Below are 276765 nucleotides of genomic sequence, written 5' to 3'. Positions count from 1 at the left end.
TATGTTCTACATGCACACCTTTACAAATTGTGTGTCTTTAATGTAAAAGCTGGAGATCACCAATTTGGATAAGCTATGGCTTTTTTTTTTTTTCTTTTTTTTTTTTGAGGTAGGGTCTCACTCTAGCTCAGACTGACTTGGAATTCACCGTGTAGTCTCAGGGTGGCCTCGAACTCATGGTGATCCTCCTACCTCTGCCTCCCAAGTGCTGGAATTAAAGGCATGCGCCACCACGCCCATCTAAACTACGGCTTTTATGACAGCCTATTTTACAGCGTGCACAAGTTTGTAGTAATCCTAGCATCATTTTGAGCTCTGTTCAGTCCTGTATTTGTGCCTGCATCTCGGAAGTGAGGCTGGCAAAGCTCTTCAACACAGAATACTTTTATGGCCCTCCCAATTTGCCATGGTTTACACAACACAGAACCCAATCCATCAGCATTTCAGTCAGTAAGCATTTTTGTTTCCAATATTACAAATTCCAACAAAATTACAATATTCCAACAATATTACAAAAAGCCCTTAAGTAAGGTTATTTTTAAAAAATTACTCTATTGACTATGACAGAATTTACCCCTTTCAAATGTAGAAAATGGCTCTTGGCTTCCTCTCACAACAGGACATGGTTTTATGAATTCAGAATAGAGAAGAGGGAACCCAAGCCAGCCGCCAGACCTAAGACAGAAACAATCCAGATAGAGCCAGTCTTGGTTGGTGCACATGTTTAATTCCAGCCCTCGGAAGGCAGAGGTAAGAGGATCGCTGTGAGTTCCAGGCCACCCGAGACATAGTGAATTCCAGGTCAGCCTGGGCTAGAGTGAGACCCTGCCTAGAAAAAACAAACAAACAAACAAACAAACAAAAAAAGACAAAAACAAGATAGAATACATCCACACATCCCCAAATACATTCCACACAGTTCCACCAGGAGACAGCTGCTCCGCTCCACATACTTTTCTCTGTCCTTGGAAGTGAGTTTTTCAATTAGTTCTTATAGTGGCACCAGTTCTCATCTGTCAATAAGGTTGAACTCCTAGACAAAATAAATAAATAAATAAATAAATAAAGTATGTGAAAGATGTATAAAGATGTGCTTCCTCTTGAAGTTGGATCACAGGGCTGAAGGGCTGGTGGTAAATGTGAGTGTAAACCCTGAAGTGTCCTTTGAGAATCATTTTTGCCACTGACATGAAATTCTTTGGAAATGGAACACTTTTTTTTTTTTGGTTTTTCGAGGTAGGGTCTCACTCTGGTCTAGACTGACTGGAACACCAATATTTTTGTTGTTGTTGTTGTTTGTTTGTTTTTTTAGGTAGGGTCTCACACTAGCTCAGGCTGACCTGGAATTCTGAAATTCACCATGTAGTCACAGGCTGGCCTCAAATTCATGGCGACCTCTGCCTCCTGCATGCTGGTATTAAAGGCGTGCACCACCACACCTGGCTTGGAATACGAGTTTTTAATGGAAGTAATGTTTCATTGTCTCCTGGTCTTGAACCCATGTCATCAGGTAATCAGTATATTTCGGTGCAGAGCACTTGATGCGGTTCTTAGTGTTTGTTCCATCTGCCCAGTGATACTCATGTTTTAGTTTAGCTGATGTCATGGGACAGCTCTCCTCTGTGCAGGAGCCCATGATGGTACCGACAGCATTTTGATCTGATTGAAGAAGTCCACCATGTTAACTGCCACTCATTCGCTTCTGTCTTCCCCCTCAGGAAGCATGACAGCCATGCGGAGGTTGCCACTTCCAAGTGTGGCTTCTGCTTGTTTTAGGAGCTCACACTGGTGAGACCCCCGTGGGGATGTGCTTCCTAGGTTTAAACATTTTAGAAGAGTGACTGTCACTGCAAACCGAGGCAGCCATCAATGTCCCTCATCCTCCCCAACCAGAGCATCTGCCAGCTCTGCAGGCCAAGGAAAAGCCATTTATTTCTTTTTTGAGATAGGTTCTCGCTTTAGCCCAGGCTGACCTGGAATTCACTCTGTAGTACTGGGTAGTCTCAGGCTGGCCTCGAGCTCACAAAGCTACCTCTGCCTCCTGAGTGCTGGGACTAAAGGTGTGTGTCACCATGCCTGTCTCTAAGAGATTTAGAACAGGACCTACGACGTCCTTCATCCTTCATGACTTAAGAATTTTATTTTTTCTGAATTTCAATGGATTCTTGTTTCCCCACTAATATCACTGAAGCAGGCATGAAAACATTTTATATATAGAAAGAGAGGGAGAACAAATGTATAAATGTAAATAAATGTAAGATATGTAAATATATATTCCACACTATCTGGCAGTATCACTCTCTATTGAAAATTAGTGGTGCCCCAATGAAGAGCCCAATTATGCCATTGAAACAGGTAGGCACAAGCTAAGAAACTGGGACCAACTGCTACATTAGATCTGATATGTCAAACTCAGAAGGGAAATGTGGATTGGAAACTTTCATTGTGAGGCAAAGAATGGGAGATGATTCATTTATTCTGTGATTTAATTTGGAAAGTGGAAATATTGGAATGGAAACAGTTTTTATTTCTGGGAAATGAAACAGAAAGAGATCAGTAACAGCATCCATGAGAACACCCAGCCTGTTACCCACAAAAGCAAAGGTCTTCTTTTATTTGGATTTGAATCATTACTCCCCCAGGGGAAAAAAAAAGTTTCTAATTAAGTTTGCAGTTCCCTTAGAATTGCATGTTACTTAACACTATTACATTAACTTTAATATTTACTTATTTTAATGTATGTTAGCTAACTGTACCACATGTGTGTTATATTCAGTGTGTATATATATGTATGCATGTATATATCTATCGATGATTTTTTAAAAACATCTATTTATTTGGGAGAGAGTGATAGTGGAGAGTACAGGCATGCTAAGGCCGCCTGCTGCTGCAAACTCCAGACACACGTGCCACTTTTTCTGTCTGGCTTTAAGTGGGAACTAGGAAATTGAACCCCAGGCCATTATGCTATTCAAGCCAGTGCCTTTAACCACTGAGTCATCTCTCCAGCCTCTATGTATGCATTTAATGTTTATGTTTAGGGTTTTTACTTGTGAAAGAAGATAATTTCGAGTTCAAAACTGAGTTTCACAGGACAGGTTGGTAAGGCGAGTATCTACCTTCTTGGGCCTGGCTTTCTCTCAGCCTGTTTAGAAACACAGGTCAGATGCTTGGGTTTTGTTGTCACCATGCCTTTCTTGGAACCTTGGATTTCTCTCTATTGCCATGACCTAAATTTTTCCCTTTCCTGTTGAGTATGGCAGTAAGTATGTATCACACATGCCTGTCTCTTGCCTAGACCAGGTTCTATGCAGGAAAAGATGTCTCATTTAGCTCAGTACCCTGTGTGCTTGGCACATGGCAAATACTTAACACATTTTTTTGAAGAATGTATAGATTCTTTGCACTTGCAAGACCTTTGCAGTATCCTGAATGATTTTAGAAGATGGTAGATTAAGGGAATTTGGAGTCACTACAGGTTTTCTGTTTTCCATAGCCATGTGTATCATGTCTCACTTTGTGCCTCACCTCTTTTGTTGAAGGCAAACACAAATCTACTTTCCTTTCTTTCTCTCTTTATTTCCTTCCTTCCTTCCTTCCTTCCTTCCTTCCTTCCTTCCTTCCTTCCTTCCTTCCTTCCTTCCTTCCTTCCTTCCTTCCTTCCTTCCTTCCTTCCTTCTTTTCTTTTCTTTTCTTTTCCCTCTCTCTCTCTCTCTCTCTTTCTTTCTTCTTGTTTTAGAGAGATAGAGAGGGAGAATTGATGTACCAGGGCCTCATCCACTGAAATTGAACTCCAGATGCTTGGGCCACCTAGTGGGCATGGGTGACATTGCACTTGCCTCACCTTTGTGCGTCTGGCTTACTGGGATCCAGAGAGTCAAACATGGGTCTGTAGGCTTCTCAGGCAAGTGCCTTAGCTGTGAAGCCATTTCTCCAGCCCTTTCTTTTTAAAAATTATTTTATTATTAATTAATTTGTTTGTTTGTTTATTTATCTATTTGAGAGTGAGAGGAAGACAGAGACAGAGATAGTATGAGTATAGGCATGCCAGGGCCTCCTGCCACTGCAAACGAACTCTAGACACATGCATCACCTTGTGTGTATAGCTTTATGTGGGTACTGGGAATTGAACCCAGACAGTCAGGCTTTGGAGGCAAGTACCCGTAGCCTCTGAGCCATTTCTCCAGCCCCACAAATTTTTCTTAATATATATATCTGTAAAGGAGATCACACTGAGCTTTATGAAAATTTAAGCCTTATTGTAACCATGGACTTTAGTTAACAATTCATGTCTGCCCTTCTCTTCTGAGAGGCAGTTTGTGACAAGAGAGGAAAGAGTGAGAATGAAGATGCTAGTGGCCTGAAGCAGAGGCAGAAAAGGGACAGCTGGGGACACAGGCCTGGCCTTGTTTACATTTTTGTGTCACCCCCATCCCATTAGACTGCTCTTTAATTCTTTTCAAAGGGTTCTTTAGGCAACGAGAGCCCAAAGCCATCTTCCTTTCCAGATTTGGGCTTTGTAAAGATAATATCTAAGTAATCAATGTGTAATTCTGATAATGAACATAGAAATGATCCCTGAGAGTCTAGTTTTTGAGGTGTAATTCTAGATAAGGATGGACTTTAATGGTGGAAATGACAGATAGGCAAAAAAGACGGTACTGTCAGCATCTGTGGATAATTTGAGGGACCTCAGGGCCTTTTGGTAGACTTTAAATCACCCAAAGCCTGTCATCATAGAAGGTCAGTCCCATATGATGTTGTGTCACTAGAAAGTAAGTAGCGTGAAAAATTAATGAAAGGAAAAAATCAATAAAGAAGAGAACAACAGGGGGCTGGAGATATAGGTCAGTAGATAAGGCGCTTGCCTGCAAAGCCTAATGATCCAGGTTCAATTCCCTAGTACTGTCATGAAGTCAGATACACGAAGTGGTAATGCATCTGGAGTTTGTTTGTAGCAACTTGAGGCCCTGGTGCACACATTCTCTCTCTCTCTCTCTCTCTCTTGCTTTTTCTCTCTGCCTGCAAATAAATAAGTTAAAAAATTTTAACTAGTTTTCAGGGCTGGAGAGATGGCTTAGCAGTTAAGCACTTGCCTGTGAAGCCTAAGGACCCCGGTTCGAGGCTCGGTTCCCCAAGTCCCATGTTAGCCAGATGCACAAGGGGGTGCATGTGTCTGGAGTTCATTTGCAGTAGCTGGAAGCCCTGGAGCGCCCATTCTCTCTCTCTCCCTCTATCTGTCTTTCTCTCTGTGTCTGTCGCTCTCAAATAAATAAATAAAAAATGAACAAATTTTTTTTTTTAAAAAAAAATTTTAACTAGTTTTCAAAAGAAGAGAACAAGCCAGGCTTTGGTGGTGCACACCTTTAATTCCAGCACTCGGGAGGCAGAGGTAGGAGGATTGCTGTGAGTTCAAGGCCACCCCGACACTACGTAGTGAATTCCAGGTCAGCAGGTCAGCCTGAGCTAGAGTCAGACCCTACCTTGAAAAAGGAAAAAGAAGAAGAAGAAGAAGGAGGAGGAGAAGAAGAGAGCAGCAGGTTGCTGGTGGTGCACACCCACAGCCTTACCACTTGAGAGGCTGAGGCAGGAGAGCTGATAGAAGTTCATAATCATCCTGGGTGATATAGTGAGTTCAGTCATGGGCTACTTAATAAGAAACCCTCTAAAAAAGATATTAAAATAAATGAAAAAATAATGAAATAAAGAGGTGCTTTATTAAGAAATAGATTCAAAATCAGAAATGAAAAAGAAATGGTAATTTATACAACAAAATTAAAAAGGAATACTAGAGACCATTTTAAGCAAAAATATGCAAACAAAAATTTCTATCCATGATAAATGGACACTGAGCACATACACCTTACTAAAATGCATGAAGAAATAGAAAATCTTACAAGTAATGAGATGGAATCAGTAATAAAAAAGTGTCTTGTTAAAAAATATAGAGGGCTGCAAATATTGCTTAGTGGTTAAGGTGCTTGCCTGTGAAGCATAAGGACCTATGTTCAATCTCTCTCCAGATCCCATGCAAGCCAGATGCACAGAGGTGATGTGCACACAAGGTCCCATATGTGTAGTAGGTTGTGCAAGTGTCTGGGGTTTGATTGCACTGGCTGAGGTCCTGGTATGCCAATTTTCTCTCTCTAAAGATTAGAAAAAATTTAAAAAGTACAGGGATGGAGAGAATGCTCAATGGTTAAGATGCTTGCCTGCAAAGCATAAAGACCAGGGTTTGACTCCCCAGTAACCACATAAATCCAGGTGCACAAAGGGTCAGATGTGTCTGGAGTTCGTTTGTAGTGGCTAGTGAGCCTGGAGTACCCATTCTCTGCCTCTCTACCTTTCTCTCTCTCTCTTTTTTTAAAAACATAGTTTTTGGGTTTTAAAAAAATTTTATTTTTATTTATTTATTTGAGAGCGACAGAGAGGAAAAGGCAGCGTGCGAGAGAGAGACAGAGACAGAGAGAGAGAGAAAGAGAGAGAGAGAGAGAGAGAAAATGGGCATGCCAAGGCCTCTAGCCACTGCAAACGAACTCCAAACACGTGTGTCCCCTTATGCATCTGACTAATGTGGGTCCTGGGGAATCAAGCCTCAAACTGTGGTCCTTAGGCTTCACAGGCAAGTGCTTAACCACTAAGCCATCTCTCCAGCCCTACCTTTCTCTCCAAATAAATCAATAAATAAAATATCGTTCTAAAAAAGTACAGGAAGAGATAGCCTTATTGCTGAATTCCATCAAGCATTTAAAGAATGAATACCAGTTTTTCTCAAATTACTTCAAAAATTTGAAGAAGGAATTCTGAAAGGTTAATATTGCCCTAGTAACAAATCAGACATAGGTGCAACAACAACAACAAAAATCTCTAAGCCATTATCTGTGATGTACATGAACAAAAATTCATCAACAAAAATCAGCAAACTGAATCCAGCAGTACATTCATTATGATCCAGTGAGATGCTTCTTAGGGATGCAAAGATGGCTCAACATACCCAAATCAACAGACAGGATACACCTGGTCATCAGAATGAAGGGCAATCATCATCACATCATGTCAGTAGGTACAGAAAAGTCCATGATAAACACTGTGGTCAAATTAGGTAGAGAAGGATTGTGCTTCAACCTAATAAAAGGCACACACAACAAGCCCACCTCTAATGTAATGCTTGATGGGGAAAACTGAATAGCTTCTAAGATATGGAATAAGATAAGGGTGCCCAAGTTCATCACTGTATGGTACCAGAATTCCTAATCAGACAAGAAAAAGAAATAGAATGCATTTGTTTTTGGTAAGAGGAAGTCAAACTGTCACTGTTTGCAATCAGCTCAATTCTATCCAAAATGTTGTAGAATTAATGAGTGAAATCAACAAGTTGCTGGGTATAAAATCAATGTACAAAATTATGTAGTCTTTCTATACACAAATAGTATTTCTAATTGATTCTTAGTCTTTTAGTTAAGATCAAGTTCTTATTTTAAATTGACACATCAAAATTATCCACCTTTATTTGGTATCATGTTACATTTCAATACATTGCATAATGCTCAACTTGGGATAGCATCTCCTCAAATGTTCATAATTTATTTTTGGTGAAAATATCCAATCTCTTATAAAACATGCAGCATATTAAAATAAGTATAAAAATAAGTAGTATAAAATAAGTAATATTTCTATATACTAATAGTGAATTATTTGAATAAGAGATCTTATTTGCAATAGCTACCCCCAAATTAATAAAATGTCTAAAAATAAATTTAACCAAAGAGGTAAAAAAAAAAAAGTTACAATGAAAACTAAGATACTTGTAGAAAAAAATTGAAAAAATTGAAGAGAATACTCAAAAAAAAGATGTTCATATGTTGGAAATGATGCCGTTAAAATGTTTATTCTATTCAAATGAAGCAACAGATTCAATGCAAACCATATCAAAATACAAATGGCATTCTTCACAGAATTAGAAAAAAGTCTAAAATGACTATGGAACTACATGAAAGTCCCTGAATAGTCAATGCCATTGTGATAGCTAAGATGTTGTCAACTTGATCTGTTTAGTAATCCACAGGTTGCTTCTAGGAAGGCTCAATTAAAGGAAGAAGTCTTTCCCCCAGGGTGAGCCCTTCCCCCAGAGTGGGCTGCCGGGCTCAGAGGGGGACTTGATATAAGGAAGCTCTGGGTAAAAAGAGTTCCTTCCTTCCTCCCTTCCACTTGGCTGCCTGAGCTGCTCGCTACCTTCCAGTGTGGATTGAAGACCAATGCAGACTGAAGACCAGCATCAACTGAAGACCCGCGTGGATCGAAACCCAGCAGCTCCTCAGGAAGCTGCCAGGCTTCCCCACACCATGTGCAGTGCTAAGTTGCGATTGCTGAGGCTTCTGGACACGAGGACTGAGCAGCTACCAGGTTCAGTGATTCTTGGGCCTGCAAATGCTATTGGACTACTGTAAGCTTATCCAATAAATCCCCTTTTCAAATAATTCATTCTAGCAGTTCTGTTCCTCTAGAGAACCCTGACTAATACAGCCATCTTAAGTAAAACGATCAATGCAAGAGGCATTATAATGCTTGACTTCATATACAAGTGTGCTAATCCTGATAGTGATATAAAAGCAGGTGCCTAGACCAATGGGATAGGTTGCCTTCTGACCTTTATGTGCGCACCATGACATATGCATGTCCTCCCTCACACATGAGCACATGCCTACATACGCATCATATACACACACCATGAGAAACACCAAACCATGCTGGGACACAGGCCTGGAATCCTAGCACTTGGGACATGGAAGTAGAAGGAACAGCAGTTCAAAGTCAGCCTCAGATACATAGTGAGTTCAAGACCAGCTTGGGTGGCATCAAACCTTGTCTCCCAAAAAACTTATTGAAAAGATTAGTGGACAGAAGAATATCTTTACAAAATCGTGGGTTGTAATCAACATGGTACTCAGAAGGAATCCTGTAGCCTTTAATATATACATTAGAAAATAAGACACATTACAAATAAGTTAACCAAAGTTTTCCAACGTGTAACCTCAATCCAACTATCAATCAAATGAAAATTAAGTGAGCACAAAGACAAGAAAAAAGTGCAAAAAAAAGGGGGGGGAAGGGGGGAATTAATGGGCTATACCCCTCCTGCACGTGTACCTTAAGGACTCCACACTCTACTATAAAGATACTTGTAGTCGACGTTTACTACAGCTCTGTTTACAATAGCTAAGAACTGGGAATCAGCCCAGATGCCCACTGGCAGTTGAACGGATAATTAACATGTAGTACATATACAGATTCAGCAGGGTGGAAAATGTTAATAAAAATTTAAAAATTAAAAATGAAATTATGGAAGTTGCAATAAAATGGATGGACCTGGAAAGAATCACATTAAACGAAGTGTCTCCAAAGATTAAAACTGCATGTTTCCTCTGACATGTAGTCTCTGTAAGTATGTATTTACGGGCAGCAAATGTAGATAAAACCTATAAAGGCAGAACTGTAACCTAAGTGAATATGAAGGACAAAGGGGGACTGGAGGGATTGCTCAGCAGTTAGAGGCACTTGCCTGCAAAGCTTGATGACCTGGGTTGGATTCCCCAGTGCCCACATAAAATCAGATGCACATGCATCTGGGGTTATTGTGCAGTGGCCATATTTATTCTCTGTCTGTCTGTCTCTCTCTCCCTCAAATAAATAAAAATAAAAAAATAAATAAAAATTTTAAAAAGAACAAGATGCTGTGAGGGGATGGAACTGGGAAGGGGTGAGGGGATCGAAGGGGGGATGAAAATCAACAAATGCAAATTGTATTTGAAAATGCTGGAATGAATGATCCTAAATCTATGTATTCCTACTTCTACTACTACTACTACTACTGCTACTAACAATAACTGCAGAAAATAATGTAATAGAAAAGGAGAGACAGCATCAGAGCTGAGTCTGAAGTGCTCCTTTTACTTGAGGGTTTCGGCCTCCCAGGTCTTACTCAGACATTCCCCTCCCAGTCTAAAGAATATGGGTTCTGGGATGGAGAGATGGCTTGGTGATTAAGGCACTTGCCTGCAAAGCCAACGGACCTTGGTTCAATTCCCCAGGACCCACGTAAGCCAAATGCATAAGGTGACACATGTATCTGGAGTTCACTTGCAGTGGCTGGAAGCCCTGGCTCACCCATTCTCCCTCTCTCTGTTTCTCAATCTCTCTCTCAAATAAATAAATAAAAATAAAAAAGAATATGGGTTCTGGTGAATAAAGATAGAGAAGACAGCTAGGAATCTATGGTTATGCTTCTGCCTGGGGGCGGGGTGGTAGACAGAAGAACCCAAACCAACATTTACTAATATCTGTGTGTCAAGTATTTAGCTAGGCAAGTTATTTAAATTCTTTGGTTTCATTATACAACTTCCTCATTCACAGATGAGAATTGCGAAACACAGTGGTTTAGTAATTTCCTCAAGAACACCAGACAGTCATTTCAGAGCTCAGACTTGAACTATCTATAAAGTCTATAAATTAGAGTTGAGTTTGCCACATGCTGTTAAAGATTCTGTGGTCTTCACAACACCATATCTTTAAAATATGCATCTGTGCTAAGTGTATGTGACTGCCAGCCATTAAATTTTAGAAAGAAATGTCTTGAGCACATTGTTCTCCTCTTGATACCCAGCTAAGGTTGGTGGTATTTGAAAAGTGGGAGCTTTGAAGTAGTTTCCAAGGCCAGAATGGTACAGTGCATGTTTGGAGACTGAGGCCCCCTCACCACTCTGGGCCTGGCTGCTGGGCAGCTGAGATCTGGAGGAGATAGTGAGCAAAAATGCAGAAAGAGAAGTGGGAAAATGCCAAGGAGAAACTATTTCAAAATTCTGACGACAGTCAGCCCCTCCCAAGAAGCGACAGCTGGCTTCTTCCTCTTTCCTTTCTCCCATACAAGGCAGTTTTTCTTTCCAGATCACAAATTTGGTGTCCAAGGGCTGGCTGCTCGCAGGAAACTAGGGTAGTGTTTAGAGAGCATTTATCCTCTGTACGGCACCATCTCCCCCCCACCCCATCCGTTGCTCTCCCAAACTACAGACTACACCAGGACAGCATGGTGCATCTGGAACTCAGCCCATTGGAAGTTCTTCCTACCCTTTGCAAAATGTATGTCTCCCTCCTTCTCCCCGTCTTGGGCCTATTTCTGTTCTTGAATTACCTATACTGTGTGGATTTGTTCAAATGGAGTTGGATCTGTCACGGGATGTTTGTGGTGGATTTGCTAAATTGATTACTGTTTGTTTGGTTTTTTGTTTGTTTGTTTGTTTTTTGGTTTTTCGAGGTAGGGTCTCACTCTAGCTCAGGCTGACCTGGGTTTCACTTCACTCTGTAGTCCCAGGGTGGCCTTGAACTCATGGTGATCCTCCTACCTCTGCCTCCCAAATGCTGGGAATAAAGGCGTGAGCCACCATGCCCGGTTTGATTACAGTTTTTTTTTTTAACTCAGTGTTTTTTGGTTCAAGGTAAATAAATAAATGCAAGTAAAATGCTCTGGAAATTATTTTAAAGAAATACTTTACCTTTATTCTGACGTTGATTTTGTAGAAAAATGTTCCCAAGTAGTAGACTTAGCTTTTGGGAATAGACTTATATAAAAATTCATAGGCAAAGGGGAAAGTGTTCGGGGGGGCGGGGGGAGGGAATTACCATGGGATATTTTTTTATAATCATGGAAAATGTTAATAAAAATTTAAAAATTAAAAAAAATCATAGGTTAATACACATAAAATATGCATCATAGATATCCCCGGAGGTCACTCTCCCAGGAGTTCTGTCCAGGTGAGGCGGGGCCGCGTAGGGCTCTGCTCCATGGTGTACAGTCCCTTTCTACAGGACTGGGGATGACTCTGTGCCTTGAGTCTGCACCTGCATCTTTCTATAGCTTCTCACAGCCTGTGGACAATGCTGACGAGACCAATTATGCAAGAAACAATATAAAAAAAAAATCCACGTGAAAATCAATGAGTATGTGTTCTAATCAATCCATGCTTCTTGAAAACTTCCTGGTATAATAAAGTACATAGATCTTGAGAAAAGAATATCTACTTAACTAATATGGGACAATGTTCCATCTTACTTTTACCTTAAAAATACAAATTAAAAATGATAATAAGATTTTTTTTCATTCATTTAGCTACAAAACAACAACAACCAAAATATTTATGGGGCTGGGGAGATGCTCAGTGGACAAGGTACTTGCCACACAAGTGTTAGGATGAGTTCAGATTTTCAGCATCCATGTAAATTCAGAGTAGGTGTGATATCCTGCCTGTAATCTCAGTGAAAACAGGGAACCCACAGGGCAAGCTAGCTAGCTAAACTAGCCAAATTGATGAGCTCTGGGTTCAAGTGAGAGATTCTGCCTCAGTAAACAAGGTGGACAGTGATTAAAGAAGACACCCAATACCAACAGCTGGCCTCCATGCGTGCACCCACACACATGTCAACATGAATCACTCCATACACACATGCATGCCCAAAGAAACAATTACAATTATATTCCATGTTTTCAGCACTTTCCATACATTACCAATGGAATTTAAAAAAATTCTTTTAGCACAATCAACATAGCAATATAAATCAAGATATTTAAAAATGTTCATATCATCTGGTCCAATAGAATCTTCTGGGAAATTATAGTAAGGAAATAATCTAGAGAGTAAAAACTACATGACTAAACTTTGTACGTCATTACAGGAAAGTAATTTGTAATACTGAAAAATTAGTCACACCTTAAAATTCAACAACAGGAAATGTTAATTAGATTATTGCTCATCTACTCAGTGGGGACTATTCAGTCATTGCAAATAATGGTTATGAAAAAGCCACAACTATCTAGATGGCCTTAATGGAAATACTTAGGCAAATCAGTAGTATAGAAGCAAAATAAATAAGTAAAAAAATAAAAGAGACTCATTAGCTTGTAGCCACATGGCAAAATCTTATAGCATCTAGAACATGTATTCAAAGAAATGTAATAGAATTATTCTCATGAAGAGAAATATTTATAATTAATAGATACTAATCTGCTACCTTGTTTTTAACCTAAAAGTGCTATGCAAATTAATTTTTCCCTGAACTATTGCCCAAACTCCAAAAACAAACCTTGACTAGCAGACATACAAAACAATTCCTGTAATCTCATTGGGGGACTTAACAAAATGTAAATGTAAAACCCCCTTTACAAAAATAAACAGCTCTGGGATTTAACAAAATTCTTATTTCTTCTTCTTGTACTGTTCTTAAAAAATCAGAAAAAGACCTCAGAGAAGACAAAGAACCTTCCAGAGGTGGATTTTAGACTCTGCAATATGTTAACAGGAAACTGCTGTCACTCCTCTAGGATCCCCCTTCACCCTACTCAAATGTGGGATAGGGAAAAAGCACTGATGTCACTAGCTCAGATGGAATGGAGAAGAGGACAGGAGGTCATTACAGAGGGAAGCCCTCCAGGCTCTGACGCCGGAGGAGAATCAGAGCAGAACCCTGCCGCTGAGAACTATTCCATTGAGGTGGGCCCAATCCTTCTTGTTGGGCTCCTACAACTTTACGGTCTTCTTATGTCTTGGTTGATTCCTTTCGTCCATTTCCCCCTGGACTTTATTGTGGAATATGGTCCAATCTGATTTTTGTCTGGGGTCCTATTGATATTAGCAAGAAATACTGGTTATTTAATGTATTTGGGCATATTGTGGATATTGCATTCATCTTCTGTGCATATTGTGTCCTATAAGGACACAATTGTGCTCACCAGTTTTTACACTTACATGTGTCAGTGAACAAAAGGGGAATATATGATACAATAGTCAGTTGTTATTACCCTAATGCTGAGCAACTAGCAACTCCAAAATGTAGTGGCTTATAAAAACTAAGCAGTGGGCTAGAGAGATGGATTAGCAGTTAAGGCGCTTGCCTGCAAAGCCTAAGGACCCAGGTTCAAATCCCTCAGAACTCATATAAGCCAAACGCACAAGGTGACACATGCTCACAAGGTCACACATAATAAACCATGATAATTTCCTCCCTTCCCATACTTCACAACTCTACTCTCCATCATGTCCCCATCCCCTCTCACATAGTCTCTCTTTTATTTTGATGTCATGTTCTTTTCCTCCTCTTATGATGGTCTTGTGTAGGTAGTGTCAGGCACTGTGAGGTCATGGATATCCAGGCCATTTTGTGTCTGGTGGAGCACATTGTAAGGAGTCCTACCCTTCCTTTGGCTTTTACATTCTTTCCGTCACCTCTTCCTCAATGAACCCTGAACCTTGGAGGGTGTAATAGAGATGTTTCAGTACTGAACACTCCTCCATCACTTCTTCTCATCACGATGATGACTTTTGGGTCATCCCAGTGGTCACTGCCATCTAAAAAGAGAAACTTCTCTAACCAAAAGTGAGAGTAGCATTAATATATGGATATGAATATTAAGTGAAGGGCTTACAGGGCAGTTTGTTAAGCATAATATATGCATTTAGCCAGACAAAAGCAGGTTTCATACCTCTCAGGCTCATGACCAACCCCACCATAGGCTTTTGATTAGGTTTTCAGTCCCCAGGCATGTAATCCCTTCCATAGAGTGGACCTCTAGTCTAATTAGAGAGCACTTGTTTACCCCTAGAACAAACATGCCACTATTGCACCTGTTTGGTCATTGAGCCTGGCTGGACAAACTTGAGGTTCCCAGTGTCCATTGTTTCCACCTCTGATGACTTCTGTCTCCCATAGGGCTGTATGCAGTGCAGCTTTCCTCCAGCTTGCAGTTGACTGGTCTACAGGGAGAAGGTTTTCAGGTCATTCCCAGCTTTATTTCTCAGCAATCTTGCATCACAGGCATGTGGAGTCTTCAGCAATGGGGGCTTATCATCTGTTTCTGATGAGAAACCAAGAGCCTTAGCAATGGTCTGTAATGTTTTAGGGGCAACAGGGACCTCCCTGGCCCAGGAGGTATCCCATCCCTGGCACTGAAAATATTCTAGTAACAATCTATAGCTGCTGGATGTGCCATTATCAAAAAGAACTAAGCTTTCATATGTCTTATTCACAATATCTTGAATTTTTATTGACTCTTCCCCATGCTTCTTTTACTCAATCTCTTTCTCTGGCCTTATTCAGGCCATTCCATTCCCTGTAATCTGTTGTTTTACTTAGATATATACCATACCATCCCCTTAAATCCTCCCCTCGCCTCCCTCCCTTATAGCCTTTGATTAAGTCTTTTTTAATATTAGTTTTAAAATAATACTTTATTGTTAGGACTTTCAAAAACACTGAAAACTTGAAATATGTTCATAGAGAATTACCACTTAGATTCTACAAATAGCATGAATCCAGTTCATTGCATGCCTCTCTGCCTAGCTGAACTCCCAATCCATCTGCCAACACATCTTGTTTTCTAAGGCATTTCAAGGGAAGTTGTAGACATCAATATACTTCACCCAATAATTCAGCATGCTTATCATTAATTAGAATTTAAAGTTTGATTATGGGTTTTGGGGCAGATGCACAATTCAAGGTTGGTCATTTAATGAATTTTAAAATAAATTTTATTTTTATATTTACTTATTTGTTTATTTATTAGACAAAGAGAGGGAGAGAGAGAGAATGGGTGCACCAGGGTCTCTAGCCACTGCAAATAAACTCCAGACACATGTGCCACCTTGTGCATCTGGCTTACGTGGGTAGTGGGGAATCAAATCTGTGTCCTTAGGCTTTGCCTAAGCACCTTAACTGCTAAGCCATCTCTCCAGCACCATTTAATGATTTTTAAATATACATACGTAAGTGACCCAAAATCCTATGTAGAGTATTCCCGTCTTTCCAGAGTCCAGACATCCTTCTTTCTCCACCAGATAATCAATCCTACATATCCATTCCTCAAAAGGAAGCCATTACTCTGATGTTTAAAACAGCTTAGCTTAGTACAATTTGTGAATTTCCACATCCTCACTGACATTTGATATGGCCAGTATTTTTGTTCAGACCATTATGATATGTTTATAGCAATGTCTCTTTGACTAATGATTTTGAGAATTTATTCTTAGTGTTTATGTCATTCCTATATTTTTTCTTTGTGAAACCTTGGCTTAAATTTCATTTGTTTATTTTGCGATGAATCCTTTCAATACATTGCCTAGGCTGGCCTCTTAACTCCTGGCTCAGGCAATCCTTCTGTTTCAGTCTCTCAGGTAGCCAAGACTAGAGGCACACATCACCTTGTCAAGTTGCTCTCTGGTCTCATAGTTCTAATTGTTAATTTTTTTGTCTTTTTTTATGTGTATGCATGTTTGCTATGTGCACACATGTGTATACATGTTCATAGGTGTGTGGTGCACATATGTGTGCACATGGAGGCCACAAGTTGAATGTTTTTGTCAATTCCTCTGCACCTTATTGAGACTGAGCCTATAGCAAACCCATTGGCACGCTAACTAACTGGCGAGCCCCAGGGACCCTTGGTTCTGCCTCCCTAGTGCTGGGAGTATAGACCACCATGATTTGTTCTTACATGGCTACTGGAGATCTGAACTTGGGTCCTCATGCTTGCACAGCAAGTGCTTTACCCACTGGGCCATCTCCCTAGTCCCTCAGGTCACTTTTGAGTGCATAGCTGCTCCTGGGTATGCCTCTGGCCTTCTAATTCCCCTAAGTTCATGGGAGCTATTCCTTATCCTCTCACTTGTCTTCTTCCCATATCTCCTTCATTCTAGGTTTCTCTGTCTTTTGGTGGTCACTGAGGACTGAACACAGAGCTTTGTGTGCATGCCCAGCAAGTGCTCTGCCATTCAGTTATATCCTCAGCCCTCCACCTGCCTATTTTTGTCCATGATATTATTCTTTGCCCCAGGCTTCTTTGGCCAATATGTGTTCCTTTAACTGCTTTCAACAAAAGCCACTTGGGAGGTAGCCCCAGCACTGAGGTCAGGAGACCAAGGGACTCCTTTGTGCGGGTCTTGGAGGAAGCTGTCAGAGAGGTTAGAGTGCATAACCACAGTGTTTTCAGTATAAAGTTTGTCATGTTGCCTCTGGCACTTGCAACCTGCTCTGGCCACTGCTGCTCTGAGATGGTACTGCAGTGTACTCCTGGCCACTGTGTGCTTCTGGCCTCTGTGTGCTCCTGGCTGTGGTGTGGTCTGGCTGCTGCTGCTCTGGGGTGCTTCTGCTGCATTCCCTTGGACACTGCTGCTCTGGGAGTAGGGATGAAAGTGGACAGTTAACCAATACAGCACAAAGCTGCAGCATCTATCTTTACCAAATCACCAGCTGACTACTAGGAGTGTTTGACTGGCTTATTGCATTCTGCAATAGTTGATTCTGAATGTTTAGGCTACTTTATGAAATGCTTTTGGGCAGGGATGAAACCCTGGAGTTCTCTCTTGCATTCTCAATGCACTTTATGTGCTAGTGAAAATAATTTTGGTTGTTGGTTAACATTCTATCCACTGATGTGTTATAATTTATTTATCATTACCCCCATGTGGACAATAAATACATTTCAAGTTTATTTATTTATTAGACAAAGAGAGGGAGAGAGAGAGAGAGAGAGAGAGAGGGAGAGAGAGAGAGAGAGAGAGAATGGGTGCACCAGGGTCTCTAGCCACTGCAAATAAACTCTGAGAAGAAGACAAGTGAGAGGATAAGGAATAGCTCCCATGAACTTAGGGGAATTAGAAGGCCAGAGTATTTAGATACATTTATAATGAGCAACATTCTACATAAAACTTTTTTGCCATTTATTTCAATTCTTTCTTTAGGATACACTCTCAGAAATAATTATTAGGTCTGACCATTTTTTTTAAATTTTTTTTTGTTTATTTTTATTTATTTATCTGACAGTGACAGAGAAAGAGGCAGAGGGGGGTGGGGAGAGTGGGCACGCCAGGGCTTCTAGCCACTGCAAACGAACTCCAGACATGTGGGCCCCCTTGTGCATCTGGATAACGTGGGTCCTGGAGAATCAAGCCTCAAACCGGGGTCCTTAGGCTTCACAGGCAAGCACTTAACCGCTAAGCCATCTCTCCAGCCCAGGTCTGACCATTTTAAGATACTTAACACCAAATTGTCAAAAGGGTTGTATCAATTTGTACTCCAATTTGATAACTAATCTTAAACTTTGAATTTTTCTGAAATGGTTCTGTCATTGACAAACATTTATGAGAAGTGATATGTTTGTGTGTGTGTGTTGTATGTGTGTGTATACTTTTTTTTTTTTTTTGGTAGGATCTCACTCTAGCCCAGGTTGACCTGGAATTCACTATGTAGTCTCAGAGTGGCCTCGAATTCACAGTGATCTTCCTACCTCTGTCTCCTGAGTGCCGGACTTTTTTATGTTTTAAAGAAGCATTTTGCAACCTACAATATGTATAAAAATTCCTCCCTAGATCTTGTTAGAATGAAGAACCCAACTTAATATACATGAGGAAGAGGCCAAGACACTGTTTTCCTACCAAGCCTACAAGCCATTTAGATGCTGCTGGTCTGGACACCACACAGAGAATGGCAAAGATGGAGGGTTAAACTGTGGCAGAGCATTCTTGAGTTTTCAAAAACAACCCACTTTGGAAAAAAAAAATTCTACTTCAAAAAGCCTTACAGGGCTGGACAGATGGCTTAGTGGCTAAGGCGCTTGTCTAAGAATTCCAAGGACCCAGATTCAATTCCCCAGGACCCATGTAAGCCAGATGCACAAGGTATAGTATGTATCTGGAGTTTGCAGTGGCTAGAGGCCCTGGCATGCCCATTCTCTCCCTTTCTCTCTCTCTCTTTCTCTCTAATAAATCAATAGAATTTTTTTAAATGTTACAAAGAAAGCAGCCTCCTAAAGTTATTTAAATTAGGTCAAAGATCAGGAAAAGAATTCAAATTTGCTATTGGTATTATTGAAGCTTTGCCAAAAGGAAGTAAAAATAGAGATGGCTGCCTGAGGTTTTATCTTAAAAAAAAAAACAAAAACAAAAACGGTTTCAAGGATCTTTCTCTCTTTTTAACTTTTTATTGACAACCTCTGTACATTAGACAATATAACATGATCATAGTCCCCTCCCACCACCCTCTTTTCACTAAGTCTCCTTTCCACTGAATCCCTTCCTTCCAACTAGTCTCTCTTCTATTTTGATGTCATCATTTTCCCCCTATTATGCAGGTCTTATGTGGGTAGTGTCAGCCACTGTGAGGGCATGAATACCACTGCCACTTTGTGTCGGGAAGGCAATGTTGCAAGGCACTCCTCCCTTTCTTTTGGCTCTTACATTCTTTCCACCACCTCTTCTGCAGTGGTCTCTGAGCCTTAAAAGGTGTCATAGCGATGTCTCAGTGCTGAGCACACCATTGCCACTCCTCAGCACTTTGGTGAGTTTTAAGTCTCTCCAGTGTCACCTCCATGTCAAAAGAGAAGCTTTTCTAATAAAAAGTGACAGTAGCAATAACCATAAGAATTTAAAGAGCACTTTGGTAGAATAATATCTCCATTTAGCCAGATAACAGTAATAGTTTTCCCATAGAGCTTATGACCTCCCCAACCACAGGCTTTTGATTAGGTTTTCAGTACCAGGCAGGAATGCTCTCCTGTGGGGCAGGCCTCAAATCCAATCAAAGAATAGTTGGTTCTCCTCATAACAGACAGGCCACCATTGTCCCAGTTAGCATATTTGGCCTGGCTGGTCAGGCATTACACTTGTAGGGTCCACTGCTGGTTAAAAATCTTGACGATTTCAAGCCCTTCTCTTGAAGGGATATATTCAGGCTTAAAATCCAATATTAAAATTATTGCTAAAGGGCTGGAGAGATTCCTCAGTGGTTAAAGGTGCTTGCTTACAAAGCCTGATAGCTGGGATTCGATTCCCTAGTACCCACATAAAGCCAGATGCACAAAGCAGCGCATGTACCTGGAGTTGGTTTGCGGTGGCAAGAAGCCCTCGTATTCCCATATTCGCCCAGTCTGCTTCTTTGTCTCTCTCTCAAAAAAACAAATAAAATATTAAAAAAAAATTTTCTAAAGATAATCTTTCATTTAGGTAAGCAATGTTTTCAAGTTTGTCATTCAAATACCTAGGTCTCTTTGATACCATGGATTTCTCTCTAGAAACACCTCATACTATTCAAGTAGTCTAATAAAACCTGTGCTACATGGGAGTTCGTCAATGCTTATTCTTCATTAGTTCATCATTGTTATTCTGAGCAAATTCAAATGTCTTCACTGGATAATTCAATCATGTTTGCTGTCTTAAAACTAAAGAATGAGGGGGGCTAGAAGATGGCTTAGTGGTTAAGGTGCTTGCCTGTGAAGCCTAAGGCCCTGGGTTCGATTTCCCAGGACCCACATAAGCCAGATGCACAAGGGAGCACATGCATCTGGAGTTCATTTGCAGTGGCTGGAGGCCCTGGCATGCCCATTCTTCCCCCCCTTTCTGTCTCTCAAATAAATAAATAAATAAAATATTAAAAGAAACTAAAGCATGAAATACTGTGAAAAATTACATTTACATGATTGAATATGGTAATTTGTACATTATCATTATTAATATGACAGAGAAAATTCATATTTTTTGTCCTCCATGACTAGAAGAGAGGAATAAGATCTGGACCTACCATGTAAGCTTGCTCCATCACAATTCAGCCCAATAAGCATTCACTGAGGGAACATATACTATTCTAGGCATTATGAAAACTACAAAAATATAAGTCAGGGTCCTTACCATTCAGTGATCTCCAAATTATTTTGACCAACAACATAATCTTTTCCAAATGTATCACACTGAAACATGTTTCATATTGTAACTTACATGAAGCATTACAGATTTTTAAAAAGTCACTATTTTCCTTTTTTTAAAAAAAATTGATATATTTATTTTAAAGAGAGAGGAAGAGGCAGATAGAGAATGGGTACATCAAGGCCTCCAGCCTCTACAAATGAATTCTAGACACATGCACCACCTTGTGCATCTGCTCATGTGGGTACTGGGGAATTGAACTGGGGTCCTTAGACTTCACAGGCAAGTGCCCTAACCACTGATCAAGCTCTCCAGCTGACAAAGTTACTATTTTCTAGCTAAATTTATTGACTATACAAATGTCAATTTTTTTGTTGTTGTTCAGGAAATAGTTGACTTTCCAGTATGTTGAGGACAAATTCCCTAGTAATGCTTCTCAGCCTGTGTAACATATGTCACTTTTCAAAAACATAAAGCACATACACACAAATGTGCATACACACACACACACAAATACACCCGAGCTTTAAAGAGTACCCCTAATTCTCCCCATTGATAATTGTTACTATAAAAAGTGTTGGGCTAAGCACATATGGCGGTGTCATTTCTCCAGTAGTCACTTGGCCTCTTTCCCTAAAGGTGAAGAATTAGGATAGAGTACCTCAAAAAGTGATTACATCTAGGTTCAATTTCAAAAGCCACATGAATATTAAGAAAGTAGTATTGCTGTGTATGGCAGCACATTCCTTTAATTTCAGTCATTGGGAGGCAGAAGTAGGAGGATTGCTGTGAGATTGAGGCTGGCCTGGTATTACAGAGTGAATTCCAGGTCAGCCTGGGCTAGAGTGAGACCCTACCTTGAAAAAAACAACAAATAAAAAACAAAAACAGGAAAGTGCTATTAATGCTGTTATTAATGTTTTAGAGGACTTTTTTCTTTGTAAAAACCACTAATCATACTTGAAAGATAATTAAGGCCAATAATATTTTTTTCTCTATCTTTTTATTTTTTTTTTAAAAAAAACCAAACTTTATTGACAGCCTCCACACATATACACAATGCATTCTGATCCTAATCCCCTCCCACCACCCTCCTTTGTCTCTGCTCTCAAATCCCTTCTCCACCTTGTGTTGGCAGAGTCAGCTATTGTGAGGTCATGACTGCAATGACCACTTTGTCTGGGACACAGCATTCCAAAGCACGCCTCCCCATCCTTCTGTGGTGGTTTGAATAGAATAGATCGCCCCCAATACACTCAGTTGCTTGTTTGTAGTTTGCATCTGCTGGCTACCTGGCTGGAGGCAATGTCACTGGGTGGATCTTAAATTGTGGTGGTGGGTTTCAGATTTCAATCTAAAGATATGCAAAGTGTGCCTAGCTGGAGTTCCTGAAGTGTGCTGTGGCTTTTGACCTGTAGGCTGGTACTTCTTTCTCTCCGATTGGACCTGTGAAGGCAGGCCAGCTTCTTCTGCCATTATGGAACTTCCCCTGGATCTGTAAGCTTCAATAAATGTCCCTTCTTCCATAACTGTGCCTGGTCTGGAAGTTCATCTCAGTGAACCTGAGGCTGTCTGCTACACCTTCATTCCCTCACCTTTTCCACAATGGTACCTGAACCTTGGAGGGAGGGATAGAGACATCTCTCAGTGCAGAACACTCCACTGTCCCTTCTTCTCAGCACTGTTGTTGAGTTTTGATTCTGCCTTATGGTGGCCACCATCTGAATAGAAAGGCTACTTGCCTAGCCTGGTGGCACACGCCTTTAATCCCAGCACTCAGGAGGCAGAGGTAGGAGGATCACTATGAGTTCTAAGCCTCCCTGAGACTACATAGTGAATTCCAGGTCAGCCTGAGCTAGAGTGAGACCCTACCTTGACCGCTCCACCCCCATTAAAAAAGCAAGGCTTCTTTAACCAAAAGTGAGGGTAGTATTAATATATGGGCATAAGCACAAATATTTAGAGGGTACTTTGGTGGGCATCGTATATCCAGTTTTCTCTATCTTTTTAAATTCAGTCTGATCTTGAAGAAGTTGCCATTTGTTTTCTTTCTGCCCTTATTTTTTGGCTCCTCTTCCAAGATCTAGTTTAGCCTTGGAGACCTGGACCTACACAGGGGACTTCGGGGGACTCATGCTGAGGCAGTTAAAGGATAAGGATTAGAAGAGGGAAGAGGTTTGTTACAGTGGGTTCTGGGGAAGAATTTCCTGAGCTTTGAGGCTATCTTTAGATAAACTGTGACCTCTGTCAGAGCCCTCACATTTTCCAAGGTGTGCTAAATGAACCAGGTTCTATGCTAGCCCTATGCCACAGCTATAGAGCTCCCTCACAACAGACAGATGTACAGACATTGCTGTCTAGGCAAGGCCTCAGAGATTAGATATATTTGTATGTTTTTATGCTTGCTGGACTGTTAGAACTTACAGGGAAATGTTTGATAAGGTATTGATCAATTCTAGTCCAATAATATGAATTTTACCTTATTGATAATGAGTTTGTCACTATCATACAGAATTGTATATTTCAACTCCAGCTACTTATTGGATTCAATAGGGGAAACACCAGTGCTCAGGCTCCTTCCCAGACCAAATGAGTCAGAGTCCCTGTTGTTGGAACTGCATACTGGTATTTTTGTAGAAGGTCCCCAGGTGATCTCATAAGCTCCCACACAGTATGAATCTTTAGTGTAGAAAAATGGTTCTCAAACTCAATTGTGTATTTGAATCATCCAGGGTACTTAAAAATATCCTAATACCAAGGCTTTGTCTCAGACCAATTAACAATTAGAATTTATGGGCCTGAGGTTCATGTATCAGTAGTTCTTTTCCAATACATTCTAGACTATTGAAAAGGTGAGAACTACTGACACTAATGCACACCTAATACAAATATTTGTCATCATGAGTCATATTACTACCTTTCAAACACAAGTAGGTAGAACTACCTTGGGCTTTTGTTAAAATACACCTTTGGGGCCAGAGAGATGGCCCAGTGGTTAAGGTACTTGCCTGACTCAGGTTTGATTCTCCAGGTCCCACGTAAGCCAGATGCACAAGGTGGTGCATGTGTCTGAAGTTTGCTTGCAGTGGCTAGAAGCCCTGGTGCACCTATTCTCTGTCTGTCTGTCTGTCTGTCTGTCTCACATTTAAAAAAAATAATAAAATGCACCTTTGGATTCAGCAGGGATGTGACTGAGATTCTGCATTTTTCTTTTGACTTAATACAATTTACTTTTTCAAAAGCACAGTTGGTTGAACCTGTTTATGCATTTTTGCCAGCAATGGGGACATCTCCACCCTAGTATTTCTGTTGTAAATCCTCTGAGCTCTGTGCTTTGAAACCAACTTGATACATCCTTCACTAAGGGGCTCCTGAAGGGCTGCCCTGGCTGAGGAACTGTGACTCTTCAGTCTCTCCGAAGCCACAGCTGGGGTAATAAGCTTGTAGTTGGGAACTTCCTTACCATTTGTCATCAGCTGCTTTGTCAAAAACAGGATAGGTTGTTGTTCTGAGCTGCCTGCCCTGAACTTTGCTTTTGGACCACTTCTTCTTTTTGGCCTTGCCCCCAGAACTTTTAACTGGGTCTTTGTTTTAGCCGACTTTGGGGTGTTTTTTGTTCTTTTTGTCCTTGGTCTGCATGGTGAAGCTCAGGGAGCCTCAGCAACCACTATGGCTTTGCTAGGAAGTCAGATGAAGAAAAAGAAGATCCTGCCTTTTTAATTCCTCCCAGTTAATGGCGACACTACTCCTTAGTGGACTGCATGTTGAGCACCATCAAGGTTTTCCACTATAAACAGCCTGAACCCTACTCACATATTTTCTCTTTTCCTTGCTCATCCAGTATGTATCTCATGACTGATTATTATATACATTGAGTTATGTTAATTTGAAAGTCCTCAAACCCCAAATGCTCCAAAATCTAAAACTTTACTTACATGATGCCACAGGTGGAAAATTCCATGCTTGACTGGATGTGATGGATTGTAGTCAGAATAATCACACTCAAAACAGTCCCTAAAATTACACTCAGGTTATTTGTATAAGGTAAAACATAGACAAATTCTGTATTTAGACTTGTATGTCATCAAGATACCTCAGTACGTACATAGAAGTAGCATAAAATTCATGAAACTCCAAGATACAAAACTTCTGGTCCCAAACATTTTGGATAATGGGTATTTAATGTGTATTAGTTATTTACAAGTATTTTCAACTTTTGTCCTTTTTCACTTCCTCTTATATATCTGGGAAGAGTCGGTCCTGCTTTAGTTGAACTCTTTCCCTATTCTGAACTTTGCTGTGTGCAGCTGAGCGTGGGTGGAGAAAACCCCACAACCATGTTGCTGCTGAGTCTCATGCCTGGTAACCAAGCTACATGTCCATTATCCTTTCAGCCTCCTACTCTTCTGATAACTGCTTCATGCCTCTGGTTTTATCTGCAAACCCTGACCTTTCTTCATCTCATCCACCCCTATTCTCTGACAATTGATGACTTTGCTTTCTATGAATGGGGAAAAAAAAGTTCAACTGGCAAGTAAAAATATCATCTGTCAGTTTTGTACCCCTATAATATATCTTTTCTTACTCTGTGTCAGCCAGCATTGCTCAGCTCAAAAGAACCAGTTGTGAGATTCACAGCTGGTGGCCTGCCTTCACTTAGCCATATTGGTTTGGCTGCAGAATTTACAAGGAAAGCCTTTTCTTCTGCCCCCCCCCCACTCCCCATTAGATTCCTCAAAGCCAATGACACAGCCACTTGGGTTTTTGTTTTATAAGTACATATTGTACTCTGATATTATTTATTAATATTATCAGGGGTTAGAATAACATAATAAGTATCTTACCTAATAACAATCTTTGCTGCTTGTGTTTTGCCAGCATTTTCCCAGGGGAATCATTTTCTTCTATAAGAAAATGGTATGAGAAAGTCCTGTATAAAAATATCTAAATATACATATTAAAAATATATTTTATATGCTGAGGAGATGGCTCAGCAGTTAAAGATGGCTCGGCTTACTTGCAAAGTCTGCTGACCCATATGTGGTTCTCCAGCACCCATGTAAAGCCGGGCTCAGAGTGGCACATGCATCTGGTATTTGTTTTCAGTAGCAGGTGACCCTAATGTGCCATACACATGTAGAAAAAAAATAAAAATTTAAAAATACTGCTAAAAATGCCTATTTGAATGTGATTGAACAATTACTTGCTTATCAATATGGTTGGTAAATTAAATAATATATCATTTTAAAGAAACCTTTTATATTTGTAGTGATTATGAGAGAAAGAGAGTGTGTATGGGCACAACAGGGCCTCTTGTCAATGTAAAGAAACCCCAGACTCATGCTTTACATGGATATTGAGAAACTGAACCCAGGCCAGCAGGCTTTGCAAGCAAGCACCTTTAACTGCTGAGCCATCTCCCCAGTCCAATAATCTAATATTATCATGTCTACTTGAATTTACATGAAACAGGGGCTGGAGAGATGGCTCAGCCTAAGGACCTCAGTTCTGTCGGGAGCCATAGAGCAAAAGCCTCTCCATTTTGTCTGGGCCTGCTCATAAACTGACTCATTACTCAGAAAGCTGGTCCACCCAGCTTTCTGTTAGGTACTTCTGGAACGTCGGTCAGCAGACTGCTTACAGAATCTTATCTTTTGCAAAAGGCCAGTTTATGGTCAGGATGTGAAGCCTGGTACAGTCAGGATGTTAAGCCATTGAGGCAAGATTAGATGAACACCTAATTACATCGCCTCTAGGTTTCCTGACAATTCCAAAGCCCTAAATCACATCAGCCAACTTATTCCCCCACTTTTCTTCCCCTATATAACTACTGTGTAAAAAATAAAGACTCTGAGGCCTTGACAAACACTAGCAGGGTCTCCTTCTTGTGTCTGTTTGCCTTTTTTCACCCAGGTTAGCTTCTCTTCGAGTCTTTGTTCAACTCCCCACTGGCTGGGGCACAGTTCAATTCCCCAATACCCATGTAAAGCCAGATGCACAAGATGGCAAATGCGTCTGAGTTATTTGCATTTGCTAGAGGCCCTGGTGTGTCCATTCTCTCTCTCTCTCTTTGTCTCGGTCTCTCATAAAATAAATAAATAAGGTCTGGAGAGATGGCCCAGGCATTTGTCTGCCTAGTCTAAGGACCCAGGTTCAAATCCCCAGTATCCACATAAGCCAGATGCCCAAAATGGTGCATGCATCTGGAGTTCGTTGGCAGTGGCTAGAGGCCCTGGCATGCCCATTCTATGTGCCTCTCTCTCTCTCTCTCTCTCTCTCTCTCTTCAATAAATAAATAAATAAGATACACTAAGCAGAAACAGTGGAAGTGAGGACAGGTAGAATTATGCCCACACAACACATTCATGAACATGTGACATTTACAGAATAGCTGTTGCAGAACAGATGTTTAATGCATACATATTGAGCTACTAAAGTGTGATTTGGGATTAAAATTATCTAAAATTAAATACTCATAATATCTAGACTTAGTGAAATTGCAGAGAAATGGGTACTGATACACCACTATGGGATTTTTGTAAGTTAATCTTGCAATAGTTAATAACTTTTTAAATGTATATATCTTTTGATCCAGAGAATCTATTTCTCTCCCTCTCTCTCTCTCTCTTGTCTCTCATCTCTCTCTCTCTCTCTCTCTCTTTCTCTGTGTGTGTGTGTGTGTGTGTGTGTGTGTGTGTGTGTGTATCCATGTCCACATATGTGTGTGTTCCTATGTGTGTGAACAGGTACATGTGCAGGTGTGTGTGCATATTTATGGAGGCCAGAGGACTGACTACCTTGGTGTCATGTTATTCCTCAGGTGTCATCCACCTTTCCTGATACAGGATATTCATGGCCTTAAACTAGACAAATAGGCTAGTCTGGCTGGCCAGTGATCCATCTCCAAGGATCTACCTGTCTTTGCTTCCTAGTGCTGGGATTATAGGAGTGCCCCACACATCTCGATATTTTATATGAGTTTTGGGGATCAAAGTCAGGTCCTCATGGTTTTATGATAAGCATTTCACCAACTTTTCTACCTCTGCAGGCCCAGAGATTTTATTTCTCAGAGTAAAATTGGGGAAATACTTTTGTGGTCATAGAATTTGTATACTAAATCTATAACCATCATTTTGAAAACTTTGAGACCTAAATATTCCTAAACAGAATTACCCAATAAATTAGGAGTCACATTTTTGGCACACTGAGTTCAGAATGATGAAAAGTTACACATACTGAAATGAAAGCTTTACAACACGTGCTAAGTGAAAAACTGGTAACAGAAAGAAATATGTAGAATTATCACTTTTGTTTACAAAATTTAAAACTACATCTATGAGAAATATGTATGAAGAGGTGTTGGAAAAAGTTTGAAAGGCTGTGCCTCAGACAGTTATCAAAGTTTGATTCTGAGGTTGGGCGTGATGGTGCACGCCTTTAATCCCAGCACTTCGGAGGCAGAGGTATGAGAATTGCTATGAGTTCGAGGCTACCCTGAGACTACATAGTAGGTTAGCCTGAGCTAGAGTGAGACCCTACCTCAAAAAACCAAAAAAAAAAAAAAAAAAAGAGTTTGGTTCCGGCAAGTGAAGAGAAATTTATATCATGCAGATTTCATCTTCCAAATGGTTCGGATTTCCCATAATTAGTTTGTTTACTTGCAAAAGTTAAAAGGGGAAGGGCAGCAGGGTAGCTTTCTCAACAAATACACTTTAAAACCCTTAAATGTGGAGAATAGATGCTAAAATGTAAAACAGGAAGCTTTCACAAGGTTTAAAACATGCCTACTCCAGTAATTGTGTTTTTAAGTTTTTCCAAAGTTATCATTCTTAAGAAAAAGAATGTGTTGATTCCGAACATACTTCCCTTGAGTCGTGAAGGAGCTGACTTGGCATCTGAGTAGCACACATGTGATACTAACATTCTTGTAGCACTGGAGTACTCAGCCAAAGTTTGCCTTGGGACTATTACATCATTTATGCTTGCCCTGTAACAAGTGAAGACGATCGTACACAAACAAGCCATTAAACAGAAGCACCATTGCCCCCAAAGAGGAAGCGAAGAAACAGCTCCCGCCACACATACCTCAAAGAGCTCAGGCATATGGATGTTCCCTGGGAGGCAGTATTCCATGTGGTCCACAGAAGAGTAAGATATTCTCAAGACTAGTCAGAGAAAAAAGAATTGGTGTAATGTAAGACATCCTAAAGTGGGTATTCCATCAACACCAGAGATTTCTTCTACAAGGACAATGCCTGCCTTCTTTTTGACTAACTCTCCACACCTAGAGATTAAAAAGTTACAGTTTCAAACTTTGGGAAGAGGGATGGAGAGATGGTTCAGTGGTTGAAGGCGCTTGCAAAGCCTGCCCGCCTGTGTTCAGTTCCTCAGTACCCATGTAAAGCCAGACGTGCAAAGTGGGGGATGTATCTAGAATTCTTCTGTAGCAGTAAGAGGCCCTGGTTCACCTATTCTCTCTCTCTTCAAAAATAAATAAATAAAACTTAAAAAAAAAAACAAAACTTTGGAGGCCTGGAGGCATGGCTTAGTGGTTAAGGCACTTGCCTACAAAGCCTAAGGACCCATGTTTGACTCTCCAGATCCCACATAAGCCAAACACGCAAGGTGACACAAGTGTGCAAGGTTGCACATGTGCACAAGATGGCGCATGGGTATGGAATTTGACAGCAGTGGCTGGAGCCCCTAGTATACAAATTCTCTCTCTCTCTCATTAAGAAATTATAATAAAATAAAATACAAAAAAAAAGTTTGGAAAGAGAAAACATGGAAGAAAATGATAAAGAAGAAGAAATAAGCCTAGAAAAAAAAATCACACATTATGCACATTTGGGATCATGAGACCAGGTAGGCATAAAAGTTAAAATTGATGACTGTTTCATGAAGCATTTCCTAGTCCAATTATCTATTTTGTGGTGACATTGAAATATATTGTGTTTTAATACACCAGTAGAAATTTAATATCAAGTCAGTGCTACCTTTGGCCAGTAGTGTAGACAGGGGGAAGCGAACACAGCAATTACTGTAGTCACAGTCCAGGAAATAAGTGCAACAAATGAGAAAAACCACCCCTCCATTTCTCTCTCAGTCCTGCCTCCCAAAACAAGATAGAACAGTGGTGAGGGGTGTGATGGTGTGGGAGAGGAAAATTTCCCAGTAAGCAGTATCTACTACTCTCAAAGATAGCTTATCTTCTGAACCTAAGAGTGTCATGCGATATCTCAGATTATGATCTGTACATACTTCTGCTTGGTTTTATGATTAAAATACAGACTTTTACATGCATTATATATATTTAAATTAAATTTATTTATTTGAGAGATAGAGAATGGATGCACCAGGGCTTCCAACCATTGCAAATAAACTCCAGATGCACACACCACCTTGTGCATCTGGCTTATGTGGGTACTGGGGAATTGAACCTGAGTCCTTAGGCTTAGGCTTTACAGGCAAGTGCTTTAACCACTAAGCCATCTCTCCAGCCCTAAATTATATATTTTAAAAGTTTACATTTTCTCTGTTGTAATTCAAAGAGTATTTTTTTATAATATCTGTTCAACTCCAGGTGTCTTCAATTATAAGTATTTTGACATCACTATATTCATCTTAAGTGTTGTGGTGGCTTGAATATAAAATGTCCCCTTTAGCCTCATGTGTTTGTGATTGGGCTTCATACTCAGTACTCAGCTGGTAGAGCCTTTGGGAGGTGAGCAAGGGCCAGCTTCCAGGTGTTCTAGCTCGGCCCTGCTTGCTGCACATGGCTCACTGCCTCTACTTCCTCCTGATGATGAAGAGATGTTGACATGTGGCTCTCTGCTCCTGCCGTACTTTCCCCTCCATGATGAAACTACCTCTCAAACCTCTAAGCCAGAAATAAACACTTTCCTTCCATTAGCTACATTCAGGCAGGTGTTTTGTCCCAGAAACCATAAGGTAGCTGCTATAAGTGTAAAACAGAAATTTGTTGTGAGGAAAAATTTTTTCAAGATGTCAAAATAGTATTTTGTTGGGTTTCTGGGGAAAACTGAAAAGCTCTGGAAACCTAAAGTGCTCTTTTGTGCTGTTGTTCTCTCTCACTCCCTTCTTACCTTTCTTCCTCCCTTTTTCCTCTTCCTTTCCTGCTTCTCTTCTTCTACAGCAAATCAACTTCCTGTGCACAAGAATGAATATGGTACTCTTACAGTGGTAGCCTTAACTTCAAAGTATAGCTCAGTGCTTTTCAAGTGAACAGAAAACTCTGATCAACCACTTGTGAATTCGTCCAATCAACTGTAGGTAATAGCTTCTCTGGGTGGAGAGGATAGATTCCCGTGAAAGAGTATAGAATTCTTAATCTAAAGTAAGTCTCAGAAATTAGTGTTCTTTCAAGTAACAATTATGCTGCCAGAATTTCTGTTATTAAGAATTAATCTTGCTATGACTCCTTTTACAGGGAATTTTTTTCTTTTATACCCATGTGCCTCCAATTTTTTCTTTATGCTATACATGAAGTGTATTTTGACCTTATCAAATTTTTTAATAAAACACCTAACACTTAGGGTTTTTTTTTTCTCCCTTTCTGTTTTTATTTTTTTATTTTTATTTTTTGGTTTTTCGAGGTAGGGTCTCACTCTGGTCCAGGCTGACCTGGAATTAACTCTGTAGTCTCAGGGTGGTCTTGAACTCATGGCGATCCTCCTACCTCTGCCTCCCGAGTGCTGGGATTAAAGGCGTGCGCCACCACACCCGGCTTTTCTCCCTTTCTTATTTCTATCACATTTTATTGCTGAACTTTCTCATTACTGGAGTCTTTGTTACTTTACTCGCTGATGTGACTAAATAAGTGACAGCAAGCAGCTTAAGGAAGAAAAAGGCTTCTTCTGACTTATAGTTTATTTATTTTTATGCTTTTAAAGTGTCATTTATTTATTTGAGAGAGGGGGAAAGAGGGAGAGAAAGAGAGAGAGCAGCTGTGCCAGGGCCTCTAGCCACTGAACTCCAGACACATACACCACCACCTTGTATATCTGGCTTACGTGGGTACTGGGGAATCAAACCTGGGTCCTTAGGCTTTTTAGGCAAAGTCCTTAACCACTAAGCCATCTCTCAGCTTCCCAGTTTGTTTGTTTCTTATTTATTCCTGTCTGTGTATGTGTGGGTGTGTACGTGCGCATGTACATGCCACAGTACACAGGTGGAGGTCAGAGGATAACCTTAATATGTCAGTCTCTCCTTTCCACTCATTCTCTTCTGAGTCATGGTCTCCATTTTTGTTGTTATTTTGCTGCTTGGTTGGTGCACAAGCTTTGGATTCTCCTGGCTGTGCCTCTCATTGCCTGAGGTGCATTGGGATTACAGACTTAAAAGCTACTTTATGTCCAGCTCTACGTGGGTGCTCAGAAATTGAATTTAGGTTGGCAAGCTCTTAACACCTTTAACTGGTGAACACCTCCCCAGTCTCCTAACTTAGAGTTTTGAGGGGATACTTCACATCATGGTTGCAAAGGCATGATGGCAGGAGTGGGAAGTTGGTCACATTGCATCCACTCAGGAAGCAGAGGGAGGTCAGGAAGTGGCGCCAAACTATAAAACCTCAAGGCCCAACCCCTGTAATCCACTTCCTCTAGCTAGGCCACACCTCATAAAAGTTCCACACCCATTAGCCCTGCCCCGAGGACCAAGTTTTCAAACACATGGGTCTATTCAAATCACAACATTCTCCCCTTGACACCAATTGACTCTGGCCATCTCATGATGCAAAATGCATCCTGTCCCATTTAAGTAGTGTCTGTAGTCTTTAATAATCCCCATGCTGTTCCAAACTCCAAAATTTCTTCTGAGACTCAAGGCAATCTCTTAACTGGAAACCCCTGTAAAATCACTTCCAACATGTAATGGCACAGAGTACATATTCTCATTTCATCAGGGATAGGAGATAGACAGGAAAAAATGGGCCAAAACCCAGCAGGAAAAATACCAAATCTTATGCCTCCAGGTATCTGGTGGAATCCTAGGCTCCAAAGGGCTTGGTTAGCTCTACTCCTCTAGCTTCGCTGCCTGTAGCATCCATAGCCTCTCTCTTGGGATAACTCCACTCTGAGCCAGAAGCTTTCCTTGGTAGACAGCCAATGGTCCTGGCAACTACGCCTTCTTGGGGTCTCAATTGCAACTTTGTCTTCATTTTCATCACTTCATGAACAGTCTCTCAGGGGCTCCTTACAGGGGATTCAACCCTGGTTCATAGTGTCCAGCTTTAGTGGCTCTCTGAAGATGGAGAGAATACCATGACACCCTGAGTCTTGCATTTTTCATGCCTGTAAAACGAGTGCAATGTGGATGACCCTGTCAAGTTCTCCTGCCAGTTCTGGATGGAGCCTGACACCTTTGGACCACAGTTGTAGCCTCTGTGTGCTGACCCTTGGGAATTGATAATTCTCCCTTTAGCATCTTTTGCTTTCAAAATAATTTTCATCCTTACAAGTTAGACCCTTCTATAGGTGGGATCTTGCCCTAAAGGTACCTTTTCTATTGTCCCAGTGAAGAGATGGAGATTCTAATTTCATCATGTGCTTGGATATCTGTTTTTATTTTTTTTCCTCTAATTTGAGGGCCTTTCTGCTATAACTTCACTTTCACAGAATAGATTTTCTAGTAGTCTCTTAAAAATCTTTTTTTTTTTTTTTTCAAGGCAGGGTTTTGCTCTAGCCCAGGTTGACCTGGAATTCACTGTGTAGTCTCAGGGTGGCCTTGAACTCATGGTGATCCTCCTACCTCTGCCTCCCAAGTGCTGGGATTAAAGGTGTGCGCCACCACACCTGGCTTTGTTTCTTTTTTTTTTTAATCCCATGGATTCTTAGGCTTAGTTCCCTGATCTAATCCCATAGTCCTTGCATGTTGTGGTCATACTCAAATTTTTCTTCATTGATGTTTGAATGAATTGTTTCTTCAGTCTTGTCCTTCACTCCTGATATTTTTTCTTTTGCTTTGTTAAATCTGTTTTTGATATTTTCCACCGTGGTCTTTAAATAGTTTTATTTATTTGTGAGGAGAAAGAGAATGGACATTCCAGGGTCTCTTTCTTGCCTTTGGAAATGAATTCTAGGCACATGAGCCACTTTCTAAATCTTGGTTTATGTGTATACTGGGGAATTGAATCTAGTCCAGTAGTCTTTGCAAGCAAGTGTTTTTGGATTTTTTTTTTTTTTTTTTTTTTTTTTTTTGGTTTTTTGAGGTAGGGTTTCACTCTAGTCTACGCTTACCTGGCATTCACTATGTAGTCTCAGGGTGGCCTTGAACTCACAATGATCTTCCTACTTCTGCCTCCTGAGTGCTGGGATTAAAGTGCTTTTAATAACCACTTATAAATCTTCCCATGACTACAGTGGTTTTAAATTTGTTTTCTTGAGTTTTTTATTTCCAACATTTCTATCTGTTTTTTTTTTTTCCCAAACTCTCAATTTCCTTACTGAATATATTCATCTTCTATGTTGCTCACTATTTCATCCACGTGGCTCATTGTTCTCATCTATTTTGCTGACTGTTTCTTCAATTTTGTGAGCTTTTCTCTCCAGACCCTGAGGTGAATTCATCTGTTTGCTTGTATCTTATTTTTTTTATGTCACTGACCATTTTTCTGGCATAAAATGCACTATAAAGTTTAAAATTATTGAGACTGGTGCTATGCTTATGTCTTTAATCCTAGCACTTGGAGAACTGAGGTAGGAAGATTGCTGGGAGCTTGAAGCCAGAGTGGACTACAGAATCAATTCTGGGTCAGGTTGAGCTATAATGAGACCCTCAAATTCCCTTCCCCTCAAAAAGTTATTAAAGGTAAATAGATCTGACATAGTAAATGAATGAGATAATAGAATCAGGAAGGTAAGGATGAAGAAGGATGATACAAGGTTAAATAAATGAAGAGGAAAAGAGGAAGATGGCTGCAGGAGAATGTTGTGAATGAAAAGAGATAAGAAAAAAATAAAATGACAACAAAAAAATGTATGAGTTATAGTTTGAATATAAAATGTCCTCCATGGGGTCATGTTTTTTAAAATTTGTTATAGCTTGGAGTGATGTTTGAGAAGGTTGTGGAATCTTTAGTAGGTAAAGCCTTATTGAAGGAAATGCATCACTGGGGATGGACTTTAAGGTTTTATAGCCTTGCCCCACTTCCTCTTTGTCTTCTTTTCCTGACTGTAGATGCAATACGAACAGCTGGCTCCTGCTCCCACACCTTCCCTGCCATGATGAAATGTATCCCCTCAAAACTTTTAGCCAGAATAAACCCATTTCTTCCATTTCTTCCTTAAGATGCTTCTTGTTGAGTATTGGTCATAGCAATGTGTGACTAATGCAGAAAGTGAGAAGCAGAGTGCTGTTGTGATAAACTTAACCATGTGGTTCATAGGCCTGTGTAACTGGACTGTGGGAGGTTTGTGAAACAGTCTGAAACTTTGGGATAGAGAAGCCATACAATACTGTAAGAAAAGCTTAGGGTAGGAGTTTGGAAAAGCAGAATGCTGAGTGAAATAAGGAGAGTAGAGTCCTGGCTCATGAGATTTTAAGAGGGAGCAAGGACTCTACTAGGAACTGAGATACAGGCAGTTTGTCTTATATTCTGACAAAGAATCAGGTTGTATTCTCCTGTGTTCTGAGAACTTGAGTGAGATTGAATTTGAAAGTAATGGACTAATTCATTTTGTGGAGGAAATTTCAAAACAGCACAACATTCAAGCTGTGGCATTGTTAGTACTCACTCAGTATTATTATACAGCTTTATAGTAAAAGAGGGCAAAAAGATGCCATTTGGTGAAGAAAGAAGCAAGTTAAAAAAATTCTCACAATGTGCATGCAAACAAAGCATCAGTAATTGCTATCTTCGCAGCTTTATGCCATGGCTTCACAGGGCCTCCATCAGGGGATTTCAACTCTGCCTCATATTGCCAACATCAGATCTATGGGCATTTCATGATTGTATTTCCTGTATTTCCCCTGCTTCATCACAAGTGCTAGGTGGACTTCACCATCAAATTTATAAATCTTGGAGTGGGTGAAGTTTGACCTTGAGTAGGAGCAGAAACTCCTTTAGTGTTCTTCCTTTAAGCCCCCTTCTTTCAAAATAATTTGCCTTCTTACTAGCTTGAGAATTCACTGGTCAGGTTTCTCCCTTGGGGTTCATTCTCATTCTCCTAATGCAGAACAGTTGACGGGCCCATCTTTAATGGTGATTTTCTCTTTAACAATTGCAGATTAAGAAGCCTAAAACTGGTCTCTTGTGCCTGGGTGTTCAAACTTGCTTAAATTTCTTCCTGTGTCAAACTTTACATCTTTCATATCCTTCTGCTCTATGATTTTCTTCCACCAAACACACCAGTCTATTACCTTTAAATTAAACTCTTCTCAGGATATAGGCAGAATGTAGCTAGTCTTTGTGCCAGGAGCATAGTTCTGACAAAGTCCTTTCTTTCTCCTCTGAGACCTCATAAGCCAAGCCTTCATAGTCCATACTTCTCTCTGCATTTAGGTCTTTCAAACTCACCGAAATGGTCCATCAAGCTCTGCTTATAGCACTAAAAGGCTTCTCTAGTATAAAGTTCCAAATCCTTCCATATTCTCCCATAAATTAGTTCCAAAAAACCAAAAATCACATGGTCAGGTTCTTTGCTACAATGACGCCACTTCTTGTTATCAACGTTCTGTAGCAGTTACCTTCTCATGACTGAGAAAAAAACATGCAATCAAAAGCAGCTTATGGGAGCAAAAGGATTTATATATCATGTTTATAGTTTTGAGGGAAGGTTTCATCATGGTGTAAAAAGCATGGCAACTGGTTCACATCTTCATATATCAACAGCAGTGTGGAAGCAGCAAGAATGAGCTGGCTCGTGGATGGATAAATCAACCCCAAGTTCTGTTCCCGGCAGCACTCCTCTTCCAACAAAGCTTCTGCTCCCAAAGGCTCCACCAGCTGGCGACTAAGCAGGGGGCTTAATCACAATGAAGGCCATTTCACAGTCAAACCAACATGACCTCCCCTTTTCTCTCTCACCCATAAAATACTTAAATTTAAACTCAAAAAAAAAAATCAGATTTTAAATGAATATTCAAATGATACATGTCAAAGTCTTAGGAAAAAAAAAAAAGAAGGGGCTGGAGAGATGGCTTAGTGGTTAACAGCTTGCTTGTGAAGTCTAAGGATCAAGGCTTGGTTCCCCAGGACCCATGTTAGCCAGATGCACAAGGGGACGCACACATCTGGAGTTTGTTTGCAGTGGTTGGAAGACCCAGCACGCCCATTCTCTCTATATATCTGTCTCTTTCTCTGTCTGTCACTCTCAAATAAATAAATAAAAATGTACAAAAAAATTAAGAAAAAAAAAAGAAGCCAAACTCAAAAGCAGTAGATCATAAATAACAAAGATCAGGGCAGAAATTAATGACATGCAGACTTAAAGAACAGTAAATCAAGGAGTTGAATTTTTAAAAAAATAAACAAGATTGCCAAATTCCTTGCCTTGCCAAACTAACCAAAAGAAACAAAAACTTTGTTAACCAATTAAAAAGTATAATTAAGAAATAAAAGCATACTCTAGTTTGGGCAGAAATTTCCTATGGGTGTGAGTTATGCTGCACTCAGAAGCAATAGTTTCTTTTACACAGGATCCTTAAATAAAAGGAAAAGATGATGATATCAAAATAAGAGAGACACTAATTGAGAGGGGGAGGGGATATGATGGAGAGTAGATTTGTGAAGGGGAGAGTTGAGGAGGGGAGGGAGTTATGGTTTCTTGTCTATAATTATGGAAGTTGTCAATTAAAAAAAAAAGCTTAAAAAAAAAGAAGCAATAGGTTTTTACAGGAAAACACCCATGTCAGAGTGGAATCCCTCCCACTGAGTTGTTGGGCATCGAAGCCCTTGAGACCCCCCCAAAACCATAGAAGTTATTTCCAAAGACCTTGGATGCCCACCTTTTGCTGAAGACACTACACCAGCACTCAGGATACTGAGGTAGGAGTATCACCATGAATTCAAAGCCAGCCTGGTCTATGGAGTAAGTTCCAGGCCACCCTGGGTTTCAGGTGGACCCTGCCTCCAAAACAGTAAAGAAATGATGTGAAGACACCACATGCATCAGTCATAGTGAAGGAGGAAAAGAGAAAAGCTAGCTTTTTAAGGCAGTCTCAGTTAAAGATTGAGGCTCAAGGAGAACTAGGAGATGATATGTTACTTGCCCTGGCACCAGAAACTCTTGGCAAAAATGCCTTATTAAGAATGATCCACAGTGCTCCCTGCTTCTCACAGTCTACTATGCTACCTATGTGGGCTGACCCAAATAGGCTGAATCTCAGGTTCAGCCTCCAAATATATTAGCCAATCAGGTCTTCCCCTTACATACCTGAATCTGATGCTATAAAGGCCATCCAGCCCCTTCCTCAGTGTGTGTGTTTGGTTCTCTCTTTTACTCTGTGAAGCCCAAGCACATGTGAGCCTGGCCTCCACCCCCACCCAGCAGAACGTTGCATTGTTTCTTGACCCAAGATTTATAGTCTGAGGTAGCTTCTCACTTTAATTACATATATGATCTTTCTCTGATCTCCAAATTTACCATGTGGGTGCTCTTAACTCTAAACTTGCTACCTGTGTACTTACTCTAAACCCAGGGTAGCCATGAGTGTAACCCTCTCATTTCTCCTCTGAACCTCTTAGTCTCTTCTTTGATATCTGTCCTCTCCTTTTTTTTTCTCTTCCATTTAGCCTCACTGTTTGTCCTTTTAACTCTTCTAAAATCACATGGAAGTTGCCATGTGGGTTCCTCCCAGATCTCCCTACTCAAGCTCCCAGATTCTGCTTTTCCCATCCTTGCAGCTTTACCTAATTTCTCTCTAAAAGCCTCAGTTTCTTTCAAGTCCACATGCTTGCAGCTCTTCATATCCAGGTTTTCTTTCCCAAAGACCCCCAATTTCTCTCCTGCTCTGATGTTTTCCCCCTTCATTAAAGCACATGGTGTATCCCATGTGTGTGTTTTCTGAGTCTCCTACCTATACATCTAAATCCTATTTTCCATGTGCTTATTACTCTGTTCCAGTCCTTTTCTAAAGATCTTAATTTCTCTTAAATAAATCTTATAAACGATACAGTGTTTCAACAAGAGAGTGTGCTTCTTAAACTCCTCAATTTCTGATTTCCCTCTTAAAAAACTTAATAATTTGGGGCTAGAGAGGTGACTTAGCAGTTAAGGCACTTGCCTGCAAAGCCAAAGGACCTATGTAAGCCAGATGCACAAGGTGGTGCATGCGTCTAGAATTTGTTTGCAGTGGCTGGATGCCCTGGCATGACCATTCTCTCTCTCTCTCTCTTTCTCTCTCTCCTCTCCTTGCCTCTTTCTCTCTCTCAAATAAATAAAAATAAAATAATAATTTATCCTTGAGCCCATCTTTATTAATTTTTTACTAAATGTAGGACAGTACCTAAAACTTGGGATTCATGAAGTCTGGAGGACCCCTGTGGAACCCCAAATACTGCATCAATAGGAAACTGAAAAATCACACTAAAATTGAGCCGGAAGCCTTCTCCTTCCTTGCTAGCTGTCATAGTGCTGGGAAGTACTATGCAAGCTGTTGGGGAGAAAAATAATCAACAGTTCTTATCCAAATGTGTATCCATTCTTCATGTTACATAATTGATTAGCCAGGCAAGAAGTGCCCATTGGTGCAATAGTGGCATGACTGCTATGGGGGTAAGCAACTCTTCTTTGGGTGGGTATTAGATCTGAAATCTGTGCTTATACTGAACACCTACTGAAAAGCTTATGGGATTGGAAGATCATAGACATGAAGAATGAAGCCACTAATGTTGTTTGACTAAATCAGTATGTTGTGCTCATCAAATCACCCTCTAAGTATTTGTATTATTTATGCCCATAGTTTGGTGCTGATCTCACTTTTTTTTTTTCAGATGTCAGTGACTACTGGGGAGACAAAACTAGTCAAAGTGCTGAGAAAAAATGATGGTTGAGGGCCCAATGCTAAATGAAGTCTTTTTATCATGCCCTTCAAGACTCAGGGGACATTTCAGAAAAGGGAGAAATACAAGAGTCAGAATATGGGGACACAAAGTGCCATTACTTCATGGTCTCACAACAACTGTTCTTACCTCCACAAGACCTGCAAAATACTGAAATCATCAATATTTTAACATTGATAACGTTGATAGTGATGAGGAGGGCAAAAAAGTAATCAAAATAGAAGAAGATAAGTTGAAAAGGAGAAAGTTCAGTGGAAAGGGAAGGGGTGGCAAACATAGGTATTCAGAGGGAATTATGACCAAATTACATTATGTTCATGCATGAAAATTGTCAATAAAAAGTTTTTAAAAGTATACTAAAATAAGTTATGACAATTTATGTCTTTCTGTAGCCATTGAAATGAGCATTGTGGGGGCAAACTATATTAAAAAATTGACATAATTAAAATGTGAGTCAAATTTTAAAAGATACCATAATTAGAGATGCAAAGTGGGATATTACAACAGATTCCAGTGAAATCCAGAGGATTGTTGGGGAATGCTTTGAAAACTTAAAAAAACTAAAAAAAACTGGAAAAGCTAGAAGAAATGAGTACATTCTTGGGCTTACCAAAATTAAACCAAGGGAATGTAAATAGCTTAAACAGATCTATAATAAGCAATGAGATTGAAGCAGTAACAAAAAGTGTCCTTACAAAGACACTTTAAAAAAATCATTTATTTAATTATTTGAGAGTGACAGAGAGAGAAAGAGGCAGAGAGAGAGAGAGAGAGGGAGAAAGAGAGAGAGAAAGAGAGCATGCCAGCTCCTCCGGCCACTGCAAATGAACTCCAGATGCGTGTGCCCCCGTGTGCATCTGGCTTACATAGGTCCTGGGGAATCGAGCCTCAAACTGGGGTCCTTAGGCTTCACAGGCAAGTGCTTAACTGCTAAGCCATCTCTCCAGCCCATAAAGACACTTTTTAAGGACAGGTCTGGATGGATTTCCAGCCAAATTACATTACACCTTTAGAGAAGAGCAAATAACAAATCTATTCATGCTATTTAATGAGTTAGAGAGGGGAGCACTATCAGATTCATTCTCTGAAGCAGGCATTATCCTGGTGCCTAAATCAGAGAGGATGTAGACTACTACAGATCAATTTCCTTGAAGAACATAGGTGGGAATTCCCAGCAAAAGTTTTACAAACCAATTTTACAAACTTATTAAGATCATATACCATGACTAAGTTTGTTTCAGTCTAGGAATGGCAAGCATGGTTCAACATATTGCAAACCAGTAAATGTAATACAGCAAGCAAACAGGCTTAATGACAAACACATATGATCATCTCATTAGATGCCTCAAAGTACTTTGGCAATGTTCAACATCATTTCATGAGAAAATCCCTGAGGAAATTAGGAATAGAAGGATTATCCCTTAAACATATAAAGGTTATATATGATAAATCCATAGCCAACATTATACAAAGTGGGAAAAAAATTGAAATACTTTCCTCTAAAATCAGGAACTTGACTACTCATTATAGTGCTTAAAGACTTATAGCAATATGACAAGAGAAAGAAATAAAGGGATATAGATAGGAAAAAGAGTAGTCAACTTATCCCTATCTACAGAAATCATGAACCTGTAAGAGCCCCAACAACTCCCACAAAAAACTCTTGAACCTGATAAACACTTTAAGCAAAGTCTCTGAATACAAAGTTAAAATAAATAATGAATAGCATTTCTGTATGCCAATAAACAAAGTTGTCAGGATTAAATTGGGGGAAAATACCATTCAAAATAGGTTTAAAAAAATCTAGGGCAGGGGCTGGAGAGATTTCTCAGTGGTTAAGGTGCTTGCCTGCAAAGTCTAATGGCGGGGATAAATTCCCCAGTACCCACGAAAAGCCAGATGCGCAAAGTGAACTGAAGTCTGTTTGCAGTGGCTGAAGGGCCTGGCACCATCACCATTCTCTCTCTCTCTCTCCCTCCTCCTTGAAAATAAATAAATAAATAAATATTTTTTAAGTCTAAGACTAAACCAACCAAAGGAGGTAAAAGTCTTCTAGTATGAAAAGTTAAAGACTGAAGAAAGAAGCTGAGGAAGATACCAGAAGGTGGAAATACTTCCCATACTCATAGATTGGCGGAATGAAGATGGTGACAATGGCTTATTACCTAAAGTGCACTTCAGGTTCAATGCAATCCAAGGACCTTCTTCACCAAACTAGACAATATCCTAAAATTTGTATGGAAGCAGAGACTTCGAATAGCCATAATACTAAGCTACAAGAGCAATGCCGGCGGTATCACAATACCTGATCTCAGTAGAGCCACAGTAACAAAAGTTATATAGTACTTGTATAAGTTCAGAAGTGTAGGCCAGTGGAATAGAATGGATAAATCAGAAAAAACCCAATACAATAACAGCCCAGTTTTTGACAAAAACATACATATGTGTTAAAAACACACACTGGAAAAAAAAAACCCACCTTCTTCAAAAAATGGTTTTTTGAAAAGAGGATCTCAACAGGTAGAAGAATAAAATTAGGTAATATCTGTAAGTTTTCCATACAAATTCAATTGAAAATGTATCAAAGACCTTAATGTAAAGCCCCAAACTTTGAAATTGCTTGAGGAAAACATAGTAAAATGCTTTAAGATATGTATAAGCACAGGCAAAGGCTAAATGTAAAGGACCCCAATAGCACAGGATATTGCCCCAATAATTGACAAATAGGATTACATGACATAAAAGAGCTTCTGTACAGTAAAAGAAACAATCACTAATGAAGAGGGAACTTCTAGAATGTGAATACATCTTTGCCAATTTGCATATTAGATAGGGGATTAGTATCTAGAACACACAAAGAACTGAAAAATTAACCACCAAAAGAAACAAATCTTCAGGCTAGAAAGATGGCTTAGTGGTTAAGCACTTTCCTGTGAAGTCTAAGGACCTTAGTTTGGGGCTCAATTCCCCAGGACCCACGTAAGCCAGATGCACAAGGTGGCACACGTGTCTGGAGTTCCTTTGCAGTGGCTGGAGGCCCTGGTGCACCCATTCTCTCTTTCTATCTGCCTCTTTCTCTCTGTGTCTGTTGCTCTCAAATAAATAAATAAAAATTAAAACAGAAACAAATCTTCTAATCAACAAGTTAAGTTAGCTAATGAGCTTAAAAGAAGAAATAGATTTGGGCAACAAGTATTTGAAAAAATATGGCTTGGAGATGGCTCAGTGGCTAAAGGCACTGACATGCTTGGAAAAATGCTCAATGCATTTAGCCATCAGGGAAATGCAAATTGAAACTTTTGAGATTCCATCTAGGTTCAGTCAGAATGACTAGCATTAAGAAAACAAATAAGAATAAGTTCTGGTAAGGATGTGGGAGAAAGGAACTCTCATACACTGATAGAGTGTAGGAGCTGGACAGATGGCTTAGCGGTTAAGGCACTTGCCTATGAAGCCTAAGGCCCCAGGTTCAATTCTCTAGTACCCAAGTCATCCATATGTACAAGGTGGCGCATGTGACTGGAGTTCATTTGTAGTGGCTATAGGCCCTGGCACACTCATTCTCTCTCTCTGCCTCTTTCTCTCTCTCTCTAGTAAATAAATTAAATGAAATAAATAATTACATAAAGAAACAAAACAAAATAGTGTAATCTGGTGCACTATGTAAGTCAGCATAGAGGACCTTCAAAAGACCAAAAATAGAACTATAGTGTGGTACAGCTTCACTATACTGAGGTATATACTGCAGAGATATTTGCATATCTGTTTATTACAGCACTAGTCACAGTAGCTAGGAAAAGAACCACCAACAGAGTGGATGAAAATGTGGTATATATACACATAAAGAAAAATGAAACCATGACTTATTCATCAAAGTGGATTGAATGGAAAACATTATGTTGAGAAAAGTAAAGCAGACTCAGAAGTAAAATACAGCATGTATCCTCTCATATGAGGAACTTAAATGTTAAAAATATTTTTTATTTACTTGTAAGGAGGGAGAGGAGAGAGATGGGGAATGAATATGAATGAGAGGAAATGGGTGCACCAGGGCTTCTTGCCACTGTAAATGAACTCTAGATGCATGAGCCACTTTGTGTATCTGGCTTTATGTGGGTACTGGGGAATTGAACCAGAGCTTTCAGGCTTTGTTAGCAAGAGACTTTACCTGCTCAGTCACCTCCTCAGCCCTTAACTTTATTTTTTATATGTGTATTTGTATGTGCATGGGAAGGGGATCATGAGAGTACAAAGAAAGAAATGAGATGGGAGAAAAAAATCTTTTTATTTATTTTTAAGCAGCAAGAGAGGGGGGTGGAGATAGAGAGAATGGGCAGGGCAGGGCCTCCAGCTGCATGTTCCAGATGTGTGTGCCACTTTGTGCATCTGGCTTTACATGGATATTAAGGAATTGAACTCAGGTCATTAACCTTTGTAGGCAAGCACCTTAACAACTGAACCATCTCTCCAGCCCAGGAAAAAAAGAAATCTTAAGTGAGGAGGGGAAAGAGATTGTAATGGAATACATATAACATAAAAGAAGATGAGCGTATTTTTTAGGGGAAGACAATGGGAAACGGGGATTAGTTAGAACAAAGTAAACTCTCACACACTCACACACACACACACGAAAATGTCAAAATGAAGCCCATTATTTTGTATACTAACTTAAAAAATTAATTAAAAAATTCAGATCCTTGCATTTGTTTAACAACTCAGCTCTTGTATTGCATCCTACACAGCTCTATATAGTGCAATAAATGGTAATAAATGCTTCAATCTTACCAATATAATGTAGCATATTTCTTACATTTCTCAACTTGGTGATACCCTCCTACTTCAAAAAACCAAACAATAATAAAAAGGATTGGTTTTATCCTGGCCATCATAGCTATTTAACTGTATTTAAAGGCTTTAATGTAACTTTAAATCTAATCTTCAAAGTAGCTTTTTAAGTTTTGTGAGTTTTTTAAATTTTTTTTTTAAATTTTTGGGAGAGAGAAAGGGAAAAAGAGGAAGAGAAAGAGAGAGAATTGGCACGTCAGAGGCCAGAGCCTTTTAGCCAATGTGAACAAACTCTAGATGCGTGTGCCCACTTGTGTGCATGTGCAACATTGTACACACTTGCATTACTTTTGTGTCTGGCTATACGTGGGACCTGGAGATTTGAACACATATTCTTAGGCCTCACAGGCAAGCGCCTTAACTGCTAAGCCATCTCTCCAGCCCAAGTATTGAGGGTCTTAAAAGTGAGGGAGCCCTTTCTTGGCTCTGACTTGGTGAGTTCAGTTGAGCCTGGGTGTTAAGAGTGCCAGACATTCAACTGTTTCTAAAACTTTCCAACGTCGGTGGTTCTTGAGTGCTGTTGTCTCCCAGTTGCATAAAAGGGTGAGTGAAGACAGAAGGGGGCCATGCAAAGAGGGGTTAGAAGCACGATTTATTGAACGGAGATGGAACAAACTTCCCCATCCACAGTGCTGTCAGCACTTGAGTCTGCAGCAGCTTGTATAGGTTTGGAATGAGCCCTGGGTAACGTCATAATATGGAAATTAGGCATTGGACAGGTAGAGATCAGTAGACTTCCATAAACACAGCTGGAGGTGTCTAATTAGTGAAGAGGTAAGTTGTGATTGCATAGTTCAGAGGATCTGGTCTAAATTCCAAGGAAGTCTGGAATTGGGCAAAGTCTAAGGAAGTAATGGGTGCAGGATATGGGGAGAATAATGGGCAAAGGTGGGTGGTCAGTGTTGAAACATCCAGGTGAATGGAAGGCCTGTGACCCTGACTAAACTGCCCACAACACAAGCTACCTGGCTCCTGATCTCTATCAACATGATATTATAGTCATTCCTCATATTCTGATGAGCAAAGATATATTCCTTATTGTACTGATAAGCAAAAGGAAGCTTGAAAAATTTAAATGACTATCCTGGTGAAATCTGTGATTGAAATTTGGGTCATATGGGCTTTTGAAGCCTAACTTCTCAAACCTTTGGCCATGGATTTTCAACCTCGGATTGCTTTGAGAAAATAGTCTTTTTATGTAGTCCAAACTGGCCTTGAACTCAAGATCTTTTTGCCTCAGCATCCCAAGTTTGACACTGTGTCAACTGTGGCTTTATAACAGAACTAACCAGGTATTTAACAAGATATAGGAGTTAAAGCTGTTCTCATACTTAAGTGATTCTAAGCCTTGTTACTGGTGTGGATTGAGGTATGGAGTCCAGAACTTCTGGTATGATGTCCTAATATAGTAAAAGGGCAGAATCTTGCAATGTGACTCTACACACTGCATCACAGCTGTCAGATGTTAATTTTTACCTTTGAATCTAGCCAAATAATTCTGAATCCAAATGTTGCCCACTAGCTAACATGTGTTTCTCCCAGTTTGTTTGTGTATGTCATGAAAGAGGTGGTTGAAATTCCTTGGAATTCTTCCTTATCATTAGTAAAGAATAGGGAGAAATTTCTGAAATGTTTGTCCCCTGGAGCAAATTTGTAACTAAGCCATTCCCAGGAATCACATAAAGAGCTAGAAAGTTTTCCAACACAGAGAGTAAAAACAGCTCAACGTTCCGTTCCATGGTAGCATTGGTTTAAAACCCTTATCTTAGCGAGGAGACAGATTTCCATTCTAGATCTTATCATTACTCCACATTTCTGTGTGGGTAATAGAGGACTTAACAATCCTATATGCCTTATTGATAATCTGTTTTCCGTGTCCATCTTATCTTATTGCTTCCCTGACGTTTATTTAAAGAAATTATTAGGCACAAGGTAGAACTGAATGACAGCATCACTTGTGTAATGGGAAAACGAGCTGTAAACGCAAAACTTTATTCAGTTTTCCCAACCTGGGGCCTTTGATAATTAAAAATGGCTCTGTAAGACAGGATCCCCGCTACTTCTTTGGCTTCACCTCTTAACCACTCACTGAATCCCCCCCCCCTTGTTATTGTCCTCCAGCCACAGTGACTTCTTTCCTAGTCCTTGAGGTTGTCAAACACATTCCATTCTCAGAATCCTTGTCTTTGCTAGTCAGACACTCTTCCCAGATAGTTCCAGGACTGGCTCATTCACATTTCCGCTCAAACGTCACTTACTCTACGAGGTCTTGTCTGGCCCACCTAAAGTAACACCCCCACTCGCCTCTTTTATTTTGTATTCTTTCTCGCTTGGCAATTCTACACCCGTCACGTTGTGGATTTAAAGGGTATGTTGTTGGCTGTCCGAGAAGACAAGCGGGATAAGGAGGATGAGGATTGCAGCCTTCGCCTCACATCCTGGGGAGCCTACAGCCTGGCACCTAGTAAGCGATCAGCTCCTAGCTGAACGACTGAGTGAGTGAACGAATGAATGAGAGAGACTTATTGGGGACCATGGCGGTTGTTTCTCCTCACTCCACCGTCTCCAGAAGCGGCTGACTGCAGCCAGGCGCTGGGCTCGCACGGCCCGGTGTACTGTGCCGCGCCACCTCCCTGCAGCCCGAGCGCCCAGGAGCGGGAACGGCGTCGGCGCGGGGACAGCCGGCCTCCTCCGGTGCCAGCCCCAGCGCTCCGGGGCCTTCCCCGGCCGGGCTGACTCACTCCCCGCCGCCTCCAGCGCCGCAGCTCGGCGGGGGCGGCGCGCGCGCGTCCTCCAGGGGAGCGCCGGGCCCCGGGTGAGGGCCCCTCCGCTCTCTCCGCGCGCGCACGCCCAGGGGGGCTGCCCCGGGAATCTCCGCGCGCACCGCCCGCTCCCGGAGAGCCCGCGCTCCAACGCGGCCTAGCCCTTCCTTCCCTCGCCGACCCTCCCCGCCGCGCCCCGCCAGCGCCGGCCCCGCCGCCGGCCGCGCACGCGCAGTGGGCCCGCGCCGGCTCTCGCCCCGCCCCGCCCCGCCCCGCCCCCGCCGTGCGCCGAGGCCGCTTCAGTCCACGGCCCCGAGCCGCCGGCCGGTGGGAGGCGGACGTCCCGGCCGAGTGCGGACGCGCCTGGGACATCCGAGCCAGCGGCGCCGAGGAGGACCCGTGTGTCGTCGCCGGGGAGGGTGGAGACGGCGGCGGTGACGGGTTTCCCGGCCGCGCGGAGTGGGAGTGGCGAGGGCGCCGCCGCAGGAAGGAGGAGAGCCGAAGCGGGCAGCGGCGGCCGCCGACGGCCTCCCGCGGCGCTGACAGGCTGGGCGCGCGCCCCGCGCTCCGGAGACTTCGGCGGCGGCCCCCAGGGCTCGGAGCTCGGACGGCCGGTGTCCGCGGGGAGAGGACACCTCCGCGGTCGGCCAGGCGCCCGACGGGGCGACGGGCTGTGCAGGGCGGCGCCGGCACGGACAGGCCCGAGCCCGCCGCCGAGGGATGTGAGTGGCAGCCGAGCCCGCGCCGGAGGGCTCCCGAGGGCCCAGCCTGGCGCACGCTCGCCACGAACCGGCGCTCGACGCGCGGGAGCGGGCGGCTCCGTAGAGCTCCGCGCGTCCGCCCGACGCCGCCCCGGGCCGCCGGTGGGTGTCGTCGCTCGCTCGCCGGGCTTCTGATGGGTGCGGGGAGGGGGTGTCACCGGGTCGCCCTCCAGCCCCCTTCCCACCTGCCGCGCCCCTGCCAGCGGCCGGCGGGCGGTGAAACTTCTCAGCCAGAAAAACCTTCCCGCTGAACACTACCTACACAGCCCAGTGTCTGGCTGTGGGTAATCTGCATCCACCGGCTCCTGAGAATCCCCTCTCCCCCGACCGATCCTTGGTAATTTTGCAGACAGACTAGAAAGAGCATCTGTCTGTCCTGATCCCTGCAGGAGTAACCGCTGATTCTGTGTTTAGGTTTCTGGAGCAAGCACCTGGAGCAAGATGTGAACTGTTCCTCTTCTGCAGGGGGAAAAAAAAAAAACAAAACAGAGGCCCTTCCTTCCCCTCCGGACGGTGGGTATACCATCCAGCCGCCGTCGCCTTGTTGCCGCAGTCGGGGCGAGGGTGTCACGATCGAGTGCTTGCGAAGGGAGGCTGGATGCTGGGGTACGCAGGCAGGGCACACTCTGAAGGTGCAGTGTGAACTTTTACTGTCGGTGTGGGCCAGTAATTTGGGGGTGTTTTATTATTGCTCCTGGATCCTTAAGAAGCGTTCCTTGTGGGTTTTACAAGCAATGTGGCCTTGGAGAGATAAAGTAAAACGTTGTCCCTTTTTCTCTTCAAGCAGTCAGAGGTTCTTAATCTTTCAGAGAAGGGTACTTTTCAAATCAATAAAGAATGCCTATCCGGAGAACGTGTTACTTGTTTTTGCTGATGTTTCTGCTGCCACATCGAATGCTTCCTGGATGGTTTTATCTGTCTCAACTTGCTATGTCAGTTGAATTTACCCAGTTTCCTTTCCGGTGGTTATTAATCTGTCAGGGGAAACTCCTTTTCTCTGAATGAAAGGATAGGAGCAGTGGAGTGTGTCATCAAGGGGAGGAGAAATATGAACAAGGAAAAGCGACTGGCAATAGGAGGGATGATGATTGCTTTTGGTTTCATAACAGGTTTGTACAAGTAAGAAGTTGGGCGGCTGCAGATGCTCTGAAACAACACCCAGCAGATTTGAAAACGAATAAGCAATGTTTAACCCTTCCCCTATGCCATCATCTTCACCTTCTTACCACTTCAAGTGTGAGAGTAACTAGCTTGTGAACTTGTCTGAGTGTAATATGTCTGCAAGTTGGATGTGTCCAGCGTTTATCAGGATTGTACTTAGTACTATTACAAGTAATGGTGTTTACCTGTACAAGAAAGTTGTAGTACTTTCTGGCCTGATCAGCATGTAATGCTTACTGTTGGTGTAACTGAATGACCTGCGTTTGGAGTTGATAGCATGGTTTAGGGACTGTTTGTTTGTTTCTTTGTTTTTCTTTAGTTCACAGGTGTCTTGAGTATGGCAAGCAAACATGGTAGTTTTATTCTTCATCTGTTGATTTAAAAAATTTTTTGAAGCAAGCTCAACAGACTAACCTCTTTTTTAATGTGAGAGAGCGAAAGAGACAAAGTGAGAACGAGAGAGAGAGAGAATTGGTGCACCAAGCCTCCAGATACTGCACTCGAACTCCAGACACGTGTGCCCTCTTGTGCGCATGTACGACCTTGCACGCTTGCACTGCTTTGTGCATCTGGCTTATTGGCTTACATGGGACCTGGAGAGTCAAACATGAGTCCTCGGGCTTCCCAGGCAACCACCTTAACTGCTAAGCCACTTCTTCAGCCCTCATCTGCTTATTTTTAAAATACAGAATTCTTTTCAGGCAAAATAGGAAAGAACATTGACTGGATTTAGACCTGGGTTTGAATAGTGGCCTTTCTACTTAACAGTTATATTGCTTATAATTTATTTTCTTATAAGATTGAATAAGATGTATGCAAAATAGTGAAATATTTGGCTACTTATTGAAGCCTTGGTTACTTTTATAGCTGGGCAGTCAGAAGAGATTGAAAGAAAGATACAATGACTGTACATAAAGTGACCTGCCAGTGATACTTCCTTTTTAGTGTAATGAGGAAGGGGATTTGTACATCTTGACCTGGCTGCGGGATCTTGCATGGGAAGGTTATAGACACCTTACATCTTTGAGCCCCTTTGAACTGCCCTACCAACTGTTGTGCTGCCCTCTTGTGGTTAACTGTGCAGAGACTTTTCTTTTGCTCCTCCTCCATTAACACTGTTTTTCCTTTTTAGGCTTCTTCCTTTAGTTCAGTTTCCCAAACTGTGCCAAGGTGCCTAGGAGGATTGAGCTGTTAGCTACCTGAAGTAGTTCAGTTTCAAATTTGGATATCTGCATCTCTTTTTATAATGTTATGTCTTTGTCAAGCTGTATTTTCAAAGGTTGTTCTGCTAAAAAGTAGTTCCATACTGTGAAAATTGGTATGGAACAGGAAATGACAGAGCTTTTAGTGGCCAGTTTGAGGAGTTGTGTAGTACCCAAGAGACAATGAAACTGGATATATAAAAGAATATTAGTACTTGCTAAATTGTTTGAACCCACTTGAGTATTTCCTTTGGCTTAGCCTGACCTGACTAGCTAGTACTAGCTTTAAGTACTAGCTTTAAGGACTCCCTATATGAAAATAATTTGGGAACATCTGAATTAGGTTGCAGTTGGGTTTTCTGACAAAAATTAATGATATAAAGTTAGTACCAGTTGATAATGGCTTAAAGTAGACCTTTGTCTAATAATGTCTTTATGAATGCTACTTAGTTCTTTTACTTTAAAATTAATCCTATTCTGTACTTGTCATCCCAGTTACTTCCTAGTTTTTTTTTTTTTTCCAGTGCTGGGCTCCTACCACTATTTCTGATTATCTTAAGTTCAACATGTCTCAAATAAAAATTATCACATTGTATGCCTGCCATAATTTAGATCTTGATGTCCATCAAAGACTCATGTTAAAGACTCGGTTATGAGCTCTGATACTATGTGTGGGGGTTATGAAGCCTAGTAAGAGGTAGTTAGGTCACTGAGAATAGCTGTGAGGAGATGTTGAGGTGCCAGATCTTCTCCTTTGCTTTCTGCTGCCACAGTGCAGACATTTGCTCTTGCCATGATGCACTGTTCGACCGTAGGCCCAAAACAGCAGGGGCAAGCAACCTTGAACTTAAATCTCTGACACCATCAACAAAATAAACCTTTTTTCCTTTTAGTTTGACTAAGTATGGTATTTTGTCATAACAACTGAAACAACAGAAGCCCTTAATTTCCTTTTCTTCTGATCATGTAGGCTTTACATCAGGCATCTTTAAACTCCCTGTCATTTACCTTTTTTTTTTTAAAAAAACTTTTGACTGACAGCTTCTGTAAGCATAGACAATAAACCATGATAATTCCCTTCCTCTATTCCCATTATCCCCTCTCAAATCTACCCTCCATCAAATTCTCTCCCTTCTAGTCTCTGCTTTAATTTTGATATAATCTTTTATGTTAACCCATTCAGCATGAGGATACCTGACTTAAAGCCTATGTAATCAGAAGATAAGCAAATTGTGGGCTTGGATTGTGGACTGTCTCCAGAAAAGCAGAAGAAAATTGCTTACAGTTTTCCCATGTAGAAATAGCCACTACTAGTATTTTGTTCTCTTTGGTTTAACAAAAGATTGTTGAATTTGATACGAGAATGACTAGTGGAAACTTCTACACAAAGTCTTCCACCACAAAGACTAATGGTGAGAATTTAGATAATATGAGGATGTGGGTTTTTTTTTTTAGTAGCATATCTGTCATTCATCTGTGTCCTCTCATAATCATGCTTTGTGGGTATCGTGTTCCTAGTAGCTCAGAATACAGTATTTCATCATCTAAATTGGGTCTAGGAACCAAAGAAATTTCTTGGCTATGATTCCTCTTGAATTGAAGACCTGTGTAGAGACAGTATATATATTTAACACACAAGATTGAAAGGGTCTAGATTAAGTGCACTAGACAATCCTGTTTAAAAAGAGAGATGGGGTATGTGAAATAGTCCATAGCAGTTCTGAACATCTGGACACATGTTGCCAGTTCCTTGGGCAGCGCTCAGTCCTGCTTCCACGGAATTGTTCTCATTGGGTCGTGGCTCCTTCCTTTGGTCTTTGCTTTTACCTTCTAAAGCATTCTTTTTTTTCCCCTCCTAAAACATGTTTTCCATTTGTAACAGTGGCTTTTCTTGGCTTGCTTCTTGCCTATAGTAGCTCAGGATCTGAAGGCCTCCTTTTATTTTGTATGTTTTAGTCCCTTCTTATCTGTAGGGAATACATTCCAAGATTCCCAGTGGCTGCTAAAACCACAGACAGTATTAAAACTTTACTGTGTTTTATCCTAGACATACATATATAATACAAAGTTTTATTTATAAATTAGGTATAGTAAAAGGCTAGCAAAAACAGCTAATAATATGGTAAAATAATTACATCATTGTAGTTTGATAAAAGTGATATGAATGTGTCCATTGTACATCTGGAATTACTAGTAAATGTTTTTGGGACCCTGGTTGATGGTGGATAACTATAATCACAGACTGAGAAACCAAGGATTGGGAGATTTAACTGTGCCTTTCATCTCAAGCTAATATACCTTCTTCAAAAACTGTGTAGACTTTCCATGTAATAGTCTATAATCTACAACATCAGGCAGAACTATACTCACACATCTCTTGTGAGGAGCTCTTTCCTTGTGAGGCTGCCTGTGAAGCTGATGGAAGCTTTTTAAGATCCTTAGAGCTTTTTGTCTGAAAGAATCTAAGATACTGATTTAGGTCTTACCACAAAATCTGGCAGTCATCCCACTCTAGGTTTGATCTTTGCCTGAAGGTTCTTTCTTACTTTGAGAACATTTTGTTGGACAAAAAGATGGCACTGAGCCCTCTGTGTTTCTTTGAAATTCCTTGTAAAAAGGGCTAGTTCATTTTGTAGTTTATCTCAATTATAAAGATAGCTAGTAGAAGTCATAAGAGGCTTCAGTGCTCTGCCTTGAATTGCCTTACTTTAAAAAAATTATTTATTTGCATGGAGGGTGAAGAGAGGGCCTCTTGACATTGTATACCAACTCCAGACACATGTGCCACTTTGTGCATCTGACTTTATGTGGGTACTAGGGAATTGAACCCAGGCTGGTAGGCTTGCAAGCAAGCGCTTTAACCATTGAGCCACCTCCCCAGCTCCCAAATCACTTTACTTTTGTATTCCATGGTCCATGTTACAATATGTGTCAGTTTTTTTTAAATATATATATATTTTAATTTTTTAATCTATTTATTTGAGAGCGACAGACACAGAGAGAAAGACAGATAGAGGGAGAGAGAGAGAATGGGCGCGCCAGGGCTTCCAGCCTCTGCAAACGAACTCCAGATGCGTGCGCCCCCTTGTGCATCTGGCTAACGTGGGACCTGGGAAACTGAGCCTCGAACCGGGGTCCTTAGGCTTCACAGGCAAGCGCTTAACCGCTAAGCCATCTCTCCAGCCCATGTGTCAGTTTTGACAAACTTTCCTATACCATGTAAAAGGGTCTCTTTTTTTTTCCATACAAAATATATTCTTTTTAAAAAATTTTTATTAGCATTTTCCATGATTATAAAAAATCCTGTATTAATTCCCTCCCCCCCACACACTTTCTCCTTTGAAATTCCATTCTCCATCATATTACCTCCCCATCCCAATCATTGTACTTACATATATACAATATCAACCAATTAGGTACCCTCCTCCCTTCCTTTCTCTTCCCTTTATGTCTCCTTTTTAACTTACTGGTGGGTCTCTTTTTATACAATTTTCCTTGGTATTTTTTCCTCACTATACGTTAAGTCCTCACTAGTAGTCAACCTGAGGCGTTGTTAGATAGGCTTCTACTAGATTTCCTCAAGACCCCTTAGGACAGACCTCAGATGGGTCTTTATTTGTATCTGGCTATTCTGGACCAATTCCTTAACCCAGTTTTATTTGTTTTGTTTTGTTTTTTGACGTAGGGTCTCTAGCTTAGGCTGACCTGGAATTCACTATGGAGTCTCAGGGTGGCCTTAAACTCATGGCTATCCTATCTCTGCATCCTGAGCGCTAGGATTAAAAACATGCACCACCATGCCCAGCTTAACCCAGTTCTTATCAGACTTCTCTCCACAGAGATTGTTACAACATAAATTGTTGTCTGCCACACATTGTTGGGAAGAAATAAACATGGAGTGTGCATATTTGAGGATTAATGCAAGGTGAGGAATGGTAAAATGTGCCTGCAAAACAAATAGTCAACAGAATTAACAATTGCAACAGGAATTCAGTTCATATATATTTTTTTGAGACAGTCTTAACTCTAGCTCAGGCTGGCGCAGCACTCATTGTAGCCCAGACTGACCCCAAACTCTATATATAAACATCCCTGCCTCAGCCTCCCGTGTACTGTGATTACACCTGGTATTACAACTGGGTTTAAATTTTTAAAAAGTAAAGTTTACTTGAAGAGCCTGAGAGGCTCCTGAGGTTAGCAAGAGAAATTAGAGGGAATGACAAAAGGAGACTTTTGAGTAGTGTAGAAAGAACTGCCTGGAGTAGAAAACAGAAAGACAAAAATCCTCAGTTTAAAAGCATGTAGGAAATTTTGGTCATGGTAAATAAATTAATACCAACACCACTTCAAAGAAATTGTAAAACATTGCAGCTAAAACAATAAAAATCCCTCAAGCTACTAGATGTCAAAACATGATACCTAGGATGGCAGCTGACCTTATATTTGTATCAGTAAATTCCAGAACGCAGGACAGTGATACCTTTAATGCACTGGAGGAAAACAACTATAGATAAAATTTTGAGAGTGAGGTCAAAATATTTTTTTACAGCTGGATGTGGTAGCACATACCTTTAATCCCAGCATTTAGGAGGCTAAGGTAGGATTGTTGTGAGTTTGAAACCAGCCTGGGACTACAGACTGAGTTCCAGGTTAGTCTGTGCTAGAGTGAGATCCTACCTTGGAAAAAAATGCATACACACACACACACACACGTTTAAATATTATCCTTAATACCTGTGGAGGCTACTAAAATATATATTTTAGCAGAAAGAAATTAGTCCAGAAGGAAGGCATAGGATCCCCAAACAATGCTGAATTCAACATAATGATGGGTTAGCAAAATTGTTCTTTAATATCTAAGAATTCTCTTTAGTTGACTTTTTGTCTTTTCAACATCTGACTCAGCTTTATTGTCTTTTCCACCATTTTCCTAGTAAATTTCAATGGTTTTGTCTAGTCGTCTTTTGCTAATTTGGGGCATGGTTTGTCCCTCCCCGAATTCCTTAAGGTGTAATGTTAGGTTGTTTGAGATTTTTCTGTTTTTTGATGTATTAGCTGCTATAAACTTTCCTCATAGAATTGCTTTTGCTGTGTTTAGTTTATCTTAATTATTTTTAATTTGTGAACAGAGAGAGTTCACACATGGATATGTGTGCACACCAGGGCCTCTTGCCACTGCAAACATACTCCAGATGTGTGCATCACTTTGTGCATCTAGCCTTACATGGGTGCTAGAGAATTGAACCTGGGAAAAACCCAGGCTGGCAACATGCAAACAACTTTTAACTGTTAAGCCATCTCCCTAGGCCCTAATCATCATCATCATCATCTTCTTCTCCCCCTCCCCCTCCTTCTCCCCCTCCTTCTCCCCCCTCCTTCTCCCCCTCCCCCTCTTTCTCCCCCTCCCCCTCCCCTCCCCCTCCTTTTCCCCCCTCCCCCTCCCCCTCCTTCTTCCCCTCCCCCTCCTTCTTCCCCTCCCCCTCCTCCCCCTCTTCCCCCTCCTCCTCCCCCTTCTCCTCCCCCTTCTTCTCCTCCTCCTCTTTTTAAAAAATTGACCTTCTAAAGTTAACAAAGACAGTATTACAGGTTACAAGCAATATTTTACATAATGTATTTTTGACCACATTCAACTTCTTTAAAGTGTTGCAAATTTATTTACAGAAGATTTTTTAGAAAATTTGCAGCTTTTTTTTCTGTTTCAACAATTGTCAGTTGGCATTTTATCTTCTACACAGAAAGTTTCATGAGGTATTTTTACATGACTAAGGAATCTAATATTGTTTTCTAATAAGTTCCATGTAGTTGCATCTAGATGACTATGTTTCAAGTTATAATTCTCCTGGTAGCTATTTTTCTTCTCATATCTGTAGTGTTCAGAGCAGTGCTTAGCACATAGCAAGTGTTTTAGGGGATTTTTTTGCTATTTACTTATTTAGGTTGGTCCAAGACTTATTTAGGTTGGGTCTCCCTGTCTGCCTCTCTGCACCACCACACTTGGCTTCTTGTTTACTCTTACTACCATCCTTTTCCTTCTGCGTATGATTGCATCTGTGGCAGGAAGGGTTGTCAAATTTTCAGCTCTTGTCAGGAACTCTTCCAGATATCAATCTCATATTTTTGGCCGCCAGCTAGATTCTGGCATAATTGCTCAATTTCTATATGTAAGACAATAGTCCTTATTCTTTTCACCTTCTAATGCCAAGGGGTAATGTTCTCCTCACTTATTTGTTAGTGTTCCACAGATTTTCTAATTTTGAACTCTGGACACTGTCTTTCACTCCTTTGTGTTCCTCCATATTGAGTTAATCACCAGGTAGCCTCAAATCTTTTTCTTATATTACCTCTTAATCTAGCTGTATCAGTTCATGATCTTGCTGTTGCCTTTGTGCCACAGTACTTTTTAACTGCTCACTCTTTTACCTTTCTAATTCACTGTCTAGTATAAAGTTTAGGTTTGACATTTAAACCTTTCTTTTCCTTAACTTTTTGTCAGCTAGGACTGCATTCATTTTCAAGTAACAAGCTTTCTCCTGACATTTATTCAGCTGCTTAAGCATGCCATGTGTGTTATCTTTTGGCCTTTCTTTTATGATTGTCTCATGGTTTCCAGGTGACTACTGTGACCTAAGTTCTTGCTTTCTTAACAGAAAGAAGGTGAGAAGAAAAGTTAGAAGTTCCTACTGGCTAAGTCAGCTACTTTGTTTTAAAAAAATGTTTTGTTCATTTTTATTTATTTATTTGAGAGTGACAGACAAAGAGAGAAAGAGGGAGGGAGGGAGGGAGGGAGAGAGAGAGAGAGAGAGAGAGAGGGAGGGAGAGGGAGGGAGAATGGGAGCACCAGGGCCTCCAGCCACTGCAAACAAACTCCAGACTCATGCACCCCTTTGTGCATCTGGCTAACGTGGGTCCTGGGGAATCAAGCCTCGAACTTGGGTCCTTAGGCTTCTCAGGCAAGCACTGAACCACTAAGTCTTCTCTCCAGTCCAAGTCAGCTACTTTTAAGGATGGGCATAAATGAGTCACCCAATGACTTCCCCTTGAATCACATTTGCTAAGATGGTTATGTATCTATCTATCTATAGGAAAGTATAGTATTTTGTTGGGCACTTAGCTGTCCCCTACAAAACTGGGCTTCTCTCTCTCTCTCTCTCTTTTTGTTTTTTTGAGGTAGGGTCTCACTCTAGCTCAGGCTGACCTGGAATTCATTATGTAGTCTCAGGGTAGCCTCAAACTCATGGCAGTACTCCTACCTGTGCCTCCCAAATGCTGGGGTTAAAGGCGTGTGCCACCATCTCCAGCCTGTGCTTCTCTTTTAAAGAAGAACAGGGAATTGCATATTGGGTAGGTAGTTAGCTATCTTGCCACAAATCCTCAATGGTATAACTATATATATACTTTATTTCAGCCTAACAAGTAACTGAGAATATACTGTATACTGTCCTTTTCTGCTCTTCAGTATAGTTCACTTTCCTAGAATATCCTTTATCTTCCATTCATCTTAATCCATTGTCTTTCAAAATCAGTTTATTTTTAGTTTTATTTACTTATTTGAGAGGGAGAGAGGCAGGAAGAAAGAACGGGAGCTCTAGGGCCTCCATCTGCTGCAAATGAACTCTAGATGCATGGACCACCTTGTGCATCTGGCTTTATATGGGTCCCAGGGAACCAAACCTGAGTTCTTTGGCTTTGTAGGCAAGTTCCTTAACTACTAAGCCATCTCTCCAGTCCCCAAAATCAGTTTTAAATCTAACTTTCCTTAATAAAAGTTCATGGGGGCTGGAGAGATGGCTTAGCGGTTAAGCGCTTGCCTGTGAAGCCTAAGGACCCCGGTTCGAGGCTCGGTTCCCCAGGTCCCACGTTAGCCAGATACACAAGGGGGCGCACGCATCTGGAGTTCGTTTGCAGAGGCTGGAAGCCCTGGCGCGCCCATTCTCTCTCTCTCCCTCTATCTGTCTTTCTCTCTGTGTCTGTCTCTCTCAAATAAATAAATAAATAAATATTAAAAAAAAATAAAAGTTCATGGGATCATTCCAGTTTGAAATTTTAATGTTTACCCTCCAGATACCATTAAAGCAATTGCCAGAGTTATTCATTTGGTAAATAATCTATTTCCTAATGAGACATTTTTCTTCTATAACTAATTTTAATTGTTAGTGCTACATGTTTACATTTCCATGTGAAGTTTTTTGGGTATACGCACAGTATGTGGTATGTGTGAAGAGTGGTATCTGCATACTTGTGCAGATAGGTGCTCCCCATGAGTGTGCATGTGGAAGGCATTTTCTTTCTTCTTTTTCTTTTCTTTTTTTTCTCAAGGTAGGGTTTCATTCTAGTCTAGGCTGACCTGGAATTTACTCTGTATTCTCAGGGTGCTGGGATTAAAGGCATGCGCCACCACACCTGGCACATCAGGTATTTTCTTGTCACTCCTTGCCGTATTTCCTTGAGACAAAGTCTGTCCCTCAACCCAGACCTCTGTCTGTTGGCAGGTTACAGACATGCATGGCTATGCCCAGCTTTTTATGTGGCTTCTGGGCAAACTTACGTTGGAACTTGGTGGTCTCCAGACCGAGAGGTACTTAAAGCATTCTTAACCACTGAGCGATCTCCTCAGCTCCTCCCAGGTTCTTCACTGGAGTTCTGTGATTATGCACTGAAAGTCTTTGCCCTTGATCTCTTACACTGTGCTTTGTGTGTAGTTGTGCACAACATTTATTCAGTAACTCTCTGTCAGCCAGTGCCCCCAGGAAGACTTCTTTGTATATGAGGGTATCTTACCAATAACATTCTTTTTTGCATCTTTATTGTTTCCTCTAATAGGTCAATGTTATGAAAAAGACTGCGGATGGGAATGGCATGTCTTACAGTGACGGAAATGGAAGCAACTTCCACATCTTCTATACATCAGAATGGCGATATTCCTGGAAATGATAATTCTGTGAAGCAAGCAGACCCTGTTCTTGAGGTGCATCTGTACCATTCCCTTGGGAAAACAGAAGGAGATTATCTGAAGTTTCCAGCTGGAGAGTATGTTGCAGAAGAAATTTGTATTGCTGCTTCTAAAGCTTGCGGTAAGTTTTAAAAGTCAGCATTTTCCTCCTATTAGCAGATTATTGGTTTAATTATGCTGCTCTAATACAGTGTATATGTATAATATGGCTAGCACCTGTGTTTTCACATGCATGAAAATGAGTAAAGTACTAGAGTTGAATTGTAAATGATTCTGCCATAGACCAGATAGCAAAACAAATTGAAGCCTGTAAATGTTGCTGAGTACTTTTATATTATATTTCCACATGGGATATCTCATGCCAGTCTTTTTTTTTTTTTTTTTTTTGAGACAAAGTTTTCTATATAGCCCAAATTGGCCTGGAACTCACTGTGTAGAACAGGTTGTACTCAAACTCTCTTACATCCTCCTGCCTCAGCCTCTTAAGTTCTAGGATTATAGGTATGAGACATCATACTCCCAGCTTTATAAGTAAATCTTTTAATTATTTTTCTTATTTATTTGTGTGTGTGTGTGTGTGTGTGTGTGTGTATACTTGTGTGCCACATTGTGAGTGGAGGTCAGAGGACAACTTTTGGGTTGATCCTAGCCTTCCACTTTGTTTTGAGGCAAACACTTCTTCACCACTTGGTTTGTGAGTTTCTGACTCTGCCTCCTTTCTCTCTATATGTGTATTAGGATTACAGAAGCTTTTCACAGCTTCTCCTTTTACATGGGGTCTGAACTCAAGTACTTTATCCACTGAGCCATCTCCTCAGTTCCTATAAATAAATACTAAAACTACACCGAGTATAGTATGAAAATAAGATAGCACTGTAGCAGATACCTACTTGTTGCTGGGATAAACCTGACCAGAAGCATCTGATGGGAGGAAAAGTTTTATTTCAGGCTAACAGTTTTGAAGGGAAGTTTCATAATAGCAGGGAAAGTATGGTAGAGTACATGCTGGGCTTCACCTCTTGTCATTATCACCTGGAAGGCAGCAGCGAGAATGAGCTAGCCAGAGAACAGCCAGTACTAATGAACCTCAAGGTCCACCCTCAGTGACATACCTCTTCTAGCAAGGTTCCCTTTTCCAAAGGTTCCACCAGCTGGGTGTCCAGTGTGAGGCTTCAACACAAACACACTAGGCTGTGGTGTACATTTCATTCAATCACCACAGTCAGTTTGTATATGGTGGAGTATGTATTTGCTTGAAATCCTTGATTAAATATTCTACAGTTACAGTTTGAAAATCAGTTTTTTACTTTTGAAGGTGTCTGTCAATGTCATGTATACTTTTTTCCTTTGGTGTGTGTTTTTTATTAGCCAATGTTCATTTAATTTATTTAATCAACCCTTATGTAAACTTTGGTATGTCTTGAAATAATTTTTATCTTAAAACTTTGTTTTATTTTTTTATGGCCTGTCCAAAACTATGGACCATTGAACTAACTCCTTTCCTTTCCCTTTCTCTTTCCTTTTCTTGTCCCTTCCAAGTTTTTGAACATTTTCTTTAGAGTTGTCATATTTCAGAGGACTGAGGTTACTAGCAACCTATTATACTATCTACTTTAAAAATTATCTTTTAATAAAGAAGATGAGTTGACATTTTTCTTTTGTTATGAGTACTAGTATTACTTTAATTCTAGAGGTAAGTTAAATGTCTAATATAACAATCATAAGAAAGTGCTATAACATTAACTTATCCTGTCTTATTTAAGATAAGATTAGCTAATTGGTATAGGTCAAGAGTAAATGATTTTCATATATCCAGTTTCAAGATAGTATATGAAATTGTAGTAAAGGTCATTAATACCAACTGGAAGAACAGTTTAAATTTGTTAACAGTATGCATTCTTTGAAATTAGCATATTTTTGAAATCTTAGGTATTATTCTTAAAGCAGATGGTTCCAAATAGGGACTTGGGTAAATTGAAGTGACTCACAGATAGCAGTAGCTGTCTGTCTCCAATTTACAGTATCTAGTGGTTATTTTCTTGTCTATTGTGTGGCTAGTCTTTAAATTTTATAGTAACCATTTCCTTAAGCTTAGTTGATAAATTTAGATTAGTTTCTTATGAAATCTATTTACCACTAGTTTGTTTTTGTTGAGTTTATATTTATATCTTATAATCTCCATGACTGAGTCCTTCAGATACTTAAAAATATAAGTTGAGTTCTTTTGTGTCACTTTCCTGCCCGTTATTGAGAATGGTGTATTGAATTCTTCAGCTAGAGCCCCAGTGATGCAGTCAGTTAGCACATAGTACCTACACGAATTCTTCAAGTACTGTTGTTGAATTGTGTGTTTCTTTCTTTGGTTGTAAGTTTTTGGTTCATGGATTTTGGGTTTAATTTGTTAGGCACATACATATTTATTATATCTTCTTGATATAGCTTCAACTGACAATAATAGTCTTTATTTTTTACTTAAAATCTATTTTTCTAATGCTAGCATAATTACGTTAGCTTTCTTTTGTTTATCATTTGCATAGGTTTTTTTTTCATCATTTCTTGCATCTTATTCATACCTTTACATTCAGAATGAGTCTCTTATGGACACCACATAGTTGAGACATATATTTTATCTATTCTAGCAATATTTGCCTTTAGTTGGGTAATGTTGTTACTTTATATTTGAAGTAGTAATAAGGAGTACTAATTTCTCCTATCTTGTTTTCTACATATCTTTTATCACTTTCATTCCTATATTTCTCTATTATTGCCTCTTGTTGTGTTTAAATTTTTGTTAATACATCATTTTTTAGTTTTTTCTGTATATTTTTAGTTGATTTTCTTAGGATTTACACTAAGAATTAAAGTTAATCTTTTAAATTTATAGCAGTCTATTTTGAAATAATACTATATATACAGCTCTATCCCTCCACTTTTGTGTTCTTGCTTTACTTACTGTATCTTTACATATTGTGTATCATTAACATATATTTATAATTAATGGTTTGTTCATTTGTATTTTAAGTCAGATAGGGTGAAAATAGGAGTCAAAATAAAAATACAGTATTATGGCTTTCTATTTACATAGTTATCCTATCAGATTTCTGTTTCTTAATATGATTTCTGAATTGCGCTTTGTTATTTCCATCTGAGTGATGCCCTCTAGCACTTTTACAAACACCAGGCTCGTTTAGCTTTTGTTTATCCATTAATATCTGCCTATCTTCTTCACTTTTGAGCAATCATTTTTCCAGATACAACAAAATTTTTTAGTTTTTATTCTTGAAGCACTTTAACAGTCATTATTTATTTATTTATTTGAGAGAGAAAGAGGCAGAGAGAGAGAGAGAGAGAAAAGAATATGAGAATTAATGGGTGCACTAGAGCTCCTAGCCATTGCAAATAAACTCCAGACGTATGTGCCACCTTGTGCATTTGGCTTTACATGGATACTGGTGAATCAAACTGAAGTCCTTAGGCTTTGCAGGCAAGCATCTTAATTGCTGAGACATCTTTCCAGCCTTTCTTGGAGCACTTTAAGTAAGTCATCACAGTGGTCTTATGATCTTATGATTTTTGATAAGGAATTAACTTTTAGATTTAAACAAGATTCCTGTAATAATGAGTCATATTTCCCCCTTAATGCTTTCAAGATTATTTCTTTATTTGTCACTAACAGTTTCAATTTTTTTTAAACAGGTTCTGACATATAGCTCAGGCTGGCCTCAAGCTCATGGTAGCACAAACTATCTTCAAACTCTTGGCCCTTGATGTAGTAACTTTCTTGTTGCTGGGACAAAGCATTAGACCAAAAGCTGCTGAGGGAGAAAAGTTTTTATTTTTGCTTATAGTCTTAAGGGAAAGATTCATGATGGTGGGGAAAACCGTGACATGAGCAGAGGCAGGACATCAGTTTTGCCACAGCAAGTAGAAAACAGCAGCAAGAGAGTGAGCTCAGTTTCAGGAAAGGGAAGCTATCAATAACACCCCTAAGCTGGAACACACCTCCTCTCTAACAAGGCTCCACCTCCCAAATTGCCACTAGCTTGTGCCCAGGCATTCAGAACACATGAATTTATGGAGTCATCTGATCAAACCATCACAGTCCTCTTGCCTGAGCCTCCCTAGTGGTGCATGTACTACCATAACTGGCTTTAATAGTGGGATTTTCAGTAGGTCTTACTGTGCAGTACTCTGCATTTACTTGTCTTCCTACAGCTTTTTTCTTTTTCTCCTTGATTTGTAAGTTCAAGCTTCTTATTAAATTTTGGGAGTTGTGGCTCTTATTCTTTACATATTCTTTTCTCTACTTTCTTTCCCCTACATTTGTAGGTATATTTGGTGTGCTGGAATGGTGCCTCGAAGGTCTGCTAGGCTTTGCTAATGTTTTTTATTCCTTAGACCCTGTATTTTAATTAACTGGTCCTGAAGTTGGCAGCTCTTTGCTAATAGATTTTGAAATCTTCTGGTGGCTTTTAGGTTCAGTTATTGTATATCTATGCTGTGTTTTTGTTTGTATGGTCACTGTCTCTAACCATGCTTTGTGTTTGTGATACAGCCCTCAACTGTCTTCCATTAGCACTTAAGCAATGGATTCCTAGTTTCAGTATATTTAAAGCAGTTGATTTTAAAATTTTAAATCTAGTACTCTGTGTTCCTTAGAGATAGTGTCCTGTGAATGGCATTGTGTGAATGGGCATATATTCTTATCTACTTGCATATCTGTATATACATATTTGTTTTTGTTGAACATTGAAATGTTGGGTGTTTTAAATGTGAACTATAAATTCTATTCTCTTTCCTCCTGTTTTCCTTGCTTGCTTTGGCTGGTTTTAATTAGTGACTTTATTTACATAATCTGTCGTATCTTTTGTTGTGTGTAATTTCTGATATTCTTTGTCTCATAGACATTTTTTTTTCCCCCACAGAGATTTCTTTGAATTCCAAGGGCTAAAAGGAAAGAACAGAAGACATTCGTTAGTGTTTGCAGACTATCTCTGTGTTGGGCATTCCATCAGTGCTTAGCTTATCCAGTTATAACTCAACTTTGCCTCCCTTCTTGCTTGTGCTAAGCTAATGATCAGTGTGAGGGAAAAGGTTAGAGTTTTCTTGAAGCTCCCATCCAATACATTGCTGGTTTGCCTGGCAGTGTTTTCAAGGATTGACTTATTTTATCTGCATTCTGTTCTGAGAAAGTTCTGAGTCAAGTGGCACATGATTGAGCTGTACATCAATTCTTTAGTCAGCCTTTTGTCAGATTAAAAGAGTTTGCTGAGGCCAAGGTTGTCTTTGGCCATTCCATTGTCAGGGAGCATTTTTTCCAGACCTTACTGAGCTGAAACTGACTGGGACAAGGGAAACGCCAAGTACCACAAACTGTCCTTCCATCTTGAAATTGTTGTTCTCTTGATTTAGCATTTATTTCGTTGTTGCTTATCTTTGTCTTCCAGAATTCTCATGACAGGTTTTATTCAGGTTTTCTGTATTGCTCTGGAAGAAAAAGCCCTTAGAGCTGTCTGTGCAACCATGTAGACTGATGTCACTCTTCACTTTACTTGTGTGATCATAATTTCCTTTCCTTTTTTGAGCATATTTATAATGATTACTTTGAAGGTGGCTAGATCTGACTTCAATTCCTCTCACAGAGGTGTGTGTTATTTCCTTTTTTCCGGTGCATTACATTGTTTTCTTTACTGTCTTGTAGTCTTTCTGTTAAAAACTATGTACTTTAGATAATATCTTATAGAAAACTGGGATATTAATTCCTTTTGGTATTTGCTGATTATCCTGTAACTGATTTTAATTTTTTCTGTAGTTATATACTGAATAATTTCAGTTCTTTGCAATTCACTGAAATTTTGTGAGTTGACTAATCAACTGTTTTGTTAAATGCTTCATACGCATTTAAAAGTGTAGAATTGTGTGCTCACCAAGTGTTTTAGTTTGAAGTATGAACTAAAGTTAATGATTGAAAATTTTTATCCTTTTAGGGTTTTTTTTTTTTTTGCCAGTCTCTGAGGATTTTGAATCTTGTTGATTTTTTTCTTTGATTTTATGCATTTTTGTTGCTGCTGCTGCTGCTGCTTCTTCCTTCTCCTTCTTCCTTCCTCCTCCTCCTTCTTCTTCTTTCTTTCTTTGCCTTTCTTTTTCTTTCTTCTCTCTTCTTCTTCTCTTTTCCCAAAGGTAAGGTCTCACTCTAGCCCAGGCTGATCTGGAACTCACTCTGTAGTCGCAGGCTGGCCTTGAATTCACAGTAATCCTCCTACATCTGCATCCGAGTGCTGGGATTCAAGGTGTAGCCACCACACTCAACTTGCTTCATGTATTTTGAAGCCATGTTATTTGTTGCTCTATTTTTGTGTGTGTGTGTTGTGTAGGTGTGTGTATTCAGATATAACTGTAAGTGTGCAAAAGTCAGAAAAAAGACATTGAATGACCCTATTGCGTTTCTTGCTTCCCTGAGACAGAAGCACTCAATGAACAGGAGTTCCCCATTTTTCAGTTAGACTGGTTGACCAAGGCTTCCCAACAACCTTCCTGTCACTGCCCCCCTCAGCACTGGGGTCATAGGCTTGTGTGACCTTGCCTAGCTTTTTAATTAGGTGTTTGGGATCAATCTCGGGTTCTTAGGCTTGCATAGAAAGCATTCTTACTCATTGAACCATCTTCTCAGCCCCTGCATATAAATTTAAATTCATATTTTTCAAGCTTCTTGCTGCCTTGAACCTGCTTGTGAAGTGTTCCTTTTCATCTCAATGAATACTTTTCCTAAAAGTTAAATTTTTCTCACCAGTTTTCTTTTCATTTCTATTTCTATAGTGTATAATATTTCTCTTGTATATACTTTTGTTTCATTCTGAGACATTAGGCATAGCTCAGACTGTCACGATTCAGCTGGGTTATATGTCCATGGTATTTGCAACTACTATATTATATAACACCTTTCTTTTTTGAGTATATCTTAGCTCCTGAAGCATTTATAGGCTACGTACATACCTACCTCCGTGCTTATGCACATTTAATGACTTCTTCCTGTAGTTGTATAGAATAGCTACATTCCAAGTTGCTTTCAGCTTATGTACTGTTTTTCAGAACTCTCTTGGTGATTTGACTCTATTTATCCCTCTTGATAATGTTATTTTTATCTTTCCCCTACATTCTCCTTTTCTGTAACATTTATTATTGTCATTGTACTTCTTGGATTATAAATTTCCAATGTTGTCTTTATTTTATTGTGAGATTCTTAAAGCTGTTCATTCCCTTTTGTTTTTGTACTTATGTTCTGTGGTTTTCTTGATAGGATCTCATTAAGTTGCCCAGGATAATGAACTTAGATAGGCCTTGCACTTGTAATCGTTCTCCCCTGGCTCTGCTGTAGCTGGGATTATAGGCATGTAGCACTATACCTGGCTCATTTTGGTATTTTCAGTACCTGCCTTGTATTTGTTACAAAATAAGGACTCTGGCCAGGTGTGGTGGCACATACCTTTAATCCTAGCACTTGGGAGGTATAGGAGGAGCTCTGAGTGTTCAAGGCCACCCTGCGACTGCATAGTGAATTCCAGGTCAGCCTGGGCTACAGTACGACCCTACCTGAAAACCCAAAAAATAAAAATAAATCAAATAAGTACTTTGATAACATTAGTGGATTGGTGACCAGTCTTGCTGTAAAATATGGAGCCTAAGCACAATACTGGCAACATCTTAGGAAAGAGAAACACATTGAAGGAATCTTAATAGGACTAAAAAGAATTTGGGCTTGGCATGTAGGGAAACAAAGGGAGTTTATGTTGCTGAGATTTCTTTGAAGTCCCATCTTTTTATTATAAGTGTATCTGAAGTGCAGTTTTTATTACTTGCTAGATAACTATTAACAAACTATTAAAAAATGTATTAAGGGGCTGGAGAGATGGCTTAGCGGTTAAGCGCTTGCCTGTGAAGCCTAAGGACCCCGGTTCGAGGCTCGGTTCCCCAGGTCCCACGTTAGCCAGATGCACAAGGGGGTGCACGCGTCTGGAGTTTGTGTGCAGAGGCTGGAAGCCCTGGCACACCCATTCTCTCTCTCCCTCTATCTGTCTTTCTCTCTGTGTCTGTTGCTCTCAAATAAATTAAAAAAAAATTTAAAAAAATGGATTAAGTATAAAACATAATTTTAATTTTGGAATCAGTGACCAAGTATAGTTTATAAGTAATGTTTCTTATTATTAGTTTAGAAGTTTAACCCATTTTTTGTTTTTGGTTTTTTGAGGTAGGGTCTTGCTGTAGCCCAGGCTGACCTGGAATTCACTATATGAATTCTCAGGGTGGCCTTGAACTCACAGTGATCCTCCTACCTCTGCCTCCCGAGTACTGGGACTAAAGGCATGTGCCACCATACCTGATCTAATCCATTTTTTTGGTGTGGCATATATTCCCCTTTTCTGATTTCTTTGTCTGAATATATATGTACAAACATTCATTTTATTATTTTAATGTTTATAACTAACATATTTTTACATACAGTAAGAAACCATTATTCATCATTTAAAAAGCTCTAGTCCAGCTTAGTGATACATACCTGCAGTCTCAGTATTCAAGACATGGAGAAAAGAGTATCACAAGTTCAGGGCCAGCCTGGGGTACAGCAAGACCCTGCTTCAAAAAAAAAAAATCTTGATGCTTGATGAATGTGAATTCATTTTTCATGTATTATGTTAGTGTTGTATTGTTTCAAAAATCATGCTATTGTCTTATTCTTAAAAACACATCCTGTAGTAATAGTAACTAAAATATTTTAATTACTAGTAGTTTTGAAGTTAAATTCTCTTTCCAGAGTTTTTCTGATTAATTTCCTGTATGTGTTTTATGGCCTCTTCTTGGACAGTTTTATCTCCAGTTGGCATTACCTGTCTAAAACAGGAGATACACAGAAATGTGAGTAGAGGAGAGGGAGCACTTTCTGGTGTGAGAGACATGAATTCAGAGGCATGAATTATGTTATGTACCCGGTTGATTAGAGGATGATAGTCTAATTTCCAAATTTAAAGTATTTTCTCAGTATAGAAATAGCCTAATGAAAATATTATTCAGATAACGTAATTTTGTCAAATCATTAAAATGGCATTATTTCCTATCTGTTTGTGGCCTTTTAAAATTTATAATAGCTCACTCACTATAGTTTGAAGATAATTTACAGGGTGAGCCCTTTCCTTTGTCCAATACTGGTTTTCTTTTTTTCTTAGTACCTTTTTTTTTATTAATTTAAAATAATTCTTCCTTTTAAAAAATGATTTCTCTTTCCTGTACGCCTAATTTTTCCCCTTAGTGAATATAGTCATCATCCCTTGTGAATGTCTGCTGTTTTTCAGAAGTTGTGTTCTAATCACATATTCTGCCTCCTTGCCCCTGCTCAGTTTAAGATTTTGAAGTCATTATTCTATAAAATGAAATCATTCTGATTTGCATCTTGCTTTTCTCAAGAAAAAAACCTTGTAAAAAATTTATGTAAACCAATTACTTTTCCTCTCATTGTTTTGTTAAATTTCATAATAGTCCATAGCGTGGATCATACTGTGACAAGTGTTTATTGTCTTCTGTTGATTGTTTGTATTTATTTACCATTGTGCTGCCCTTTTAGGAGTAATAGAAGAAATTGCTGGATTGAAGGATTATTTAAAACCTTTTTATTGATAGCCTTCATAAATTTTTATACAAATTGATTTCTTAATATTATATAGGTATTGCTTTTTTGGAAGCTGTACTAGTTAATAATTCTAGCAAAATTGTAACACTACAGTTTACAGTGTTACAGTTCACTACTGTTATCTTATTATTTTTGCTAGATGACTTGGTATAAAATGTCATATAGTTTCAATTACATTTACTTTAATATCAGGTGGTATCATCTTTTTGAATATTTATTAATTGTGGGAATTGTTTTACTATGAATAATGCTTCTATTTTGTACCACTATTAATTTTTTTTGGCTTTTTGAGGTAGGGTCTCACTCTAGCTCAGGCTGACCTGGAATTCACTGTGTAGCCTCAGGGTGGCCTCGAACTTGTGATCCTCCTACCTCTGCCTACAAGTGCTGGGATTAAAGGCGTGTACCACCATACCCGGCCCACTATTAATTTTTAATCTTAATTATAAAATCATTTAGTTAATATTCTACATATAAATTAAATACCCAAGTGTATTCTCTACTCAAATTTTCTTTTTTATATTAAATCGTTTTGTATTCAATAAATACAGTCAGTTTGGTACCATTATTAGGTTCATCCATGACCTACCCCTTCCCCTTGGCCCCTCCTTGTTGAGGTATATGGGTCATGCATTGTGGAGTTAGCCCACAGTTATGGGTAAGATAAATGTCTCTGCATATCATGACCCAATATGTGGCTCTGACATTCTTTCCACCTCCTCTTCCGCAAAATATCCCTGAGCCATGTTGGGTTCATTTTTGGTCTGCATCAGTGATGAGGTGTTGGGGGCCTCTGGGGCTCTCTGATTTGGTAGGAGTTGATTTTTCTCTGTGTTGATCTCCTTCCCCCTTGTGTTGGTATCTGGTTCATCAGGAAAACATCACCCTTGCTTGTTTCGCCAATTTTTTTTAGTTTCAGCCGGGGTCCTTTTGTGGTATGATGGGGTGGCTCTCTCCTTAGGATCTACATCTGTCTGAAAAAGAGAAGCAGATTCTCCAGTGGAGAGTAGGTTAGCACCAGGACAAGATAACCCTTACTTTTTTTTTTTTTATAGAGAATTTAATAGGTGTAGACCTTCTTGTAGCCTCTGATTGATGGTAGCTTGATACTAGAGAGTGGGCTTATGTTTGTTTGGATATGGTTCTGACTTGTTTCCCAGCTCCAGTTATGGGTCCTATACCACTGAGGGGATCAGTTAGCCAAATCAAGAACAGTTGGTTCCCCACCATGGCTGTGTGCCACTATTACACTTGTGTGGGCCTCACACCAGGTTATTTGCTGCTAAGTAGGTTAGACCATGAGTTGTTTGGACAGATATTGGTTATTTCCCCCCAGTTGCCCATGTAGCACCTTCTGGCACTAGACACGCTGTCTGTCTGGGGACTGATTCTCTTCCAACGTCCAGCCATGCTGTTCCGTTTTACATGTCAACCACACAAGGTGTCTTCAGCAGTAGGGTCTTACCACTAATCTTTGGTGAGTCATCAAGTTCTCTGACAGAAATCTGCCTGTCTTTTAGGAAACCTTGTAGGTCTCTCTGATCAAAAGCTCATTGTGGATGATAGCCACATGCTTGGTACTGGGAGTTACAGGTCAGTGTCCACTAAGAGAAGGAGGAAAAAGATAACTAATCTACAAGAGTTAGAGAGAAGAGAGAGAGGGAGAGGGAGGGAGGGAAGATGTAGAAGATTAAGGTTAGTCTTCATCATACCCTCTCCGGTGTCTTGTGGTTCAGGTGTTCCCTGTAAGGGCCTGGTGAAGGTTCAGCCATTTGGTCTGCCTTTTAGGAAGTAGAATTTTATCGTACCATTGCCATTTGGGTCTAGATTTGTGTTTCCCACCCCTTCGATGCCCTTCCCTCCCTCCCCATCCATCCTAGTGTCTAGTCCCTGAGATGCTTGCTGGGTATGTAAGGTATCTTGGGTAGATTCAGGTTAAGTGCTGTAGATGAGTGAGACTATGTGGCGATTTTTTTTTTTTTTTTTTTGTGATTGGGTAAGTTCACTGAGAATGATCTGTTCCAGGTTCAACCATTTTTCCTCAAATTTCATTGTGTCATTTTTTAAATCACTACTGTATAGAATTTCATTGTGTAGATATACCACATCTTAGTTATCCATTCTTCAAAGTTACCATTCTGCCATTTACTTCAGATTTCCAAAACATATTATTGTTATAAATTACATCTGCATATTTTTTTTCCAACTTAGCTGTCTTTATAACCTCAGGATAAAGAAGTATACTTTGTTGTAATTTCTTGTAAAGGAATAATTATGGAATGTGTTTGTTAGTACTCATTCTAGAATTTTTTTTGTTTGTGTGTATATGTGGATGCAGTGTGGTGGTTTGATGTGTGTGGTGTATACACGTGTATGCGCCCTTGCAGTGCCTCATGCCCCATGTGCTCACTTGTGGCTGAGGATGGGGACAGGCATTTTGAGCCAGAGTCCCTTACTGATTGTAGAGCTTACTGTGTTTTGCAAGCCTGAATAAAATCCCTGTTCTCTGCTCCCCTTTGTGGGACTGAGGTTACAGTCACTCATGGTTATGACCAGCTAATGTGGGATCTGGAGATTTGAACTTGGGCAGTTTCAAGCCCCTCTGGCCCTTATGCTTGTGCAGGAAGCACGCTTAACTGCCTACCCATCTTTATTTATTTATTTATTTTGGTTTTTCTAGGTAGGGTCTTACTATGGCCCAGACTGACCTGGGATTCACTATGTAGTCTCAGGATGGCCTCGTACTCATAGTGACCCTCCTACCTCTGTCTCCTGAGTGCTGGCATTAAAGACATGCACCACCATGCCCAGCTCTGCCCATCTATTTTTAAAATCTGTTTTAATAAGCAAAATTACCTTCTTAAGGTCTATCTGGTTTGCTATTACAGTCAAACTAAATATGTGTCAATTTCTTTGTGATAGTAGAATTTATTTTTTTTTCTTTTTTAAAAAAAATTTTATTAGCATTTTCCATGATTATAAAAAAAAATCCCATGCTAATTCCCTCCCTTCCCCCCCCCACTTTCCCCTTTGAAATTCTCCATCATATTACCTCCCCATCAAAATCATTGTACTTACATATATACAATATCAACCTATTAAGTACCCTCCTCCCTTCCTTTCTCTTCCCTTTATGTCTCCTTTTTAACTTACTGGCCTCTGCTACTAAGTATTTTCATTCTCATGCAGAAGATAGTAGAATTTATAATTTATAATTTCATGCTTGGTTGAGCTCATATGTAATTCCCATCTGAGCTTGATGAGTTTTCCTTCTTTTTTGTTCTTCTTTCTTTTCCCTTCTCCTTCCTTCTCCATTGAAAAATTGGCAGATTCTAAATCTTTAATTTATAGTTCCATTTTTAATTCTTTTAAAACTCATTTATATATTTTGAGAGAAAGAAAGAGAAAGAGGCAGATAGAGAGACAGTGAGAATGGGCACTCCAGGGCCTCCAACCACTGCAAATGAACTCCAAATGCATATGCCACCTTGTGCATCTGGCTTACATGGGTCCTGGGGAATTGAACTTGGGTCTTTTGGCTTGGCAGGCAAGTGCCTTAACTGCTAAGCCATCTCTCCAGACTTAAAATTTTTTTTCCACTTTTAATTCTTGAAACTTTTTTTTTTTTGACTGGGTTGATTAGCAATTTTCTAGTCTTCACTCCCCTGAGCACTGAGGTTACAGTGTGTGGCCATGCCCAGATTATTACATGGATACTGGGGGTTGAAATTTAGGTCCTAATGCTTGCATAGCAAGTGCTTTTACCCACTGAGTCATTTCTTTAGCCCTTGAATCTTTTTTCAAATATATGTTTTGTTTTTCTAAAAACTGTTCATTTGTCTTTTCAAATTCATTGGCATGATGTTCAAGCATTAAAATATCTAATGGCTTCTGAATATTTTCATGATTTAGTACTATCAATTAAAATGAACAGATACATATGCATACTCACATAATACACTTCTCTCTAGGATTTAAGAGGGACTTGGAAATGTGAATCAAACTTTCTGCATGAGCAGGGATAAGTGGCATATGTTTTAATCCCAGAATTTGGGAAGTAGAGGTGGGAGAATTGCCATAAGTTTGAGGACAGCCTGAGACTATAGAGTGAGTTCCAGGTCAGCCTGGGCTACAGTGAGACCCTACTCTGAGAAAATAATCAAACAAAACTCTGCATACTTATAGCAGTCACATTTTAAAAAAATAATTGTTAAAAATATATTTGATTAAAAATTAAATTTTAAGATGTTATTCCAAAAGATTTAAATTGCTACTGCATTTTATGCTGATTTTGTGTTTTACTGAAGCCCCATTACAAATTATATTATGTAAAATACTATCTGTAATCATTTCCTTTTCTGCTTCTTTTTTAGGCATCACACCTGTGTATCATAATATGTTTGCTTTAATGAGTGAAACAGAAAGAATTTGGTATCCTCCCAACCATGTCTTCCATGTAGATGAGTCAACTAGGCACAGTGTACTCTACAGAATAAGGTACTTTCTCATTTCTCTTTGTGAGTTGGTAAAAGGCAAAGTGGAAGAAATTGTCAGTTGTATACTTTGATTTTTATAATTATTTTTGTTCTGTTGGGATACCATTTTGTGACTTTTGACTATAATTAATATATTTGATAAATAAAGAATGAAAGAGGGGCCTGAAGAAATGGCTTAGTGGCTAAGGCGCTTGCTTGCAAAGCCTAAGGGCCCAGATTTGATTCTCCAGGTCCTAGGTAAGCCAGATGCACATGGTGGCACGTATGTCTGGATTTTGTTTGCAGTGGTTAGAGGACCTGGCATGCCCATTCTCACTCTCCTCTCTCCCTCCCACCCCTCACTCTATCCTAAATAAATAAATAAAAATAAATCTTAAAAAAAAGAATGAAAGAGGACTTTATTAGTAAATTCCTGAATGTTTAGAATATGCTGATTACCAAGGAAAGTAGATGCTTTGTGCAATAAAATGCAGTCTTCCAGATCTTTATAAATGCTTTTAATGTTTAAATGAATGATATATATTTTTTTCTCAGGGTTTGCTTGTAGCCTTAAATTGTAAGTTCTGTTAGTAACTGTATTAGGAACAGACTTGTAAAATTAAGAATTTTACAAAGGGTTTATTAGATTGGCTTACACAGTGGTAGTTCAACAATGGCTGTCTCCACTCAAGCAGCTGAGAACCCAGTAGCTGCTTGTTCATAAGGTTAGATGTCTCAGAAGCCCCTGGCTAAAGGGCTAGATAATTCTTTTTTTTTAAAATTTTATTTATTTATTTATTTATTTGAGAGCAACAGACACAGAGAGAAAGACAGATAGAGGGAGAGAGAGAGAATGGCGCGCCAGGGCTTCCAGCCTCTGCAAACGAACTCCAGACACATGCGCCCCCTTGTGCATCTGGCTAACGTGGGACCTGGGGAACCGAGCCTTGAACCGGGGTCCTTAGGCTTCACAGGCAAGCGCTTAACCGCTAAGCCATCTCTCCAGCCCTAGATAATTCTTAAGAGAGCTGCTGCTCTGATGTCTGCAAAGGATGACAGCAACAGAGTAGATAGACTTACAACAAGAAGCACAGATGTGGTGGTTTGATTCAGGAGTCCCCCATAAACTTAGCTGTTCTGAATGCTGGATTCCCAGCTGATGGAGATTTGGGAATTAATGCCTCCTGGAAGCAGTGCATTGTGGGGGCGGGCATATGGGTGTTATAACCAGTTTCCCCATGCTAGTGTTTGGCACACTCTCCTGTTGTTACTGTCTACCTTATGTTGGCCAGGGGGTGATGCCCACCCTCCATCATTTTCCCCTGCCATTGTTGAGCTTCTCTCTGAGCCTGTAAACCAAAATAAAGCTCTTTTTCCCAGACGCTGCTCTTAGTTGGGTGATTTCTACCAGCAATTCGAACCTGACTGCAACAGTACCGAGGACTGGGGTTGCTGCTAAACACCTGACTGTGTGGCTTTGCCTTTTGGAGCTGATTTTCAAGAGGAATGTGGAAGGATTTGAAACCTTGGCCTAACAGATGCTTTGCAGTGCTCTAAGTACAGCCTGATAGAATATTCTGGTCAGAGTTTAAAGACCTGAATGCAGTAACAACTATGAACTGTGAGGTTTGGCTTATGAGGGTGAGAAAGAGCTTTGCTTGGATTAAGCTAGCAGTTTGTGTGAAAAGCTTGCTGTTATGCCCATGTCCTGAGAAGTTGTACAGGGTTGCTTTGCGTAGAAATGGACTGGTGTGAGTAGAGAGCGATGGCACAGAGAAAAAAATCTTTGGGTTCTAAGCTGCTTCCCTTTCACCTACAAATTGTTTGAGAGATTACAACCATTGAGATTGTCAGCTGACCTGCACTGGGGCAACAGAAAGAATGTAGACTCTTTTGAAGGGGCCTGAGTGCTCAAGGGGTATCCTGTTCAAAGTCTGCTTTATTCCCCCCGGATTAACAAATTCGTACCCTACCTGGTATTGTGGAGTATAAGAAATGCAGGAAAGAGAGGGTCATTGAGTTTGCAACAAGGTCTTGTGTTTTGGAAATGGCCATGGGCAGTGTGAAGCAAGTTTTCTGGATGCCTGCATGGGGACCCCATGGAGCCATGAAGAGGAACTGTGGATTGCAGTGGAGACCCAATGGAGATGCCAGGACCATGAGATGGCTGCCAAGGAGAGCTGCCTGCCCCAGATCAAGTTTTCCAGGACTTTGAGTAGCCTAGCTGGACGGGCAGAATTGGAATTCCAGAGACTTGTTGCTGGTTAGAATTAGTGGCCTTGGAGATTTGTCACTGGCTACAGTTGTTGGACTTGGAGCTACAGAGTTTGGTGTTTGCCCTGTTTTAAGTCATGTATTGCTTGAATATTTCCTTGCTATGGCCAATGCCATATTTTGCAGTGTGAGTGCTTATTCTGTGCCATTTTGGGTTTTTTGAGGTTATTTTTTGGTATTATAGCTCAGTTAAAAGATCTTGGACTGTGGGGTTGTATGAACATCATTGAAATTGATAGAAACTATGGGGTCTTTTAAAGTTGGATGAATGCACAGTATTTTACATCATGGATGGTTATCAGTTTATGTGGCCCAAGGGTGGAATGTGGAGGTTTGATTCAGGTGTCCCTCATAAACTTAGGTGTTCTGAATGCTAGGTTGCCAGCTGATGGAGATTTGGAAGTTAACGCCTCCTGGAGGGAGTGTATTATTGGGGTGAAATCTCATAGTTTTCATTTGCATTTTCCTGATAGTTAGAGATATTGAACATTTTCTTGAGTGTGTGTTAGCCCTTTGTATTTATTCCTCTGAGAACTCCCTATTCAGTTCTCTACCCCATTTTTTGATTAGGGTGTTTGATTTTTTTATTGTCTAGTTGTTTGAGTTCTTTGTAGATTCAAGATATTAGGCCTCTGTCAGTGGTATAGCTGGTGATTACCCATTCTGTGGGTAATCTGTTGGCTCTGTTTATGATATATTTGTCTGTGCAATAGCTTTTTAGCATCATGAGATTCCCATTTCCTAGGATACTGAGGTATTGTTCAGGAAGTCCTTCCCCTCACTTATATACAGTGGAGAGTTCCTCCTATTTTTTCCTCCAGTAGTTGAAGAATTTCAAGTGTTATATTGAAATCTTTAATCCATTTGAAGTTGATTTTTTTATTTTTAAACTTTATTGACAACTTCTATAATTATAGAAAATAAACCATGATAATTTCCTCCTCTCCCCCACTTCCTCTTCACAAATCACTCTCCATCATATCTCCTCCATCATGTCCCTTCAATTAGTCTCTCTTATTTTGAAGCCGTCATATTTTCTTCTAAATATGAGGGTCTTGTATTAGGTAGTAACAGGCACTGTGGGGTCATGGATATCGAGACAAAATTGTGTATGAAAGATTGCATTGTAAGCAGTCCTACCCTTCCTTTGGCTCTTACATTCTTTCTGCCACCTCTTCTGCAGTGGTTGCTGAGCCTTGTAAGGTATGCTAGAGATGTTTCAGTGCTGAGTACTCCTCTGTCACTTATTCTTAGCACTATGGTGCCTTTTGAGTCATCCTAGAAGTCATTGTAATCTCAGTCCGTTCTCTGTTGCACTGTGGACTCGGTTAGGCTGCTTGGGTCACAGGATATGTTGTTCTGATTGTCTGTGATGGATGCTGTGTGGCAGAAGGTTGTATGAGTTCTCCAGTGGTTCTCTGCCTTGGCAGTTGGGGGAGGTCAGGTTATGCAGAATGACTGGAGTTGTTAACTGAACTGCTCAGGGGTCCTGTCTGTGTTCTCCTTCAACAGCTGCTCAGTTGGTTCCTTCTATCTTCACCTTCAGGTTTCTTGTTTTTGCAAGGAAGCTGGTATGTGTGGAAAATCCCTTTACCTGGCTTCTGCTTTTGTGGCTCTGTTCCTGGCCAGGTGGGCACGTTGACCAGAGCCACTGGCACTGGGCAGGATTTTGGCTGGTTTCCTTCTTGCTAGAAGCTCTACATCTCTCCTGCTTACCTATTATGGTTGATAATTACTTATACACCTTCACTTTTTGGTAGAAGAGTATATTTTGCTATTTTTTACACCCCGCCCTGGCTGCTTTGGCGTGGCTACTATGCCACCATCTTACCCGAAAGTCTGGAGTTGATTTTTGTGTATGGTGAGTTGAGTGGATCTAGTTTACCTTTTCTACATGTGGTTATCCAATTTGTCCAACACCATTTGTTGAAGATGCTTTCTCTTTTCTCCAGTCTGCGTTATTGGCATCTTTGTCCAAGATCATGTAGTTGTAATTACTTGACCTAAGGGCTGTGTCTTCACTTTTGTTCCATTGGTCTATATGTCTGTTTTTGTGCCAGTAACATGCTATTTTTGTTACTATGAAGCTTTAGTATAGCATTAGATCAGGTATGATTATATCTCCAGAGGTGTTTCTTTTGCTGGGGATCTGTTTGGATATCCGAGGTCTGCTGCCATCCTGTATGAATTTGAGATAATTTATTTTTTTACCTCTGTGAAGAATGATGCTGTATCTTTTAAGGTATTGCATTAATCTCTTTCTTTCTTTTTGTATAATTGACATTTTCACAATATAAATTCTACCTATCCAGGAGCATGGGAGGTCTTTCCAACTTCTCAAGTCCTCCTCAGTTTCTTTCTTGAGTGTTTTTATGTTTTCATTGTGTAGGTGTTTCACGTTCTTGGTTAGTGTTATCCCAAGGTATTTGACTTTTTGGTGTGGCTATTGAAAATGGTATAGCCTTGCTATTACTTTCTCTGTGTATTTGTCTTTTGCATATAGAAAAGATACTGATTTGGGGTGTTGATTTTGTATCCTGCCATTTTGCTGAAGGAAATAATCACCTTTGGAGTTTTGAGATGGAGACTTTTGGATCATTTGTATATAGGATCATATCATCTGCAAATAGGGTTTATTTGATTTCTTCCTTTCCAATTTGTATCCCTTTTATTTCTTTCTCCTGTCTTATTGCTTAGGCTAGTACCTCTAGTACTATGTTGAAGAGCATTGTTGAGAGTAGGCACCCCTGTCTTGTTCTTGATCTCAATGGGAAATTCTTGAGCCTTTCCCTATTAAATGTTATTTGGGCTTTAGGTGCTTTATATGTAGCCTTTATTGTGTTGCGATATAACCTTCCATGGCTATTTTTCCAGTGTTTTGATCATGAACTGGTGGTGTATTTTGTCAAAGACCTTCTTTTCATCAACTGAGATGATGATGTGTTTCTATTTTTTTGTTTTATTTTTATTTATGTATTTGAGAGAGCCACAGACAGAGAGAGAAAGAGGCAGAGAGAGAGAAAGAGAGGGAGAGGGAGAGAATGGGTGTGCCAGGGCCTCTAGCCACTGCAAACGTCTGGCTAACGTAGGTCCTGGGGAATTGAGCCTGGAACCAGGGTCCTTAGGCTTCACAGGCAAGCGCTTAACCACTAAGCCATCTCTCCAGCCCTAAAGATTTTTTTATATCTTATTTTTATTTATATTTGAGAAAGAGAAAGAGATGGGTGGGGAGAGAAAGAGGCAGATAGAGAGAAAATGGGTTCACTAGGGCCTTTAGCTGCTGCAAGTAAACTCCAGAATCATGTGCCACCTTGGGCCTCTGACTTACATGGGTCCTGGGAAATCAAACCCAGCTGGGTCCTTTAACATTGCAGGCAAGCACCTTAATCACTAAGCCATCCCTCCAGCCCAATCATGTGGTTCTTATGATTAAGTTTATTTATGTGGTGTATTACGTTGACTGATTTCTGTATGTTTAACCATCCCTGCATCCCTGGGATGAATCCTGCTTGATAGAGGTGGATAATGCTTTTGATGTGTTGAATTTGGTTTGCAAGGATTTTGTTCAGTATCTTTGCATCTAAATTCATCAGGTACATAGGCCTATAGTTTTCTTGTTGCATCTCTGGTTTTGGTATTAGGGTGATGCTAGCTTCATAAAAGGAGTTGGGGGGCCGAAGGGGTGGCTTAGCAGTTAAGGCATTTGCCTACAAAGCCAAAGGACCCAGGTTTGTGTCCCCAGGATGCACATAAACCAGATACACAATGGGGCGTACATATTTGGAGTTCATCTGCAGTGGTTGGAGGCCCTGGTACACCCATTTTTTCTCTCTCTCTCTCTCTCTCTCTCTCTCTCTCTCTCTCTCTCTCTCTTCCTCTTTCTCTGTCAAATAAATAAATAAATAAAAATTAAAATTAAAAAAAGGAGTCAGGAGGATTCCCTGGCCTCCAATTTTTGCAACACAGCTTGAGAAAAATTGGTTTCAGTTTTTCAATGAAGGTTTTATAGAACTTGTCTGAGAAGTCATCTGATCCTGGACTTTTCTTGTGGGGGAGGTTGTTGATTACCTTTTCAATCTCCGTGGATGTGATAGGTTTGTTTAGGATATTAATCTGCTATGAGTTTCATTTTGGTATGAGTATGTGGCTAGGAATTCATCCATTTCTTCCCAATTATCTACTTTTGTGGAATAGAGGTTTTTGAAGTATGTCCTGATGATTCTTCTAATTTCACTACTGTCCCTTGTGATCTTTCCTTTTTCATTTCTGATTTTGTTAATTTGAGACTTCTCTCTGTCTCTCTCTCTCTCTCTTTTGCTTTATCACATTGTCCAGGGTTTATCATTGTTGCCTATTTTTTATTTTCTTTGGTTTTTCAAGGTAGGGTCTTGCTCTAGCCCAGGCTGTCCTGGATAGAATTCACTGTGTATTCTCAGGGTGGCCTCGAACTCATGGTTATCCTCCTATCTCTGCCTCCCAAGTGCTGGGATTTTTTGTTTAGTTTTTCAAGAACCAGTTCTTAATTTCAGTGGTTTAAAAAAAATTTTTTTGTTCACTTTTATTTATTTATTTGAGAATGACAGAGAGAGAGAGAGAGAGAGAGAGAGAGAGAGAGAGAGAGAGAGAGGGAGAATGGGTGCAACAGGGCTTCCAGCCACTGCAAATTAACTTCAGAGGTGTGCGCCTCTTTGTGCATCTGGCGAATGTGGGTCCTGGGGAATTCAGCCTCAAACCAGGGTCCTTAGGCTTCACAGGCAAGCGCTTAACCACTAAGCCATCTCTCTAGCCCATTTTTACTGATTTTAAAAATTGTTTTCTTAGTTTTCAGTTCATTTATTTCTGCTCTGATCTTGATTATTTCTTTCTGTCTCCAGCTCTTATGGTTCTGTTCTTTTTGTTTTTCCAATGTCTTTTGGGTAGATAGTTAGGTTATTAATTTGGGATCATTCTGTCTTTGTTATGAAGGCATTTAGTGCTATGAATTTTCCCCTTAGGATTGCCTTCATTTTGTCCCATAAGTTTGGGTAGGTTGTTGTTTCATTGTCATTAAATTCTGGGAATTTTAAAATGTCTTTTTTGATTTCTTCCACAACCCATTCGTTGTTTAAAAGTGTTTTGTTCCATCTCCAGAAGTTGGTGGAGTTCTTGATGTGTCTCTTGTTAATTTCTAGCTTTAAAGCATTGTGGTGTGATATGATGCAGGAAGTTACTTAAGTTTTCCTGACTTTATGGAGGCATGCTTTATGGCCTAATATATGGACTGCTGAGAAGAATGTGTATTCTGTAGATTTGGGTGGGAAGTTCTGTAGATGTCTATTAGGTCTAGTTGGTCTATGGAGTTGTTGAGGTCTATTATTTCCCTGTTGATTTTTTATTTGGATCATTTGCCTATTGATATTAGTGGAGTATTGAAGTCTCTGACTATGATGGTGTTGGAGTTTATTTCTATTTTGTTGTCAAGTAGGTTTTCTTTTATACACTGTGGTGCATTTGTGTTTGGTGTATACAGATTTATGATTGTGATGTTCTCATGATGGATCATTCCCTTGATGAGTAAGAAGTGGCCTTGTTTGTCCTTTTTGATTACTTTTGGTTTGAAGTCTTATTTTATCAGATATTAACATAGCAACACCTGCTTCTTATTTCCATTTGCTTGGTATATAATTTTCCATCCTTTCATCCTGAAGAGGTGTCTATCTTTAGTGCCAAGGTGGGTTTCTTGAAGACAGCAGAGAGAAGGGTCCAGTTTTTTGATCCACCCTGGTAACCTGTGTCTTTTGATGGGTGAGTTAAGACCATTTATATTTAAGGTTTCATTTAATCCCTGCCATGATGAGATGTTTTATGGGGTTTGGTGCTTTCTTGTGTTTTGCACTTTTTGAGCCTGGTCTAGTTTTGTTTATTGTGTTCTTTTTCTTGGCTGTTAATATTGGTTGACTCTTCTATGTGGAGTATTCCATCAAGTATTCTCTGTAGGTTTGGCTTTGTGTTTATATAATCATTTAGTTGACTTTTTTATGAAAAGTTTTTCTTTCACCATCTATTATGAGGGACACTTTTGCTGGGTAGAGTAGCTTGGGTTGGAAGCCATAGATTTTTAGACTTTGAAGTGTTCCATTCCAGGCCCTTCTGGCTTTCAGGGTTTCCACTGAGAAATCTGAAGTAATTCTGATGAGATTGCCTTTGTATGTTGTGAGTTGTTTCTCCTGCTGCTTTTAGCATTCTCTGTTTTCATTGTGAAGAGTTTTAATGATGTTGTGTCTTGGAGAGTTTCTTCTTTGGTTCTGTCTGTTTGGTGTTCTGTGGGCTTTTTGTATCTGGATGGGCTTCTCTTTTGAGAGATTGGGAAATTTTTCTTCAGTAGTTTTGTTGAATATGTTCTCTATGCCTCTGGCTTGGATTTCCTCTTCTAGTATGCCTATGACCCAGTCCTTCATCATTTTAGGGTGCTCCACAATTCTCTCATATTCTGTTTACTTAATTTTTTTTGAACTTAGCAAAGTTTTCAGCCTCCCAATCAATTTCTTTTGTTTTGTCTTCCAGGCCGGAGGTTCTGTTTTCCAAATGAGTAACTCTGTTAGGGGTTCTAAAGATGATTTTATTAGCTCTATTTGATTTTTGGTTTTGTTTTCTGTTGTGGGGTTTGTTTTTTGTTTTTTTTTTTGCATTTTTTGCAACTCTTTTTTTGAGGTACAAATTCAGTTTGAGTTCTGATTTTCTCGATGCTTCCTGGAATTTATTCTTGCATTTTATGAAGTTGTCATTAAGCTTAATCCATTGTTTATTGAGATCTTCCATTTGTTGACTCACTTTCAATTGATTTATGTGTCTTTTGAGGGTTCTAACATTTTCTTCAATCAAGTTAAGCCTACTGTAAAAAGCTGAACGCTCCAAGAGACAATTCTGCTTGATTTCATTGACATGATTATTGGTCTTTTTGATGGTTTGATTCCAGTTCAGCAATTTTTTTGATCAGGGTCTCATTGGTTGTTGTGTTTATATTTTGAGGTTGGATTTCTGTTTATTTCTCTGTGATTTTATCAAAGGCTTCCATTGTGAGACTAGGCATTCTTGCTTGAGATATCTCAGTTTTCTGACTTTTGTTGGCTTTTTTCGCATGTGGTCTACCCATCTTGGGGAAATGGCTTATTCTGTTGTGGAAGAAGCAAGTACTTGTCCTTGTGGGATCTTCAGAGGGTGTTCTTTTTTAAATGTGAACCAGCCTGGTATTCTGGCATACAATGGGGTTATAACCACAGATGTGTGGACTGTGGAGATTGTAGGTACATCAGAGGTACCTGGGGGAACTGGAAGCTCTGGCCTACTCACGTACTTTTCAGCACATGGGGATCATGTGTTGGGGAACCAGGAGCCATTAATTTGGAGAGCCAGTGTTAAGAGGCTCCTACAGTGGCCTTTGCACTCTCTGACTCAGGGAAATAGGGATTTGGTATCCAGGGCTGAATCAGGATACGAAAGAAAAAGGCCTGCTTCCACAGACCACACATAGGGTCCTGGCCTCTCAAGGCAGCAGCAGGGGTACCTGGATGGGGAACTGGGAGGTACCATGAACCAACCAGGAGCTCTGGCCTACTCACTCCTGTGCACACCCTTTAGAGTAGAGAATTCAGGAATTGGGGAGCAGGGCCTCAATAGCTCTATTTGATTTTTGTTTTCTGTTGTATGTGTTTTTTTTTTCTTTTTACATCATTTCCATCTCTTTTTTTAATTTTTTATTTATTTGAGAGTGACAGACAGAGAGAGAAAGAGGCAGATAGAGAGAAAGAGAGAGAGAATGGGTGTGCCAGGGCCTCCAGGCACTGCAAACGAACTCCAGATGTGTGTGCCCCCTTGTGCATCTGGCTAACGTGGGTCCTGGGGAATCGAGCCTCAAACCGGGGTCCTTAGGCTTCACAGGCAAGTGCTTAACCGCTAAGCCATCTCTCCAGCCCCCATCTCTTTTTTGAGGTATGATTTTAGGTTGAAATCTGATTTTCTTGATGCTTTCTAGAATTCATTCTTACATTTGATCATGTCTTTATTAAGCTTAATAAGATGGTTAATTGAGATCCTCTATTTGTTGACTGAACTTCAATTCAGTTATTTCTCTATGAGGCCTCTCTGGTTTTCTTCAATTAAGTTTAGCCTAGTGAAAAAGGTGTGTGCTCTAAGAGATGACTCTGCTCAATTTTTTTTTTTTTTATGTGATTGTTGGTTTTTTTGATGATTTGCTTCCAGTTCAGAAATTCTCTTGATTAGAGTCACATATCTTGTTGTTTTTTCATTTTGGGATTCAATTTCTGTTGTTTTCAATGGAGGCTTCTATTGTTGGACTAGGCATCCTTGGTGAAAATCTCAGTTTTCTGATTTTTTCTTTTTTTTCTTTTCTTTTTTTTTTGCATTGTGTTCTAATCATCTTGAAACAAAATCTGTTTTGTTTTGTTTTGTTTTTTGATGGGGAAGCAAGTATTTGTTGTAGGATTTTAAGTGAGTGTCATCTTTTACATGTGAACCAGATTGGAGTAGGATGGGGTTATAAATGCAGATGTGCAGATTGTGGAGGTTGCAAGTTCATCAAGGGTACCTCTGAAATTGGGAGGTGGGGAATTGGGAGCTCAGGCCTCTTCACTCCACTTGCATGTGCTCTTCAGCACAGGGGAATTGGGGGTTGGGTAGCCAAGAGCCAGGAAGCTGGGGAGCCAGGAACAAAAGACTAGCTCCCACAATAGCCCATGTACCCTTCATCTTGGGGAATTCCACAGTGGCCTGTGCATCCTCTGGCTCAAGGGAACCTTGAGTTGGGGCTGGTCAACCAGAAAGGTAGAGTAAAAGACCCTGCTTCTGCAGCATGCATTTGGGGTCCAGGGCACCCTAAGCCAGCAGCAGGTGCTGGGATCAGGGATATGGGAGGTGGGGAATGAACCAGGAGCTCTGACCTTCTCACTCTTTGCATGTACTCTCCTGGTCAGGGGATCTGGAGTTGGATACTCAGGGCTCTGTGTGTTCTTTATTAATGAGAAGATTTTTGTGTAGTACTTAATGTTGAGCCTATCATTTTATAGGCTTTAACAGGTTTTTCTTGAGATATGATCTCATGTTTCCCAGGCTGTATAACCACTCTCTATTTAGCCAACGATTGCTTTAAATGCTCCTCATTTCATCTCTTGAGAGTTCTGGGATTATAGGAATGCACCACTATATTAGGTTTATATAGTATGTAGGAGGTTGAACTGAGGGCTTTGTGCATGCTAGGCCCTATACCAACTGAGCTACATCCCTATCACTTGACAGAGTCTTAATAAATTTTAGTATTTAAATTTCTTTTTCTTTCCCCCAGCTTGTCTAGAAATATGCAGTTGGATATGTTTGAATTTTCCGATTTCTAATGTGTGATTTTCATTGATTACAAGAAGATCAATTTTTTGTGTAAAAACATTGAAAAGACAAAATTAGTGAGTATCCAGTGACTAATAAGCATACAAATCAGTGGCAATATAATATAGTAAAGAAGTTTCCATTCAAAGCAGCTACAAACCTTAATGATTCAGGATAATTTTAATAAGAAAAATGAGACAGTATGAGTAAACTGGAAACACTTGAACAATATGAAGGATGAAAACATAGTATAGCTGTCCCTCTGTATCTATGGGGCATTTGGCCCCTTGAATATCAGAATCCACCTACTCTCAAGGCAAAAGACTTAAATAAAATTTCTTCAAAGATGACATACAAATATTAATAGGAATTTGAGAAGATGCCTAACATCCTTAGTCTTTAAAAATGTAAATCAAACTCCATGAAGATGTAAAAAATAAAAACAAGAGACAATATCAAATATTGGAGATGATTTGTATTAATGGTAACATACATTATGATTGAGAATGTGAAATGGTATAGTCACTTGAAAAAAGTAGTTTGGCCATTTCTCAAAAAGATAAATACGGGATGGGGAGATGGTTCAATGGTTAAGGTGATTACCTGCAACACCTAAGGACCTGGGTTCAATTCCCCAGTATACAAGTGAAGCCAGATACACAAGGTTGCACATGTTTCTGGAGTTTGCAGTGGCTAGAGACCCTGGTATGCCCATTCTCTCTTTCTATCTGCCTCTTTCTTTCTCTTATTCATAAATAAGTAAATAAATAAAATATTTAAAGACAAGATAGTTACCTAAGTGTATATGTTGAGAAAAAGTAAAAATATGCAGCCATAAAAATTGTATATGACTTCATACCAAATTAGCAAAAAAAGGGAAACAGCTCAAATATCTTTCATGTGTTGAGTAAATAAATAAAATATAGCATATTAATACAATAGGTTATTAACTCAGTAGGGAAAAGGACTAAATTATTTATGCATATTATAATGTGAATGTGGGCTGGAGAGATGGCCTAGTGGTTAAGGCACTTGCCTGCAAAGCCAAAGAACCTAGGTTCAATTCCCCAGGACCCATGTAAGCCAGATGCACATAGTGGCATATGTGTCTCAAGTTCATTTATAGCAGCTGGAGCCCCTGATGTGCCCATTCTCGATCTGCCTCTCTCTCCCTCAAATGAATAAATAAAAATAAAATATTAAAAAATAAATAATGTAGATGAAATTTGAATACATTATACTAAGTGAATGAAACTAGACAAAAGGGTCACATGGCATATGATTTTATATCCATTATTCTGAATATAAAATAAGTATAATAGATGAATATTTTAGTGGTACTTGTAACTAATGGCTAAAAAGGGTGCCTTGGGAATAATTGATAGTGGGTAATAGAGTTAAAATGTTAAATTAGATTGTGGTGATTGTACAGCACAGACTTTACTACAAAACATTGAATTAAGCACTATAAATGGTGGTTTTTATGGTAAGTATCTCCAAACTTTTACTAAAAACTGAATGTACTTATTTTTTATTTTTTTATTTTTCCTATTTTCTATACTTCTATGCTTCCTATGATTTCTTCTACCTTATATTTTGTATTGCCCCCAAGTAGCTCACAGGTTAATTTTACACTTAATTGTGTTCATTTGTTGCTGTTGTTAATTGATAACTTACTTTTGTATTTTAAGACAACATTTTACTATGTAGTCTAGATTGGCCTCAAACACATGATCCTCCTGCCTTAACTTCCTGTGTGATGGGATTATAGATATACCCACTATGCCCTGCTGTCTCTTTTGTGTTTTCTACTTACATTACTTTTAAAAAAATTTTTTGAGGCAAACCCAACTAACCAATCTTTTTTTTTTTTTTTTATGTGAGAAGCAAGAGAGGGAATGAATTGCCATGCCAGGACCTCCAGCTACTATAATCGAACTTCAGGCACATGCTCCATCTTATGCGCATGTACAACCTTGTGCATCTTGTGTCACCTTGTGCATCTGATTAACGGGGATCTGGAGAGTCAAATATAGGTCCTTTGGCTTCACAGGCAAGCGCCTTAACTGCTAAGCCATCTCTCCAGCCCCATTATCTTTTTTTTAATTTATTTGAGAGAAAGAATGAGAATATGGGCATGTCAGGGCCTCCAGCCACTGCAGATGAACTCCAGATGCATGTACTACCTTGCGCTTCTGGCTTATGTTGGTACTAGGGAATAGAATCTGGGTCCTCAGACTTTGCAGGCAAGTGCCTTAATTGCTAAGCCATCTTTCCACCCTACTTCCATTATTTTTCTAGTCTCTTACAGATACCTCTTTGTCCTCACCTGACATTTAACACTGTTAGCTGTGCTTTGTGATATAATAATACTTTTCACTGTGCTGGGTCTAGTTAAATATACTTATGAACTGTGGGGACTAACAGAATGGTTCATTTGTCTTCCAGATTTTACTTTCCTCACTGGTATTGCAGTGGCAGCAACAGAACTTATCGATATGGAATATCTCGTGGGTCTGAAACTCCACTTCTGGATGACTCTGTCATGTCTTACCTTTTTGCTCAGGTATAGTTACATTAATCATAGTCATAAGTGCATTAAATTGTAAATATCTTCATGTGTATCATATTTCTTAACCAGAATAAACTTTATGTGGGAAAATTCTAACTTGCCCAGAAAAAATATAGCACAAGATAAATGGGATAACCATTATAATTTTAGAGAGAACTTAATAGGTATAGGCCCTCTTATAGCCCACAATTGGTGGGAGCTTGTAATGGTGAGTGGGCTCATGTTTGGATATGGTTTTGACTTGTTTCCCAGCTCCAGCTTTGGGATCCATTCCACTGAGCAGATCAGTTAGCCAAATCAAGAGCAGTTGGTTTCCCACCATGGCTGTGCACCACTATTGCACTTGGGGGAGAGCATCATGTCAGCTTGTTTGCTGCTGAGTCGCTTAGACCATGAGTTGCTTAGACAGATGTTGGTCATTTTCCCCTAGTTGCTCATGTAGCACCTTCTGGCACTAGACAAGCTAAACTGTCTGGGGACTGACTCTTTAGCCAGGTCACTCCATGTTCCATACCAACAGCATATGGTGACTTCAGCAGTACAGTCTTACCACTAATCTTTGGTGGGTCATCAAGTACTCTGACAGAAATCTATCATTTTTTGGGAAACCTTGTAGGTCTCTCTGATCAACAGCTCACTGTAGATGTTAGCCACATGCTGGTACTGGGAGTTACAGGTCAGTGCCAAAGAAAAGAAGGAAAAAAAAATAGATAATATGAAAGAGAGAGAAGAGGGAGAGCAAGAGAGACAGAGCGTGAGAGCGAGCGTAAGAAATAGGGGAAGATTAAGGTCAGTCTCCATCTTCATCTTCCCAGGGCCTTGTGATTCAGGTTTCCCTCTAAGGACCTGATGGAGGTTTGACCATTTAGTTTGTCTTTTAGGATATAGAATTTTATGGTACCATTGCCATTTGGGTCCAGTTTTATTTCCCCCACCCTTACCAACCCCTCCTACTCCACCCACCCTACTGTTCGGTCCTCAGGATGCTTATTAGGTATGTCAGCATCTCGGGCAGATTCAGGTTAGGAGCGGAAGATGACTATGTGATGATTATCTTTCTGTGATTGGGTGAGTTCATTGAGAATGATCTGTTCCAGGTTCAACCATTTTTCTTCAAATTTCATTGTGTCATTTTTCCTTACTGCTGTGTAGAATTCCATCATGTAGATATACCACATCTTGGTTATCCATTTGTTTAATGATGGATATCTGGGTTGATTCTAGCTCTTAGCTATTATGAATTGATCAGCTAAATAATAATAATAATAATAATAATAATAATAATTATTATTATTATTATTATTTTGGTTTTTTGAGGTAGGGTCTCACTCTAGCCCCGGCTGACCTGGAATTCACTATGGAGTCTCAGGGTGGCCTTGAACTCACAGCAGTCCTCCTACCTCTGCCTCCCGAGTGCTGGGATTAAAGGCATGCGCCACCACGCCCAGCTCAAATTATTATTATTATTATTTTTTCTCAGTTTTTATTAACATTTTCCATGATTATAAAAAATATCCCATGGTAATACCCTCCCTCCCCCCCACTTTCATAATCAAATTATTATTTTTAAAATATCCTGTAAAACTTAAACCAGGTGGTGTACACTGATAATTTCACTGCTTTCAAGGTGGAGGAAGGATCAGAAGCCAGCCTGACCTACATGAGACCTTATCTCACAAAAACAAACAAAAAGTTTCTATAAAACTTTTATTTCATAAGATAAAGTATCACATCAAAAGAAGACAGATACATACATAAAATTTACCTAGTTTGAAACCTTGGTTAAACTTTGGTTTTGGGGTAACATGACTCTTGTCTTTTCTTTCAGGTAAATTGGTGTTACTTACTGTATTTATATTATTGGCCTTCTTTTCTGTTTCCTATTGTGTGTTCTATCTGATTTTATCCATATTCTTAAAACAATCAGGTCAAAATCTTTGAACTTCTGCCTTTTAATTTCTATAATTTTAATAACAGACTTAATCAAGTTACATTTTTTAGATTTAGTGTCTAATGTTTCCTGTATTAGATCCTTATTGTCATATATCTGAGCTACATAGCAGCCTTAAAGAGTTTATTTTCTTCCTGTACATCTACTATTGTTGTGCTGGTGGAAAAGACGTAGTGAGACAGATACTTTAGGAAACAGTTGCCATTGCTTCTAGAATCAAGTCTTTCAACAGTACCTGCAGCCTGACTAGCCAAACTATTTTATATCTCTGGGCATGCCCTTTTTTAAAAAAAAAATTTTATTTCTTCCATATCCTTGCTATGTTTTGTGTTGACCAAAAAGGTCTTCATTTGTAAAAACTACAGAAGTTTTAAATCTTTCATTAAACCTCCCTTAATTATCCCAATTGGGTACAATTTTAATTGTCTCTAAGTTTCTAAAGTAGCACTTTCTATGAATATCTAGTATTATAATTATTTGTTTTTATGTTTAGATTCCAAGGTACATTTTAGTCCTTTTTATGGCCGAGATCCCATCTTATGTTTCTTCTGTATCCAAGACAAACTCAATGTAATGCCTTTATCATAAATCAAACTCAGTACACATTTAATTAAAATCTATTTTAAATTAGGGATTTTCATGTTCTGAAGATAAAACTGGAAAATATATACAATGAAATAGGCACAGAAGAAATTGATTTATGCCTTTAAGTATACAAGTTTTAGAAATCTTATTATAGGCTAAAGCACAATCATAAATTAAATATGCTGCTGAAACACAAGATGAAATATTTTCTTCTGAATTTTTATTTCCTTCAGTGGCGGCATGATTTTGTGCATGGATGGATAAAAGTACCTGTGACTCATGAAACACAGGAGGAATGTCTTGGGATGGCAGTATTAGATATGATGAGAATAGCCAAAGAAAAGGATCAAACACCACTGGCTATCTATAACTCTATCAGGTAACTTTTTCTGTATGTCCATACAATAAGATCAAATAATTAAGAGTTTAATTCTGTATGCAAAACTATATTCACATTAAATGTTATAATACTAAATCAATTTTATAAAAGAACATTTAGCTTAATGATTCTTTTTCACACACAAATTAAATATTCTTATGTTTGCATTTAAAATTGACATTGCATAATATAGAAGTAAAATTCACAATAGTGAAATAAAATTTAGTTTCTTATTTCTACTATATCGAATGGCAAATTTAAGATTAATACCTCAAGTAGAAAGAAAAACTGCAGAAGAAAAGGAAGCATTTGGACTGGGGATATGGCTTAGTGATTAAAGCTAGTTTGTAAGTCCTGCTAACCCTGAGTTTGATTCCCCAGCACCCATGTAAAGGCAGACACACAATTGGGCACATGCCTCTGAAGTTGATTTTCCTTGGCAAGAGGCCCTGGGATACCAGTACACTCTGTCTTTCTCAAATAAAAAAAAATTTTTTTAAGGAGAAACATTTTGTATTTTAAAGTTTTTACATAATTTACTTACACTTCTGTTTGCCCTCACATTAGATTTTATAATAAAAATTGTAGGAGTAAACTCTTTTCTTGCAAATAAACATAATCAGCGTGGAGAAATTAGTGAAAGAGTTATAACACTGCAGAAAATAATAGCTATCTAGTATCTGGTATTTCATTCACTTATTCCAACAAGGATAGTTAAGTTCAGAAGAATGAAAAGAATTCCTGAAGGGACAATTTTTTAGAGTAGATTCTCAAATTGTGTAATTAATCTTGGTTAATATTTTTCTAATTATATTCATATTTCACTTGCATTATAATCTCCTGAAGTGCATGTTAAATTTGATAATTCCTAGGCTATAACCCAAGAGATCTAGATTCAATAAATCTAAGGGGAAGCCACTACTATGGAATTTTGTACATGCTTCAGAGAGTTTTTATACAAGTGATCCAAACTTACCATTCTCCCATATCATCTGCATATTGGGTTTTGGTAATCTGACAAATAAAATTTTTTTAAAAATATACTCTTACATACTAACTTTATCAGCTATGAAATTCAGCTAGCAAACATACACATAGCTAGATCAGAATGTTTTTATTTTCTTAGTTCAGAGGTTTAATATTATATATTTCACACATTGTATACTTACTAAATGAAAAGGTTAAGAATATGAATTTGCCAGGCATGGTGGCACACGCCTTTAATCCCAGAACTCAGGAGGCAGAAGTAGTAGGATTGCCATGCGTTTGAGGCCACCTGAGACTCCATAGTGAATTCCAGGTCAGCCTGGGCTAGAGTGAGACCTTACCTCGAAAAACCAAAAAAAAAAAAAAAAAAAAAAAAAGAATATGAATGTGATTGCTCTCTCCCCTTTTATTTTGAAATTGACCTCCCAAAAGTGACTTCAGTCACTCTTTTGCTGAGTACCTTCAAAACAGTTATATACCCCATGTGTAGAAGATCAGATCCTTGGTTCTGTTGTAGTCAGCTTCTCATTGCTGAGTTGAACATCAAACCAGACTCAGTTTATGGGGGGAAAGGATTAACTTCACGCTTACAGATCCAGGGAAAGTTTTATCAATGGCAGAATAAGTTGGCTCCCTTTCACAGATACAAGCAGAGAGAAGTCACCAACAGCTAGCACCACCAGCAAGCCACAAGCATGAACCAGACTTCAAATTGCTGTCTACATCCTTGGGCTGGAATTCAGATCCACCCTCCCTCAAACCCCTCCCCCCCAGTAGGGATCTGCCTGCTAGGGGCTCAAGTAGGAAGTCTAATCAATAATTTCTGAGTCTGTGGGCCCATACAAGTTGTCACATTAAAACTGCTGCATTCTGCCTCTGGTCCTCACAGACCCATGACCATATCACACTGCAAATTATATTCAGTCCAAATTTAAAAGTCCTATAAGTTTTACCAATTTTAAGACTGTTCCAAAGTCCCAAGTCTCATGTGAGATTCAAGACTGTCTCTGAACTTTAACTCTTGTAAATTCAAAACAAGCTATATACTTCCAACACATAATGGCACAGAGTAAACATTTCCATTGAAATAACACATAACAAGGAGAGACTGGACACATGCAGCATCAGTAACCATCAGGTAAACATTAACATATACAGTTCCAGTATGACATTCTTAACCAGTGACTGACAGTCTCTGGGATTTCTGTTTCTGCCCTGCCAGGTGGGCTGAGTAGCCAGGGGAAATTTTTCATCCTGAGCCAACAGCGCTCCATAGTAGCCTTTGCACAGTCCTGCTTAATCCAAAACAATTTTGGGTCTCCACTGCAAACCACGGTCTATCTTTCAATGGCCTGTTTAGTCTTCAGTATGGGGACTTTTCCCTATTTCACAATGCCACATCTCAGCAGTGGCTTCTGGAACCTTGTGTACTTCATGGTCCATTTCCATACATTTTTCATGCTTCCAAAATTTCATGCAGCTAATTTGTTAACCCAAGGAGAAAAGAATCATCAACTTGCAGAGTAGGTTTCTTCCATTCAAGTCATCTCCTTTTAAAATAGTTTGCATTCCTATTCATTCAACCTTTCCTGAGTGGACTTCACTCTCAGATATCTTTGCTATTATTTTATGTAAAGCAGTTGGCCCACCCTTAATTGGGGTAATCTGTTTAACAATAACAGCTTTAGCAACCTAAAATCAGTCTCTCTGTTAGTAACTTTAAACTTGTTTGAATTTTTCATACTTTAAATTATATACCATTCAGTTCTATACCTTCTGCCACATATAATAGTCCATTACTTTTAAATTTAACCTTGATCAAACTCTCTGGGCATGGACAGCAGAGGACAGCCAACCTTTATGCCAGTATCCCAATTCCAACCATGTTCTCTCCTGTCTTCACCTTTGAAAGTTCATAAGCCAACATAATTCTCTCTTTGTTTAGCATTTTCAAACTGTCTCCAGAATAGTCTGTTAGGTTTGTCTTACTGCTCTCTAAGGCTCTTGCAGTTCCAAGTTGTATTTCTCCAGTACACTAGTTCCAAAAGACCAAAACCCACATTATCAGATTCATCATAGCAACATCCTACCCTTCTGGTACCAAATTCTGTTGTAATCAGCTCCTCGTTGATGAGATGAATATCCAACTAGGCATAGTTTATGAGAGGAAAGGATTTATTTCAAGCTTTCAGATCCAGAGGAAGTTCCATTAATGGCAGAAGAAGCTGGCTTCCTTTCATAGATGCAAGTGGAGGGAAATCACCCATGAGTCAGCACCACCAGCAAGCAGCAAGCACGAACCACCAGATCTCAAACGGCTCTTTCCACACCTTTGGTCTAGAATTCAGATTGGCCCCCAAACACATCTTAGGACTGGATAACAAGATCTGCACAGTGATACTCCCCCACCACCTGTAGCAGGGATCTTCCTGCTAGGGTCTCAAGTGGGAAGTTTAATCAAAAACACCTGAGTCTACGGAGGCCATAGAAAATATTCTCAAACTACTACAGTTTTTAAGCATTTGTGGCTTTATTTCCAGATACCTTGTTAGGCTGTAACACTGGGGAGTAGGCTATAAAGTCTGATTTCAGAAACTTACTTGGGAATCTTTATGTTTAAGTCCAAAGAAAAACCAAAATATTTCTGTTTTCCACAAAAGACTTGAGCTTTATTAACATACAGGCAAATACTCCTTAAATATTACTTTATTTATTCATTTGTTCATTTACTCAACAACCATATATTGCGTATTTGCTGTATGCCAGGTCATAGAAGAACACAGTTGAAGAAAGAGTATTTTAGTTGTTGGTAGAAACCTAAATAATTGAAGGGAACACAGTTAAACAGAAACTTGGAACCATTGAAGGTGAACATGTTAAGTATAAATCCTGCTTTTGAGAGTATGATTTTTTTTTAAATTAAAAAAATATTTACTTGAGAGAGAGAGAGAGAGAGAGAGAGAGGCAGAGGCAGATAGAAAATAGGAGTGCCAAGGCCTCTAGCCACTACAAACAAACTCTGGACATATGTGCCACCTTGTGCATCTGCCTTTACAGGGTACTGGGGAATCAAACCTGGGTCCTCTGGCTTTGTAGGAAAGTGCTTTAACCACTAAGCCATCTCTCTAGCAATATGATCTTTTTAAGAAAAATATTCATTTATTTGAGAGAGAGAGAGATAAACATTGAGAGAATGGGTTTACCAGGGCCTCTTGCTACTATAAATGAACTCCACATGCTTGCACCATTTTATGCTTCTGGCTTTATTGGGGAATCAAAGTCAGGTCATCAGGCTTTGTATGCAAACACCTTTAACCACTGAGCCATCTCCCTGGGCTGAAAATATGATCTTACCAAAATCTTGACACAGTATCCCTGTGTACAGTGTTTTCTCTCTTTCACTTTCTCTCTCTCTGTGGTGAATGCATGTGTGTGTACATGTGGACACATGTGTTTGTAGTTGTACATGCATGTGTATGTCTGTGTGTGTGCGCGCACACATGTGGACGTGGAGGTCAGAAGTTATCAACAATTGTCTTCCTTATTTGCTTTTATTTAATTTCTTAAATATTTTTGTTTATTTATTTATTTGAAAGAGAGAGGGGGGGAATGTACATCTGGCTTATGTGGGTCCTGGGGAATTAAGCCTTGAGCTAGGGGCCTGAAGCTTCACAGGCAAGCACTTAACCACTAAGCCATCTCTCCAGCCCCTCATTTGCTTTTTATTTACTGAGAAAGGACTTCTCACTTAAGCCCAGAACTTGTCACTGATTCAGCTAATCTAGCTAGCCAGCTTGTCCTAGGGATCCTCTACTTCTGCCTCCTGAGCAATGGGATTACAGAGAGCTACAATGCTCACCTAGTATTTATGAGAGGGCTAAGATAAACTCTGGCAAGTGCTTTATGAACTGAGTCTTCTCTTTGTCCCTGATTGTGGTTTATATGAGGTTAGAAATCATTTTTTCCCTACATTGTTTAATGTCATAAACCCAATGAAAATTTATTTTTATTATTATTTGGCTTTGTGCGACAAGGTTTCATGTAGCCCAGGCTGGCATCAAAACTCATTATGTAGACATGAATGAACTCCTGGTCCTTCTGAATACCTCCTGAGTGCTAGAATTTCTGGCACATACTAGCATACCTACCCAATGAATACTTTCTAATTTCATGTCTCTTAATTCTCTCAACCCATATACTAAACCAGAATATAAGCATGTCTACAAAATTTTGCATCCCTTTTTTCAGTTTTACTAATATATTGGAAGAAATAGATCTCCTGATGGTCTTTTCATACCATATGTGTGTGTGTATTTTGATCATATTAATAAATGAATAATAAAAAATAAGCAAGTTAGTAAAAAATATAAAAGAGACTTGCACAGAAAATTTGTATGGGCTATCAAAATGAATAATACATATATGCAAAAAGTTTAATATCTTTACTTCTCAGGGTATTGAAATAAAATCCAGTAAGCTATCAATAGACAATCAACAGAATCAACAAACCTTTTTAGAATAACAAAATTAAGGCATGGTGGATATATTGGACAGCTTGAATTTTCATAAATTATTGAACAAAGGGGAAATTGTTAGTATACTAAAACTGTCACTAGGCATAAATAACTCCATTCCTAAAACAATCCAAATTTCTACCAATAAAATGAATTTAAAATTTGAGATAAATCACACAATGCAATACTACCTAACAAAAAAGAATGAATGTATATATGTATAAGTGGATGTTCAGTTATCAAGCTAAGTATAATAATATAGATGTAAAAAATGTACACTATTCATTATATGAAGCTCATGAACAGATAATTAAATGACAGAGAAATCAGAATGGTGGGTAAAATCAAGGGATATGGTGATAATTTAGTAGTGGAGTTGAGGGAGGAGTTGACGCAGAAGTATAGGGGCTACAGTATCCTTCACCTCTTCTCACTTGGGGAGTGCTGAAAGAGGGTCTTTGTGGGGAGGGTGTTAGGGAACTCATGATTGTAGTTGGATGTATAATTGGTGGTGTATGTGTGGTTGTGGGGTGTTTGTATGTGGCATACATACATGTTGCAATGTTGTATCCCGTGAATGTGCAGGGACCAGAGGAGAACATCAGGTATCTTTATCCATCACTTACCTTCATGTTTCCTTGAAAAAGAGTTGCCAGTAGTTCCAAATCTTAAGATTTTTTTTTTTTTTCACAAGCTCCAATGATTCTGCAGTTTCTGCTCCCCGTAGAACTGGGGTTAGAGGCATGCACATCCATATGCAGTTGTTTAAATGGCTGCTGGAAAGTTGAACTCAGTCTCAGGGCCCCCTCAGGCCCTCATGCTTAGCTCTTAATCACTGAGCCATCTCTTCAGCCCCTTGAAGAACTTGTGAGACATCAACATTAAATGTAACTCATTGACTTAACTTATATAGATGGGCCTGGAGCTTAGCAATGTGGGTGAGAGATAGAAATAAGGGAGTAGAGTATCCAAAAAGAAGATTATGAATAAGCAGAGAGATTATGGTTAAATCTTGAAGAATTACAACATTTAATCATAGGATATAAAGGACAATAAACCCAAAAAGGAGGATTGGGAAGTACTAACCAGAAATGTGAATAAAATCTAAGAAGAGAGTTGTAAGGAAAAAATGGTCAGCCATGTTGAGTGCTGCTGAGAAGTTGCAGGTCGAGGGTACAAGAAGATGTGGTGTTAGCAGCATGGGCTCTAGTAAAAGACTTTTCTTTTGCAATGATTAAATAAAAAACACTTAGGACTGAGTTGAATAAATAATGAAAAGTAAGAAAATGGAAATTACTGCATAAACTCTCACAAAAGGCCAAATTATGCTTTATCTGGAGGGAGATGTAGAATCAAGAGATTTTTGTGTTTTAGATGGGACAGTTGTTAGTTTTTTTTTTTTTTAATGTGTGGGTAGAAGAGAAATAAATACAGAGTGAGACTAAGTGAGTTTGTATTAGAGGAATGGAGAGAGTTTGGATAAATACATGTTAAAGGAACAGCTTTAGGTGGTAGCTATATACCTCTTCATTACATTAGTAGAAAGGAGAAGAAAATTAGCACAGATGTGTGTAGATTTAGTAGCAGACATATTAAAAGATTCCTATGTAGAAAGTATTTTCTTCCACCTAATGAGGGGGTTAAGACATTTGTTGAGAAAAATGTGAGGAATAATGTTGCTGAGGTTTGAGATGGAAGAAAGGCTTGTCACTTTGAGGAAATTGAAGGCTTGAAATAGCTATGGAGTTTGGGAATATCATTTAAACAGAGATACCATAAAAGTGATTGCATGCGGTTGTGGTGGTGCACGCCTTTGATCCCAGCACTCAGGAGGCAGAGGTAGGAAGATCACCATGAGTTCAAGGTTACTCTGATATGACAGTGAATTCCAGATCAGCCTGGGCCTAGAGTGAGACCCTACCTCGGGGGAAAAAAAAAAAAAGTGCTGGCCATGGTCCAGCATTCAGGAGGCAGAAGTAGGAGGATTGCTGTGAATTCCAGGCCACCCTGAGACTACATAATGAATTCCAGGCCAGCTTGAGCTAGAGTGAGACCCTACCTGGAACCCCCCTAGCCCCCCCAAAAAATGATTGCAGTGATGAGCCTACTAGAAACCACAACCCAGTTGCCCTGTAAACTGCTTCCTCTAGAAGCTTTGGTTATTTGATTTTAAAACTCAAAGTTCCTCCAGGAGCTTTATATATAGAGAAGGGTATATTCAGTGATAATGCTGCTAACAACCAGATCCGTAAAAAACTAAATAAAACATTCTGATTTCTTTAAATTCGTTTATAACTTTGCTGATATCCAAGTATAAATACTCAATGTACTCAGACTATGCTGGCTCTTAATTCAGAATTAGGATCAATGGTAACTCTTCACTATTCACATGTAAGTCAGTATCTTCAAAGACATAGGTGTAGAAAAATGGAAAACAAAATTTAAAAACATTAAAAAGGTATGATTTGAGTGTTTACTAGCTATAACATAAAATTTAATTATAAAATTATGTACTTTGGATTGACTGCTTAGCAATCAGCTAAAACTTTCTTAAATAAGAGGTACCTAGTGAAAGCCATCTCTAGAATACCACTGGTGGTAAACAGGCCCAGAATGGTAACAATAAGTGATAACCTGGAGCAGTGCTCACATACTGTGAGAGCGAAGGCATGGGCTCCTAACTAAGTTGTGAGACAAGGACCAGATAAGTTTCCTTGATTTGATGATATTTAAGAGGAAAACTGTAGTGAGAGCTAACTTTTTAGGGGATTGGATAATATGAGACAGATTAGCATATAGAAAGGCATGGGATTTTTATATAGTTGCACTAAATTAATAAAACTTTGTAAGAAGGAGAGAAATGAATTATCTTCATTCTTGAGGCTTTTTCACTTAAAAATGGAAGTATAGCTGGGTGTGGTGGTGCACACCTTTAATCCCAGCACTTGGGAGGCAGAGGTAAGAAGATCGCTATGAGTTCAAGGCCACCCTGAGACTACATAGTGAATTCCAAGTCACCTCTGAGCTAGAGCAAGATCCTACCTTGGAAAACCATTAAAAAAAAAAAAAAAAAGGAAGTATAGAATTATCAGAACATTTCCAAAAGGAATTGTTTTGACCAAAATGGAGTTATTAGGAGTTGGTGATGCTAGCTTAACTGAACAATGTAGATTAAAGTATGATCTAGAGAGATGGCTTAGTGGTTAAGGTATTTGTCAACAAAGCCAAAGGACCCAGGTTTGATTCCCCAGTAACCCACATAAAGCTAGATGCACAAGGTGGCACATGCATCTGGAATATGTTTGCAATGGTTGGAGGTCCTGGGATGCCCATTTTCTCTATCTACCACCTCCCATCAAATACATCAATAATTTTTTATTTATTTGATAGAGAGTGAGAGAGGGAAAGAGGCAGACAGAGAAAGAGAGAGAGAGAGAGAGAGAGAGAGAGAGGCACACTAGGGCCTCCAGCCACTTCAAACAAACTCCAGATGCATGTGCCACCTTGTGCTTCTGGCTTATGTGTGTCCTGGGGAATCTAACCAAGGTCCTTTGGTTTACCAGGCAAATGCCTTAACTGCTAAACCATCTCTCTAGGCCTTAATATTTTTTTGAAAAAAATAAAAAGGTATGCTTACAATATAAACCATAATTCAACCAAATACAGCAATTTCTGGAATTAAGAGGAATTTTGGAGCATTGAATTATTAAAAATAATTGTATCACAGCCATAAATGACAAAAATATCAATCATCTTGGAGATTTTAGGTAATTATGAGATTTAGTGTTCATTATTTTATAGACAGAACATTTCACTAGGGGAAGAAAACTAACAAGTGCTATTCTAAACTATATGTAAATTAAAAGAATTGACATATATATATATTCAATGAAAATTTAAGGTTCTCCTCTGTGGATGGTAGTTATGACAGATTTCTTAACTGTCTTGTAGACCATAACCTGTTGTGAAAAAGGATACAAATCTTTCAATTTGTTTGAGCTTTATCTCCATCTTTTGTTTTGTTTTTCCATGTGTGCTCATCTCTAGCTACAAGACATTCTTACCAAAATGTGTCCGAGCAAAGATCCAAGACTATCATATTTTGACAAGAAAGCGAATAAGGTACAGATTTCGCAGATTTATTCAGCAGTTCAGTCAATGTAAAGCCACTGCCAGAAACTTGAAACTTAAGTATCTTATAAATCTGGAAACTCTTCAGTCTGCCTTCTACACAGAGCAATTTGAAGTAAAAGAATCTGGAAGAGCTCCTTCAGGTGAGGAGATTTTTGCAACCATTATAATAACTGGAAACGGTGGAATTCAGTGGTCAAGAGGGAAACATAAAGAAAGTGAGACACTGACAGCACAGGTAATCCTCAATGATATATTCTTGTTCTTTGTTAAGTAAAATGGTGATAGAAATATTCATATATGAAAACTGTCAATAAAAAGTTTAAAAAGTAAAAAATGTGGAAATATGATTTTGTACTTCTCCCACTGATACAAGTGGAAGTTTTAACCATGTGACATCATTAAGGTTATATATATAGGTCTTATCTCACTGTCCTTAGTTGTTTTCAGTTTATTTAATTTTATGCCCAAACAATACTTTCTCATTGTTTCAGAAAAAGGTTGAATTTTATGTGACTTTTAAGTTATTTGACTTCCTTTTTTATTTCACTATTATTCATATTAAGGCATGATAATAAAACTAATTAAATGGAAAAGTTTAATTTTAATTGATTTTATGATGTATAACTAATTTAGCTTTTAAGATTTGTATTGCAAGCTTTAAATTTGTTCATATCTATTATATATTGGTTCAGAAATTTAGTAGTATAATTTTTATTACTATCTTTGGTAGTTCTAATTTTCTGCAATCATTCTTTTTAATGTTAGTTAGGTTGAAGAGTTGTATAACATACTGTAGGTTCTGGCATCTTTTAATGCTCTATTTCAAAGTCAAAGTGAGATATGTATGTATAGTCTTAGCGTTTGAAGGAATTACACTTAATGCTTAATTGTTATCAACATCTTTTTAAAAAAAATGCTTATTCATTTATTTGAGAGAGAGAGAAAGAGAGAGATGATAGAGAGAAAATGAGCACACTGTGCCTCTAGCCACTGCAGATGAGCTCCAGACACATGCACCACCTTGTGCATCTGGCTTATGTGGGTACTGGGGTTTTAAAACTGGGTCCTTAGGTTTTGTAGGCAAGCACGTTAACTGTTACGCCATCTCTCTGGCCCCCACCTTTTTAAAAATTTTATTTATTTAAGAGAGAGGAAGATAGGCAGAATGTCATTATCTTTTTGTTTTAAGAAATCTTAAAGGACCATTCTCACCTTTGTAACTCTTAATTTAAAATGGTATCATAACTTTTTAACTTTAGATGCTCTTAATTGCAGGATTTGCAGTTATATTGTGATTTTCCTGATATTATTGATGTCAGTATTAAGCAAGCAAACCAGGAATGCTCAAATGAAAGTAGAATTGTAACTATCCATAAACAAGATGGTAAAGTTTTGGTAAGTTTGTATTTATTATGACTAAGTAGTAGTTTTATTTTATAGTTGTAAGAAGTAAGGATTTCAGCCATAATACCAAACATACTTAGAAATTTTTGTTGTAATTATTAATGTAGCTCAAAAAATAAACACTCATAAGTAAACTTTTAAAATTGCATATAGTCTTTTGTATTAGTACCAACAGTATCTTCCCACAGCATTTTAATACTACTATGTATCTTCACTCATTTTTACAATAACAAAGCATAATTACTGCTGCCTTCTTTCACCAGTACTTGATTTGTGTTAACTACCTGTTGTAATGTTCATTCTTGACTAAAATATTTTTAATTAATAGGGATGTGCATAGTGTAAATCAAGCCCAATTAACAGGAAAAAATTAAAACAGCATTATATGGGATTTGTATAACACGTATGCCAGTTCAGCTTTACTTAAACTATGAGTCATAATTGATTCTCATAAAAATTTTATAGTAATATTTTAAGCTAGAATACAGATTAATGGGTTTTATTATGGCATTTCATATATGTATGTCATTATATTTTGTTCTAATTAATTCTCCCACTGCATTCTCTCAAAGCCCCTGCACCTCTCTGGCTGATTCCCTTTCTTTTCCAGATACTTTCCCCTTCTTTTTTCATATCATGTCTATTGTAGTACCCTTTCATTTACCCACTACCCTAAAATTCCTTTCTTGCCTCTATGATTCTCTTTTCAGCTGCATGATATGTGCATAAACACACACACTCTGATTTTAAATCTATGTGACTTCCACTTATGAGAGAAAATATTTCTGAGTCTTGCCGTATTTTGCTTCTTATAGTAATCTTGTTTTCCCTACCACATTTTATGAAGATGCTGTCTTTTTCCAAAGTATGTTTTTGACATCTTTGACAAAAAATAAATTATGTAGTTGTATGGGTGTATTTGTGGGTTCTGTACATTGGTATGCATACCTGTTTTTTGTGTGTGTCTTCGTTGCTGTGACTCTAAAATATAATTTGATCAGTGTTGCAATACTCTTTTTCCCAAGTATTTTTTTTTGGCTATTTGGAATCCTTTGTGATTCCATTTGGATTTTATGATTTTTTGTTCTATTCTGTGAACAATGCCATAGGAATTTTGATAGGGATGGCATTGAATTTGTGGATCACTTTTGGTAATATAACCCTGTCCATAATGTTAATTCTGTCAGTCCATATGCATAGAAGGTCTTTCCATCTTCAAGTGTTGTCTTAAGTTTCTTCAGTGTCTTAAAGTTTTCATCATAGAAGTCAGCTCATTTCTTAGGCTTATTGCTAGGTTTTGTTTTCTTTTGTTTTGTTTTTTGAGGTAGGGTTTTACTAGCCCAGACTGATCTGGAATTCACTATGTAGTCTTAGTCTGGCTTGTAACTCATACCTTGTCCTCCTGAGTGCTGGGATTAAAGGCATGTGTCACCATGCCCCAGGGAGAGAGGGAGAGGGGAGAGAGAGAATGGCATGCCTGGGCCTCCAGTTGCTGCATAGGAACTCCAGTTGCATGTGCCACTTTGTACATCTGGGTAATCTGGGGTATTGAGTTTCAGTCAGTAGACTTTGCAGACAAGTGCTTTAGCCACTGAGAAATCTGTGTAACCCTTGCTAGATATTTTTGATACTGTATCATGAATGGGATTTTCCCCTGGTTTCTTTCTTAACAAGCTCATTATCAGAATATAGAAAAGCTACTGATTTTTATATGTTGACTTTATATCTTGTCACGTTGCTGAAAGCATTGTCATTTCTAAGCATTTTCCAATAGAATTGTTAAGATCATGTCATTTTCCCTTAGGGATTCCTTCCTTTCCTGTTTAAATCCCTTTTATTCCTAACCATTGTCTTACTGCTGTGGCTAAGACATTGAGCACTCTATTAAATTAAGTGAGCACCCTTGTTTCATTTCATTTCTTACAGGAAATGCTCTCAGCTTTTCCCTATGGAATATAATGTTGATTATAGGTTTTGTATATATAGCCTTCTTTATGTTGAAATTTGTTCCTTTTATTCCTAGCTTCTTCGGGGACTTTATCTTGAAAGATTTGCACTTTACCAAAGTCCTTCTTCACTATGTTGAGTGATTATGTCTATTTTTGTGATTAGATTATTACACTTACTGATTTGTATTAAAGCAACCTTGCATCCCTACAATGAAAGCAACTTGATTGTGAAGTATGATATCCTTAATGTGGTTTTGAATTTAGTTTGCACATATTTTACTGAGAACTTTTTGTCTGTGTTCACCAGAGAAGTTGGGTTATTGTTTTTCTTTCTGTCTTTTTTGTATCTAGACCCAGTTTTGATAATGATGGCTTCATAAAATGAGTACTGGTAGTGTTCCTACCTTTGTATTTATAAAATAGTTTGAGGAGTGTTGATATTAGCTCTTCTTTGAAGGGTTGATAGTCTTGGGCTTTTCTTTGTTGGAAGGCTTATTTTTGGTATGTCAATATTGTAGGTTATTATGGATCTGTTTAAGAGGTTGGGCTTGTCTTGATAAAATTTTTGTAGATTGCATTAGTTAGCTCTTTGTTGTTGTGTCAGAATACCTAATAGAAGAAACTTGAGGGAGGGTTTATTTCCATTTAACATCTATCATGGCACAGAAGGGATGATGGCAAATGTCTGGTCACATTGTAGCCACAGTTAGGAAGCAGAAAACAATGAATGCTAGTGCTCAGCTTGCTCTTCTGGGACCTCGGCCCATGGAATGCTGCAAGCCCACAGTTAAGGTGATTCTTCCCAACTCAGTTAACCTAATCTAGGAACTTCCTTACAAATGCGCACAGAGATTCATTTCCTAGGTGGTTCTAGAACTTGATACATTGAAAAAATAAAGATTAACCATCACATGTGGCACATTTGTTTAAACATGTGTCTTTTTCTTCTTGATTTTCCAGTTTTTTGGAGTATAATTTCTGAAAATGTTCCCTAATAATTCTCTGGATTTCATTGGAATTTGTCGCAACAGTTCCTTTTCACCTCTAATTCTATTAATTTGTATTCTTCTTTCTTCCCTTCCTTTCTCCCTTCCTCCCTGCCTCCCTCTCTTCCTTGGTTAGTTTGACTAGGAGTTAATCAATTTCGTTAATTTTTTTTTTTAAACCAACACTTTGATTGCTTGTTACTGCTTTTTAGTCCCCTAAGGGACTAAATCCCTAAGGAAAAATGACATGATCTTAACAATTCTATTGGAAAATGCTTAGAAATGACAATGCTTTGATTTTATTATTTCTTATCACCAACTACTTTTGGGTTTGAATTATTTTCACTTTTCTTAGATCTTGAGCTATATCAGGCTATTTATTTGAGATCTTTCTGATTTTTTAAAACTTTTTCAAGGTAGGGTCTCACTCTAGCCCAGGCTGACCTGGAATTCACTATGTAGTCTCAGGGTGGCCTTGAACTCATAGCAATCCTCCTACCTCTGCTTCTGGAGTGCTGGGATTAAATTAGGCGTGTGCCACCATGCCCGGCTTGAGATCTTTCTGATTTTTAATGTATGTTCATAGCTATAAACTTTCCTCTTAGAACTGCCTGAGCTATATCCCAGAAGTTATGCTATATTTTCATTTCATTCTAGGATTAAAAAATTATTTCTAATTTCTTTAATGATCCACTGTTGATTCAAGACTATATTATTCAGTCTCCATATACTTATGTAATTTTTTTATAGTTTCTTGCTATTGATTTCTACCTTTATTGTACTATGAGCTGTTAAAATACAAGAAATTATTTTCATTCTTTTGTACTTGTTAAGATGTGATTTGTGGTTTAGAATGTGCTCTGTTTTAGAAAAGATTCATGGACTTCTGAGAAGACTGTATTCTGCATCTGTTGGATGGAATAGATCTATGATGTATTTTAATTGAGATTTTTTTGTTTTGGTTTGGGGACTTAACCTAAATATGAGAGTAGTGTACTAAAATCATTATATCAGGAAAAAGTCTATCCTTTTGTGAATATTAGTGTTAGTTTTAAGAAATTAGGAACCCCAGCATAGTCTTTTTTATCTTTCCTAATTTTGTCTAGAATCTACTCTATCTGATCTTCAAATAATTACTAGCTTCTTTCTTATTAATTTAGGTGCTTTTTAACCTCCTGGCTAAATATTATATTCATCTTATTTATTAATTTATCTTAAATATATATAGCTTTTATGTCTACCCTTTTCAGAATTACCAAATTATTACTGATTTTTAACTTGTTTTTCTGCCTACTGTAATATTCTTAGATTAAAATGTGTTTACTGTGAGTTTCTTGACAGTGTGAATGGTATTTTCATGGATGCTTTTACCTTGTGTACTTTGCATAGTGCTCCAGGGCCTAGCTTAGGAAGGACTTGATAAGTATTTCATGGATGGATGAAAGAATAGTTAATTGTTATCAAACATGTAAATCTATAATAAGCATCTCTGGGAAAGTTTAATAATACTATTGTGTACACCTTATGATAGCTGAAGAACTTCACTATGAGATAGTGTTTGAATTTAATTTGAAACTTGCAATAAGGAGAAGTTACATAACCTTCTGAGGTCATAGTATTGGTTAACTGATAAGGCATTTTATTTTATTATCATTATTATTATTATTATTTTGAGGTAAGGTTTCACTCTAGCTTAAGTTGACCTGGAATTTACTCTGTAGTCTCAGGGTGGCCTCGAACTCATGGCAATCCTCCTACCTTTGCCTCCTGAGTGCTGGGATTAAAGGCGTGCATCACCACACCGGATCATTGATCATTTTTAAAACTATGCTTTTGAATTTTTTGCTCAATACCTCAAATTTCTCAGTATCTTTGTGTTCAGTTTTTAAGGGTACTTTTGGAGGCCTTGGTTTTTCACATTGTTTGTATTTTTACTTGGTGATGGAATAAGTATCTCTTTTAGTCTAATTTGGGGGTCTTCTTAGCAAATACCCTTTTCTAGAAGGCTTAGGTCTCTAGCACTGCTCATGCAACAGCACTCTTTAGGCTTGTGCTATATGCTGGCTTAGGGCCTGGCCACTTAAGACTCAATTTTCAGTTTTAGAGCTTCATTCACTTTACAAGCTTCATTTCTTTGTATATCAGGACCCATGCTGACCACCTGAGTTTTGCAGCCTGCCATCCAGTCATATTTCCAGTTGCTCTAAAGCACATTTCCCTTCCCCTCATTTTGTGCACCCAGCAGAGTCAATTGTCCAGGCTAACTGGTGTCTTGCAAGTGCATCTGAGAGTAGGGTAACAATCAGTTTTGAGATCTATCTGTACTATGGTGAAAACCCAAGGAATTTTCATACTCTTGGCTACCATTTGTTTTGTGTGTTTGTTTTGTTTTGTTTCTCTACTAGTTATAGTGCTTTCAGATAACTGTGCAGTAGTAAGCGTCCCTGTTAGAGCAGGAAAGCTGCAAATTTTTTTTTTAAAAACTACCTTTATTTTTTATTTCTTTTTCAGTTACATACTTTTAAACAGGGACATGTTTCAGTATTCAGACATTCAGGCAATGTTGAATTCATTAGTGTTGACAAAAAAGAAGCATAAAAATGCAAAACATTGTTGGCTTAACCTGAACATACCTGCATCGCCTATTACTGACCAGTTTGTGTTACCAAAGACTTACTCTCTGGCATTAAAATGGAGTACTTAAAAATATTGCTAAAAAGCAAAGGTCCTACACACTGGTCTTTGCAGCAAATAAGGGTATTTGTATTTTTAAAATATTTAAGTCCATAATTGGATTAATATACACACCTTCTTATGTATAAGGAGTTCAGATCATATAAACACTGTACAGTCCAAAATGTCCTACTGAGAATAAAACTAAACAGGCTTATGATAAGAAATACAGATATCACATGTATGTACAAATGTCACAGACACATAAATTTGGTCAAATACTGTAAAGAAAGAAGTGGTTTCACATTATAATGGCCAAAACATCCATCTATCTTGCTCAAAGCATACAAAACTAAAAACTCAGTATTTAACTCTGTAGTTTAGACATCATGACAGTATTCAAACAGATAGAATGGAAACTGTTGACCAAATTATACAGCAAATGTTTTGCAGGCTGAGTGTAGGTCTTTAAAATCAGGAAAAGATAGTGCCTACAGTTCAGAGCAAAAATGATAACGATGTCCTGATCTGTGATACTCTTGTGGGTGCCTAATTCATTAAAGGAAAACAAAAACAAGGCATTGAACTTTTGGCTAATAAGAAAAATAAATTACAAAGTACAATTAAATACCTGTAAATTCAATAATGAAGTAAAAATATGTGGATTCACTTACTTTAATATATATTTTAAATGTTACTTTGAGACAAGAAAAATAAATAAGCATACCTGGAGATACACACGTAGACAGAGAGCTGGCATGAAGAAGTGACGAGTCATGAACGACAATGAGAACGAGGCCTGATCCTCTAAGTGTCTAGCCAAACCTTTTGACTCTTATTGAAAATGCTGGATAGCCGACTACGACAAAAGCTTATCTGTGTTTTCATGGCTTACCACAGAGCATAAATGAAAAGCGGAATGGACTTCCTTTTCAAACAACTGTCACTTTGTTCATATGCAGGCACTTCAACGACTATGGAGGCAAAGCACCTGACCATCGTCAACAAAACATTTTCCAATGATCACAGTTACCCTAAGGAGTAGGAAAATTCCAGAGAACCTGCAAGGTTGAACACAAGATGTATACAGGGCAACAGAGCAGCCCAGGTTTTATTGCTGGGAGCCTTTTCTTTTTTTAATCACAGACCAACACACTAAACAGACACCATTTCATTGCACACTGGAAGGTTTCTGCTTAGGGAAGAATGTGGCCATTCAGCAGTAGGCTACAGTTGGACTTTCTTAGGGTTCAACCTTACACACTGCAACAAGGTTCACATTTATTTCCTTTTCTTAGTGTAGTTCTTTAAACTCCAACGTACATTAGTTTCCAAGTATTCAATTATTGCTCTCTAACATACATTATTATCTGGAAGCATAAGGTTACATTATACCAATATCTGCATTGTTTAAAAAAACACGCTTTTCCCACTGCTGAGCACATGCTGCACACGGTGGTGCAGCAGCAGCCGAGCTCGTGTTTCCTGGACATCCCATCGCTCCGCTGGCCAGCTGCTGCCAAACCCACATGGCCCTTTCCTCAGTGCTGCTAGGCAGTGGCAGAAAGCTGCAAATTTTGAGGAGTCCCTCAGACCTGTGCTCAGAGCTTTCAGTCCTGCCTCACAACAAACAACATATGCCATGTTCGGTTCATTTTTGGTCTGCTTCAGTGCTGAGGTGTTGGGGGCCTCTGAGGCTCTGGCTCTCTGATTTGGTAGGAGTTGATTTTTCTCTGCACTGGTCTCCTTCCCCTTTGTGCTGGTATCCGGTTCACAGGAAAACATCACCCTTGCTTGTTTCGCCAATTGTCCTTAGTTTCAGTTGGGCCCAACATGGCTCAGGGAAATTTTGCAGAAGAGCGGGCGGAAAGAATGTCAGAGTCACATGTTGGGTCATGATTTGCAGAGACATTTATCATACCAATAACTGGGGGCTAACTCCACAATGCACGACCCATATACCTCAAGAAGGAGGGGCCAAGGGAGGGGGTAGATCACAGATGAGCCTAAACAGTGGTACCAAACTGCCTGTATTTACTGAAAAGAAAACTAATAAATTAAATTAAAAAAAAAAACATATGCCAGGGGACCAAACAATCCACTGGGCCTAGGTCTCTGTAGTAATCCTCTGCTGATGAGACTTGCACTTTGCCCCAGAGGAAAAGGCCACTGACCATCACACCTTTACCAGCCAGAACTTTCTGCTGCTTAAATTTTCAGTGGCCCTGTCAAGCCCTGCTCTCTCCACAACTACCTTTCAAGGCCATCTCCCATCCATACATGGGGGTGGAGTGTCCTTGGGCTCTTGGGTTACAGTTCTCTGCTCTTAGCTCCCTGGAGTTGCTCAATCTCAAACAATAGGCTGTCTTTTAAGATAGTGTTGGCTATATAGCTGTCTGAGATAGTGAGAAAACAGATTTCACTGTCACTTCCAATCCTCTACCAGGTTTAAGGTGAGTTTGCCCTTTACCCAGTTCTGCCTGTCTGGTCAAATCAGACATACTACCTTTGTTTTATTTTTCCTTTCCAACCCGGGGGGTCCTGGTAGAGGTATGGCATTTTCCCACCTTTCTCTGGGGAGCCTTTCTGCGTTGCTTCTCTGTGTTGTTCACTGTGCTGTCATCTTCCATGATACTCAGTGTTCTTTCTCTCTTCAGAATCAAGCCTGTTCTTTGCTACCATGACTTTTCTCATATAAAAAGTCACATGGAGGAAGCTTCTGAGCTGCCTGGAAGTCCAGACAAATGTATCATTTGTAGTTTAAGCACATCACACATTTTTCTCCTTAGTGTACATTCTTTTTATATGAATATTCATTGCAGAGCCAAGAAATGTGCTGTGATCAAATTTCTATTTTTTTATATAGTCTTTTGTTTTAACAGGAGTGAATAATTGCTTTTATTTCTGGGTTAGGGTCTTGCTGTAGCCCACGCTGACCTGGGATTCACTATGTTGTTTCAGGCTAGTGATCCTCCTACCTCTACCTGTCGAGTGCTGGGATTAAAGGCATGTGCCACCATGCCTGGCTGCTTTTTTTTTCTCTCTCTCTCTCTTTCCCTATGTCAATATATGTCTCTATTCCCTATAAGAACTCTGTAAAATAACTTCTTAGTACTATATTTCATGTAGTAAAATCTATCAAATGTTATGTCATCTCTTTTAAATTCTAGAGAAGACCCTCCTTGGTCCCTGGGTTTTACTGGGTAATCTTGACTGTAAACTCTGTGGGTACATAATGATTATACACATTTATAATCCTTGAGGATCCTTTTTTATCATTCTGGTAATTATCCTTTCTCTTACAATGAATCTCTTGATATTCTGAATCTATATCTGCCTTGTTTTTCTGGGTATATCCTTCAGTGTCTATTTTCATGGGGATGTGGTACATTAGAACACTAATTTAAGGGAGATTTTTACATCTTTATGATTTTACATTATTCTATCAAAAATAGTTAATTTTCTATATTTTAAAATATTTTTCTATATATGTTTCTATATACTTAGTTTCTTTTTTATTTTTGTTTATTTGAGAGAGAGAGAATGGGCATGCCAGGGCCTCCAGCCACTGCAAACGAACTCCAGATGCATGTGCCACCCTGTGCATCTGTCTTTTGAGGGTCCTGGGGAATCAAACCGAGATCCTTTGGCTTTGCAGGCAAGCGCCTTAACTGCTAGGCCATCTCTCCAGCCTTGTATACTAAATTTCTATATATATTCTATATTCTTTGTATATATTAATATCATAAACTGTATTATACATGAGTGTTTTGAAGTTTTTCTAATTTTATAGATCCTTTAGTTAAGTTTATTTCTATATACTACATCTTTTTGCTGCTGGGAATTTATTTTTAAATTATATAATCAAGTTGATTATTTTTATATATGAAAAGTAATTACTTTTACAATATTGGTGATGCTTTTCTATTAGGTAAAATATTACATTTTAGGTTGATCACAGTAAAAATTTAAAATACCACACTGTTGTATATCCATTGTTCTCTATAAATTTTCTTACTTAAATTACTTAAATTGAACTGAGTTACTTATAGTGTCCATATATGTATTTGTGAAAATTGTAGTTTTATGTTTTAACCATATATATATATAGTCTTATTACATATATGTATATATAATTTTTATATTTAAGTTATAATACAGAGATTATTACCTATATTTTAGTGTAGATATTCTAGTTTAGGGCATATCTGAAAAAAATAAGTTACAATAGTTTGATATCCTAATGTTTACCACATATATGTATATTTTGATGAGTAGTGTATAATTGGTATATAAAAATAAATGCTTATGATTTATAATTAATCCCAAATATAATAATAGATTAGATTCCTAGTTGAGGTACTTACATGTTAGTCTAATAGAGGTATGAGAATACAGTATAAGTATTAATGTACAATGAACTGAGATGGCTTGGTAGGCTCATATTTGAGAGAATTTTAAATATAAGACATGAGAATTTATTAATTTAGATTGGGTAGTTGTGAGTTATAAAAGAAATTTGAACAACATAGAAGAAAATTAACCCAATATAGTAGAGTATAAATACTGGAATTTAAAATTTATATGGTCTCATTTTTTTTCTGCTTAGGAAATTGAACTTAGTTCATTAAGAGAAGCTTTGTCGTTCGTATCATTGATTGATGGATATTATAGACTAACTGCAGATGCACACCATTACCTCTGTAAAGAAGTTGCACCTCCAGCAGTGCTTGAAAATATACAGAGCAATTGTCATGGCCCAATTTCGTGAGTCATTTAAAATTTAAAAGGCATAAACATTTAGAGGCTTTATCTGCAAGTTTCATATTCATGAACCAGTGGTAGAGCACTTGCCTAGTATGTATGCAACCTTGGGTTCAATCCTTGTACTACAAAATAAATAAATAAAATTTTAAAAGTAAAAACAAATGAGTAAAATAAAAACTTGTGTCTCTAATGAATGTGTATTGATTTTTTTCTTATTTCCTAAATAATGTTTTATGTATCATTTGCATTAAAGGATGTAGTAATTTTACTCTAGAGGTTATTTAATCAATATGGAATATGTGCTTACTTTATATGCAAACTATGCTATTTAATGTAAGGAATTTGTGCATTCTCAAATTTGTGCTTGATGCCAAACCCCTGTACATGTCATGGGGCAGTTATACTTGCAAAGATTTTGTACGATAGATACAGGGTTAGGAGTTTTAGAAAAAATATTAAAATATTACTGAACTCTATTTACATTAATCAGGTTAGAAAATGATTAGAATTATTTAGGACATAGGTTGCCATCTGTGTCCCAAACTATCATGACTATAAATTATACATATTAAGCACTTAGTTGCTAACACATACTGAATTAACTCTTAAGGGTTACTTAACAAAGAGACTTTGAGCTGGGAAGAGCTCAGTGGATAAAGTACTTGCCTTACAAGTATGAGTTCCCAATGCCCATTTAAAGTGCAGAATGTGGTGGTGCCCAGTTGTAATCCCAACCCTGGAGAGCAGAGACTAGAGGATCCTGGGGCTTTCTGGCTAGTTAGTCTAGCCTAATTGGTAAGCTTCAGGCCAATGGGAAACTCCATTACAAAGGAGGTGAATGGGTATCCTGTGGTTTCCACGTACATGCTCAGACATATATGCACATACGTACACACATGCACTCATACCTCACATGGTGCATGTACACACACACACACACGCGCGCGCGCGCACACACACACACACACACACACACACACACACACACACGCACCCCTACCTACCTACCTCTATGGCCTAGAATGTCACCCCGTGATTCAGTTATTGCCCAGCACTGAAAAACAAACAAACAAAAACCTTTCCTTAAATTTGAAATACTATGAAGAAGCCACAGTAATGCAAAATTTGAAATTTGGCATTATCTTTGAGTAGTCCAACTTTTACTGAAGCTTAAAACATGAGATGTTTATGACATCAACTAGTACTGTGCAGCAGAACTGTTCATAAATGCTCAGTATCTGGGTTTTCTAAATGAAATATAGATAGAATTTTATATTTAAACCTATTTTAATTTCTTTACATTTAAATACCTACACATGGCTAAGAACAACCATACTGACCCACATAGTTATAGACTTTGTTTAAAAAATTTGCTTCAGTGTAAACATAATTGTATGGAATTGTAAGTATGGTTGTGATGAAAAACTGCACTACTTGGGTATTATTATATCTATAATTTACATGTTTTGTACTTTAAACTCCATGCTTTCATTTATTTACTTTTACTCATTCAAGCAGTCTTTATAGGATATTGACTTGAGTACCTCCTAAATGCAGGCATTGTTTTAACTATGAGAAATATGAGTGAAACAAAAATGTTTTCTAGCTTCATCTCTATTAAGTCTTGCTTTTCTTCAAGTGGTGCAGCTTCAAAACTATAGACCAAGTAGTCGTCTTTTTCATTCACCCTGGGTCTTTTGGACTTTGGTACTAAACTAAATACAAAAATAATGCACATCATTTAATTGATAGTGCTGTGATAGAGAAGAGACATGAAAAATGTTTTATGACATGTTGTATGTATAGTTAAATGAAGGGTTTTTTTTTGTTTGTTTGTTTTTTTGTTTTTTGTTTTTTTTTTTTTTTTTTTGGTTTTCTGAGATAGGGTCTTACTCTGGCCCAGGCTGACCTGGAATTAACTATGTATTCTCAGGGTGGCCTCAAACTCACAGTGATCCACCTACCTGTGCCTCCTGGGTGCTCGGATTAAAGGTGTATGCCACCATGCCTGGCTTAAATTAAGTTTTTAACTTCATTCAGAATATGGTTTTACTACATATGTAATTAGAGTATATAAAAATCAAAATAATTTTATTTTTGGTTGTATTATGTCTTGTATGTGTCTTAAAGGCAGTATAATTGTCCTTTGAACTTCTTACAAAATAACTTGATACATTATTTTTTCTTTGAAAAATTATTGATAGCATATAAAGTGGGGAATTCTAAAAATTCCAAGTTTTAGATTTGATTGTTAATTGTTTGCATCTCATTTTGTCATGTCAGAGTGCTAGTTGTCATTCAAATTCTTTCTTTTTAACTCTTAGAATGGATTTTGCCATTAGTAAACTGAAGAAAGCAGGTAATCAGACTGGATTGTATGTACTTCGGTGCAGTCCTAAGGACTTTAATAAGTATTTTCTGACTTTTGCTATTGAGGTTAGTATGTCACATTGATTCATAGTAACGTGTTGTATAGTATATACTTGTCTATCATGCGGTATTTCCTTTTTAATATTCAGAATTAAAGCTCTGCATATGGTAACTGCCATGATAATGCTTAGTTTACCTCAGGGATTCTGCACAAACAAACATAATTCTTATGGTTTATGTAAAAGTATAAAGTGACATGTAACTTATTTTTATCTTACTAGCATTTATTTTTCTTGATGTTTTGATATTACCAGTGTATTGACATTCCATCAAGTGTGTCAGAGTCTCTCTTGTTCACAGAAATTGAGTATCAAATCATGTAGAATGAAATAAATGAGAACCAATTTTTCTTTTTTTTTTTTTTTTTCTGGTTTTTTTTTTTTTTTTTAATTTAATTTATTAGTTTTCTTTTCAGTAAATACAGGCAGTTTGGTACCATTATTTAGGCTCATCTGTGATCTACCCCCTCCCATTAGACCCTCCTTATTATTGAAAATGGGTCGTGCATTGTGGAGTTAGCCCCCAGTTATTAGTATGATAAATGTCTCTGAAAATCATGACCCAACATGTAACTCTGACATTCCTTCCGCCCCCTCTTCCGCAAGATTTCCCTGAGCCATGTTGGGTTCATTTTTGGTCTGCTTCAGTGCTGAGGTGTTGGGGGCCTCTGAGGCTCTGGCTCTCTGATTTGGTAGGAGTTGATTTTTCTCTGCATTGATCTCCTTCCCCTTTGTGCTGGTATCCAGTTCACAGGAAAACATCACCCTTGCTTATTTCGCCAGTTGTCCTTAGTTTCAGTTGGGCCCCTTCTGAGGTATGTTGGGGCAGCTCTCTTCTTAGGATCTGCATCTATCTGGAAAAGAGAAGCAGATTCTCCAACGGAGAGTAAGTTAGCACCCAGAAAATTGAGATAACACTTACTTTTTTGATAGACAGTTTGATAGGTGTAGGCCCTCTTATACCCCGTGATTGATGGTAGCTTGATATTGTAGAGTGGGCTTGTGTTTGGGTATGGTTCTGACTTGTTTCCCAGCTCCAGCTAAGGGTCTAGTACCACTGAGTGGATCAGTTAGCCAAATCAAGAGCAATTGATTCCTCACCATGGCTGTGTACCACTATTGCACTTGTGTGGGTATCACATCCAGTTAATTGTTGCTACTTAGGTTAAACAATGTGTTGCTTGGACAGATCTTGGTCACTTCCCCCAGTCGCCTATGTAGCGCCTTCTGGCACTAGACACGCTGACTGTCTGGGGACTGACTCTCTCCTGGCTTCCAGCCATGTCATTCCATTTTACGCGTCAGCTGCGTATGGAGTCTTCAGCAATAGGGTCTTACCACTGGCCTTTGGTGGGTCATCAATTACTCTGACAGAAGTCTGTCATTGTTTTGGGAAACCTTGTAGGTTTCTCTGATCAAAAGCTCATTGTGGATTGTAGGCCCAAGCTGGAAGTGGGGGTTACAGGTCAGTGTCCACTAAGAAGTTGAGGAAAAAGATAACTAATATACCAGAGTTAGAGAGGAGAGAGATAGAGGAGAGAGGGGGAGAGGGAGGGAAGGAAGATGTAGGAGACTTAGGTCAGTCTTGATCCTACCCTCTCCAGTGTCTTGTGGTTATGGCCAGTAATAGTTACTGGTTGGAACAAATAGAGCAATAGGGCAATAGGGCAGGGTGTGGTGGCACAGGACTTTAATCCCAGCACTTGGGACGCCAAAATAGGAGAATCACCATGTGTTCGAAGCTACCCTGAGAGTACAGAATGAATTCTAGGTCAGCCTGGGCTAGAGTGAGACCCTGCCTCAAAAAACCAAAATTAAAATAGGGTAATAGAAACATAAATCATAATACTTTTAACTAGTAATTTTTCAGTATTAGTAATAATAATTTATAATGTATGTTTAAAATGTAAAACAGCAGTGAAAGCTTACTTAGCTAAATGCAGATAGATCATCTTGGATCTCATATAAGATTATTCACTATCCAAAATTATCTTTAGAAATTAAGTTATCCATAAGACTGTTTCATGATCTAAATGTAGAAATATCCAAATCTATTTTACTTTTCCAAAATAAAAATTTTAGTTTAGTTATTTTTATAAAAGTGATTTTCTTGTGTGTAGTACATGTAGCTGATAGATTAATTGTCCGTAAATAGAAAGTTAAGTCAATCTATCACTGTACCATTGCATAAAACTGACTAGTTTCAGAGAATCTTCTTACTATAACATTTAACTGCTATACTAAATTATTAATTTGAAGTGTATATATTTTTATTATTATTTATATATACCTCCCCTGAAATGAGTGATAGTGAATTGGAGAATATAGGATATAAATCTGTGTTGCAGACTTTGGGGAAAAAATTAAAATTATACTGAAAATACTAAATTGAGCATTGTAATTGATATAGACAAAAATAGAAAAAGATTACAATTGAGAAAGTTCTTTAAGAGTAGGAAAGACATGAGATTGGCCTTGAAGGATTAGTGAATGTTTATCAATGACTTGCTGGGATGAATATGCTTATAAGAAGTAAGTAAAAAAATGTTTAGATGGGTGAAGGATTTCATGCTTCAGTACTTAAAAATGTTTATTAAGGTTTGCAGAGTCTGCCCTGAGTTTAGTTCCTTAGCACCTACTACTTATAGCAGTATGCACCCATAACAATGGAAATCAAAGCTATGCTCATGGGCCATAGTCTGATGCTCTATTCACAGCAACAGGAGACTCCATCTCAGTGAAGGTGGAAGAATAGCACAGAACCTTGAGGGTGTGCTCTGACCTCCACACATGTGCTCCATGCATGCGTGGATGTGTATGTACATACAAATAATTTTTAGATGTTATAATTATGCAAATAGAATAATGTATGCATATTCACCATTGCTTATGAAATGGAGGGTCCTATTAGAGAGGACCTCACCAAAAAAAATAGTACTTGAACTGAGTTAAGGAATGAATAAAATAAAAATAGATTGGGTGTTGGGAGGGGCAGGCACTGAAGTTCAAGATGGAGAAATGAACTCATAGAGGACTAATATGCTATACTGGCTTTAGAATTTATGTTAGAAATAATGGAATCTGTTAAGGATGACATTATTAACTGTTCTTTTGTATTTTCAATTAAACCAGTCACTGAGCCACTTCTGTAGGCTATGCAATTGTAATTAGATACCTTTTTGTTGTACTGGTACTATATTAAGATTTACAGTTCAAGTATAAATGTTCTGTTGGCTGTTTTGTGATATTCCTTTTGGCAAAATAATCAGTATAAATACAATTGTGATTCCCTCCTCTCTTTATAATTAAATTTACACAGCGAGAAAATGTCATTGAATATAAACACTGTCTGATCACAAAAAATGAGAATAGAGAATACAACCTCAGTGGGACTAAGAAGAACTTCAGTAACCTGAAAGATCTTTTGAATTGCTACCAGATGGAAACTGTTCGCTCAGACAGCATAATTTTCCAGTTTACTAAATGCTGTCCCCCAAAGCCTAAAGGTAAAATCATTCTTTAGTTACTTTAGAAGTATTGATCATGGACCATGTGTGTGGTGGTATATCATAAATATATTAATTTCAAAGCAGTTGCAAATGAATATTGTCTCATTCTCTTATACAGTTATTATCAAGTAGAATTATATATACTTTGGCTTGAGTTGTCTACAAGTCACTTGAGGCTCATTTTTTTTTTTTCAAAAATGGCATTTAAAGATAATGGGACAATCCTAGTGCCAAATTCTTGTGTTTTAAGTAAACATTTTTAGGATTTTAATTTCTTTTTAAAATAAATATCATAAGATTGGAACTTTCTTAAAATATCATTTTAAAGTTCCCAGAAAATTATATTAGTTAAGGAAATGGTTATAATTATGAATGTATGACATACTGGTAAGAGTATATCAAAGTTCAAAATAAACCCCAAAAGTAATTTTCCCTAAAAATGATGTACAATAAGCAGCTACCAATAATTTCCTACATATGAAACATTCATTTTACTCATCTTTGGAGCAATTTATATTTTCAGTCTGTTTGATATGTATAATCGCACATACATATTTTTTTTTCTTTCAGATAAATCAAACCTTTTGGTCTTTAGAACAAATGGTGTTTCTGATGTTCCAACCTCACCAACATTACATAGGCATAATAATATTAACCAAATGGTTTTTCACAAAATCAGAAATGAAGACTTGGTATTTGTAAGTCCAAACATGAGATTTTCTTTTTTCTTTCTTTCTTTCTTTTTTTTTTTTTTTTGGTTTTTCAAGGTAGGGTCTCACTCTAACCCAGGCTGACCTGGAATTCACTCAGGAGTCTCAGGGTGGCCTCGAACTCCTACCTCTGCCTCCCAAGTGCTGGGATTAAAGGCGTGCGCCACCACGCTCAGCTCAAACATGAGTTTTTAATTAAAATTTAGAAACATATAGGGAGTTAATCCAGTAATCAGCAAACCAAACAAACATAAAATTATAACTTCATATAATTTTCAAGTAAAATATAGAGTTACCTTTAAAAACACATTATTTAAAAATATTAAAAATTTTAGGGAAAAAGACATAGAAATGAAAAATTCATTGATTGTATTGACAATTTAAATGAAATGGGCAGATTTAAAAGCAGATTATTTCCTGCTGAATTGAAAGATGGCCTTAAGAAGCTGGTGATGTAGCTCAGAGGTAGATTCTTGTTTTGCATGCACAAGGCCCTGAATTCAACTCCCAGCACTGCAAACTTAACAATGACAACAAATCTCAGGTTTAATTTTAGCAAATGACTCACATGTTATTCCAGCACTTAAGAGACTGAGGTAGGATGATCTGAAGTTTGAGGCCAGCATAGGGTGCAATAGGGAGTTTTGGCCAGCCTCAGAAACATAGTGACAGACACTGTTTTAAGACAGGATAGGTAGGTAAGGAAGGTATGGAGACAGAGAGACAGACAGACACAGTAACAGAGAGCAAAAAAAAAAAAAAAAAAAAAAAAAAAGGCATGGATTTTCATGTAATAGGAAGCAAAGAAATGCTAGGGAACCCTCACAGTTACAAAAGTAGTAAGTTGTAGAGCTTATATTTTAAACAGGTAATTCTTCAGCATGCCGGCTTGCAGCATTTATTCTGTAAGAATTGCTAGTTTTGGTACTAGTGGTATTAGTTTTTGCTTTACATACATTTACTATGTTTCATATTTCAGTGCTTTCATGTATATATTGGTTTATGCTTCATACATATTCATATACTTTTCATATATATATATATATATATATATATGTATATATATTTTTTTTTTCAAAGCAACTCTGGTAAAATTTGTTGTTGTCATTATTTCTTATATAAAGAGACCAAATCATGCTGTGAGTTCAAGGCTGGGCTGAGATACATAGTGAGACTCTTATCTCCAAAAGAAAGGCAAAGAAAGAAGGAAATATAGAGAAAGACCAAGGCATCTGTAGCACAGAGACAGTAAATAGCTTGTACAAGGTCAAACAATAATCAATAAGGAAAAGGCATTCTACCACTATTATACCTCACAGTTCTGCCTTTATATTAAAATTGTAGGAAAAGCAAAAAGAAAGGGATCCTTTCTAAACAGACTTAGATAAGTTGGAGTCGAAAGACACTACCTTTATTTTCTGCTTTTTGTTGCTATTCAAATAAGAATAAAGAATTTGGAACTTCAAATTTAGATTTAGTTTGGAAGAGAAATATTTGCTTATTTAAGTTTTTGTCTTTGAATGTATTTTCAAAATACTACATTTTCTCTCACCTATTTTTCCTTTTAAAGAATGAAAGCCTTGGCCAAGGTACTTTTACAAAAATTTTTAAAGGTATAAGAAGAGAAGTGGGAGACTATGGTCAACTACATGAAACTGAAGTTCTTTTAAAAGTTCTGGATAAAGCACATAGAAACTATTCAGAGGTGGGTATGATCATGTGGTTTGCACTATAAGAAAAGATATTCAAATATAAGTGCTTAATGTTTCATATATACAACTTTTCAAAATTACTAATTCATTAAAAAAATTACTATTTGTGTGTAGGGAGAGGGCCATGCCATAATCTCCTGCCACTGCAAATGAATGCTAGACAGTAATACCACTTTTGTATCTGGATAACATGGGTGGAAATTGAACCTGGGCCAGCAGGCTTTGAAAACAAGTACCTTCAGTCACTGAGCCATCTTCTCAGCTCTGTAAAAATTGTCATTCTTTTTTCAGTTATCATTCTTAAGAATATACTTATACTTTTCAAAGGATGCATGGTAATGGGACTATTGAACATTATGGGATTTTTAAAACAATAGATTATTAGAACAAATTACTAGTAGAATTATACTATAGGTCTGATTAAATATTTGCATGTGCTGAGGCAGCAAGCTACTCAGAGCTTTATGGTTCTGTATAAGTTCCTCCACGATTTCTTCTCCTGAAGAAAAGGTTTGGAAGGAGCACTGAGGGCAACATGGATGCTTCTGGGAATCATGTAGAAGCTGCTAGCAGACTCCCAGTAGCAGCGTCCAGAGCCCGGAGCATAACAGAATGTCACCAAACATGGCAGAGTACACTTTTATAATCTTTAAAATGCTTGAAGGATGTCACTGGAAGATGTTATGAAACAATCAGGCCAAAGATTTCTAATCCAGAATACCATGGTGTTGATATGATCCTCTGGACAATCGTAACCTAAGTTTTAGTCAAGGATTAGCAGAATTAGAGTGATGTTAATACCATGCTAGTAGCCTGATAAAGGTGTTGCAGCTTATCTGTACAGAGGCTATTCTTAGCTGCTTAGCAACCATTATTTAAACTTACATCATTTTATCTCAGTTCCGTATCAGTACATCTGTTCTCTATTCTGAGTGTTATAGGTCTAAACCTGTTGGAGTTGCGTTATTTATGCAATCTACCACGTCATTCTACCATAATTACTTTCTCTGATTCTTTTCTCAATATCCCAGACTTAGGGGTTTCCACAAAATGAATCCTGACATAAGATTGATGGCATTTGTGAGTCCATATACAGGGAACAATGTACAATGTTACTGTATCATAAGGCAGAGAGTATCTTTCAGAACTGTTCATACTTATGAATCTCAGTGAAGAATAATTCTTTACAGTTTCTTGTTTTTTCTTTCCCTTAGTCTTTCTTTGAAGCAGCAAGCATGATGAGTCAGCTTTCACACAAGCATTTGGTTTTAAATTATGGAGTATGTGTCTGTGGAGAGGAGAGTAAGTAAAGCCACTGGGTTTCTTATATTAATGTCATGACTCAGAAAATATTTGTTATTTAGATAGAAAATCTAATGTCAGGATCACAGTTAAGTATCAGTATGAAACACAGAATTAAATATTATTGAACTTGAAAGCATTGTAGAAATGTTATATCTTGTGAAAAAGGAAACCAATGTTTAAAGTTAAAATTAAGACAGTTAATATCTAAGTAATATCTAAGTAATGGAGTATTATAGTAAACAAATGCAACCTTTTATGCTACCATATAAATATAGATTATACATGGTTCACATAGCATTGAAACACTAAGCCCTGACACTACAAACTTACTTGGATTTATGAAACAAAACGTAACAATGACAGTCTGGATTATTAGTGAAAATGACTGAAGTGATTGAATATCAATGCTAGATATAGTTTTCAGTGTTGGGTAATTGTATATATTACATTATATTATATTATCATTATATATAATTCTATGTTATATGTAAATTGTTTAGATTTCTCCCACCTCTTGATATTGTGAATAAACTAAACACTAAAAATACAATGTTGTATATCTATTAAGTTTTCTTTAAACTAGTGAATTTTGCTTTCTTTAATTTCTTTACCTATAATATCTACAAATAACATATTTATGAAAGTTTGAATTATGTATTTTTAATTGCACACATACTCAAAATTTATTATTTTTATTATTACCTATATTTTAATGCAGATATTCTGGTTCAGGAGTTTGTAAAATTTGGATCACTAGATACATATCTGAAAAAAAACAGAAATTCTATAAATATATTATGGAAACTTGGAGTGGCTAAACAGTTAGCATGGGCCATGCATTTTCTAGTAAGTAATTATATTTTAACCAAATTTTATTGTTTTAGCCTATGAAGGAATGTAATTATTTTGACTTTCCAATAAGAAATAAATTTTGGGGGTGGATACTGAGCCATTCTATAATTTTTGTTAGGTGATATGTATATATGTATGTATATATATATATACACACATACATACATACATATACAAATACATATAATGTGTGTGTGTAAAAATAACTTTTGGGAAAAACAAATTTGACATTCTATTAATCTCTTAGAAATACTGCTAGATAATCTATAGTTGATATTACTTAGGTTTAGAAAATTTAACAAAAATTTGTAAAAATGTGTTTGCTGCTGTTGATGGGCAGAAAGATCTTTGTGCTATTTATAGATAGTTGGCTACTGTGTTCATTGAGAAAGCAGTATTGGCAGAGGTACAGATTATCAGAATACCCCCCAGTTATCAGATGTCTCACAAGGTACCAGTATTGAACTGATAGCAGCGTTTCTTTCTTTTCTTTTCTTTCTTTCTTTTTTGTTTTTTGTTGTTGTTGTTTTTTCGAGGTAGGATCTCACTTTGGCTCAGGCTGACCTGGAATTCACTATGTAGTCTCAGGGTGGCCTCAAACTCACAGTGATCCTTCTACCTGTGCCTCCTGAGTGCTAGGATTTAAAGGTGTGCACCAACATGCCTGGCTTAATGTTTCTTAATGTAATCCACAATCTAGAAGTATATATCATTAGAAACATCTCCTTTAGAAGGTGAAGTAGTAATTAATTTACTTCATTATGGGTATTGTTTATTGTGTCAACTGAAGTGGAGAATAATGGACTGGGGAGAGAGCTTAGTCAGCAAAGTGCTTGCTTTGCAGCATTAGGATCTGAGTTTGTACCTCCAGCTCCCTCTTAGAAACTGGGTGTGGTGTTGTGTACCTGTAACTCTGGCACTGGAGAGGTGAAGAATTCAGGATCCTTGCGATTGCTGGCTAGTTAATATAGCCAAATTTGTGAGCCCTGGGTTTCATGAGAGACCCTGTCCCAGAAAATAAGGTGGAGTACCATTGAATAAGACATCTGGCATCAACCTTTGGCCTACACACACACACACACACACACACACACACACATATAAACACACATGCATGCATACCATATACATGCAGTCTTGAGCGTATTAAATGCTCATGTATTTGTGGAATGATGTAAATGTATGTGCATTTAATTTTAATAGGAAGAAAAAGCCCTGATTCATGGAAATGTATGTGCTAAAAATGTTCTGCTTATCAGAGAGGAAGACAGGAAGACAAGAAATCCTCCTTTCATCAAACTTAGTGATCCTGGCATTAGCATTACAGTTTTGCCAAAGGACAGTAAGTTCTACAGAAACTGCATTTAATGTTGTTTTATTGGAGAGGTGGCATAAAAGTCATGTTGTTACTATTCCTTTAATTCTTTTTATTTGTTCTTGATTATTAGTAACATTTAGTTAATATAGCAGTTTAAATTATGTTATAGCTAAATCCTGTTCTCTAGCGATTTCTTTTTTTTTTTTTCTTCTATAAGCATGCCATCATGGGCCGTGAGATTCTTCTTAAAAGCATTTTTAATCTCTAAATTACATAAGATAAGGTTTGATTTTTATTGTGAAGCTTTATAATCTTTGAGTCATAGTGAATTTTTAATTCTTTTCCTTTAGTTACTAATTTTTTTAAAAAAAAAAAGTATCCTGTATGTCAAGATCTTACTTATCCAGCTAAATTTGATTCTTGAAACCTTATTAAAAATTATGTGTCAGTCTTAATACAATAAGCTAAATTTTAGGCAAGATTGGGCACATTCAGGGTGATAAGGCTGTTGACAATAAGCTAATATTCAGACAAGATTGGGCATATTCAGTGTGGTAGGACTGTAGACAATAAGCTAAATTTCAGACCAATAGGTTTTTCTTTTTTTTTGTCCAAATTATATTACAGTTGTTTCATTATCTTAGCTAATTGTTGATATTTTATTAATTTATTTATTTGAGAGAGGTAGAAAGAGGCAGATCGAGAGAATAGGCATGCTAGGGCCTCTAGCCACTGCAAATGAACTCCAGATGCATATGCCACCATGTGCATCTATCTTCTGGCTTACGTGGATACTGAGGAATTACTTTGGCTTTACAGGCAAGTGCCTTAACCACAAAATCATCTCCCCAACCTTAGCTAACTTTTTTTTTAGGCAAGCCCAAGAAACTGGCCTTTTTTTTTTTTTTTTTAAATAATGAGAGAGAGGGAAAGAGACATGAAGGGAGATGGAGAGAGAATTGGCACACCAGGGCTTTCAGCCACTGTAAATGAACTCCAGACATGTGCACCACCTGTGCATCTGGCTTACGTGGGTTCTGGGGAATCAAGTCAAACTTGGGTCCTTATGTTTCACAGGTAAATGCCTGAAGTGCTAAGCCATTTTTCCATCCCCTTAGCTATTTTTTTTAACTGAGCATATTAAATTGAAAATCTAAATGATCAATTCTGTACAGTATCCTTTATGAGTCAATGGCACTTAAATTTGATGGTTTACCCCATAGTATATATAGCAATAATAATAGGGCAGTAGCATAGCAAAATCTTACAGTCTTAGATCAGAGATAAGTTTAAGACCTTAGATCTTAGATTAGAGAAAATTTTACCCTTGTGAATGAGAAGGAAAAGGTGTGTGGTAAAGGCAAGAGGAACCAATGGTCTTCTTAATCTATGATTATAGAACAATATTTGTATTGCTCTACCAGAACATACCAAGAGATGAGGCACAGTATCCCTCATTTTCTTATCTATTTAGCTATCTGTGTCAGAATCCCACAAGGCAGAGTTACGTTGCTGCTTCTTCCTTGAATCCCATGTTTATGGTGGTGTTGTGGACTACAGAAACTTTATTTGGAAGTCCAGTGTTTTGATTCCATACCTAGAATTTCTTGGTGTTTTATCATTTGTGTGATATAATGATAATGCCTTTGGGGTTTCATTATCTGCATGTTATTGTGGCCACTACTTCTAAATCATTAAAGCATCTATTATGTTGTAACATTAATTAGTTCTTACCTATACATTGTAAATGTTTTTAATATTGAGGGGCAATTTTAAGTCAAATTTATAACTTCTTTTTGTGGGGAAATACAGAACAAATGAAAAGAGGTAATGAATGTGCTATGCCAGCCAAGACACTATAGCTTAATAGAAAGAAATTTAACTATACAGATACTAATTCTGACCATATGGTTAACAAATTGTGTTGCTTTGGCAAATTACTCAGTCTTTATAGATCTTAATGTAGTTGTTTTAAAGGCTGTTACTGAATTACATGATTTGGAAGACCCCTTCTAGCTCTTACGCACATACCAATATGAGCAAGACCAGTCCTTCTACAATAAAAAAGACTTGATTATTCAAATGAGTTTCAAAACTGTTTGCATGTAAAATAAAATTTTATGGAGAGTAACTGTAATTTATTTCTATTGTTTAAAAGTTCTTCAGGAGAGAATACCATGGGTCCCACCAGAATGCATTGAAAATCCTAAAAATTTAAATCTAGCAACAGACAAATGGAGTTTTGGTACCACTCTGTGGGAGATCTGCAGTGGAGGAGATAAGCCTCTGAGTGCTCTAGATTCTCAAAGAGTAAGTTAATACAAACTATGAAGTTAGGAGTACTCTGTTTGTGAGCCTTCACACTTCTTTCACACGATTCAATGTTTCGTAGCCCATCAAATTATAAAAATTGATACATCATCACAGAATTTATTCATAGCATTTGGTTTTTTAATTACAGAAGCTACAGTTTTATGAAGATAAACATCAGCTTCCTGCACCAAAGTGGACAGAATTGGCAAACCTTATAAATAATTGCATGGATTATGAACCAGACTTCAGGCCTTCTTTCAGGGCCGTCATCCGAGATCTTAACAGTTTATTTACTCCAGGTATGTATTGACAGAGTCATCTTACTGATCACTGACTTTCTGCTTTTGTTGTTTTAAAAGACTATATATTAATTTCATAATTTCTCCTAAGCAGTTCTTTGATGTCTTAATTTCTTAGATTCACATGACACCTTGTATTTTGTACATATTATGATGTTCTTGATTGTGCAGTCTTTATTTCCTTGAAAGGGCTTTTCTCCTTCTAAAACCCTAATTTTACTTATTTACTAGTTTGAATGGGAAAAAGAACTCACAAAATTTGTTGCATGTCAATGGCATGGGTGTATTACACTTCAGTCGAATTTTAGCTTATCATTTAATAAGACACATGTTTATTTGGCTATACTGACTTTTTAATAGCAACCCCTTTTGATTTTTCACTAGTGATTTTCTAAATATGAGGTAGATTCATTTTTTTTTATTCTTGCCTCTTTAAAATATTAAACCAAGGCTGTAGAGATGCCTTAGTGGTTAAGGCACTTGCCTGCAAAGCCAAAGGACTAGGTTTGATTCCCTACATAAGCCAGATGCATAAGGTGGTGCGTGCATCTGGAGTTCATTTGCAGCAGCTATAGGCCCTGGCATGCCCATTCTCTCTCTATCTGCCTCTCTCTCTGTCTCTGCTTCTTTCTTTATCTCGCAAATAAATAAAAATAAAATATTAAAAGCCAGGCATGGTGATGCATGCCTTTAATCTCAGAACGTGGGAGGCAGAGGTAGGAGGATCACCGAGAGTTCAAGGCTACCCTGAGACTACTTAGTGAATTCCAGGTCAGCCTGGACAAGAATGAGACCCTACCTCGAAAAACCAAAATAAATAAATAGTAAAATAAAATATTTAAAAAATGCATATTGGACTAAATATATGTATGTCCTGAGATACTTCAGTTCTACTCACCATTTCATCACAAAAGTCCTAATAAAACTATGAACATTAAACCTACCTATTTTAAAATTTTTTTATTTTTTAATTTTTATTTATTTATTTATTTGATGGAGAAAGAGAGAATGGGCGCACCAGGGCTTCTAGCCGCTGCAAACGAACACCCGATGCGTGCGCCCCCTTGTGCATCTGGCTAACATGGGTCCTGAGGAATCAAACCCAGGTCCTTTGGCTTTACAGGCAAATGCCTTAACTGCTAAGCCATCTCTCCAGCCCAAAGCTACCTGTTTTATAAATTCTTTCTTGAAAGCCTGTCAGATTATGGATAATGACTGAAGACTCTTATCTTAGTTTCCCTGGATTATTTAGTATTACTAACTCCAGCTTTATTTTTATAGCTTGAATACATATCAGTTTTATTCACAGAGTATATTTGCCAACTTAAGATAGTACTGTTCTTTATTTGTATAGATTATGAACTATTAACAGAAAATGACATGCTACCTAACATGAGGATAGGTGCCCTTGGCTTTTCTGGTGCTTTTGAAGACAGAGATCCTACACAGTTTGAAGAGAGACACTTGAAGTTTCTACAGCAACTTGGCAAGGTATATTGTCATAAGTTTTTCAAAAGAGTATAATCATGCAACATTGTATTTGCAAACAAAAAGGCTTTTGACTCATCTCTAAAGTCTATTTTCTGCAAAAATAGTAAGGGATACTTGTATGAAATAGGCTTAACTGTCAGTTATTAGAGAAATGTTATATTTAATTAAACAACTTTCTTTACTGAAGAAAACCTTAGATCCTTTAACATGTCGTGTCATGCAGTATCTTCCAAGAGGGATGATAAGTTAGGCAATACATCACAAATGGATATGACTGTTGGACTCTTGCTTGGCTATAGGAGTTTGTAGTTCACAAGTGAGTCAGTAAAGAAGGGAAGTGGACACTTAAATGTTCTGTCTGTCTCTCTGCCTTTAGTTGTCTCAGGGAAATAATATGACTGCTTAGGGCCTAGAACATTGAATGGACTATGTTCAGTAGCAGAATCTCCATTAAAAGGTCACACACACATGCATAGCCAATGAGAAAAGGCTCTGTTCACATCAGGCCCAATCATAGTGGCTAGCTATCTCTTCCTCTAAGTTCGCTCATGCAGGGTTTTGTACCATATGTCACTATTAACTGGATTTTGGCATAAACACAATATAAAGACCTCATTTAGTTCTAGAAACTAAATTAAATGTTACAGTGGAGCTTTCCTAAAGCTAACATTGGGTTATAATAGAGAATTAGTCATCTATATTAATACCTTGTTGTCCTTTCTAATATTCAGAATATTTGAAGAGATATAGCAATGGTGAAAAGTTCAGGTATTGGGGTATTAGTTATCTAGTGCGTTGGAGCAAGTTACCCTAAAACCTAACAACAGCCCCAAACAGCAAACATTTACTAACTGCAGTTTCTATGAGTTGGGAGTCTTGGAATAATTTAGCTTGGTTGCTTTGGATGAAGGTGTTAGCTGGGCTTCCCAGTTCCATCTGAAGGCTTGACTAAGGGAAGATCTACTTTGAGACTCATGCTCATGGCTAACAGGCCTGCATCCAAAGTAACATACATGGGCTTTTGTACACAGCTGCCTTACTACATAACAGCTGTAGTTGTTTTTGTTTTGATTTTTCAAGGTAGTGTCTAACTCCAGCCCGGGCTGACCTGGAACTCACTATGCAGTCTCAGGGTGGCCTTGAACTAACAGCGATCCACCTACCTCTGCCTCCTGAGTGCTGGGATGAAAGGCATGTGCCTCCACACCCAGCTCAACAGCTGTAGTTTTTATAATGTAATGCCATATGGTAGCTCATCATTCCATTTGATCACTTCTTACTAATATACAGTATGTTAAAAATTCATTAGTTCATAGAAGACTTTTCACTTCCTCCTTTAAAAATAAAAGGGTCATCTCATTGGAAGTATTCTCTGGATCAGTTTGGGAAAATATGCTGTAGTTGTCTAAGTAATTTATTCATTTTACAAAAGTTGAGGTATAGAGAGATCTTAAATACCTTGACTGTAGTTACACAGCGAGATAGAAGCAGATGTGAGATGAGTTTTGTTTCCCTACTCATATTTCCATGCTATTTCCATTTTCTCTTGCTGTGTGTGAGTGTGTAATTGTGTGTGTGTATGATGTATGCACATGTGTACCCCATGTAGAACATCAGATGGCCTGCTCCATTGTTCTTCCACCTATTCTTGTTTGAGCCAGTCTTACTGATACCAGGATGTTGCTGCTTTTTGGAGCCTAGGAAATTGGTCTTTGCTTTCTTTTGTGGGGCTGGGGTTACAGGTGTGCATAGACATAACCAGCTGTTGATGAGTGTTCTGGAGATTCTGATTCGAATGATTTCAGGCCTTCATATTTGTGCAGGAGGCATACTTTACTGCTGAGCCTTCTCTGTAGCCCTTATGTGTTATTTCTGTGTATACTTGAGTTTGTTTGTGCACATATGCTTCAGTTACATCATTGTTATCATCTTCTTTTGGAAAATCATAAATTCTGCCATTAAGTTGCAAAGAAAATATCTTTGTATCCTCAAAGTTTTTATTTTAGTCACATAGAAAAGACTAAACTATGGCAAAAGGAGAAGTTGATGTAATACAGTTTATTCATAGACTTAATATAGTAGTTACCTTCTCATTGCTGGGATAAAGCACCTAACCAGAAGCAGATGGGAGAAAGGGGTTTATTTTACATTAGTATTTCCAGGGGAAGTTTCTTTATAGCAGGGAAACATAGCAGAGACAGCAGGGGCATCACATATTGTCATATATAAGCAGGAAGGAAGTAGTCTGAGTAAGGTAGTTATATACACTCAATAGGGCTGAATTAATAAACCTTAGGGTCGAACTCCATGACACATGCTCCACAGCAAGGCTTTACCTCCAAACTGCCTGCCACCAGCTGGGGGCCAGCTATTCAAAACTCATGAACATATGGTGTGCATTTCAATCAAACTACCACACTTCCTGTTGAACCCCTCTAAATTTGTTGTTAGTTGTATATAAATATTTTCAAACCATAAGCATTAGCCATTAAGATTACTGTTTATAATCACTGGTGACAAAACAATGAAAGCCTTAAAAATGATTTTACTTGTGATTCTGAACAAATCACTTAATTGCATGTTAGATCCACTCTTTGTACTATTACCTCTCTTAGGAAGTCTTAGCAAGTTTTCATGGTAGTTTGTAAGGTTTTAGAGAAGTATATCCAGTTTATTTGCAGGAAAAGAAAGTAAGTCTAGTGAAATTTTATCATCTCTAGTTGATAATATGTTCAACTAGGATTATCTTCCTCTATTACTCCTATGGGGTTGTGGTTTATGCATTGTAGGAGCAGCAGTTTGTTATTTTTAGGGGAAGGGAATGTTCTCATTCTGAATATGTACCCTAAAATCTCATTATTTGGGCATCACTAGTGAAATACTTAAAATAACTCAAAATCAGATGGACTTAAGTATACTTCTGGATCATATTTTACATGTGTATGATGTGGTGCCCCATATGATCACCTGCGGCTGGGCCCTCACCTACAGTCAACAAAACATAGGGTGTCGCCCTCCACTGCTCTTCAGCCTAAATTTTGTTTTGAGCCAAGGTCTCTACTGATTCCACAGCTTGAAAGGCTCCTGGGCTCCAACAGGTCTCTGCTTCCTTGTGGGACAGAGGTTACAGGTGTGTGTGGCCATGCCCAGTGTTTAAATAGGATCTGGAAATTTGAACTCTAAAGGTTTCAGGCCCTCATACTGGCACAGGAAGCACACTTAATTTCTGAGTTATCTCTCTAGCTCTGGATCACATTTTTAAAATTGGTTTTTATAAAAGATTGTTTAGGCACGTAGGACATCTTTGGAGATGTGATGTATATTTCTTCATATTAATAGGTGGTATTTGTTTAGGAAAGAATTAACAAAGTATCTTTTAGTAGGTCAGTAACTGCCTTATAATTTACTGCTCACCTATCCAAATACTCTTCTTATCTAGATTAAAATCTGATGATTTAGCTGGACATGGTGGCATATACCTGTAATCTTAGCATTTGGGAGGCAGAGACTCCCAAATCAAGAATTCAAGGGTATCCTCAGCAGCATAGCAAGTTCCAGGGCAGTTCTCCTTCCCCCTTAAGAAAAAATCCGGTCTGATGATTTTCATTATTTTCTAAATATAATGAATATTTTAACTCTTTAAAACATAATTTTTCCCATTCTCATTTGCCTGGTTAGAGAGGTAGTGGAAATTGCATATTTTTGTTACCGAGGCATGTCTTTGTCAAATACTTATGTTTTCCCGCTAATAACTGTAATTAATTAAGGAACAGAAATGAATTAGAATAAATTTAAAGAGAGTAGTCCCAATAGCCATACCTTAAGCTTTCAATCATTCTTGAAAATAAATGTTATGCTCCTTTAAAACCAAAAAGACTTTTTCCTTTACAACAGTTAAATGGAGCTTTATTACAGTCCACCTGTCAATACAATAAACAATACATGGTTGAAAAATATCAAAATTAGATAACATTTATGTAAATACGTGTGGGGGGGGGCAAATCTTTCTCTTTTCTGTTTGTTTGTTTTGTTTTTTGGAGGTAGGATCTCACTCTAGCTCAGGCTGACCTGGAATTAACTGTGTAGTCTCAGGATGGCCTTGAACTCATGGTGGTCGATCCTCCTTACGTTTGCCTCTGAGTGCTGGGATTAAAGGCATGCGTACTACACCCAGCTGTGTATGGAAATCTTATCTCTTCATTTAGTACTTTAGAAAATGCTGGGCATCAATAATAAATACATCCCTTACTTTCTCAGACACTTCATCTCCTCCTTTTCCAATATATACCACAGATGTGAAATGCTTTTTAGATTAAAACCTCCTCTTAACATTATAGTTTTATATTATTTTTATTAACCTACTGATGTGTGTATGTACAGGTTTCAAAATGGAAAAAAAATAGATTCCCTGGATTGATATGACCCCATTATTCCATATCTATTGTTACTTGTTCTGCCAGAATCCCCCTTATTGACCAAGCCATTTTCTCTGATGACTCCTGGTGTGGAGATCTATCTGATTTCTGCAGCAGTAGAAATGATAAACTGAAGTTCCAGAACATCAGAGGCTAAGGTAGGAGGATAGCTGACAGTGTAAGACAAACCTGGACATACTGAGTTACAGGCCATCCTGGGCTACTGAGTGAGACCTTATCTCAAAATAAGTAAACAAAGAAAAACATACTCAAAAAGTTGGGGTCTTGCATGTATATAGAATTCATATTTGCGATGTTTCCCAGTAAAGAAATCTACTATGACAATCAATATGTTTTGGGTGTATACCAAGAATTCATGTCCTGAAATTTCATCCTTACTGTGAGGTATTAAGTGAATGGCAACTTCACCTGACATTTACCAGTCATGACCTCCAAATGTTCAGTGGAATCCCTGAGCCCAGGAGCTCAGTGTTAAAGACAAAGAGATTTTAATCTTAAGTTAGGACAGAACATTTAGTGATTATTTATAGTTTTTTTCTAATGATAAAGCAATTATATTAAAGAACCAAAACTTTGTAAAATTATTGAAAGAAACTCAAGAAATTTTTATGAGTGTTAAAATAGTATTCAATTTTGGTCTTTAAATTGCCAGGCAAATTTGTAGTACCATTCCCACACAACTAGCTTTATCTTCTTCACACAATTAAAAGGTTGGAGTGGTTTTCTTCAAATATCTTTATATGATATCCAAAATTTGTATTTTGTTTGTTCCTAGGAAATTGAAATGTGCTAATACAGCCATATCAATATCATAAATATTTCCCTGTGTGTCTCTAGCTGTCATTGATTTTATTCTTTACTTGGAGCCTATAGCATGTCTTCTCTTTTCCACCCATGTAGTTAATTAGTCACATAGTCTTTTTGTTGTTTATTAGATCTTGGGTTTTGTTTGCTTATTTTTAAAAATATTTTTATTTAATTATTTATGAGCAGAGAGAAAGAGTGTGTATGAGTGTGCTATGGCCTTCTGCTTTATGTGGATGGCTGGGGAATCAAATACAGACTGGCAGTGCTTTTATTTTTTAAGAAAAAAAAAGTTAAAATAATTCCTTTAGCCTCTGACACCAAATTACACATTATTCATAGCTTGAAGTAAAGCATTGGGTCTGGTCATAATTTAGTAACATATATTATTACTTCAGAAATAGTGATTTGCCAGGTGTAGTAGTGCACACCTTTAATCCCAGCACTTGGAAGACAGAGGTAGGAGCATTGCTGTGAGTTTGAGGCTACCCTGAGACTACATAGTGAATTCTAGGTCAACCTGGGCTACAGAGTAAGACCATACCTCAAAAAAGAAAAAGAGATAGTCATTAAAAAGAATATATCAAGGGGCTGGAGAGAGAGCTTAACGGCTAAGGTGCTTGCCTGCAAAGCCAAAGGGCCTTGGTTTGATTCCTCAGGACCCACAGATGTCAGATCCACAAAGTGGCACATTCATCTGGAGTTCATTTGCAGTGGCTGCAGGCCCTGGCACACCCATTCTCTCCCCCCCCACCACCATCTCTCTCTCACTCTGTGTGTGTGTGTTTGTGTATGCACCTTTCTCTCTCTCAAATAAATAAATAAATAAATAAAATAATATTTAAAAATATATATCAAAATATTGTGGGGGTTAGGGAGATGATCAGTGGTTAAAGGAGCTTTTTAACAAAGCCTGTCAGCCTGGGTTCAATTCCCCAGCCACCACATAAGGCCAGATACACAAAGTAGCACATTTATCTGGAGTTTGTTTGCAGTGGCAAGAGGTCCTGGCTTGGCCATCCCCTCATATTCTCTCTCTCTCTCTCTCTCTCTCATAATATTTTTTTTAATTACAGGTTTAGTTATGAAAGAGGAATGATCATCAGTCTAAAGTACAAATTATCTTTCCTTTATAAAGTATTTTTTCTAGTTACGAGAGTAGTATACATTTATTATAGAAAAATAAAAAATGCAGTGATTTCCCCTTTATTCCTCTCTGCCTAACTTAACACTTTTTTTCAAGTAAAATCATTATATATAGACTTTGCTATTTTTCATTTATTAAGATGTACTAATTTTACGAATTACTAACTAAATTTACTAATATTATTTTGAATTATATTTTTAAAGTGAATGTCTCATAATTTACTTATTTCTCATTGTGATTTTGAGTCATTTCCTAGTATAGGAACAATTAGTTTTGTTTTTTTTTTTTCTCTTTATGCTTCCATCTCAAAAATGCTGTAAGAAAAAATTAGAAATGTTTATAATAATCATCATTGCAAACTGACTTCTAATGCTGGCTAGGTAATTAGGACATTTTTGTATGGTAATTCTCTCCTGGTCTTCTTTTCTTGTTCTCAGCATTTGCCTTCACATTCTTTAAAAAAAAAATATGTATATATATATATATATATATATGTGTGTGTGTGTGTGTGTGTGTGTGTGTGTGTGTGTGTGTGTGTGTTTGAGAGATAGAGACAGAAAGAAGCAGACACAAAAAGTGAGTGAATGAGTGTGGGTTCACCTCCTGCTGCTGCTAACTCTAGATGCATGTGCCACTTTGTACATCTGGAGACTCAAACTCAGGCCATCAGGCTTTGCAGGCAAATGCCTTTAACCACTGAGCCATCTGTCCAGCCCCCAAACCACATTATTAGCAAATATATAGTGGCAGTGAAAAGTAAGCCTTACTGACACATTGTTAAATGGAGGGAAAGGATATAAAACATATACTTACCACCTTTTTTTCCAAAGTTAGGTTTTAGAATAATTTTTGACAATAGTAATATAAGATATTTTATTATCCTCCATTTTAAGGTGCAAAAAACTGATGTTCACAGAGGGAATTGAATTGGCCAAAGTCACAGTGTAAGTAGTAATAGACCAAGATTCTGGCTCTGCTATGTCTTACATGGTCTCAGGTTTTATCTACCTTGCTTGCCTTTCCAGACTATGTAATTAGAAATTTCACTTTGAGCCTACATATGGTCTTAAATGTTTTTGTGTTTTTTTTTTTTTTTTTTTTTTTTTTTTTTTTTGTTGTTTGTTTGTTTTTTGAGGCAAACCCAACAGACTGGCTTTTTTTTTCAAATATATGAGAGAGAATTTGTATACTAGGGTCTCCAGCCACTGTAATCAAACTTCATATTGTATGTGCCACCTTGTGCACATGTATGACCTTGTGCCTGCATCACCTTGTGTATCTGGCTTATGAGAGATCTAAGAAATCAAACATGGGTCCTCAGGCTTTGAAGGCAAGTACCTTAACCACTAATCCATCTCTTCAGCCCAGTCTTAAGTTTTTTAAAGACTTCAAAGATATAACTGAAAATATAGTCACTTAGAATCATGTAGGCCAAGAGCTACATTCTTTACACGTGCAGCAATATAAAAATTACACCAATTTGCTTAATACCAAAAGCTTATAATTACATGGCATATGTCAAGTTATCAATTCCATGTAGATAATTTAAGTAAACAGAGGAAAAGGATTTCTTTAAAAACTGATCTTTTTAAAAATTGTAGAAACATCCCAGTAGGTTAAGAACTCTTACTTTCTTAAATAAAGCAGACATTTATTAATCTGTTTAATAGACTGTCAGACTTAAACAACAAACATTTACTGTTCACAGTCTGGATTATGGATAGTGTAGATCAGAGATATTGCTTTGTTTTGTTCCAAGTGAAGGCTCTTTGCCTGGATGCTGTAGCCACCTTCTGGGAAAAGAAAGTTCTGGTGTCTATTCCTGTTCTTTTCTATTCTTTTTTTAAAATTTATTTTTATTTATTTATTTATTAGACATAGAGAGAGGGGCGGAAGGAGGGGGGGGAAGAGAGTAAGAATGAGGGCACCAGGGCCTCTAGCCACTGCAAATGAGCTCCAGATGCATGTGCCACCATGTGCATCTGGCTTATGTAGGACTTTCAGAATCGAACCTGGGTCCTTAGGCTTCGCAGGCAAGTGCCTTAACCACAATGCTATTTCTCCAGCCCTATTCCTATTCTTGTAAGAGCATCATCAGTAGTGCATGAGAGTTTTATTCCTATGACTACATTTAATCTTTATCACCTCTGTGTGAGACACTATCTCTAAATAGAGTCACATTTGAGATTAGGGCGTCATTGTATAAATTTAAGGGAGGCAAAGATAGTAACAAATCCATATTCACTTTCAGAGGGGTTATTTTGAAGGAAAGTTCTTCTTAGAACTTAGCAATAGAAATTTAGAAATACTCTATCATGTTTACTGGGTTGGCTTATATTCATAATTAATATTCATCATTTGTTTAAATACCTTTTAAAGTATTTTATTTCTGTGAGTTTATTGAAGACTTTATAGATGTGCTATCTAATCACTGAGATACTTCATTTTCTTGCCCATGAAGTTGCCTAACCTAAACTTACAATATTGTCTACTAATTCCAGATGTGGGCACTTCTTGTATAATTAGAATTTATTAGTTATTTGTCTTGAAAACATGAGACTTCCATCCTAATGTAGCATGTTGTTTAGGGTAATTTCGGGAGTGTGGAGATGTGCCGCTATGATCCTCTACAGGACAACACGGGGGAGGTGGTGGCTGTTAAAAAGCTCCAGCATAGTACTGAAGAACATCTCAGAGACTTTGAAAGGGAAATTGAAATTCTGAAATCCCTGCAGCATGACAACATTGTAAAGTACAAGGGAGTGTGCTACAGTGCTGGTATGTTGCCCATTAAAACCTACCTTAAAGTCAAGGATATTTTTGACATCTTTGATAGTGGAAGCATACGTTGTCTCGAGATATGGGCTTATTATATGTCAGTGCCCAGAGAGAGATGAATTCTGTATGACTGGAGATTATGTGAGGTAGCCATGGGGCATAATGACAGGAAGTTTTTGGCTGGTTTGGTTAATCATTCCCCTCATCACTTCTTAAGTTTATCAAAAAAGTATTATTTTTGAAATAGGAATTATTTTCCTTATATTCCTATAAGAAATCTCTTTATATTAGATATTTTTAATATAAAAAGTATTAGGGGTTTATTTGGGTTTACACAAACAACTAAAGAATACTAAAGCATAAAGTATTTTTAAAACTTTTGGAATGAAAAGCATTATAAATTACTTTTAACTTGTAATCAGCTTTTATCATTTTAGGTCAAGATTTGACATGTATTTAAATAATTTACAAATAGTTTTTCCTATTTACTCATCAGCACAATAATAGCAAAGTAAACATTATGCTTTTTGTATATTTAAAGGTCGGCGTAATTTAAGATTAATTATGGAATATTTGCCTTATGGAAGTTTACGAGACTATCTCCAAAAACATAAAGAACGGATAGATCACAAAAAACTTCTGCAGTACACATCTCAGATATGCAAGGTACCTACTGTCCTGATTACTTGTTGTAGGTGAAGTAAGTGTATTGAAGTAATTTAAAAAACATATAAATATTCTTTCACTAATAAAGGGAGTTTATAGGAATGCAGCCTTTAAATAATGTTTATACAGCTAGCTGAAAAAATGCTATTTTATTCATAGGGTATGGAGTATCTTGGTACAAAAAGGTATATCCACAGAGATCTGGCAACAAGAAATATATTGGTGGAGAATGAGAACAGAGTTAAAATTGGAGATTTTGGATTAACCAAAGTCTTACCCCAAGACAAAGAATATTACAAAGTAAAAGAACCTGGTGAAAGTCCCATATTCTGGTAAGTACAGTACTTTTTAGTATAATAGAAATTTTAGAGAACAAATTTAAAACCTCATATTTACTATTACTGTTTCATATATAACATTTAATAATGTTTAAAGTAATAGCAGTTATCATATGTTTTATATTAGTTTAAATACATTTTGTGGATTATCTCATGTAATCTTCATAATGGCCCATGGAGAATGTATACTTAATTATTATGATTATTATAGGTCAAGCAATCCTAATCTGACAGCCCATAATTCAGAATGCAATGAAATGAAACAGTTTTAGTACTGACATGGCATTCAACCTTAATTTACATAAACTAATCAGTTAAGCATCCCAGCTCTGAAAATGTAAAATCTGAAATATTTTAGAATCTGTCTGTACACTGGTATTTGATAAACCCAAATGTATGTTTACACTACCTAGGATGTCAACAACAGCCCTAAATTTAAGAGGTGGACAACATGTAAGCACTGTGCTCTATATTGATCTCCACTTTACCATGAAGAAACTGAAGTATAGATAACTTGAATTGCTTGCCCAAGGTTACATAACTAATGGTAGAACTTGGATTCATATTCAGGCTGATCCCAGTGTTTTTGTTTTTAAGCTTTTCAAATAATGATAATGTTGAATGCTGGGTTGTAGCAATTTGAAGTTATGTGTTATTTTTATATATTTTTAATTATAATTGGATATTAACTTTCAGGAGTATCCCAGCTCTTGTTTTTTTTGTCCAGGCTGACCTGGAATTCACTATGTAGTTCAGGGTGGCCTCGAACTCATGGCAATCCTCCTACCTCTGCCTCCCGAGTTCTGGGATTAAAGGCATGCGCCACCACGCCAAGCTCCCATCTCATTTTTACGAGATATACAGTGCTGTTTCTGTTGAACTATGCTTGATGAAAACTTTTCTGTTTAATGCCTTTGTTCATTCATGATATCTTTTGTCTTCTAAGGATGGCTTAGTGGAATTATATTGAATTGCTTTGGTTTTATATAGATTTCCATTAGACTTTCTGGTTTACTTGTGGAAATACTACTACTAAGGCAGCATTATTTGAATAAGATATTAGTGTTAAAGGAGAATTTTAAAAAAATTTAAATTATATTTTATTTTGATATCTGACTTGAGTGAAACTTAGAAGTAGCAATTCAAGCAATATAACTGTCCATAAAAAATTCTAAGATTCATCAGTTAATTAAAAATATATGTCAGTTTTCTTCTTCTGAGTTCATGGATTATATATATCTTCTAGTTATGTTTACTTAGTATCTGTAAATTTTACAACTAATTGTAGCTAATGTGAATTGTTAGTCCAGAAAGAAATTGAGTTAAAAAACACTAATGATTTAGTATAATTTATTTCTGCATAAGAATAAGTTATAATGGTGTCATGAATGTGTCTTAAGGAAGGATTTTTTTTCTATCTTTTAGCGATATGGAGATGTATTTAAACAATTATGCTTGAAATAATGATCATTCCAGGAATTCACTGCATATGAATCTGTCAGGGCAGGGGGTCAAGAATAATATACGTGGGTGAGGAAATGGCTTAGTGGTTAAGGCGTTTGCCTGTGAAGCCTAAGGACCCTGGTTTGATTTCCCAGTACCCACATAAGCCAGATGCACAAGGGGCCGCATGTGTCGAGTTCATTTGCAGTGGCTAGAAGCCATGGAGTGCCCATTCTCTATTTTTCTCCATCTGCCTCTTCCGCACTCTCTCTCTCTGAAATGAATAAATGAAATAAATATTTAAAAACGAATAATATATGTAAAGACAGGCAGTAAATTTTACTGAGTGACAAGTATATGATTGTTCTCTAATTTGTATAGATTTTCATAATATTAACTTTTAAGAAATTTCCTCATAGTAATTAATATTACCTTCACTTAATTATTTTAATATGTAAGTGAAAATAAAACTCATCTGCATATAACTTTCTTTTAGTCATGTCTCAGATGATAGATGAATTGCATTTTTTCCTAGGGTGAGAAATGACAGAAGTTGAATGGAATTAATTAACAACCAGTAAATATTAGTTAGGTGAAGACTAAGTGAGTTGGCAGACTTAGTGTATACAAATTTAATAAACATTTATTAAACATTCCCTATGCTCCAAGCTCTATACAAGGAACTCGCAATGACAGGATCAGCTTCAGCAAAAGGGAACTGTCCGTTAGCAGGAAAGCTGAGGTAAAAAGGAAAACCTTGGTGCGGCAGGGGCATTCACCTGACAACCCTACCATCTATAATCCCCTCCCTTTTAATGAAATCACTGCCATGTACTGTGGAAATGCTAGATATGAAATGAAGATAATGGGAAAACAATTCTTCTGAAGCTTTAACTCAGGAAAAGAAAACCTAAGACAGTACATTTTGAAGATTTATTAGAAGTTGACCAGAGGGAAGAGATAAAGGGCATTTTGGGAAGAGTCTGACAAGAATAAAGGCTCAGAGGCTAGCAAGTAAAGGGCATAGTCATAGAGCAGATGAAGTAAGTGGGCTAGAAGGAGATTGAAACCTTCCCTGATTTTGTGAATATGATTTTCAAAGTTCAGCTGTTGCTAATGTGATAGTATTAGGGGATAGGGATATGCTTTAAGAGACTGTTGGACCCTCAGAAATGGGATTAAGGCCCTTATAGAAGAGGGACATCAAATTTCCGTAGTTGGTTATTCTAACAGAGCAGTAAACATGGGCTAAGAGGAGCCCTGCACACCCTGTTAGTAAGTTTAGATATTATTCTGTAGATACTGTGTAAGGTGGTATAGTAGAGGATTTGGAGCTGGAGGAAGGACTCAGTAAGTAAAGCACTTGCCACACAAAACATAAGTAACTGAATTTAGATACCACGAAGACACAAAAGCTGGAAATGGTTGCTCCAGTGCAGAGAAGGTGGAGACAGAATTCTTGGGGATTGTTGACTAGCTCGGCAAGCTGAATTGGTGAGCTCTTGAGTTCAGTGTGCCACAGTGCCTCAAAAATAAGGACTGTAGAAAATGAGGAAGACACCCATTGTCAACCTTTAGCCTACACATGCACATGCTCATGAGAGTCTACATATGTATGTGTAACCATAACATGAACACACTCCAATAAGTTAAGTGATAGGTGTTATCCAGGTGAATAACTGGTGAGGTTCTTATTTTAACCAGTAGTTCTACTTTCAATAAAGTGGAGCAGTTCTCAAAAGTGAGGGGGCCCCTAACATCCTGTTGTTGTCAAAATATTTTATCAGAGGGTGAAGTAAAATGTCAGTTGGTAAAGTGCTCTTGCCTTGCTATGGTGAGGATAGATGAACACAGGAAGATGTAAATTTGGTCCTTAGAACTCATGCAAATTGCTGGGCATGGAAGCATGTGTTTATAATCCCAGTGCTCTAGAGATGTAGACAGGCAGATCCCTGGCACTGGTGACCAACCATTCTGGTGTAATTGGTGAGTTCCAGAGCAATGAGAAACTCTGTCTCACAAAAGGTACACAACATTTCTAAGGAATGACACCAGAGTTGTCCCTCTGGCCTCTACATGTGCACATGCGCACACACGCGCGCACACATACACACAAATATTTTGAGGTTGAAATAGTTCATATGACATTAAGATTTTATTTGCCTTTTTTCACTCTCATTTTTCTTAAGTATATAGTGCAATTTTCCAGAGGTTATATGACTTTTTTTGTTCAGCCAGTTATTAAAGAGACTTCAAAAGTGTAAAAACAACCCTTTTTCTAAGGAAATCATTTCTCTTCCATTTTTGTGTATATGTATGTGCATGTGTACATGTATGTAGGCCAGAGGCAACATTGGGTGTCTTCCTCAATTTCTGTCCACCTTACTTTTTTTTGGTGTGTGTTTTGTACTTGTGTGTGTGTGTGTGTGTGTGTGTGTGTTCTGCTCATGTGTGAGTGTGCATTTGTGCCACAGTGTACCCATGAGAAGACAACTTTTCAGGTGTCTGTCTTCCCATTCCTGAGGCAGGGTCTCTCATTCACTTTTGTGTGTTTGCCATTCTATCTGGACCATGAGTTTCCACTGCCTCCCATCTCACCACATGTGCACTGGGATTGCAGATGCTAATTCTCCTGCATCCATCTGGCTTTATGAGTACTCATCCTTATGCTGCCAGTGTTTTAGCCACTGAGCCATTTCATCAGTCATTCACCTATTTTTGATACACTGTCTTTGAACCTGGCAGGTTGAACAGCTAGCAAGCCCCAGTGATCTCCTGTCTCCATATCTCCAGTGTTGGGATTACAGTCACCACTATCCCACCCAGCTTTTACAAAGCTGCTAGGGATCTAACTCAGGTCTTTACACATAGCAAGCACTTTGCTAAATGAACCATCTCCCCAGAGCCTCACCAAATGTTATTTAAATTAAAATGTAATGAGTTTATTTTAAATGAATCAAAAGATTTTTATAATTTCTGTTTATTTGAATATCTAAAATGACATGTCATTAGATACAATGCACATAAGCAAAATTTGGGGAGAGGGGGCTTCAGTGATTTTTTTTTTGCAATTTAACTTTTAAATTATTCTTTTGGAATCATTTCAGAAAGGAACGGGTTGGAAATACCTTTAATTCATCTAAAACTATACAATATTGTCCTCATTATCTCATTGGATAGTTTGAGCAATGAATTCATATTAAAATTGATTTTATTTTTGACAATTTGATACATGTATAGAGTATATTTTATCATATTCATTTAATCCCCTTCCTGTTTTCATGTCTTCTTTCTTTTTCACTTTTTATGCCCACTGAGCTAAATTATGGTTGCTTACATGAATATGGCTAGTAGTAGTTTAATAGATTCTGGGCAGTTGACCAGTAGCTATACCACTGAAGAACATGACTCCACCCCTCTCCCAATAGCAACCATTAACTTCTAGTAGTAGTTGAGAGGAGTCTCACAAACCCTTTCCCAATCCATAGTGGGATGTTGATGGGGCTCAATCTTGTGCAGGAAACCACAGCTACTGTTAGCTCCTGACTGTAGTGGTCATATTGTGTCCAGAAAAGAGCATTCCCCAGCATTCTTCCCTATCTTCCTGCTCTTAATGTTTTTTAACCCCATCTTCTGCCACATTCCCTAGCCTTGGAGGGGGAAATATAGATGTCCCATTTAGGACTGAACACACAGTAGTCATTATTCTCAGCACTTTTTTTTTTGCTTGTGTGTATATGTGTATGTGTAGTGTGGTGTGTGTGTGTGTGTGATATATGTACCCTTGCAGCACTTCTTTTGCCTTAGGTGAGGGCACAGCAGAACATGAGTGTCCTGCTACATCACTCCTCCACCTATTCTTATTTTGAACCAGAGTCTCTTACTAATACTGGAGCTTGCTGTTTTTTAAGAGCCCAGGTGATTCCCTGGCCTCTCCTTCCCTTGGAGGGTCTAGGGTTACAGTTGCATATAGCCATGCCCTGTTGTGTATATAGGTTCAGGAGACTCAAACTCCAGAGCCTCAGGCCCTCTCATGCAATACCAGCAAAATTTCCATCAGGGGGCAAGGTTAGGGTTAAAAAGTGCTAAACAGGGCTGGAGAGAAGCCTAAGGACCCATGTTTGAGTCTCCAGATCCCACATAAGCCAGATGCCCAAGATGACATAAGTGTGCAAAGTCATACATGTACACAAGATGGCACACACATCTGGAGTTTAATTGTAGTGGTTGAAGGCCCTGGTGTGCCAATTCTTTGTTTCTTGCTCTTGCTCAATCTCTCTCTCATAAAAAGATACAAAAAAAAACCCTGTCTTTCAAGGAAGCTTGTTTGAGCTTCAGGATCCAATATTTTTGTTGTGACTAATCACTCAGATACTGTCTGTCTGACACATACCAAAATTCCAGATTCCCAGAAGGAAATCATATATAAGTATATACCACATTATTTATATAAACAGGCACAGTGAGCCACTCTTTTTATTTAGGGATTTTAGAGACTCCTGAATTTAAGTTCCCAGTGCTGGCCAAGAGTTAATATTGTAAGGAAGCTCTCCTAAGTACAGTAGCTTCAGAAACACTGATTTTTTTTTCTGTCTACTTTGGGGATTTTCTCAATATAGTGGGTTGGCAGGCACATCAAGGGTTATTTAAATGCTTTCCATGTATTCCAGGTATGCTCCAGAGTCACTGACAGAAAGCAAGTTTTCTGTGGCCTCAGATGTTTGGAGCTTTGGAGTGGTTCTGTATGAACTTTTCACATATATCGAGAAGAGTAAAAGTCCACCAGTGGTCAGTATATGTTATTTACTTTCAGATGCTTTGTTATTTTTATCACTAGAAAGGCATCTATCCAAGGAAGAAAAATATGTCTAGGGCTTCTTAGAGCCTCTTACTGCTCATCTGAAGGCAATATTAAAAATAAAAACTAAGCTTATCCATCAATTTAATTATTTTAAAAGGAGAATGTTGAAGCACTAAGTATATTCTCTGGTCCATTTTCTATTGTAACAAAATACCTGACAGTGAGTACTTTATAAAGAAAAGGAGTTTGGGACAGGGGAGATGGTTCTGTGGGTAAAGCATGAGGACCTGAGTTTGGATCCCAGCACCCCATATAAAATCAGAGACAGGAGGATCCCTGGGTCTTACTGGCTACCCAATCAAGCCAAATAAGTGAGCTCCGAGATCATTAAGAGACACTACCTCAAAAAACATGGTGAAGAGGGTTTAAGGAAGACATCTAATATCAACCTCCAGGTTCGTTAAGAAACCTTCTAACTAAAAAAAAAAAAAAAGTGGAATGGAATTGAAGAAGATACCCAGAGTCAGCCTGTGGCCTTTACATGCACACCTTCACTTGTGTGCATGCATGTATACGCTCGCGTGCATACACCACTCGCATGCTCGCGCATGTGCACACACACACACACAAAGAGAAAGGTTTGTTTAACTCACAGTTTAAGGAACTAAAACTCCAATATAGAGGCTACTCTGTTCAGTCCTCGATGAAGGACTCCTTAGTGCATTACAACATATCACATAAGCAGAAAGGGAACTAAGAAATCACATGACAAGACGAGAATTCAGATAGCTAGGTGGGGCCAGTATTTCTGTAAATGAGCAAGAACTAACATGTTCAGTGAGACCACCATTAATCCCTCTTGATGATTAATTTTATCCTGTTATGTGCCCTCAATGACCTAATTACCTTTCCACTAGGCCCCACCTCTTAAAAAACACCACCTTAGTACTGCCTGCCATTCTGGGAAGCAAGTATCCAGCAGACAAGCCTTCATTTAGAAAACTACATCCAAATACTGATATCTTTTAATATTCAGTGACTTCATTCTAGGAATTACTGTATAAATTATAACAGCTGTTACCAAGTAATTCTTGCTGCTCATTATAGATCTCTTTCAATGTAGGAACATATGAAAATTAAAATTTTTTTCATTATGATTACAAACAACCACATTGCTTTACTATTATATGTTCTCTTTTAGATGTTATTTCATATATATAAGTGAAACCTTACACAGAAATATGCTTTACAAAACTAAGGTCATGTTATATAGTTTATTATGCCACTATTTTTAAGTATTACATGCAGTTTACTATATGAAGAATACTTAATGCAATAATTTTTATTTTTATTTTTATAGTTGTTGCACAGAGACTTAGGTATTATTCATTCTGGAATTTTCAGATGCAGTGCTTTTGTTGGTTCTTGTCCTCTACTCCTGTTCCTCATCCTCTTCTCCCGTCCACAACTCCCTGCTTCGCCATGTCTTCCCCACTTCTGTTTACATGTGACAGTGGTTCTTGTGCTCTTCCTTCACCTCTCTTCATGTTCACTTTGGTTACAATTTCATCTTTTAAAAGTTTTTACTCACATTAGCCCCTATGTACACATATTTTTAAATATCACAAGCTAAGACCTGCATGTCAGAGAGAACGTGAAGTTTTGGTCTTGATGAGTTTGAAACACTTAATGTGATTCTTTCCTGATCTGTTTTCCTACAAATTTCATAATTTCATTTTTCCATACATTTCTATTGTGTATATGTACTATAGCTTCATTATCCTTTCATCTTCCAATGGGCTTCTAGACAGATTCCATTTCTTTTTATTTTATTGATTTTTTTTTTATAAAAAGGCTATACACACAGACCCTCTCTCCTTTGCCCCAATTCTTCTGAGGGTCTCTGGTGGGGTTAGTGGTATTCATGTGGGGACCAAGAAGCCTTAACCAGTCTCTGCAGGGATGGGGGAATCATGTTGTCTCAGGCTATTCCTACACACCCTAAGACTTTTAAAATATTCCTAACCCCTCTTCCATGATGCTCTTTGAGCCTTGGTGGGCAAGATAGAGATCTGATTTAGTGTTGCTTTCTCTATAGACTCTGGATCTCTGTTTTTATGAGGTTTGAGTGATCACTGTCTGTCACCATTTCCCTGGAACTTGTTTTCAGGATAGCTGTGAGAACAGTATTCATGTCACCACTCCCCTATAATGACTTCTGGGCCTGGGCAGATAAGATGGAGGTGACCCATCTCCTGGTAGACAGTCAGCTCTTTCTTCTTGATGTACTGATGTATCCTCGTTCTCACCTGTATTCTCCTCCATGTATAAAATAGAATAGATTCTCCAGCCAAAAGTGAGAACAGTTTGACCGAAAGGGAATAAGCCTAGTCATTAGAAGGATATATCAAAGTGTATCTTCAATATTCTTAGACAGTAGTGGAGGTTCTCTCTGGAGCCTATTTATTTCCTGTTCAAGGGAATCTGGCTTTGTTTCCAGAGTCAGATATGAGTTCTCCCCCACTGAGTGAGTCTCTTGTCCAATCTATGAGCAGTTGGTTATCTACATTAGCTGTGTGCCATTATTGCACAAGTGTACACTTCTTCCTTGGCTGGTTGATTTTGTAACTGCCAGGATCTCCTGATTATTTGATTACTTTCCAGCTGCTCTCATAGCACTTTCCAGCACTGTGAGTCAGGAGGGAACTGGATTCCCTGTCAGTTCTAGCATGGTCACTTGATGTCCTTTGGCTGTAGGCAGTGGTATCTTCAGCAACAGGGTCTTTTAGCTTTTGCAGGTAACCAGGTGTTTTGGCAATAGCTCATGTTATTTTGGGGACCCTGGGAATTACCAGCCAGCATCCATGGCTTTAGGTAAATGCTTTCTCCACCTTTTATGGAGCTATTCTGTTCAGGTCTCCCTTGCCCTTATTGAGGATAATGACTTGTAGAGTGGTATGCTGGAAGAGGTTTCTATGTGATGGATTCATGTGGCCATTAGTTTTATGTATCCACCCGTACACCATGTCCTCCTTTCTACCCTCCAGGCCTTTCCATACATTTCTTTTTTTCTTTCTCTTTGCTAATCATTGAATTGTTATCCAGTAGCCCTTCCTCCCTTCCCTCACTGTTTCCCCTTTTTCCCCATCTTCATTCTAGTGCCATGTCCAAATTGTAGATATTTATTACAGCTTACAATTACGTGGACTAGGTTAGGAACTACATATAAAAGAGGTCATGTGGCACTTGCCAATCGGAGCTTGTAAGACCTCACTCAGCATGATTTTTTCCAAGACACTCCATATTCCTGCAAATTTGATTATTTCATTTTTCCTTACTGCTGAGTAGAATCATTGTGTATATGCACTACTCTTCGTTAGCCATTCATTTATTGATGGGCATCTGGACTGTTTCTAGTTCCTAGTGATTGTGAATAGAGCAGCAATAAAAATGGTTGAGCAAGTGTTTCTGTGGTCCAGTCTTTAGGGTCTATTTCCAAAAGGGGTATAACTGGGTCTAATGTTAGTTCTATTTTTGGCGTTTTGAGGAGTCTCCATACTGATTTCCATAGTGGCTGTATAGGTTTGCACTCCCACCAGCAGTGGGTAAGGGTTCCTCTTTCCCCACACCTCTGGCCAGCAGCATGTGTTATCATTTGACTTTTTGATGGTTGCCATTCTGACTGAAGTGAGATGAAATCTCAGTCATTTTAATTTGCATTACACTGGTGAGTAGAGATGTTGAACATCTCTTTAGGTGTTTAATGGCCATTTGTATTTCTGATTCCAATTATTATAAAGTGAGCTGCAATAAATGTGAATATTAAAATATCTCTGTAGTAGAGTGTAGTATCCTTAAGGTATATGCCCTGGAGTGGTATAGTTGGGTCATATGGAATTCTATTTCTAATTTTTTGAGACTCCTTCATACTGATTTCCATAATGGCTATAATACTTTGCACTCCCACCAACAGTGAATAAAGGTGCTTCTCCCTCTCACCTGCCATTCAGCATCCTCACCAGCACTTGTTATGTTGTCTTGATGACAGTCATTCTGACTAGGGTAAGGTGGTATCTTAAAGTTGTCTTGATTTGCATTTCCCTGAAGACTAGAGATATTGAACACTTTTTTAAAGTACTTGGTTTCTTTTTGTGAACTGTCTGTTCATTAACCCATTTGCTGATAGGCAGATTAATTTTGTATGTAATTTTTGCAGTTCTTTGTAAATTCTGGTTATTAGCTCCTGGTCTAAACTATAGATAGCAAAGACTTTCTCCCATTCTGTAGGCTGTTTGCTTTGCTGATGGTTTCTTTTGTTGTGCAGAAACTTTTTTATTTCATGTAGTCCCATTTTTTGATTCTTAGGGCTATTCCTGTACTGTAGGAGTTGTGTTCAGAAAGTTCTTCCCTTGCATATATCCTGGAGAGTGTTCTGTATTTTTCCCTCTAGAATTTTCTATGATTCAGATTTTAGATTTCTTTTGATCCACTTTGAATTGACAGTTGTACAGGATGAGAGACATAGATCTAATTTCATTCTTCTACAGGTAAATATCCAGTTTTACCAGCTCCATACAAATATGAATTATGATTACCTAATAACATTCCATCTTAAAGTTTTATGCTTATGGGTAATCACTAACCATATTTCACCTGTGTAACACTTGAATAAACTTGGTGAACATTTTTAAATACACACACCCCCTTCCTCTGACTATTATGTTAAAATGAAAGTATGAAGAGCTGATGAGCTGGTAAATGCTTTTGATTATTTCAAAATGCTTTCAAGAAATGCTGTACCCGATTATATTAATCACAGTGCATAGAAGTGAAGCATTTGCCTACATTAGCCATTATATTCCTATGAAAATTTAACAATTTAATACGAATGTTTCTTATTAATCTGATTTTGTGTTTATTTTGCAAATCACTGAGAATGAGCTTGTATTTCAGGAATTTATGCGTATGATTGGCAATGACAAACAAGGACAGATGATTGTGTTCCATCTGATAGAACTCCTGAAGAACAATGGAAGATTACCAAGACCAGAAGGATGTCCAGATGAGGTAACATTTTTTATAATCCACAGCAGTCATAGACTTTCTTTTTCTTTTTACTCAATAAGGTCATTAAAATTGATATACTTTTATATAAATAGCATAAACAGATAATTGTCATTAAATGCATAATTATTACCTTATACCCAGTACTGGAAAACTTAAGTGGGAATTTCAAATTCATATATTCTACCAACTTACATATGGTACTCTGTTTTAATTATAATTTTGTTTTCTTTTCTTCTGCAGATTTATACAATCATGACAGAGTGCTGGAATAACAATGTGATTCAGCGCCCCTCCTTCAGAGACCTAACGCTTCGTGTAGATCAGATACGGGACAACATGGCTGCATGAAGAATTGACCTTTACTCTGGGGCCCAAGTAGACTTCTTGAACAGAGTTTGTATTTCACACCGATATAGACTCCTAGTGCCATATTGTCATTACGTAAATCATGATGCTGTCCAAAAGAGATGTGAAGATATCTGCTCAGAACTTGTTTTCCTTTATGCAACCATCAACAAACAATTGAAGAAGAGTTTTGAGCAAGAAATTTTGTAAAGGTGGAAAAAGAAAAAAATAGACATTTTTCAACTCAGCTGCTTGAGAGATGAGAAATTATGTAAATTTTGCAGTGTTACAAATGCACAGAATATATGTACAGTTTTTACCATGCTTAATGTATAATACTTTGGTATCTTGTGTGATTTTACACAAGAGATGTTGTTCATTAATGGTTTCTAATTTTTCAATAGCTAATCTATTATAACTTCATTATACAAGTAAATTGAGATGCTGAGAAAATTGAATAAGCACTTCTTGTTCTTGTTCATCTGTATCACTATCTGCAGGGCTTGTGGTTCCATGTACTGTAAATAGTTTTCAAAGCAATGGGAACAAAAGTCTAGTTTTATTTGTATAGAAAATTTCCCTATTCCTAAAGAATATGTTTTGAAATGGACTCTTACAAATATATAGCACAATATATTTTCTTATTTGTTCCCCTAGTGTCTACTTGTGGTAAATATGTTTTTTAAATAGAAGTTTCCCCAGATTTTTCTAAGACTATAATAAATAGTATTCTTTTACAGTTTTGCAATTCTATTGATTGCCAATAAGATTTCTTTCAATCCCTGAGACCTATGGTCATGCATTAAATTTAAGTATAAGCCATACAATAATTTCTAAAATGTACAAGCTCATTAAGAATCATAATGTGATTTGGACATAGACTAAAACATGTTTGAGGGGTTTCTGAACTTCTTGTTGCAGACGTAGAAGAGATTTAGAGCCCCATACAGGAAGAGGAAGTAAGTGGCTGAAAAAATAAAGTTGTTCATTTTATCCAAGAATGTCAGTCAGAAGTTCATATGTGTTTTCCTTAAAAAAAAAAAAAAGAAGAGAACATCCCTATTTCAAAATGAGTAGAAATGTTTGTTTTGTCATGTTTTAGTGTTATTCCATTTCAGACAGCATCATGCCAAAAATAAAATAGCAATGTTTTGTGTGTGTATGTGTTATTTATACAAAGTTTAAAGTATTTGGTAATTTGGTTAAAAAAAGAAAAGAATTTATTTTGAATGGTGAATGCTATCTTTTTAACTTGTATTGAAGCCTTATAATTTCTTTGTTGGGGAAAGGCAAGACATGCTTCATATGTTCTTTAAGGCATTTTAGTAAATACCAAATGTAGAAATTATGCCTAGCACCATATAAAGGAAAAAATACTACTAATGTATATAAACTCTACAAAGTACTAAATTTAATTATGACATTTCCATACATGCATACAAAGTACTTTGATCATAGTCGCCCCTCCCGCTATTGCCTCTCTTTCCCCCATGTGCTCCCCTGCCAGTAATCCCCATTTTATTTTAATGTCCTTTTTATCTGTATAAATTCAACACAGGAGAAATCAGCATGAGACTGGCTTACTTAATATGATGATCACCAGTTTCATCCCTTTTCCTACAAATGACATAATTTCATTCTTTATTTAAAATTTTATTTGAATGGTATATGTATGCATATATGTGTGCAAATGTATGCACATAATGCAGAGGCCAGAGGAAATCATTCCCCCCCCACACACACACACATGTTATTTCCTTGAGAATGGACTCTCAACCTAGAGATGCTATTTCTCAGACTGGCTGACCAGCAAGCCCCAGAGAATCTTCTTGCTTTTTCCCTCCCTCCTCCACAGAATTGGGGTTACTACCATCTGTAACCATACCCATCTTTTTTAAAATTTATTTTTATTAGATATGGACATAGTATATAAACAACACATGTTTGTACCATCCTTTTCCTCATCCCTTTCCCCTTTTCTGAAGAGACCCTCCTTGTTTGGGATGCAGGTCAACCCCTTGGGGATTGTGGGTCATGCATTGTGGGGGCAGAAGTCTGTTATGGGGGAGAGGCAATGTCTTTGTGCATAACGTCCCAACTTGTGGCTCTAACAATCTTTCCGCCCCCTCTCCTCTTCCACAAAATTCCCTGAGCCATATTGGGTGCATTTTAAGTCTACTTCAGCAATGGGCTCTTAGGAGCCTCTGGATCTCTGCTTTGGTAGGTGTTGAGTGTCTTCAGTATCTATCTCCTTCACCCTTGTGCTGATATCAGGTTCACTGAGAAAGCAGCATTCTTGCTCATTTTCCCAATTCCTATGTGGTTTCAGCTGGGGCCAAGGTGAAGTGTGCTGGGTCTTGTATTTCCTCAGGTCTCCCTGCCATTTGAAAAAGAGAAGCAGAATCTCCAATGGAGAGTAAAGTCAGCACCAGTTAAATGGGATAACCATTCTTAATTTAGAGAGAATTTAAAGGGCATAGTTCCTCTTATAGCCCAACATTAGTGGGAGCTTGACTTTGGAAAGCAAAATTATTATCTGGATATAATTCTGACTTGTTTCCCAATTCCAGATATGGTTTCCTTTCCACTGAGTGGATCCATTAGCCAATCCAAGAGCAGTTGGTTACCCACCATGGCTGTGTGCCACTATTGCACTTATTTGAGTATCACATCAGGTTGTTTGCTTCTGAGTAGTTAAAACATTGAGTTGCTCGGACAGGTGTTGACCACTTTCCCCCAGTAACTCATGTAGCACCTTCCAGCACAAGAGGGGCTGTCTGGAAACTGGCTCTCTTCCAGATTCCAACTTAAGTTTCTCTATGACCCATGCCAATAGTGTATGATGTCTTCAGCAGTACAGTCTTACCTTTAACCTCTGGTGGTTAAGAAAGTGCTCTGACAGAAGTCTGTCTTGTCTGCTTTGGGAGACCTGGTAGGTCTACAATCAGCAGCTCATTGTGGATGTTAAACACATCCTGTACAGGGAATTACAGGCCAGTTTTGGGTTTTAGGTACTTTATATATAGCCTTTATTGTGTTGAGATATATAAACCCTCCATGCCTATTCTTTCTAACATTTTGATTATGAAGTGTTGGTATATTTTGTCAAAGGTCTTTCCTGTATCAATTGAGATTATATGGTGTATTAAATTGACCCATTTCCATATGTTGAACCATCCTGCATCCCTGGGATGAAGCCTACTTGTTCAAGGTGGATAATGCTTTTGATGTGTTGTTAAATTTGGTTTACAAGGGGCTGGAGAGATGGCTTGGCAGTTAAGGTGTTTGCCTACAAAGGCAAAGAACTTCAGTTCAATTCCCCAGGACCCATGTAAGCCAGATGCACAAGGTGGTACATGCATCTGGAGTTTGTTTGCAGTTGCAGGAGGACCTGGCACACCCATTTCTCTCTCTCTCTCTCTGCCTTTTTATCTCTAGCTCTCTCAAATAAGTAAATAAAATTTAAAAAGAAAAAGCTAACTTTAAAATAAAATTGGTTTGCAAGGATTTTGTTCAGGATCTTTGCATCTGAGTTCATCAGGGATATAGGCCTATCATTCTGTTTTCTTGTTGGATCTCTTATCTGGTTTTGGTATTAGGGTAATGCTAGCCTCATAAAAGGAGTTGGGGAGGATTCCCTGGTCTCTGATTATGCGAAACAGTTTGAGAAAAATTGGTTTCAGTTCTTCAGTGAAGGTTTGATAGAGTTTGGCTGAGAAGCCTTCAGGTCCTGGACTTTTCTTTTGGGGAAGGTTTCTGATTACCTTTCCAATCTCTATGGATGTGATAGGTTTGTTTAGGAGATTAAGTTGCTGTGGGTTTAGTTTGGGTAGGTAGTAGATGTCTAGGAATTCATCCATTTCGTCCAGATGTATTCAGTTTTGTGGAGTAGAGGTTTTGGAAGTATGCCCTTATGATTCTTCCAATTTCATTGTTATCTGTTGTGACTTCTACTTTTTCATTTCTGATTTTGTTAATTTTTTATCGCTTTTGTTTTTTGAAGAACCAGCTCTTCATCAACTTTTTGAAATTGTTTTCTTATTTTCCAGTTCATTAATTTCTGCTCTCCTCTTAATTAATTCTTAACATTTGGAGCTCTTTGGGTTGGATTCTTGTTTTTTCAGTGCCTTTAGGTGGACAGTTAGGTTATTAATTTGGGATCTCTCTGTCTTTGTAGTGGAGGTATTTAGTGCTATGAATTTTCCCCTGAGGACTTGCCTCCATTGTGTCCCATAAGTATTGATAGGTTGCGTTTTCATTATCATTCAATGCTAGGAATTTTACAATGTTTTTTGTTTAAAAGTGTATTTACCTAGTCTCCAGGTATTCTTAATGTGTGTACATGTTTGTAAATTGTCAGCAAAAAGTACTTTTAAACTCTATGCAGGGAAAAACTCACCAGATCAAAAAAAAAAAAAAAAAAGCCTACCGAAGGGGAGAAAATCTTTGCCATCTGTGCTTCAAACAGTGGATTATTATCTAGAACATATAAACAGCTGCAAAAGTTAAATACCAAAAAGCAAATCTCATCAATAAACATATTAATGTACTGAACTGATAGTTCTCAAGAGAAAAGAAAATGGCCAATAAATATTTTTTAAATGTTCACCATCTTTAGCCATGAGGATATGTAAATGAAAACTACTTTGAGATTCTATCTCACTCCATCAGAATGGCGAATATCAAGACAAATGACCACAGATGATGGCAAGGATGTAGAAAAAGGGGACTCTTACTCATTACTATTGTCACTGTAAACTAGTGTAGCCATTTTAGAAATTTTAGAAATGAATACGGAGTTGCCTCAAAAAAACAAAAACAGGGCTGGAAAGGTGACACAGAAGTTAAATCCCTTGCTTTCAAAGCCTTCCTACTTGGGTTCTATTTCCCTGTACCCAAGTAAAGCCAGATGTACAAACTGCTGCATGCATCTGGAGTTCATTCCTAGGAGCTGGAGGCCCTGAAGCACCGATATACAAACTTGGTCAATTTCTTTTTCTCTGCTCACAAATAAATCTAATAATATTTAAAAAGTAAAAATCAGGCTGAAGAAATGGCTTAGCAGTTAAGGTGCTTGTTTGCAAAGCTTGAGGACCCAGCTTTGATTCCCCAGCACCCACATAAGCCATATGCATATGGTGGCACATGAGTCTGAAGTTTGTTTTCAGTGGCTAGAGACCCTGGCATGCCCATTCTCTCCCTCCTTTTCTCTCTTTCTTTAAATAAATGAATTAAACATAAAATTTTTTAAAAATCTAGAACTACAATATGACAGCTATACAATTATTGGGCATATACCCAAAGGACTCAACATACTGCAGAAATACTTGTATTCATCCATGTTTATTCTAGTATGCATAAGAGTAAAGAAAAAAAGTATGAAAATGTAATAATGAAGCCTATTATATGCTGTGGTGGTTTGATTCAGGTGTTCCCATAAACTTAGGTGTTCTGAATGCTAGGTTCCCAACTGATGGAGATTGGGAATTAACGCCTCCTAGAGTCAGTGTATTTTGGGGGGCAGGTTTATGGATATTATAACCAGTTTCCCCTTGCTAGTGTTTGACACACTCTCCTGTTCCTATTGTCCACCTGATGTTGATGAGCAGGTGATGTCCAATCTGTGCTCATGCCATCATTTTCCCCTGCCATCACAGAGCTGCTCCTTAAGTCTATAAGCCAAAATAAACCCTTTTCCCACAAGCTTCTCTTTTTTTTTTTTTTTTTTTTTTTTTTTGGTTTTTCGAGGTAGGGTCTCACTCTGGCTCAGGCTGACCTGGAATTTACTATGTAGTCTCAGGGTGGCCTCAAACTCTCGATGATCCTCCTACCTCTGCCTCCCGAGTGCTGGGATTAAAGGTGTGCACCACCACACCCGGCTCCCACAACCTTCTCTTTATAGGGTGATTTCTACCAGCAATGTGAACTTGACTACAACATATGCAAAATTTTAAAGTTCATATAAAAAATATTTATTTGACAGAGAGAGAGAGACAAAATGGACACACCAGGGCCTCCAGCCATTGCAAATGAACTCCACATGCATATGCCCCATGTGCATCTGGCTAATGTGGGTCCTAGTGAATTAAGCCTGGGTCTTTTGGCATTGTAGGCAAACGCCTTAACTGCAAAGCCATCCCTCCAGCCCAAGTTTATTTTGTGTGTGTGTGTGTGTTTGACAACTAGCCTCAGAGAATTGCAGTCTGAGGATTGCCCAGCCTGTACTCTTGTTCTTGTTTCTTTTTTAAAAAAAAAAAATTTAATTTTTATTAACATTTTCCATGATTATAAAAAAATACCATGGTAATTCCCTCCCTCCCCCCCGACACTATCCCCTTTGAAATTCCATTCTCCATCATATTACCTCCCCATCTCAATCATTGTACTTACATATATACAATACCGACCTATTAAGTACCCTCCTCCCTTCCTTTCTCTTCCCTTTATATCTCATTTTTAACTTACCTCTGCTACTAAGTATTCTCCTTCTCACGCAGAAGCCCAATCATCTGTAGCTAGGATCCACATATGAGAGAGAACATGTGGCGCTTGGCTTTCTGGGCCTGGGTTACCTCACTTAGTATAATCCTTTCCAGGTCCATCCATTTTTCTGCAAATTTCATAACTTCATTTTTCTTTACTGCTGAGTAGAACTCCATTGTATAAATGTGCCACATCTTCATTATCCACTCATCAGTTGAGGGACATCTAGGCTGGTTCCATTTCCCAGCTATTATAAATTGAGCAGCAATAAACATGGTTGAGCACGTACTTCTAAGGAAATGAGTCCTTAGGATATATGCCTAGGAGTGCTATAGCTGGGTCATATGGTAGATCAATCTTTAGCTGTTTTAGGAACCTCCACACTGATTTCCACAATTGCTGGACCAGATTGCATTCCAACCAGCAGTGTAGAAAGGTTCCTCTTTTTCCACATCCCCGCCAACATTTATGATCATTTGTTTTCATGATGGTGGCCAATCTGACAGGAGTGAGATGGAATCTCATGTAGTTTTAATCTGCATTTCCCTGGTAACTAGTGACATAGAACATTTTTTAGATGCTTATATGCCATTTGTATTTCTACCTTTGAGAATGCTCTATTTAACTCCATAGCTCATTTTTTGATTGGCTTGTTTGATTACTTATTATTTAATTTTTTGAGTTCTTTGTATATCCTAGATGTTAACCCTCTATCAGATATATAGCTAGCAGAGATTTTTTCCCATTCTGTAGGTTACCTCTTTGCTTTTTTCAGTGTGTCCTTTGCAGTGAAAAATCTTTGTAATTTCATGAGGTCCCAGTGATTATTAACCTGTGGTTTTATTGCCTGAGCAATTGGGGTTGTGTTCAGAAAGTCTTTGCCAAGACCAATATGTTGAAGGGTTTCCCCTACTTTTTCCACTAGCAGTTTCAGAGTTTCAGGTCTGATGTTAAGGTCTTTAATCCATTTGGACTTAATTCTTGTGCATGGAGAGAGAGAAGAATCTATTTTCGTCCTTCTGCAGATATATATCCAGTTTTCCCAACACCATTTGCTGAAGAGGCTGTCTTTTCTCCAATGAGAATTTTTGGCATTTTTATCAAATATCAGGTGACTATAGCTACCTGGACTTACATCTGGGTCCTCTATTCTGTTCCACTGATCTACATGTCTAGTTTTTGTGCCAGTACCACACTGTTTTTGTTACTATAGCTCTGTAGTATAGGTTAAAATCAGGTACAGTGATACCACCAGCCTTATTTTTTTGCTCAGTATTATTTTAGATATTTGAGGTTTCTTTGTGATTCCAAATGAATTTTTGGATTGTGTTTTCTATTTCCATGAAGAATGCCTTTGGAATTTTGATAGGGATTGCATTAAATGTGTAGATTGCTTTTGGTAAGATTGCCATTTTCACAATATTGATTCTTCCAATCCAGGAACAAGGGATGTTTCTCCACTTTCTAGTGTCTTCTGCAATTTCTCGCTTGAGTGTTTTAAAGTTCTCATTGTAGAGATTCTTTACTTCCTTGGTTAGGTTTATTCCAAGGTACTTTATTTTTTTTTTTTTTTGATGCAATTGTGAATGGGAGTGATTCTCTGATTTCATCCTTTGTGTGTTTGTTAGCATATATTAGGCTACTGATTTCTGTGTATTTATTTTGTATCCTGCTACATGGCTGTAGGTTTTGATCAGTTCTAACAATTTGCTAGTAGAGTCTTTAGGGTCCTTTATGTATAGAATCATGTCATCTGCAAATAATGATAACTTGATCTCTTCCTTTCGAATTTGTATCCCTTTTATGTGTGTCTCTTGCCTTATTGCTATGGCTAAGACTTCCAAAACTATATTAAATAAAAGTGGGGACAGTGGACACCCTTGTCTTATTCCTGATTTTAGTGGAAAAGCTTCCAGTTTTTCCCCATTTAGTAATATGTTAGCTGTAGGCTTCTCATAAATAGCTTTTATTATATTGAGATATGTTCCTTCTATTCCTAGTCTCTGTAGGACTTTTATCATGAAGGGATGTTGGATTTTGTCAAATGCTTTCTCTGCATCTAATGAGATGATCATGTGATTTTTGTCCTTCAACCCATTTATATAATGTATTACATTTATAGATTTGCTTATGTTGAACCATCCCTGCATCTCTGGGATATAGCCTACTTGGTCAGGGTGAATGATCTTTTTGATATACTCTTGTATTCTGTTTGCCAATATTTTGTTGAGAATTTTTGCATCTATGTTCATGAGGGAGATTGGTCTGTAATTTTCTTTTTTTGTTCTATCTTTGCCTGGTTTTGGTATCAGGGTGATGCTGGCCTCATAGAAGGAGTTTGGTAGAATTCCTTCTTTTTCTATTTCCTGGAAAAGCTTAAGAAGCAATGGTGTAAGCTCTTCCTTAAAGGTCTGGTAAAATTCAGCAGTGAATCCATCCGGGCCTGGGCTTTTTTTAGTTGGGAGATTATTGATAACTGTTCGGATCTCCATGTGTGTTATAGGTCTATTTAAGTGATTAATCGCATTTTGATTTAATTTAGGTAGGTCATATAGATCAAGGAAATCATCCATTTCTTTCAGATTTTTATACTTTGTGGAGTATATGCTTTTATAGTATGTCCCTATGATTTTTTGAATTTCTCTGGAATCTGTTGTGATGTTACCTTGTTCATCTCTGATTTTATTAATTTGTGTCTCTTCTCTCTTTCTTTTGGTCAGATTTGCTAAGGGTTTATCAATCTTGTTTATCCTTTCAAAGAATCAACTCTTTGTTTCATTAATTCTTTGGATTTTTTTGTTTGTTTGTTTCTATTTCATTAATTTCTGCCCTAATCTTTATTATTTCTTCCCGTCTACTGATTTTTTGTTTGCCTTGTTCTTCTTTTTCCAAGGCTTTAAGGTGAAGCATTAGGTAGTTTACTTGCGACCTTTCTAATTTCTTAATATAGGCACTGAAGGCTATAAATTTACCTCTTAGAACTGCCTTCATTGTGTCCCAGAGATTTTGATATGTTGTGTTCTCATTATCATTTGACTCTATAAATTTTTTTATTTCCTTCTTGATTTCTTCATTGACCCATTCATCATTTAGTTGTGTATTGTTTGGTTTCCATGATTTTGTGTATGCTCTATAGCATTTCCTGCTACTGATTTGTAGTTTAATTCCATTGTGGTCAGATAGAATGCAAGGAATTATTTCAATTTTCCTGAATTTGTTAAGGTTTGCTTTGTGTCCTAATATATGGTCTATTTTAGAGAATGTTCCATGTGCTGCTGAAAAGAATGTATATTCTGCAGCCTTTGGATGAAATGTCCTGTATATATCTGTTAGGTCCATTCCTTCTATGACCTCATTTAGTCCAGATGCCTCTCTGTTTATTCTTTCCCTGGATGACCTGTCAATTGATGAGAGTGGGGTGTTAAAGTGTTTGGTGTTATCTGTGACCTTAGTTCTAATAGTGTTTGTTTGATGAATTTGGGAGCCCCCATGTTAGGTGCATATATGTTTAGGATTGTAATGTCCTCCTGTTGGAATGTGCCCTTAAGCAATATAAAGTGACCTTCTTTATCTTTCTTGACTAACGTTGGACTAAAGTCTACCTTGTCAGATATTAGGATAGCAACCCCTGCTTGTTTTCTAGGCCCATTTGCTTGAAACGCCATTTTCCATTCTTTCACCCTAAGATAATGTGTATCCTTTGTAGAGATGTGAGTTTCTTGGAGACAACAAATTGTAGGATCCTGCTTTTTAACCCAGTCTGCAAACCTATGTCTTTTTGTTGGGGCATTGAGGCCATTGAGATTAAGAGATATTATTGAAAGGTGTGTGTTTATGTTTGCCATTTTTTTTTTTTTTGTGGTTCCAGTTCTACCTGTGCTCTCTTGTGTTAACTAGTGTTTGAGTATTGCTTGTTTTTTCTAGGTTCCTTATATGTGTGCTTTTCCTTTTCTTCAGCATGGAGGGTTCTATCAAGTATTTTCTGTAGAGCTGGTTTTGTCTTCAAGTACTCCTTTAACCTGCTTTTGTCATGGAATGTTCTTATTTCTCTGTCTATTTTAATGGATATCTTTGCAGGATAAAGTAATCTTGGTTGACAGTTGTTATCTTTCAGAACTTGGAATATATCACTCCAAGCCCTTCTGGCTTTTAAAGTTTGTGTTGAATAATCTGCTGTAATCCTGATGGGCTTGCCTTTATAGGTAACTTGATGTTTCTCTCTAACTGCTTTCAATATTTTTTCTTTGGTTTGTGTGTTTGGAAGTTTGATTATAATATGGTGAGGAGAGGTTCTTTCCAGGTTCTGTCTGACTGGGGTTCTAAAGGCTTCCTGTATCTGCATTGGCACCTCTTTCCCAATTTGGGGGAAATTTTATTCTATGATTTTGTTGAAGATGCCTACTATGCCTTTGGAGTAGAATTCTTCTCCTTCTACTATGCCCTGAATTCTTATATTTGATCTTTTCATAGTGTCCCGAATATCTTGAAATTCCCACTCATACTTTTCTATAAGTTTGTCTTTCTCTTTGTTGGACTGTATTAGATCTGCCCCCTGGTCTTCTAGCTTAGATATTCTGTCCTCTCCTTCATCCATTCTACTGGTGAGATTTTCTACATAGTTTTTTCTTTCATTAACTGTGTTCTTCATTGCTAGTAATTCTGACTGGTTTTTCTTTATTATTTCTATTTCCTTATTTATGTCTTGTATTGTCTTCTTTATTTCATTAAATTGGTGCCCTGCGTCTTCTTTGATTTCCTCTTTGATTCCTTTGATTTCCTCTTTGATTCTTTTGCTTTGTTCTTTGACCTCTTTGAACATATTTACAATCATTCTTTTGAAATCTTTCTCAGGCATTTCCACTAACTCGTTCTCACTGGAGGACATTTCTGATGCATTAGTACTTTTAGGTGGATTTATATTATCTTGCTTTTTAGTGTTTCTTGTGTTATAATGTGTATATTTTTGCATCTTGGATTAAGTTAATGCTTGGATTTTCTAGCTAGCTAGGTATTCTTAGCTGTATCAATTGATTTGATGTTATATATTTTCAGAGAAGGAGCTTAAGGTATTAGATGTGGCTCTTAAGACTCTCAAAGTATCTACAAAGGTGTTCCTAGGGGTTGAGTTTCCCTGCTATGGGAGTATTCAAGTAGGCTGAGTGGAATAAAGTACAGGTAGATTCTAAAATTTAACTAAACACTGTACACATTCTATCAGAAACAGCCCCAAGTATGTATGCAAGAGTAGTTATTATAACAACCAGATCCTCTATCAACAAAGAGGTTAAGATTTCTGGTCTGTTGAGGGATCCAAGTCAGCTTGTGACCAAGTGAGACCCTTCCCTGGTGCAATCCCAGTTACCTTGGATGATTTTGGTCTCAGTCAATTTGCTGGTTGGGCCGTTGGGCTGCTGTTCTGATTTCTGGAGCTGGGCACTGGCTTTTCCTGTGGGGCAAACCGAGCCTGGGAACTGTGGCCCTGCAGACCAGCACCCCTGCTGCTTGAACTGCTTCTACTGAAGCTGCTGCTGCTGGGTCCACCGCTGCTGCTGCCTCTGCTGCTGCTGGAGCTGCCACTGCTGGAGCCACCACTGCTGCTGAAGCTGCTGCTTGGTCCACCACTGCTGCTGCCACTGAAGCTGCTGCTGCTGGGTCTGCCGCTGCTGGGGCCACTGTTACCGGTGCCTGAGCCGCTGATGTTGCTACTGGACTCTGGTCCTGCTGTTGGCTCAAGTTGGCGTGGTCGGGTCCCGGGACCGCTGCTCTGTTTGCTGGAGCTAGGCACAGGCAGTGGGGTAGGGGAGGGAGCTACAGCTGCTCTAGTTCTCTCACTGTTCCACGTGTTCTTCTACCTTGTGGTCTACTTCTCCATTGCTCACTGCCGCTCTCCCTTCATGTTTCTGGAGTTGCGGAGAGCACCGGTGTGAGTGGAAGCTCCCCACACCTGGCTTTTCCTGCAGCTCGAGCAGAGCCTGGTGGCTTTCTGGTTGGCCACTGCCGCTGCCATGGTTGGCGGAGCTGCTGGGGCCACTTTTGCCGGCCTGTGCGGGCTCTGGATCTCTTTTACTTCTCCGCTGCCATTTCAATTTCCTATACACCTCACTTTTTAGTAAAAGTGTGAATTTTGCTGAGTTTTTTTGGTCTTTTTCCCCCCTAAGCTGCTTTGGCATGGTACCTATGCCACCATCTTAACCAGAAGTCCCCAAGTTCATTTTTTATAAGAAACTTCTGCTTTAATATTTCTTTATTTGAGATACACACACACAGAGAGAGAATGTGTATGTTTGTGTGCATGGCCATGCCAGTGCCTCTAGCTACTGCAAATGAACTCCAGATGCATGTGCCACTTAGTGCATCTGGCTTTATGTTGGTACTGGGGAATTAAACCCAGCAGGTCAGACTTTGCAAACAAGTGTCTTTAAGTGCTGAACTATTCTTCCAGCCCCAAAGTTCATTTTTTTATATTGTATTTCATTTATTGATATTTTTATTTTTTATTTTGTTTTTTCAAGGTAACATCTCACTCTAGCCCAAGCTGACCTGGAATTCACTATGTAGTGTCAGGTTAGCCTTGAACTCACGGCAATCCTCCTACCTCTGCCTCCTGTGTGCTGGGATTAAAGGCATGCGCCACCACACCCGGAATATTTTATTTTTATTTGTTTATGAGAGAGAGAGAAGGGCAGAGAAAGAGGCAGATAGAGAATGTGCTCTTCAGGGTCTCCAGCCACTACAAACAAACTCCAGACACATGCAACTCCTTACACATCTGGCTTACATAGGTCCTGAGGAGTTGAACCTACATCCTTTGGCTTTGAAGGCAAATACCTTAACCTCTAAGCTATCTCTCCAGCCCCAAAAACCTTATTTTTAGGTGAAGGGAATTTTGCTCTCTCCAGCTAAAGGATTGACTATAAAACCTCTCTTAAAATTATTCCCCACCACAGCACCAGGGAATAGGTTAGTAAGTGTGTGGTCCCTTCTCCAGCATCTGCTTGTTGCATAGACCACAGATCTTACATCTTAAACTGTATTTTTGCAGAGTGCCAGATAGTGTGGCTGTGAAACCTGGTGAATCTTTCCTTTCTTCTTTTACTTAAAATCTGCTGCTGGAGTGAAACCTTTTTGCTCTTTCCCTAATGTTTTACTAGCTCTGATATTGGGGTCCACTCTTTCTTTAACAAATTTAGAGTTGTATTTCTGTAGTCTCCCTGAATTCTGTCTAGTGTTTACTGTTTCATTTCCACACCATCCTCTTCTCCCCATGGTCATACATCTGATGTTTCTGACCCACAAAGATCGACTGACATCTTTCATTTTCATCCTCCACGTCTAATGGTGAACTCTCATCTAAAACTTTGTGGAGGGCTGGAGAGATGGCTTAGCGGTTAAGCGCTTGCCTGTGAAGCCTAAGGACCCTGGTTCGAGGCTCGGTTCCCCAGGTCCCACGTTAGCCAGATGCACAAGGGGGCACACGCATCTGGAGTTCGTTTGCAGTGGCTGGAAGCCCTGGCGTGCCCATTCTCTCTCTCTCCCTCTATCTGTCTTTCTCTCTATGTCTGTCGCTCTCAAATAAATAAATAAAAAATGAACCAAAAAAAAAATATTAAAACTTTGTGGACTTATTCAACTGTGATATGTAATTTTGAATCAAAATGGCTGGTCCCCTATATTTATAATTATGATTGAATGTAGACTATATTCTGAAACTGTTCGAAAATGAAACACTTATGAATGTGTTGGAAATGTGTGTGATGTAGGTTTATGTGGAAAAGAACCCTTTTCCTAAGAAATCATGCAGCCAAATGGAAGTAAACATGTCACTGGAAAAGAATACTGCAGTACGTACTTCGGAAAGAAACTAGACAAAAGTTTTAAATGATGTTTACCCGACAAATAGTGGGTAAGAATTCTACTTTGGAGTCCTGAAATCTTAAGCTTTGCTTTTCTTTGTAGCATAAAATTATTTCACCTGTGGACATAAAGTGAAAAGTACACTAAAACCTGATATTAGGCAGTTTTATTGCAAGCATACAAATGATACAATTTCAACAAAGGTTTGTATAGTTCTCTGTTAGCATTGGTTCTCAACAACCTCTTTAGAATGACCAGGAAGGCCTCTAAAAAATGTAGCTTACTTGTCCTCATATCTAAAGTCTCTGATTAATACAAATGAAATATGATTTCAGAATTGTATTTGTAACTATTTCTCTAGTTGTGATGATGGTGCTGGTTTGGCCAGGGACCATGCTTTGAGAATTCCTGATACATCCAGACTTGTGAGTGATAAATTGATTAATATCATAATAACTTCCAAGCAAATGCAAGGTATCTTGGAGAAACTTAAGACACTGACTGTAGTAGAAATTTAAATAGACTATGCCAAGCTTCTACAATAAATTAAAGCATTAAAAATGTATTTATTGTTACAGGATAAGAGCTTCTAGTAGGAACACAGTTGGTTATGTTTATGTTGCTGGGACATATGAGTTTTCTGTCTGGAGTGAACATAAAAGTCACAGGCACCAGTCTGCATATCATACAAATGAAATACACATCTTTCTGTAATCCATTTAAAGCCAACTTAATAATTTCAAGTATAACAACAACAAAGTGGACAGGTAAGTTTTAATGCCTATATAAATCATACTTCCTCAGTAACAATCCCTAAAAAGTATAAGAACATGGAAAAGATGGTGTCACTGAACAAGAAACTAAGATTACTGCTATCACCACTAAGATCCTACTTCACTGATATCTTCCCTTATATATAAATTTAACATATTATAAAAGATTGTGCCAGTTACTAAGAACCAAGTGCTTTCAATACATTCATATATATTGCAAATACATTCAGATTCAGTCTGGCACCTCCAAAAGTATGATTCCAAAAAGTAATAAATAGTAAGCTTTTATTAAGTCTGTGTAGTTTCTATGATGATTAGCACATCTCAGTCACTGGTGAGGTTCCTTTTATCATCCAGCTTTAAAAATTAAAGTATGGGATACATGCAATGGCCAGTTCTTCTTTTGTACAACCTTTAAGACAACATTTATCTGAATATCCTCTGCGTTTTCTTTGCAGATGATACTCCCAAAATAGACTACTTGAGGTTTTAATTTTGTTTGTGTCTTTCTTCTGAATGTTCACACTCTCAACATATGGATTGACGTCGTGCAATGAAGAAAGTTCTCTTGTCTTCTCAGGAAGCAAGTTGGCCTTTTCATACTGATACTCAGGCTGTGGTTGAACCTCCCAGCTGCTTTCTGTGTCCTTCCATGAGGCAGATGCGGAGGCTGTTGAGACACAAGCACAAAGAAGAGCCTACTCTCCTGAAATCTTCCCTTCGATATAAGTTTAATAGTGGAATATTCAATTCTGCCAATTATTAAGACCCAATCATTTCAAATAAAGAATAGGAAGTATGGCTATTGAAAAGTCACATACATGTTTTGTGTATGTAAGTGTGTGGAGTACATGTGTGTTGCCGATGTGCATGCACATGTGTGTGTGTGTGGATGTTAGGCATCCACTCTGTTGCTCTCCACCTTATCTTTTGAGACAGGGCATCTCACTGAACGTGGAGCTCAATGACTACTTTAGACCAGCTAGCTCCAAGCTCCAAGGCTCTTTCTGTCTCTACTTCCCCAGCACTGGGACTATAGGAGAGGTTTGTATATGGGTGCTGGATTCTGAACACAGGCTTTCATGCTAGCATGACATGATACTTTACCAACTGAGCCATTGTCCAACCACAGGAACATATACTTTTAACAAAAATAGTCATAGAGCTTTCCTATAAAAAGGTTTAACAACTGTCACCACTATTGAGACAGGCCAGAAAATGGAATAACTTGGCACCTTAAATACCTGTAATAACATTTTTTTACTTCATATAAATATTATGACTAATATAAATATTATTACAGCACTAACTGAAAAATGCTATATCTAATGGAAAATGTTACAAGACACTTTTTTTTTTAAATGAAACCTTTTTTAAATTTTTTTTTAAATTTATTTGAGAGCGACAGACACAGAGAGAAAGACAGAGGGAGAGAGAGAGAATGGGCGCGCCAGGGCTTCCAGCCACTGCAAACGAACTCCAGACGCGTGCGCCCCCTTCTGCATATGGCTAATGTGGGACCTGGGGAACCGAGCCTCGAACCGGGGTCCTTAGGCTTCACAGGCAAGCGCTTAACCGCTAAGCCATCTCTCCAGCCCTACAAGACGCTTTTTTGTGTGGCTGCCCTCATACATGCTAGGCAAATGCTCTATCACTGAACTATGTCTCTCGCCCTCTGATGGAAAACTTTAAATACATGCCCTTTAAAACTAGGAATAAGACAAAATATCCCACTATCATCCCTACATAGCATGTCTAGAGGATCTGAACAATTTTATAAGAAAAGATGAAAGAAATAAAAGTTAGACTGTAAATGACAGAACCCACATAAACCAGATGCACAAGGTGGCACGTGCATCTGGAGTTTGTTGGCTGGAGGCCCTGATGCACACATTGTATCTTCCTCTTTCTCCCTACCTCTCTCTCTATCCAATTAATAAGATAAAATATTTTTTTAAAAAAGAAAACCTACAGACAATAAATCATTAGAATTATGAAAATAGTTCTGTATAGTTTCTGGATTAAGATCAGCCTATATTAATAAAATAAGAACAATCCAATCAGCAAGTTAGGCAAATGATCTGAACAGACACTTCTGAAAGGAAGAGGTACACATGGCCAATAAAGATTTGAAAAAATGCTCAACATCATCAGCCATTTAGGAAATTGCAAATTAAAACTACATTGAAGCTGGGTGTGGTGGTGCATGCTCTAACCCCAGCACTTGGGAGGCAGAGGTAGGAGGATTGCCATGAGTTCGAGGCCACCCTGAGACTACATAGTGAATTCCAGGCCAGCCTGGGCCAGAGTGAAACCCTACCTCAAAAACAACACCACCAACAACAACAACAAAAAGACATTGAGACCTTAACTCACCACAGTCAGAATTTCTATCATGAATGAAGAATGAGTAAATGAATAAATAAATAAATAGTAGATGGTAGCAAGGATTTGAGGAATAAAGGAGATTTTAACTGAGCGTAATGGTGCATGCCTTTAATCCCAGCACTTGGGATGCAGAAGTAGGATTGCTGTGAGTTTGAGGCCAGACTGAGACTACATAGTGAATTCTAGGTCTGCCTAGAGCTAGACCCTACCTCAAAAAAAAAAAAAAAAAAAAAAAAAAGGAGATTTTATACACTATCAGTTACAGCACATTCCTGCAAAGCCAAAGAACCCAGGTTTGATTCCCCAGGACCACTTAAGCTAGAAGCACAAGATGGTGCATGCATCTGGAGTTCATTTGCTGTGACTAGAGGCCCTCTCTCTCTCTCTTCCCCTCTCTCAAATAAATAAAAAAGATTTAAATACAAAATCTGCTGGGTGTGGTAGTACATGCCTTTAATTCCAGTACTCAGGAGTCAGAGGTAGAAGGATTACCATGAGTTTGAGGCCACCCTGAGACTACATAGTGAATTCCAGGTCAACCTGAGCTAGAGCAAGACCCTACCTCAGAAAAACAAAATAAATAATTAAAATACAGAATCTTGGGCTAGCAGTTAAGTTGGTTGTCTACATGGATAAAGGACCCAGATTTGATTCCCCAGGACCCACATAAGCCAGGTGCACAAGGTGGCACATGTATCTGGATTTTGTTTGCAGCAGTTGAAGGCCCTTGCATGCCCATTCTCTATGTGTGTGTCTCTTTCCCTCTCAAATAAATAAAAATATTTGAAAATAGAAAATACAGAATCTGGGCTAGAGAGATGGCTTAATAGTTAAGGTGCTTTCTAGCAAAAGCCAAAGGATCAGATTTGATTCCCCAGGACCCATGTAAAGCTAGAGTTCATTTGCAGTGGCCAGAGGCCCTTGGGCATCCATCCTCTCTCCCTCTCTCCCTCTCTCTCTCTCTCTCTCTCGTTCTCTCTCTCTCTCTCAAACAAATAAATAAATATATTTTTTTAAAAATACAGAATCTGGGATGGAGAGATAGCTTAGCTGTTAAGCAGTTGCCTGAAAAGCCTGAGGACCCTGGTTTGAGATGCAAATCCCCAGTTACCCTCATAATCCAGAAGCACAAGCCTGCACATGCACCTGGAATTCGTTTGCAGTGACTGAAGGCCCTGGTGCACCCATTCTCTCTATATATATCTGCCCCTTTATCTCTCTCTCTTAAATAAATTAACAAATAAAACATATTTTTAAAAATTATATAATTTTAGATCCTACCACAGACATCTACTTAATCTAATTTTGAGTATTTACAGAATCCCCAGGTGGTTCTTGGGCTTGCTTGTGATTTGCTTAAGTAAATAAGTACAAGAATTCAGGGGAGGGACAACAAGACTTCCTGTGTAGAAAGGAAAAGGGCAAGGTAGGTTTGATGGTCCAAAATAATCAAGATTCAGTTGGATAGCTTCTGTCTTTTTCCATCCCTATGCAGCAATATTTTATTAGTTTCATTCATTCACTCAATAAAAATAAGTTAATGAGTGACAACAACAGCCAGACACCATTTTGGTTTGTTTCATTGATCAGCATTAGCATCTATTTTTGGCATGAAGATCTACTGGGCTCCTTGATTTCTCAAGTCAAATGAATTACTTTAAATGGCAAGAATTTCAACAGCATTATGGCAATGATTAAAATCTGATTACAGTACACTTCATATTAAAAGAAAAAAAAAACTATTGGGAATATTAGCCCCAAAATATATTAAAAATTTGGAAAACACTGATATATCTGAAACAAGAATATTCTTCCAGTCCTGGTGTAATGGCACATGTCTGAAACCCAGCTGTCAGGAGCCTAAGATAGGGAGATAGAGAGTTTGAGGCCAGTCTAGACTAAGTAAAAATTCAACATATATTATGGACATGTATGCTTTGCTGAGCATCTAGGCAAAAATATGTATGAGACATCCTTCAAAATGGTGAAGTAGGCACAACTGGCTTTATGGGAGTGGAATTCTCGGCAACTTTATCTTCAAACTTATAAGTTTAACTCTTTTACAAAATATTTTCTTTTTATTTATTTATTTGAGATAGTGTGGCAAATAGAGAGAGAATGAGAATGCCAGGGCCACAAGCCACTTCAAATGAACTCCAGATGCATGTGCCACCTTGTGCATCTGGCTTTACTTGGGTACTGGGGAATCAAACCTGGGCCTTTTGGCTCTGCAGGCAAGTGCCTTAGTCGCTAAGCCATCTCTCTAGCCCTATTTAATTTTAAAATGAAGCCTGATGAGAGAATGGGGCATGCATGTGAGCAGAGGAGACATAAACAAGGAAAGACAAAAAAAAAATTACATGTTATTTTGTATTTGTCGCCCCTCTCCATTCTGCTTACCTTACTTCTGTGATGAATTTTTATACAAGACTGAACTGGGTTAATTATGTAACCAATCCTGGTTACAGCCAAATACAACTACTGCATCTGAGAGATGCTTCAGGTGAGAGAGAGAGAGAGAGAGAGAGGGAGAGAGAGAGGGGCGTGGGGAGGAAGAGAGAGAACTGTGGGAGGGTCAACATCGACATCACAAGGGAATGATACCAAAATCAGATTTTAAAGAAAAAAGTTATCTTCCAGTTGACAAGGGCTTTCCAGGAAAGGTGACGCTGAGATTGGAAGGAATAGACTAGCTTTCTTATGAAAACATGTACACGGATTTCCTCCAGACTAAAAATAAATTTCATCGAGGTTTTGTATATTCTCAATTTACTCAAATTACAATTTAATTTTTTTGTATGCTAGGCACTAATTTCTGCAGAAGTTCACTGTCCGACAGAGGAAAAAAAAAACCAAAAACACAAGACAGGCTGAGAGCTGTACCGAGATGAACAAACTTGCCCTTGCTCTAGACTTTCACCTGGTTTTGCGAATCTTCCCTCGACCGGGAAAGAGGCGTGGGGACTGTGGAAATGATCTTGCTTGGAAGCCTTCTGGGACTCCTTGGAGGTCGACGCTGTCAAAGAGGTGCCCTCCTCAAAGTGGAACTGGCTCCAATTAGTGTGGCCGCAGAGCTTGACTATTTCTGATAGCAAGTGCCTGCCGCACAGCTTCCTGGCTCGGCGCCCTTGGCTCAGCGCGAGGGAGCAGGCCACCAGGAGAAGCCCAAACCCCAGCAGACCCGGGCAGCAGGGCCGCTTCATCCCCCGCTGGGCAGCCAGGCCGGGAGAAGGGTGCGGGGGGCTCTGCAACTGCCAAGCTGTCCCCCTGCCCAGTCCGCTCCCCTCCCCCACTTCTGCTCATGCCCAGGGATTCTGCGTTCTCTGCCCAGTGAGGCTTTGGGTCACAGACATGCCTGGCCACTTCCAGCTGTTTACTTGGGCCCTGTTTACTTGGGCCCTGGGCAATCAAACTGGGACCCTCACCCTCTGAGCCATCTCTCCAGTCAGTTATCTGTGTCTTCTTTATTGGTAAATTCGAGGCATTTACGGAAAGTTGATCATTGAGAGAGGTCCTAGTTCCTGTGGGGGTTGTTTTTTCTGGTTGGTGGGTTAGACTATTGTTACTTTCTTTTTCTTTTATTTATTTATTTATTTGAGAGCGACAGACACACAGAGAGAAGGACAGATAGAGGGAGAGAGAGAGAATGGGCGCGCCAGGGCTTCCAGCCTCTGCAAACGAACTCCAGACGCGTGCGCCCCCTTGTGCATCTGGCTAACGTGGGACCTGGGGAACCGCGCCTCGAACCGGGGTCCTTAGGCTTCACAGGCAAGCGTTTAACCGCTAAGCCATCTCTCCAGCCCTATTGTTACTTTCTTTTCCCTCCGAAGGTCTATTGGTTTGCTGAGCCACACATGATGGCTTCCTTCTGAGCTCTACTTTGCTTAGCTAGTCCTCTCCCTCACTTCATCCTCTCCTATGCTTACTAGGGATTTGAACCTGGGCTGTCAGGCTTTGCAATCAGGTGACTTTAACCACTTCAGTCTTCTCCAGCCCTAGTTTGTGCTTATCTTGAAATGACCTTCTCTACCAATTTTGAAAAATGGCTTTGCTGAATAGAGTTCTATTGATTAATAGTTTCAAGGCTTGAAATATATCATTCCATGCTTTTGTTTAGAGATATGATATTCTGATGTTCCTGACTTTGTGAGTTGACATTTTTGCCTTACATAATTTAATATTTTTCTTTGTATTTTTCATTGTAATATGACCCTGTGAGATTGCCCTGTAGTAATATCTTTTTGAGGTTGTAAGTGCCTCTCACATTTGAATGGCTATTTCTTTCCCTAGATTCGGGAAATTTTGCTGTAATTTCATTGAATATATGCTCTAAGTCTTTAGTCTTTATCTTCTGAGGTTTGAACTCTTGATTGTATCCCAGTATTCTTGAATGTTGTGCTCATGGTTTTGATTGTTTGTTTCCATATTGATGCTTATATATAGTAGTTTAGCAACTCTGTCCTCCAACCCTGATACTCTTGCTTCTTCTGAGTTATTTATTTATTTGTTTGTTTGTTTATGGGAGAGATATAGAGAGAGTGTGTGTCTGTGTATCTGTGTGTCTCCTATGACTTAAAGCCAATCCAGGGATGTCATGTGACAGTGACAGAGACTCTGCCTGGGTGGCAGGCCAGCATTGGAGAAGATACCTATTTCATTGCACTTTATACCTTGGATTGCTATAGCCAGATGCTATCTTGAGAGGATGCCTATTTGTCAAGACTGGGCTACCTGTAGACCTACAAACAAGGAAACAAGGTCAAGTAGGGGAGCCTGGGAATACAGTGTCTGGGCGGGAGACAGTCACAAGAGACAATTGCCTAGAGAGAAAGAGCCAGTCATATACACATTTGGAGGTTTAGGTAGCAGGAGCCCAAAACCATGAAGGGAATGATGGCCCATAGCCTCACCCTCTCTGACAAGGAGCAAAGCTGTCACCAGAGGATACCTGCTAAGACAGATGGCTCTGAGCCCATGGCCTGACTCACTCACATCTGGAGCTCCTTCCCTGCTGCTGGGTGGCATTTGCTTCTGGTGGGTCAGGGTGAGAATTTTGGGCCCAGGTTCACCCAACTGTCTCCTCTCCCTTACAGGCTGATTTAGTTCTGTATGCACTGTGATTGGCAGGAAGTTCCAGGTTCTCTCAGAGCTCCTCTGGTGGAGGTCTTGGCACTCTGCTGCCCCCAAATCTCTGATGTACTTGGGGGCTACCAGTTTCTTACTTATGACTCCTCTGGGAGCTTGGATATAGGCTCAAATGTTGCAGGCAGGCAAGTGGGGTAATTGAGAGGCAGTTGAATCATGAGGATGCTAAACTTATTAATAGATTAATGAGGTTAATTCATCATTTATTTGGAACTAAATATATTTACTAGTTTGTTTCCAAAGTGCTCTCGCTCACATATAGTCCTCAAGGTCCCTGAGGGAAGGTAGGTAGTCTGCTAAATGAAGCTTATAAACATGTAGTTCTATTTGCTCTTGAAAGGTCAAGTTATAATGTGGTATTTATCTGCAGCACCCATCACAAAAAACACGCTATTTAGAAATAATGAAACATTTTGTTCCTATAAGTTTATCATAAATAATTGTCATTTTTAATGATGCATTTCCAGTCTATTTTGTCTGAATTATGAATCTACCACTTTGTCCTTGTTGCATGGGAGCATATGTATGCATGTGTCTGTATGTATTTGTGTGATTTCCCATCTCTAAAGAGAAAGAATACAATGTAAATATAATATATTCACGTAACTGAAGAATGCATAACCCAATTTCCCACAGAACTCAAAAGAGGAAATAGAAAGAAGGATGGAAGAAATAAAGCAAAGGGAAAGAAAGGAAGGAATGAAAGAAGGAAGGATGGAGGGATGCAGGAAGAAAGAGGAAAGAAATACAGACTGGGATGTTAATCTGTCTTCTGCTTCTTACTAGTGGAAGACCTGCAACCAGGGCTCTCCCAGAACCACCCAGTCTCTTCAGCATCTCTAGGGCACAGGTGGGAATAATGACCCTGCAATTGCCTGTACACTTCAGTTGTCAATCTTCTGACATAACAAACGGGAAAGTGCGCTTTATGTTTCAGACTTCATTAAGGACCCTAAAGTGATGCTGCGGGGAATTTTCATTCTTTTCACAGGGCTTGTTCTATCTTGTTTTCCTATCATTTGTGAACAATAAACCCATCTACCATTCACAATATTGTGGCTAGATCTAGTTCTAATCTTGTAATACTTTGTCTAAGAAACATAAACAACTGTGAAGAGTATGGAAGAGAAAGTAGAAATTTACATAACAACATTAACTGAGAGGAACTCTAGCTTCCAGGCCAGGATTACAGCTGCCTTTTCAGTTATGTTTTCTAGGTGATACTTCAAAAAGTTGTCAACGTTTGAGCAAGCAAAAAACAAACCCCCTCCCCCAAAAAAACCAGCTATTTAAAAAATAAAGGGGTAAAAAGGAAAGTATTCGGTTTAAAGTCTAACCCAAGCAAAGGAATACTGGGAGGATGGAGCAATGGGGGTGTGTCACAGGACCAAAGGAGTGCCCCTGAGCTGAGACCTAAGAAAGGCAATTCTGCAGAGGTGGGAGGGGACGGGGCAGACCTGGAATCACTGGCTCAACAGCTGTGAGAGCTCAAGGAATATTAAAGGCTCCTTTGAGCGGAGAAGGGAGAGCAGCCTGAAGCCCAGGTGGATACACTGGCTCTAGTGTGTGGACATCAGCAGCATCAGTCCTCAGAGGAGAAGCCCAGAGTGGAGAAGAGGCCCAGATATCAGCTTGTACTTGTCCTACCTGCAAAGATCCTGGCTGCTGCTAAGCCAGGTCCCCAGAGAGACTATGAAAGTCTCCATGAGAAGTTTGTCTTGGTGTTGGCTGTTTCATTTTTTAGAAGGAGCACAGGTGCAGGCATGTGCTTGTGTATGTGGGTGTGGGTGTGTGTGTAGGCCAGTGTCAACATCGAGTGTCTTCCTCAATCATACTGCATCTTAGTTTTGAAACTCTGAACCTGTGACTTAGCATTTCAGCTAGAGTAGCTAGCCAGCATATCCTGTCTCCTCTTCACCAGCACTAGGGTCACAGGCACACACACGTGGTCTCTATATGGGCATTGGGATCTGAACTCTGGTCTTCATGCTTCCATGACAACCTTTTCAACTGAGCTATCTCTCCAGACACACTGATTATTTTTATAAAAGGTTGCACAGATAGAGCCCCTCACCCCCACCAAAATTCTGCTGAAGGTCTTTGTTGGTCTTACTGGTATTCCTTATGGGGACCAAGAGGCCCCAATCAGTCTCTGCATAGGTGGGAAAGACATGGTGTCTCAAGCTATTCCCACCAACCCTGAAGCTCTTACAATCCCTCTGCCCCTCTTCTGTGATTCTCCCTGAGCCTTGGTGGGCAAGCTAGAGAGCTGATTTAGTGATACTACCAGAGGCGTTCCTACTGCTGAGTACATTTTTGGCTAGCCGAAGCCTTTTGTACATGCACATGAATTTTGAGACTGCTTTTTCTAAGTCTGAGAAGAATGTTGCTGGGGTTTTGATTGGAGTTGTATTGAATGTGTTACTTTTGGTAGGATGGCCAATTTAACAATGTTAATCCTTCCAGTCCCTGAGAATGGAATGATCTTCCATTCTCAGGGACTGGAAGAATTAACACATTCAATGTAACTCCAAAAGCCATGTACAGATTTAATGCAATACCATTAAAAATACCAGCACCATTCACAGAGATAGAAAAAATGAACTCAAAATTCATATGGAATGGTAGCAGGCTTCAGATATCCAAACATACCCTAGCCAAAGAAACGCCTCTGGACGTATCACCATACCCAATCTAAAGCTATACCACAAATCCATAGTAACAAAAACAGCATGGTACTGGCATAAAAAAAAAAAAAAAACAGATATATAGAGGACTTCCAGTCAAGATGGCATCTGCCTAACCACGCTTTAGCTCCCAGGACTGTAGTAGGCAAGATCTGTGGGGTTTCAGGGTCAGCAGGTCCTGGCAGACCACCACTGGAAGGGCATGGAAGAACACAGTAGGGAATCCACTGATTTCCACTCTCTAGGGTAGCCCACTAGGCCTCCAGACCCTTCAACAGCCACCAGCCGCCACCCCACAGACAAGGTTCACTCCTGCACTACCTGCACACTCTGCGGATGGGGACCAAACTCCTCTCACCTTTCCTCCTGCCCACCAGGTCTCTTTCCTCCCTCCTGCACCTTTCCTCCCTTCCTTCTCCCTCTCCCGGCCACCGTGTTCCTGCCGTGCCACCTTCCTCCAGGACTGCGCCGTCCCATCCCTCCCCCCTCCCCGCCCCCCGCCGGGTCCATGCCAACTTGTCTGTGCCATCCCATCCCCCACCATGCCACACCACCAGGTCAGCGCCACTGAGTTCACACTTCCCATCCCCCCAGCACCCGCCAATGGGTCTGCACCATCTCATGCCCCCACTGTGCTGTGCCTCCTGGCCTGCACCACCCCATCCCCTGCCCCGCCACATCCAACTGATCAGTGGTATCCTATCGCCCACCCTACTGTGCCACTGTGTCCATGCGCGGAATCTGTGCGTCCCTTCCCCGGGCTCCACCACCCACTAGTGTGTCTTCTCCATCCCACCCCTTCACTCTGCCAACCGTCCCATGCTGCAGTCCCATCTCCCCACCCCGCTGCACCACCTGGCCCATGTTCTCCCATGTCCATGCCCTGCCACCTGCCAATAGGTCAGGACCATCCTACCCCTCCTCACCCATCCCACCCCCCACCTGCCTCCAAGACTGTGCAATTGCCAGACTCCTCTCCCTGCCCCACCACCGGGTCTCCGGGTCCCCACCAAGGCCAGGCCAACTCCTCCTGCCTGAGAAGACTGGCCCCCTTGCCATCAAAAGTATAATCTAGTCAAACATAAAAGGGAACAATCACTGAAGACACTTCAAGGGTAAACTACAGCTTTCTCCTGAATCAAATAAGATTCCCACACTGTGATGGGCAGACCACAGTGCAAAAGAAATAACATGAAAAACCAGATAGAAGTAAATCCAACAAGATTGCCCAGTCCCACAATGGAAGTCTCTAATCAAAACATAGAAAAGACAACAGAATCAAAATGGCCCAAAATGAAGACACAAGGTATGTGACCCTGACCAAGCAATTGGCAGACTTGCAGAAAATCAAAAAAGGCCAACAGTTGTGTGAATGCTGTCCTTGCTAGGTTGGACCTAATTAAAACAAAAACAAACAAACAAAAAAAAAAAAAACAGAGAGACTTCAAAAGAGAGTTAAGTGACAGGAAGGAGAGTGAAAAACAAAAGAGGACTTCAATAATAAATTGGCTAAGCTCAATGAAGACATAAATCAATGCAAGGATGCATTCCAACAAGCATTAAGAATATCAGAAAATGACCTGAGGGTTGGAGGGATTGCTTAGTGGTTAAGGAATTTGCCTGCAAAGCCAAAGGACCCAGGTTCAATTCCCCAGGACTGCCGGATGCACAAGGGGGGTACATGCATCTGGAGTTCATTTGCAGTAGCTGGAGGCCCTGGCATGCCCTTTCTCTCTCTCTCTCTCTCTCCCTGTCTATTAAATAAATAAATAAATAAAAATTAAATATTAAATAAAGAGAAAATGACCTGAAAAGGGAACTTGACAAAGGGATGGATGCTATACAGAAAAAGACAATAGAAAATACAAATCAAATTGAACAAGTCCAAACTTTTCTAGAAACCCACAAGAACAGAGTCAATCATGTGGAGGACAGAACCTCAGAACTGGAAGACAAGACAGAAGAAACAGTTCAGGAGTCCAAAAACTTGAACAAGTTCAAAAATTTTTGTGAATACAATATGAGGGAACTGTGGGATACCCTGAAATGTCCCAACATTTGGATCATGGGGAAGAAATTAAGACCAAAGCCATGGAGAATTACTCAACAAAATTATTGAAGAAAACTTTCCCACCTTCTCAAAAGAGAGTCCCATAAAGTTACAAGACCTTAGAGGAAACAGTTGAATCAAAGGGGCCTGGAGAGGGTGAGATGAAGCCTAATCTTAAATTTCTCCTGTTTCTTTTTTTTCTTTTTCTTTCTTTCTTTCTTCTTTCTTTTCCCTTGGCACTGGCCTATATCTCCCAGTACCAGGATGCAGTTAACACCCATAATAAGCTGTTGATCAGAGAGAACTACAAGGTTTCCCAAAACAAGACAGACTTCTGTCAGAGCACTTAATTACCCACCACAGGTTAACGGTAAGACCCTGCTGCTGCAGACACCATATGCTGTTGGTAGGGAACATTGAGATACCTGGCTGTAATCTGGAAGAGAGCCAGTTCCCAGACAGCCCATCTAGTGCTAGAAGGTGCTACATGAGCTACTGGGGGAAAGTGGCCAACATCTGTCTGAACAACTTGAGGTCTAAGCTACTCAGAAGCAAACAACCTGATGTGATGCTCACACAAGTGCAATAGTTGCACACAGCCATGGTGGGTAACCAACTGCTCTTGGATTGGCTAACAGATCTGCTCAGTGGAAAGGAACCCATAGCTGGAACTGGGAAACAAGTCAGAATCATATCCAGATAATGAGTTTGCTTTCCAATATCAAGCTCCCACTAATCTTGGGCTACTAGAGGGTCTACATCTTAAGTTCTCTCTCAACTAATAATGGCTATTCCATTTAACCTGTGCTGACTTCACTCTCTGTTGGAGAAGCTGCTTCCTATTTAGACAGAAGTGGGACCTCAGGCGAGAACCCACCCATCACACTTCACCTCAGCCCCAGCTGAAACCACAGAGGAATTGGGGAAGTGAGCAAGAGTGCTGCTTTCTCAGTGAACCTAATATCAGCACAAGGGTGAAGGAGAGACACAGGACACTCAACTCCTACCAAAGCAGAGATCCAGAGGCTCCTAAGAGCCCATAACTGAAGTAGACTTAAAATGAACTCAACTTGGCTCAGGGAATTAGCAAGATTGTCAGAGCCACAAGTTGGGACATTATGCACAGAGACATTGCCTCTTCCCCATAACTGACAACTACCCCCATAATGCACAACCCACAATACCCATGGGGATGACTGGCATCCCCAATGAGGAGGGTCCCTTTGGAGGGGGCCAGGGATGAGGGAAATGATGGTACTAACATGTGCTGTTTATAGACTGAGTTCATAACTGATAAAGAAAAAAAAAACAACAGTCATATAGACCAGTGGAACAGAACTGAAGACCTGGCCCTTAGGTTAAGTAACTACAGCTACTTGATATTTGACAAAGGAGCCAACAATGTAGACTGGAGAAAAGATGCATCTTCAACAAATTGGATAACGACATGTAGAAAAATGAAACTACAGCCACTCATCTCAACATATACAAAAATCAAGTTCATATGGATTAAAGACCTCAATATAAGACCTGAAATTCTTAAAATGCTGGAAGAAAAAATAGGAGGAACTCTAAATGATACAGGAATGTACAAAGACTTCCTGAACAATACCCCATTAGCCCAGGAAATTAAACAATCACTCTACCAGTGGAACCCCGTGAAGCTAAAAAGCTTCTGCACCGATAAACATACCACAAGCAGAGCCAATAGATTGCTCACAGGGAAAATCTTTGCCAGCTATACCACTGACAGAGGCCTAATATCTAGAATCTACAAAGAAGCCAGAAAACTAAACAATAAATACTCAACCCACTGAAAAAAATGGGGCAGCAGAGAACTTAATAGGGAGTTCTCAGAGGAAAAAATACAAATGACTAATACACACTTAAGGAAATGTTCAATATCCTTAACCATCAGGGAAATGCAAATTAAAACAACGATGAGATTCCACATTACTCCAGTTAGGGTGGCAATCATTAAAAAATCAAATGACAATAAATGCTGGTAAAGATGTGGGGGAAGAGGAACCCTCATTCACTGTTGGTGGGAGTGAACTTGTACAACTGTTATGGAAATGAATTTGCAAACTCCTGAAAAGATGAAACAGACAGTCATTCCTTTACTGTGCATTCACCATAAAGTCTCCATGCTTCACTGCAGAGATATTTGCTCAATCATGGTTATAGCTGCTCAATACATAATAGCTAAGAACTGGAATTAACCCAGGAGCCCCTTTTTGGACAAATGGATAATGAAGACGTGTTTCACTTACACAATGAAATTCTACTTCACTGTTAGAAAAAAATGATAGAGTGAAATTTGAAGGAAAATGGACAGACTTGGGACAGAAAATACTCAGCGAACTCACACAATCACGGACCAAAACACCCTAGATGTTCTTACTCATCTCTGGTTCCTAACCTGGAACAGCTTGAGTTGCTGCATACCTTACTAGCAATTCAAGATCCAGACAATAGAGATACAAGGGTTTGGGGGAAGGCAAAGGAGATGCATAGGGGAAATAAACACAAAATGAAACCCAAAATGAACTGATACCATAGAAACATCTCTCTTTGAAAGCAGACTAAAAGATTTAATCCTCAGCAGGAATATGGGGTGATGTTTTAGAAAGAAGTGCCCTGAAGAGGGTGGGATGAAGCCTCATTTTAAAACATTTGGCTCTGGCCTGTAACTCCTAGTACCAGAAACCAGTTGATACCCACATTGAGCTATTAATAGGAGAGACCTACAAGGTGTCCACATCAAAGCACTTGATTACCCACCTGAGGTAAAAGGTAAGACCCTATTGCCGAAGACACAATATGCTGCTGACAGAACACTGAGAGACCTGCCTGGAATCTTGTTTTTATTGGTTTGTTTGTTTGTTTATTTATTTTGGCTTTTCAAGGTAGGGGCTCACTCTAGCTCAGGCTGATGTGGAATTCACTCTGTAGTCTCAGGGTGGCCTTGAACTCTCAGTGATCCTACTACTTCTGCTTCCTGAGTGCTGGGATTAAAGATGTGCACCACCATGCCCGGCTTCTGGCTGGAATCTTAAAGGGAGCCAGTCCCCATATGGTTTACCCATTTAGTGCTAGTAAGTGCTACATGAGCTACTAGGGGACAGTATCCAACAATGGTGTAAGAAAGCAGGGGGTCAACGATACTCAGACACAACCAACCTAAAAAGATGTACACACCAGTGCAATTGTGACACACAGCCTTGGTGGGTAACCAGTGGCTTTCTGATTGGCTAAGATAACCATTCAGTGGAAAGGAACCCATAGCCAGATCTTGGACCCAAGCCAGAACCCTAAGGAGACAACAGTTATGCTCTCACTAGTCTTTGGTCAAAAGAGGGGCCATCCACCAAAATCTCCATAAATTAACATTGCTTATCCCATTTAACCTATGTTGACTTCATTCTCCGTTGGAGGATCAGTTTTTCTTTTTCAGAAGGTAGTGAGACCTGAGGAGATAAACCACCACTCACACTTCAGCCAAGGCCCAGGTGAAACCACACAGGAATTGGTGAGATGAGCAAAAGTGCTGCTACCATGGCAAGCCTGACAATCAGTGTGAGGGTAAAGGGGACAGACGCAGAGGACACCCAACACATACCAGGGGCAGAGCTTTTCACTGAAGTAATCTTAAAACATACCCACCATGGCTCAGGGAATTTAGCACAAGTGGGGGTTGGGGTGAAGCTGTATAAGAGCCATAGGTTGGGATGGCATACCCAGAGGCATTGCCCCCCTTCACGATGACTGACTGCTGCTCTCACAACTCATCACCCATAACCACATGGGGGAGTATCAGCCACCTTACTTAGCAGGGCCCTCAGAAGAATGGGGGAAGTGAGGTGGGAATTGATGGTACCAACACATGATGTGACCATACAAAGTATATTCATAACTTTTTTTAATTAAAAAAGAAAAACCAGAGTCTAGGAATTAAAATCCAGGAAGACTGTGGCTCATAAGACTCATATGACTCATAGTCATCGGGCTACCAGCCTTTTTTATTTCCTCTCTCTTTTTTTGGATTGCAAAATGTATTTTCTCACATTTCAGGGATGGTGGGAGCTAGAATCAAGAAGTCTGCAGGGCCACGTCTCTTTGATGGCTTTGGTGGAGAACATGTTCCACTCTCTCCTAATCTCTGGTGGTATGTGGGGAATCCCTGCTGTTCCTTGGCTTGTGGGTGCATCACCCCAACCTCTGCCCCATTGTCACAGTCTCTCCCAGATGTGCTTTCATTCCCATGGCACTGTCTCTATGCTCACATCTGACTTTCCCTCTTATTTGGCTAGGGCCCACTCTAAAACAACATGGTCTCTCCTTAGCACAATTATATCTTTGAACACTTGAATTCCAAATATAAAGTCCTCTTCACAGGTATTTGGGATTAGGACACTGGTGGGGACACAATTAAACCCCCACACAATACTATATAATCCTATTTATCTCCCTCCTTCCCCAAATTTATCTTCTTCCTAGGATGTATGTGTGCACAACGTTATTCTCTTCATTTGTAAGTGCACACATTCATTCTCTGCTTAACTCCATGCCCACGGGAAGCCCTGTTCTCTACAGCTAGCTGCCTCTGTCTTGGCTGTACCTGGATATTTGTTTTTCACTTCCTGGTTCTTCCTCTTTGTTTGGCCCTTGAAGAACTTATTTCTGTGTCTATGCTCTTTCACCTGGTCCATCAACCAATCAGAATGCCAGTATACACTTAAAACTTCAGGCTCAACCTAACTTGTTGCCTAATTTACATAGAGATCAAGCCTGTATGTTCTCAAGGTGTGAAAACCTCCTTCAATATTATTTGCCATTCTTTGTCTCTTAGAAACTAGGCCTGGAACTAGAAATCCATTTTGAAAATACTTGAGTTTGCATGCCCTCAAATAAGTGACAAGTCATGTCCAATCTGATTGCTTGCAATGAGTGGTTCAATAAGACACAAAGATCTAAAATCTATCAGAACAATCCAAGTTTTGTGGCTTTATGAAGATCTGATCTAAGAGTTCATATCAATAAAATTATTTTGGTCCATCTTATAGCTGATGTAAAGCATTGTATTAAGGCAAGTTACTATGTATGGTTAAAGTGATACAGATTTAATGGCAATTTTAAATGAATAACATTAAAAAGCAATTATGTAATTGAAATACTATTAATAAAAAGACACTTTTGGCATAAAAACTGTTATTAACAGATACTGCAAAAATGCAAAGAGTATTTCACAATAAATGGAAATTCAAAGTATTAATATTGATTTCACATCTAATAATTTAGACAGCAGTAGGGAGGCATCAGCAGTGCATTAGGATGCGTACGAATCATGTCAACAAAATTTAGCAATAGATCTTCTGGTACAACCGACTTGACAACATTGCCTACTCAGTGATGTATCAGACTGTCTCTTTTTTCGTGAATGAGGCTCTAATCCTAAGTGTTTTTGTTCTGAAGGACTGTTGTCTTCGGCTTCATTTTGCTTGTTAGGAATAGTGTTCTTGAACTTTTCAAAGCTTAACGATGAATCCTTGAACGCAGGTCCGTTGTGTTGTAGGTTTAGTAATGATGATGACCTCTCAGACCCCATTGCCTTCAGCTCCTGTAACAAGTTTGGATTGAATTCCAGCATCATGGTTAAGGGTTCTGCATCTTGGTCAATGTCGGATGGCACAATTTCTGTTTTATAAAGTGGGGAAAAGGAAGAAAAATATTCATGTCAAAGAGCACTACAGAAACTATGAATGCTTGAATAGATAAAAATGAAAGCATTGCCTCTATATAACTTAGCATTAAAATAGAATCAGCAAGTATCTTTTTAATGAAATAAATTATTTATCTATTTAAGAGAGAGAAAGTGAGCATAAGAATGGGCCTGCCAGAGTCTCTAGCCACTGCAAAAGGGCTCCAGATGTATGCACCACCTTGTGCACCTGGCTTTATGTGGGTACTGGGGAATCAAACCTAGTTTGTTAGGCTTTGCAAGGAAGTGCCTTAACCCCTGAGCCCATAAAATGTCTTAATATCTACACAATTCATCTTACAGGGCAGCTCACAGTATTATAATCTTACCGAGATTCTCTTTACTCCATTTATCCCTCTAACTCACCTCTTTATTGTTTTTTGGTTCTGCTTGTACGTGCGTGCATGTATGTATATGGGCATGCGTGCATGCGTGCATGTATGTGTGTGCTGATGCAGCACCTTTTTCAAAAATATTTGTTTACTTAAGAGATTGACAGGCAGAGAGAGAGAGAAGAGAGAAAAAGAAAGAATGGACCAGATATGGTGATACATGCCTTTAATCCCAGCACTTAGAAGGCAGAAGTAAGAGAATTGCTTTGAGATCATGGCCACCCTGAGACTATGTAATGAGTCAGCCTGGGTTGGAGTGAAACCCTATCTTGTAAAACAAACAAAAAAAGAAAAGAAATAGAGAAATAATGAGCACACCAGGGCTTCTAGCCACTGCAAACTCCATATATTTGTGCCACTTTGTGCATTTGGCTTTTACATGGGTACTGGGGAATTGAACCTGGTTCCTTTGGCTTTGCTGGAAAGCTCCTTACCCACTAAGCCATCCATCTAAACTCCACCTGTGGTGTATGTGCGGTTGTGTGTGTGTGTGTGTGTGTGTGTGTGTGTGTGTGTGTGTTTGCGTGTGTGCGTAAAATAGTCTCTTACTGATTCCATAGCTCGTGGTTTTCGTAAACCACAATTCTTCCCATTTCTACTGTCTATAAACTTGAGGTTACAGACATGAGTGGCCATGCCCAACTGCTTGTGTGGCTGCTAGGGGCTTCAAATTTCAGTCCCCTTACACCCTGAAACTTGTGCAGAAATCACAGTTAACTGCTGAGCCATCTCCACAGCCCTTCATTGCTTGTATCGCAGTAGTTTTCACTTCTTTGATATCATTTTTCATTTTTCTGCAATTATGATAGTCATTGGAAACATCTATTTATTTTTACCTGAGTATTGTTGTTCACTGATGACAAACTTTTGAATTAGGATAGAAATCCTTGAAAAGGATTTTCATTATTTTTAGATGTCAATGTCCCATGGTGGCAAGTCAATGCCTCTGGATAAAGTTAAAAAAGCAGAATTCCCAACAGTTCAGATCTAAGCAGTAATGGATAACAATATCTATGACATCTATTTAATGATCTCTCTTGTCCAGAATATTTATGCCAAGTCAATACTATTTCATGTTAAAGGGAAGAAGTGGGCTAAAGGAGAACCAGTCAAAACTCACATACTTCCCCAAGAGATAAGCATCTTCCATACATGGGTACCATTGTGTTGTTGGCTCCAGTGCTGTGTGGTAGTGCATTCTACTGATTAGATGTGAAGTTTGGGACCTGGGTTGAGAACCTGATGGAACCAACTGATCTCATCATTCTTTCTACCAAATCAATTCAGCAGAAAGTTCATTGCATGTTCCCATGTCCATGACAATACCAATTAGAAAATTCAAATAAAAGGAAAACAGTTTCTGTCCCAGAAAAAAATTCAGCCACATAAACTCTTCTCTACCTAACCCATCTGCACAATTCAAGAGTTTTAGCACACAAAGAAATTGGAAACAATGAAATTTAAATTATAGTGGAAACCTGGTTCTGTTCCTACTGCTTTTCTTCATGGGCAATACAACCATCTTTCAGCTTATTAATAAGGTATTACTCTTGAAATAATGCAAAGAATCAAAAACCTATAGGTATAAGTGCAGAAGGGAACCTTGGCTGGCCACTAATGCTGCTAGGTAGGCAGAGACAAGCCCTTCACTTTGGGGGTGCTGAGGCTGAGCTGTTGCTAGGAGTCCTCTTACTCTTTCAGCTAACAACTGTCAACAGCTGGATGTTGGCAGAAGAAAAAATAATAATCCTCTTTGACTTTTTTGTCTTCCCTCCTAATGCTCCCTCTTGTTTAAGTTCTGAACTGGCAGTCACAGATGTCATTTATACCATTTTAGATACATATAAGAAGCTTTGGCTTGCCCTCAGTAAGACATCTTAAGTGAAATTCATCTTACTCATTATCACCCTCTCCTGGCTTCCACTGAAGCTTTCTCTAAGTGAGGCTTTGTTGAATAGCTGATTTCCTACACTTAAAGCCAATAAACAAATCAGCAAAACAGTTATAGTTATCTATAGGTTTTAGGTTTGGAGGTCTTCTATCTAAATTATTTTTAATGTGTTTGGAAATATTTTGTAATTCACAACACTTTTAGTTTATGGAGACTAGACTCATATAATATTCCAATCCATCTGAATTCACTTAAAACACACTTTTAAATTCCTGTGTTTGGTATTCTAATATTCATATTTGAATAGACCTCATCTATTTAAAAGAAGATCATGACATCAAAATAAAAGAGAGACTGATTGAGATGGGGAGGGGTTATGATGGAGAATGGACTTTCAAAGGGGAAAGTGGGGGGGAGGGTATTACCATGGGATATTTTTTATAATCATGGAAAATGTTAATAAAAATTGAGAAAAAAATTATCTCATTTTTAAAAGGAAAGGAGTGGGGTCATTTTGACAAAAAAAATGTGAAGTAAAATGGCTAATAATTTAATAATGTAAAAACTAGCAGTCGAGGTATGAAGGCTCATATGAATAACAAATAACTTTCAAATACTTAGTAAGTTTCTCTTAATCCCCAACACAGGTGATTCCAAGTTAAGCAGCGGATATGAAAAATTTTCTAAAATCACAAGTCTCTTCTAAGTAAATTAATCAAATATCTGTGTATGTGCTCTGTACACCATTTTCAGGAACAATTTAATGATCTAAATGTCTAGCACAGCATATTTAAATACAGAGTCGTGCACTACTTAAAGAAGGGATATGTCTACAGAAATGTCTGTTAGGTGATTTTGTCACTGAAAAAGCCTCATAGAGTGAGTGTACTTACAGAGACTTCCATGGTAAAGGTCAGCCACTTGAGTTGACATCTTGTTTCATTCAAGAGATCTGGTAGCAAGATGTACAAGGCTGCTACCTACTGGCATCACACAGCACAGTGTTTGACAATAAATTTTTAGAAGTGAAATACATTCTACCATAATAATCAGAAGTGAAAAAGAGTGACAGTATAAACTAGGAAGTCATGTATCACCTTCAAGTGTTACATACTGCCAGCACAACAGGTCCATTAATTCCAGTGTCACCACGAACACAGGAGTAAGGGCATTTTGCTGACCTTATACAGAGACATCACTAGGTGATCAATACAAATATCAGGCCATCATTATGCCTGTGGTCCATTGCTGATCTGAATGTCAGTAGATGGAACATGAGTGTATATGACTGATATTTAGAGTGCTATTACGTAGACATTTTAAAATTATATCTTTGGACAGTAAAATTAGGAAGAACTCCTCATAGTATAATGTGATATAAAAATGCAAAATGAGGGCTGGAGAGATGACTTAGTGGTTAAGTGCTTGCCTGTGAAGCCTAAGGACCCCAGTTTGAGGCTCAGTTCCCCAGGACCCATGTTAACCAAATGTACAAAGGGGCATACATGTCTGGAGTTCATTTGCAGTGGCTGGAGGCCCTCACGCGCCCTCTCTCTCTCTCTCTCTCTCTCTCTCTCTTTCTCTCTTTCTCTCTCTGCCTCTTTCACTCTTTGTCTGTCGCTCTCAAATCAATAAAAATAAACAACAACAAAAAATGCAAAAATGATATTCTTTTCATTTTCTCACTAAATTCACATGCATTTTCAAAGTTGTTAATATGTATGCTTTCAAGTTTTCTCACTGAGTTTGTATATATATATATTTATTTTTTGGTTTTTCGAGGTAGGGTCTCACTCTAGCCCAGGCTGACCTGGAATTCACTATGGAGTCTCAGGGTGGCCTCGGACTCACAGTGAGCCTCCTACCTCTGCCTCCTGAGTTCTGGGATTAAAGGAGTGCACCACCACGCCCGGCTTGCATGTATGTTTTAATATGTGTATTATTACTTATATATTCAAAAAGCAAAATAAGGCAAATACAATGCAGCCTGATTTTTCCTAGTTGGAATTATTAAATTCCTAGACTAGTATTCCATTAATTTATATAGGAATTATGAAAAACGGGCAGTAAGTAAATCAATTCTTGACAATGTATTCAAGTAAATAACATTATAAGCATACTTTGAATTCCAAAAGAGCAGTGTGTTTATTTTACACAATGACTTTGGGCGAGGGTTACTTCTATGCACACACGGATGTGGCCTGCACATCCTAGCTGTGGTCCTTCATAGATTGCACATATGACAGGAAATGTAAAACATTTCATTGCTGGTCGTTGAGCTTGACCTCTCTAAATTCAATATGACCCGTTACATTGACTAAGCCAGCTTCTGCCTCTAACTTTCCACTGCTACTTTAACCTAGCTTCCAATTTACCTTTATGTGCTTTATAACTAATACCCCATTATTTAAAAAAAAATCTAGAACAGAGCCAGGATGACAGCCTGGGTGGCAAGCTACCCTCCTCTCAGATACTCCTCAATTCATCATCCAATCACTTTGCTTCTCTTCCACCATCCTCACCCCCTCAGTTGAACTGAAACTCTCCATTCTAGGAGGTAGAAGGTCTCCAGGAGGTGGACAGCCCAGTTTTCTGATTCCTGCCTGCCCTTCAGGACCACGGGTCTCTGGGCATCTTGTGACGCAGGCAGGCTTGCTGACCAGTCCACCACCCCATTTTTGCTCCCTTCCTCTCCGTTGGAGATGCTCCATTCGCCTATCTATCCAGTTCAGTTTTCAGGGTCCTGTGTGTATTGCAGTGCAATGGTCATGCCACACTCGAAGTGAGAGCAGCAAGAGGCCCTGGGGTGATGTTGGTGGGCACCGCACCTCCCCAGCCTTGAGCATCCTAGGGAACCTCCAAAATCAAGTAACCAAGTCCAATTTTAGGCTGGGGCCATAGCGGAGTCAGACTGAGCGCCACACGGCCCCCTTTCCCATTGGCCAGTAGCCTGGGTGAGAGGATGCTCACCTGCAGATGGCTCAGACAGCAGGGGCGACTCTTCCTGGCTCAAAGCCATTCTTCCCATGGAGGTCCCGCAGATTCTGATGCCGGTGCGGACAAATTCGCGGCCGCATATCCTAACGACTTGGTCCATCCACTCTTCGGAGACCCGCGCTGCGGAAGCCAGGCTCAGCAGCAGCCAGAACCCCAGGAGCTGCAGCGAGAATGCGAGCGCCATCCTTGACCTGCTCCCGGCGTGCTTCTCTGGAAGGTTCTGCCCGTGCGGACCCCTGTCTGTGTTTCTGTGCAGGCCTCAGAGCTGCTTTCCTACTAGGCTCGGCCTGGCTTTTATGTCCACCAGGCTTGCTCAGCTCTTAGAGTTGATGGGTTTAGCTCCACCCCTAAGGATTTTCTTCCATAGTGTTTTGTTCCCCAGCTCTGGTTCACCTTACCTATCTTTTCTTCATTACGCCACCCTTTGTCCTTGGCCCCTTGCCAGATGTTTTTCTCCTTTCTGGTCCTCAAACTATTCGCTACACTGAAGTTACTCTGTATTTGCAGCCTTTAGTTTGTTACAGAGTGTGGCATGACCATTGCCATACACACGCAACTCCTGGCAACCGAAGGTTTTCCAATGTCAAGTGGTTGCCACACAGCGTTCTAACCTAAGGGAGATAATAGAGTGTCTGAAAAACTGGTCCATAAAAAGCACAATGGATGCATGGGTAAGGTACAGACCAGAGGGAAAACTGATGGGTTTTACCCTGAATTCTGGTAGAAAACACTGAAATTCCCACTAAACACACTTTAAGCTGGAGTGGAAGCATCTTAAATTCATAGCACATTTCCCCTGGTCTTTCCTTCTACTGCTCTGAGGGAGTGTGCATGTCCAAAATACTGCTAGTAGCGATCATAACAATGCCTTGAAGTGTTTCCCTGTTTTCGTCTAGTGCTTTCACAGTTTTAGGTCCTTTGCTTGTGCTTTTGGCCCACTTTGAGGTTCATTTTTGTGTGTGTGGTGCTGGGATTGAACCCAGAACTTTGTGCATGCTAAGCAAAAGTTCTGCCAGCTGAGCTATAGTTCCAGTTACTGACTTCATTTTTTTTTTTTTTTTTTCGAGGTAGGGTTTCACTCTAGCTCAGGCCAACCTGTAATTCACTATGTAGTCTCAGGGTGGCTTCGAACTCACAGCAATCCTCCTACCTCTGCCTCCCAAGTGCTGGGATTAAAGGCATGCACCGTCATGTCTGGCAATTTTTATGGTTTTTATAATTCACCTTCTTGCATATGACAAACCATCCTTATATCTCTGGGATTTATCCAACCTAGTCACCATGAATGATCTTTTTGATGTTTTGTTAGATTTGATTTACTAGTATTTTGTTGAGAATTTCTGTTCCTGTGTTTATGAGAGATATTAGTATATGGGTAGGGTACAGACCAGAGGGAAAACTGATTGGTTTTACCCTGAATTGTGGTAGAAAACACTGAAATTCCCACTAAATAAACTTTAGGCTGGAGTGGAAGCATCTTAAATTCATAGCACATTTCCCTTGGTCTTTCCTTCTACTGCTCTGAGGGAGTGTGCATGTCCAAAATACTGCTAGTAGCGATCATAACAATGCCTTGAAGTGTTTCCCTCTGTTCTTGTCTAGTGCTTTCAGTTTTAGGTCCTTTGCTTGTGCTTTTGGCCCACTTTGAGGTTCATTTTTGTGTGTGTGGCTTGTGTGAAAGACTTGTTATGCCCATGTCCTGAGAATTTGTACAGAGTTGCTTTACCTAGAAATGGACAGGTGTGAGCAGGGGGATATGGCAGAGAAATGAAAACTTTGCTTTTTCATTTATTTATTTGAGAGTGACAGACAGAGAAAGAGGCAGTTAGAGAGAGAGAATGGGCACGCCAGGGCCTCCAGCCACTGCAAACGAACTCCGGACACATGTGCCCCCTTGTGCATCTGGCTAACGTGGGTCCTGGGGAATCGAGCCTCAAACCTGGGTCCCTAGGCTTCACAGGAAAGTGCTTAACCACTAAGCCATCTCTCCAGCCCAGAAATGAAAACTTTGAGCTGAAACTTCTGCCAATTCAGCTGCAATTATATGAGGGATTACAACCTTTGAGACTGGGTCAACTGACCTGCATTGGAGCAACATAAAGAATGTAGACTTTTGAAGGGGCCTAAGAGCTCAAAGAGTGTCCTGTTCTTCAAAGTCTGCTTTAATCCCCCTAGATTAACAAATTGACACCCCATCTGATATTGTGGAGTATAAGAAATGCAGGAAAGAGAGGATCATTGAATTTGCAACATGGTCTTGTGTTTTGGAAATGACCATGGATAGTGTGAAGCAGGTTTGCTGGATGCCTACATGGAGACCCAATGGAGCCATGAGGATGGACCTTGGTTTGCAGTGGACACCCAGTGGAGATGCCAGAACCACAAGATGGGTGCCAAGGAGAGCTACCAGCCCTGGATGAAGTTTTCCAGGACCGTGAGTACCTGGCTGAAGGCATGCTCCAGAGACTTGTTGCTGGTTAGAATTATCAGACTTGGAGATTTGTCATTGACTAGAGTTGATGGACTGGGAAGTACTGAGTTTGATGTTTGTCCTGTTTAAATCTTGTAGTGGTTGAATATTTCTTTGCTATGCCCAATGCCATCTTTTGCAGTGTGAATGTTTATTCTGTGCCATTGTGGTGTTTGGGGGGAATTTTTTGGTATTATAGCTCAGTTAAAAGACATTGGATTACGGGGATGTTTGAACATCATTGGAATTGGTAAAAAAAAAATATATATATATATGGGACTTTTAAAGTTGGGTGACTGCACTGCATTTTACATCATGTATGGTTATCAGTTTTGGGGGGCAGGGGCGGAATGTGGTGGTTTGATTCAGGTGCCCCCATAAACTTAGGCATTCTGAATATTAGGTTCTCAGCTGATGGCAATCTTGGAATTAATGCCTCCTGGAGGGAGTGCATTGTGGGGGACAGACTTGCAGGTGTTATATCGTTTTCCCTTGCCAGTATTTGGCACACTCTTCCTGCTACTGTTGTCTACCTTATCAGTTGGCCAGGCGGCACTGTCCACCCTCTGCTCATGCTGTCGTTTTCCCCTGCCATTACGGAGCTTCCCCCTTAAGTCTGTAAGCCAAAATAAACCCTTTTCTTTCCCCCACAAGCTGCTCTTAGTTGGGTGATTTCTGCTAGCAATGTGAACCTGACTGCAACAATTTGTATTCAGCAACATGGATTTTTTTCCTTTCTTTTGTTCTTTTTCTATAAGATTGATTTACTAAATATGACACAGATGGACTTCCCAGGTTTTTTTTTTTTTACCTCATTTCTATTGAAGCAACAATAACACTTTGTAACAAACACATACATGATTAAGAAGATAAAACCAAAAAAACCAGGCATGGTGGCACACGCCTTTAATCCCAGCACTCGGGAGGCAGAGATAGGAGGATTGCCGTGAGTTCAAGGCCACCCTGAGACTCCATAGTGAATTCCAGGTCAACCTGGGCTAGAGTGAGACCCTACCTCAAAAAAAAAAAAAAAAGAAGAAGAAGAAGAAGAAGATAAAACCAGACAAAACGCATCAGTCAGAGATACCTCAGCCTTGATGTTTAACCATACACTAGCTATATTATAGACCTAAAATCCTACAGGTCAAAACAAAAGGGCTGGAGAGATGGCTTAGCAGTTAAACGCTTGCCTGTGAAGCCTAAGTGCCCCAGTTCAAGGCTCGATTCCCCAGGACCCAAGTCAGCCAGATGCACAAGGGGGCACATGCGTCTGGAGTTCCTTTGCAGTGGCTGGAAGCCCTGGTGCGCCCATTCTCTCTTTCTCTCTCTGTCTGTAGCTTTCAAATAAATAAATTAAAAATTAAAATAAATAAAATAAAAGGTCTGGAAATTCATCTAGTAGTACTAATTCTACCTAGAGATGATCTTGGTTAAAATCCCTATAATATGGAAAATAGCTCTTGAAATTTCTTTCTGTATAGTTCTTCACTTTTGTGGCAAAACAGAATTTTGGGTACATGGCCAGACTATTGACATATTTCAATACCATTTATATAATTTTGTTTTAAGAAAACTCAGAACATTTGTCAATTAAACATATGTCAGGAGTTTTTAGCATATGAAAATACAAGTTGCTGAAAAATAAGCTGGCAACAGGAATACTCCAAGTTCTCAAGCAATTCTTATTCCCACATAGTTCTGAGCCATCTCCTTTTTCTTTTTTTTTTTTTTTTGATATTGAACACATTAGTTATATTTGTTGCTTGATTAAAATGAATAACAATAAATTACAACTACATAAAATATTATATATTTGTATATGTAGCAGACAGCTTCAGGTTCACTGAGATGAACTTCCAGACCAGGCAGTTATGGGAGGATGGGACTTATTGAAGCTTATAGATCCAGGGGAAGTTCCATAATGGCAGAAGAAGCTGGCCTGCCTTCACAGGTCCAAACACAGTGAGAGAAGCACAAGCCATTTTTAAAAAATGAACACAGAGGGCTGGAGACATGACTTAGCAGTTAAAGTGTTTGCTTGCAAAGCCAAAGGAACCAGGTTCGATTTCCCAGACACATGTGCCACTTTGTGCATCTGGCTTTACATAGGGCCTAGGGAATCAAACCTGAGAGCCATAAGGCTTTATAAGCAAGTACATTTAATTGCCAATTTATTTTCCCAGCCCTCAAATACATTTTTAAATATTTTATTTATATTTATTTATTTATGAGAGAGAGAAAGAAAGAGATTGTGTGCACCAAGGCCTCCAGCTGCTGCAAACGAACTCCAGTTGCATGTGCCACTTTTTTGCATCTGACTTACATGGTGTTGCAGTCAGGTTCGCATTGCTGCCAGAAATCACCCAACCAAGAGCAGCTTGCGGGGGAAAAAAGGTTTATTTGGGCTTACATACTCAAGGGGAAGCTCTATAAGGGCAGGGAAAATGACGGCATGAGCAGAGGGTGGACATCACCTCCTGGCCAACACCAGGTGGGCAACAGGAACAGGAGAGTGTGCCAAGCACTGGCAAGGGGACACTGGCTATAATACCCATAAACCCTCCCCCAAGAATACACTGCCTCCAGGAGGTATTAATTCCCAAATCTCCATCAGCTGGGAACCCAGCATTCAGAGCACCTAAGTTTATGGGGGACACCTAAATCAAACCACCACACGTGGGTTCTGAGGAATTGAACCTGAATCCTTAGGCTCTGCAGGCAAGCACTTTAACCAGTAAGCCAGTTCTGTAGTCCTCAAATAGATTTTTAATAAAAGCATTAAGTTGAGCATACAATCATCAGTTTCTTGTGAGAGGATTAGGCATGGTTTAGTAGTACATGCATTAGTATCTCTAAAAATTGAAGTACTTATTTTAATGCATGTCCTAAATTATTTACCACAGATTATTTGTAGCACTTAAAATCTAGACATATAATAAGTGAGTAAATATTTTTTAAAAATAAATAGATTTTTTTAAGGAGCTGGAGAGATAGCTTAGCAGTTAAGGTGCTTGCCTGCAAAACCTAAGAACCCAGGTTTCATTTCCCAAAGTACCTACACAAAGCTAGATACATCAGGTGACACATGCATCTGGAGTTCATTTGCAGTGCCTGAATGCCTCTCTTTCTCTCTCATAAGTAAATAAAATATTAAAAAATAAAAAAATAACAAAGTGAATACACATTCTGAGGCTAGGATCCATGCCTCTAAGACGTTTGTGAAGAAGGATATGGCAGAGAAAGGTCTAATTGCTGTTTCTGTGTCTAGGTGCATCTTTGTCATGTATGTTTTATAGGTTCCTTGGGCACTGCCCAGGTTCTGTTCGGTGGAAATCTCCATTTCACAGAGCTCAGTTCCCACAGTCCCTTTTCTCATGACTATCTTCCTAAATGACCTTCTGACTTCCATTGCAGCCTGTCAGGATTAGCCAATAGTTGTAAAGGAACTGATTTTTTGTTGTTGTTATTGCTTTTGTTTTTTAAATTTAATATAATTACACACACACACACACACACACACACACACACACATATATATAATAGATTATACTCTTTTTGCCCCCTCACCTCTATTCCAATATCTTTAGAGCTCTCCTCAGTGGGGTTATAGTATTCCCTGTGGGGTTATGAAGGCCAAAGTTGGTACTTGTGAAATAGCTGAGGGAGTATGCCTCAGGGTATGGAACTGACTTTTTTTTAAGATGTGATACTTTGCTATTGTGAATTTCACCACTAATCTCTTTCCCTTGCTTTGAATTTTCTACCAGGTTTTCCCCATGTCCTCTCCTTTCCTCTGTCAACACCAAGACAGCCACTACCTGTTCCAACTGGTGATCACTGTTTACCTGCATCTTTTTGCTTCTGCATTGATTTAGGCAACAAGAAGTGATTAAGACATTTATTTTCAGGCTTTCTGAGTTAAAACTCAGTTCTGACTCTGGAGGCCACAGGTTGCAGTAAAGCCTCTTGCCAAGTATGGTTCCCCATCCATTACCTGCTGCCTTATTAAGAATAAAAACTTGGGCTGGAGAGATGGGTTAGTGGTTAAGCCTGAAAAGCTAAAGGACTCAGGTTCAATTCCCTAGGACCCACCCAGGTGAGCCAGATGCATAAGATGGCTCATGTATCTGGAGTTCGTTTGCAGTGGCTGGAGGCCCTGGAGCACCCATTCTCTTTTTCCTCTCCTCAGTCTTTTTCTCTCTGTCTCAAATGAATAGATAAAAATAAAATATTTGGGGGGGAAAAACTAGTGGAGGGAAATTGTGACTTTCAAAACTTTTCTTGCCACAAGAAATTTCTCGGTTAAGAGATTAGAGGACTGCACAATAAATTAACAAAGGAGGCAAAGAAGGTGTTTCCATTTGTAGAATTCTTATTTTTGAAATTCCACTCAGTCATCATCTATCATTCCAGTCTACTTTAATTCTGAATTTGTTGTTGTTGTTGTTTTTCGAGGTAGGGTCTCACTCTAGTCCAGGCTGACCTGGAATTCACTCTGTAGTCTCAGGCTGGCCTCCAACTCCCAGTGATTCTCCTACCTCTGCCTCCAGAATTCTGAGATTAAAGGCTTGTGCCACCAATGCCAGCTCTGAATTTGCCCATTAGCCAATATGTACTTAAAAACCCATTATCTGCATTGATTTTGAAAACCACAGACTTTGCTTTCTGGCTTCCTTCTTATTTTCACAGAGATATTCACAAGATCTTCACAGAGAATGGGCTTGCTTAGCTTCAGATTTAAAAATACGGTGATTGAGAATGCTATGTGGTGGCATGAAATCTTTTGGATGAGAGTGTATAGAGGGATGGCTACATACTTTCACAAGTGGTATATACTTTTGTGTCTAAGATATTACATAGACAGATCTAATTTTCTATTTAACCACTTTACTTCACACCAGAACATTCCCATGTATGAACATGCATCTTTGCTTCATTTCTTTACTTAAGTGCTTCCATGACTATTCAAGCTTCTAGCATCATGTGCATAAACATTTTCCTGTTGCTTGTCTTTGAAGTATTTTCAATATTGCAAACAACTTATATCTTCTTTTAGGGATTGAATATATAGTTAATGAACTTAAATATTCTTTGAGTGAACATATGTTAATTTATGATGTACTTTGCATGATGCCTTGTCCATGATAAGCACTAAGTAAACATTTCTTGAATCAATATAAGAGGAGATTAAGTGATACATAATATACATTCCTCACCATCACTTATAATTTTGACTCAAATAATAGTATATGTGCCTAGATGAAAGTTCAGAAAGATTCACCTTAGCTACATCCAGTGTTCACAGTAACCATTGTACAGACTCTGAAGAGATTTTTTTTAAAGTAATAAAGCATCAGTATGCCTTTTTTATGGTTTATGGTTTTAATGTTAGACTTGGCACTGCCCTCTAGTATGATTCCCAGTTTTTGACCATGTAATTCAGCTATTGTCACAAAATACTCTGGAAAAATTACACTCTTAGCTATCCCTGACCTGTCACAGAACCCATATATCACACCTGGTTTAGAGAAATTCAATCAATAGTAACTAACTACTACTATAAAAAGATAAGAAACTCCTTTAAATAGGTTCCAGATAAACTATAACTCCTCCAACAGATTACATAATTTCCTCAAACCCTTCTCCAATACCACCAAATGAGATGAGCTATATTCCTGATTCCTTAGGGGTCTCCACTGTATTGAGAACCACTGATACAGCACCACTGGCTGCTAGGCAGCCAAAGACCATTTGCTGCCAACCATATATCCAATAACCATATACCCAAAGTCTCAATTGCACACCTCTTAACTGATAACCAAAGTGGTATAGACACTCACATAACTTTTGGCTGAATTCATTAACTGCTCAAGGGCAGATGTATTATTTTCAGAGAATTACTCACTGTGTGTGGACCAACAGCACTGGGCAAGGACAACAGCACCTCAATTAAGTAAAGCATATTTCATACCAGGAATCCGGTAAACCACAGCTGTCTTCTCTTGTCTGTGTCCTACTATTGCAGTCTGGTTTGCACAGCTGGCAGAAATCACCCGACCAAGAGCAGCTTTTGGGATAAGTGGTTTTATTTTGGCTTACAGACTTGATGGGAAGCTCCACGATGGCAGGGGAAAACGACAGCATGAGCAGAGGGTGGACATCATTCCCTAGCCAACATCAGGTGGACAATAGGAACAGGAGAATGTGCCCAATACTGGCAAGGGAAAACTGGCTATAACACCCATAAGCCCGCCCCAACAGTATACCACCTCCAGGAGGCTTTAATTTCTAATTGCCATCAGCAGGGGAACCTAGCATCCAGAACACCTAAGTTTATGGGAGACACCTGAATCAAACCACCACACCTACCAGAAGAATCCACAAGCTCTCCACAAGTTTGTAAACCCAAGTAATAGTTACTCTAATCAGTGTCACCCTTTCTTTCCCTGTTTCAATACCTACTTCAGTTCCTAATGAGGCAGTTCTACTTGTCTCTGCAATCATCAGTCCTTACCAAAATTTGAGTGATACCAAGTCATCAAAAGACCAGCTTGGATATAGGGCATGAAATTAATGCCCAATGTTGTATGTTGCCTTGATACTGGGTAAAACTGGAAGGGCCTCAAATGGCCTGACAGCAATATAGAGTTTCAGCCAAACAAGAGAACTGCTTACTCCAGAATGGTGAATCTCAATTCTCTGTCATCCCATTGATCTATTCAAATAAGATAATTGTATATTGTCATGGCACCCAGGGTGCACTTCTCTCTCTTGACACTACAAAACCTGTCTCACACAGTCTGTGTTATTCAGTCTTTTCACATATATCATCCATGTGTGAGCATGATTGGCATGCAAATACATGTTCCAACACTATGGATTTATATGCCTCAAAAGTTGCTATCCCTTAACCTGGCCTATGTCAGTGGACATGTTTGTACATCTGCATAAACCTAAGTAGGAATGACTCCTTTTATAACAAAATTATTAGATGATTAAAACAGCCAACCACTATCACATACCTATCTCCTGCTCTTCTGTCTTCCTAAACCATGCAAGAGTCTCAGTTCAGACTGCAGACCATGGTTTCCAGAAACTTTTCTCTATCCCTTTCCAGGGAAGAAACTAATGTAGGGCCATAAAAGCAGGCATAAAGAGTTATAGTCCATGGGGCTGGACAGATGGCTTAGTAGTTAAGGTGCTTGTCTGAAAAGCCTAACAACTTGGGTTTGATTCCCCAGTACCCACACAAAACCAGATGCACAAAGTGACACATGCATCTAAAGTTTGTTGGCAGTGGTGTGTCCATATTCTTCCTCCTCCTCTCTCCTTTCAAATAAATAAATAAAATGTTTTAGGGCTGGAGAGATGGCTCAGAATTAAAGTAATTGACTACAAAGCCTAATAATCCAAGTTTGATTCCCAAGTGCCCACGTAAAACTGGATATGCAAAGTGTTGCATGGATCTGGAGTTCCTTTGCAATGGCTGGTGGCCCTGATATGCCCATTTTCTCTCTCTACCTCTCTCTCCTTGAAAATAAATAAAGAAAATTTAAAAAGAACTATAGTCTGGCTCCACTTCTGTCCAAGCTTGCAGCTTCCTGGTCTGCCAAGAGGTAAGGTTTTCCACCACATGCTCCCACCACCATGGAAGACACCATTTCTTCCCTACCCTGATGGACTTTGTGCTCTCAAAGTATGAGTCAAGATAATCTTCCTCCCTTAAGTTGCTTCCTGTCAGGCACTTGGTCACAGAAACAAGAAATGTAACGAACCCAGGTATGTAAACAATGGATTTGTCATAGATTGCCTTCATTGTAAGAAATACATTAATTTGTTGAGAATTTTTCATTTGTTTAATTAATGGAATCTTAAAATACCATTTGCTTTTATTGATTCATGTCCTTCTCCCTTTCCTCCTCTCACTTTTCCCCCCAATTCCCTCCTAGGTATATTTATCTTGCTTCTTCTTTTTCTCCTTTTTAGCTTAGTGGTTTTTCTTTTCCTATAAGATATTAAGTCAGGCTATTGATTTCAGGTGTTTATTCTTTTTTAATATAGGACTTTGTTGATACAAACTCTCTCTTAGAAATACTTTTCTAGGGCCAGGAATGGTGGAACACACCTTTAATCCCAGCATTTGGGAGGCAGAGGTAGGAGGATTGTTATGAGTTCAAAATCAGCCTGAGACTACATAATGAATCCAGGTCAGCCTGGGTTAGACTGAGACCCTACCTCAAAAAACCAAAATCAAAAGAAAATGTTTACCCTAGAAATGCTTTTGTAGTGGCGTTGGAGAGATGGCTCAGTCACATAAGTCTGCCAGCTGGAGCTCAGATCTCCAGCACCCATATAAAGCAGGATACAAAGTGGTACAAACATCTGTAATCCTGACACACCTATGGCAATGAGAGCAGAGTCAAGTTAATCCAGTTATTCTGGCCTGCAGAGTAGCACCAAAAAAAAAAAAAAAAAAAAAGAAAAAAAAAAAGAAAAAAAAGGAGAACCTGTTTCAAACATGGTGGACAGAGGGGACATCTAGGTTGCACTCTGACTTGTACACATGAGCCATGGTGCAGGCACAGAGAAACTTTGGTCCTGCAGTCTGCAGTACAAACTGCATGGCAATGTGTTCAGTGTCTGAGATGTGGGCAAGGCAGTGAAGCCACAGAGCATAGGTCTAGAGGGCAGGTATCTCCCCAAGCAGCTGCAACATGGAGATTAGGGCACAAAGGGCTAGGAGAGATGACAGAAGTGTGTAGTTAGGACTCCCTCTTTGCGTTTCCCAGGAAGGAACAGCTGTTGGTTACTTTATGGTAAAAGATGCTGGCATCTTCTGCAGAGCAAGCTTCTTAGGGACATAGTGGTTCCCACTGTACTTCAGTGGCTCATACTAAAAGCCTCTTTGTTTCCAGTCATCTTGGTTTCCTGGGTATCAAATTACAATCATTTGTGGGTAGATATTCTACATTTTATTTTAATCACTATGTTGAAGATTCTTTAATATGCTGTTGAGCACTGTAGTAAGTTATACACTTTTATTCCCTTGTTCTAACTCCTACTACCCAGGGGCCTGCCTCAGTGGGGTTATAATAAACACTGTGGGGTCATGAAGGCCTTAATCAGTCACTATGTGGTAGTGGGGAACTGTGTCTCAGAGTATTCCTACCCACTCTGTGGCTATAATAATATTTTCACCCCCATCCACAATGTTTTCCGAGCCATGGCAAGCCTGTTAGCACTCTGATTCAGCACTGAGTTCCTTATAGCCTCTGTATTTCTGCTTTCATAGGTTTTGATTAGTTTTCATGTCTGTCACCATCATCCTGGGGCTGGTTGTCAGGCTAGAAGTAAGTGCAGTATTCATGACATCACTTTCTCTGCAATTTCTCCTGGGCCCTGGCAGATGTGATAGAGGTGGCAAGTCTCATGTTGAGCAGTTGGCTATATTCTTGTCTTATCAATGGATCTAGGCTCTCCTCCATTTTCTCTGCTATCTGTGAAATAAACAGATTCTCCAACAAAATTAAGAGCAGTTTGGGTTAAAGGAGGCATGTAAAATTGTTTTGGAGATTTTTTGGTATGCCAGCCCACTTTTCCTTAACATGGTTTCCAGTACTAGATATGAGTTCCCTCCTACTGAGCAGGCCCTGTGTCCAATCAGAGAACAAGGGCTATTTAGTTTTATGGCTACTTGGGGTTTTATGTGGAGGATGAAAGCCTCCTACTTCACCATCTTGATAATATCATTCCCTTGACCTGTGTTCTGTTTTAATAGTCTAACATACTGAGTGGATTCCTCTGCAGATGGGATTTTTTCACTCAACATTATATCTTTGATATCTGTATTTCTAATGGATATAATTTCAAAAATCTAACAAAAATCAAGTTTGTTAAGTTGACAAAAGTCTAATAAAATCAAGTTTGTTGATTGCTGCTTAAAATTATTTATTATGGAAAAATAGTACAGAGAATCCCACATACTACAGTGTCCAGCTTCAGAAACTATCATTCTATCACTCCTATTTCACCTATCTCAACTACTATCATATATATCTGTACCTGTCACTCTATATAGTCCTAAATAATCACCTACTTTCACTCAGTGATGACAATGAACACTGATGGTGATGGCTATCATAATTTTAGGTAATATTAATATGCTTTGAAATGCACAAATATTAGCTATTCCATTCGAACAGATGAGTGCTCTTGTGTATGCCACATCTTTTTCATGACGCAAATGATTCTGTTTCCCCACATCATAACACATTGGCTTTTTAATTTAAAGAACAATTTGCTAGAATAGATCTTTGACCAAAAAATCAGAACAGGGCTGGAGAGATGGCTTAGTGATTAAGCACTTGCCTGTGAAGCCTAAGGACACCGGTTTGAGGCTCGATTCCCCAGGACCCATGTTAGCCAGATGAACAAGGGGGCACACATGTCTGGAGTTCGTTTGCAATGGCTGGAGGCCCTGGCGTGTCCATTGTCTCTCTCTCTCTAACTGCCTCTTTCTCTCTTTGTCTACCACTCTCAAATAAATAAATAAAAATTTAAAAAACTTTTAAAAAAATCCAAACAAAGCCAGGCATGGTGGTGCATGGCTTTAATACAGCACTCAGGAGGGTGAGATGTGTCTGGAATTTGTTTCCAGTGGCTAGAGGCCCTGGTATGTCTGTTCTCTCTCTCTCTCTCTCTCCCTCTTTCAAATAAACAAAACATTTTTTTAAAAAAATGAAAGGGGGAGAAAGGAGTAAGAAACAGTAGATGGGGTGACTATGACCAATGTATATTTATATGCATGTATGACAATATGGTGAAATCCATTACAATGTGCAGTTAAATTTTCATATCAGTTCATAGCTTATTGAGGTTGAAAAGAAAAATGCTCAGTGGCCAGTTTCCTCTGAAGTGTTTTAAGAAGATGTAACATTCTTGAGTGTCTCAGAACTCATACTGGGTTCCTAGCACTTTTGGGTTCCTATCACCTTGGTAAATAAGTTGGTGACCTCAAGTCAGGTCTTCATCTTCAGGAGTGGTGGGAATCACATGCAGTCCTCAAAACTGACCATATTACTCAGAAAACTTTGCACAGATCTACCTTATCACATTTCAGTGTCCACTAGTACGTCTAACCCATTGATTGCCACACACATCCCACAGCTATTACCTTATCATTTTGAAATTTTTACCAAGCTGCAATCATAGATTCCAGTCTGTCCTGGGTCATGATTTCATGTAATAACCCTAAATTCTGTTCTCTGAATAGCTAATGAAATACCCAAACTAGTCAGGGTCAAGCTGTACCTCTGTTATACACAGAAAACTTTCACAGAATTTCACTGACCACAGATGAAGTCCTTCAAGGAAAAACAACAGCAGCAAATTAGCCGAGGTTAGCACTCCATTATTCAACCTCATGATTTAGTGGACTGAGAAAATGAGGCCCAATGCCATTGAAACTTAACTCTCAGTGACACCGTTGAGTCTTTATAAGTAAGATGTTTCCAGTTGTTTTGGTGTGTGGTCATGGTAGATTATTGCAACCCCAACACACCGCTGTCACTAATGTAGCAGTCAGAGGAACAAGTGGACAAAGGACTGAACACTGACCAGTGAGAGAATCCCATTGCTGGCACTGGTCTTTGGAGGACCTGAACCCTGGAAGTCATTCTTGGCGTTCAAGTTACGACTGACTCCCTTCATGAAGACTGCTCTTCCTTGACTCCCTTCTTATTTTCTAAATCTTTCTGGCTCTCCCTTTTCCAAACAAGTCTAGGCCTCCTGATATACCTGTATATAGTCCAGGCACTGCTCAGATCTTCATAACTGTCAGGGAGGACCAACACAAAGTTGCCAGCAGAAAAATAAAACAGAAATTTAAAATTATAAATTCTAAGGTTTCTATGATGCTCTGTGGCACTCAGTTCCTTTACAGTCTGTGTTTATCAGACCTTCTGTAGACTATAGCAGTACCTATGAGCCACTCAACAGTTTTAATAGCAAATCATGAAATTATAGAGAAGAATGTTAAAAAGGGAAGGAAGATGGTCAGGAATAGTCTAGTCTAAGCCTTAATATTTCCGTTGAGAAAATGGAAGCTCTCCATAATTTACCCAAAGTTCTACATCTGATAATAATAGGTTCTGCTGGGCTGGAGAGATGGCTTAGCAGTTAAGCGCTTGCCTATGAAGCCTAAGGACCCTGGTTCGAGGCTCGATTCCCCAGGACCCACGTTAGCCAGATGCACAAAGGGGCACACACATCTGAAGTTCGTTTGCAGTGCCTAGCGTGCCCATTTTCTCCCTATCTTTCTTTCTTTCTTTCTTTCTTTCTTTCTTTCTTTCTTTCTTTCTTTCTTTCTTTCTTTCTCTCCCTCTTGCTCTCTGTTGCTCTCAAATAAATAAATAAATAAAACAAAATAATAGGTTCTGCTAAAACTTTGGAGTCTATTATAGCCTGGAAGTTTTCAATACAGCATGTTGGCTATCTCTGAAAGATAGTTGCAAAAAAAATCACAATAAAAGGTGTTTTAAAAATATAGCCACATGGAACATTGGATATTCTTGCATGAAGTCCAGTGTCTTATCCCAGCACAATAAATAACACAAAACAGATACATAATGTGCTAAAAAGTAACCTGTTTACTGTCACTGAGCCATACACAGTGTCTGAGGGAGGGGTTAAAAGTACCTAAATTGGCCTGCTATCCTTCACTACATAGTGAGTTAGAGGCCAGCCTGCCTTAAAAGAACACAATACAACACAAAACAAAAATGAACAAAATGAGGTTAGAAGAGGATAGGGAAAGAATAGATTCAGATTTTTAAAAATAGCTTGTTATTGTATCTCACTGGTGAAGTATTCTCCTAGCATGTGTAAGATGTATGAAGCTTAGGGTTCAATTTTACCAGCATGGAATGTGTGTGTGTGTGTGTGTGTGTGTGTGTGTGTGTGTGTGTGTGTGTGTAGTATATATTATGGTATATATATGCACCATATACATAGTATATATAACATATATACATATATCAAATTGAAAATGCTTGCAACCAATTTAAAATATAAGCTGCCTGAAACTCATACTATATTTTATAGATTTCAGCAATTATGATATATGAATATTAAAGTGTGATATCCTAGAGACACTAGCCACATCTTAAGATACTTTTTTTGATCCACCATTCTGGGAAGGGAATACCCTTGCTGAGAAAACATTAAATAAAGCCTGTTAGACATTGTGGTGTTTCTTGCACCTGGGATGTGTCTCATCTTCTGTAAGAAGACTGGAAATGTTCCTTTGGGTTTGGCCATGTTGAAATCAACAGGAGCTGTCAGGAACACTGCACATGCCACCAAGTGGCAAAGAGCAGTTTTGCTTATTTTCCTCAAGGCTGGTGGTTTAGTATCTCCACTAATTTTTCTCCTGCAACTTTAGGTCTGTCCTGTGACATGTGAAGATCAGCACAGTACCTGTGCTATGCACTGGTATATCTGGCAGTTCAGGAAAGGGAGGGGTCAGAAAGATCTAGAAAATAAGAAGGGAGTCAAGGAAGAGCAGTCTTCATGAAGGGAGTTAGTTGTGACTTGAACGCCAAGAATGACTGCCAGGGTTCAGTTCCTCCAAAGACCAGTGCCAGCAATGGGATTCTCTCACTGGTCAGTGTTCAGTTCTTTGTCCACTTGTTCCTCTGACTGCTACATTAGTGACAGCAGTGTGTTGGGGTTGCACGAATCTACCATGACCACACACCAAAACAACTGGAAACATCAACGGTGTCACTGAGAGTTAAGTTTCAATGGCATTGGGCCTCATTTTCTCAGTCCACTAAGTCATGAGGTTGAACGATGGAGTGCTAACCTTGGCTAATTTGCTGCTGTTGTTTTTCCTTGAAGAACTTCATCTGTGGTCAGTGAAATTCTGATTAATTTGGGGTATTTCATTTGATGTTCAGAGAACAGAATTTAGGGTTATTACATGAAATCATGCTCCAGGAAGACTGGAATCTATGATTGCAGCTTGGTAAAAATTTCAAAATGACAAGGTAATAGCTGTGGGTTAGACATAGTAATGGACACTGAAATGTGATAAGGTAGATCTATGAAAAGTGTTCTAAGTCATATGGTCAGGTTTTGAGGACTTCATGTGATTCCCACCACTCCTAAAGATAAAGATCTGACTTAAGCTGAAGGTATCACCAATTCATTTACCAAGGTGATAGGAACCCAAAAGTGCTGGAATCCACATGAGTTCTGAGCCACTTAAGCATATTACATCTTAAACACTTCAGAGGAAACTGGCCACTGAGCATTTTTCTTTTCAATCCCAATGAGCTATGGACTGATTTATAAATATTAACTGCACATTGTAATGGATTTCATTATATTTCCATACATGCATACAAATATACCCTATTCATAGTAACCTCATCTACTGTTTCTTCCCCCTTCTTCCCCCTCCCCCTTTCATTTTGAAAGGAGCTTGGAGATTTCTACTTATCAGGTATTAGGTAACCATTAGCAAATACTAATAATACATTTATTAGTTATTTCAAAAGAGTAAGAATAAAAAGGCACTATTTGTATCCATGGCTAATTACTTCTCTCAAATCAAATTATGTGGAAAACTCTGGGCATGAAATTGACACTGAGCTGAAAACTAGTCACAAGCCATGAGTGAATTTTTACAAGGACCAAAGGCTCTGAAACAGCAGAGGTAAGCAGGCACAGGAGAGATAGCTCAGTGGGCACCACGGAGAGGAAGATCTGTTAGGGTCGGGACCAGAAGCCAGAGAAGCAGGAATAAGTTCCTTTCCTCTCTGGACCCATCTCAATCTCCTTCTCCCATGACATGTTTGCTACCCTCTAGTGTGCTTCTAGGAGCTGATGAGTACAGCTTCATGGAAACCTACTAGAAACACTTCTGAGTCACAGTAGGTTCAGTGAAGAGTATGGTTTAATTCTTACAAAAACATATATTTTCACTGTTGCTACTTTGTGGTTTTTCTGAGCCTAAAGGCCACCTTAGTGGATGAACTGTGCATTTTGATTTAAATGTTTTTGGTTTCTATCATTGTAGAGATATCATCTAAAGGCAAAGAAGAACTTCAAAACTTGTATGATAATTTTTCTGTTGAATTATGGTATTGAAATCACAAATTTTTGAAGATCTAAAAGAATGAGGAAATAGACATGAGAAGAGTATGACTATATTAAGGGGAAGAATAAGAAAATAATGTCTTGTGACTGGTGAGATGGCTCAGTGGTTAAGAGCACATGCCACTCACACTGAAGACTGACAAATTTGACTTCTCCAAACCCACACAGAAAGGTTGATATGACCACAAACTTGCGTAACTCCAGTCTGGTATTTGGGGGTTAGATACCAGAGAGTCACTGGGGTTTGCTGGTGGACATCAGCTCTGGGTTGAGAGAGAGGCCTCGTCTCAAGGAAACATACAGGTGACTGAAGAGAGAAGATCCCTGGCATCATCTTCTGGCTTCTGCACATACATGCATGGGGCACATGTATCAGCACACATGTGCACATACCAAACATCACTGACACACACAGTCCATACACATGCATGTAAAAAACAGAAAATGTCTCATTATGAACAAAGATATAGACATTAAAATAATGGTAACCTCTTCCAATGTCTTTGTCATTGACCAGCAACAAATTAAGGGGAATCGTATCACCATTCTGCTGTCCAATTCCCCAGACACAGTTGGTCCAGGAAAAGAAAAGCTACACAAAGTATATGAAGAATTTTTTTCACTCAGGGTCAAGGGATATAAACATGCATCTAGAAGTTTCTTGCAGCAGAAAGACCTTGGAAATAATTTTATAATTAAAACTCAGTTTATAGTATTCAAAATAACTACTTAATTTGAATAATTTCTATTCACATTTAAATAAGAACATTGCTTTAAGTGAAAAGAACACTAATATTCTAGAGTTTAAAATTATATATTAAGGGCCAAGGAGATGGCTCAGTGGATAATGTGGCTTGCTGCTCAAGCCTGAGAACCTGAGTTTGATCTTCCCCAGGCCCCATGTGAAAAGCTGGAACTGCAGTAGTATAGAACTGGCCCAGGGGCTGGCTGTTTCGCAGCAACCAAATCATGCATGGTCTTTATTCACACAGCCTGGCAGGAACTTTCAACCTGTTCTTAGTGAGTGCTCACTAGCCTATGTCAGGAAAACTTGCATAGCAAAAATAACTCCAAATTCTGATATGGCTTCTGTAAACCATCTTGTTGGTCACCTTTCCTTTCTCATAGCCATCTTTTGCATGCTAAGCATGAGTTAAGGCTTTTCAGGTATGGTCTTGACTTTGATTGCAGATGCTTGAGCCAAAATTCAAACTCCGCTCACACAGGACTTTGGGTAAGTAGCTCAACCTCTCCGTATCCTGGTTTCCACATTCATAAAATGATGCCTAGGTCATACCACGTGGAATGGTTACAGGAATATGTACCCAACACTAAGAACAATGTCTACATAGTAAGCTCACCTGTGAGAGTCTGACATGGCAGAACTATAAGCAATAGGACTTTTGCTTCCAGGAATTTGAAAACAGCATAATTCATTAATTCTACACTTAGGCAATCGCAAAACACACATAGATAAGAAATATGAATCTTAAGAGTACTTTTATGATTTGTGCTGGATGTTATAAATTTTATTTTAAAATAGTTCAGTGAAACTCATTTTGCATTTCAATATTTTAAAATAAAATCCATTTTATCAAAATCTCAACCATTTATAAAAATTTAAAAACCATGATTTAACCCAACAGATCTGTACTGGGAAACACAGTGAATAAACACGGCATCATTTGTCTGTGAAGAATTTACTCTGTTCTCTTCTGGCTTTTTCAAGGCTTTCAAAAGTAATCATTCCTTTTGGAAGCTGCAACTTATTCTTTTCTGTTTCCAAGATGTCTTCGGCTTCATCTTAAATAAAGTACAGAAATATGTCAGGCAGCAAAAGGGTTGTCAGCATTTGGGAGTACGCCTGTTCGCTCAATTCTAATAATATTTTCTGATGCCATATGCACCCCTGTCCCTAAATTCCACACGTGAACATTTCACCCACTGTCCTCAGCACAATTAATGTACTTTTTAGAAGAAACATACTGATGAACATTGGAAACTCATTAACAAACCATATGCTAGAGCTGGGCATGGTAGTACAAGCCAACACTCAGGAAGTTTAGGCAGGAAAAGGTGAGTTCAAAGTCAAGTTTGGCTACATGGGGTAACTGTGTCACATAAACAATTACAAAAAAGAAATGATAAATGATAACATATGTACTGCATACTGTGATTTGATCAATAAAAAAATGTGCACACAATACAACCAATTGAAAATTTACACTAAAAATAAATGAATTGCATGTTAAAAGAATACTTATAGAGAGCATTTCCTTCATTCCCAAGGCAGATTTAGAATATCAATGTATTATAATTCTTTCAAACTTTGTAAATTAGGGAAGTTAAATAAATGTCTCTATGGGCAAAGGAGCTTGCTAGCAAAGCCTGCCAGCTAGGGTTCAATTCCCAAGCTACTTACATAAGCTTGACACAAAACAGTGGTTCAAGCATGTTCTTTCAGTGACAAGAAGCCCTGATATCCCCATAACACACATGCATGTGCAAATATTTATTTTAAAATGTTAGTCAGAGTCTGGGGAGATTGCTAAGTGGGTAAAACTCTCCTGCACAGTGGTGAAGATCTGAGCTCTGGTCTCTGGGACTCAGGTAAAGCCAGCCATGGTAGCACGTGTCTGTAATCCCAGTGCACCTGAAGCCAGATAGGTGAAAGGTGAACTCCTCTGAAGCTCATAGGCCAGCTAGCTTGGCTTATGCAGCAGTGAACAAGAGATCCTTCCTCAAACAAGATGGAAGGCAAGGACCACACATGACGGGGTCCTCTGACTCCGGTATTTGTACTATGGCATGCAATGGTCTGCACTCACACACACATGCATATATCATGCACATACACAGACATCCACCCACAGATTCTTTAAAAAGGAAAAAGGTTTTAAAAATGTCATTCAGTCTTCAGCATGAACTGGGGATGGAGAGATTGCTCAATGGTTAAAGGCACTTGCTAGCAAAGCCCAAAGGCCCAGGCACCCACATAAAGCCAGAAAAGTGGCACATGCATCTGGAGTTTGTTTGCAGTGGTAGAAGGCTCCGGCATGCCCATTCTCTCTCTGCCTCTTTCTCTGTTTCTCTCTCTCAAATAAATAAATTATTAAAAATAACTAGTGAAGGTCTCCAAGCCTCAGAAATTACTACCTTGTCAAGTTGAGCCCACACATCATTTTTTTTTTTTTTGAGGCAGGTCCAACAAACTGTTCTTTTTAAAATTTTTTTTGTTTATTTTTATTTATTTATTTGAGAACAACAGAGAGAGAGAGAGTAAGAGGCAGAGAGAGAGAATGGGCACACTGGGGACTCCAGCCACTGTGAATGAAAATCAGATGCATGTGGCACCTTGTCTATCTGGCTTACATGGGTCCTGGGAAATTGAGCCTTGAACCAGGGTCCTTAGGCTTCACAGGCATGTGCTTAACCACTAAGCAATCTCTCCAAACTGTCCTTTTTTATGAGAGAGAAATAACTGGTGCACCAGGGCCTCCAGCCACTGTAATTGAATTCCAGACACGTGCACCACCTTGTGCACATATGCAACCTTGCATGTTTGCATCACCTTGTGCAACTGGCTTACATGGGATCTGGAGAGTTGAAAATGGGTCCTTAGGCTTTGCAGGCAAATGCCTTAACTGCTAAGCCTCTTTTCCAGCCCCACATTTATCATTTCCTGGGACTTTTTTTTTGTTTGTTTCTGTATTTGTCTTTTGGATTTTTTTTTTTTTTTTTTTGGTAGCGTTTTACTCTAGCCGAGGCTGACCTGGAATTCACAATGTAGTCACAGGGTGGCCTTGAACTCATGGCAACCCTTCTACTTCTGCCTCCCACGTGCTGGGATTAAAGGCGTGAGCTACCACACCCAGCCACATTTATCATTTCTTACCTGTACTCCAAACTTGATGCAGCAGAGTACAGTTTTCAGATTATGAGAACATTTTAATCATCTGCAAACATTTTTCCTTCCATTTTAAACAGAAAGTAAATTAATTAAAATGTGTAATTAGGTAGGGCACTGATGAAGGACTACATGCATGTGAGAGTCAGTCAAACAAGGCTACTGGATTTCATGTGTTTTAAAAATGTATTTGTGTGTGTGCATGTTCATGTATAATTATGGTGTGTGCATATATACATGTGAGTTCAGGCTTGTGGGTGCCACAGAATGCATGTGGAGGTCAGAGGACAACTTTTGGGCTGGTCTTTGCCCGTCTACCTTATTTGAGTCATCTGGATTCTGATGTTCTATGCTACCATGAGCTTCAGGGAGATTCTCCAGTCTTTGGCTCTCAGCATGCCATCAGTATATGCATGTTGGAACTGCAGAAACTCGCCCTGGCTTCTGCCTTTTTCCACGTGATCTGGGGATTAAACTCAACACTTCACCTTGAGTGGTAGCACGGTATCCACTAAGACACCTCCCTAGCCCCAGGGATTGTATATTTGGAGTCATCACTATCAGTAGGAAAAACAAATTAACCTAAACTTTCTATGTCAACAATTTTTTTGACACATTCTAAAGCTGTGTTTAAGCAGAAAACTCACACAACATGTATTCAAATTTTAAAATTTTTTAACTGATGGACCTACAATAAAGTTGCTGTCTAAATATACAAACTTTCCTAAAAAATATACTTGTTTCTCTTTAGTAATATATTCAAGTGAATGCTATATTAAACAGTTGGCATTTATTAACATTACATGTCAATATGTGTAAAACATTAAAAATTTTAATGTCACCGGGCATGGTGGCACATGCCTTTAATCCCAGCACTCGGGAGGCAGAGGTAGGAGGATTGCCATGAGTTCGAGGCCACCCTGAGACTCCATAGTGAATTCCAGGTCAGCCTGGGCTAGAGTGAGACCCTACATTTAAAAACCAAAAAAAAAAGAATTTTAGTGTCATAAACTGAGACATGACTGAGCTTAGACTAAATGTACTCTTAAACATGAAACAGGACATGTCATGGAAATGAGATGGAATGTTAGTAAATTGGTGTGTAGATTAACATGGGTCCATATCCCAAAAGTTAATTTATAGATCACTGTTTTGGAGCCCAGAATATATTTTTTCACAGTAACAATGCTCTCAATCATTTGCAAGGCTCTCAACAACAAAAGTGGCACAGCTAACTATGTAGCTAAACTATGATACCAATCATTCTGGCTCCAAATGAACATTTTAACACAGTTTCTATGCAGAAAATGACAACCCAGACTTAGTGGAATAATGACAGGCTCGAAGCACTATTTTCAAGGTGCTCCAGATTGAAAGCTTAAGAAGGGACATAGGAAGCCACTGGAGGACATGGTTATCATAGCGTGATGGAGAACCCTAACTCTCTAGGACAGGAACGGCATCTGTGATGGCAGAACCACCCTCCAGGAAAGAAGAGCCGGGATCCTGGGACAGCACTGGGCTTCTGGTGCATACTTAACAGCACCCCATGAAACACATCTATCTGAGTTTAAGCTTTACTCATAGGGTTAATTACTTTCCTTGTTGTTGTGACAAAATACCTGACAAGAAGCAACTTAAGGGAGGGGGGAGGTTTATTATTTGGCTCACAGTTCCAGGTTTTGGTCAACTGTGGTGGAGGTGGAATGGTAGCAGCAGCACTAAGGAGATCTGGACACATTGCATCCACAGTCAGGAAGCAGAGAGCAATGAATGCCAGTCCTGAGCATTCCTCTTCATCCTCATTCAATCCTGGACCCCAGCTCATGGGATGCTGCTGCCCACATTCAGGCTGGGTTTTCCCACCTCCATTGATCTGATCTACAAAACTGCTCACAGACATGCCCAGAGATCTGTTTCCATGGTGATTCTAAATCCTATCAAGTTGACAAGTTTATCACATTATGTACTACTGCAGTCCATGATAAAGCATAAAGTACTTCATTTTCTTCTTTTCCACACAGCACTCTCAATCATAAATGCCATTATAGCAAAATTATTCTCACTGAATGCTTTCATTTATTTTTTTCAACTGTTAAACTCATCAACTGTGGTGGCTGCAGCTGATGAGCACAAATCCAACATGAATGATGGCTGGTGTTGTCATTTATATTAAAGAATAAGCTCGGCGTAAAACGATGGTGACATGTTGAAACTTCCTTCACCTGAAAACAATGTGGACATCTTGGCTAATCAGATAATAGATTCACAGTATTGGAAAATACTTCCTTAATTTTTAAGATATTCACCCTATAGTAGCTACAAATACAACACACTTTTCAATTCAGTCAGTGTTATGGCATGAATTTTAAAGAAAATATATGTTGGCGGGGATGTGGAAAAAAAGGAACCCTTCTACACTGCTGGTGGGAATGCAATCTGGTCCAGCCATTGTGGAAATCAGTGTGGAGGTTCCTAAAACAGCTAAAGATTGACCTACCATATGACCCAGCTATAGCACTCCTAGGCATATATCTGAAGGAATCATCTCATTTCCTTAGAAGTACGTGCTCAACCATGTTTATTGCTGCTCAATTTATAATAGCTGGGGAATGGAACCAGCCTAGACGTCCCTCAACTGATGAGTGGATAATGAAGATGTGGCACATTTATACAATGGAGTTCTACTCAGCGGTAAAGAAAAATGAAGTTATGAAATTTGCAGAAAAATGGATGGACCTGGAAAGGATTATACTAAGTGAGGTAACCCAGGCCCAGAAAGCCAAGCGCCACATGTTCTCTCTCATATGTGGATCCTAGCTACAGATGATTGGGCTTCTGCGTGAGAATGAAAATACTTAGTAGCAGAGGCCAGTAAGTTAAAAAGGAGACATAAAGGGAAGAGAAAGGAAGGGAGGAGGATACTTAATAGGTTGATAATGTATATATGTAAGTACAATGATTGTGATGGGGAGGTAATTTGATGGAGAATGGAATTTCAAATGGGAAAGTGTGGGGGTGGGGAGGGGGGAATTACCATGGGATATATTTTATAATCATGGAAAATGTTAATAAAAATTAAAAAATTTTTAAAAAATAAATAAATAAAAATTAAAAAAAAAAGAAAATATATATCCTCCTTATCCCTATGCCTTGGAATAAAGTGTTCTGCTCCTCAAGGGTCTGTGACCCTTCCTTTTCCACAGCAAACCAAGTATAGTGGAATCTGAGATGGCACCCACGGACTTGTGTTTTTAATATACCCACCTGGTGGCACTATTTTAGGAAGTTGTGGAAACTTTAGGAAATGGGATATAGCAGGATGAAGTAAGTTACTGGAGGAGGCCCTTGGGGGTACATTATCCCTGGCTCCTTCCTATCTTGTTTTCTGCTTCCTGCTCTAGCCGCCAGGTTAGAGACTAGCAACACTGTGCTTCTACCACATTCCCAGTCCTACAGACCGTGACTTCCCAGCCAGGATGGACAGAAATGCTCCTGAAACTGTGAGCCACAGTCAGCTTTCCCTCATATTGTTAAGCCTTGTCTTGGTGTGTGCAAGTGCCCACAGTACTAATGCCCACCATGACCCTCCTTAAGCTAAGGGTGGGATGCCAATGAAGTTGAAGTTGTGCTTTGTTGCACCTTTATCATGCAGATACAATTGATGCAAGTAATTTAAGACTATACATGATGTAAGTGGCTTGGGAAATGGCTCAGCAGTTAAGAGCTCTTTCTGTGCAAATACGAGGTCCCGAGACCACCTGCGTTCAACTTCCCAGCACTCACATAAACAGCTGGGCAGGGTACACACATCTGTAACCCTAGCCCTGCAGCGAGCACAAACCAGAGAATCCGTGACCGAAAAGAAAAACAATGGTAAAAGTGGCAGCTCTGAGGTGAGTGGGAGACAGTCTGAAGGAAAAGGCAGATAGATGAAAAGAGACGGACACCCAGCATTCCCCTCTGGCCTCTGCACATGTGCGTACAAGGTGCACACACCTTCACACACGTGTGCCTATGTTACACATGCGTCACATCACACACCATACCACATATGCTCTTCACAAACACGATAAATAAATACCTTTTTTTTAAACAAAGTATATATGGGGCTGGAGAGGTGGCTTATCAGTTAAGCGCTTGCTTTCCTGTGAAGCCTAAGGACCCCAGTTCGAAGCTTGATTCCCCAGGACCCATGTAAGCCAGATGCACGAGGGGGCGCATGAGTCTGGAGTTCATTTGCAGTGGCTGGAGGCCCTGGCGAGCCCATTCTCTCTCTTTCTCTCTCTGCTTCTTTCTCTCTCTATCTGTCTGTCGGCTCTCAAATAAATAAATAAAAATAAGCAAACAAAAAAGTATACATGATAAAGAAAAAATTAGAAATGAGTTCTGGGTATCACCTTTGCTTAAAATATAGTTTGATGTTATGTATTATAGCTTATTTAATTGTAAGCATGTAATTTACTCTTTAATGAACTGACAGTGTTTCACATCAACTTTACAAATTTTCTATTTTTTTTAATTTTTAACTTTTTTTTGACAGCCTCCATAAGAATGGCTGAAAGTTTAATCCTCAGTTCTTATGAGCTAGTAAGAGCTGATCCAGACAGCGCCGTGTAAAAGAGAGCACAAGGGCTGGTTGTTGATGCCTGAGAAAGGGTCTTAGCAGGAGACTCACCTTTCATTCTTTGCAGGAGAGTTCCGTAGCCCAGGTCATACTGGTACGTCAAGATAAAGCTTAAGGGAACAATGGGGAAGAGGAAAGCTGGCTTCTTTCGCTTCATTGCTCTGTTTCCAAAACAAGAAAAGCCTGGCGTCAACAAATAACTGCAAATGCACACAGCTCTACTCACTGGGAACACTTCTTTTGGATGAATGGACTCCATTTTAGATGCCATGTGATTCATTTGTCTTCTATGGGATAGAAGAAGTTCCTTACTCCGTACTCCTAATCACATTCAGCAGTTCCCAAGCGGCGGGTTGGGTTGATGATTTGCTAGTTTTCATCTGACTTGCAAGCCCTGATGCCTGCTTTTAAAATGCATAAGGACCAACAGGTGCTGTTCTGGGGAACTCAAGATAAATCCACAGAAGCCACTTATCTTAAGGGTCAAGTCAGCCCTCTCTTTAACTTATACAGTGGAGAAAATGACATAAAAGAAGTCTAAGAATCAAAAGGCAGAATTAACTGTGACTATCCTACTGAGATACTCCCAAGAGTAAGCTAGAAAAAATATATATCTATATATATTGGTTTTCGAGGTAGATAGAGTCTCACTCTAGCCCAGGCTGACCTGGAATTCACTATGGAGTCTCAGAGTGGCCTCGAACTCATGGCAATCCTCCTACCTCTGCCTCCCGAGTGCTGGGATTAAAGTCATGCGCCACCATGCCCAGCTAGAAAATATTTCTTTATTTACATGTGTACACTTTGGATCAAAGTCCCATGTTAGCCAACTTAATAATAATGTTATAATAAAGACAAAGGAATTATATTATTTAAGAAAATCTTAAACAGTAAACATACCCAGCTGTTAAAAAGACGGTTGTAATGCTGAAAAAGGTTCCAAAATATTTGAGGACTTCCCGAGACCAGGCGATCTGCATAGCCATTTGTCTTTCCCTCATGTCATTCTGCATCACCAGCTGTCTTTCCAGCTGAGTACAAAACAAAAGACAAAGTGTGGTTACTCAGCTTACAAATCTGAGCAGATTCAAAATGCATGAGTTGCTCTGATACATTGTTAGCATTTGTTGATGGTGGGGTTTTGTTTGTTTTTATAATTTCAACAGATTCAGACTCAAGCCCCATTGATTGGCCAGTGCTTTGGTAGTGAAATCCCGAGGAAATATATGTGAAGAATAGACCTTGATATTTCTCCTTCCTGAGGTCTTGCTGCATTTGTTCAAGATCCTAAGCCTCAGATGTATCTGCAGCTTTTTCTATAACACGTGAGGATACTCCTATGGCTCTTTAAACACACACACACACACACACACACACACACACACACACACACAAACACACACACACACCTTGTTGATCTTTATTGGTACACTTGCATGGAAATCATTCCACTGTCTAAGTGCATACAACTACAAACTGAAATTTATTCCAATATCACAATACCATACCATGATACAATGATAAAGGGGTGTTACTTTGAGACTTAAATAGATATTTTTTTAAATATTTTTTTGTTCATTTTTTATTTATTTATTTGAGAGCGACAGACACAGAGAGAAAGACAGATAGAGGGAGAGGGAGAGAATGGGCATGCCAGGGCTTCCAGCCACTGCAAACGAACTCCAGATGCGTGCGCCCCCTTGTGCATCTGGCTAACGTGGGACCTGGGGAACCGAGCCTCGAACCAGGGTCCTTAGGCTTCACAGGCAAGCGCCTAACCGCTAAGCCATCTCTCCAGCCCTTAAATAGATATTTTTTCTTCTATATCAACTCCTCTGCGATTTTAAGTGAGTGCCTTTCTCTGCTTTGGCACAAAAGGTAGATGGCAGCCCTGATATAGAAGACCAAAGTATCTCAGTTGGATTTTAGGAAATGCACAGTAGAATCGATAGACAGAAAGCCCACACCCATTCTTTGAAAAGGCTTAGAATATTGAGAAAGAAAAGTGTCTTTGCTTTTTAATTTTAAATTCTCAGCACTAGCTGAGCAAAGCTAAGAGATAACAAGCTTAGAATGCATGATAAAAGAGTAGTAATGTAACTCAGTTTTCCCACCATGTTCTCTATCTAATGAGAGTTTTGGTACAGAGACAAGGATCCACTTTTTGGCTCTTCACATAGGGGGATGTTCAGCAAACCCCAACAGGTCTGAGACTGCCCCACAGAGAAGTTTTGAGGCACTGCCTCCTGCTAAGAATTCAGAGAGTGGAACACAATATTAGAGCAGAGTTATAGGAAAGATTTAGGCACAGAATAGGCCTATGATTACTCTGGCTGTTCTCAGGGTGAAAGTCTGCAAGGTGCCCATGTTACCTAGAGAGGTTCCAAAGAGTTAGCTAAAATATAGCATGCACAGTCGTCAACCTGTGAGGAGTGAGGAGACCCCATCACTGACTCTTGGGTAGCAGTCAAGGGAAGATAACTGGATATCAGAGGGTTTACAGCAACAAAAAAGTGTAAAGTCATGGCCAGCCTCACCTGAAACATGATCAGATACCCTCAGAACAAATCATCTCATGCCTTCCAGGTTAACCAAACAGAAAATGACAGCACAGAAACCTCCTCAACAATATCTCTCTCTCCTGATGGCTGCATCACCCAGGGTCACCTGGACCCAAACAGGATCATTTCAAGGAAATGAGGAACAGAAAAGGAGAAAAGTGAAGGGTTAATATGACTTTCCTTGAAACTAGAGGGAACCGAAGGGTTAGTGACTGTCCTTGAAACTAGGAAGTCTTGGGAATATCGGAGACACTTAGTCCCAGACAAGCTTGACAGCTCCCCTTATTGGGAAACTTCCCTTAGCTCAGAAGACCTTGAAGGGAGCAGAAACCATCAGGGGCATCCTGCCATAGACAAGTTCGCTGAAACAGCATGTGTTGATTCTTTCAGAGCAAGGCCACAAATAGAGACAGTTCCTTATTCACTTCCCTTAGACCTGTACCTAGTCCAGTCTGTTTTCCTCAAGGTCCTCCTTATAAGCTTGAAGCCTAGCCCAGCTCAGTGCTCCAGACTCCATCCTGTGGGAAGGTTGCAGCCTTGCTGTGCTTCAATAAACAGTTTCTGTCTGAGATCAAGTCTGGTGTTTTTCTTTCTCACTTTTCTTACAAAAACACAAAGCTGAATTAAACTCCCAAAGAAGTAGACTTGAAACTAGAAACAGTTAATTCACTTGGACTTGTAAAAATTAAATTTGCCTACATCAGTAGAAATTAAGGTTCATTTTGAGCCCAGAAAATAAAATATAAATGTTTCTGAACATATGATTATTATAATGTGCATGGAACCCATCGTCACTATATTACCAACTCCTCTAAAAACTTACAAAATTCATACTGTCTTCCAAAGAAACATAAAAGCAGCAATCAATCATTTGTGTTTTTATCAAAAGACATTTAGTTACAAACAAGCCATAGAAGGGCTACAATCAGAGGTTCTATGCAGAGAACATCTGAGGATTCTTCAAAGTCCCAGTGCCCAAACTAGTTAAGCCAGGTGGTACCTGGAGATAGGGTCAGGAGTAAGTTGTTTTTTTTTTGTTTTTTTTTTTTTAAGATTTCCAAGTAATTCCAGTGTGCAAAAGAATTGAGAAACAGTGACTAAAACAAGCTAATTCATAGGACAAGAATTTTCTCACGCAACGTGGAGCTGAGATATCAGTCTGAAACAGAAGCCCAAGAACCCTCAAGACTGGGCAGAGGGCTTTGTAAGGGTGATGGGAGTAAACAGCGTGGCAGTGCTTGTCAAAAGCAGAGTTTCACAGTACAGAGTGAAGCTCACCGTGGAAAACCACCAAAAACCAGCCAAGCGGTGAGAGCATGCACAAAGTGAGATGCAGACAGTGGTGACTGTGTAACAAATGCATGATGGAACCTCATTGGAAAAGCACTATGTAACTTTAGAAAATGGTGGTCTGACTGGACACTCTATAATTAAAGAACAACAACAACAAGAAAAAAAAAACACCTGTGCATAAACACTGTGCTCTGGTTGGCAGAGTCATTGTTCGTGGGTACAGGTTGACAATTCTGAGATGTCAACTGGAGATGAACAAGCATGTAAGTGGATAGAGGATGACAGGAGTCATTTCCTGTTTAAAAGGGAGGTAACAGACCATTGTGTAGAACTGGGTTAGAGTCAGTGTAGTCTAAACTTAGGTTTAAGTTAACACAGACAAAGATATAACTATAAACATGCATGTACACATGGACAGTTTACATATACACATCCACTAAATCTGTTCCCTGATGAGCATAGGAACAATGATAACCTCCTGAAACAAACACGCCCAAGGCTCAGGCTCTGCTGGCTGCTTCCACTCTTCAAAGACAAACCAGGGCTCCTTAGAGAAGTGGCTGACTGAGGACTGTGGAAAGAAATAAACAGGACAAGCCTGGAGCATATTGTAGTGTCACAACATAAAGAAATGCTCGTTAAAAATGATGCAGTAGAGGGCTGGAGAGATGGCTTAGTGGTTAAGCACTTGCCTGTTAAGCCTAAGGACACTAGTTCGAGGCTCAATTCCCTCAGACCCACATAAGCCAGATGTGCAAAGTGGCACATGTATCTGGAGTCTGTTTCTGGTGGCTGGAGGCCCTGGTGTGCCCATTCTCTCTTTCTCTCTCTGCCTCTTTCCCTCTCTGTCACATTCAAATAAATAAAAAATAAACAATTTTTTTTAAAAAAATGATGCAGTAGGGCTGGAGAGATGGCTTAGCAGTTAAGGCACTTGTCGGCAAAACCAAAGGACCCAGGTTCAATTCCCCAGGACCAATATAAGCCATATGCACAAGGTGGCACATGAGTCTGGAGTTCATTTGCAGTGGCTAGATGCCCTGGTATACCCACTCTTTCTCTCTATCTCTTTTTCCCCCTTTCTCTCTCTCAAATAAATAAATAAAAATAGAAATGTTTTTTTAAATGATGCAGTATGTCAAAGAGACATAACAGTCAAACTGAAAAAAATGAAAAATTTGACCAGCAAAATGATGGCAGTGTATGATAAACTGGGTTCTAAATCAATATTCTTAAGTCCATACTGACATACATGGAGAAGACACAGTTACCCAATGTAGAATAATTCAAAATTATTTATATTTGTATAATTTAATATATTACTTTAAATTTAAAATCATATTTAATTTTTTATATTTATATTCCCTCTGCCCCTCTAACAACAATGTAGAACTTAACTTTCCACCCCTTGATTGCAAACTGCTATCAATCACTTTCTTTCAGTGAGAACACTATTGCAGGTGTTTACTGCAGGAGGATGGGGAGGAGGCTCAAGAGACAAATGGAGTATGACACGCTGGTTGAGCTTCTAGAACAGAAAAGGAACATTGGAGAAAAATCAGTGAAACTGAACAGAGAATGTTATTAATAGTAATATGCCAACATTAATTTCTTAGTTGTAACAGATGTACTATGATAACATAAGATGTTAAACGGTAGTGTAGTAAGGAGCTGTATATGCCTTCTCTATAAATTGAAAACTTTTCTCAAATTTCAGTTTATTTCTAAAAAATTTCAAGAGTAATTCTGGGTCTCTGCTCCCTCTGTTAAAAATAGAGGTTATCACTGGGCATGGTGGGGCATGCCTTTAATGCCAGCACTTGGGAGGCAAAGGTAGAAGGATCATCACGAGTTCAAGGCCACCCTGAGACTATATAGTTAATTCCAGGTCAGCCTGGGCCAGAGTGAAACCCCACCTAGAAAAAACAAAAAAAATAGAGGTGATCATCACCATATATCACATGTAAATTGTGAAAATTAATAAGATTTAACATCTGCAATAAACTGTGAGTATAAAATTTTAAATATCCATACAGACCGTGTCTATGAACAAAAAGTCTTGAAGATGGACATCACTGAGATATATTAAATCTTCACTAATACTTTCATAATTACTCCCTTCATAAAATTACACATAAAGTCATAGTTTTGGTCCATATACATTTTACAAAATCAAATTAATAAATTCAACCCCCAAACTTTTTAATAGGCATAAGTGGAGAGTTGCATGCGTGCATGCAATCATTACTTTCATGGGTATCCTTTAGATGCACATGGATCTCACCTTTATTTTCTGAATACTGACACTGAGAAACAACAAAGATGAATAACAGGGTTTGGTGATGGCTCAGCTGTTAGAGGTGCCTGCTTGCACATCCTAATGACCTGTATTTCATTCCCCAATATCCACACATAGCCTGATGTACAAAGTGGCACAGGTATCTGGAATTTGATTGCAGTGGCAAGAGGTTCTACTATGTCCATTCTCATTTTGTCTCTCTCCCTCTGCTTGCAAATAAAGAAAAACTTTTCAAAAAGCAAATCACATGTACAGTGAATGCTCTCAACAATTTTTAGCCTAAATCATAAATATAAAATTCTTTGTCCTATTATAGGATTCTTAATTTCTTTGGTAATGGTTTACAGAACTATTTGAAATTAAAATGTTTGTGATTTGGATTTCACTATGATCTAATAGGCTTAGCTGATGCTAGTTTAAGATTTAGAATCACAATTAATCTGAACGAAAGCAAAATAAAAGGGAAATAGTTTATTAGAAAATTCTACATAGAAGTAACTACATTTTAACCACCTCATAAAAATGTTAGATGTGTTGCTCTCACTATATTTCATTCTTCAATTTGATTGTTTCAAAAATGTTAAGGACATCCACAAAATTACTGACCTCAGTAATTTGTTGATCACTTGAGTTTCCAAAGGCATAGTTACATAAAGATCCACAAACTACTTAATATAATTTTTCATTAATTTACTACTAACCAAATTAAATTTCTTTTGGAACAATAAAACAGCTTCACAGCAAGGGTCATAATTATTGTCTTATAAATTTTCCTCATTATAGTTTTATTTTGTTTTAACTGGAGTTTTCCTTATTTTCTGAGAAATAATTAGACTACCCATGAGGGGAGAAAATCTGTTTACTTCTTAGGTTTTAACTTCTTTCAATTCTTGCATACCATAATGACATATAATAGAAAAATTGTCATTTGTTTGCTTAATTGGGCAATTCCAGAAAGTTATTATACATGTCCTATTACAAATAAAGTTTTGTTCTCATTATTAATGGGAATATTCTACATTTGTTTGTCTTTATTAAGTTATTAGAAACATATACTGAAATCAATGTTTCAGATTATAATAAAATATAAATGAACACTGCAAGAATAATAAACTGCTATAATGAAAGCTGGGACAAGTGCCATCTAAATTTAACTTGCATTTAAAAATATTTTTAATATATTTTATTTATTTATGAGAGAGAGAAAGAAAGAGAGAGAGGGTGGGAGGGAGGGAGGAGGGAAGGGGGAAGAGAAAAAGAATAGGTAAGCCAGGACCTCCAGCCACTGCAGACTCCAGACGCAGGGACAACCTTGTGTGGCTGGCTTACATGGGTACCAGAGAATTGAACCTTGGACCTCAGGCTTCACAGGCAAGTGCCTTGATGGCTAATCCATATCTCCAGCCCTTAACTTTAATTTTTAGTGTTGTATTTTTATCAGTGCCTTATAATAGTTCTTAAACATAAACAAAAGTGAACACTATTCAGAAGCTTCAGCTTGAGATACAATCTTGTGTATCCTTTTTTAAAAATGACAATATGATTGCACCATTCACACCCCTAGATGCAAACATAATACAAACAATAAGGCTTCCATAACCAAAACTACAAATTGCAGTTTGGTAGGACTGGAAAGATGGCTTAGACGTTAAGGTACTTGCTTGCAAAACCTGACAACCTGGGTTTGATTCCCCAGTACCCACATAAAGCCAGATGCACAAAGTGGCACATGTCTGGAGTGTGTCTGCAATAGCAGGAGGTCCTGGCACACCCATTATTGCATTTTCTCTCCCTTTCTACCCCCTCTCCTTTGCAAAAAAAAAAAAATCAGTTTTGCAAAAATGTTTTATATAAAAACAACAAATCATTTTATATTAAATTACAGGTTCCAAAACATACAGACATTTTCTAACAGGATCGCAAAGTGCCAACGAATGGAGCTGATAAGAGCATGGGGGGGAAAAAAAACAATAAAACTAGGAGCTTCTGACCATTTCTGCAGTTCCTCATCACACTAGGCATGCTACAAACACTGCTATTTAGTTGAAAGAAAACCCAGAAGATAAGTACAAATTATGGGAATCTTTTCATTTACCCTGGATCTTCTCAACATACTTCTTAGTTTAATGGTTATGGTTCCATTATACCAGTTCCAAAGGGAACAGAGCCAAGACTCTATTCTATAATCTTTAGGCTTAGGAATCTTACATTCAAAATATACTTCAAAGGGCTAGGGAGGTTGCTTAGTACGGCAGAGCATTTGCTGTGCAAGCATGAAGACGTGAATTCAATCTTCCATAAAAGACATAAAAAGTCAAGTGTGGCTGTGTATGCCTGTAACTCCAGCACTAAGGCGGGTCAAGACAGGAGGATCACTGGGCTTCCCTGGTCAGCCAATCTAACCAAAAAACAAGAGCTTTTATCTCTGGGAAATACGGCAGAAGAGCAATAGAGGAAACCCAACATCTTCCATAGGCCTTCACAGACATGTACAAGAAATAGTCATTTGAGCTGGAGAGATGGCTTAGCTGTTAAGCGCTTGCCTGTGAGGCCTAAGGACCCTGGTTCGAGGCTCAAATCCCCAGGACCCACGTTAGCCAGATGCACAAGAGGACACACGCATCTGGAGTTCGTTTGCAGTGGCTGGAGGCCCTGGCACACCCATTCCCTCTCTCTCTCTCTCTGCCTCTTTCTCTCTCTGTCTGTTGCTCTAAAATAAATAAATAAACTATATATATATAAGAAATATTCATTTACACACACACAATATGCATGTACACATCAAAAATATTGTCAAAGGATATACTTCAAATATTAAAAGCCAAAAAACCTTATGATATTATAGTATGCTTGTTTCTAACTTTATCATGGCAGTTGATATAAATAAAAACAAGCACCTGAACCACCATGTGTTAAGTTTTGCACCAGTGTCATATATTAACCACCACCAATACTATGAGGCTCGTTTATAAATTGCAGACTATGGAATCCATTCCTATAACTAGTTTCAACAGAATAAACATTATTACAGGGTATTTCACAGCTTAAGACTTTCCATAGGGGCACCAGGGAAGTAAGCATGTGTTCTACATCCTGCAAAAGACCCAGATTGCTCAGCGTGAGCCCACATTCTTCCAGGGGAATTCCACAGCTCTTACACCCACCTGTAGATCCTCAGGACCAAACTCTGTAACTCTGCATCCACCATTCCCCAAATGCTACTCATCTCCACAACAGGGCTTACAGGACCATCCAGTGTCTTCTTGGAATTTTACACTGCCCACTTCCACTTCTCAAGGCCCCTTTGAAGGTCTTATGTAGAAGAGCAAATTCAGACATTAAAACCCAGTTGCACAGGAGCTTAGCAAATACTTTGGCTTCCAAGTCTTTTTAAATAGGCAGGTATGCTATGAGGGAGGTGGAATGGAATGGAAGTTGAACAATCCTATCAATATCACCTGCCACTGCAGGTATCATCTGTTTAGAGTTGAGGAAACAGAGGTTCAGAGTTTGAAGGGCTTTTCTATGGCAACATTTAAATAGCAGCACATCTGAGATTCAGCCTTGCCATCTACTATAAGCAAACGTGTAATCAAGAGGAAGAATTGGGGCTGGAGAGCTGGCTTACTGGTTAAGGTGCTTGCCTGTGAAGAGGAAGGACCATGGAAGCCAGATGCTCTACAGGAACCATGTGTCTAAAGTTCATTTGCAGTGGCTGAAGGTCTTGGTGTGCCCATTCTCTCTCTCTCTCTCTCTCTCTGTCTGTCCCTCCCTCCCTCCCTCCCTCTCTCTCTCTCTCTCTCTCTCAAACAAATAAACTATTTAAAATAAAAAGAGGAAGAATTGGCAGGGTATGCAATTGCCATCTTGAAATCCTTTAGCTTCCCACATAAAGTAAAAATTTTAGAAATACCCACTTAGTGACTTTGAAATCGACTCTGAGTGCAGATTGAGATGAATTAACTTGTTCAAATCCCTATGAAATATTTTATATATCACTGATGTCAATTTCTCACCAGCATTCCATGCCACAATGACCTGGGGAATGGGTTTAGTGAGCACTTCACTTTGATACCATGTATCCATAAACTCATGGGTTCTGAATGCTTGGTCCCCAGCTGATGGCAATTTGGAAAATGGAGCCTTTCTGGACGACGTGTGTCACTAGGGTCAGACCAGGAGGGTTTTTAGCCACTAGACTGTCAGTGTTAGTTTGGCTCACTTGCTTGCTGCTGTTTTCCACCTGCTGTGGTAGAATTGATGTTATCAAATTTGCTTTTGTATGCTTCCTGACAGTTTTATAATGTAAAAAATTTATAAGAAAGAGGGTTGGGTTGGAGAGATGGCTTAGCAGTTAAGCACTTGCCTGTGAAGCCTAAGGACCCATGTTAGCCAGATGCACGAGGGGGCGCACACGTCTGGAGTTTGTTTGCAGTGGCTAGAAGCCCTGGCGCACCCATTCTCTCTTCCTCTCTCTCTCTCTCTGTCACTCTCAAATAGATAAATAAAAATTAACAAAAACAAATTTAAAAAAAAAGAAAGAAAGAGGGTTTGGGTGGCTGAAGAGATGGCTAAGCAGTTAAGGCACTTGCCTGCAAAGCCTAACATGCTGAGTTCGATTCTCCAGGACCCATGTAAAGCCAAATGGACAAAGTGCAGCATGCATCTGGAAATTACTTGCAGCATATAGAGACCCTGGCACATCCATTCATTCTCTCTCTCTCTCTCTCTCTCTCTCTCTCTCTCTCTCTCTCTCTGTGTGTGTGTGTGTGTGTGTGTGTGTGTGTGTGTGTGTGTGTGCGTGTCCCTCTCTATCTCTCTGCTTGCAAGTAAAAAAATAAAAATAAATAAACCAAAGAAAGAAAGAGGGACTGGGAATATAGTTCGATGTGTAAAGTGTTTGCCACACAAGCATGTGGACCTAAACTGATCCCCAGTACCCACATACAAATTCTGGGCATGGTGACATGTGTATGTAATTTCAGAGCTAGGGATCAGGAGACAAGAGGCTCTTTGGAACTTGTTGGCAGGCCAGTCTAGTGTAACTGGTGGGCTTAAGAGAATGACAGACTCTACCTCAAGAAAAGATAGCATTCCTGAGGATGACATGTGAGGTAATCCTCTATCATCCATGAAAACACAGACACACCTGCATTAAAAAATAATAAAATGTAAATAAAAAATTTATGAGATACATTTTATATTATGAGCTATTGATTCTCTTTTCTTTACTGGTGAAACTGAAAGCCTATTTTGACAATACTGACAGGCAAGCTAACACAGGAAGTACTGAATACAATACTGACTATTATCAGCACTGGGTGGAGGTAAAAGCCACAGAAAAGACAGAGAGGCTGAGGGGGAAATGCGTGAGATTTCAAGAACAGCATGTGCATGATGAACTAGCTGTGTAGGAGACCATCTGACCCACACCTCAGTCAAACAATACGAGTTCCAGATGAATCAAACCCTTAAATGTACTAAATTACATTATAAATAAGTAAAAAGTTTGCAAACAAGTAAAATGAAGTTAGAGACGCAAAGACCTTTCCAACAGAATAAATAATTTTAACAGATGTTATGCATTAAAAATAAGGGAAAATCTTCTGGTTCTTACAAATCAGGAAAGTTACTAAGTAAAATACTAAGTGCATAACAACAACCATAGAGAATAACCACTGCAAGCAAAGATGTGGACTTGTATAGGTGATTTAGGGAGTGTTTAAAAATAACACTTGGATTGATGCTATATTGATTAATATTTATTATGAACATGACAGGACTTAAAACCATCTAGGAGACAAAACTCTGGGCACAGTTTCTAGATTACGTTAATGGAGATAGGAAAGCTCACTTTAGCTGTGTATGGCACTATTCCATGGGCTGGGGTTCTCAACTGAACAAAAGTCACGCTGAGTGTTAGCACTCATCTCTCTGCTTCTTGAATATCTCCATAATGTGACCAGCTGCCTCATGTTCCTGTTACCATGCCTTCCCTCCCTCCCATAATAGAATGGACCATCAAACTATAAGCAGAAATAACCCTTCCTTCTATAAGTTGCTTTTGCCAGAGCAAGTAGAAAAGTAACTGATACAGGTGACATTGGGAGGGTAGCAGTACTTCCAACTGAATGTCTCAAGACTTATCTAGAAGCCAGTGATACAAAGCAGTCAAATGTGGTAAGTAGTAAAGACAGAGAGCTAATCATGCTGACCAGCAAGGGGGTGCTGGGTCAGAGCTGTGGTTTGGGCAGTGCTCAGGTTGTGTGTTCTGATGTGGTTACAGAATGGTCTTCTCTTTGTCTTGATCCATCAGGGTCACAGGATGTCCTTGCCTGACTAGTAAGCAGTGAAATTGCTTATGTCCCATTGGATAACACCATGGCCTTGCGGATAGCCTCAGGGCAGCTCCCAGCTAATAGGGGTATGTCCATCTTTCTCAGAATGTATAAAATTGCCATGTGTTTTTGAAGAAGTGATTAAAGGGCTTTGGAAAGACTTTCACAGTTTTCTCTGGCACTATCTACATGAGTCATCAAGAAGAGTTGGGGAGGTGGGCTAGGAGCATAAGGTGAGCTAGGAAAACCTGATTGCTTAGTCTTGGATATACCTATCACCTCTGCTCTGCAGGGTGCAGTACTTCCTGGACACTTTCAGGAGGGGTTAGGAAGCTATGGGTGACTACAGCAAACCTAGGAAGACAACAGGAAAAGATGAGGATTTGTTTCTGCCTCCTGAAAGGAACCGATCCTGGCTCACCCTCCAGGATGAAATGGGGTTGTCTAGTGAGTGAAGGCCATCAACTTCACAGCGGGTCACACTGGCCTTCACTGAAGGACAGTGCAGGAACTCCTAGCCGGAATGTACATTAGAAAAAGTGAACTGCCAGGAGAAATACTGAGAAAAAGTGAAGGACACAGGTGACTTTTTCGGAGACCTGGGATGTAAAATACCAGGGAAGGACGGATCATGGCCAGAAGCACTCAGAAGTGACCTTTGAAACCAGGAAACCCAGTGAGGTCAGAGGAATCAAGGCAGGTTATATAGGCACCAGCTTTTGCTTCAGGCTAGGAAGGGGGTGTTTTTGTTTAAAATCCCAGAAATTGCTGTCTCCATGCCTAGCTCATCCCTTATTTATTTATATTTTGCTTGCCTTTCTTCATGTAATGCTGCCATGGTAAGCCCTACTGGACATGCTGACACCATTATGAAGCCAGCCTGACTTACGACCAGTTTCAAAAGTTGAAAGGCCACATGAAGGGCCAGAGTGGCCTTGGGTAGAAAGAATCAAATAGGCAGGTTGTGGAACCTGAAGAGCATCCTCTGAGTTCTATCCCCATAGCATTCAGGTACAGAACAGGCACGCTGTCACACCATTCCCCCTCTCTCTCCACTGTTCATTCTTGTTGATATTCCATCAATCACCAAATCAAACTGTGGCTCATGGCTTTGCAGCCAGAGAGACACATATCTTTAACACAGGCTCCTTTGACTATGAACTCTCTGTTCTCAATGGTGCTTCTCTAAGATGCAGCTTCTCCACATGTCAAATGCAGAGCTGTTGTGAGGCTGAAAGGAAATGTGTGTGAAAAGGTCAAGTCCTGGTACTGTCAGCAAAGAAGAACGGTGTCAAGGGAGATCCTCCACTGTGCTGCTTTCCACACCAGAGGGCCCTTGGGGTAGGAAGAAGAGGGTTTCCAATGTCTTCAAAGTATAAAATAACCATGTCTTTCTTTAAATGGCTGGAGAGATGGCTTAGCAGTTAAGGCACTTGCCTGAGAAGCCTAAGGACCCAAGTTTGATTCCCCTGTACCCACATAAGCCAGATGCAAAGTTGGTGCATGCATCTGGAGTTCCTTTGCAGTGGCTAGAAGCCCTAGCATGCCCATTCTCTCTCTACCTACCTTTCTCTCTTCTCTCTCTCTCTCAAGATAAGTAAACAACTAAAATATTTTTTAAAGTTCTAATGATCAACTGCCAAACAATTATACCAGTGAGGACATCCGTTCTTTTGCACTGAAATAACAAAACAATAGATTTTCTAAAAAAAGCAAATAACAAATACATGGCACAACCCAATAGCCAGAAAAATACTTTTGCTGAATTGATGGCAGCCACAGAAAAAGACTTTTAAAACTTTACTAAAATTATTATACGTTGGTGTGTACTTAAAGTGTCACTCACTTTATGTAAAATCATTGATTTGAGGCTACTATGGGGTAATACTGTTTTTACTTGTGTTAAATCAAAATAAGATTACTTATCTTCAAAGCAAATACAACTTATAGCATTTGGTTTCTCAGAGGGGAACCACAGCCAAGAAGTCCAAAACAACATTGCCTGGGGCTAACAGCAAAGACAAGAGAAGAAAAGCTATGAAGTGTTATTATGATACTAATTTCATATAAATTATCACCATACTACTCCTGAAAGCAGTGTACTTTGCTTTCATATCAGAAGATGCCAACAAGATCAGTGTGTCCCATGTCATGAGTTATACACTTGGGAACAAAGATGACACCACTTGACCCTTTCTTAGAATCTTTGGTCCGAAACAGTGACAAGCTGGTAGGAACAGGGCTCTGCTTTCTCCAAATCAGCCCGCAGTCAGGGCCATAAATTTTGGAGCCTGTCCTCCAGTAGGTCAGGCAAGTTTTGTGGCCTTGGGAAGCAGGAGTAAGGTTGGCCCTCAATCATGACTGAAACACACAAAGTAACAACCCCAAAGTTGTTCCAGTATGTTCAGTTGCATCCCTGCCTTGTCTAGCTCAACAGTCCTCACACTGTTAGCAAGCTGAGGTATGGTGGAGTTGGTGGCTTTTAAGATACACTGCAGTATTTAAGTGAAGGGTTCGTGTTGGAAAGTCTCACAGGTAGTTTGGATGTACATCCCCTCCCCCTTTGCTAATATGTGGAGATGGACAGAGGGGTGTATTCCTCTCTGCTGGACAAACCTGGCTTGATCTCCTTGGCTCTTAGCTTTTGTAGCTTTGGCTGTACTGACATCTTCAGGGGGAGCATGTGTGAGGCAGCAAACCTCTTATAACAAGAATACTGGGGAGTCAGTGTTTAATTAAGTTGAGCCCTAAGCATGTTAAGCAGGCAGTCCAATTCTCTTGTTTGTTCTGTGCCTTTGAGTTTTTCCATTTAAATTTTAGAAATTATAGTAACAGCTACATGATCTGTCTCTTAAGACTACTATAGAAACATGCTTTTAAGATAAATTAAGTGACATTTGAAAGTTATAATAAATTCTCTCAAGATATTGTCATAGTTCTGATAAATTGCTTAGGGTAAATATATTCATATAAGTGAATTGTTATTGACAGTGAGTCCCAAAAAGGTATTTATTTTGATATCTTACCCTAAATTTTATAGCAAAACTCCTATGTGCACTTCCTATTCATTGTATTATTACTGCATAATAATGGCATAGTATTTGTCAGCTGAATTATTTAAGCTTAGCTCATAATCTATTAGTTAATGCCTCAGTTTTTTATTGAGAACTTTAACATATGAACATATTGTAATTTGATCATATTCCTATCAGGATATACCTTTACATGCCCTCTTCCCTAGTGCACTGTGGCTGTCCTCAGTGGAGTTACTGGTAATCACTTTGGAGTCATGAATGCACCAGTCAGTCTCTGTGTGACAGACAATGCCTTCCCACTTGTGGCTCTTCCATTCTTTCTGTGTCTGTTTTTGTATGTTTTCTGCACATCATTTGAAGGAGAAAACAGACAAGTCTTCCAAATCTATAGTCAGGCACCTCAGATTGAGCCTTTGCCTCACTGCTGACTTGCTGTGTGACTGTAGTCTGGGTTATCATGAAATATCATAATGAAATAAAGGAAGGCATAAAATGATTAGACTCATGACTGACTTTTAAGAAGCACTCAGTATGAACTAGCTCTTATTAGTATTACTAACATGTCCTTTATTAAAGTACTTTCTGTAGCATTGTAAGATTTCACCCTACAATTTTCATTTCCTCTCTCAGTGAAAGGACTGGGGTATACAACATTTTTTATATTTCTTCTTACCACCTACATTAAAAATAAGACATAGCTAGTAAGGATGTTTCACAATAATATTAAATAAATTTCAAATGTTTCTATATATTTCTTAACTTCCTATTGAATTTAATGTACTTACTACAAAAGACAAAGATTTTTAAAAATAGCTCTAGCAGGACTGAAGAGATGGCTCAGCTGTTATGGAACTGGTCTGCAAAGCCTAACACTTGTACCCACATAAAGCCAGATGCACAAAGTGGCACAGGCAATCTGGAGTTTGTCTGCAGGAGCTGGAGGCCCTGGAGAGCATTCTCTCTGTCTCTCTTCTCTCTATCTCTCTCTGTGCTTGCAAATAAGTAAATTTTTTTTTAAAAAAACAAGACAGGCTTCTGTCAAAGGACTTGATTACCTGCCTGAGGTAAGAAGACACCATGTGGTGCCAATGCAGAGCACTGAGAGACCTGGCTGGAATCCAGAAGGGAGCCCATCCCCAGACAGCCTGTCTCGTGCTGGAAAGTATTACATGAGCTACTACTGTGGGGGAAACTGGCCAATGATAGTGTGAGCAAGCAGGGGGCTAAGCTACTCAGAAACAACCAGCCTGAACAGAAGTACACACCAGTGCAATAGTGGCACACAGCCTTGGTGGGTAATAATAGCTTTCTGATTGGCTAAGAGCTCTGCTCAGTGGAAAGGATCCCATATCCAGAACTGGGAACCAGGTCTGAATCCTACGTAGACAAAGATTATGCTCTCCAATGTCAAGCTCCCACTAGTCTTTGGCTAAAGGAAGGGGATACATCCATTAAAATCTGCCTAAATTAAGCCGGGCATGGTGGCACATGCCTTTAATCCCAGCACTCGGGAGGCAGAGTTAGGAGGATTGCAGTGAGTTCAAGGCCACCCTGAGACTACGTGATGAATTCCAGGTCATCCTGGGCCAGAGTGAGACCCTACTTTGAAAAAAAAAATCTCCCTAAATTAATAACATTTATTCACTTTAACCTAGGTTGGCTTCACTCTCCATCTTTTTCAGAAGGCAGTGAGACCTGAGGAGATAAACCACTCCTCACATCTCAGTCAAGGCCCAGGTGAAACCACAGAGGAAGTGGGGAGACAAGCAAGAGTGCTGCCTCCATGGTGAGCCTGACAGTCAGCACCAGGTGAAGGAGACAGATGCTGAGGATACTCAACACCTACCAAAGCAGAGATCCACAGGCACCTACATCTCATTAGTGAAGTAGACTTAAAACACACCCACCACAGCTCAGGGAATTTTGCCAAAGAGGGGCTGGAAAGATGGTAAGAGCCACAGGTTGGGATGTAATGCCCAGGGGCACTGCCTTCTCCCAATAACTGACTGATGCTCCCACAATGCATAACCCACCCCCCATGGGGATACTAGAAATCGCACTGAGGAGGGCCCCAGTGGGGAATGAGGGCAGGGAGGAGGGAAAAGATGGTACCAACACATGATGTATCCATACAAAGTATGTTCTTAATAAAAAAATAAAAAGAACTTCAAAAAAATTAGCTGGGCATCTGGACATGGTGGCACACACCTTTCATCCCAGCACTCAGGAGGCAGAGGTAGGAGGATCACTGTGAGTTTAAGGCTAACCTGAGACAAAGTGAATTCTAGTCGGCCTGGTCTATAGTTAGACCCTATCTCGAAAAACAGAAAAATTTTTTTTTTTCTTTTCCTCCATGGAACATAGCAAAATGTGTTAAACAAATAAAAGACTTTGTTTTCAAAAGAAAAAAAACAGAAAGAAAAGGAAAGACTGCTCTAGAAGTTAAATAATGTATTTGTAAATCTCAAAAAGGTAAGCATACATAATCCTACCTTACTTTCTTATCATACCTCTTAAAGTAATTTCTTCTATAAATGACAAGCTCTTTCAACATTAACCTGACTTTTTATTTAGCAACTGATGATTTCTCAAGGGAAACTGTACACCAAAAGAATTAACAAACTTGGCTGGGCATGGTGGCACATACCTTTAATCCCAGCACTGAGGAAGCCAAAACAGGAGAATCACTGTGAGTTCCAGACCAACCGGAGACTACATAGTGAATTACAGCTCAGCCCAGGCTAGAGTGAGGTACCTATCTCAAATAAACAACCAAAACAATTAACAAACTTACTATTTTAATTAATTTTTGCCTTTGGATCCAGATATTCTTTCTGTTGCTATATTGTAGTTTATGTGCATTTTCATTTTATTCACATTATCACATATTAATTATACAGAATACTGGGCTTCACTGAGATAATTTCACATATACATAATAACATTTTGATCATGTCTATTCCCATTATCATTCCTTCTCAATCCCTTTCATCTTCTCTAGTAATAATTCCCTTTCTATGTCCATAGTCTGCCTCTCTCTCTCTCTCTCTCTCTCTCTCTCTCTTTCTCTCTCTTTCTCTTTCTCTCTCTCTGATCCTACATATGAGATTTTAAATAATGCAATACTTGGCTTTCTGAATCTGGCATACTTCATTTAACATGACGACCTCTAGTTCCATCCATTTTCCACAAACTATATGATTTCATATTCATAGCTAAATAATACTCTATTGCATTTATGTGCCACATTTTCTTTATCCATTTATTAATGAGCACCTATGCTGATTTTATAACTTGGCTATTGTGAATAGTGCCATGCTAAACATGGATTTGTGAGTAATCTATTGCCTACTGGATTTGATTCCTTTGGGTATGCTATGGTTTGAGTATGAAATGTGCCCACGTGGTAGTGTGTGTTGAGTTCTTGGCTCCAGCGACTGGGGCTATTTTGGGAACTACTGGACACATTAGGAGGTAGAGGTCAGCTGGAGTAAGGAGGTCACTGGCCGCATGTCTTTGAAGGTTATACCTGGTTCTCTGTTCCCTGGTGTCTGTGTCTGTCTGTCTGTCTCTCTCTCACTCTTCTCTCTCATCTGCTATGAGGTAAGCAGCCTCTCCCACATGCTCTTGCTGCTATGACATTCTACCTCAAATCTTTCCTTATTTATGTCAATATTTCATCACAGCAAAGGAAACTTAACACAGAGTATTCATCAATGTATATGACAATTTCATATATGCATAAGATTTTGATCATGTCTATTTACCTGTCACCCTTCCCTCCTATCCTCGTCCTCTTTTCTAATAATATTTTACTTTCCATGTTCATGGCTTCTCTCTTTCTCTCTCTCTCTCCTTCTCTCCTCTCTTTCTCTCATTCCTACATATAAGATGAAACATTGAGACATACAGTAATTGTGGTTTTAGTTTTTGAGGAACCTCCATTCTGATTTCCACAGTGGCTAAACTAATTTGTGACCCTGTTGATAGTGTTTCTACACCTGTCTCTTTCCTGTATTCTCACCAGCATTTGTTTGTTTTCTTGCTGACAACCATTTTGACTGGTGTGAGATGGAATGTAAGAGCCAATTTGATTGGCTTTTCTCTGATAGCTAAAGATATTGAACATTTTTTCGTGTAATCACTGGACATTTGCATCTCTTTTGAAATCTGTCCAGTTCATTTGACCATTCAAGGATTTGACAGTTTGTTTTTCATATTAAACTTCTGAGTTCTTCATATGTTGTGAATATTAATCAGATATTAATCAGATGCAAAGCTGACAAAGATCTTCTCTCATTCTGTAAGTTGTCTTTTCACTTTGGTCATTTTGTTTCCTTTGCTGGGCATAGGTTTTTGATTTGATGCAATCTCATTTGTTAATTCTCACCACTATTTTCTGAGCTATTGGAGTCCTATCAGGAAGTCATTGCCTATTCCTATATCTTAAAGAATTTCTCCTTTGTGAAACACTTTCTCTAGTTTCCCTCTAGTGGTTTCAAATCTTATATTAAGGTCTTTGATCTATTTTGAATTGATTTTGGTACTAGGTAAGAGATGGGATCTAGTTTCATTCTTCTACATGCAAATATCCAGTTTTTTAACATCAGGTTCCTATTTCTTAAACAAGCTGATACTGAGTACCAGTAAACTTGAAACAAGTAATTTCCATCTAATAATATTTAGACACATATATTTTTATTAGCATACAGAGAGTTAGGTTTTGTTATGGTATTTTTCATTATTTTAAAATATTTTATAGGCTGGAGAGGTGGCTAAGAGGTTAAGCTGTTTGCAAAGCCAGGTTCTATTCCCCCAGTACCCACATAATGTACAAAGTGGCACATGCATCTGGAGTTTGTTTTCAGTGGCTAGAGGCCCTAGTGTCGCTCTCTGCTTGCAAATAAGTAAATATTCTTAAAAAGTATTTTCTTTGTTTATTTATAAGCAGAGAAGGAGAGAAAGCTAGAGAAAGAGAGGCATGCTAGAGCCTCTTGCTACTGCCAACAAACGCCAGATGCACGTGCCACTTAGTGCATCTGGCTTTATGTGAGCAATGGGGAATCAAACCCAGGCCATTAAGCGTTGCTACTGAGCAATCTCTCCAGCCCTCATTATGGTATTTATCAAACGATTTTTGTTTCTGTTTTCCTTCCTTTTCTCTTCACCTCCCTCCCTCTGTGCACTTCTCCACCATGGCCATCTTTCCACATCCATGCTACACATTTCCTTGGGCCCCTTCCCTTTTTCTTATATTCTCTTGTTCCCTTCTTGTGGTCTTCTATCTAGTTTCATATCCTAAACCTGCTCTCAGATCCCCTTATATACATAATCTGTATCTTTTTAAACTAGTGTATTATTTTCTGGGTAGTTTCCAAAAAGATTTCCATTTTAAAGTTTTCTACATTCTAAAATTGGTAATAACATAAATGCTGATAAAATACAAATATGTGTCTATCTCCCACTGGCAAACCTTTCCACCAAGGCTGTCCAACCATCTTGAAAGATTCATTTTGTCTCACATATTATTTAAGTAGCAAACTATTATGATAGTGAAACATTATACTCAGATCTTTACACTTATATTTTCTTAGAAATGAAAAGGCTTTCCTAAATGAAAACTTAATGCTCCGGGTGTGGTGGAGCATGCCTTTAATCCCAGAACTTGGAAGGCAGAGGTAGGAAGACTGCTGTGAGTTCAAGGCCACCCTGAGACTACAAAGTGGATTCCAGGTCAGCCTGGGCTAGAGTGAGACTCTATCTTGAAAAAAAGAGAGAGAGAGAGAGAGAGGGAGGGAGGGAAAATGAAGAAAGAGAGAAATAAGAAAGAAAGAAAGAAAGAAAGAAAGAAAGAAAGAAAGAAAGAAAGAAAGAGAAAACTTAATGAAAGATTATGTTCAATTAGACAAAGTGCATGATTTAGTGTACATTTTTGTGGCTTTTTGAGTTTCATGGGCAATGTTCAAGAACTAATGGCATAAGTACAAAGGCAGTATGTTGTGAACTTTTGTTGAAGGGGTAGATAATGTTGCTGATTTAAAGTACAGAAACATGAAACTGAAAAATAAATTTCCCTGATTATGTGAGCACTCCTCTGAAGCTGAGATTAGTTTATTTCAAGGTATTGTAAAACAGGAACCTAGTCAATTGCTTAATCCAAAAGACACCAAAGTCCTGGGAAATAGTTCTGACCACCTCTCTTTGTAAATAAATTTGTACAATCAGGTAGTAAAAGTTCATGAAATAAACATTGATATGCACTAGAAAATAAAGTATGGACTCACAATAGGTAATAATATAATATCAGATGAAAGAAAATATTAAACTTGAAAACATCTTTAAATAGAACATCTTCCTTTGTATCATAATCTCTATTTGTGACTTGACATTGCATTTTTTTAATGTTCCGACCAATGTAACACCACTATAATTTGGAAGCATGCCAAATGGAAAAGAGAACAAAAATCAAGTGGAATGTAACTTGCATAGTTTTCATTTCCCCAAAGCTATCTTCAAGTAAACATTGACCAATGTTGATTTTTTTTTTATGTGGTCAGGTACTTTCAAAAATGCTTTGGGCCTGGGCTGGAGAGGCAGTTATCAGTTAAATGCACTTGCCTGCAAAACCAGCTAGTGCAGGCACAATTCCTCAGTGTCCATGTAAAGCTACACACACAAAGTGACATATGCATCTGAAATTAATCTGCAGCTGCATGAGGCCCTGGTGTACCCATACTTTCTCCCTCTCAAATAAATAAAAACTTTTTTAAAAAAATGCATTGGGCTATATTTTCTAATGTAATACTTTGAATCAGATTTCACAAGGGTAAACAAAGCTCTCTAGACTCTAACAATGGTAGAAAAACATATTTACAACATTTTTCTAATGAAAGACTATGTTTAGCATTGCATTTATGGGCTCTTTATATCCAGGAGCACTTAACATTAAATAATGACACTTTCAGGAAGAACAAAATGCCTTTTTGGTAAGCTTGTGCTAGAAGACTGGGTAAAATTAAGTATTAATTTGTTACATTTTATCACTATGGTCTAAAATAACAGCTACAGGCCACTGTGAATAACTGAGTATAACCAAGGACAATGACAATCTGCAGTGACTTCGCCTGGTGTCCACCCAGCTGTGGCTGTGCCTGCCTAGCCTCTGTGACCTGCAGGTGCTAGGAGATTCAGAGAAAAGGTGTTAGGTCATTTTGGAGCCAGAAAATGACTTATGATGGCAGACATTATTCCAAATGGAACGAAAAATCTCAACCCAGTAAGGCAGGATCAGAACTGACAAATGAGAATGCGCATGAGAAACACAGAGAATAAGTGGGAAAACCAGGACGTTGAGCATCAGAACAAAATTCCTAGGAGTTCTCAAGAATAAATGCAGAATGTGGAAGTACAGGAATAGAAATCCCTCCAAGAAGACACTGGTCAATCTCCTGCTTCCTGGAAAAGATGAAGAGCTATGTGTAACATATAGGTGCTACAGATGAACCTCTCATTGTGTTCCATTATTTATGTACATGAAAAATATGTAATTGTAGAAATATTTCCCTAAAGAAGAACATTGAGGTCTTCGTGTACAAAATTTCCTCAGAACAAATACAACTTCAAATTCTTGGGCATTTGATTGAAAATAATTATAATTTAATATCCAAATCATATATAGTGATTTAAAACATATGGCAATGCCTATATATAACAAAAACTCAGATACCAAGTAGTATAATTGCATTACCATAATGAAATAAATCCCTGAACTAATGGCCCCATAGCTGTAATTTGTCTTTGATAAATCTAAGCAGACTAAACTCAATCATAATCTTAAAACTAACATCATTAAACTATCAAATAGACCCCCAAAAAACACAACTATTTTGGTTTATTAAGCACAATCCAAATATTTCTTGTTCCAACAGAAGCATTATGTGAAATAATTTGAACCACTAGAATGCATAAACAAATATTATAAAAGGTTGTGCCTTGTATGTTCACCTTGGTATCTGCATTGATTAATACATGGCTGGCAGATTTTCGGGCTTTGAGAAGCACTGAATGAGTCAATCATATTAGAATATCCTCTTTGGGGTTCTAGCATGACCGCCAACATCAGCATGAAGAAGCAAATGAAAATGCCGGCACGTTTAACTGGGCTACCAGCTCCTAGTAGGCTGTAACTCAAACACACTTTTCTGCAACATTCTGAGGTATGCTTTGCAAGTTTGTGCTGAGTGTAAGGACAAGAGTAGGAGAGTTAGAGGTGCTGGGACTCTTTACCCACAAAATCCACAGATGCCAACAGAGGTAGGTAATATTTTAAGATCACTGTCTTAAAATAATAACAATTTGACTCTAAAATCTTTATATTTTAAGAAAATAAAAACTAGTAGTACTGCTGGCTCTACTAGCTGTTAATCTTGCAGGGTGGAAGAGGGGAAGCACACCACCTAAACCTGACTTTTTCAGGTGTACAAATTTAGTGTGCCACTGACTGGTCTGTGCATTACACACTGCTCTCGGCTCAAGGCAGGAAACCCACCAAACATGAGGAAGTAATAAAGGCAGTGAGCTTCAAAACAGGAAGATGGAAACAGCGTGGATCCAACTGTGCTTCTGCAGAAACTGCATTCATTTGCTCACACTGAAGTGAATTGTGGCACTATTGTGTGTTGGATGGCATTTGGAGAAGATACCTGAGAACATACGAGGAAACTTCAGAAATAGGGAGAATCAGTAATTAATAGTTCTTGTCTCTAGTACAGACAATGGCTTTGCTCTAGCCAAGAATATTCACACAAAAGAGTATTTGCATCCAGGGGATGGAGAGATAGTTCATCGGATTAGGCATTTGTTTGCAAAACATAAAGGCCCAGGTTCAATTGCCCAGTACCCATGTAAAACCAGCACAGAGTGGTGAATGCATCCGGAGTTCTTTGCAGCATCAGAAAGCCCTGGCAAGCCCCACCCCCACCTCATCTTTCTCTCCCTCTCTCTCTCTCTCAATAAATATACTTTTTAAAGTTTTATATACAATTATTTTTAGATAGAACTTTCCCCCTAGAGACCAATACACATTGGTCAAGGATAAAATAAATCAGCATTATTTACTTGGGCTTGGTATAATTTCCAAGTTGTAATACGGATAAAGAAACTGGGTGTTCAAAAGATATTATTAATCTCTTGGTATGAACAAGAGTTAAGGTTCTATGGCTTCTCTACAGTATCCAGTTAACATTTATTTTCACATGACTGTAGCTGCTCTGTTGTGTGATCCAGGTAGCACGTTTGAAGTTCTTTTCTTCTTCATCAGCAAATAGTCTTATTTTATTTGAATGTAGAAAAAAAATAACTAGTCCAGAACAAGAAAACAGAGTTATAGCCAAGTCTGATGTAAGAATTTGTCTTGTAATTTTAGTATGCCTGTGAACCAGTTTGAGGAGTATCAAATTCAACCTGTGACTACAAGAGTCCTGGCTATAGATTACTATATACTTAAAAGTAAACATTTTTAGTGCTCTTCACACTTAAAGTTATAAGCAGGGTGCTATTAAATTTTAGTATGCAAGTAGTGTCAACAGAAGTTGGGAAATACACTCCCTTGGAAGAACTTAGCAAAGAATTCCATAAAGAGACTATTTGTAGTCTGTGGACATGTTTAAGGCAGTCACAGGAAGGATGGGCACCGAGAGGCATGAAGTCACTAACTCTCCTAGGCTAGGAATGGAGGACAACATGTTAACCACATCACAGGCTAGCCTAAACTATGGAAGTGGCAAGTGTCCCATGACCTGTGTCTGTAGGAACCAAGAGCCACAGCCAGAACTGCAAACCCCACCTCACTGTCTTCCCACCCTCCAGCCTCCTGCTGGTGCTTCCCAACAAGATGCTGGAGGACAGGGAGCCTCATGAAGCTGGGTTTTCTCCCCTACCCCACAATACAATGGGCATGGCATAAAAACAATAGATGCACCATTGGGACCCTATCCCTGGAAAAGCCCAGGTCTACAATACCTCATTTTACATCACAAAATTCTGGGTGTAGGGGCTGGAGAGATGGCTTAGCGGTTAAGCGCCTGCCTGTGAAGCCTAAGGACCCCGGTTCGAGGCTCGATTCCCCAGGACCCACGTTAGCCAGATGCACAAGGGGGCGCACGCGTCTGGAGTTCGTTTGCAGTGGCTGGAGGCCCTGGTGCGCCCATTCTCTCTCTCTCTCTGTCACTCTCAAATAAATAAGAATGAACCAAAAAATTTAAAAAAAAAAAATTCTGGGTGTAAATTATATCATGTTTAAAGTTCTGGGCATGGTGGTGCATACCTTTAATCCCAGCACTCAGGAGGCAGAGGTAGGAGGATCACTGTGAGTTTGAGGCCACCCTGAGACTACGTAGTGAATTCCAGGTTAACCTGGACTAGAGTGAAACTCTCCCTCAAAAAACCAACCAAATAAATAAATAAAAAGTAAAAAAATAAAAGAGGTGCCATATGGTGAAATGATGCTGGGTGGTATTTTATCACCAACTTGATTTTTCCCCAACAAAATTCATAAAAAGGACAAAGCCTATATCATTTTCATCTTATTTGCACCCCATATTGTTGGTATTACCTGTTCTTTCTCTTACCTGTCACAACAGGCAGGTTTTCCTTTCTTTTTCTTTTATATTATGTGTACTTCGGGTGTCCAGTTCTTACAATGACATTTATTGAATATGAACTTTCAAACTGGTATATTTACTAAAGAGAAATATAGTAGCAGTATTACTTTTGAAATGAATTGATTTTGAAAAGGTTTTTTTTTTTTTTTTTTTTTTTTGGTTTTTCGAGGTAGGGTCTCACTCTGGCTCAGGCTGACCTGGAATTCACTATGTAGTGTCAGGGTGACCTCGAACTCTCAGCGATCCTCCTACCTCCGCCTCCCAAGTGCTGGGATTAAAGGCGTGTGCCACCACGCCTGGCGAAAAGTTCTTTTTTTTAAATCTAGCCTAGGTTGGTAATGTAGCTTAGTGGCCTTCCCAGTATGGACAAGGCCCTGCGTTAAGTCCCCCACCAATGCAAGAAAAGAAAAGTTGTCAGGCGCGCGTGCGCGCGCGTGTGTGTGTGTGTGTGTGTGTGTGTGTGTGTGTGTGTGTGCGCGCGCGCGCAAAGAGAGAGAGTTTGCGCATACACACATGTGTATGCCACAGCATGCATGTGAAAGTCAGACAACAACGTGGGATGTCAATGCTCAACACTCACTTTGTTTTGAGGCAAGGTCTCTCATTGTTCACCACTGTGCTGGCCAGGCTAGCTGGTCCAGGAGCTTCCAGGGTATTCTCTAATCTCTGCTTGCATACTGGGATTATAGCACCCCCTACAGAATCTGCCTTTTTACATGGATTCTAGGGCCCAAATTCTGCTCATGCTTCCTGGTACCAGCACAAGGGTGAAGGAGATAAACACAGAGAACATTCAACTCCTACCAAACCAGAGATCCAGAGACACAGAGGCTCCCAAGACCTCATCACTGAAGCAGACCTAAAACGAACCCAACAGGGCTCAGGGAAATTTGCAGAAGAGCAGGTGGAATGATTATTAGAGCCACAAGTTGGGACATTATGCATAGAGACATTGTCTCTTCCCCATAACTGATGGCTACCCCCACAATGCATGACCCACATTCCCCAACAAGGAGAGTCTCTTCAAAGGGGGAGGACAGGGAGGAGGCTAACAATGGTACCAACATGGCTGTGTACACACTGTGTACACGACTAATGAAAAAAATTCTACTCATGCTTGTACAGCAAGTGTTTATCTACTGAGTCATCTTCATGGCCCAAAAAGTGCCTTTTCAAGAAATCTAACCTAATGGAATCTCCTATACTCATAAATGCCCTAAAGGTTAAAATATACTAATATTTTAAAATTAAAAATAGTCATTAAAATACACATTAGCAAAAAAAATTAAATTTCACATAACCTTGTATTGTGGTGTGAAATTTTATAGTATTTGCAGAGAAAACTTGGTAAAAGATTATGGGGGCCTGGCTCAGTGGTTAAAGGTACTTACTTGTTTACAATGCCTGCCTGTTTGGGTTCAGTTCCCATATTCTCATGTGAAACCAAATACACAAAGTTGTGCACATGTCTGGAATTCATTTTCACAGCAAGAAACCCTAGAGCACCCACACTGTCTATCTGTCTCTGTCTCTCTCCTTGCAGATAAGTAAACATAAGATCATGGACAAATTAGCAGTTGAACTGCCAATGTTAAGGTATGGAGTCTATCACTATGGTGAATTGTTTGCTTATTCATACACATTATAAGGTAAAACTAGTATTTTAAAAGAAACTGGCTGGGGAGATGACTCAGTAGATTTAGCATTTTATTAAAGCTTTTTGGATTTCTAGTCACCTGGCTGGAGGAGGTGTCACTGTGGGCAGAGCCTGCGGTCCAGCCTTCAGGTGTGCTTGGGGGTAGATATAAATTCCAGTCTAAAGGCATGCAGAGCATCTGAGCTCCACCTGGGGAGTGTGCTTGCTTTGGCTGCTGGTGGTTGTTTTTCTTCTCTCTGCATGGATCTGTAAAAGGGGCCAGCTTCTTCTGCCATTATGGAACTTCCCCTAGACCTGTAAGCATCAAATAAATCCCCTTCCTCCCATAACTGTGTCTGGTCTGGAGGTTCATCCTAACAACCTAAAGCTGTCCACTACAGTGGGTCAGAACACTTGCTGTGCAAGCATGAGGACCTGAGTTTCATCTGCAGTATGTGAAAATCCAGGCATACCCACGCGTGTCTGTAACCTCAGCACTGCCCGGCACAGACCAGGTTACTGAGCATGCCAGGTCAGCCAGTCTGACCGAAAACACAAGGGGCCCCAGGTTCCACGAGAAACTGTTTCCGGGAAGCAAGTCAGAAGAGTGATGAGAAGAGAACATTCAATATCCTCCTCTGGCCTCTGCACACGTGTGCATGGGGACTGCGCAGCACCACCACATATGCTACATACATAACACACATATGCACAAGAAATGCAAAAAAGAAGGGGGAGGAAAGGAAAAAATTAGGTGGATGTATCTGAGTAGCAGAGCAGATGCTTAGCGTGCACAAGGCCCTGGGTTTGATCGTTAGTACACGCATACATGTACACACAAACACACACACAGAGAGAAAGGAAGTCACTTGTAGTCTCCCAGTCTACTAAAGCTTTTAAAACTTTGAGGTGTTCATGTTCAAAATTTAGGCTTGTCTTAAAAACAAATTCAGTTTCAAGACAGTAATTTTCTTTTGGAAAAAAAAAACTGGAAATAATTATTTTGTACTGTAATTTGGCACACAAACAATGTACTGTGGTTGAAAAACCAAAATGTGCCCAAGTGGAACAGAAATTTAGATCCCAATTAAATAATAATCCTAACATAATAAGTCAACTCCTAATCCAATGGTCCTCCTATTTCTATTGGATTCATTAAATATTCTCAAACAAAATCTAATCATGAACCTAAACTAACATCATTAGTTTTCTGAACAGAGTCAAAATTTTGTTTATTGAACATGATCCAAATATTTTTATTCCAAGAAAAGCACTATCTAAAATAATATAAGCCATGCCAAAACAAATACTATAAAAGTTCTCAACTGGCTGAACCTTTACCAGGCCCTTCCAGGAAACACCTGAACCACAAGACACTGGAGAGGGTAGGATCAAGTCTAACCTAAATCTTCTACATCTTCCCTCCCTCCCTCCCTCTCCCTCTCCCTCTCCCTCTCTCTCTCTCTCTCTCCTCTCTAACTCCTATATATTAGTTAACTTTTTTCCTCATTTTCTTAGGGGACACTGACCTGTAACTCCCAGTATCAGCATGGGGCTATCACCCACAATGAGCTTTTGATCAGAGAAACCTACAAGGTTTTCTAAAGGAATGACAGATTTCTGTCAGAGTACTTGATGACCCACCAAAGGTTAGTGGTAAGACCCTATTGCTGGAGACACCATATGCAGCTGACATGTAAAATGGAATGGCATGGCTGGAAGCCAGGAGAGAGTCAGTCCCCAGACAGTCAGCGTGTCTAGTGCCAGAAGGTGCTACATGGGCGACTGGGGGAAACGACCAATATCTGTCCAAGCAAGTCATGGTCCAACCTACTTAGCAGCAAATAACCTGGTGTGATGCCCACACAAGTACAATAGTGGCACACAGCCATGGTGAGGAACCAACTGCTCTTGATCCCCTCAGTGGTATGAGACCCATAGCTGGAGCTGCAAAACAAGTCAGAACCATATCCAAACATAAGACCACTCTCCAATATCAAGCTACCATCAATCATGGGCTACAAGAAGGCCTACACCTATTAAACTCTCTATAAAAATGTAAGGGCTATCTCATTTGTCCTGGTGCTAACTTACTCTCCGTTGGAGAATCTGCTTCTCTTTTTCAGATCGATGCAGATCCTAAGAGAGCCACCTCATCATACCTCAAAATGGCCCCGGCAGAAACTAAGGAAAACTGGCGAAACAAGCAAAGGTGCTGTTTTCCTGATGAACTGGATACCAGCACAATGGGGAAGGAGACCAACACACAGAAAAATCAACACCTACCAAATCAGAGAGCCAGAACCCCAGAGGCCCCCAACACCTCATCACTGAAGCAGGCCAAAAATGAACCCAACATGGCTCAGGGAAATTTTGTGGAAGTGGGGGCAGAAAGAATGTCAGAGCCACATGTTGGGTCATGATATACAGAGACATTTATCGTACCAATAACTATGGGCTAACTCCATAATGCACGACCCATATACCTCAACAAGGAGGGGCCAATGGGGAGGGGATAGGTCACAGATGAGCCTAATAATGGTACCAAACTGCCTGTACTTGCAGAATAGAAAACTAATTAAAAAAATACCAGAAACAAAAAAAGTTCTCAACCTTGTCCTTTTTGTAAAAAATTTATTTCTTATGAGAGAGATAGCACACAAGAGAAATCAAAAGAGAGAGAGAAAGAGAATTGGCATGCCAGGGCCTCTAGCCACTGCAATCCAACTCCAGACATGTGTGCCACCTTGTGCACATGTGTGACTTTGTACACGTGTGTCTGGGTTACATGGGTTCTGCGAAGTTGGACCTTAGCCTTTACAGGCAAGTGCCTTAACTGCTAAGCCACCGTTCTAGCCCTGTCACAAATGAAAATACCAACATATTCAATTGCTAGAAAGCATTTTAATGTAATTATAAAAATTTTCCAGAAACATTCTGAGGCACTATTTTTGAAATTCTTTCCTGAGTTTAAAGACAAGTATAGGAGAAGTGAAGCTATAAGAAAATTTAGCCTTAATAAAAACCCACAAACCAGATTAGATAAGATTAATATCTTGAAGTAATTGACTTAAAAATAATAATAGTCAGACATGGTGGCACACATCAATAACTCCAGCACACAGGAGGCTAAGGAAGGAGGATCACCATGAATTCAAGTCTAGCCTGGGCTACACAGTGTACAACAAATAATAATATTTAAGCACAGCATAATGGTGTTTACTAGGGAGGAAGAAACAAGAAGATTGCAAGTTCAAGACCAACATGGGGTAGCATAGTGAGATCAGTTTGGTGGTGGTCTTTGTTTCACTGTTGGTAGTTATTTTTAAGCTGGGTCTTGCTTTGTGGTACAGCTAACCTTTGGCTTTAAAACACAATTGTAAAAACAAGGGAATGACCACTGTCTTAACTGTACCTGTCAAGTAGTGTGAATGGTATATGAGTAGTTAAAAGTTGTCACTCTCAAGTGCTATAACTGAATATATCATCCTTTAATCTGCAATAGTAAGCTCAGGTTATGGAATTTAACAGAAGCTCATTAAAGACATATAGAAATCATAATTTGAGGCAATAAGTTTATATTTAGTAGGAGATAAAAATATTGTCTATATTTGCAATAAAAGTACATGAACAGGCATTCTAAAAGGATTACTGTGTGCTGCATGACAGGACAGGGCAGGACAGGACAGGAGAGGGCAGGACAGCACAGGACAGGAAAGGACAAAGGAGAGGAAGTGGACCCATAGTCAATCCAACAAGGAAGCTCAGTTAGTTTAGAAGAGAACTGATAGTAAACATATTTCACTATCAGTAAACTATAGGTGGTTTCAGGAAGTTCATGAGAAAAATTAGAAATGGTTCCACTATACACCTCACTCATAAACAAGAAAATCTATCTCCATTTTTTTTTAAATCAAAGGGTTTCACCTAGAGACCAAAATACAGCAACTCTCAGAGAAACCAGTAAACATTTTTACTTCTGCTTCATACAACAGTAATTGTTATATGACAATGGAACATGCTACTTAACAATAGTGCTGAGTGTAGTTCCTCTGCGTGTAGATAAGCAGCTCTGTAACTTCCTTTTGGCTCATCTGAAAGAGGACATCAGTATTCCTAATGCACCAGCTGCTTTGATGAAAATACCACATAGCATGCTTCAGTTCTAGGACTTTTCCTTTGGTAAGTGTACTCATGTCTTACTCCATTTTATCTAACCAGCCAATAAAGGGATTTTTTTAAAAAAATAAATTACCTTAGATAAATAAATTGAGTTCTAATTCATAACAAAATCCTATTAGAAACTATACACTTTCATTGTAGCATGGACCTCATGCAGTTTGGGAATTTCAAGATAAATTTACAAATCACCAAAAGCGTGATTATAGTTGAATGTACACTCAAAAATTTTTATGCATTTTTAGTGTGCAAGATGCATTTGATATTTTAGGTCGTTCTTCACAATGAAAATATTTGAGTGATATCAACAAGAAGTAGAAAACACAGTCCCTCAAAAAAGTTTGAGAAGAATTTAATGAACATCTGTAGGCAGAGTTGTTTAAAGTAAGCAACACAGGGCAATAAGTCACCCAGGAGCTAACATGAGGCCACATGGGGCTTAGGAACCCGCTTCCAGCCAGAGCCATAACCTGGCATTATCTTCACCGTCCAGTCTCCTGCTAGTGCCTCCTACTCACAGGGTCCAACCAGACGCCAGAAGGGAGGGAAGCTGGGGAAATGCAGGGATGAGAGTCAAACTGCAGATAAGGGAAGGGCAATGGTCTTGGGGAGTGTAGAAATATCAAAGAAACAATAATCAAAAGTGGTTTCTCAGCCAGGCATGGTGGCGCATGCCTTTAATCCCAGCACTCAGGAGGCAGAGGTAGGAGGATCACCATGACTCCAAGGCCACCCTGAGACTGCATAGTGAATTCCAGGTCAGCCTGGACTAGAGTGAAACCCTACCTTGAATGACAAAAAAATAAATAAATAAATAATTGGTTACTCAACCAGTATAAAATAATAATTTGATCTAGAGAATATTTTCAGTATTCTTGTTTGAGTTACAGGCAAAAATCTTAGAAAGAATACAATGTGGGTAGCAATTCTAGAATTGTTAACTTTTTAAATTTATAAGAAATTATGCTTACATGAAAATCAGGATTAGTTGTCAAGTATTAGAGAGAGATGCCAAATCTCTTAGTAGAAAACAATGAACATAAAAAATATCTAAATGGCAATAAAAATAATAAATAAAGAAACTTTGGAAGGTTAAACCTAGGAGGAAAAAAAATTGGTTTTAGTTTTTTGAGGTAGGGACTGTGCCGGCCTGTAGCACAAAGACCTAAACGGGCCTCGAAGGAGGGAGTGGGAATGATCCTGAGACAAGAACACAAGGAATGGAGGCAAGACAAGTTCTGATCAAGGCTCGGCTTTATTCAGGCAGACATTGCATATATATAGAAGATAGAACTTTTTGACAATGCCTACATGCCTAAGGTCAATTTCACCAGGGTTAATCCAGGTAAATCCCTCTATCAGGCGCCCACTCCGCCTAGGCTGTATGCTAAACAATGCTTAGGATCAGGTGCTTACTCTATCTAGGCTACATACTAAACAATTGTCAGGATTAAGAGATTACAGACCACCCTTAGCTCCCAAGGTCAAAAGAGCAGCTGCGGCTCCCAACAGGGACTCATTCTAGCCCAGGGTGAACTGGAATTCACTATGTAGTCTTAGGGTGTCCTCAAACTCACAGTGAGCCTCCTAAGTATTTTACCCTTTGGACAACAGGTGCTGAAATAATATGTAAATATTACATTATCATATTCATATCATTATTCTCATAAATGTACAGATAGAGGATGAATATAGGTATTATTAGTGACCACAAATACTGAAATAATTTTGCCCACTAAAATTAGGCACTTTGTGGGGCTAAAAAGATGGCACAGCAGAGCAGTTAAAGACATTTGCTTACAAAGCCTGCAGGCCCAGGTTCAATTCCCAAGTACCCATGTAAAATCAGATGCACAAAGTGGTGCATGCCTTTGGAAGTTGTTTGCAGTGGCAAGAGCTCATGGTGCACACACTCTCTTTCTTCTCTCTCTCAAATATATGCACGTATGTATGTATGCATGTATGTCAGGCACTTTGTTAGCAGAAGGAGTTGAGAGATTAAAGAATGATTCTCATTTTAAGGCTATAAATTTGAAATAATTCATGTTGCACTAAAAGAATAAATGCAAAAAATAAGATTTTTTTTAAAAAAATTTTTTTTCTTTTATTTTTATTTATTTATTTGAGATCAACAGACAGAAAGAGAAAGAGGTAGAGAAAGAGAGAGAGAGAATGGGTGCACCAGGGCCTCCAGCCACTGCCAACGAACTCCAGACACATGTGCCCCCATGCGCATCTGGCTAACATGGGTCCTGGGGAATCGAGCCTCGAACTGGGGTCCTTAGGCTTCCTACGCAAGCGCTTAACCGCTAAGCCATTTCTCCAGCCTGATTTTTTCTTTTGAATAAACCAAAATCATCATCTTTGCAAAAGTTTAAACTTACATTTCATTTTTATTTTTTACAAGTACATGTTCACTTACAAGAAATATTGTAGCTATAAGTATGAATGTGCAGGCTACAAACAAATTTATGGGCTTTCATTTGGTGGGGAAAAATAAAATAAGTAAAGTAACCTTTAATTTACCCGGTACATGGTTTTCCTCAGCCCAGAGCTGCAGGTATCTCTCCTTAGACAGTTTTCCCTCAGGTACAGCTCGGTTCTGTCCTCCACATCCAACTTTAATTTATCCTCTCTGACATAAGATTATGTGTTTATGTGTGAGCAATGAACCCATCATTTAAAATTATTATTCAGGGCTGGAGAGATGGCTTAGCGGTTAAGCACTTGCCTGTGAAGCCTAAGGACCCCGGTTCGAGGCTCGGTTCCCCAGGTCCCACATTAGCCAGATGCACAAGGGGGCTCACGCATCTGGAATTCGTTCGCAGTAGCTGGAAGCCCTGGCACGCCCATTCTCTCTCTCTCCCTCTATGTGCCTTTCTCTCTGTGTCTGTAGCTCTCAAATAAATAAATAAAAAAGGAACAAAAAATTTTTTTAAATTATTATTCAATAAATATCTGTTGAATGAATATGAATACAAAGGAAGGCTGGGTGAGATGCTGTAATGCATAGCAGTTGGAGGGACTGTATTTTTCTAACCAAGTCCACTGTATAGGAATATAAGGAAGTGCAGCCCTGTCCCTGGATTTGTGGCATAACGATGTGAGCTGTGCTGGCTCGTGCAGGGGCTGTTTACCCTCAGCTTAGCCAATAAGGCTTAGAAGGGTCTTCTCGGGCTGGAGAGATGGCTTAGCGGTTGAGCGCTTGCCTATGAAGCCTAAGGACACCGGTTCGAGGCTCGGTTCCCCAGGTCCCACATTAGCCAGATGCACAAGGGGGTGCACGCATCTGGAGTTTGTTTGCAGAGGCTGGAAGCCCTGGCATGCCCATTCTCTCTCTCCCTCTATCTGTCTTTCTCTCTGTGTCTGTTGCTCTCAAATAAATAAATAAAAAAATTAAAAAAAGAAAAAAGAAGGGTCTTCTCTACCTCTATCCTACCTCGTAGGGCTCCAAAGCAGCCTGAGGATGCTTGGCCTTCCACTTTCCGCTTTTTTCCATATTTGAAAAGACAAGATCTAGAAGGCATGAATTCAAGGAGGGCATAGTTAAGTAAATTTGTGTAAATACAAGAACTCTGTAGTGTCAGCATCAAAATCTGAAGGAATGGCTTGGACAAATATTGGTCATTTTCCCCCAGTTGCAACTCATGGTCTAACCTACTTAGCAGCAAATAACCTGTTGTGACGCTCACCCAAGTGCAATAGTGGCGCACAGCCATGGTGGAGAACCAACTGCTCTTGATTCGGCTAACTGATCTGCTCAGTGGAATGGAACCCAGAGCTGGAGCTGAGAAACAAGTCAGAACCATATCCAAAAATGAGCCCAGTCTCCATTATCAAGCTACTAACAATTGCTACAAGGGGGCCTATACCTATTAAATTCTCTCTAAAATAAATAATGGTTATCCCATTTATCTGGTGCTAACTTTACTCTCTGTCAGAGAATCTGCTCCTCTTTTTCAAATAGATGCAGATCCCAAGGAGAAAATCACCCCTCATACCTCAAAAGGGCCCCAGCTGAAACTAAGAATAATTGGCAAAACAAGCAAGTGTGCTGTTTTCTTGGTGAATCTGGTACCAGCACAAGGGTGAAGGAGATCGGCACAGAGAACAATCAACTCGTACCAAATCAGATATCCAGAGACACAGAGGCTCCCAAGACCTCATCACTGAAGCAGACCTAAATTGAACCCAACAAAGCTCAGGGAAATTTGCAAAAGAAGGAGTAGAAAGAATGTCAGAGCCACATGTGGGGTCATGATACACAGAGACATTTCCTCCTACCCATAACTGAGGGTTAACCCCATAATGCATGACCCATATAGCTCAACAATGAGGGGCCAGGTGGAGGGGGGAGGACAGGGAGGAGGCTAACAATGGTACCAACTTGACTTTATTCACTGAGTACAAAACTAATAAAATAAATAAATAAATAAAAACAGAATCCTACGGAGCTGATAAAACACTGGAGTTTATTCTTCGTGTACTAACAAAAAAAAAAAAAGACTCCTTAATGATATAGTTAGGTAGAAAAAGTAAATTTAAGACCAGATGCAGATTATAATCCCATTTTATTTAAAACTAGAAGGCAAAGGAAAGAAGTAAAAAGTAAATATAATATTATATACAAACAAAAATCCGAAGGAATGGGATCAAGGTTGAGTGCCGACCACAGCTTCTGAGCAAGACGCACAGAGATGAGGTGGCCCAAGGAGCCAGCTGTGTGGAACCATCATGGTCAGGAAAGCCCACAACTAACAATTTGCTTGCTAAGTGATTCATGTCCAGATGCTGAAACTTTTCACAAATATGTTGATGAAACTACGAACATGCCGGCATTCCTCCCTGCAGCACGTGACCCTACAGTAGAACCCCAGGAGCAGAAAGGTCCCTGGGAAGGTCCACATTTGAAATGCCTTATTTTAAGCCATAAGCTTTGAGAGAAGTCATGTCACATTCATATTTTTTAAGGCTAATGCTCATAAATGACAGCTTTTGAGGATGACATCCCCAACTATTCTATTTATTAAAGGAGCAAGTTCTCAAAGTAATTCAGGAAGAAAATAATATTTAAGTTTTCAACACTGTTAGAATTTCCTTGGCCTGTCAGTGTCTTCAATCATTTACACATGTAAAAAAAAAAAAATGAGATAGGGTCTCATTGTAGTCCAGGTTGACCTAGAACTGGCCTTGAACTCACAGTGATCCTCCTGCCTCAACCTATGGGCTAGTGGTGACTAACACTGACATAAGGAGCACGGCTGCCGCTCTTGTTGTATGCTTTATTAGCATATGTATATTGAAAATATAGCATCTAATCATAGAGCTCTTCAAGAGAAGAAAGTCACCTAGAATCCCATCGCATTTTATAGACTTTAAAACTTTAAGGTCTTCATGTTCAAAACAGGCTTTCAAACTAATATTTCTATTTGGGGTATATAATTTTACAATATAAATTGTCATATGAGCCATGAACAATTTAAAAATCAAGTGGAGGTGCTCAAATACAACAAAATTCAGATCCCAAATGATATACTACTACTGCTATAAATTCCAAATGCAATGGAGCAGATATTTCTACATTTCTTTCATGAAAAATATTTGAGGGGCTGGAGAGATGGCTTAGCTATTAAGGCACTTAGCTGCAAAGCCTAACAAGCCAGGTTCAATTCCCCAGTACCCATGTAAAGCCAGATGCACTAAGTGGTGCATGCATCTATATTTCATTTGCAATAGATAGAGGCCCTGCCATATCCATTCTCATTCTCTATCTCTTTCCCTTTTCTTGTAAACAAACCAATAGAATATTTTTTAAAATATCTGAAGTGGCTGGGCTTTAATCCCAGCACTCAGGAGGCAGAGGTAGGAGGACTGCCAAGAGTTTGAAGCCACCCTGAGACTACATAGTAAATTCTAGGTCAGCTTGAGCTGGAATGAGACCCTACCATGAAAAACCAAAATAAATAAACAAATAATAAAATACATGAAGTGAACCAGTAAACCTAAAACTAACATAATTAATTTATCAAATAAATGCAAAAAGATTTTATTTACTGAATGTGATGAAAATATTTCTCCTTCTGAGAGATGATAACAAAAAAATGATTTATTCTAGAACATATGCATATTATATAACTTCTTAATCTTGTCTTTTCATCTTTATAGCCTCTGGGTTTCATGTAGATTAATAAGTGTTGAATAAATTTTACAATATTACTCTTTGGTCATGGATCCAATATAAACATTAATAAGAAAATGAAAATCCCAACTTCACACTGAATCTAGACAACAGTATAACTTAATTCAGAAATACTTTTCCAAGAAACTCTTTAAGTATTGCTTTGCAAATTTTTTTTAAATTTAAGAACAAACTTAGAAGCAGTGGCATACAAAGAGAGACTTTACCCTCAACATCCCCTGAAATTAAATAGACAAATGATAATACAAGTGGGTTTTAAAGTTATAAGATATTTTATTTTAAAAATACCAAAAAAAAATAATTGTTACTGCCAGCCATAAATGTTTTAGATAGGGCCTCAAACTAGAGCGTAAGCTGGTGTGACAGTCACTATGCAACCAAAGCTAGTCTCAAACTCATGACAATCCTCTAGCCTTAGCCTCTTCAGTATTAGGATTACAAGTGTAAGGCACCACAACTTAGGATACCTTTAATTTTTATGTATTTATTCATGATTATTTTTGTGACTGAAGTAAACATCTAAGGTTATCATTTTCAAGTATAAATGTTTAAATTTCATTACTCAGTCTGTTTAGCTGACATTGCTATGAGGCATAAAATTAACAGAGGTCATCAGAGGTATATAAATATAATAACTAGAACAATAATTAAAATATTGGAAGGGCTAGGAAAGTTGCTTTATTGTGTTTCTCTCTAATATATACACTAATTTATTCACACTGAAACTTTGCCAAGGTCATGTCAACTGCAAAGCATTGGAAATAAGCCAGATCACAGTGGGAAGCAGAGATGGCCCAGCTCTAGCAAATGCTGTGGCCTTTGCTCCAGAGATAGATTTGAAACAAACAAGCTTCAAAAATGAGCAAGAAAATTTTGTCTCCTGATTTTTTTGTTGTTGTTGTTTGTTTTGTTTTGTTTTTTCCTTCTCTAAGCACAGGCTTTTACCCAAGGACCAGGACACACTGCTTTTAAAAAAATTTTTTTTTTGTTCATTTCTATTTATTTATTTGAGAGTGACAGAGAGAGAAAGAGGCAGAGAGGGAGAGAGAATGGGCGCGCCAGGGCTTCCAGCCACTGCAAATGCACTCCAGACGAGTGCGCCCCCTTGTGCATCTAGCTAACATGAGTCCTGGAGAATCCAGGGTCCTTAGGCTTCAAAGGCAAGCGCCTAACTGCTAAGCCATCTCTCCAGCTCCACACACTGCTTTTTAAATAGAATAAATCAGTATTATTTATTTCAGTTCAATATAATATTGTTGATACATGACTAGATAAAATGGTATTTGAGAGGTAATATTCACTTAGCTTAACTTAATCTCTAGGTGTGCACATAACTTGTGGCTTCACTGTGGCCCCATACCTATATATAAAAGGAGACATCAATTTTATTAAAGAAGCAATGGCTTTGTTACAAATTTTGTATAACATGATTAGGTTCTAGGCCTCTTCTCTGAAACTATTCATTTATGCCCACACCCAATGCGAGAGTCAAAATTACTGACCAGTTCAGAGAGACAAATTGGATCTAGAGTAACAGCCGAGTTAATGTATAATTTTAGCATTTATCTGATGCAGTTTTATGAATATCACACTAAATCAACAACTGCTAGAAACCTAATTACATTTTAATACATATTAACTTTAAATTGTACATTTTTAGTGTTCGTGATAAAGGAAGGTACTTTTCAAATAACACATAATGACTCATACAAAAATCACGAACATACCCATTATCTTCTTTGAGTGGTCTCAACAGGAAACACAGTGCCAACTCTCCAGACTTGAAAACAGTTTAAAAAGAAATTAGACATTCAGTGTACTAACTGATCAGGGTTTCAGTAACCATGAGGGTTGGTGAGACAGGAAATCATTAGCATGTCTAGTACAGAAGGGAAAAGGAGAGAAAGTATTATTAACTAGAGTCCTATGATGGGTTATCTGTAGAAAAGACAAGTCCTAACATGAGCAATAGGTGGCTTTAAAAACTGTGAGACTCTCAACCCAACCTTGGGGTCTTCCCACCTCCAGTCTCCTGCTGGTGCCTCCTCTGCATGGGCCCCACAGGAAGCCAGAGGGCAGGGGAACCTTGGGCTGAGGGTCAGACTCCAAGCGCACAAAGGAATGGGACTGGGTTGAGGTAGAAAGGGGTCAAACATAAAATGACTAATCAAAGGATCATCTGATTGATACCAAATAATGATCTGAATCAAGTTCTGGCTTGTATCAGATTAAAAAGTCTGAGAAAATATTAAAAGTGGACAACAAATTTTATATCACTAACTTTAAAAAATATTGTAATATATCAGGTTATATACAAGTTAAAAATACTTGTAAAGGGCTGGAGGGATGACTTAGTGGTTAAGGCTTTTGCTGCAAAGCCAAAGGACCCTGGTTTGATTCCCCAGGACCCACGGACCAGGACCTATGGAAGCCAGATGCACAAGGTGATGCATGCATCTGGAGTTTGTTTGTAGTAACTGGAGGCCCTGGCATGCCCATTCTCTCTCTCTCTTTCTTTCTCTCTCTCTCTCTCAAATAAATTTTTTTAAAAACTTTAAAAAATAAATAAAATAAAATTTGTTTAAAAACTTGTAAAATAAATGCCAAGTATTAGAATAGACATGAAATATCTGGACAGAAAGAATTTAAAATAGGACATATTTTTATTCAAGGATTATAATAAAAGTATTACTTTAAGCTTCTATCGGCATTAATCAGATGTGGATACATGGGTATGAGGAAGGAACTATTTTTCTTGTAATTACTCTGGTTCTTCAGTAAAGATTTACTCAGAAAATTCCTCAGTGTGTGCTAATGTCTTTACAATATTTCACATACATCCCAATTCAAACTGATATTTACTAAACTCATTTTAAATGAATGTTTTCCTTTAAAATTATGAAAATCCCCAAATGTCACATGTGAGAAGTGAAGATGTGTAAGCAATTCCATTTGTACAGGGGTAACACTGAGAAGCACCCCTAGATCCTTCAGATAGGTCACAGGAACTGCCCAGGATGCCCATGGTTCTTCCAGAGGAGACACTTGCAAATGTTTCCTAATGCTTCTGGTGTTGGGTGGGGATATGCCCAGTGGGGTCTAAAGACCCTATGTGGGGTTGCCTAGTAAAGTGCCAACGATCTTGCAAGACAGTGGGGACAGGAGACCAGGAAAGCATGTTCTACCTCAGGAGTGAAGATACGGGAATGAGGAAGATCAAAAGTGGGGAAGAGTGAAAAGTAGGAGAATAAAATTAGAAACAGAGAAAAGAAAGACATGCTAGCTACACAAGACCATCATAATAGGAGGAAAAGATCATGATGTCAAAATAAAAGAGAGACTGATCGAGAGGGGGAGGGGATATGATGGAGAGTGGAATGTCAAGTGGGAAAGTAGGGGGAGGGAGGCAATTACCATGGGACATTGTTTACAATCATGGAAGTTGTCAATAAAAATAAATAAATATATTAAAAAAGAACTGAAGAAGAAAAAGAGAGGCAAAATAAGAAAAATTCATTGCTGAGCATCTACTACGCCACATGACCTAGTACTTAGCTATCCCACTCATCTTTCTTTTTTTTTTTTTTTAGTGTGTGTGTATATTTGTGTCTGTGTGTGTGGATGCGTGCACACGTAGAAATCAGAGGACAACCTCAAGTGTTATCCTCAGTAATACCATCCTTTTATTTTGTTTTTTGAGACAGTCTCTCACTGGCCTAGAGCCCACCAATTAGACCACAGTGGTCAGCCAGCAAGCTCCAGGCATCATCCTGTGTCTGCCTCCCCAGAACTGGGGTGACAGGCAGGTGCCAAAATACTCAACATTTGTATGTGCATACTAGGAATTTGACTCAGGCCCTCATGCTGGAAAGCCAAGGATTTTACTGACTGAGCTATCTCCCCAGGCTCCTCAGCTTAGAAATAAAGAAGCCTACTTCATTTCCTTTTTCTAAGTTGCTCACTGTAGATATTTTGCCACAGTGATGGAAAGCTGAGTGACACAATGATGGGGTCGTGGGTAGGACTAAGTGTGTCTGGCTCCCGTCCCTTGAGTTTGTGAGGAGTACACTCGAAGGGGAATGAGTCCATGATCTTCAGAGCCTAGTTTAAAACTCAGTAGCCACAGGCTGGAGCCCAATTTCCCTTTCTAAGTTTCCTACTTTATTACTCTGATCTGCCTGGGAGTTTGACCACATTCGCTGTGACAGTTTGAATAGTAAATGTCCCCCCCCCCACCCACACACACACACACACACAGGAACCTATGCCAGATGTTTGATCCCCAGTAGGTGGTGCTATTTGGTGGGAATGTTAGGAGATGATGCCTAGCTGAAGGAAAGAGGTCCCTGAGGATGTGTCTTTGGAGGCTGTAAACCTGCCTTGGCCTCTGTTTCTTGTTGCCTGATGTGACAGACGCCTCCCCCATATACGTCGGCCACCATGACCTTCTACCCAAGTACACTGAGCCAAGATACCACAGGCTGAGCCCTCTAAACCATGAACCAAAATATGCCATTCCTCCTTTAGGTTGTTCTCTCTTGGGAATTTGGGTTGCTAATAACTAATACACTCCATTCTACTCCTCAGCTTCAAACAGCACTCCCGAGTATGACTGACTTCCTTTTGCTCAAGCAAGGAAGAACTAAAAATGAATGTGCTCAGATTTATGAAAATAAATGTATAGCAAGAAGGAAGGAAAGAAAATCTTTATGATGCTCTGTCACTGTAGTCACTGGTATGGGTTAAATTTGTGAACAAACCTAGTACCAGTATGTCCTCCTTGGGGAGGAGAAAGTGAGAGTCCTGGGCCCTGTGTCCTCATGAAAGGGTGTGCAGCTAAAGATGTGCTTGGTGGCTTAACCTTTCTTAACCACTTGTCAACCTTTGTAGAAAAGTGCAATGGCACCAATAGTCATTTCATTTTACTTCCTATAAGTCTTGGACATAAGTATATTAAAAAATTAATGGTACTTTCCTTAGCTTTCTTAAGTGATTCCCAAAACATTAACATCTGCCTCACATCCCAAGAGACTTACTAAACATCTTTAGCAGAGTCTTTAAAAGTTAAATAATAAAATACCACCTTTGCACATAGAGCCAAATTTTCATAATGTAATTAAACTCATATTTACAACTTTGGATGAGAAAGACATCACTCTTAAACTTCATGCAAATTATACTATGTGACCTTCAACAGATACATAGATGATAGATAGACAGATAATTTATGTGCATGTATATGTATATATGTTAAGTGAATGAAGCTAGGCACAAAACTGTGTGTTATATGATCCCTCTTACATGAAATTCTCATAGAGATAGAAAACAGAGTAGTGGGTGCCAAGGGTTGGGTGCTAGGAAGAATAAGGTACCCTTTTGGGATGATGGAGAAGGTACAGATAAGTAATAGTGATACTTGTACGATATTGCAAGTGAAGGAAATGCCAACAGCTTCAGGTTCACTGAGATGAACTTCCAGACCAGGCACAGTTATGGAGGAAGGGATTTATTGAAGCTTACAGATCCAGGGGAAGTTCCATAATGGCAGAAGAAGCTGGCCTGCCTTCACAGGCCCAAGCCAACAGAGAGAAGCACAAGCCAAAAGCCAAAAGCCACAGCACACTTCAGGAACTCCAGCTAGACACATTTTGCATATCGTTAGATTGAAGTCTGAAACCCACCACCACACCTTAAGATCCACTCAGTGACATTGCCTCCAGCAGGTGGCTACAGATGCAAAGTACAAACAAACAACTGAAATATATTGGAGGCCATCTATTCTATTCAAACCACCACAAACTTTATACTTTAAAATGGTGAGTTTTATATGGTGTATGTTTTACCACAGCAACAAAGAAAATAAGCCTCAGAAACATGACTGTGGATAAGGGACACAGAAAGAGTCGGAGCCGTGGGGAGACAGGACATGGCAGAAAGGACTTGCAGAAGGGCCAGCTGAAGGCGGTAGCGAACCCAAGCACAGCACTTGGGTCACACTTCCGTGCAGTCCCTGCTGCCCTCAGCTGGTACCATCCCTTTGCTTCAAGGCACTTTGTAGGTCTTCAACTACGTTCTGCTGGCCACCTCATCTCTACCTTCAGATTCAGCTGTTCCCTTGTTTTCACAACCCTTTGACACATGGGGCTGCTGGTTTCCTTTCCTGAGAATGCAGAGCCCTTGCCAACTCAGGATACTGGCACAGCTGCCACCTAATGAAAAGACAAGCAGACTGGAGGGCACAAGAACAGGCACTGGGGTTATACAGGCTTAAGTAACTTTAATACGTTCCTTCTCATAATAGTTATTTGCTGATTTAATTTTTATGGCCTTAAAAAGCACTTATTGAGCCCTCATTATATTTTGTGTTGTGAAACCTATCAGGCCATGTCACTCCTCTGTGCAAAACCCTTCCGTGGCTTCCCACATCATGCATTTCAATAACTGTTTTCCAGACACAAAGTGGTCATGACATTCATGACCTCACAGTGGCTGATGCTACCTACCCAAGATCTGCGTAATAGGAGGAAAAAAATAGATGACATCAAAATAGAAGAGAGATTAGTTAAAAAGAAGAAGGGAATCAATGGAGGGGATATTTAGGATGGCGAAAAGTGAGGGTGGTGGGAAGGAATTATGATCATGGTTTATTGTCTACATTTATGGAAGCTGTCGATAAAACGTTTTAGAAAACAGATAATGAAGGGTGGAAGGCTGTGTAGCCTTTGACCTTGTTTCACTCCCGTCCTCCTCACCCTTCCAGCGTTCTGAGCACACCAGTCTCATTGCTGTCCCCATGGCTTGTCATACATAGACCCTCACTTTCCTTCTTTCTAAAACTCCTTTTCTGACTTTAGGTAGCTCTCTTGTTCAGCTCTTTCAAGAATCCATGAGACATACACTATCCATTATTGCAAAATGGCACCCCCACCGACCCATGCCCTTAACTTACCCTCTCACTGCGCTCAGCATCACTTTGTGGCTAATACGTTGCTTCCTGTGTCCTCACTGGAGTTTCAGCTACACGTCGGAGGACTCTGCCAGCTCTGTCCACTGTCCTATCGCCCCATCTAAACTATCCTCGTAAACAGCAAGTGCTCCATACGCATTTGTTGAATGAGTGAACAAATGGCACTGCTGTTAATGTTTGCTCACATTGGTGAGGCAAATGCTTCACACTAAATTCCTGTATGATTTGTATCATGTAATACCCAGAGCAACTCAACAAGTATAATAAACCTTTTTTTTTTTTTTTTTTTGTTTTTTGTTTTTTTCGAGGTAGGGTCTCACTTTAGCTCAGGCTGACCTGGAATTCTCTATGTAGTCTCAGGGTGGCCTCGAACTCACAGTGATTCTCCTACCTCTGCCTCCCGAGGGCTGGGATGAAAGGCGTGCACCACCACGTCCGGCCTATAAACCTTATTATTAAGCCACATACACAAACATAAGAAACAAGATACACAGTCTAAATAACCTGTCCACAGTCTTTCCTAAAACATATAAAAGTCAAGTTGAAAGAGCTCCACTAGCCCAAGATGAGACAATCTGAGCACCAAAAACAATTAATTCATAGTCATAATATGCAACAAAAAACCTCTTCAGTTATCCTTAGAGATTGCTGTGGTATTGATTCATTACTGTGAAAGTTGTTAATTAAAAAGAAGAGTTCAGTATTTATTTTGTATTTCCTATACAAATTGTATTTCCAGATAATCAAGTTCTCAGTAAAGGAAAGTTCTTAAGTAAATTTTCAGCTAATTAAGGCAAAAAGAAAGAATCTATTTAATTGATTTTTTAAATATTTGTATTTATTGGGATGGAAAGATGGCTCACAGGTGTGCTCATTTCCTCTCTATCATTCTCATTCTCTCACTCTCTCTTTCCTTGAAAATAAATAGAAATATTTAAAAACAAAAAATATTTTTATTTACTTGAGAGAGAGAGAATAGAATATGGGAATGCCAGGGCCTTTTGCCATAGCAAATCAACTCCAGTTACATGTGCCCACCACTTTGTACATCTGGCTTTATGTGGGTACTGAAGAATCAAACCTGGGCCACCAGACTTTACAAGTAAGTGCCTTTAACAGCTTAGCCATCTCCTTAGCCCAGGGACCTGTTTTCTTAATTTTTTTTTTATTAATTTTCAAGCAGAGAGAGTGGGGAGAAAGAGAAAAAGGGCATGCCAGGATGTCTAGCCACTGTAAATGAACTCCAGATGCATATACCACTTTGGGCATCTGGTTTTACGTGGCTACTGGGGAATCAAACCTGGGTCCTTGTCTTTAGATTTTGCAAGCAAGCGCCTTAACCACTGAGCCATCTCTCTAGCCCCTAGGGATCTGTTTTAAATCACTATTTTTAAGCCCCAATGCAAAAGCAATCTGAAAATGATCATGAGTGAATGACTATGCATGAATAGTTCAGCCAGGAGGTGACACACTGGGGGACTGCAAGGACAGCGCAGGCTCCAACGCTGTGCGGCCTCATGATGCGTTGCACTAGGAGTACGCAGCGTCACCTGTAAGAAGCTCTTGATAGAGCCAAACATAAATCTAACTGCAACCGTGGGCCCAGATGACACCTGTTCACATGGAGAATGACAGAACGATATACCGCCATGAGCAAGCACTCGGCCTAAGCCAAACTACAGACATGCCCCAGGGGCAGGTGACCTGGCTTCCTGCACAAAAGAAATGGTATGATAGGCGAAGGAAAGGGATATTGTCCTAATAGTCAGATAAAGTATGAAACTTTCCTTGAACTCTGATTTTAAATACAATTGCAAAAAAAAAAAAAAAAAAAAAAAAAAAAAAAAAAAAAAAAAAGATGAGGCAATCAAGATGAAGTACAGTAGGATGGAATTATTACTAAGTTAGCTTAACATGGTTGTATCCATATATGTTAAGGATGCATACTGAAATGTTTACAGATAAACTGAAATTCATCTTAAAATATATTCAAGCAGAAGGGGGAGCAAAGGAAGATGGGATAGAAGAAACAAGATTGCCAAAATGCTGACTTAAAGTTGCACCTTTTCTCCATTCCACAGGCATACTAGGAAGCTGGGCCTTGCTGGTAGGTCTTAATATTTCTTTATTAGTTGACAAGATTAGATCTTTAACTTTTTTTTCAGTAATACCTTGCTGGCTTATTTCCTGAGTACCTGCATATTTGATTTTTTCTTTTTCTCAAGTGTATATGTGCAATTTAGCTAAATAGAAAGTTTTGGGGTCTTTCTCCTAAAATTCTGATGAACTATTCCATGGACTTCTAGAATTTGACAAGCAGATAAATGCCTAATCCTAATTCATAAAATACTTAGCATTCTTACTTCTTAACACAATACTGCAAATATTAACTGTCATCTCCATATTCCTTGTGAACTCTTCAAAAGAAGTGCTAGAGAAATGGCTTAAAAGTTAAGGCCCTTGCCTGCAAAGCCTAAGGTCCCATGTTCAACTCTCCAGGTCCCATGTAAGCCAGATGCAAAAGGTGCACAAGTGCGCAAGGTTACAGGTGTGCACCAGATGATGCACACGTCTGGAGATCAACTGCAGTGGCTGGAAGCCCTAGGGCAACAATTCTCTCTCTCTCTCTTTCTCTCTCACTATCTCTCATAAAATAAAATAAAAATCATACCATTTACCAAGGCATCTTAACTCCTAGTTCATCTGGCACTTGATAAGCACTCACAGATATTTGCTAATGGCTAAGTGAATGTGTCAACATCTAAGGAAACCTTAGCTCTTCCTCCTGCTGAGACAGCAGGTTTGCTCACCACTCAAGAGTAATGGTAGTAGATTCCACAAGCTCCTCAGCTGTGCATCATCCACTGCATCCACTTCTGCATCCTACCAGGCTCCCTAGGCCTTGAGTGAATAGAAAAGTGGTGCCAACATCAAGCACATGCTCCTTGCTGTGCAGTGAATAATAAGGCTCACTGCCAGTATCTGAAGTGGTGACAATCTATCTTGTTAATTTACAAATGGAGCAAATATCGAGGTGCTTCCTGGGGCTTGAGTGACAAGGATGAAATGATGAGACAGATGGCTTTCTGGAAAAGACAAGGTTCCATACCAGCTGGGTTAGAACTTCCTGAAATTGGTAGTAGATGCCATCACTGGGGTGCTGCTGAGGGTGGTGGGAGGGGAAATAAGGGTTCCTCACTGTCCTATGTGTTAAGTGAGGTTTAAAATAAAGATAGGGCTGTTTTGGTTGAGGCATGTTCTCTTCTGGGATGAGAGAAGGGTAGGATTTTGTTACGACCATGGAGCAGCAAGCACCACAGGCCAACCAAAGGGGATGCAATGTGCCTGGAGCTGCTGAGTCAGGCGCTCCTAAAGATGAAATAACTCGTGAGTAGAATGAAAGTGCTAGAAATTAGCTAGGCATGGTAGTGCATGCCTATAATCTTAGTTACTGGGTGAGGCTACAGCAGAAGGATTGAAGGATTGCCTTGGCAACCTAGCTAGACTCTGTCTCAAAATAGAAAGAAAAGGCTAGAAATGTAGCTCAGTGGTAGAATGCTTGTCTAGGTGATCATCCAATCCCCAGTACTGCAGGAGAGAAATGGAGACAGAGGTAGAGATAGAGACAGAGGAAGAGGGGGAGAGAAGGAGGGATGCAGACAGAGAGAGAAAAAACTTTTTGAGTCCGGTGACAGGAAGGCACTTGAAACTGAAAGCAGAGACAAAGCCTTGCCTTGCTTGCTGGCACCAATCTGCTTCCTCTCTCCTTGCCCATGGAAACCACACTCTGCCAGCCCCAACTTCAGCTTGCTAAGGGAAAACATCTGGGTGTGCAGGGGAACCTTGGGGTTAGGTCCCAAACTTTTATGGCTCTGTTGGATGCAGGTGACAATGGCCCCTTGGTTCTATGAAGAGAGGGTGTGACGAGCAAGAAGGCAGACCAGGGCGCCCAGGACTGAAGAGCAAGCAATACTCTGGCATCGGTGAAGGGTGAACAACAGGGTTCTTCAGAGCATAGGGTGGAAGCAGTGGCTGCTCTGGGATGAGGAATTACAGAACAAAATGCTCCTCTCCCCAGACTGTATGAGCCCCTGAAACTATGTGGTAACCCCGAAATAATGTGTGAAACTCTTTGCGGAGGGTGCTGAATTCAAATGATAGAGTTTGAGCCGATTTTGCAGTGAGGGCAAGAAGTGAAAGGGAGCTTGATCCAATTCAAAGTACTGTCAGGTGCAAACACACACCACACATGTAAGTGTACAATGAAGTTGGCATGTTACCTGTTCATATTGTAAAATCACGGTGAGCAGACCTCTCTCTCATGAACTCTCTGACCTCCTCCCAGGAAGGCTTACAGAAACAGGAAGTCAGAGAGAAAAGAAACCACAGCTGACCGACTTGCAAAATGCCTCTTTCCTAATACAATAGCACCCCCTGCTGAACAGAGGCACCAAGTACTCCCTGCCTTAGTATTCTAAGGCTGCCTCCCCCCCCCCCCACCCCGCCAAGAAAACACAAACAAAAAAAGGGACAACTAACTGGATGGTTTAAGCAATGAAAACTTATTGTCTCCGTTCTGGAAGCTAGGTATCTGTTGCAGTCAGGTTAGCATTGCTGCCAGAAAACACCAGACCAAGAGCGGCTTGCAGGAAAAGGGGGTTTATTTTGACTTGCAGTCTCGAGGGGGAAGCCCCATGATGGCAGAGAAACAATGGCATGAGCAGAGGGTGGACATCACCTCCTGGACAACATCAGGTGGACAACAGCAACAGGGGAGTGTGCCAATCGCTGGCAAGAGGAAGCGGGCTATAACTCCCATAAGCCTGTTCCCAACAATACACTGCCTCCAAGAGGTGTTAATTCCTAAATCTCTGTCAGCTGGGAACTTAGCATTCAGAACACCAAAGTTTATGGGAACACCTGAATCAAACCACCACAGTATCCAAAATCAAGGTTAAGTGCTTGCTAATTTGCAAGGGAGCCTCTGCCCAAAGTCTCATTCCTTGCCTTGTAAATCGCTGCCTTTATATTCAGGGTGCTTACCTCTGACCAAATTTCCTCTTAGAAGCCCACTTCAGATTAGGATCTGCCATAAGGAGTTATTTTATATTGATTACCTCTTTAAATACCCTACCTCCAAATAAGGTTACATTCTGAGGTACTAGGGATTAGGACTCCAACATGAATTACGGGTGACTCAATTCAACCAATAAAACACCCTTTCAAAGAGGACATGAAGTTATTGATTGGTGGCTGAAAATATGAGTTTTTGGCCCATGGAGGCCATGGGATTCCCAAGCATGACATTATCATTGTGAGGTGGGGCAACCTGGACAGGGCAACTGCAAGGAAGGGTCATTTGCTGGTCAAATGAGGATGATGTGTTTGAAGGCATAACTGGCCTGGTCATGCCTATGTCTTATCTTGGTTGTACAAAAACTCAGCAGCCATAGATCTAGGGAAATGTTATCCCTCCTCTCCTACCTTAGATAAAGCTACTGGCTCAAAGGGGGCTGGATCCACGGACATTCCCCTCAATGCCTAGATTCTCCTTTTGTTTGGCTAAGCTGGAGAGTGGCGATTGCTGCTGTTCGACGTCCTCTGCCAGAACAGGTTTTATATGGGTTGGCAGAAGTCAAGGCTATTCCCAGGGCTCTGGTCAGTCAGAGCCAGAGGACTCAAATGTCCCTACACCTTCTCAATGGCTAGGGCAAGAAGGCAAAGCTCTCACCATTCTTTTACCCCGGGCCATTTCTTGAGCTTGTGTTTCAGTGAGCAGCCTTGAGGGATGAAGTAATGCGGTTCCCTCCTGCCTCCCTTTCTCTTGCTCATGGCTCACTGTCAAAGCAGTGGAGTCCTCCATGTTCAGTGTTCCTCAAGTCACCCAAACCCACTGAGTACAGAGAACCCACTCTGCCCATGTCACCTCTGTCACCTCAGGAGTCTGGGGGAGCATGGGATGAACACGACCATCACACTCATACTTCTGGCTGTGCTATAATAAAAACCTCAGTCTCTGGTCTTCTGTAAAAAACCTAACTTGTTAGCACACAGTGGGATAAAATCCAGCCCTTCCCAGACCCTGAAGTCATAGGGACTGATGTCAGAATAAAACCCCTGTAGTTTTCAAAGGTCTTTGACAAAAATTCTTGTAGTTTCTGACATTTTAGCTGATTCCTACAGCTAACACTTGGTCTTTCCTGGGTCATTTTGCAAGAATTCACTTGACCATTCTCTCAAGTATCCCATTTCCCCAAAAAGAATATTTATCTACCCAGAAACTCTTGAGTCTTTAATGATAGCTGAGCAGAATGGCACATGCCTATAATCCCAACAGGATGGAGGCAAAGGCAGGAGTATTAGGAGTTCAAGGCCATCTTTGGCTACATAGCCAATGTCAGGCCAGCCTGGGCTACACAAGAGCCTGTCTCAAAAAAGAGCCTTTAGTAGCAGGACCACTTAATACAAAACAAGAAGCATTTCTTTCAAGACTGCAGGGATTGCTCTAGTATGTGCATGCTCTTTATTCCTTAAAACATTACTCTGAAGGGCTGGGGGTTAGCTCAGCAGTAAGAGCACTTCCTCTGCAAGCACGAGGGCCTGAGAAGGCCTGATCAACTAACTACCTGGGTTCCATCCCCAGGATCTACATAAACAGCTGGCCATGGCCACACATATCTAGAACACCAGTCTCATGGGGAACAGACACTGGAGAATTGTTGGGGCTCACAAAAAAAATGGCAAGCTCCAAAATCAGTGAAAGACTCTGGCTCAAGTAAGAGGAAGCAAAAGAATGAGAGAGGGGGTCACCAACAATCCCCTTCAACCACTGCAAGTGGAAGCACAGGGCACTGCATGAGAATATATACACCAACACACACATGCTCGCACGCGTGCACGCGTGCGCGCACACACACACACGCACACACACACACACACACACACACACACACATTGCTCTCAAGGGGACCAAGAGACTGAGGCTCAAATCATACAGGGAGTTGTCTAGGATTTATCCAGCAGGGAGTCCTCATTGGTATCATGACCTAAACTGTGAGGGGAGGACTTTCTCCTGCCAGAACCATCATGGATTACAGAGGCCTCAGAACCTTACTCTGGAATCTTAGGAAAGTAATGTGGGTCACTCTTTTATCACTGAACTTTGGTTTGCAACATTTTAAAATCTTTGGACGCGTTGTATCGGACAATGCAGCAATCTACCATGCTTGACTCTTTGTCTAACCACCCAATGTCCAATCCAATGTTTCCACACTCTACATCCATTTTCTATTGCTGTTTTAGCACCTTAACACCTGATTATCTGGGGTTGAAAGCTCAAAATGAGCTGGTAGAATTTCCACTTAGGAGGCTGTTAAAAAAAAAAAAATAAGAAGGATGAGAAAATTTGTTGCTTTGCTTTTTCTAACTTTGTGAGCTGCCTGCATTCTTTGGCTCATGGCCCTGACTCATGCCATCTTCAGAGCCAGTGATGTGCTGTGCCCCTTGCATTTGCTTGAAGAAGATGTAGGAGTATAACATCTTCAAAGCTCTCTCTCCTTTCTTCTCTCCCTCTCTTCCTCCCTCTCTGCTTTCTTCCCTCTATCCTTCTCTCCCTCTATTCTGCCCTCTTTACCTTATAAAGGCCCTTATGATTACAATGGATCCACGTGGGTAATCCAGAAAATAACTCCTTAGATAATCACATTGTAAAGCCCCTTTTTCATGTAAGGTAACATATTCTTGATACAGTCATGGGTTCTGGGAAACAGGATATGGATAACTTAGGGGAGGGTGTTATTCTGCCTATAAGATACTCTAAGCAGTTAACTCTTTCTGTACTATGGACATTTTGACACAAGTATCTGAACTGGTGATTCCACTAGGCAATTTACCAGACAATCAGTCATCTATTTCATCTTCTCTCTGAGGATGGAACACTAGGAGTATTTTATTTGGAGCATACTACCAACTGCACTGCCAGACGTTAACCACTATGACAGCATATGAGCTTAATTATTTTGAAACATACCTGTAGCCGAGCATTCATAAGCATGAATTCCTGTTGAATTTTCATGTTTTCATTCATCGATTTTGAAAATACAAACCCCATCTTGACCTACAGTACAAAAATGTAAGGCAACTTTAAATAATAAACTCTGTGCAACTTTGTATGCTCTGCTCTGGGCTACCATGAGCCATGACGAAGTTTAAGGAAAGAAGAAAATGCTGACCTAGAAGGACAGTGTGAAGTCCAAGCTTAGCATACGTACCCAGCCTGGCCCTCAATGACTCAGCCAAGAGCAGCTGATCGAAACAGATGATGTCTGAAATCTTTCCCAACTCTGTAACTGCATGGTACTATGTTTTCTCCACTATAAATCTGATACCACTGTCTTTTCCCTGTGCATCTGAGGAAAGCTGATTGAGAAGATACCTCATGTATCTTGAGAGCACTTTGCTTCTTACACTTGTGTTTTAAGACGTGGGTGTCACAACACGAGCATATCAATACCCTATCTGCAAGCACACAAGGGCAGTTTGAATGGATGTCCCTCAATAGACTCAGGAGTTTTATTCAAGCATGTGACTTGGTGTCACTGTAGGCAGATCCCAGGGTTTAGCCTACGGTATGCAGAGTGCTTGAGCTCAGCCTGGGGTTCTTGGAGGGTGCTTGTTTCTGGTGCTGGTGATGGTATTTCTCTCTGCGTGGACCTGTGAAAGGGGACCAGCTTCTTCTGCCAGTGTGAAATTTCCCATGGATCTCTAAGCTTCAAATAAACCCTTCCTCCTGTAAACTGTGTATGGTTTGGAGGTTCACCACAGCCACGTAAAGCTGTCTACGGCACACTGCATAACCTTTGTCCCTCTTGGACACACTCATTTCCATCCACCCACTGATGGTGTTCCTTACTTACTCTCCTTGAACTTCACCTTTGGCGTCTCCAAGTTAGACATTCTCAAAAGGAAGAAAGCATAAGGATGTTTTCATGCTCTTGAAAATACACTTTTGAAAAGACTACATTGTAGATATTTTCCCCTCATTTACAATGGAGGTTATAACCCAAGAAATGCACTGTAAGTTGGAAATACCAGTGAGTAGAAAACACACTTAGTACACCTGACCTACAGAACACCATGGCTTAGCCCACCTTAAATGTACACAGAAAACTTGCATTACCCTATAGTGGGCAAAGAGCCTATTTTACAACAAAATATTAAGCAGCTTATGTAATTTATTGAATCTTAAAAACAAGTGATTGCTTTGTTTTACTAGTCTGGGAAATGACCAAAATTCAAAATCTGAAGTTGTGGATTACATCACCATAAACAACTGTCACTCAAACCATCCTGTAAGTCAGTATAATAGGAAATATTTGAGGGGGCTATCAAATCCAGGTGTGCCAGAAGTCCAAATTTTGTTCCTAATCCAATTGAGTAGATATAGAAGACATTTAATTAGCTCTTCATTGTACTTTCAGAAGACTACAAACCCCAGGGAAGTGTCTCAATTTCTTTACATTCCTCCATAATGCTGTTGATACCTTTCTTTCAGTACTGTTGAATTGGCTGTCCTAACGCTGTACAGCTAGGATTTACAAACACTGTATAAGGAAAACCAGACAGCTCTTGTTTTCTAGAACCTTCCTCATCAGGAAACCCTCGGTTTGGGCAAAATGAAGAGAAAAGGGGACAGAATGGGAGTATTTCATGTCAGCTGGAATGAGCTGTTCCTGCTAACAGGAATCCAGGTGAGTGTGAGCTACAAGCCAGTCATCAGTAACCTCCCTAGATGCTGACCAAGGGTACACCCTGGAATTCCATGGGTCTTAGAGCCAGAGTCAGCTTCCAAGCTGAACACAGAGGCCAAACAACTCACTGGAGAGCCCTGGGCAGTCCTGTAAGGTCATGAGGTTCCCTTTTCTCTGCCCCTGTCACACTTAAGACACCACGAAGCAGGAACAGATAGAGGGAAGGCTGGTTACTCACAGCCTGTGTGAATTGTTTGCAATCGCAGGCCAGAACTTTCAGGAGAAATATATTACACATCTTGACATTCTGCATGGCATCTACTTTACTCAAATGTTTGTTAGAGGCAGGAGTGATTCAGCACAAGGACTTTGGTGCAGCACTCGTAATTCTCCTGCATGTAGGAATGGTAGAATTTAACAGCTGCCGCCCTCTCACAAGGACACAGCTCTTCCCCAGTCTCCATGCACACAGATCTTTGTCCCCCAGAATGCTCTGGATTGTAAAACTAAGCTGCCTTTTGCAGTAGTTTGACAATCCTTATGTCAGTCACCTAGAGAAGAGGAACAGCCTAGAAAGCTAGGAGTTAGGCTTACCTTTTCTGGGCCTTGGTCTCTTGGACTTGCACTGTGGACGTGTCAGGAGCAACTCTCAAGTGGAAGGGTTAAAGGTGGAAGCGAAGAAGAGTGTTCTTCTGGGAGACCACACCTGAAAAATCAGTGTACCACACCTTGTAAAGTCCACACTAGGTGGAATGCAGGAATTTCTCCCTCCTCTCCTTCCCTCCCTACCCCTAACAAAGCCATTTTCACCTTTTATCTTGGGGTGCTCAAAATAACCTCAACTTTCTGTGTCCCACTAACAAAATATTATCTGTAAATAAATAAGTGTGACCTCATAACACAAGTAATTTTGATTTCACTCATTTGTATAAATCAAGTGGAAAATCCTGTACTTTGTTGCGGATAACATAAGAGACATTAGTGCATCTGAGGGAGCTAAGACGTTGATGTGATTTTAAGATTCTGAGATTTTTTTTTTTTTTTTTTTTTTTGGTTTTTCGAGGTAGGGTCTCACTCTGGCTCAGGCTGACCTGGAATTCACTGTGTAGTCTCAGGGTGGCCTTGAACTCTCGGCGATCCTCCTACATCTGCCTCCCAAGTGCTGGGATTAAAGGCGTGCGCCACCACGCCCGGCTAAGATTCTGAGATTTTAAGAGGGGCATTTTCTCATGCCAGCCCTGCTCAGCTGGGCTACAGACTACTGTGGAAATCTTTCCGGGGAAGTGTTCATTGTGCAAATTCTAGCTTTCTTTCTCTAGCCACCCCTGGAAGCCTAGATTTGATTTTGAAACAGAAAGAATCCCATGGCTATTGTCACCCAGCTCTCTGTGCTGACTACTTTCCAGGTCAAATCACATGTTGCTTGAGTCTGTGAGGGGTCGAATTATTACAGTCATTCTCAATAAATCGTGGAGACCATTTCCCCCTGCAAATTTCAGCCCCGAAGCCCAGGGCTTCTGCGTGGTTTTCTGTAATTGTCCCCACCCTCGCTGTTTGAACCCAACTGCTGTCACTTAGCGCTGAAGCTGTCAGCCCCGGAAGGGCAGCAGGAGAGCCAGGAGCCTGCCTGGCCGGGACGCCTGCGAGGCCTCCCCGGCCCGGGAGCAGCGCCGACCCGCCCACCCCGTCCACCCCGCCCACCCGCGGCCGGACTCACTCGCGAACCCGGGCGCGCAGAGACCAAGGGAAGCTGCTGAGGCCTCGAGCATCCGCACCCACCTCGGAACCCGGCCTTGCTGGCAGAGCCTCCGGATTGGCTGGCCATTACAGTGGATTACAGGCTTCAGCCAATCAGCGTGGCCCATGGCTTCCTTAAAGGCCCGCGTTCCCGCAGAGAAAGCGCGGTGGTGTTCTTCCGGTGCAGGCTCCAGGACCGCGGTGGATGGAGCCGGTCAAACTGACAAATTCAAATCTGCCAGGGTACCACGAGAGGATTTTGAGAGAGCTTGGAGGAAGCCGAATGGAAATCTCAGCTAAGAAACCTTGGGGTCCTGAGGCTGCAAAACTGCCACCATTATAGTGGCATAAAGCTTAAACAGGAAACAGACAAAGACCATGCGTCTCCCTTGCTGCTCTGAGCAGATGACCTTTTTTTTTTTTTCACTTCTGAGAACAATGTCTTCCTCAATTAAGCTAAGTCTCTTCCAGCGTCATTGAGAGAATGCTTGTGGACCTAGTCACACGCTGTCCTTTGCTCCCCCCAAAAGTTGAGGAAATAGGGTCTATTTCAGTTTACAGGTCCAGGGGTACGGTCCATCGTGGGGGTAAGGCATAGCACCAGGAGCTTGGGGCAGCTGGTCCTATTCAGTCTACAGTCAGAAAGCAGGAACAAGGAATGCTGCCATTCAGGACCTCGGCCCAGGGAATGTCCCCACCCACGTTTACCTTGGTCTTCCCAACTCAACCTAATCTAAAAAATCCCTCAGAGGCATGCCCAGAGATTTGTTTCCATGGTGATTCCAAATCCTGTCAAGTTGACATCTAAGATTGACCAGTGACCAGACACTGTCACCCACTTACCTAATAAGGCAACAGTGGGGAGCTGTTACTAACCATAGACCTGAAAGGATTTGGAGAGGGAACAGTTCCCAAAGCCGGATGAGAGCTGAAGTTGAAGGAGAGGACTGGACAGAACCATGTTATTCATTAGAGGAAGCAATCAGTGCCCACCTTTGGCAAAGAAGAGTGAGATTTTATGCATACAAGAGAAGTCAAGCAGGAATCATAGAGTCTATCTACTTTGCCACACAGCCCAAGGTCAGGACGATGAGGAAAAAAGACAGGTTTCTCTATCCACAATCCTGATGGCATCGCCCATGGGCAGGATCTCATTGGCCAGGAACACAGAAGACAGGCAGCTAGGGGAATTAGAAACTATTCGACATTCCTATGACTTTGAGATTATCACGTTTGTCCTAACTCAAAAAGAAGAAATGCACTTGAAGCAGGATTTGAGAATTTATGAACCCCAAGTTTTGGGTTCTGCCCTACCTTTAATAAATAATTAATAAAGGTGGACTCAAGAGGGATAAATTATCAATTATTAAGTTTATTTAGGGGGATATAACAAATTGTGAGGTTTAGGAAACATGCTGTCATGTGGAAAAACACTGTACAGTTTATAAGATTAAGTTGAGAAACTGAGTTCTTTAGAAAAGGATTGGAAGCCGGGCATAGCATCACATGACTTTAATCCCAGCACTCGGGAGACAGAGGTAGGACAATTGCCGTGAATTCAAGGCTACCCTGAGACTACATAGTGAATTCAAGGTCAGCCTGGGTTAGAGCGAAACCCTACTTTGAAAAACCAAAAAAATAAAAATAAAAAATAAAAGGACTGGAACCGAGTTGGAAAATAGAACTTAGATAAATATGTAGAGAGGCTCAGGAAACACACACATGGCGTCCATCATTTGTTTTCTTGAAGAGGGAAAGTATCAAAACAGAAGAGAAATTCAGAGGAGAAATGTGTGATGAAGAGGGTGCCAATGACTTTAGAGTAAGTACACAGGTAGCAAGTCTGGAGTTGGTGAGAGCACCCACGTGATAGATTCAGAGATCAGAGAAAGATCATCCATGTAATTAAAGTGAGAAGCTACCCCAAACTATAAGGCAGAGACAAGCAGAAAAGTTTACATCAAGAAACAATACAATGCTTTCCCAACCCCACTGAGCCAGGTTAGCTTCATGTGTGTTTAGACACACAGAGTAAGAACTGGAGAGAGAGCAACACACACACACACACACACACACACTGAGGGTCACATCCGCAGGGGAGAGAGGGAGGGGCTGGAAAACAACAGCCTTTACAGCATCAGATTCAGGTATGTAGTGGGAAGACCTAATTGGCTGGTAAATTTGGAGGATGAACCCCGGGGTCAGCTCAGTTGGATCAGCCCACCCAGGTACCACAGCAGACTGTGGGCAGCAGGAAGCCCTCTGAATCAGTCTTAACCAGATATTTTTGCTAAGAGTTTCTTGTGCTAGGGCGAGTGAGCTAGCACCTCCTGGATCTCCCTGTGCCTCAATCCCTAACTTAGACTGTTTAAAAAGCTAGCTTTCTCCTATCCCCCATCACTCCTACTGGACAGCCCAGCCATAGTTCTACTGAGTTGGAAAGTGAAACTACCCTCTGGTCATTTTGGTTCCTCTGTGTGATGAAATTGAACTGATTGATCCCATTTGTAAGAGAGATTGGGAAAACTTGAAGGAGGAACTCCCTCCCCCCGCCCCACTGCCAGTGACATCTCCTTCAGCCAACTGCTGGAAACTTAAGTAGGAAGCTTAACCTTAATAATAATAATAATAATAATAATAATAATAATAATAAAAATCTCTGAGGCTGGGGGATGGAGAGATGGCTGAACACTTAAAGCACTTTCCTGCAAAGCCTAAGGACCAAAGTTCGATTTGCCATCACCCATGTAAGCCAGATACACAAGGTGGTAGATGCATCTGGATTTCATTTCCAGTGGTTAGAGGCCCTGATATACCTATTCTGCTCCTCCCTCCCTCTCTCTCTCTCTCCCTCCCTCCCTCCCTCTCTCTCTCTCTCTCTCTCTCTCTCTCTCCCCCCCCCTCTCTCTTAAATGAGTGAATAAATAAATAAATAAACATTCACTTAAAATGGATCCCCAAGGCTATGAAGGACATACATTCACATTTAAACCACCATAGTCCTGGCATTTATATTAACGTTTTTTTATATTAAAAAGGGAAATTATTGGATCAGCTTACGGTAGTCCAGTAGCAGTTGTAGGCTGGAGAATCAAGGAACCTGGTAGCTATTCAGTCCACGTGGCAGATGCCTCAGCAGTCTTAATTCAGCACTGAAGACCTGAGATTATCATTTTTAACAGCTATATAACTTTAAAAGTGTGTATGTAATAACCTCCACTCCACTGTTGGATATAGCCAATTTCTTTCCTATTATCAATTATCTCATTGTGTTCATTTGCATATATAGCTTTTTGCATCTTGACTAGAAGTACTAGGTTACACATAGATAAAATACTTTAGAGGAAAACTGATGCAATTTTAACAAGTCGTTGGACACTGCCTACTCCAGGACAGTAAAACTGCTCAATGTCTCCTTGCAGCTCCAGAAAGTAACTGTTTCTCAAAAAATAGTTTTGAAAGTTCAAGAGGTGCTTAAGAGATCTTCTTTTTAACTGATACTTTCACAGGGATGCAGAGTTCCTCCATTAATCTGGAGATCCTCAGTCTACAACAGGCTATAGTGGTTTCAGCTGGTAGAGCTGAGGCTAGAAGCTTATGACTATGAAATCATCCTGGTCTGGGAATATGGTTCAGAGAGTCAACTGCCTGCCACTGAAGCACAGCTGCATAAAATTTTGAGCATGGTGACACACACTTGTAATCCCAGAGCTGGGGAGACAGAAACAGGAGGAGCCCTGGGACTCACTGGCTAGCTAGTCTAGCTGAATGGGTGAGCTCTAAATTCATTAAGAGGACCCAGTCTCAAAGCATAAGGTGGAGAATGACTGAGAAACATATCTGACTTTGATTTCTGGCCCCCACACGAACATTCGCAGGTATGCACTTGTACACACACACACACAACACACACACATATGCACACCACATACACATGCCAAAAATAACTATATATATAATTTTTAATCTTAGACCATTCTGGGAATATGGTCCCTAAATTCTGAATTTTAACCTTTCACTCGAATTCTGTAGCACACAGCCGGGACATGGTCTTTACCAGCAAATCCTCACAGGAGCTCTGAGCAAGCTTTGTTTGGACTCTGTCCACGCAGCCACAGTGACACCACGTGGCGATGTATTCCAATGGCTGCAGACAACTCATGAGATCCTGTTCTCTCCCTACCTACAAAAATTTTAAATTGAGGTTCACATACCACATAATTCACATACCACTATAAAGTTTACAATTTAGTGTCTTTTAATAAATTCAAAAAGTTGTGCAATGTTCACCACTGTCCAATTTCATACCTTGTCTTCACCTGAAAAGAAATTTTAGACCCATTATCGTTCCCTTCTCCCCCTTCCCCTTCCATAGCCCCACATAACTCCTAATGTGTCTTTGCATGAATAAGTTCCCTTTACTTAGCATGCTGTTTCCATGTACATCTAAGATATAGTATGGATCAGTATTTCATTCCTTTTTGTAGTTGAGAAAGAGTCCAGTATATGACGATATCACATTTTGTCTGTCCACTCAAAATTGATGGACATTTGGATGGTGCCAAGGTTTTGCTATTATGAATAATGTGGCTACATACTTATGAACATGTTTTTGCCTATCTTGGGTATATTTGTAGGAGTGCAATAAGTCTGGGTTTAACTTCAGGGAGTGCTAAACAAATGCACAATGTGATGGCAGTGAAAGGATGGTGATTAGATACCGGAACCAGAGTTCCTGGGTTTGAGTCCCAGTGGTTCCATTACCTGCCATGCAAGCTTGGACGGGTTACTTAAGCTCTGTAACTTGGTTTCCACCAACCTTAGAGCCTACAACTCAGGACTGTTAGAAAAGTTTAATGATCTAGTAGAGGAAAGCCACCATGACAATTTTTAAATACTGTGTTCAGCAGCTTCCCTTAATCTTTATCATAATTAGTTCCTTTTGTTTTAAGTAGATAGTATTTAAAGGTGGTGATATAGCCAGTTGAGACTTGTCACAGAAATGCTGCAACTGTAAACAACAGTAATGACAGGGAGAAGTAAAGTCCAAGAAAGCTGTTTTGAGCAGCGGTGATAATATTTCAGCATAACCTGCACCAAGCCAAGGCTTCACCTGGAACAGGCCAAGCATGTAACAGCATCCTAAGACGCACAAACTAAGACTGATGAGCATCTGCACTTTAGCCTTTCTTGGGCTCCCTGCATAGTCTGCACGGCATATTGAGTAGGAGACTCCGAGATAGTTGTCCTGTTGTTGCTTATGTGTGTGTCCTTCTGTGATGCCACCTCGCCCCTTCACTAAGCCCCTGTTAACTTCCTTCTCCTGAAACCCAGGCGGCACTCATGATCCTCTTCCCTACCTGGGAATCTCAGCCTCCAGTACCCCTGAGAATTCAGCAGCCTGATTTTCTGCTCAAATGAATAGTACCTGAACTCTGGGAAATAGAATGTTCTACCTTGTAATATGTGATATCATGATACAAAATACATGGTTTCAGTTTTCATCCCTATTTTCTGGCACATGGCTCTTAAAAACTTATGTCATTCTCTGAATAACAGTGATGTTTAGTAATCTTTTGTTCTGGAATATGATCTTTGATCATACCTACTAACTTCTTGG

General features: G+C 39.4%; 3 protein-coding genes, 1 non-coding gene and 1 pseudogene across 8 annotated transcripts; 2 read left to right on the top strand and 3 right to left on the bottom strand.

The window, feature by feature from the left end:
* LOC101595803 overlaps positions 1–1867 on the bottom strand; it is a 5424-nt pseudogene extending 3557 nt beyond the window's left edge.
* A 9894-nt stretch (positions 1868–11761) lies between these two features.
* LOC123458376 lies at positions 11762–11961 on the top strand. The gene has a single exon (XR_006635635.1). It is a non-coding gene; the product is annotated as a small nucleolar RNA SNORA73 family (small nucleolar RNA).
* Positions 11962–48525: 36564 nt separating this feature from the next.
* Positions 48526–151056, top strand: Jak2 (Janus kinase 2). The gene is made up of 24 exons (XM_045153281.1): positions 48526–48637; positions 59308–59558; positions 73490–73613; positions 87689–87806; positions 90582–90727; positions 100276–100597; positions 101638–101757; positions 111984–112141; positions 114466–114577; positions 117890–118076; positions 118650–118777; positions 120360–120494; positions 121716–121803; positions 122525–122652; positions 123862–124000; positions 126135–126286; positions 126438–126588; positions 127943–128079; positions 137055–137244; positions 137786–137910; positions 138070–138242; positions 144362–144479; positions 149446–149559; positions 149800–151056. The coding sequence occupies exons 2-24, from the start codon at positions 59333–59335 to the stop codon at positions 149905–149907; spliced, it is 3399 nt and encodes a 1132-aa protein (XP_045009216.1). The 5' UTR covers positions 48526–48637; positions 59308–59332; the 3' UTR covers positions 149908–151056.
* Positions 151057–165013: 13957 nt separating this feature from the next.
* Positions 165014–170605, bottom strand: Insl6 (insulin like 6). Its single transcript, XM_004652996.2, has 2 exons — positions 170323–170605; positions 165014–165684 (listed from the first exon to the last, which is right to left on the bottom strand). Exons 1-2 carry the CDS (start codon positions 170603–170605, stop codon positions 165374–165376), a joined length of 594 nt encoding a protein of 197 aa, XP_004653053.2. The 3' UTR covers positions 165014–165373.
* Positions 170606–182600: 11995 nt separating this feature from the next.
* LOC101600997 (plasminogen receptor (KT)) lies at positions 182601–271250 on the bottom strand. 5 transcript variants are annotated; one of them, XM_045134576.1, is made up of 6 exons: positions 271126–271250; positions 270003–270114; positions 267689–267775; positions 215392–215522; positions 214543–214652; positions 182601–182981 (listed from the first exon to the last, which is right to left on the bottom strand). In XM_045134576.1, exons 3-6 carry the CDS (start codon positions 267767–267769, stop codon positions 182635–182637), a joined length of 669 nt encoding a protein of 222 aa, XP_044990511.1. In that variant the 5' UTR covers positions 267770–267775; positions 270003–270114; positions 271126–271250; the 3' UTR covers positions 182601–182634. The 5 variants fall into 5 exon arrangements, with proteins under 5 accessions (XP_044990511.1, XP_044990520.1, XP_044990528.1 ...); XM_045134585.1 differs by having other exon boundaries at positions 271188–271214; XM_045134593.1 differs by lacking the exon at positions 271126–271250 and adding an exon at positions 270500–270639.
* Positions 271251–276765: the final 5515 nt, after the last annotated feature.

This window comes from Jaculus jaculus, chromosome 1 (genome assembly GCF_020740685.1).
Source record: "Jaculus jaculus isolate mJacJac1 chromosome 1, mJacJac1.mat.Y.cur, whole genome shotgun sequence".
Classification (NCBI taxonomy): Eukaryota; Metazoa; Chordata; class Mammalia; order Rodentia; family Dipodidae; genus Jaculus; species Jaculus jaculus.
Note: the sequence above shows the minus strand (reverse complement) of the source record. Positions and strands in the feature narration are given on the sequence as shown.

Excerpts from the sequence above, each read along its gene's own strand:
- Jak2 (XM_045153281.1), top strand. The coding sequence starts at position 59,333 with ATGGGAATGGCATGTCTTACAGTGACGGAAATGGAAGCAACTTCCACA. Across the intron at positions 137,245-137,785 it reads GGGAGTGTGCTACAGTGCTG|GTCGGCGTAATTTAAGATTA; the intron begins GTATGTTGCCCA and ends GTATATTTAAAG. Across the intron at positions 149,560-149,799 it reads CAGAAGGATGTCCAGATGAG|ATTTATACAATCATGACAGA; the intron begins GTAACATTTTTT and ends TTTCTTCTGCAG.
- Insl6 (XM_004652996.2), bottom strand. The coding sequence starts at position 170,605 with ATGAAGCGGCCCTGCTGCCCGGGTCTGCTGGGGTTTGGGCTTCTCCTG. Across the intron at positions 165,685-170,322 it reads GGGAAGATTCGCAAAACCAG|CCTCCGCATCTGCCTCATGG; the intron begins GTGAAAGTCTAG and ends GTGTCTCAACAG.
- LOC101600997 (XM_045134576.1), bottom strand. The coding sequence starts at position 267,769 with ATGGGGTTTGTATTTTCAAAATCGATGAATGAAAACATGAAAATTCAA. Across the intron at positions 215,523-267,688 it reads TTATGAATGCTCGGCTACAG|CTGGAAAGACAGCTGGTGAT; the intron begins GTATGTTTCAAA and ends TTTTGTACTCAG. Across the intron at positions 182,982-214,542 it reads TCTCCTGCAAAGAATGAAAG|AAATTGTGCCATCCGACATT; the intron begins GTGAGTCTCCTG and ends TTTATAAAACAG.